This window comes from Taudactylus pleione, unplaced genomic scaffold (genome assembly GCF_031769625.1).
Source record: "Taudactylus pleione unplaced genomic scaffold, aTauple2 ptg000579l, whole genome shotgun sequence".
NCBI lineage: Eukaryota > Metazoa > Chordata > Amphibia > Anura > Myobatrachidae > Taudactylus > Taudactylus pleione.
In genome coordinates, this window is record NW_028284981.1 from 5,316,475 (window position 1) to 5,604,832 (window position 288,358).

The 288,358-nt window shown below is 46.7% G+C and overlaps 8 protein-coding genes, 1 non-coding gene and 1 pseudogene across 22 annotated transcripts; 7 read left to right on the top strand and 3 right to left on the bottom strand.

Annotated features, from left to right (window-relative positions):
- Positions 1-18,782: 18,782 nt before the first annotated feature.
- Positions 18,783-18,901, top strand: LOC148481475 (5S ribosomal RNA; annotated as a pseudogene).
- A 5,635-nt stretch (positions 18,902-24,536) lies between these two features.
- UBL4A (ubiquitin like 4A) lies at positions 24,537-30,753 on the top strand. Its single transcript, XM_088453408.1, has 4 exons — positions 24,537-24,740; positions 28,481-28,586; positions 29,084-29,259; positions 30,540-30,753. The coding sequence occupies exons 1-4, from the start codon at positions 24,693-24,695 to the stop codon at positions 30,648-30,650; spliced, it is 441 nt and encodes a 146-aa protein (XP_088309534.1). The 5' UTR covers positions 24,537-24,692; the 3' UTR covers positions 30,651-30,753.
- Positions 30,754-30,904: 151 nt separating this feature from the next.
- INVS (inversin) lies at positions 30,905-34,863 on the bottom strand. The gene has a single exon (XM_088453407.1). The coding sequence runs from the start codon at positions 34,725-34,727 to the stop codon at positions 31,749-31,751; it is 2,979 nt and encodes a 992-aa protein (XP_088309533.1). The 5' UTR covers positions 34,728-34,863; the 3' UTR covers positions 30,905-31,748.
- Positions 34,864-34,975: 112 nt separating this feature from the next.
- On the top strand, positions 34,976-49,898 carry LOC148481478 (selenide, water dikinase 2-like). 2 transcript variants are annotated; one of them, XM_088453418.1, is made up of 8 exons: positions 34,976-35,296; positions 38,860-38,963; positions 40,844-40,951; positions 41,667-41,821; positions 47,635-47,725; positions 47,802-47,901; positions 48,788-49,000; positions 49,320-49,898. In XM_088453418.1, exons 1-8 carry the CDS (start codon positions 35,044-35,046, stop codon positions 49,541-49,543), a joined length of 1,248 nt encoding a protein of 415 aa, XP_088309544.1. In that variant the 5' UTR covers positions 34,976-35,043; the 3' UTR covers positions 49,544-49,898. The 2 variants fall into 2 exon arrangements, with proteins under 2 accessions (XP_088309544.1, XP_088309545.1); XM_088453419.1 differs by lacking the exon at positions 40,844-40,951.
- A 160-nt stretch (positions 49,899-50,058) lies between these two features.
- Positions 50,059-90,586, bottom strand: IKBKG (inhibitor of nuclear factor kappa B kinase regulatory subunit gamma). 8 transcript variants are annotated; one of them, XM_088453410.1, is made up of 16 exons: positions 90,443-90,586; positions 89,583-89,693; positions 73,031-73,123; positions 69,351-69,547; positions 67,948-68,243; positions 65,846-65,959; positions 63,455-63,516; positions 63,313-63,366; positions 63,135-63,237; positions 59,676-59,791; positions 58,025-58,165; positions 51,296-51,392; positions 51,057-51,206; positions 50,833-50,966; positions 50,695-50,753; positions 50,059-50,617 (listed from the first exon to the last, which is right to left on the bottom strand). In XM_088453410.1, the coding sequence occupies exons 4-16, from the start codon at positions 69,514-69,516 to the stop codon at positions 50,484-50,486; spliced, it is 1,626 nt and encodes a 541-aa protein (XP_088309536.1). In that variant the 5' UTR covers positions 69,517-69,547; positions 73,031-73,123; positions 89,583-89,693; positions 90,443-90,586; the 3' UTR covers positions 50,059-50,483. The 8 variants fall into 8 exon arrangements, with proteins under 8 accessions (XP_088309536.1, XP_088309539.1, XP_088309540.1 ...); XM_088453413.1 differs by having other exon boundaries at positions 67,960-68,243; positions 90,381-90,586; XM_088453414.1 differs by having other exon boundaries at positions 50,860-50,966; positions 90,381-90,586.
- A 182-nt stretch (positions 90,587-90,768) lies between these two features.
- On the top strand, positions 90,769-123,232 carry G6PD (glucose-6-phosphate dehydrogenase). 2 transcript variants are annotated; one of them, XM_088453420.1, is made up of 13 exons: positions 90,769-90,846; positions 95,609-95,745; positions 104,986-105,023; positions 105,979-106,087; positions 106,431-106,648; positions 107,221-107,379; positions 107,479-107,604; positions 107,680-107,773; positions 109,173-109,359; positions 110,693-110,928; positions 117,559-117,635; positions 117,723-117,815; positions 119,261-123,232. In XM_088453420.1, exons 1-13 carry the CDS (start codon positions 90,825-90,827, stop codon positions 119,349-119,351), a joined length of 1,587 nt encoding a protein of 528 aa, XP_088309546.1. In that variant the 5' UTR covers positions 90,769-90,824; the 3' UTR covers positions 119,352-123,232. The 2 variants fall into 2 exon arrangements, with proteins under 2 accessions (XP_088309546.1, XP_088309547.1); XM_088453421.1 differs by lacking the exon at positions 90,769-90,846 and adding an exon at positions 91,736-91,865.
- Positions 123,233-127,133: 3,901 nt separating this feature from the next.
- Positions 127,134-166,440, bottom strand: LOC148481481 (ceramide kinase-like). 3 transcript variants are annotated; one of them, XM_088453514.1, is made up of 13 exons: positions 166,070-166,440; positions 158,900-159,001; positions 151,647-151,766; positions 149,125-149,253; positions 139,486-139,549; positions 137,932-138,077; positions 136,923-136,997; positions 135,173-135,325; positions 134,212-134,317; positions 132,148-132,206; positions 131,024-131,232; positions 130,296-130,480; positions 127,134-127,742 (listed from the first exon to the last, which is right to left on the bottom strand). In XM_088453514.1, exons 1-13 carry the CDS (start codon positions 166,191-166,193, stop codon positions 127,682-127,684), a joined length of 1,533 nt encoding a protein of 510 aa, XP_088309640.1. In that variant the 5' UTR covers positions 166,194-166,440; the 3' UTR covers positions 127,134-127,681. The 3 variants fall into 3 exon arrangements, with proteins under 3 accessions (XP_088309640.1, XP_088309639.1, XP_088309641.1); XM_088453513.1 differs by having other exon boundaries at positions 131,024-131,235; XM_088453515.1 differs by lacking the exons at positions 158,900-159,001; positions 166,070-166,440 and adding an exon at positions 153,223-153,312 and having other exon boundaries at positions 131,024-131,235.
- A 19,362-nt stretch (positions 166,441-185,802) lies between these two features.
- FAM3A (FAM3 metabolism regulating signaling molecule A) lies at positions 185,803-206,951 on the top strand. Of its 3 annotated transcripts, none has more exons than XM_088453422.1 (10): positions 185,803-186,138; positions 197,170-197,246; positions 197,525-197,635; positions 197,949-197,972; positions 199,304-199,427; positions 200,598-200,656; positions 201,085-201,135; positions 202,196-202,280; positions 202,926-203,052; positions 205,768-206,951. In XM_088453422.1, exons 2-10 carry the CDS (start codon positions 197,234-197,236, stop codon positions 205,864-205,866), a joined length of 693 nt encoding a protein of 230 aa, XP_088309548.1. In that variant the 5' UTR covers positions 185,803-186,138; positions 197,170-197,233; the 3' UTR covers positions 205,867-206,951. The 3 variants fall into 3 exon arrangements, with proteins under 3 accessions (XP_088309548.1, XP_088309550.1, XP_088309549.1); XM_088453423.1 differs by lacking the exon at positions 185,803-186,138 and adding an exon at positions 187,023-187,081; XM_088453424.1 differs by lacking the exon at positions 197,949-197,972.
- A 23,611-nt stretch (positions 206,952-230,562) lies between these two features.
- On the top strand, positions 230,563-233,138 carry SLC10A3 (solute carrier family 10 member 3). Its single transcript, XM_088453516.1, has one exon. It carries the CDS (start codon positions 231,231-231,233, stop codon positions 232,641-232,643), a length of 1,413 nt encoding a protein of 470 aa, XP_088309642.1. The 5' UTR covers positions 230,563-231,230; the 3' UTR covers positions 232,644-233,138.
- A 53,787-nt stretch (positions 233,139-286,925) lies between these two features.
- LOC148481484 (5.8S ribosomal RNA) lies at positions 286,926-287,079 on the top strand. Its single transcript, XR_015871909.1, has one exon. It is a non-coding gene; the product is annotated as a 5.8S ribosomal RNA (ribosomal RNA).
- The last annotated feature ends 1,279 nt before the right edge of the window (positions 287,080-288,358 follow it).

Consider the following 288,358-nt stretch of genomic DNA (forward strand, 5'->3'; position numbering starts at 1 on the left):
GCAAAACGCAGGCATGTCAGTGTATTTGACGCCGTTACAGGGGCGCGCATAAATTAGCCACTGCGATGGCATACGCAGCTTTAGCTTTCACTGCGTGCATCGAGGTTAACAAATTCTGAGTAAGGTCAGACCTGTTGTAATTGTGCGTGAGGCTCCGATGGTACTCGATGTTACCGATGGTTTCGCAGACTTGCAATGTATTACAGATGTGAGTAAGGGGAAGTGGTCGTCCTTATGTTAGGCTGCGACGGGATTGCGATTACAAACATTAGCATATTTCAGCAGTGGGTCTGCGTGCGTAATCGCAGCGGCGATCGCAATAATGATCCGTAATGAACCAGGCCCTGAGTCCTCTGTGTATGTTATTTTATTGTATTTGTGATTTTAATCATTTGTTATTTTATTATTTATTTTCATTGCCATATATGTGTCTAAACTGTGCAATAAATATCTAGCTAAATTCACATAAGGCAATAGAACTTTCTTTCACTGGAATTTTAAATGGTATTTTAGTGAGTGACTCATATCTAAGAGGTATGCGCCATTTGTGTTTAAATTAAATATTTATTTGGATCTGGAGTAGTAAGGTGTTTCTTCTATACTACTTGAACGCAGGCAGCTGCCTATTTTAGCACAGTTAAGGTCTCTCATGATAAGAAAATTGTCTGAAGTACATCATAACTGGTCAGGGGACGTGGTTGGCACAGTGCCCAGTGCCCTCTAGATACAGCAATGTTTTTTGTCCTTGAGGCTTAAAGTTGCCAACCAGACCCGAATATGAGCAGGAGAGGATGTGTGATGCTCAGGGCTAGCAGGCCCTGAGACAGATATAAAGGAATTACCAGACCTTATGGGGGAAATGCCTCACCCTGCTGACATCATTGATAGCAGAATTCATGTAATGGTGACATCAACCTCAGATCCTCCACTGTCATCTCATCAGGATAGTCCGTAATAGTGAGTGGTGGAGCTCCCATCTCTAATGGTAACTAAAGTCTGATGGCATGTAGGGATGTCTGAGGGGCATGTGAGGAGATCTGAGGGGCATGTATGCAAGAATGGATATAGAAATATCTTGTGGCTGGTTTATTCCATCAGTGCACAAAAAAAATGATTAATTTCCTCAAACGTTACGGACATTCAGCAGATAGGGTCACAGTGCATCTCCATGGTAACAGAAATACTTTCAGCTTGTTACTTCACGTATTGGTTAATCTGTGGCGCCCTACAACAGAAAGGTGACACACTGCAAAACATGGCCGGGAAGGGACATGAGTGTTATGTTCTGGGTTGTTTGTGGACCCGGGGTGGTAGCAGGAGCGATCACAGAAGCAGATTTGAAAATAAAACTAGGATTTTTAATAAGTGCTTGAGTAGACATATAATGTGGCAGTAAATAAAAGTCCAGGAATATATAAATGTGCACAAGAGTTCTGTGGTGGGAGCAAAAGGGTTAATGTCCAAGTAGAAACAATTAGAGCTGTCCAGATGTGCAGGTAGTGAAACTGAAAATAATCAAGCCAGGTTTGCAGATAGTGAACTGAAAATAAACAAGCCAGGTATGCAGGTAGTGAACTGAAGCGCAGGATGTCAGCAGGCTCAGGCACTCAGGTATGGGCAAGGGTGATGGAGGAAGCGGGGTAGTCCAGTGGGAGCTAGGAGCTGACAGTCAGACAGCGAATTCACAGGAACAGGAAAGCACAGAGAACTCCCTCTCAGCTAGGCTGAGATACACGATGCACATTCAAAGAAGGAAGGCACTGACCCTTCCTAAATACCCCATGCCGTGCTGTTACTGGCCGGAGGGAACATGTGACTCACCAGGATTGGCCAGCCGCATCACATGGCCAGAAGGCAAGATGGCGGCGCCCATGCCAAATGGAACGGGGACGCCGCCAGGCCTTACCAGCGCCGAGTGACAACAGGCCCGCACAACAACGCGCGCAGCCAAAGCCCCCCGCCAGACACCAGCTCCGCCACCAGACAGCCCGCGCCACAATGACCTCACAGGTAACACTCGCCTAGCTCCATGCTGAAATACCCTGGCCGTGACAATGAGTTAGCTCTGTGCAATTCTTTCTCTCCTTACATTCCTACTTGGTTATGCTTGTATCCCCAGACCAAGCTCATTTTATCGTATCGGAAACCAGCCCCAAACTGGTCAACCCAGGCCTAGAATTCCTCAGAAAGTCGGGGCCCCCAAAACATGGTCTCAGTTGAACTGCTTGGGCACGCAGTTCAACTGCGATAGTATGCTAATCCATTGCGATCGCAATGTAAACTCGGCACTCCATAAGGACGCCCACTTTACATTGCACACATCCATAATACTTAGTAGACTAGGGGAAACCATCGGTACAATCGGAATGGGATTGAAATGCCGGTGGCTGTTTAGACGCCAGTTCAAATCCCGATAGCGGATGCCCGACAGGAGCAGGTAAGTACCCTAACCTCCCCTGTCCTCCCCCTAACCCTCCCTTAGTGGTGCGCAACCCTAAACTGCCCCCTTAGTGCCTAACCCTAATCTACCCCTGGGAGTGCCTAACCCTAACCCCCCTTACCCCTCCCTAAACCTAACCCTCCCGGGTGTGCCTAACCCTAACCCTCCCCCCTAGTGGTACCTAACCCTAATCTTCCCCCCCCAAAACCTAACCCTAACCCCGCTAGACTCCCTAATCCTAACCCTCCCCCCTGCGGCTGACGCCAAGGGCGCCCCGGCCGTAAGGAGGGTGGTGCGGTCGGTGCCTCCGCACAGGGCGGAATCCTGCAAGGTCACCGGCCACTACCTGCTGGGCTCCGGAGGTCTGTAGGAAGAGACCTCCTGGAGTGGTGCGCTGCAGAGCAGAGTAACGTGAAAGAAATCCCCGCCCTCCACCTGACGGCCGGATGAAAAGGTAAGCGCAAACGGGAAGGAGGGCGCGGGGGCGAGCGAGAGGGGCGGCAGTGCAGCATAGAGCGCACTGCCGTCCTGCTACGGCGCCGATGTTAGGCGTCGGTATTTCGATGCCTATCATAAATCCCTAGCCGGCATTCCGCTGTTGAGATTGTCATATGACTACATCCCGTACAATCGAGTGCCATCGCAGCCTCACGCACACTTGCACAAGCTCTGACCTTACTCAGAAATTGCTAACAACCACACACGTTATGAGGCCTCAGACTGCATATGGCGGCGCAGTGGATAATTTATGGACGCCTCTGCAACGGCGTGCATACCTGCGGTTCCCCGACCACCCCCCCCCGTCACCACCCACAAACAGTGATTCCTGTCAATCGATCTGCAAGGGGTCTGTGTAGCCTCTGTGATCGCACTGCGATGCATACGCATTAGCAGCTGCGATCCTTGCCCATTGTTCTTTCCAGTGGGACTACAGGTCCCAGCAAGCCTCTCCTGGCATGCAGGCACCTGTGGAACAACAGGTGCCAGCATTCCCAGACATTAAGGGCCCACTAGCACCTGTAGTCATCCCGTAAATAAACTATTAAAATAATGACAGTACTTGCACACTGAAAGGGAAAGACCTTTATTTTATTTTATTTTTTAAATCCACGCTCACTAACTTATTGGATCGGCTCCTCTTCGGTCCATGTAGTAGTCAATACATCTTCAGAGAAAGAAGAAAAAAAGAAAACCCGAGCCCAAGTGGACAGCACTTTACACTCGGTACAGTACTAGTGCATGATAGAGGACATTCCTGGTCACTTTCATAATAATTAATGGGGGAAGCACTGATGGGACTACGCAACGGTTTTCTTTTACCGATTTTCCAGTACCAGACCAGCCTGCGAGGTCCAGGATTGATTATGGGTTGGGGAGGGGGGGACATGCAATTTTAAACATTAACCCAGAGGTTCCCAAACTCGGTTCTCAAGGCACCCTAACAGTCCAGGTTTTAAGGATATCCATGATTGATCACAGGTGACTTAATTAGTACCTCAGTCAATTTAATTTAACCACCTGTGCTCAACTATGGATACCTCTAAAACCTGGACTGTTAGGGCACCTTGAGGACCGCGTTTGGGAACCTCTGTATTAACCATTTATTTGCTCTAATAAGCCTTCTTCGGGCAAACAAACACATCTATTTTTTTTACTATTTTGCTGCGGTGTTTGTGCGTCTTCTCAGCGTTAGCAACCCGATTCTTAGTAAATCCAGGATTTCTATTGCTGTCTATGAAAAGGATACGATGTTTGGTCCGATGGTCTAATGCCGTCTAAAGTCGGATTTTTTGTGTGATTTGCTGTCGATTTTGCCTTTAGTAAATCTCTGATTTGCAAAATAGACAGGATATCACAGAAGATAACTAAATTGACCAGAATCAGCACCAACCATCATGAGGGGAGTACACCCAGAACCAACCGCTATGGGGAAAGGACAGGGGCCATAACTAGGGTGGTGCAACATGTGCCACAGTGCCCCCTGTCCTGTTCGAGCCTGTAACTTTTCTGTTTGTCAATCATTCTCACTTGTAGCTTTCTCTTTTGTTAACCCTGGCATCTCCTGGCTGCCTCTATCATTTTTATTTAACGCACAAATTTCAAAATACTGTCATACCCGGGACTCAAACCTATTAACTCTTATATAGCAATCAGATATCTTAAACATTGAGCTATCTGCCCCACAATTTCTTCTGGTAAGTTCAGCTGTTGGTGCAGGGAGGGCACATACATGGATCTCCCTGCCACTGACATTTGCCATACACACTACAAGTACTGTTCTTTCTATACCTTCAGTCGGTGATCTACAGTGCTGGCTCCAGGCTTGTGCATCGCGGTTCTGATTAACAAATCCTGCTGCAGTGCAGCTTCACCAGCGCTCTCCTACATATAGGCCTGGTGAGTTATAGTGCATAGTCATTGTGTATCATCACCGAAGCCCAAGCTTGCCGACTTTCTGGCTGCCCCTTCTGGGAGGGAGCAGCCAGATCGGCATTACAGGGGGGGCGTGGCCATCGTGAAGAGGCGGGGACGGCCAGGTGATGCGCGTTTGTGGACGGAGCAGGGGCGGGGCCACGCAATCACATCATTTTGGCCCCGCCCCTGCTACACAATGCCGATATTACAGGCATTGTGAAGCAGGGGGCGGAGACGAAATGACGCAATTTGTCATGAATCGCGTCACGCTCCCCCCAGCTGTGGGAGTTTCTAAGGTAAGTGCGGCGGGGTTTAAGAGGGGTGGGTGGCAGCCGGGAGGATTGCCTGCCATCCCAGGAGGTCGGGAGCGGCACCCGATTTTCGGGAGGGTAGGCAAGTATGCTGAAGCCATTGGATTCACATTGTAGGATAACAGTGGTACGAGATCCGTACCGCACCATCATCATCGTATGGGTCAAATCAGATATGTCATGCCGATTCCATATGAGGCCACGCCCCTTTTTTGGTGCATGTCTTATGTCCCTATTTGAAAAATGGGGTGGGGGGCACCAATGCTTTTCCTGGCCCATGGCACCAAAAAGTCTAGTTACGGCTCTGGGAAGGACACTCAGAACCAACCACCATGAGAGGAGGACACATAGGGGTATATTTACTATAGTGCATTTTTAGAAGTGGAGACGTTGCCTATAGCAACCAATCAGATCCTAGCTATTATCTTCCAGAAGGTGCTAGATAAATGTTAAGTAGAATTTGATTGGTTGCTACGGGCAACATCTCCACTTGTAAAAACCCGCACTTTAGTAAATATACCCTACAGCAGTGGTTCCCAAACTTTTTTGAATCACGGCGCCCTAGAGTATCAGCATTTTTTCCACAGCACCCCAGAGCCAAAAGTTTCTTATTGAGAAATTCAGAAAAAAATTAAATGAAGTCATTTGTGCTTCTATGTCACCCTTAGGTTCAGTTATGTGGTGGGGGACAGGGCTGCGCTTCTTTTTGTCCACATATTCTTTGAATAGCAGCCATTAGCACTGGTTTTGCCTATCACACTGACTAACAATTATTTTATTTGGTACTGGACCACCAACCCAAGGCACTCCTGCAAGTGCCCTGAGGCACCCCAGGGTGCCACGGCACACAGTCTGGAAACCACTGCCCTACAGAGTTAAGTTTTATAATTTTCCCACCTATTATGATCTGGCTACCGTCCTTAATCCACCACTAGCTCCAATTCCTTGGAAATAATGAAGGCGATTTGACCTGTGAATGTTACTGCATTAGTGTGTTCGTGGATTGGTGGCTAGGAACTGTCCTTCCATAACCTGTGTATGCTGTAGGCCTACCTGCAAAGAATCATATCTGTCTGGTGTTTGTATATCCACATGTCTGTATTGCCATCTACAGAATAAACTGTGTTTTGGTTGCAACAATCTGCCTGAGTGATTTAAAAGAACCCACTAGGTTGCGCGTTCCTCACACAGTCATTTATTAAAACACTGTTTATCATACTTGCCTACTGTCCCGGGACCGGCGGGTAACCCCTGCACCTCTGGAAGTGTAGGCACTTCTCCTGCATTCCGCCCACTTCCTAGCAGAATAGGGAGAATATTCCAGGGGATCAGCAGGTCCGTATGCAGGGGGTGGGGACTAATGCTGTGATTCTATAAGAATCGCATAATTTCCCCTTCCCCTAATTAAATATTTGTGTTGAATTCCTGTGAGGGGCAGGGCTTAATGACACAACCCGACCAGTCCCCAACACCTCCTACCTGCTTCTTCTCCCGGGAAGGGAAATTCAGAAGTCGGCAGGTATTCTGTTTATGCCTTATGTTCTATCTGAGAAAAGGAGCAGGCCCTAGGCCAAGATCATTTATATGGGGCTGCTAGGCTGCCGAAAGCATTCCGGGGCTTGACCCCGATAGCTGATGCTATCTGCTGATGACATTAGCCTATAGTAGCCTATGGCTACTATATCGTCAATTTTTACAGAGAGGGTATTAGCAGAGTATTGCGCAGGGTAGGACACTGGGGTCCATAATCTATTAGCTTGAGGCTGCTGGACAGCGTCCGCCGTCCATAACCTATTAGCAGAATGCAACAGAATGTGCCTGTGAAGTACACTGGGTGTTAAATACATTTATCCAGCAGGACAATACACTTGGCCAAAGTGTGTAGGACGTTAAGTATGTTGCGTTGTAAAATGGTGCTGGTGGTGGTAACTCCACATGTGGTACAGCTTAACCAGGTCGTAGGTTTATTTAACCAGGTAGAACAACAAGTAGCACAGAGACACAAGGATGAACAGGTATATTCACTATATGGTGCAGCCTGGAGCGCACGGGTATTGCTGGCCGCTGTAGTGCGACTGATGTTAAGAGGACATACATCCTGATGGTTAGTGGCATACAGGGCTCTGTATGGTTTTCTGCTGGTGTCTAAGAGGGCACGTCCATATAGCTGGAGCGCTGGGGAGAAATTATGCGGGAGGGTTGGCAAGTATGGGCAGTTTATTACCAACACACATAACAGAGCCATTACTAGTGATGGGCATACTAGTGGCACATTACAAAAGAGCATTCTAAGTGGCAGACTGGCAGCATTTTGATGTCACTGTAGACAAACGTACCGGTGGTACAATTCTGATGGGTATATTAATGTCTTGACTAGAGATGGGCTTATGAGCAGTATAACATATACTCATTTATTTAATTGCATTATCGTTACAATTTGTTTATTTATGATTTATTACACAGGTTCTCAAAACCGGTCCTCAGGACCCTAAACACATGCATGTGTTCCAGGTCTCCTCACAGAATCAAAAGTGAAATAATTAGCTCCTCCTGTGGATCTGTTATAATGTGTCAGTGAGTAATGAACACACCTGTGCACCTGCTGGGTGACCTGGAAAATGTGACCTGTGTGGTTTCCTGAGGACCAAGTTTGAGAACCAGTGATTTATTATATTTGGATAAAAGGTTTGCCAACTATGAGCCCTAAGCAATAGGAAAAAAAAAGTCCTGGCTCCCTCTAGTGGAGGAAAGTGGTTTATAACTTCAGTACTGAGGCATCTCTAGTGTTGGTCGGCCAGTGACTGGATACACAATATTATTTTCATATAAACAGTATAGCAGTGCATAAACATTTTGTCACGTATGTGCAATTCTGAACGCAGATTTCTGATTATCAGGAATCTGTGACTGCGCAGGACCCATTCTGCGAATGTGCAGAACAGGTCCTGCATGATCACACGCAGCCCCTGCTATGCCTCTGCCTGATTGACAGGCAGAGGCATTTAAAGGGCGGTGCGGGGTGCAGGGATGGAAACGGGGCGTGTCGGTCCTGTTTTCTGGGAGTGGCAGAGGTGTAGTGAGGCCGTCTGAACACAGGTGAAAGGGCGTGGCATAATTGCAAGAGGTGTGGTCATGCCCCCTTAGGATTATTTTTTTAGCGCTATGCGCCAGGGAGTGGGGCACTGTGAGCCCTTCAGCTCGGTGCAAAGCCAGGATGGGCACAATCAGCATGATCGCTCCCCCCACAGACGAGCAGTCTCCCACTGCAACCCAGCACACAGCTGCATGTGCTGGGCTGCTGTGATTTATGAGGGAGGGGGGGTGGCACCGGACCCGGGCCCCTCCAGTAGCCCGGGCAATTAGTATTTGCTCCTCCCCCCTCTCGGCACCCCAGGCCAGAGGCTGCATCCACAGATGCAGTTTCCTGGCCTCACAAGCAGTGGTGTACCTAGGGGGCAGGGCATGTGCCCTGGGCGCCGTGGCAGGCCCAGCAGAGGGGGGGACACCGCTGGCCATGGCATCGTAACTGCACCCCCCCCCGACTACCATTGCGCCCGGACCAAAGAAGATGTCACTCCCCTGTAGGCACTTGCAACTGTGCCTGCTGGTGCTGCCTGTAGGGGGAGCACAAGCAACTTTTGAGAACATTAGATGTGTGACAGTGTATTTGTGTCAGTGTGTATGTATCTGTGTCAGTGTGTGTGTGTGTATCTGTGTCAGTGTGTGTGTCAGTTTGTGTGTGCATCTGTGTCAGTATATATCTGTGAGGTACAATGCAGGGAGGGAGGCGATGGTGTGGCTAAGAGATTATGTGGGGGGGTGGTGATGGTGTGGCTGAAAGACAACACAGGGGGCAGGTGATGGTGTGGCTGAGAGACGACGCAGGGGGGAGGTGATGGTGTGGCTGAGAGACAATGCAGGTGGGAGGTGACGGTGTGGCTGAGCGATGATGCGGGGGGTGCGATGGTGTGTCCGAGAGACGAGGCAGGGGGGGAGGTGATGGTGTGGCTGAGAGCTGATGCAGAGGGGCAGACGATGGTGTGTCCGAGAGACGACATAGGAGAGGAGGCGATGGTATGGCTGAAAGACGATGCAGGGGGGAGGTGATGGTGTGCTGAGATGATGCAGGGGGAGAGGTGATGGTGTGCTGAGAGATGATGTGGAGGGGGAGGCGATGGTGTGGCTAAGAGACTACACAGGGGGAGATTGTGTTGCTGAGAGGCGCAGGGGGAAGGAAGTTACACGGGGTACAAGTCTGGTTGAACCACTGTTGTATGATAATGACCTTCTTAACATTCCAACACAAACAGGCACCACAAACCCCCCTCCCGCTACCATTGCGCCCGGGCCAAAGAAGATGTCACTCCCCAGTAGGCACTTGCAACTGTGCCTGCTGGTGCTACCTGTAGGGGGAGCTGCAGCAGAAGCAACTTTTAAAAACATTAGATGTGTGACAGTGTATCTGTGTCAGTGTGTGTATCTGTGTCAGTGTGTGTGTGTAAGTTTGTGTGTGCATCTGTGTCAGTGTATATCTGTGAGGTACAATGCAGGGGGGAGGTGATGGTGAGGCTGAGAGATTATGCGGGGGGGTGGTGATTGTGTGGCTGAAAGACAACACAGGGGGGAGATGATGGTGTGGCTGAGAGACGACGCAGGGAGGGAGATGATGGTGCGGCTGAGAGGCCACGTATGGGGGGAGATGATGGTGTGGCTGAGCGACGACACGGGGGGGGCGATGGTGTGTCTGAGAGACGATGCAGGGGGGGTGATGGTGTGTTGAGAGATGATGCTGGGGGATGGTGATGGTGTGCTGAGAGACGACGCAGTGGGGGAGGTGATGGTGTGCTCAGACGACGTAGGAGGGGAGGTGATGGTGTGCTGAGAGACGATGCAGGGATGAGGCGATGGTGTGGCTGAGAGACGACACAGGGGGGAGGTGATGGTGTGCTGAGAGATGATGTGGGGGGATGGTGATGGTGTGCTGAGAGACGACGCAGTGGGGGAGGTGATGGTGTGCTCAGACGAGGTAGGAGGGGAGGCAATGGTGTGCTGAGAGATGATGCAGGGATGAGGCGATGGTGTGGCTGAGAGACGACACAGGGGGGAGGTGATGGTGTGCTGATAGTTGACGCGGGGGTGGCGATGGTGTGCTGAGAGATGACGCAGGGGGAGGCGATGGTGTGGCTAAGAGACTACATAGGGGGAGATTGTGTGGCTGAGAGACGCAGGGGGAAGGAAGTTACAAGGGGTATGAGTCTGGTTGAACCGCTGTTGTATGATAGTGACCTTCTTAACATTCCTACATAAACAGGCATCTTCCAGATGATGTGACCTACATGAATAGTGAATACCAACTGAAGATGCCGTCTTCCCAGGGAGGATGTATTTCTTCAGAGATTCCACATCCTGAGACACTACCGTATAGGTAAGGTGCATATGGATTGGAAAGGAATGTTCCAGGAGTGACGAGAAATGGGTGGCCTGTCATGTTGGCAAGCCCCATTTTCAGTGGCCATGCCCCTTCGGTGTGTGACCAGGCCCATTTTTGCTGCACGCCTAAGGCGCGCAAATATAATTTTTCTACATGTGTGTTCGGGGAGAGGGGGGGGGGATGGTGGCATTCTTCAATTTGCCCTGGGCTCCAAAGACCCTAGTTACGCCACTGCTCACAAGCCAGCCAGCCTGCATGAGCTGAGGCTTACTTAGCTGGCCAGTGGGCCGGCGCCGTCCACCATCGTGACCATCGTGATCTCAGCCTGCGACCTCGATCACAGTGCTAGGATCACAAATGTAGCAGAGGGTGTCATACACCTCCCGCTGCATTTGCATATTAGCAAGGACAGAATTGCAAAGCTGCTTGGGCGCAGCTTTTCAATTCAGTCCTAAGCTAAATCACCCCCATAGATCCCATAATACATACCTGATTCACTGTGGAGAATCAGGTATGTATTGAAGCAAATCCACATCATGGGCCTGATTCAGAGCCGCACGCAAAAAGCGAGCGCTCGCACTGAATCAGGTCGGCCGTTTTGTTTTTTTTTGTTCGGCCTCGGCCTCCTGGCCTCCAGCTTTAGCGAGCGGCCAGGTGATGGTCACAATGGTCGCGACCATCGGGCTTGCGACGATACCCTTGTGGTCTAATAGAGCCGGAAGCTCACGTGTGATGTCAGTAGGGCCGCACCCAAATGGCAGGTGCTCCTTCGGGAACGCCTCCATTTGGTCAGCCACCCCCCCTCCCCGCCTACAAAACGGGGCGAGCTGTCTATCAACATCGACATCCGCCCCGTTTGTAGCGAGCCCCGGAGTGAGATAATTTCTCTCTCGCTACGGGGCTTGTGCACGCGCATTGCACACGCCGCTTGTGCGCAACGCAAAACCATCGACCCGCTAGCGAGAGGGTCTGAATCAGGCCCCATGTTCAATACATACCTGATTATCCACAGCACAAGTAAGAAGTGAACTGTATGTATAATAAAGATCAAATAGCCAGATGCTGCAAACGTGAGGGTGAGAGGGGGGGGGGGTGGGGTTGGTGTCCAGTTGCCTGGAAACCCCCTCCCCAGCCCTCCCCATGACCACAATAGAAATAGTAATATAATAGAATTTTCCAAGTTCTGCTTGTTCTTCTCAGTATCACTAATAGCACCATCTGCGGATCTTTTAACTAGTGTCAGTCTGTAATAAATACACCTGTGTACCAACTAGGAGATCTCGAAAACATGCACTGTTAGGGGTGCATTGCTGTAGACCATCAATAAAGTTAACTATTAATGCGGGAATTATGATATACAATACACTTTGTATGATGCATATTAAAGCTGGTTAAGTGCTAGTTATTATGCCCTCTTCAAGGGAAGTGGTATGAAATACCGCCAGCCGCATGGCCGGCAGTACGATTCCCGGCAACGTGAGGCAGACAGCTGGAGAGATCCCGGCAGCGGCAGCCCGACAGCGCTGGAAATCCCGATCGTCCTTAGGTAAGTACTTACTAACCTAACCCCCCTAACCCTAACCCTCCTTAGTGCCTAACCCTAACCCACCCTCCCGTTAGCCTAACCCTAACCCACCCTCCCGCTAGCCTAACCCTAACCCTCCCGGGTGGGTGCCTAACACTATGTCCCCCCGGGAGCCCTAAACCTAACCTGCCCCCCGTGGCTGTCTGCTTGCGGCGCCCGGCATCCCTTCGATCGGGATGACGGGCGCCGGTCTCCCGCCATCGGAAAAATGACAGGCATCTAGATTTAGACGCCTGTCATTTAACCTTCGCCGGAATAAAGCAGTAGGGAAGCCGACTGTCGGGCTTACGTCAGCCGGCTTCCCGATTGCAACCCCTCTTCAAGGACTGGCCACACTCACTGTAAAATCAGGCATTTGGAAACCCCCATCTAGAAATCCTGCGTTTGCCACTGTAACGTCTAACAACAGAAAAGGACAAAACAGGAGCATTGTACTGTGACACTTTAGGATCTTAGGATGATTGCTGTGCACTGCATACAGGATTTGTAGCACTGTGACTCTGGAGTACTATGGTGCATTACACAGTGTGCAAACAGCCATGTTGTGGCCTGAATTTATATACCAGGGAATGCATTCTATCCAGTGCCAGATTAAGGTCCACATGGGCCTGGAGCTGAAATTTGCGAAGGGCCTATTTTATACCACTGCAGCAGGGCTGTCTTAAGAGCAGTGTGGGCCCTGGGCAAAGCACTGCACTGGGGCCCTTACCCGCCCATTGTGTCCCCAGTAGTACGCCCCTTATATAGTGCCCCCAGTAGTAGTCCCCAAATGCAGTTTTCCCAGTAATTGTACCCCCTATGCAATGCCCCTTATATAGTGCCCCCAGCAGTAGACCCCCATGCAGTATCCCCAATAGTGGTACCCCTTATGCAGTGCCCTTTAAATAGTGGTCCCAGTTGTAGTCCCTCCCTATGCAGTACCCCCAGTATTGCCCTTTATATAGAGCAAGTAGTGGTCCCCCGATGCAAAGCCCCCAGTGGTAGTCCCCCCTATGCAGGGCCCCTAGTAGTAGTCCCCTCCCCTTGTAGTGCTCCTAGTAGTTGTCCCCCCCCTTGTAGTGCCCCCCGGGCCCCAGTAGTAGTCGTCCACCCCTTGTATTGCCCCCACTAGTGGAACTTCCCTTGTAGTGCCCACACTAGTAGTGCCCCTAGTAGTTGTCCCCCCCTTGTAGTGCCCCCAGTAGTAGTCTCCCCCTAGAATTGCCCCCCAGTAGTAGTCCCCCCCTTGTAGTGCCCCCAGTAGTAGTCCCCCCTTGTATTGCCCCCAGTAGTAGTCCCCCCCTTGTAGTAGTCCACCCCTTGTATTGCCCCCAGTAGTGGAACCCCCCTTGTAGTGCCCCCAGTAGTAGTACCCCCCTTGTAGTGCCCCCAGTAGTAGTCCCCCCCTTGTAGTGCCCCCAGTAGTAGTCCACTCCTTGTATTGCCCCCAGTAGTGGAACCCCCTTGTAGTGCCCCCAGTAGTAGTCCCCCCTTGTAGTGCCCCCAGTAGTAGTCCCATCCTTGTAGTGCCCCCAGTAGTAGTCCCCCCCTTGTAGTGCCCCCAGTAGTAGTCCCCCCCTTGTATTGCCCCCAGTAGTAGTCCACCCCTTGTAGTGCCCTCAGTAGTAGTCCCCCCATTGTAGTGCCCCCAGTAGTAGTCCACCCCTTGTATTGCCCCCAGTAGTGGAACCCCCTTGTAGTGACCCCAGTAGTAGTCCCCCCCTTGTAGTGCCCCCAGTAGTAGTCCCCCCCTTGTATTGCCCCCAGTAGTAGTCCCCCCCCTTGTAGTGCCCCCAGTAGTAGTTCACCCCTTGTAATTCCCCCAGTAGTGGAACCCCCCTTGTAGTGCCCCCCAGTAGCAGCCCCCCCTTGTAGTGCCCCCAGTAGTAGTCCCCCCCTTGTAGTGCCCCCAGTAGTAGTACACACCTTGTAATTCCCCCAGTAGTGGAACCCCCCTTGTAGTGCCCCCAGTAGTAGTCCCCCCTTGTAGTGCCCCCTGTAGTAGTCCCCCCCTTGTAGTACCCCCAGTAGTAGTCCCCCCCTTGTAGTGCCCCCAGTAGTAGTACACCCCTTGTAATTCCCCCAGTAGTGGAACCCCCCTTGTAGTGCCCCCAGTAGTAGTCCCCCCTTGTAGTGCCCCCATTAGTAGTCCCCCCCTTGTAGTGCCCCCAGTAGTAGTCTCCCCCTTGTATTGCCCCCAGTAGTAGTCCCCCCCTTGTAGTGCCCCCAGTAGTAGTCTCCCCCTAGAATTGCCCCCCAATAGTAGTCCCCCCCTTGTAGTGCCCCCAGTAGTAGTCCCCCCTTGTATTGCCCCCAGTAGTAGTCCCCCCCTTGTAGTAGTCCACCCCTTGTATTGCCCCCAGTAGTGGAACCCCCCTTGTAGTGCTCCCAGTAGTAGTACCCCCCTTGTAGTGCCCCCAGTAGTAGTCCCCCCCTTGTAGTGCCCCCAGTAGTAGTCCACTCCTTGTATTGCCCCCAGTAGTGGAACCCCCTTGTAGTGCCCCCAGTAGTAGTCCACCCTTGTAGTGCCCCCAGTAGTAGTCTCCTCCTTGTAGTGCCCCCAGTAGTAGTCCCCCCCTTGTAGTGCCCCCAGTAGTAGTCCCCCCCTTGTATTGCCCCCAGTAGTAGCCCACCCCTTGTAGTGCCCTCAGTAGTAGTTCCCCCCATTGTAGTGCCCCCAGTAGTAGTCCACCCCTTGTATTGCCCCCAGTAGTGGAACCCCCTTGTAGTGACCCCAGTAGTAGTCCCCCCCTTGTAGTGCCCCCAGTAGTAGTCCTCCCCTTGTATTGCCCCCAGTAGTAGTCCCCCCCTTGTAGTGCCCCCAGTAGTAGTTCACCCCTTGTAATTCCCCCAGTAGTGGAACCCCCCTTGTAGTGCCCCCAGTAGCAGCCCCCCCTTGTAGTGCCCCCAGTAGTAGTCCCCCCCTTGTAGTGCCCCCAGTAGTAGTACACCCCTTGTAATTCCCCCAGTAGTGGAACCCCCCTTGTAGTGCCCCCAGTAGTAGTCCCCCCTTGTAGTGCCCCCTGTAGTAGTCCCCCCCTTGTAGTGCCCCCAGTAGTAGTCCCCCCCTTGTAGTGCCCCCAGTAGTAGTACACCCCTTGTAATTCCCCCAGTAGTGGAACCCCCCTTGTAGTGCCCCCAGTAGTAGTCCCCCCTTGTAGTGCCCCCTGTAGTAGTCCCCCCCTTGTAGTGCCCCCAGTAGTAGTCCCCCCCTTGTAGTGCCCCCAGTAGTAGTACACCCCTTGTAATTCCCCCAGTAGTGGAACCCCCCTTGTAGTGCCCCCAGTAGTAGTCCCCCCTTGTAGTGCCCCCTGTAGTAGTCCCCCCCTTGTAGTGCCCCCAGTAGTAGTCTCCCCCTTGTATTGCCCCCAGTAGTAGTCCCCCCCTTGTAGTGCCCCCTGTAGTGGTCCCCCCTTGTATTGCCCCCAGTAGTAGTCCCCCCCTTGTAGTGCCCCCAGTAGTAGTACATCCCTTGTAATTCCCCTAGTAGTGGAACCCCCCTTGTAGTGCCCCTAGTAGTAGTCCCCCCTTGTAGTGCCCCCTGTAGTGGTCCACCCCCCAGTAGACAAATAAAAAATAAACACCTGAATCCCCACCGCCGCCATCCGCTCCTCCGTCCGTCCTCCCGGACTGGGACGCTCTGCATTATGGGAGATGGGTCATGACGTCTCTCCCATTACCCACAGCGGGAGTCGGCAGATGCCCGGTTCCGGTAGTGGTAGCAGCGGCCGGTGAGAGTGTGTCTGACTCTCATCAGCTGCTAAAACAAACACTCAGCTGCCGGCGCCAGTGGCTGTGTGCTTGTCACTGTGTAGTGCTGACCGAACTCCGGTCAGCGCTACACACGCTGTGCAGCTGTGTCACAGAGACAAAGACTGCCCGCGGCTGCGTACCAGGGGAAGGGTGGTGGGTTGCTCTTCACGGGGTGGCGGGACAACTGCTAGCACAGACTAGTGCTTTAAAAAAAAAATGTAATTTAGTAACAGGCAGCGGCTGCAGAGGGCTGGAGGGCCCCTTGAAGCTTTGGGCCCTTGGGCAACTGCCCTAAAAGCCCAATGGGAGAGACGGCCCTGCACTGCAGGGGATGTGACTAAAGCTGAGGTAGTGGAGCTATAAAGAAAACTTTTTTTGTGTGTGAAGGTGTGTGTACTGTATAGTCTGCCTTTCCTTGAGTGCAAAAAAAATCTAAAATGAGTAACTGATTATTGCCATATTTCTTTAAGTGTTCATCCCAGATGCCTAACCGGTATAGGTACGGGATGCCAGGCGCTCGTGATCCTGGCAGTCAGAATCCAAACGCTGGCATCCTGACAGGGTTAGGATACTGACACCTGACGGTCATTAACCTAACCCTCCCTCTCTCCCTATCCCTCCCTCCCCGCAGCCTAAACCTAACCCTCCACCCCGCAGCCTAAACCTAACCCTCCCCCATGCAGCTTATATCAAATCCTCCCCCCTGCAGCCTGAACCTAATCCTACCTCCCGCAGCCTAAACCTAACCCCCCCAGCAGTTTAACCCACCCCCTAGTGCCTAACCCTAACCTCCCCGAACCCTCCCCCAAACCCCAATAGCAGATTTGGGCAGAGTAGTGGATAGAGAGAAGGTGGGACAGAGCAGAGAGTGGGATGGGTGGACAATGGGAAGAGATGCCAGGATCCTTTATTCGTGCGGATGTATGTATGCACATACATACAATAACACATACATATGCATGCTTGCCTACTTTCTTCAACTCCTTCAATTTACAGCTGCTGCCCACTGAGTCACTCTGGATTACAGTTGCTGCGGGAGGGAGAGGTGGGTGGGCGGGGCTTCAGACGGCCATTGGTGGGTGGGGCTTAATTCGGCGGGTGGGCGGAGCTATGTCGGACAAAGGCAAATAGCTTTCAGGGGTGTGGGAAGTGAATGGGCTGGGCTTAGCCTTTAGATGGCTAGGAGGTGAATAGGCACTAGGGCTCACCAATGCCGATGGTGGTGACTGTTGATGGGATTTTTTATTTTTTTTCCTGTGCGCACTGGCCAGACTACAGGAGATGCTCTGGGCCTATTTTCATGGGGGGGCCTGGAGCTGGAGCTCCACCCGCCCCATTGTTAATCCGGCCCTGATTCTATCCATACTTTCCTACTCTCCCGGAAGTTGCTGGCGGCTCCCAAATATTCGGGTAGCCCCCAGCACCCCGGAAGACTGTCCGGTTCACTTCCTAGTGAAGTGGGCAGGATGCGGATATAATTGATGGAAATCGTGGCAGCATGTGGAGAGGGCGGGGCTAAATTACACAAAACTGCATTATTTAGACCCGCCCCTCCTTGCAGCCACGCTGTTTGCTGTAAAAGGGATGACATAGGAACCCAGCCCCGCCCCCAAAGTTACCAGCTACGTCTCTCCTCCGGGCTTCTCCTGGAGAGGAGATCTAAAAGGTCTGCAAATATGATCCTATCAATACAATAGGAATTTGCTATGTCATACAAGTATGAGACACAATATGAATTTTAAATTGTAAATGTTGATGTTGATCTCTAGGGACCAGTGGCAGATTTTACCTATGGGCTGCAACCCCCCGCAGTAAAATCAAACCCCACCCCTACATATTGTAGAATTAATATTATCCATTATTTATATGGCGCCACAAGGGTTCCGCGACGCCTTAGATAAGAATAAACAGTGAACATAAGAACAAGATGAAAAAAAGTAAGACTTACAGTACAAAACTTTGCAGAACAAAGGACATAAGCTATATAAACATTGCTCATATGCAGTCACAGTACCCAGCGCTGTCTGTGCCACTGAGGGCAGGGGCAGAGCACAAAAGGGCCCTGCTCGTGAGAGCTTACAGTCTAGAGAAGAGGGGCAGACAGAGAGAGGTAACACCAAATGTTGGTAAGTATGGGTGACACAGAGAGGAGAGACAGAGAGGGAGAAGCATGGAGAGGTGAGTTAGATGAGAGCTGGAAGGCTTTAATAAAGAAGTGGGTTTTGAGAACTCAATTGATGCTTTAAGGGACATATTTATTAACAGATGTGATCAGCCCCCAACAATAAGGAACTCTTATTTGCCTAAATGTATTATTATTGAGTCGCCAGGACAGGGACTCTGGCAGGAGCCCGTCCTGCCGATCTGTACAAGTAAAATCTTTGCATCTGCGATAGGCTACAACAGGACCGGCTCCAGGGGTCAGAGTGCCCTGTGCCAGCCCCCTCTAGCGTGCGGCCGTAAATGGGGGCGTGGCCTAATTGCCATAGGTCATACCCCCTACATGTATGGTGTCTGCTAAGTGCTCTAGGGGAATATAAATTAGCACCATTCCTACCGAAACATATGGGATTTGCATACCCATGTACAATCATATGAATACTATATAAATGCCGTTTACATGTGATCTGATTATCCCCAGGCACAGACTGACATTACTTATACCTGCATTTAGATTATCTGTTTATATGGCTATATGAATATGATATACATACTTTAGAAGGTAACATAACCAATTTAATCATTAATCAAAGTATGCTGGTGCAATACTTTGTTTGGAATTTATGTCCATTGTTTAATCAAAGCGGACTTCTCATACTGAGTTAGTCCTACATAATGCCCAGGACCCCCAATCTCCTGTTTATATAGTCCTACAAACATACAACTCTGAATATGCCCAATCTCGTCTGATCTTGGAAGCTATACAGTAATGGGCCTGATTAGTACTTGGATGGGAGACCACCAGGGAATATTGGGTGTTGTAGGTAATATTTAGGAGCAGAACAGGACTAAGGGCCTGATTCAGAGCCGGACGCTATTCGCTCGTTCAGAAAAAAGGGGTGGCTATTCAAATGAACTGTTCGCTCTTTGCGGTCTGTTCACGCCTCTATGTCTGAACGAGCGAACAAAACTTGCGGTCGTTTTTTATGAAACTACGCCCCCTGGCCGCTCGCATCCTACGTCATGTCCGCTATTTATTAGATTAATCGAGTACATCGACCAGCGTATGAACTGCTCGCTATTCTTGTGGTTGGTTTTCCTACCACTATCATGCGAGCAGTTCTGACTATAAAATAACCCAGTGACGTGGTCAATGACGCTGCTGTATTAATAATGCACACCCATAAAACGCCCGTTTTGACCTTTAAGCACGCCTGCGTTCTGATCTCCACTCCCCGTTTTCAAGCACCTTCCCCTGTTACCACCCACATACTCCTGTCACTCAAAATAGCAGGCATTCACTATTTAGCGAACAAATGATTTTCGGGCGCACTGACTGGTTCGCGCATGCGCAGTTGTGCAAACATCCGTACGCATGCGCAGTTGTGCAAACATCGCTCAGAACGAACGAGCGGCCACTTACGAGCGGCTCTGAATCAGGCGCTAAGTGTATAATAGCAGGGACATAAGTGATTACATTTGATTTGGTTTATGTTGATTTCAGGATCACCACGGGTACAAAACTCCTGTATGATGTGAATAAATAATCTAGAATTTATAGGAGCATGATTACCCAGAATTATTTGAATATTTATTTTGCCGTATCCATTTATTTTATTAAAATGAGGAGATCCGCAGCTTTTTAATAATTACTAACAAAGGTTAAATTTTATTAAATTTGATTTAAGAGTGCCCCAACAACTAGCCCTTCTTGGCTCTTTGCTTTTTGTACACACCTCCAAATAACGCCAGGCTGGGGGGAGCCTCACTAGCTGGGCTTCCCCCAGCCCTCTCCCGTCACTGAATGGATGCCGCGCGCATGCGGGCGGCATCCATTCAGACTCCGGGGTCCGGCACTGCCGCACAGCTGCGGCAGTGGGGGGTCCCCAACCTCCCGATTTAACCACCTGCGGGCCAGCTCGGCCTACGGGTGGAACAGCGGGACAGTAATGTCCCGCTGAAATCGGGATGTTGGAGAAGGCTGCACCCTCTATGGGTGGCGCCCCTGGGTGACCGCTCAGGTCGAACACCCCTAGAGCTGGCCCTAGGCTACAACGGGCTAATGTCATCTAAACACGGTGTTGCCTGCCTGTGCCAAGCTCTGGAACGCTTTGCATTCTGGCCCAGGCAGTCCACGCCATGTTTCGATGACGTTAGCCCGTAAATCTATGGAAGCTGCTGCTGCCAGAAATGTAGGGGCAGCAGCAGATATCTCCGATATCTTCTGCGGCCCCTCTGTAGTACAATGGTTGGGGATACTCAATATTTGCAGGTAACCCCTGAAAATGGGTGTTTTCGGGGGATATCTCACAAATATTATTTGACAAATAGGCGCCTTGGAGAGAAGTGAAGAGTCTAGTTCAGAGTTGCCGACTTGTAGCTCCCTCCTTCCGGGAGGGAGCTGTCGGGCATCCTCAGCAGGGGGGCGTGTACCATCAGAAGGGGGCGTGACCCAGACTTTGACTAGTCAATGGGGGCGGGGCATGGGCGTGACAACGCGATCGCGTCATCGCAGTCCCCGCCCCCTCTTCACAATGCCCAGATAAATGGCAGTGTGAAGCAGGGGACGGGGCCATGATGACGCGAATCGCGTCATCGGGCCCCCCGCTGACGGGGATAATACTGTATTTGCGGTGGGAGCGGCGGCGAGCCAGATGGATCGCCGGGGACCGGGAGACCTACCTACCTTTCCAGGGGGCCGGGAGCGGCACCCGATTTTCGGGAGGCTCCCGACCAAATCTGGAGGGTAGGTAAGTATGGTCTAGTTGTGGAAGGGAGAGAGTGCCAGAGGCAGAGAGCAGCACGGGAAACATCTTGGGAGGGGGTAATTGGTTAGGAGGAGAGACGGCGGTCATTGGCTGAGTGAAGTGGGCGGCTGGGAGTGTGAAGGGAGATGAGGATGGAAATGTAAGGGAGAGTGGATAGAGTGAGGAGTTTTAATTGGATTCTGAAGGGAAAGGGGAACCAGTGAAGGGCTTGGTGGACAGGGGAGGCAGAAGAAGTTTGTTAAGAGAGGAGGATGAGCCGAGCAGAAGCACTGAGGACGCAGTGGAGTGGAGAGAGATCGGTGCTAGAAGTACACAGTGCGCAATCTGTAGTCTGAGCAGTGGTAAGTCAGTGACCTACACAAGTGGCTGAATGCTGGAAAACTGCAAGTGGTTAACACCGCACATAGATGCTGCACTATATATCTTGCTACAGAATTTTTTTTAAAGAAGCTGATCCTGAGATGCTTACCAATACACTAGTCATGTAATGATCATTGCTCTAATATTCATGCGACAAACCCATAATATAAACAATCTGTACTTCCAGCTTTGATGAAAATGAAGGCCCATTGTGTGCTGACAACCAAATGTCCTGGAGTGGTACCTGTAGTCCCTACCATCAAAAATGACCCCTTCCACCCGGTACAAAATGCTCTGCTCCTGGACTTCCCACCTGATGTATGATTGCAGTCACCTGTGTTGAACTAGTTATTTGATGAGACAGGTGTTTCCCCACAGGTGTCTGCAATCATAAATTAGGGGGGAGCCATACATGCCCACTCTCCCGGAAGTCGCGGGAGGCTCCCGAATTGTCTAGTCACCTCCCCCCCCGGTAGAGTAGGCACTTCTTCCGCATTCTTGCCCACGTCCTAGTGAAGTGGGCAGAATGGGGAGAGTTTCCACGGGGATCGCGGGTTCCCATGCGATTCTGCAAGAATTGCTCCATTTGTCTCCGCCCCCTATTTAAATATGAGCGACCCACAGCAATTTACCATGATGGACGGAGTTTAGTGATGCGGACCGTCATGTCCTGCCCCCCATGGACACTGAGGGCCTGATTCAGAGCCGCTCGTCCGCGCCGAGCGATGTTCGCACAACTGCGCATGCGTATGGGTTGTAAGTAACACGCATGCGCGAACCAGTCATTGCGGTCGGAAATTGTGTGCTCGCAAAATAGCGAATGCCTGCTAATTTGAGTGACAGAATGAGGCGTTTGTGGGTGGTAACAGGGGAAGGTGCTTGAAAACGGGGAGTGGAGATCTGAACGCAGGCGTGCCAAACGGTCAAAACGGGCCTTTTAAGGGTGTGCATAATTAACAAAGCAGCGTCATCTTTCACGTCACTGTTCGCATGATTGCGGTAGGAAAATCCAACCACAAGCACTGCGAGCAGTTCAGACGCCTTTCGATGTACTCGTTTAATCAAATAAATAGCGGAGATGACGTAGGATGCAAGCGGCCAGGGGGCGTCTTTACAAAATAGCGAGCGCATGTTTCGTTCGCTCGCTCAGACATAGAGGCGTCAACAGACCGCAAAGAGCGAGCGCTCAATTTAAATATCCGGACCCTTTTTCTGAACGAGCGAGCGCAAATAGCGTCCGGCTCTGAATCAGGCCCTGAGTTGCTTCTCCTCCCCGGACTTCTACCAGTGAGGAGAAAAAAATAGTCGGCAAGTATGGTGGGAAGTCCAGGAACAGAGCATTTTGTACCTGGTGGAACGGGTCATGCTGGAGGGTCTGTAGGTCTACGCCAGGTTGCCACAGCAGTTTACTTATAATACAGGTTCTCAAACAGTGCATATTTTTCAGGTCTCTTAATCAAAGTGAAATAACTAGCTCCACTGGTGGAACTCTTAAAATGTGTCAGTGAGTAATGAATACACCTATACAGCTGTGAACTGTGTGGGGTTCTGAGGACCGAGTTTGAGAACCTCTTACCTATAACTTTCACATCATACTTGCCTACATTTGAAAAAGAATTTCAGGGAGATTGTGATAGCAACACCTACGAGCGCGGCGGTACAGAGGGCGTGTACTGCTACATCTGAGAGGCGTGTCATAAAATTGATTTACAGTATATACTCGAGTATAAGCCGACCCGAATATAAGCCGAGGTACCTACTTTTACCCCAAAAAACTGGGAAAACTTATTGACTCGAGTATAAGCCTAGTGTGGGAAATGGCAGCAGCTGGTAGTGCCCCCAGTAGTAATTCCCCCTGGTTGTGCCCCCAGTAGTAATCCCTCCTGGTAGTGCCCCCAGTGGTAATCCCCCCTTTCAGTGCCTCCAGTAGTGATCCCCCCCGGTAGTACCCCCAGTGGTAATCCCTTTTAGTGCCCCCTGTAGTAATCCCCCACTGGTAGTGCCCCCTGTAGTAATCCTCCCCTGGTAGTTCCCCCAGTGGTAATCCCCCCTTTTAGTGCCCCCTGTAGTAATCCCCCCCTGTAGTAATTCCCCCATGGTAGTGCCCCCTGTAGTCCCCCCCCCCTAGTAGAGAGAGACATGGTAAGAATAAAAAAAAAAAAAACACTTACCTGAAACTCCCGCTCCTGGTCCCGCCGCTGTCCGCTCCTCCGGCCGCTTTGCATGGGAGAGACGTCGTCATGACGACATGTCTCCCATCAACTACTGCGGGAGCCGGAAGATGATGTACGAAGCCCAGAAACGGTATCAGCACACGTTATGTGCGCTGATACCGCTTCTCCCCGATGTATGATCGGGGGTCTGGGCGGTAAATGACAGGGGCGCTGTGCGCCCGTCATTATCGGCGCTGCTATCTATAAGATAGCAGCGCCGACGGCAGAGCCATGTATGAACGGTCATAACGCATGACCGTTCGGCCGGCTTTAGCTGTCGTTATCGACAGCTACAGCCTGGCGTTAGCCTATCCCCACAGCAGGGTCAGCGCTGTCCCTGCTGCGGCGGCTGCCGGCTCCAGGGCTCCACGCGGGGATCTCGCGATACTTGCGAGATCCCGCGCATGCTCAGTGGAGCCGGCCGGGACAGAGACACAGCGCATCAGCACTAGGCTGATACGCTGCTGTCTCTAGCGGGTAGCGCCGGAGGGGGGAGTTAACACTCCCCCTCTCCGGCCGATGAGATGTTTATACATCTCATCGGTAGTGCTTCCTGCTTCACCTCGGTAAAGAGGCGAAGCGGGAAGTGTTACATCGGCACGTTAAGTGCCGCTATAATACATCTACCCCATTGTGCCTTATAACCAATGCAGGGAAATTATACTAATGATCCCATTTGAATGTATATATCTGTTTTTTTTTTATATAACAGCTTAATAATGGAAGTAAGGTGGAATCAGGGAGATTGCTAGACTCTTCAGGGAGACGGGGAGATTACCAGTATTTCAGGGAGTCTCCATGACAATGAGGGAGCGTTGGCAAGTGTGTTTCACATACCACTAACAATATAAACCTGCTTCCATATATCTTATTTATTACTTTTTATTGATTTTCAAAATCTAAAGGTGGTGCAGAACCTGCTTCTACCATTTAACAGTCAGTTAATGTAATGACATACAAGAAAGAAAGGGCAAGGAACACCAGGTTCGCCATCTTACATAAAGGCAACTTTACTAATACACAAGGCGGAGTAACGCAAACAGCGGCACCTGCCGGCCACCGGTGTTAATAATGATAATGGGACTTGGCCCCGTCAGTGTGTGCAGTTGTGTGACGCCATCGCTTGCGAGCTCCGCCCATCAGTTCCCCAGTAGCTGCTGTGGCTCCATGTGTCACAGCCTGAGCCGCCTTATCTTGGAGGACTTAACCACTGATCTTCACAGACGCTCTTGCCGGTATCGAGGACTCTATGGTGATCCCGGCTGGTGATCCCGGAGATGCAGCTTACGGTGAAAGCGTTAAAAGGGAAAGAGGCCAGTCTCCAGGTGGGTGATGTGCGGGGAGAGCGGGGGGTGTACCCGGGGTGACCCTAAGGGCCGCCCGTCCCTGCACAATGCCTTATTTACAGTGGGTGCTCTAGTCTGTAGCTTTGCCTTGCGTGATACAGAACATAGAGTAATTGCCCCTATTCCAGTTTTCCTGCTGTTGGGGCTTACCCCTAGGGTCTCCTGTCCTTGGTACTCATATTGCCCTATAGCCCAGTACAGGCCACTGCTGGATATGGCTGGTGGATGCAGGGTTGGGTATCTGCTACCACCCACAGTGTTATATACATTAGAAATGTACTGAATGGTTATGGATGGTATGTAGTCTGGAAGCCGGCGGTCAAAATGCCGACCGCCGGCTTCCCGACTGTGAAATACCGGCATGGGACTAATGATAGGCGTCGCAATACCGACTCCTATCATTATACAGATGCCGAAATCCTGACGCCCGGCATACTGAATGAAGGTAAGCCGGGCGTCGGGACCTCTTAGGCTTGGGGGGAGGGGGGGTTAGGGTTAGGCACCCCCGGCGGGAGGTTAGGGTTAGGCACCCCCCCCCTGGGAGGGTTAGGGTCAGGCTTGGGGAGGGGTTTGTTAGTTAGGCACCTCTAAGTTAGGGTTAGGGGGGGGAGAGAAGTTTAAGGTTAGAACTTAACCTAGTTGAGATTTTCAGCTTTCTGCCTTCCAGCGTCGGTATTACATCTGCCGGGATTAAGTCCGGGGGTATGTCATACCGATTCCGTTATGGGTATGCCTTGTGGTAGATTCCTGTTGGAAGAGTAATGTTATAGTAGGGTGTAATGCAGGGCTGGTTTTAGGGTGTTCGGTGCCCTCCTACAAATATGTCCTCTTGACGTGTCTCATTATTTGAAATGTAACGTGCAATATGTTGTAAAATAAGTGATATGTCTCCTGTTTCTGTACTCGCCTTGTTAATTGCCCCGAAAAAAAGATGTGAAAAAAAAAAAAAGTATTCATTTAGCAGAGTGCACACTGTTATATGCAATGCACTCCCTCCTCTCCCCTCCTCCCTCCTCTCCCCCTCCCCTGAGCGTCAAAAATGTACTAGTTAGCTTTAATCTAAGCTTATAGATTTCAATAAACTGACTGGCCTCTCCTCCGTCAGGGACAGGCAGCTTTCTCTCCCCTGTGCGCTGCAGATGCAGCTCCTCCACTGCTCCTCTTCTTGGGCACTAATCGCCACACACAGGGCCTGATTCAGACCCGCTCGCAAGCGGGTCGATGGTGGCCCAGTGCTACAAAAGGGGCGGCTGTCGATGTTGATCGACAGCTCGCCCCATTTTGTAGGCGTGGTGGGGGGGGTGGCTGAGCAAACGGAGGCGTTCCTGCAGGAACGCCTGCCGTTTGTGGGCTGCCCTACTGACATCACTAGTGATGTCAGTAGGTGGACTTCCTGCTTTAATAGTGCAGGAAGTCCACTGGGGCTTGCAGCAACGAGACCCTACCGCAAGGGTCTTGTCGCAAGCCTGATGGTCGCGATGGTCTTGACCATCGCGACCATCATCATGGCCGCTTGCATAAGCTGTGGGTGGTAACCCACAGCTATGCGAGTGGCCAAGAGGCCGCAACAAAAAAAACACACGCCCTGATTCAGAGCAAGCGCACGCTTTTTGCGAGCGGCTCTGAATCAGGCCCACAGAGCGGGTGTGAGCACACTGTGTGACGACATTGCGCTTGTTGCACGTGTAAACTGATGATCTACATGCTATTGCTGGCAGGGAGCTGCTTATAACAACTGAACAAGATCGCGACACAAACTAGCTCCTGCTGCTCAGGGGCAGGCAATGAAATCCATTCCTGACCGGACAGCCACAGACCATCCATTAGCCAGATTGCCGATCCGCTGGAATTTAAATGAACTTATGCCATTGGCCGCCTGGTCCACACCTTAGTTTCGTCCAGCCAGGCCCACTGCTGCCCTGGCTGCCTCTCCAGCGCGGTGGCCCCCTGCAATACTTACCCCGCGGACTGCATTGCGCCAGCTCTGGCGTAATGTAACATGCCTCCCAACCATCCCTATTTGAGGGCTGTCACGATTGAGGCTGAATTGTCCCCATCGCCGCCAATTAGATGGTATTTCCATTCAGTGATTGGGTGTACCATGCATACGCCATTGGTGCATGTGCAGGGGTTGGTTTAATAGCGGAGGGGGCCGTGTGCACTGTACGTGTGGTACTCGCTTGTGCATGTGCCGAGCAGACTGTGGCACTGCCAGTGTACTGCGCATTAGCCAATCTCTGGTAACATGGTGCATGCACCATATTCCCTTTGTACAGCTCTTCTTGAAAATTACGCCATGCTAGAGACCCCATGTCCCCCACCGCACATGTGTGACATGGTCACGCCCTTCTTTTATGTGGATATACCCTCTGTCCCTATCTACACACCTACTTTGGGAGGTGAGGTGTAATAGAATTGTTTTACATGATAGTGACTAGTGGTCAGGTCATGTTGGGTGGGTGTAGTGTAGCAAGATTGTAATATGGACCTGCCTTTGCTGGTTAGGACTTACATAGCAGTGGTTCCCAAACACTCTCCAATCTCAGCTGCCTGGAGTCTCTGCACTTTTCTCACGGCACTGCTAGGCCGAAAGTTTCCTATTGAGATACCCAACATATATTATTGAAATGAGAAAATTGAGATTACCTGTCATTCTTTGGTTTAATTATGTGGTGGTGGTCAGGATTGCGCTGGATGGGATGTGTGGGACAATGGGAGACATTCTCACAAAGCGGAGAGGGGGACAGAGCGAGAGGTACACATTCCGGTTGAAGCCAGAGACTACCACAAAGATGGTGAAATAGAATGGGGCAAACATAGGGTGCGGAGGAGAGGGGATACTACTTACGCCGAGTTCTCATTTAAGCTGGGACTCTGGGCCTGATTCAGAGTTGGGAATAGAGTGAGATATCTCTCTCAACTATGAACCTGAACAAACCATATTGCAATGCAAGGCGTGTAAATACATAATTTTTTTTTACATGTGGGGTAAATACTGGCTGCTTTTGTATCTAGCCCACAAATACTGCACAGCTTTATTATTACTCTACAATTTAGATGTCCGTTTGGAAACACTCCTCCCAAATCTAAATCTCTCTGCACATTTTAAATCTGCCCCCCCTGCAGTGCAGCATGGTTTCACCAAGATGATCAGTTGAGGGAGATATCTCACTCTATTTCCAAGTCTGAATCAGGCCCTCTGTGTGCAGGAAATCGGAGGAAGAGTGGAAGTGCAGGTGGGGCGGGAGTGCACAGGTGCACTCTAAGCAGGTCAGCTTGTGTAAATGGCCGCATAAACAGGCATGGAGCCGCCAGTGCTACATAAATGCTGCTCCATATCATAACTGCTTGTGGTACCCCTGCAAGTGTACTGCTACACTCTTCTTGGGAAACTCTGGTATATAGATTAACAGAACTACAGTAGTTTTATTATGATCATGTGACATGGTTGGCAGTGTCCACCTCATCTTGTTTTAACACGGGTTAACAGTTTCTCTGTCTCTCCAGTGAGCCAACATCTTGTGGGTCGAAAATACATGTGCCCCTGAATATCTTTTTGATTGGCGAGGCAATGTATGAATGTGAGCGGGGCAGTGAGATCTGTATTTTGTTACATCCTAAGATCGGCAGTATTTGTATATTGTGTGGCGCACACTTGTACGTCAGACCTGGTACGTTAGGCCTACAACATTTCACAAGTCTTGTTTTCAATGTAACAGGTCTCTGAAAGTGACACCGTTCTTGCAGTGAAGAGACTGGTGGAGGAAAAGCTGCAGGTGCCAGTGTCCCAGCAACGCTTGTTGTTCAGGGGCAAAGCCCTGTCAGGTACAGAACCATTCGCTATCACACGTACATTTTTATAATCACCTTTTTAACTGTCTTTACTTCTGACATCAAAAACAGTCGGAACACTCCACTGTGCCGTACACATTGCAGTGTTTGGTGTATTTGGTTTATGGCGTATCATCTTCAAATCTGTCTTGTGGAAATATTACTGCTACCTATTGATGAGTACTTTTTTAAGAATACACAAGTTATGTTGGCAGCCATAATGTCTACTATATAATGTTGACATGCACTGTATTTCAACAGAGTTCATGTCGACTAGTAACGTTAACACTGCGGCCATGTTGACAGCTAACACAAACACCCCCCCCCTAACTGGCTTCAGCAATTTAGGAAGGGGATGTTGGACAAGTACTTCCTCAGGCAGCACACGCATTGCAGGGGTTTTGGTGCCTTTTCCATGTACAAGCAGCTTGCACTTTACATTTTTATGTCTTACCTGTATTTTAATAAAGATTAATGATTGTCATCCTCAGACGAGCATAGTCTTTCTTTTTACGCCATTGGGCCTGGCTCAAGACTGAACCTAATGGTGAAGGAGCGAATGCCTGTGGAGGTCGGAGGGAACGCTGTCTGGAAATCCCTGGCTGTTATACTGGGGAAGCATTTCAACCCCTCTGATGCAGAAAGAGTTCTGGAATATGTACAGAAGGTAATGCAATGGGAAAAGCTATACTCGCTGGATCTGTGTAAATATCGGCATTACGTAAATTCCGGAATCAAACCCAAAGTCGCCTTAACCTTTATACGTTGGGGATATTCATCCCTTCTGTTACTTACAGATGTGATCTAATCGCTGCTGCAGTTCCTCCCGGTGAGCCATGTCCCGTGCTACTCAGCGCAATGCTCGTGCACGCGGGTCGCTTCCGACATCGCCCGTACATGCTGGTCACAGCATGTGTGGGGATGATGGATGTGCCTAGACTGACCGAGTGAGCGTTCAGTCTAGACACATGACTAGATATACAAACGAGAGCACGATTGCAATGTCGTAATCGTGCTCTCGTTTATATATCTCGTAGTGGATACCCGCCTTAAGTCTTTGAATCTGTATACAAAGTGCTACGATGCCACAGCTTTTTTTTTTTCCATGCCAAGTTCCATTTTACTTCGTGTAGAATATACAAATGTTGTGTATATTGAATTAATAAGTAAAGTCTCTTGGTGCGTCCTAGCCGTACGGTGTTGCGACATTTTCGGCAAAAGACTCCCAACGCTAGAGGAGTTGTGCGGGACTTGGCAGCTCACTCGCGCCAGGCATCTCTGTATACAGCTGCAGTCTATGTATAAGCCAAAGCTTCAAGCAGCTTCTGCAATTTCAGTACTATGGCCCTGATTCAGAGCCGGACGCTCTGACCAGAGCGCTCGCTCTGAATCAGGGCCCACCTCCATTAATAGGGAGCGTCCTCTTGGACGCTCGTATAGCTGTGGGTCACCACCCACAGCATATATACGAGCGTGCAAAATGATGGTCGCGATGGTCTTGACCATCGCAACTGCGAGTAAAAGCCTGCGGTTGGGTTTCTCAACCGCAAGGCCAGGAGTGATTTTGGCTCTATCCGAGCCAAAATCACTCCCACTGACATCACTAGTGATGTCAGTGGGGCCGGCTTCAGACGGTAGGCGTTCCCTTGAGAACACCTCCGTCTGGCAGGCACGCCCACCAATGGGGGCGTGCTGTCAATCACCATCGACAGCACGCCCCCTTTGATGAGACAGTCCGAGCGAAGGAAAGTCCTTCGCTCGTCAGGTCTCGCGCATGCGCACGACGGAGCTCCCTCCATCGTGCGCATGCGCAGTGGGGAACATCGACCCACTTGCGAGCGTACTGCCGCTCGCGAGTGGGTCTGAATGACACCCTATGTTTTTTTTTTTTTGCAGCCTATGTCTTTCACCTATGGTCATTCTTACTTTCTATTTGCACCTCCCTAGGACTACGAGCGCAGTCTGTCACTTCTCAGCCTGGATGACATTGAGCGGCTGGCTACACGAATTCTCCACCCACAACTGCCAGATACCATAGACATTGGATTCCTGGACTGAGAAACCCTCAAACCCCTCCTCCCTTCCACAATGCACTTGTTGTCCCCCCCTGTACAGTCATCAGATGGCATCACAGCTGTAATAAAATGCAAAATTACAAGGATCTAGGTCCATGACTTTGTTCAAGGTCTGTTATGCTGCAAAAGAGGGACATGGTCCAATTGTGACACCCCTTCAGGTTGCCGGGAAAGGCCTCCATGATGATGTTGGTTTGTAGATGAGCGAAATTAAGTTTCTTGACATTATATTATCTATTAGATTAAAACAACACTTATCAGAATAAGAACATTTATTTGAGATTTCTCTTAATATTTTCAAAGCTTTCTGGAGGTACACTTGAAATGTTTCAATGTTATTGCAATATATTTCTTTAAAATGTACACTATATACATGTAAACGCAATACACAATATATAATACTGTAAAACAGTGGGTATAATTTGATTTTTGGCTTCATATGTCATTAGAAAAGTGAAAGCTTTGCACCTGTGAAATGTTTAAAACCATAAATCCGATTAAAACAAACAGTGTCATTTGTAAATCCAAGTATAGATTTACTGATGATTGTATTATTACATGCACATTTTGTTAAGCCTCTTCCACACAGACATTTTGTTTCACCAGCCACGTCTTGCCCGCTTGCACCATAGGCTGACAACACCATTATCACATGGTGTTTCTAGTGCCACATGTGACTGCATAAACCACTGCAGCAGCTTGTCTTTTGTTAGGGGGTTGGAGGATCAACAGGAAGGCCACCAGGAAATGAAACCCCCAAAGCTGGATCAACCTATACCTGTCAAATGCTAACTCCGGCCATACATTTTGGTCCACAAAGAAAAACAAGTGTTGATAACATTGGAGGTCAATGGAAAATAGCTGACGGCTGCTGGCAATGTATTACAGGTGGCAAAACGCCTGTGTAGCATAGCCTATGAATGTAGTTTAGTAATCATTAGGGAATGATCAATACATATGTCCTGGGAGAGAAGAAAAAGCAGATATGTAGTTTTCAAGTATTGTGCACAAATTCTACCTTAAGTACTAGTAAGTACTCTACAGAATGGGCACTGCCCAGTGGTGCTGGGAATGCCAGTTTCTATACTCTGTGAATATGTGGTGAGAGTGAAGGTGTCTTATGGTTAGTCCTTTTCTTGCTTCTATGCTTTCTCCAGGCCTTCTGAATAACCGCTGCAGCTTGGTTTTTGCGTTGGAAGAGCTGCTTCCTAGCCTTCTCCCTTTCCACCAATTGCAGTCTTGCCTCCAAAGGAATCATTTCAATGTCCAGCTGCTGCCAGTCAGTAGCACTCTGCCCAGGCCTTAAACTCTCTCTAGGAATTGGTATGGTCAGTGCTCTCCTGAACTTAATGTCACTTATTGGTGAACAGATCACTCCTTTCCCATCTACGTCGGTCTGTTTAGCCTGCCTGGAGCGTGAACCAGAAGTGCTACGTTGTACCTTTCCTAAACATTTTCTCCCATCACATTTAGACTGTTTTCCAGATGCAGATCTCTGTCCACCTCTGGCAGAGCTACCTCTGTCCTGGTACTTATGCGTGTTTGAATCTTCACTAGGTGGGGTAGAATTATCCTTCTTTGTTATATGGATTACCATATCCAAAGAGGCTTTATTTCCCCTAGGAGTGATTGTATCCAAATCCTCTCTTCTGTTCCTTGAGGATCGAGTGCCTTTTATTTGTGCGGCCCCCTCTTTATCTATGATATTTTCTGAAGCTTCTCTTTCCGGGACGCAGAGTCTATTTCCACCATGTGTATAATTGTTTTCTATCTTTACAGGAGAATCAGAATCCTCTCTAAGCTCCCGATTAGATTTCCTACGCCCAGTCTTTTGACTATGATGCTCTTTTTCAGGTATTATAGTATTGTCTGATTCCTTTTTAGATCTCGAGCTTTTCCGGTTATCTTCTTGTTTCTTAGTTGGACCATCTTCACAGTATGGCTTCTCGGCTAGCACTGTTGGAGATGAAGAGGACTGGGAATGAGAGGAGTTTCTTGGACTACACTTGTTGGGTGTGCCAGGAACCTCTTTGTGTCTTGGAGATGTGCGTCCTACTTGCAGTTTCTGTACAGCCCTGTTTTGACTTTGATGCTCTTTAAATTTTGTCTTATTTGTAATCTCTTGTAGTCTTTCTTTTGTGCTTCTTTTACGTTGTACTTCTGTATGACTGTTGTCTTCTTGTTGGTCCCTTAAACACTCTTGGTTTTCAGCCTGCTTTCCTTCTACATGCCCGTCCTTGGCTGCCTGACCAGTTCTCAGTTTCCTCTTGCTTTCTCCCTCTCTCTTTTTAGCTGCTGCATCTTTCCTCAGCTGTTCGTGTTTCATTAGCAGGTTCTTCCGCTCTCTGAAAGCCCTCCGCACTTTGTGTGCTTTGTATACGGCCTGAATTTTTGATGCGGCGATATCCTGTATTGCAGCGATCGAGAGGGCACCATGTTCCAGCATAAACTGTATTACCTCCTGGTGACCACCAAGCAAAGCATAATCCAAAGGCGTGTATCTCTCTTCTATGCTTTCCATCTGGTTAGGAAAGGCGTTATAGTGTAGAAGAAGTTTTATGGCATCGAGGTAGCCATTGTTGCAGGACCAGTGCAGAGCTGTGCGTCCATTCTTATCCTGGATGTTCGGGTCTGCCTTATTCTCCATTAGTATTTCCATGCAGCCAATGTAGCCTCCATAGGCTGCACACTGCAATGGAGTCCTACCTTCATAGTCCTGGGCATTTGGGTTAATGTTATTTTCTATAAGTATTTGACATACATTGGCATTGCCTCCTAATGCTGCCCAATGGAGAGGGGAGCGTCCATCTTTGTCCACAAGATGAACCTTTGCGCCACCTTTAATTAAGGTATAGATGACCTCTCTGTGTCCCATTTCGCAGGCTCTGAACAGTGGCGTGTGCTTCATGACGTCTGCGGCATCCACTTGGGCACTGTTTTCTAACAGAATGCGTACAGTGCTAATCTGTCCAGATAAAGAGGCTGCGTGAAGTGCGGTGCCACCGTATTTATCTGTTCTGTTTATCTCTAACTCTGGGTCTAGCTCAAGCATAGCTTTCACTGCCTCGTCACTGCCTTTCCCTGCTGCCCACATAAATGCAGTCCTGCCCTCTAAATCTGCCTCATCTCTTACAGAAGGGTGAGCCAGCAGAATTTTTACGGTGTCCGGGCAATTCCCCTGGGCAGCATAATGCAGAGGGGTTGCTCCTTGGCTGTCAGACGGTATGTTGGGGGAGCGATTTCTCTCAAGAAGTAGATTTGCAATAGGAGTATGTCCTAACAGTGCTGCCCAGTGCAGAGGAGTACGGAAAAGATTGTCATAAGGTGCCACGTTACATCCCCGATAGGATGTCAGAAGACGCACCACCTCTTGGTTACCATCACCAACTGCAAGGTGCAGAGGCGTGCGCCCTTCATAGTCCTGCCAGTTGAGTAAAGACTCTGTTGGAGCAGCCTCCAGCAGGCAACGTACGGTTAGCGCCGCTTCTGGATCTTTGTGCCCAGCTGCCCAATGAAGTGGTATCTTTCCTTCCAGGTCAGGGATGCCAATGTTGGATCCATGCCGCACTAACAACCTGACATGCCGTGGACGGTTGTAGTAGGCACTCCAATGTAGCGCGGTTTGCTTCCTTTGATCCTGGGCATCCACCTGCCCAGGGGGGGTGTGTTTCAGAAGAAGCGACAAACAGCGAGTGTCCTGGTGACGGGTCGAGAGGTGCAGTGCCGTGATGTCACGCAAATCACGATGGGTACAGTCAGCCCTACGAGATAGGAGTAGTTTCAGCAGACGGTGATTGCCGGTTTGGGCTGCAAGGTGTACCGCAGTCCTCCCGCTCTTATCAGAGCGGTTTACCTGGGCCCCATAACGTAGCAGAGCCTCTGCGCAAGCTCTGCGGTCACCCAGCACACTGTACATCAGAGCGGTTCTCCCAAGCTGGTCCTCCTGATCAATAAGGTCTGAGTTGGAGCTTATGAGACGCAGGAGAGTGGCCTTGTCCCCTGTCACAGCAGCTGCATGCACAGGGGAGGCCAAGGAAGAACCCTGGGGCTGGCTGGTCATCTCTCTACAAGCTGAATTCCCCAGCACGGTAACTATGGCAGCCAGGGGCTACCGCCTTCCTATTGTCATATCCTCTGTTGTTCTGAGTTCTCCTGCGGACTGACGGATACCTGTGCATCTCTATGACAACTGGAGGTCCGTCTGTTACACGTGGCTGCCTGGTCTCTATGGTAAGGCGTCCGGCAGCCGAGTGGCGCATGCGCGCTGATGACGTTCCGGGGCGGCCCATCACATGACTTGGAGTCTGACCCCGGAAGTGGCGCTGCTAGTAGTGTTAGTGGTGTCTCAGGGTTACGCTAGATCAGTCTCTGCAATCATGGCTGCTGGATCGCTGCCTGCTTCCATGGCTCCGTACTTTCCCGGGTACCGACCATTCGATCCGGAGTCACTGGGTCTGGGGGCCGCGTTCCGCCTCACCTCGTTCTCCGATATGAAGGGCTGAGGGTGTAAGGTCCCGCGGGAGACTCTGCTCAGGCTCCTGACGGGACTGGAGGAGGGGGAGCCCCGGGAGGCGGGCGGGGAGTCGGAGGCGTCATGTGTGCTGCAGGACGGAGGCAACCCGCGTCTAGGTGAGCATCGCACCAGCTCTTACTATAATACATACAGCCAAAAACTTTGTAGCTGTGGTAGAACCACAAGATGCTGCCTTGGGCCACAACCACAAGTCCCAGCATGGTGCGCTACAGCCTCCCGAGCCTAGGACTTTCTACACAGCTTTTGTAGAACCACAAGTCTCAGCATGCTGTGCTTCAGCCTCCCGTGTCTGGGACTTTCTATACGGCTTTTGTAGAACCACAAGTCCCAGCATGGTGTGCTGCAGCCTCCCAAACCCCGGACTATCTATACAGCTTTTGTAGAACAAGAAGTCCCAGCATGCAGTGTTGGAGACACCCTAGCCTAGGGCATACAGCTTCTGTAGAACCACAAATCCTGGCGTACTGTACTGCAGACACAGACCAGCGACTGATCTCAGGATGTTGTAGAACCATATCTCCCAGCATGTTCTGCTGCAAGCATGGACCAGCTGTTGTCCCACTATTCGAAGTTCTGCAACACCTGAAGCCGCAGCTTATCTTATCTCTTTTTCCCAGCCTGCTCTGCCAGTCAGCACCTGCACAATGCACATTTAAAGAGGCGCAATTTGCTTGTTTGCCGCAGGTATTGTTAGTGTTTTAACAAAAACTTGTTTTTGGCAGGGCATGGGATGTTTGCTGGCTCCTCCAGGATCCCCAATAGGTATAACTCCCAGGCTGGCTAGGAGCTATTTGTGGCATGTCGCATGTGTTTTTTTTTTTTTTTTTTTTTTAGTGTACACATTTACATGGTTGATTCCAACATTAGTGTGTATTTTATGGAGCAAAAGGCTGGAAATGCCTTATTTACAACGCTGTCAGCTCCCAACAGCATTACACTTTTACTCTGAAGCCATTGTGCAATCTGATCAGTCTTGGAAACTCTGATTTGTTGGCAATTACTCGCAATGGTGTTCCCTGATGTTTGGTCAGAGACTAGTGCAAGTGTTTATGGTGGTGGCAGACTTCTGACCACAAAGGGGTACAGCTATAGGGAAGTAACTTTGCAAAACATTCTTGCATAACAATGCTGAAATAAGGTTCCGTGCGGATGACATTGTTTAGCGACCGTTGGTAGAACAAGAAGTTCTAGTCTCTGGTGGTTTGTATGTTTGTAATGCAAACAGAACGTGGTCCTTTATCAATGATCCCTTTGTAGTATTTGCCTGATTTATACATTTTAAATCAGTAACTTATTCAGCTTAGCGATACCTGGAGTGCTGGCTCTCATTTCATTTTGGATTGCTGTATGAAACAGCCCAGTCCTGTAGTTTGATGAAAATCCTTATTCTAATCAGATATAGCAAAGTTCCTCAGCGCAAACTTGGATGTAGGGCAGAGAGATCACAAAAATAGTCTGCGCCTGTTCTAAATCAATAAAGTGAATGATTTCGAGATCACATATTTTAGAATCCGCAAACCAGTGGGAGATGTATCAAGCCTACTAAGAGTGGACAAGTGGCGTTGTTGCCCATAGCAACCAATCAGCTTGTAGCTAGCGTTTTTAAAGTAAATTTTTTAAAATGATAGGTAGCTATGAGAGAAACTTATCTTTTATTAGGCTTGATACAATCATCTCACTACAGGGGACCTGTATCTTCCAGGTGGTGAAACCCCCTCCTCGAGGGTTCCACTCTGTTTTTTAGCATTAGAAAACTCTCTTGTGCTCAACTGGCTCATCCATGAAATAGACACTTCAGAAAGTGGCTTTTCTTTCCCCTCTCTTTTAGGATCAATCCATGTCTATTGCCAGATGGAAAAGATACAATATGTCTGCACCAGGTTACTGGTTTTGACATTTTTATAGGGGTATTATGGCACTTGTTTTAGTGCAGTCTGCATGCTACAAAGGGATCACCTAAGATCTTGTTCCTTCTGTTGTAAATGTAAGAATCCGTTTGGTATGAATGCTTACATTCAGATATAAAATATTAAACCTAATTGCATGTGTTTCCGGGCAGTCTGCATGCTGGACATACTTATTGGTGTCCAGAGAGCTGCACAGCCATGCTGGACATACTGGTTTACAGAGAGCTCCACAGCCATGCTAGACATATTGGTGTCCAGAGAGCTGCACAGCCATGCTGGACATACTGGTTTACAGAGAGCTGCACAGCCATGCTGGACATACATACTGGTGTCCAGAGAGCTGCACAGCCATGCTGGACAATAGGTATTGGTGTCCAGAGAGCTGCACAGCCATGCTAGACATACTGGTGTCCAGAGAGCTGCACAGCCATGCTAGACATACTGGTGTCCAGAGAGCTGCACAGCCATGCTGGACATACTAGTGTCCAGAGAGCTGCACAGCCATGCTGGACATACGTATAGGTGTCCAGAGAGCTGCACAGCCATGCTGGACATACGTATAGGTGTCCAGAGAGCTGCACAGCCATGCTGGACATACGTATAGGTGTCCAGAGAGCTGCACAGCCATGCTGGACATACGTATAGGTGTCCAGAGAGCTGCACAGCCATGCTGGACATACGTATAGGTGTCCAGAGAGCTGCACAGCCATGCTGGACATACGTATAGGTGTCCAGAGAGCTGCACAGCCATGCTGGACATACGTATAGGTGTCCAGAGAGCTGCACAGCCATGCTGGACATACGTATAGGTGTCCAGAGAGCTGCACAGCCATGCTGGACATACGTATAGGTTTCCAGAGAGCTGCACAGCCATGCTGGACATACGTATAGGTGTCCAGAGAGCTGCACAGCCATGCTGGACATACGTATTGGTGTCCAGAGAGCCGCACAGCAGGAGTGAGTACTACAGCAGCTTGCCTAGCGTACCATGCTCTGTGTACCCTCACAAAACAAACGCACTCATCTGCCACTTACAGCTCCTAGTCCTTACCATTGGAAAGGAGCATTTTAATTTAAGCCATATTCATGCAAATGCAGCTCCTGCAGACCAGCAGTAATTATAATCAGGATAATATATATTTCTATAGTGCATTTTGCAATAGGACTCATGGGGCTTATGCGCGCACATATTGCTTCTAGGTGGTGTAGCTTACTCCTGCTACAGGGTGGGTGCAAATACACACCTGATGGTGACTAGTGTTCATTCTAGCACTCTGCAACTATCACAACCCGTGCAGTTCCTCTTTCCTACCTGAGGTGTCACTCTCTGCTCTGGTTCTTCTAGGACACTCGGCTAATGCAACAGACTGCGGAGATACAGACCAGTGTGTGCTAGAAGCACCAGAGATGAGAGAGACACCCCAGGCAGGAAAGAGGAACTGCACGGGTTGTGGCAGGTGCAGGGTGCTAGAATGAAGACTAGTGATTTGCTGCAAATTCAGAGGCTGCTTTATCTGGATGTGTACTGCTCTCTGTGTGTGGCTATATGCTGTTGGTGTGCATTTTTATTTTATTTTTGTGTTTACAGCTATTTTGGTATCATATCTGTGTACAATGTTTTATTTGTTGAGGGGTGGGGGTCCTACTTTTAGTACATTCTCTGAACTTATCTTTAGTAATTTAATGTCGATTGCTCTGTTTGATGAGTAGATTTATGCATCCAGGGTTTCTATTGTGTGCTTGTATTGCAGGTATTGGGATGGACTCGTGTGTGATTCCTCTAAGACACAGGGGACTGTCCCTGGTTCAGACCACTGACTTCTTCTATCCATCTGTTGAGGACCCCTACATGCAGGTGAGTTACAAAAAAAAAACCCTTGTGTGTGACCTTTTGTAAGAAAAATACTGAACAGCGTAAATCTTCCTAATGACTCCCTTGTGATTTAGTTCCTGCATCCTCTTGTGTATAGGGATCCGCTGAGTCACCATGATATTGCTGTGTCTGCATCTATAGAATGGAGTTAGCAGCGGAGGGAGAGCAGGAATTTGCTTAGAATGCGTTTCATGGAAGTAGGTTCTCTGGAAGCGTAAACTGAATCCCCACAATTTACTTTGTTAGCACAATTAGTGGATTGATTAATGATTTGCCCTCTGCATCTGCTACAGTGAAAGTAATTCCATAGGTCAGAGTCAGCATATATTGTGTGTAGTGCTGGGCCATGGAAATGCCACTTTAATATCCTGAGAATAGTACATTGGCTACTTTGGTAACTGTATCGTCGGTAACTTATCGATGATGATCCCCGTTTTTCCCCCAATTTTTTGTTTTATCCCCGTATCCTGTTTGCTTTGCTGAACAAATAGGATTATTTGCCCGAAAATGCATAGGTCTGTGAACTTATCTAGGATCCTATGTGTTTTCACCATCGCATTGGCGAAAACACTGCACCCGTCAGGGATTATATTTCGGGACACATCAGGTCCCAGAAAAAAAATCCCAGATAAGAGTCGGCGCCGGGCCGGCTTTTGGGGGTAATTGGATAGCCCCGGGGGATCCATTAGCGCCCGAATAATGTTCAGTGCTAATTAGATGCCGCCCAAAGCGCAACCCAGTGGCCCAAATGTGTTGATTCGTAGCCGTCTCTGCCCTTCTGACAGTCATTTCCCCTTTTTTGGTTCGGATGTCTGTGTTACCACCGACCGTCTTGCATGTTAGGCCGTTATTAGATGACTATGGGGCAATTGTATCAAGCGGTGATGACTCATTTGTCCTGTGATTTTAACGGAAAAAGGGGTTATTACAGCTTCTCCAAAGCGTATTAATAGGCAGTCCGTGGTGAAATACGAGATTTCTCCAGCAGCGCCTTTGGTGTATCTTTAATAACCCCTCCGTCATATCCATCCGTGGCAGCCTGATTTATTCCCTTTAGTTAAAGAGTAACCATTTAACCCTTGCCGCCCTTTGATTTTATGCTGCCTGCCGCACCCGTCCTCATTACCATCTGCACTGACGCCATCCCCATGCCAAATGCAAGAGATCCCCGTCGGATACAGGCTCCCCTTCCCCGTACACACAGCTGAGAATTGCTGAGTTTTACATACACGCTCACGACACTCCCACAAGTCAGGGTGACCATGTTATCGCAATGTCACCGCCCAGTTCCCACCACAAACCGCCATATTGCCCGGAAAAACAGATCCTGCTAAGTTGAGCACAACTCAGAATAGGACAGACAGACAGCAGAGAAGCGTGAATTTGCGTCTGTGTGCGCTGTATGCACAAAATGGCCATCTGCGTTCGTTAAGAGGGATCCATGCGGGTCAGAATCAGCTTCATATTGTTTAGCGTCCTTAAGGAATATACCTTGGTAACCACCAGTGCTGTACGTCGCGGCTGACTCGCAAGCGTCTTGGAAATGCTTTGTTAGCAAGTGACTAATATACACTATCCCCCCCTCCCCCTTTTGTTTGCATATGACTGTATACTCTGTTAAAGATTAATGAATGTTATGGATTGTAGTTGTTCATTCTCCCTCCTCCCTATTTCCACGTATAGCTGTGCAGTACAGCTGCTCTCTCTCTTTCTGCTTAATTACATGGAATCTGTCTCAAGACCTGAGTAGCTGGCTCGCTCAGGGTCCGTTCAGTTATGTGACCTGCTAAAATGTAGAGCGGGGGTATAAAGATAAGTTGCAAAATGAGCTAAACACTTACAGGGGTTGTCACTGTTTTCAGGGCCGCATTGCCTGCGCTAACGTGCTGAGTGACCTGTATGCCATGGGAATTACTGAATGTGACAATATGCTGATGCTTCTTAGTGTCAGTCAGAAGATGACCGAGGAGGTGAGTTACAATACGGCAGGTGGTCGTCCGTCCCCCCCCCCCCACCCTATTCGGCTGATCAGCCCTTGACTGTGAACTCTCGTTTAGTTGAAATGTGGGCACCCAGTATTTTTGCCAGAAGGAGGGGTGTGGGGAGTGTAATCACTATCGCAGGGTGTTTTAACCAGAATCCTACTGCACAATAACCACTAAGCCTGTATTGTGCACGAGAGTCAATTTAGTGTGCGTTTAGTGGGCCTGATTCAGCTTCACACGGAATAGCTAAGTTGCTCGCAAGCAGCTTAGCTATTACGTCTGTGCTGATATGGTAATGCAGCAGGAGGCATCACGCCCCCTGCTGCATTACATATCCAAGCTGTGTTGTCCAACGCAGCATCGGATACTCTGCAGACCATCGGTAGGCTAAGGTGACCTATGGGGTCAGACAGCCGGCCACCGCAGCTGCGAGGAAGAGGGCAATCACTGGCAGTCTGCTACCAGTTTACGTGCGGGCTCATAGACCTGTTCTGCATATGTGCAGAACAGGTCTTGGCGCCTGCACAGATTCCCAATCATCAGGAATCTGCGTTCAGCAGTGCACTAGCCATCTAGCGTGCACTGCTGAATTAGGCCCTGTGATTGCAGGTGTTGGTTTGAAGGGTGGTAGGTTAATTGGTGATCAAATAAGCTTGTGACCTTTTTTATTTTTTTGTTAAATATATTTTGTCTGTGCTAGGAGCGGGAGAAAGTGACACCTCTCATGATTAAAGGTTTTAAGGATGCTGCGGAGGAGGGCGGCACATCTGTAACGGGGGGCCAGACTGTGATAAACCCCTGGATCATCATTGGTGGAGTGGCCACGGTTGTTTGCCAGGCAAATGAATTCATTATGTGAGTTGAAACTCTTCAAACGACTGTTCACTATTCCGCAGTGTTTGTCATGTGCCCTAACTGATGGGTTCATATTTGCTGGGTTTTTTTCCTGTAATCCTATTAATTTATTTTCTGTACACATTATGTACGAGTCCATCCCAGACCCTCAACTAGGGATGACATTTTTATCCAGCAGGTTTAATTTCAGGTTGCATTAGTTCCGGTTGTGCTAGCATTGAGTAGTAGTACTAGGTTCAGGTCTATTGTAATGAATACTTCAGTGGGAGATGTGAACGCACCAGTGTATCTTTCCTAATATATTCCTAATTATTGTGTGTCCTCAGCTCTGTGGCTATTTCTTAGTGGCTATATGTGCAGAAATATAGCCCCTATTCTACATGGTAACCAGTGGCTGGGTATGGATTTGAATGATCTACAATAGTTAGTCAATAGGGTTGACATACAAATTGTCAACACGTGCATTTTTTATTTTTTTGTTGTTTTAACCCTCCCCTTTTGCAGCCTTCTGCCAAGTGCCTAACCCTAAACCTCATCATGGAAAATGATAAACTGTGTGTGTGTTCCCCGTGTCGCGTTTTTATTTTTCTCCGTGTTGTCTTCCCACTCCCCCGTGTCGACCATTGACCCGGTCTGTCTAGACACTGTAGATCTTACGTCCCTGTACCCCAGTGGCTATATACATTGTCTAGTAGACCATATATGTAGCAGTTCCCTCTTGTGTAATCTTTGTGGCTCTGGGCAAATAGATCTACAGTGATCTGTTCAAACCTTTGGCGTCAACAAGATGGGACACTGTGGGGCCTGGCCATAGACAGGAAAGTCCTGTGGCACCCAGTTTGGCAGACACTCCAGGAGAGGTAAATACTATATACACTGTATATGTACATAGCTTCCTAAAGTGATGTATAGTGACAACCCATGTGTTTGATTATATAACAGATGGTTGCAGATCGGTTAGGTGTTATAGCTACATAACTGATAGAGTTAGGTGTTATAGCTACATAACTGATAGAGTTAGGTGTTATAGCTACATAACTGATAGAGTTAGGTGTTATAGCTACATAACTGATAGATTCCTTACAGGTTGCTATATGGGCCAATTTTAGTAATTTCTCTTAAACAATCCTTGCTAGCCTTTCCCTGGTTCCTAAGAAAAATAAAAAATCCAGCAGGATGTTAAATTACACCTTGTGTCCTCAGTTGGACAGGAGTACACCAATAAACCATTCTCTTAGGACAATAGCAATCAGAAGAGGTAATTCACAACCCATTCATACTTCACACATTTGTTTTCAACTAAAGCAGGCTTTTCCAGCATACATAATAAGTTAAGCAAATGTAACATTGGTTCTTCTGGCCACACAATGTGGTTCCAGGAGATGATTATCATGAGCCTTTCTTTATATGGTGCCACAAAGGGTCCGCAGTGCTATACAAAGTATAGAAACCGTATGAACAAAACAAAATTCTTGAAGGAAGTAATCAATTTTTCAGGAGAGGCTGCAATCATTTTGTAGCAATGGTGGGAGTGCGAAGGGAAATGAGATCAGAGATGTAGATAGGAGAGGATTGGGTGAGGACTTTAAGTGAGTGTGAGATGTTTGAATTGGGTTTTGAAGTGGAAGGGAGCCAGTCTGAGGAGAGGATTAAAGAGACGGGCAACATGGAGCAGAGGAGGTGGGAGGGCATAGGGAGAAGACTTCATCTTGGGAATATTTGGGACAATGAAGTCAGAGTTTGTTAAAATGGATGGGGGTCTAATGAGATGTCCGATTCTATCAATTGGATTAAATTTTAGATGTGGAGTGGGGGGCAGAGACAAAGGGGGTTGGAGAACTGGGAGGAGATGAGGGACTTGAAATAACTGTTTAGAGAGGGAAAGGGCAACACCGTAAGAGCATAAATTTGAAATTGAGGAAGTCTTTATTGGATCGTGATTTCTGCCACTGATCCCTGGCGGTTTGTGAATACTTTTGCAGGTATCTGGTGCATTTTGGAATGTCAAGGTTGAGGTGTTGATCTGGGAGGGTTAGTAGCGACCACTGGAGTAACAATGTCTACAGCCATGGCCAAAAGTTTTGAGAATGACAAAAGTATTGGTTATCACAAAGTCTGCTGCTTCACTCTCTATGATGGAAATGTGCATATACTTCAGAATGTCATGAAGAGTGATCAGATGAATTGCAAAGTCCCTCTTTGCCATGACAATGAACTTAATCCCAAAAACATTTCCACTGCAGTTCAACCCTGCCACAAAAGCACCAGGTGACATCATGTCAGTGATTCTCTCGTTAACACAGGTGAGTGTTGACGAGGACAAGGCTGGAGATCACTCTGTTATACTGATTGAGTTAGAATAACAGACTGGAAGCTTTAAAAGGAGGATGGAGCTTGAAATCATTGTTCTTCCTCTTTTAACCATGGTTACCTGCAAGGAAACACATGCAGTCATTATTGTTTGGCACAAATAGGGCTTCACAGGCAAGGATATTGCTGCTAGAAATATTGCACCTAAATCAAGCATTTATCGGATCATCAAGAACTTCAAGGAGAGAGGTTCAGTAGTTGTGAGAGAGGCTTTAGGGCGCCAAGAATGTCCAGCCAGCGCCAGTCTCCTAAAGTTGATTCAACTGCGGGATCGGGGCAGCACCAGTGCAGAGCTTGCTCAGGACTGGCAGCAGGCAGGTGTGAGTGCATCTTCAGGCGAAGACTTTTGGAGGATGGCCTGGTGTCAAGAATGGCACCAACGAAGCTGCTTCTATCCAGGAAAAACATCAGGGACAGACTGATATTCTGCAAAAGGTACAGGGATTGGACTGCTGAGGACTGGGGTAAAGTTATTTTCACTGATGAATCGCCTTTCAGATTGTTTGGGGCAAATGGAAAAAACGCTTGTCCGGAGAAGGAAAGGTGAGCGCTGCCATCAGTCCTGTCATGCCGACAGTAAAGCATCCGGAGACCATTCATGTGTGGGGTTGCTTCTCAGCCAAGGGAGTGGGATCACTCACAATTTTACCTAAGAACACAGCCATGAATAAAGAATGGTACCAAAACATCCTCCAAGAGCAACTTCTCCCAACCATCCAAGAACAGTTAGGTGACGAACAATGTCTTTTCCAGCATGATGGAGCAACTTGCCATAAGGCAAAAGTGATAACTAAGTGGCTCGGGGACCAAAACATCGAAATTTTGGGTCCATGGCCAGGAAACTCCCCAGACCTTAATCCCATTGAGAACTTGTGGTCAATCTTCAAGAGGCGGGTGAACAAACAAAAACCCACAAATTATGACAAACTCCAAGAATTGTTTAGACAAGAATGGGCGGCCATATAAATAAAATCTGGCACGTGGCAGCCATGGAGAAAATATCAGCTTATCTCCACAACACCTCCCATAAGTTTCTTATAGTTTGGGGTGACTGGTTTCTATATAATAACACCACACCACGTGGAACCCTACCCTCAGGCTTTTTGAACCTACTACTTTAATGATCATAATCTACTTATTAATTATTTGTTAAATTTTTATTTGTTTATTTTTTATTTTGTGATGGCGATTTTTTTTTTTTTTTTCTTTTAAAAAAAAACAGGTTTTCTCAATCTACAATGTAAATCTGGACTCTGTCTCCTCCTTACTTCCCCTGTCCCCCCCCCCCCCAACATATTCTTTCCCTTCTTTTTCCTCGTTCCCTTTCTCTCCATTTTCACTCTACCCCCTAAGTGGTTCTGTCTTCCACTTATACTTTCTCAATATTTTACATTTTGTTTTGTTGTATACAATTTTTTTCTAATTAGTATAGTTTGTTGATATATGTCTCAATAAGATACCATGCTATTCTGTTGGTCTGAATATTCCAAATACCTCTTTACTTGTTTATGCATGTATAGTTGTATTATTTTACTTCTGTAAAATTTAAAAATAAACTTGTTAAAAAAAAGAATGGGCGGCCATCAGTCAGTATGCGGCCCAGAAGTTGATTGACAGCATGCCAGGGCGCTTTGCGGAGGTCTAGAAAAAGAAGGGTCAACACTACAAATATTGAGTCTTTGCATAAACTTAATGTAATTGACGATAAAAGCCTTTGACACTTATGAAATGCTTGTAATGTTACTTTAGTATACCATAGTAACAGCTGACAAAAAGGTCTAAAAACACTGAAGTAGCAAAGTTTGTGAAAACCAATACTTGTGTCATTCTCAAAACTTTTGACTATGGCTGTAGAGCAGAAGTAAGGGAGACATTGTATAGGGAAACATCTTGGTCAGGGCTGGAGAGAGAGAGAGAGAGACAATGTGGTGGGGGGAGGGAGAAGTAAGTAGAGCAGGGAGGATGAGGAAGCAGTGTCAGTAGCCTCCAAATTATGCTTGGTGATGGCAGCCTTGGGGAGGCAGAGGTGGAAAAGCAGTGAGGGATAGATTAAAAGAAGGAAGATGGTCAGAGTGGAAATGGGGAATTGGTGAAATCAGGAATCCCATTGGTGCCTGGACCAGATCAAGTGAGTGTCTACTTACATAGGAGAGTGAGGAGGTCCATTGAGAGAGACCAAATGATGTGAGGGTAAGGAGTTTATAGGCAGAGGGGCCAGTGGGGACATCAATTAGGATATTGAAGTCACATAAGATAGAGGTAGACCTGAGGAGAAGTGGGGTAGCTAGGAAACAAAGTTGTCAAGGAATTTGGAGATGGGGGGGGAGGGGGGGGGGGGCTGATATGACTGCTACACGAAGGTATACAGGTGGATAGCATGAACCTCAGATGTAGATAATGAGAGAGATGTTTCTGGGGGTATGAGTTGGTGGAAACAGGCGGAGGATAGAAGGACCCCTAGAAAACCACCATGGTGAGAGAAAGCCAGGTGCCCAGAGGAGAGTGCAGCAGGAGAAGTGGCGTCTGAAGGGGAAATATATTATTCCTAATGGCTAGGACAGTGGTTCCCAAACTTTTTTGAATCTCTGCACCCTACTGCAGCAGAATTGTTTTCACGGCACCCCTAAGACAAAAGTTTTTTTTTTTTGTTTTTTTTTTGAGAAATTCAGAAAAAAATGTAGTGAAGTAAATTGTGCTTACCTGTCATCCTTAGGTTCATTTATGTAGTCTGTGACAGGTTTGCACTTCTGTTTGTCCACATATTTATATTACATTGGCCATAAAGAATTTGATTTGGTGCTGGACTACCAACCTGAGGCACCCCTGCAAGTGTCCCGAGCAGTGACGTAATTATGGTTTTTTTGGAACCCAGGGCAAGTTTAAGAATGGTGGTGGTGGGGGGGCGGAGTGGGTACGATGTCCTGGCTGGCGGTGCCCCCCTCTGCTAGGCCTGCCAGAGCACCCAGGGCATGTGCCCTGCCCTAGTTACGCCACTGGTCCTGAGGCGCACAGTTTGGGAACCACTGGGCTAGGAGATTCAGGGAGTTGGAGATGAAGAGATCATGGGTGGTGTCCAGTTTATTACAGACAGATCTGGCATTCCAGAGGGCACAGGAGAGAGGGACAGTTAAGGGGAGAGATGTAAATGAGATTATAAGGGTTGCTGTAGCTTGGAGGTGGAGATTGATTTGAAGCACTGAGTGCAGCTATGGTGCAGGCTCCTGAGTGAGTTGGTGGGCAAGGAGGGAGTTTGATGTGAATGGAGGTGACGGGGAGAGAAGTGAGCGGGGCTTAGTGGTGGAGGAGCTGGACTATGGTGAGAGAGAAGTAATTGAAATTGGAAAAAACTGAATAAGTGGGAGAGGGAAGTGTTCAAGCAGCACATGCATGTAATTGCACATCAATCAATACTTCTAAGTTACGCTAATGTAATATTTCTTTAGGCCTCACAATGCAGTTCCAGGAGATGTCCTTGTGCTGACAAAACCTCTGGGAACACAGGTGGCTGTGAACGCACATCAGTGGTTGGACAATGTAAGTGTCAGAAATATTAACTGGGTTCTTTATCTGAAATGCATCTGATAACCTCACTTTAATGATCTCTCATTAGCCCGACCGCTGGAGTAAGATCCGTCTTGTGGTGAGCAGAGAAGAAGTTGAGCTGGCCTATCAGGAAGCCATGTTTAATATGGCTACTCTTAATCGTACAGGTATACTGGTCCTATTTGGTTTCTGTGCATCTATTACCTTGCTACATCAGCATGTGACCTCTTTATCATGCATTCTCTGAGTGTTGTACCTGTATAGTGGGGGGGGGGACCCGCCTCCAGAAACCGCTTTTGCTAGGCCAGGTCTCCCACTATGGAACTAAGGTCCACCCAGTGTGCTGAGCTAGCACCAGTCTGATGGCTGCCTGCCCACCCCATTTCACAAGGATAACTAGATATGAAAGTCAGCAGTAATTCACTGGGCCAGTCTGCTTACCAGGGAAGTGTCTGTCATTTCTATACAGTATACATTTCCACGTTTCCTTAGGCCTTATATCTTTCAAATACTTCACTATTTATTTTCTTGCTATATCCCAAAATATCTAGATCAGTGGTTTTCAACTCCAATCCAAGTACCACCAACAGGTTATGTTTTTCTGGATTTCTTTAATCAAGCAGAGGTGAGTTCTATTTTTCTGTGAAATCTTGAAAATGTGACCTGCTGAGGTTACATGAGGATTGCCATTGAAAACCACCGATATAGAAAATGTACACTTCTAACCTTTGATACGTAGACAAGTTACTGGCACCTGCTGTTGTGGGACTCCCAAGTAGAATACCTTATTCTGCATCCTTACCATTAAAATGGGCCTGTTGTCTACACAGTATATTTCTTCTTCAGGGGCCTATACAAGGTTTAAGAAGCCATTTTGTGGAGTGCAGCAGTATTCAGATGTACGGTCGCTAGGAATGAATGATATCACCGTTCTAGGCACAAAGTGAATTGTTTGGGCTGAACATAGGCTCAGCCCACGATATGATTGCTGTTTAGGTGTCTAAACTTCCTTCTGAAGTACACCCTTACTTATTATGTTCTGTCTGCTTTCAGCTGCGGCTCTGATGCACACCTTTAACGCCCATGCTGCCACTGATATCACCGGCTTTGGGATCTTAGGACACGCTCAGAACCTCGCTCAACAGCAGCAAAGTGAAGTTAACTTTGTTATTCACAATTTGCCCATTATCGCCAAGATGGCAGCCATCACAAAGGCCTGTGGAAACCGCTTTGGTTTACTGCAAGGGACATCCGCAGAAACATCTGGTAAGTGTTACATTTACGGTCACTTTCACATTCATCACTAAAAGGTGCACATCCACTGAAACAACTGCACGATTACGACATAGTAATCGTGCAGTCGTTGTTCAGTCTGTGCTGAAGGGATGGAAAAAAAATGGAGTCTTCTATTCTTTCACTTGTCCCTTTATATTAATCATTACAAACCCCCCCCCCATATATAATAGTCTGACTCTTCTCCTAACACAATTCATTACTACCCAAGGAGCTGGAGTTGGGTAGTATGACATCAGTGGACAGATTTGCCAGTTAACAGGGGAATTGCTCCTTTTTTCCTCATAAATAGGTGGACTTCTCATTTGCCTACCCCGGGAGCAGGCTGCCCGCTTCTGTGCAGAGATCAAATCGCCAAAGTATGGCGAGGGGCATCAAGCCTGGATCATCGGCATTGTAGAAAAAGGAAATCGGTCGGCCCGCATCATTGAGAAGCCACGGATTATTGAAGTGACCCCGCGAGGAGCTGGGACCAGCGACAGCAGCACTACACCAAGCCTAGAAGGACCGTGTTAAAAAAATCTGTTCCATGGCTGAACTGGAACAACTTTGTATATCTGGCAAAGGGTTAAAATTTTTATATCTGCTGGAATTAAATATATAATAACCATAAGCAGCTGAAATTGCAACAATGGAACTATAAATTAATTGATTGATAATTCTGTTCTCTTGATAACAGAAGACTTTTGCAGAGCCGAAAGTTGGGAATTTTTTTTTTTGTTTTTGGGTTGTTTTCTCCCCTATACTCTTGGGTCCAGGCCTGAGCAGCTGGGTCTATGTGTATAGGAGCTGGGGAACTGATCTCCTGATGACCTCTCTTATCTATGAAGCCTTTCACTTAAACCCATTATTGGGCTGGATGAGGCTGACACTAATTTGGAAGAGGGGGAGGAAGGGTACATTCTTGGGTTAGGCTTTCGGATTGCTTTCAATAAACAATTTTTCAGTGAAACCAAATAGACTTGATTTGTGTATACATCATTACCAGATTATAGTGTGGTCATGATTTTGATCTCCACTGAATCGCCATATTAGAGCAGCTTGATTTTATTTACAGAGAGGCACAGAAGATATATCTGACAACAGGAAGACGTTCTTTATAACCGAGGCACTGCACAAGCTTGATGGCAGAAAGGGTCGGGTAGTACGCAGTATTGCACTTTGGGCACGAGTCACTTCCTGGTGTACAGCCAATCAAAACTAGCCTTTAGAAACTGATTTGTAGTCCTCTTAAACTCCAGTTGAATTAGTCTTTATGTTCGTGAAGACAAGTTGACCATCCCATGCCAAACATTTCACTACCCGAAACATCCTTCAGTTTCAAGCCACTTGAAAATCACAAAAGTTTGCAGTCAGATTGAGAACACCAATTTGCATTGCTTAAATGCTAAGCAGTCCATATACACCATATATAATCTGTATGGGCAGGCTGAGCAGTCCTTAGTGTTTAAATGAGCTACTCTATACAATCCATAACATGTATCTGCAGGGTGTCGATGTCTGGAGCCTTGTACTGACACTTGGGGCAACAGTACTCTTGAAGCTCTAGCACTGGGTGGAAGGAAGCAGCTTGTGGATTATGGTAGGACCCTATAAAGAAAAGAGAGATCAGTGGTGGTCACAACTGAATGAGGACTCTGAGAGGAGAGTATAGGAGTATAACGTACCAGGCAGACTTGGACGTACATTGTCATAATGTCTATTCCTCATCTCGTCAATCTTGGCTCTGAAACACAAACCTAGTTAGATGGAGATAAGAGATACAACGCACCAATAGAACAGTGCTAATATGTGGCCAGACAGACCTAGCCCCTTCAGACTCGTTTCTCAACCTTTCTCGCTGCAGTTTGTCCAGTTGTTCCTGTAACTGCTCCTTCTCTGCATGAAGCCTCTCGCGGGCCTTTCGTTCTGCCTGGAAATCTGCACGATATATTTCTGCCTAAGTTTGAGAGGGAGAGAGATTCAACGTATAAGAACACTATGATTGGTAATTCTAGGCACAGTTATTCCACAATGTGGATGGGCCTACCTGAGCTTTCAGAATAGCAACGGTTTCTTTCAGGCCTTTTTGCTCATCTGTTTCAACCTTTAGCTTGTCTATGAGTTCTTGTTTAGCTACCAGAGCTTCTTCTGCCTCCTGCAGCTGTTGCTTTAGATCCAGAAGTTCATGTTCTGTGCACTGCAAATAAAAAAAAAAAAAGCCACAGCCCACGTAAATTCACTATTCTCGGGCAGTAAAACAAACTGGTTTCATCGGGTTCTTCTCACCTGCAAGCGTTTTTCCTGCTGAAGGCTCTTCTTGATGTGGACATCATATTCTTGAAACACCTTGTGATACGCAGCTTGGAGCTGGGCAAGCTTCCTCCTATAGAAGACACAATGTTTTAGTCATCGCAATGTAAGACATTTGGTGTATTTCCAACATCAAATAAGGATTTCTTAAAAAGGGCTAGGATTCCTTTGACATATCTAACCCATGTCCTTAAGGATGAGATGGTGTTGGAAGATGATCCACGGCTTCAGATATATCATGACGAAACTGGAATAGTACCATTGGTAGAGAATGCCTCAGGCACAATGGATTTATACCAATCTGTGGCAAGATGATTTATATCAAACTGAGCTGGGACTCTGAGTGAGGTGGTCTGTGCCTTCCCCAACTGCGGGCTGCAGTGTCCCACGGGTTGGAAAAGTTGGGGTTACCAAAATCCGCCGTGTGAATAGATGCATGTGCACGGCGTCTATTCTCAGTGACAGGAGAGTTTGGGGGGCGGGGAAGCTCAGCAGTGAGCACGCCCCCCCGTGTGTGACTAATTGTGGGCATGTCATGAGAACATGCCCCTCCCCCAGAAGCCACACCCTGTTTTAGGCAGCATGTAGAGAAGCCCTGCCCGAGTCTGTTGGGAACACTAGAGGAGTGTTCTCTTTACTTTTACTGACCTTTTATATCGCAGTGAGTCAATGTGACAGTCATTATACAATCTCTTCCTTTCATAGAAGAATGTTTCACTTGTGATACTGTGAGGAAAACATGTACTGTTTGGGGTCCTGGAGGACAGAGTTTGAAAACCTGTGCTCTAGCTCCATGTCAGCTCCCACCTTCTGGACGGGCACAGTAGTGTCCCCATTACTGGAGGAATTGGTTATAAAATCTGTTTAAGTACATGCTTGCCTAGACCCAGACCGATCTGTAAATGAAGGTTTCTTCTTCAGGGTCCATAGGGATACCATGGGGTAATGTGGTTGGAGAGATCCAGGCACAAAACAGTTAAAGCTTTCAGCTCCCAGGATGCCTCGGGTCCTCCTCCATATATACTCAGCCACAGGCCTTCAGTTGTTCGTTTGGTGCGGCAGGGTTCAGACACACCTTTGTAACATGGGACTGCTCAGGCAATCCTAAGCTTTTATTTTTTTGGGTTGGCAGTACTGAACGTCTGAATTAAGACACATGTACTGCAACTCAGTCTACCTCCGCCGGGCCGCAACACCAGTAACAGTGCTGGTGATTTCGGCGGCTGAGCTTGCTAGCAGCAATGATGGGACCCGGACGCACGGAGATGTCAGGCAAGGTGATTCCTCGCTTACGGGGAATTGCGCACGGCAGTCCTTGCTTCCGGCGCACCGGAAGCCGCTGCAGTCAGGGCCCGGAGCGTCCGCGTCCTCACTAGAACACCAGGGCCTTATCGTCTGACGCTGGGGATCAGCGGCAGACTCTTCTGCTGCCACGAGGCCAGCTGGTTGATGCAGCTTAGCGGAGGTAGGCGCTCCCCCGACGCAGTCTCTTAAAATGATTTTGCGCGTCTGGGTCGCTCCTCCTACCCGCCTCATGTACATGAGACGCTCACAGTCCACTATCGGTGCGCTGCTGTAGCTGTTGGTCTCAGGACCTTTTGGGTCAGTCTGCCTGTATCCCTCTCCCATGGGCCAGGTATATAGTGCTCAATATCCTACCAAGCATCATGTTTTGATTAGTTCATTCAGAGCCCAGTGCAACTAAATTTGCATATGCATTGTATGTGACTGCTTGCTAGCTGCTGAGTTAATACTGCCTTTTATTTCTATCAGTTATAACTATCACTGTTTTTCTCTTCATCCCTCTGTTGCAGGTGTGGGGTTTTTCTTTATACTTCACATTTATTTGTGAAGGTTGTCACATTACATTGTTACCTTTTGTAATTATGTCAAAAAGTAAAGGGAATTAGAAGGGGGAGGCCTCTGTGCTGGTTTCATGTAAAGCTTGTTTGGTGGGCTTGTCCTCTCAGGACTTTATAAAGGATGGTTTGTGTGCTGTCTGTTATAAAGAACCACCTTACCAGTCCCTGTACAAGAACAATCTTAGGTGTCCTCCTTGTCTCAGGTTATGAAGCAGTTTGTGGATCGTATGGCTACTCCCATACTGCCTCCATGTATGGGGTACCCACACCATGCTATGTTTGCACCTCCTATACATCCTTCCTGGATGGATTCTTATGCCCAATCAAGTCAGAGAGTGGCTCAGTCAGCTGTTGCAAGCAGACCGGTAGTTACTAAGGCGCCTAAGCAAAAGTTATCTTTTTATCGGTCTGTTCAGCATATGGATCAGACGCGTCATCAGAGGCTGCGTAGAGTTCTTCTCCAGGGTCTAGCTCAGGAGAGAAGGGCCATCCGTCCACAGTGGATGTGCCTTCTTTGGTGAGGGTGGTTAAATCAATCCTAGATATTCAGGATGATGAACCAGCCCCTAGTAAGAAGGCTCCAGGAAGGTGGCCAAAACTGAGTTTCCTAAATGCGAGGAGCTCACTGAGCTTTTGGAAGAGGCATGGGGGAATCCGGATAAACTGTTTTATGTGAATAAAAGATTAACATCGTTGTATCCTTTCCCAGCTTCTGAATGTACGAAGTGGGAGTTACCTCCTACTGTGGGTGCTTACGTGACGCACTTAGAAATGCTACGTTGCCTATTCAGTCAGCATCTTCTCTTAAGGATTCTACAGATAGGAAAACTTAATCATGTCTTAAGGCAATATTTTCATCATCGGGAGCAGTTACTCATCCAGCTATGGCTGGAGCCTGGGTACCACAAGCTGTTGAAGAATGGACAGGGGCATTGGAAGACTCTACCAGAGAACAGATGGTGTATATCCCACATACGGGAAACGGCCTCCTATTTGGGAGGAGTTGCAGTAGATGCTGGAATTTTAGCTTCAAAAGGTTCATTAGTGGCACGCAGGGTCCTTTGGTTAAGATCCTGGAAAACTGATACAGGATCAAAGAAGGCTCTGGAAACCTTACCCTTTTTATGGAAATATACTTTCTGTAGCAGAGTTAGGTAAAATAATAGCTTCTCTGGTGGCTTCAAAGTCTGCAGATCTGCCATCTACGGGTACAATTAAATCTAGGCAGTTTTCTTTTCGGTCCTTTCGTCCTCAGGGACGAGCAAAAGAACAATCTTCCTCCAAGCAGTCTAGTTTTCACAGGACATCCAGGTATCAAACTTCTAAGCCTAATGGGGTGGGCCTCCTCCTGGGGGATCCCTGGGTGGAAGGCCGACTTCTTAAGTTTGCAGATTACTGGCATCGAACAACAACAGATGCCTAGGTCTGAGAAGTGGTCGCTCAGGGGTATGCCCTCACTTTCCGGAGGCATCCTCCCCAGAAGTTTTTTTGCACAGTTCCTCCCATCAGGTGTGGTCAAGGCCTTGGCCCTTCACTCCCTGCTTCAGGCAGGGGTAATAATCCCGGTTCCTGTGTTCCAACAAGGAAGGGGTTATTATTCCAATCTATTTTTTGTTCAGAATCCAAATGGGTCTTATCGCGCTATTCTAAATCTAGAAACCCTCAACAGGTTTATCCATGTACCAAAGTTCTGTAAGGAAACTCTCCAATCAATTATTTTGGCAATGGAGCCTGGGGATTTTATGGTTTCCCTGGACAATCCAGATGCGTATCTGCATGTACCTATTACGCCATCCCACTAACAATTTCTACAGTTTGCTGTGCAAAAAAATTACCAATTTTAAGCACTGCCCTTTGGCCTATCAACGGCTCCCTTGGTATTTACCAAGATAAATATCTCAGGCGTCAGGGAATCAGAATACGACCATATCTGGACGATCTTCTGATATTGACACAAACTACAGGTGTTTTACAACACAATCTTCAACTGACCATAGTCTGCCTACAAAAGCACGGCTGGATCATCAATTGGAAGAGATGGTTCATCTGGGAGCACTTCTGGATTCTCAGGTACAGAGGGTGTTTCTACCAGAGGACAAGATTGCGGCCCTATCATTGCGAGTACGCAAATAAGGAGAATCCATTCTATCACTGATACAGGTCCTGGGATCAATGGTATCCACCTTCGACATGGTGGGGTATGCTTTCATTCCAGCGCTCTGCAAAGATTCATTCTCTCCAGGTGCAACGGACAGTATCAGCTAATAATGTCCCAGAGGTACGTCACTCCCTCCTGTGGTGGCTGAGAAAGGATCATCTAAACAAAGGCGCCCGTTCTGGATTCCAAATTGGGTGCTTCTCACCACGGACACAAGTCTTCGCGGATGGGGGCCAGTGAAGGGTAATCAATCACTCCTTTCAGGGAAGATAGACAAATCAGGAAAGTCATCTGCCAATAAACATTCTGGAGCTGCGAGCAGTATACAGAGCACTTATGGCACAGGACCTGCTCCACGGCAGGCCGGTCCAGATCCGACAACGCGACTACAGTGGCCTGTCTAAATCATAAGGGAGGCAAGCAAAGTCATGCGGCCAGGAAGTTAGTAACAAAAGTTCTAATTTGGCCAAAATGTCTTCTTCCACCATCTCAGCAATATTCATAGCGAGAGGCCTCAATTGCGAAGCAGACTTCCCAAGTCGTCAGGACATACACGCCGGAGAGTGTTTCAGCTTTTGGTGAACAAATGGGGTCAACCAGACATAGACCTCATGCCATCACGTAACAACCACAAGGATCCAAGGTATGGGTCCAGGTCCAGAGACCCATCAGAGGCATGCGTGGATGCATTGCAGTAAGATGGGACTTCAAGCTGGTTTATCTCTTTCCTCCAATTTCCCTCCTCCCAACAGTCCTCAGGAACTTAAAGCAGGAAGGCGGAACAGTAATACTAGTGGCTCCGCCTTGGCCCAGACGTCATTGGTTCACCGACATACAGAATCTATTCATAGACAGTCCGTATCCTCTTCCTCTATGGCAGGATCTGATAACGCAGTGTTCCTGCCGGCATCCGGACTTACCTTGTCTGGCTTTGACGGCGTGAGGTTTCTCCAGCTCTGTGATTCAAACTATGCTTAGGGCACGGAAGCCTGCCTCTGCCCGCATCTATTACAGAGTTTGGCATTCTTTTGGTCAATGGTGTTCCCACAGGAAGTTTGATCCTAAGGAGTTTAGGGTTTCCCGGGTACTGGCATTTTTCCAGGCTGGTTTAGAACTTTATCTTTGCCTGGCCACTTTGGCAATGCAAAAACCTGCACTCTGTCTGGTTCCAGAGAAAGATTGCTTCAATACCAGATGTTAGAATTTTTTTTCAGGGAGTTCTGCGAGTTCAGCCTTCTTTTGTCCCACCGTGGGATATGTCTTTGGTTCTTAAGGGGCTACAAGCTCCCCCATTTGCACCTCTGGACTTGAAATGGTTGACAGCAAAGACACTTTTTCTCCTCGCTATCTCTTCTGCACGCAGAGTCACTGATTTGGCAGCGCTTTTGTCGTTTCCCATTTTTTATTTGTTCTCACCAGGATAGAGCTGTTTTTCATACAAGGGAGGGTTATCTTCCTAAGGTAGTGTCCCGTTTTCATGTAAATGAAGAAATTGTAGCTCCAGCTTTTCTCACTCCAGACCTCTCTGTAGGCGAAGCCTCCATGGATGTAGTTCGTGCTCTTCGTATTTATGTGGAGCGTACAAACTCTGTTAGAAAATCAGGTGCTCTTTTTGTGTTATATGGTTTTCACAAACAAGGATGGCCAGCTAATAAGCAGAGCCTCAATGTGGTTACATATGACTTTCTCTCAGGTGTGTACACAGGCTGATCTCCCTGTCCCAAACACGGTCACAGCACATTCTACTCTGTCTGTAGGGCCATTGTGGGCTTTTAGTCGTGGTGCCTCTGCTGAACAATTGTGCAAGGCAGCCACGTGGTCTTCTGTCCACACTTTTCTTAGGTTCTATGCCTTTGATACTTTTGCCTCTCAGGATGCTTCCTTTGGGTGACTAGTTCTCCTTTCTTCTCTGGAGCGCCCCCTAACCCTTAGGGGAATTGCTTTAGGACATCCCTATGGATCCTGAAGAAGAAAATTAGAGTTATGGTAGAATTACCATTGATAACTCTTTCTTTGAGGTCCACTGGGCACCCACCCAGACGCACCTGGCTGCATTGGGTATTTTTTCTTTCTGTCATGGATTCCCTCATCTTGTGTGAGAGTGCTTTTGGTGTTAGATTACTCTTCCTGCTCCTGCCTTGAGGCTTGTTTACAAAACGAAAGGTCTGTGGCTGGGGGGCGGGGTATATATGGAGGAGGACCTGAGGCATCCTGGGAGCTGAAAGCTTTAAATGTTTGGTACGTGGATCTCTCCAACCACATTACCCCATGGTATCACTGTGGAGCCCCAAGAAATAGCGTTATCAATGGTAGACTTACCGTTGATAACTCTTATTTTTGTTCCTGTGGACTTCGCTATCCACTACTGTAGCCAGTGAGGTCTTCTGCCGGTATGCAGTCGGGAAGCCGGCGGACCTATTCCCGACAGCCGGCTTCCCGACTGCTTAATCCCGGCGAGGGTTAAATGACAGGTGTCTAAATCTAGACGCCTGTCATTTTACTGACGCCTGGAGACCGGCGCCCAGCATCCCGATCGAAGGGACGGCGAGTGCGGATAGCCGGGTGGGGGGGAATTTAGGATTAGGCACTCCCCCGAGGGTATGAGCCTCTCGCTGTGGATTCTAGCGGCAAAGCTTTGTATGAGCCTCTCACTGTGGATCACAAGTTGTACTGCTGGTAACTTACATCTCCTCGCTGGCATTCTGTCTCTCCACCTTCAGTGCTGCCTCTAGGCTCTGCACCTGCATCCTGCGCTGGTCCAGCTGGATCACGTGCTGCTTCATTTGAGCCTCCCACTCCTGCTTCTGCTCTTGTGCATATCGCAGGCTGTAGAAAGAATAACCATGATCACATAAATCGCACACAGGACTTTTAATGTGCCAGAAGTCTGTTCTGCCTGAGCATGGTGAATGCAGCATTGCCATTATAGGAAACAGGAAACCTGCACAATGTGCACAGCTTTGCAGCAAGTACAAGATGGACGCAAGGAAATGCAGAATGCGCAGTGGTTATGGTAAATCCCAGCATTCATTATAAATGGCATCTGTAGCAGTCAGTGATCCCTATTCCAAATTAACTGCTGCATTCACTATGCAGATGAAAAGACCACAGGCACATAATAAAGCACACAGCATATGTACAGCTGTATTCTGTGCTACATAATTAATAAGTCCATAACACCAATCCGAGCCATTTTACCCAAGCTTTACGTAATACACCGTCTGCCAAGTTGCTGTATTACTCAGTTGGCAAAATAAGAATAAAGGCTTAGAGGAGACTAACCTCTTTCATCTTCAGTTCATTTACTGTCTTAGATAAGGGATGGTGTTGTAAACTGAATTCAATATACTGCACTCGTGCTTTTCAGTAAGATCTTTACATCATCCAGATTGGGAGGTTTATTGTTCTGCCTTTGGGTATGACACAGACTTGCTCTCTGATCATCATTGTGATCTAATGCAACATAAATAAATCTTTCCTGGATAATGTAAATGCCTCATAGAAAAGTACAAAAAGGAAGAGACAAAACCGCAACAAGTCAGTCTGAATCACGGGTGTTATATGGTGGATGAGCTCAGCGGCGTCACAAGGGGGAGTGCGGGCCGCACCGGGCATCACCCGCCGAGGAGCGACACCAAGGTGCAGGCTCCCCCTCAGTGACAGGAGCCGGGTGCTGCACGGTAGCATTAAGTCACAGTGAGGGAGCCGGCACTAGCCACCACTCCATTGATAACTACGGGCCGGGGAGGTTCGGGCCGTGAGACCACACCCCTTCCCAGAGTCCACGCCCCCTTTTCGTCGGCCCCTGGCCAGTCCGTACTTATAGACAGAGAATATAACCATCTCGTTTGTTCAGTACAACCCTCAGATTTTTGTAAACAGATTCCTGCTATCCTGCTTTACATTCTCCCTCAAATTTACTGCCTGCCAAGTATTCCAACTCCACACAGTCTACTGCAGGTCTGCGGATGGAAGATTACAGACACCAGGCAATGTATGCCAAGTAGTGCATCTGCAATTCTAGGGTCAAATCCGCAATCTCTCGTCTCATCTTTACGTTTCCTGCTTTGAAATTCTAACTACAACGGAATTGCTGTTCGAGAACACGGCTAGTTATATTGAAAATCATATATATAGCACAGAATGATCTCTTAAGTCGTTGCAGAGGACTGCAAAGTAGGTGTGCACTTAAGATGCAGGGGACAGAAGAGAAATAGTGCACATAAAGAAGCATTTGAGGCCCACATGTCAGATTACAGGGCACAAAACACTGCAACAGGTATAGGTCAGCACAGAGAGCGGAAAGATGTACAGGTGCCATTACTAGACCCCTCACCTCTCCTCCACCTTTCTCTTCTCCTTCAGCGTGGCCTCCAAGCTCATCTGACTCTCTTTCAGCTCCCCCAACAGCGAGGTCACCTGGGCTTTCACAGACATCTTCTCTGAGAGTTGCTTCAAAGAAACAGAGACTGATATTACACATGTGTCTGTGGGGAATCTGTATGATTTACCGAAGGACCCATGCCCGGCGGTACAAATCCCGACAGCGGCAGCCCGACAATTATTAAAATCCCGATCGTCCCGAGGAAAGTATTCACTAACCTATTCTACCCCCTAACCCTCCCTTAGGGGTGCCTAAACCTAACCCCCCCCCCCTTACCCGCCGCCTAAACCTAATTCCCCAGAGGGGGGGTTAGGTTTAGGCACTTGGGGAGAAGGTTGGGGTTAGGCACCCTCCCCCTAGCCTAACCTCCTGGGGGGGTCCCTCCCGGGAAACCCTAAACACCCCCCTCCCCCCCCGCGGCGGCTATCCGGGCTCGGCGTCCCTTCGATCAGGACGCCGGGCACCGGTCGGTGTCGGTAAAATGACAGGCGGCTAGATTTAGATGCCTGTCATTTAACCCTCGCCAAGATTAAGCAGTCGGGAAGCCGGCTGTCGGGATTAGGTCTGCCGGCTTCCCGACTGCATACAGTCTGTGGCTTCAGTCGCTCTAAACAGCCCTTCTCGGCGCTCCAGGCCCCGGGCAAATCTTATATCTTATTCGCACATATAAAACATCTGGAAGTGACAGAACTACTCCCTAGTAGATCACACTGATCAATGTGATGTGCAACATTTGTACATCGGTGTGCGAATTAGCCGGGGCCTGTTGCGAGGCTGCGGCTTTTTCTCACACCAAGTTACATTTGTGCCTCATCTGCCACTTTGTACGTATTTTAAAACTAATTCCTGCGCGGTTAAAGTCGCAGGCCAGAATCTCTAGTGCACCGTGAGCTGTGTTTTGCTGCATCCGTGAATAAGGGCCGTATTCAATTAGACGCGAAAAGCCAAGATCCGCAAAGTAGTATCGTGGGTTGCGATTTTTAGCCTGTCTGAAAATTATCGCCGTATTCAATGCCATCCGCTTTTCGCGTTCGCGGAAAGTCAATGCAATGTAATAGGCGAAATAGATTTGCCTCTGAATAGGTGGAGAAAAGAAATGCTACATTTTTCTTTTGGGGTTCTAAGGTGGTGAAACCACTCAGAACCCTTGGGTTGTCCTAAAGGACAACTGTGTCAAAAAATTCCTGGAAAAAAACTTAACACCCCAAAAAATGTACTTTGAATTTGGGGCAAAAAAAAAAAATCTAAGTGGGGGGGACAAGTTCGCAAATCAGCAAAATATGGTTCTGGGGGTGCTCTAAGAAGGGGTAAAGTGTTTTGGGGATTGCAGGTGCTTTTTTGGGGGACGAATTTCACTATTTTTAAAACTTCACTTTGGAGACATTAAAAGATGCTTGCACCCATTTTCAGGTACCCAAAATTTGCCAGGACTACTTATCTCCAAAAAATACTTCTTTATGCCATTCTTCACCACTTGTGCAAAGACGCTAATTAGAGGCAATTGTACCAACTTAAGTACCCCAAACAGTTTTATTAGGGCTAATCGGGCACTACTACATTGATCCCCTAAGTTTCTGCATCTTTTTGGGGGGGGTACAGGCTGATTTCCCTGATTCTAACACCACTTTCTGCCTGTTCTGACTTTGCGTGTCACCGTTTTTGAGTCTTTTGGAATTGAAATGGGGAATGGCGGAGGCGCGCACGATGTTTCCGCAGCTTAAATACACGATGTAGGCGAAAAGTACGGCATGCGAAACGTTATCGCAGGTACGAAACTAAGTGAATACGGCCCTAAGATGCAAAATGCAAAGAAATAGTCCCTATGTTTTGCCGCTCGAATGCACCAGTGGCCTCATGCCATATTGAGAATAGGTGTACGAGGACACATCTGTATATAGTACAGTGCTGGTTGTGAAAGATCCCAGCATATACATGCCGACTTAACTTTCAGAGTGGGCTGCCAAGTCAGTAAATATAAAACCAGACTGGATTGTAAGTGACATACAAATCTTATAGTAGTAGCAGCGGAAAACACACACATGACCTAACAGCAATCCTAACAGCAATGTAGCCTGTGTAATTCATAGGTCAGGAACAGGCGACCCTACTGGCGATACGTGAACCTCCATTATAAAGCAGGACTGGGACTCATTCTTACTGTACCAAAACTGTTTAAGTTGATTTTGTTTAGTTTCCTATTAATGCCACTCCTGATACAGAGTGTGTGTGGTTACTGTAATTAGGCACGGCTTTCCAAAAGCCAGGAAGATCTGCTCTCTTCTAATCAGTCTATCCATCCTTATGTACTTCGATAGGTCCCGCCTACACGTAGGATACCCTTGCATTGTATTGTTTGACAGCATCCCAGAGTAATATGAAGAACAGTTAGATATTTTATACTCCATATAAAATTAAAAACATTTACTGTGAGATCAAATCTAGAAGAGTAGTGTTGCCAAATCAGCCATTTAAAACTAAAATTACTATGTATAATAAAACCAAAATGACACTGTACCATGGCTACATTGGCCCAGGGCATGGGGACTAAGGGCCTGATTAAGATCCGCCCGCAAATGCCGATATTTATGCGGATTGAGCGCTTGTTAGTCATTACACATACGTGAAAGTCGCACTGCGCACAAGCAGCGATTGAATTGTGATTACGCTAGCAGAGGATTCACTCGCAAACTCAGTGACAGGTAATCTGCGTTTGGGAAAGGTAAAGGGGAGGGATTGGAGAAATGCAGGCGTGTCAGTATCGTTTAACACTTTTCTGGGCGTACATAAATTAGCCACTGTGCTCTTGCTGGCAGCAGGAGAGCCCTGTGTGTGTCTGGAGACCCGCTGTGTCTGTGGCAATCTCAGACGCTACGCAGACGACTGATGGCCGCCTGATTTCTGATCAATGTGTCCGGTTTTGTGCGTGAGCGGCGAATGCAAGATGCTTTCAGTGGGTGTTTCTAAGCGCTGGATGGCAGGCGAGTCATTAGCATATTTTCGCAATTGTGATCCGTAAGAGATCACAGCTGCAATGGCCTTTGCGTGCAGATCTGAATCAGGCTACTTTACACGTACTCTTCCATGCAACAATGCCACAAGCAGAACAGCGTTTTATTGTATACATGAATGGGGGCAGATTTAATTCAATGCATTGATCTGCCAGTTACAGTAGGAAAGTTCTGCTTGAATCTCCATAGGCTGCCAGCTGAATCTGTCTTCTGAAGTTACTACACTTTGTCCTATGTGCAGCGCAGTTTGATTCGTGGACTTTCCCAGACAGATGAAATTTGTTTGCAAGATAAATGTCACATGTTACAGGATTGGATGAAGGCAAAGTTGAACCCCACCCCCTGTGCATATCCTGCTCTTGCTGTGTTTGTGCTGCTATATATCGTGGTAGATGATTTTTACCTGCAGCTGTCGCCTTGTCTCTGCTCCCTGATCTGCCAACTGGCACTTGAGATCGGAAGCCTCCCTCTGCAGCTTCTGTATCTGTTCCTGGAGCTGAGCGTTCCTGTAACAGAGAAGATTATGTTTGCTGCCGTCTCCACACTCTCCTGGTTGTCGTCAGCTTCAAATCAATACTCACCAGCTCTCTGTCTTCTTCAGCTTCTCCAGAAGTCCCTGATCCGTACTCGCCTTCCTGAAACAAACAAAAAAAACAACCAGACAGTGAGCGGGTGACGAGGTCAGGTGGTTCTGAATCCCTATTTGTCACACCGGTAACTCACCGGTCACCTGGTCCCGGAGTGACTTGTAAGTCTGGAAGTGGCTTCCGCTCGGGAGACTCTTCCTGGAACAATTAGACAGAGGTCAATAGAATCATGGGAGACTAGAACTGGCGACCAGCGCACTGAACCGCAGATCTCAAGCCTGAATTATGACGCCATTTGTAGGCGCTGAGCCTGAGATCCGGTGTTCATTCTGCTGTAATTATATACAAAATTATTTTCAAATACACAATAATATGATGCAATCACTGCTTGTATGCTAGTAATTATATAAGATTACCTTTGCCCCCAGGCAACCACTGGCTTAGCTTTGCAAGTGTATGACTACTAGTTTGCTATATTGAGGAACTAGGCTCCACCATGTGTCTTCAGGTTTAAGAGGAGTTGCTTAAAAGACATTGCCGACCGTCACATGACTTTCATTTATTGGTTTGTTCATGTCCTCCTGCAACTTTTACTACTCTTTTAATGTCCCTTCCTGGCCGTCTTCTGTATGGTTTAGCCATACCTTTGTATCAGCAGGCAGAGTGCCTCATTACCGTCAGCCACAGCACAGCTCTAGTTTAATTGCTGCATAGAATACAATGTTACCCATATTTGTGTGTTATCCCTACTGTATGATATAAAGTCATGGTTAGAAACTACAGAAGAGCCAGATCTGGCAATATTTAAAATGTTGCAGAAGGGCATGTACATACCAGGAAATTAAAGTTGCTTGAATGTGGAATACCATTTTAACTAGAACAGCAATATTTCATCTTCCTCCACTAGGGGGCAGAGGGATCACTCTGGGTATAGCCTGGAGAGGAGAGTGTGGGCACCAAACATTGAATTGTAAATTCCTGAGAGCCCAGGCTTTCTCTCCTCTATACCCTGCCCCCAGGCACCAGTAATATATCTGCAATGGCAATCTTATGTGACATCACGTACAGTGTGGTTCTTAAGATATACTCTGAACCTTAGTGATCAGAACATTTCCTGATGCTGGTACTAAGGGCCTGATTCAGACCCGCTCGCTAGGATGCGTTCGCTTCTAGCTGGCTGATTTCCACATTCTGCGCATGTGTTACGCATCACAGTACGCGTGCGCGAACCACTGCGAGAGTTTGGGAAACGTTTGCTCGTTGCGCATAGACTGCCCAGCAGAGTGAGTGACAGGAGAAGCCGTTTGTGGGTGGTAACAGGGGCTGGCCATTAGTAACGGGAGAGTGGAGATGTGAATGGAGGCGCGCCTGAGCGCCTCAACGCCATTTCAGAGGCGTGCTAATTAAGAGGCAGCGTCACTGTACCCGTCAAAACATAAGAAATACAGGTGCTGAACTCCAAATTAACTGTATAGAAATAAATAAATTTTTGCAGTGAATAGAGGTTTTTGGCATAATCTTGGCCAAGGTCATGGGCCTACCCACCACATCCGGGTAACCTCTGTCGCGTAGGTCCCTAACATACTAGGGTTCAAATCCAGAGCGCAGGACACCTCCAAACTGGCCCAGCTAATCCGCCCCAGGGCACCGCCATAGTAAGAAAAGTGCAGTGTAAAAGAGATAGTTTAGAGCAGCCAGAGCTGCATATAAAGAATGAAAATAAAAAAGTGTACATGTATAATAAGCAAACAGTGAAGGGTTAAAATGTGTTATAATGCGGTGCCCTGAAACAGATCAACCAATGCAATCCAGGGGGACCCACCACCCCAAAAATGAACCAAAGCTACACTACACAGTCTAAATATTTGTAGGACTTACCTATATTGTGCCCCTGACTGGAGTGCATATTACTATGCCAGACTCCATGCTCTAAACCAATGTGGTGGGTAGGCCCATAACCTTGGCCAAGATTATGCCAAAAACCTCTATTCACTGCAAAAATGTATTTATTTATATACAATCAGTTAAGTTGGTGTTGAGCACCTGTATTTCTTCTTTTTGTGCATATATCAATTGTCTCCACAGGTAGCACCTCCAAATCTATCTATCTATATTTATTCAGGGTGTGCAGTCTGAGGTCCATTTCCTATATAAATCCAGTCATTGTACACGTCACCTGGCTGATTTTTACACTCAAGTGATCGCAGTGCTTGTGGGAGGGTATAGTCAAGCGCTGCGATCGCATCCGATGGTACCCGATGTACCAATGGTTGCATACACTTCCTGGAGCCGACGTGTGCAAGTTGGCGTCTTAAGACAGGCTTTTGGGCGTCTTCATACACAAAGCGATCACACGCTAAGACATAGTGGGCGTGCGCCGGATTTGCATACGCTGGGTGCGAGCGTACGCATCTAGCGAGCCTGAATCGAGCCCTAAAAGTCAAACCTGATTTCTCTAACTCCCATCGGTGGTGCGGATACTGGAGGCTGCGCTGTGTGAACGGATGTGTGCAAGACATGATCTCACCTGCTCGGCTCGAGGTGGCCCCTGGTGATTTCGTGCTGTCTCTTTGATTGTTTCACACACACTGGGTGTCAGAGTTTCGCAGGAGGACATAGAGGTCCCAGGGCTGCTGTTATCCTAATAACACACAGCACAGAAGTCAAGAAGGGGCCAAGCCGAGGAGTCAGGCAGAGGAAAAGACATGGGGGGCATATATAATTATATATCATTCGGGACAGGAAATCTGAGGCATTGCTCCAAGCATCCAATCAGATCTTAGCTGTCATTTTCTAATCTGCATTTCAAAGAATAACAGCCGTCATATGATTGATTACTACCGGCAAATCCAAAGTCTTCTTGTGCATTAATATTTATAAATGTTCCCTTATTGTACACGAGGCTAGCTAAACAGAGAGAAGCCTGAATGGGTAATTTACTAAAGGCATACATTATCCCCAGCTAGGCAGTTTAACTTACCTGACTGCATTTGGTTGTAATAAGGTAAAACTATTTCAAACGTGCCTGGCCATCGATTAATTCAGTGGTTCTCAAACTCGGTCCTCAGGACCCCAGACAGTTCACATTTTACAGGTCACCCAGCAGATGCACAGGTGTATTTATTACTCACTGACACATTTTAAAGGTTCGACAGGTGAAGCTAATTATTTCTCTTGCGATTCTGTGAGGAGACCTGGAAAACATGCACCGTTTGGGGTCCTGAGGAACGAGTCTGAGAACCTGTGGATTAACACATACACTATTCATGTAGCTGTGGGTATATATTTCAAGTTACGATAGCTGACATTCCTGTTCTAACCATTTCCTCACAGGACATTTACACCTGGGCATGGGGAACCTGTGTTTAACAGTGTTAAACCACACAAACATTGCTATGACTGCTAGAATTAATAAAGCTTTAATAAACAGATTGCCGATTCACTATTTAATACATCTAGGTCTATCCATTGCGAGAAGCACACACGAAAATGTAGCCTAGAGTGTAGCACAGAAGCCAGGAGGAGGAAGAATTACAACTTTGGATTTAGCCACAGGAAATGCCTGAATAACAGCAGCTAAAGGAAAGCGTCTAGAACAGAGGTTCCTAAGGCACCCTAACGGTCCAGGTCTTAAGGATAACCATGCTTGGGCACAGGTGACATCAGACTGTTTGATTTACCCATCATCTGTGCTCAGCCATGGATAGCCTTAAAACCTGCACTGTTAGGGTGCCTTGAGGATCGAGTTTGGGAATCATTGGTCTTGAACAGGGGAGGGGAACCCTTTTTCTGCTGAGGTCGATTTTGATATATAAAACATTATTGCGAGCCGGGTGCAGGCCATTTCCTCTCCATATGACATCATACAGGGGTGGGGTCACAATTACAGATGATTGCAGCAATGCCCGGAGCATCCTGAGGATGCTCCGGGAGCTGTAAGTGCAGCGGTGTGACCGTCTGAAGCATCCTCAGGACACTCCAGGCGGCACTGCTGCATAGATTGGCTGCAGGATGCCATTCTAGACACCCTGCTAGCCAGATGAGGCTAGCAGAAAAAAGCTCAGATGGCCAGACCAAATAATTCGGGGGCCTTATATGGCCCCCCGGGCCCAAGGTTCCCTATCCCTGGTCTAGAACAAAGAGCACAGCAGGCATCGCTGCTTTACACTGTGGGTAAAGTTTGCACACAGGGGTGGCAGCCATTTTGTTGAAGCCACTTTGTGTGTTTCTCACAGGTTTCATGGCTGCAAAATATCAAAAAGGAGCCAGCCAATCATTTTAAATTAAATCAATTATATGGGTTAAATATTATGTACCCCTTTTATCCATCTCTAGCAGTAGTTCACTACATAATCTAACATGTACTTTGTACATAGAATCACTGATCGATCTGCAATCGCTTAGTAAGTCCCACTCCCTGTTTGCTAAGGAAGACCTTGGCATATTGAGAGATAAAAGTGGACATAGCATTTAAAGGAACAGTACCCTGCAAAGTCTAAATGGGACTTATTTTTACTCGGTCTTTATGTTGGCGTGAGGACACTGGTTTTATCGTATTGACGAGATACTTTAAAAAAAATAGATGCACATTATCAGCAGGTCAATGATTCCAGTAAAACGAGTAAATACCTCTTCAGGCACCTTTTTCAGAAGTTTCTGGGTATATATAGCATCTTCTGCGAGACCCCGGTCTGTCTGCGCATCTGTCATGGGCTGGTCTTCCCTGGTTGTTGCCTCTTGCTGCTTTAGCGACGCTTCGAGCTGGGCTTGTAGGAGATGCCGTTCCTTATTCAAACTCTGCACCAAGTTCTTAGCTTCGTTGAACTTGTACGCAATGAAATCCCGCTCTTTCCTCTGCGTGTCCTGAAAGTCCAGCATCTCACTGTGTCTCTTCCGCAGCATGGCGTTACTCTGCTCAAGGGCCACTGGTGGAAGAGGATGCACAATATCAGGGGAATTAGACAGCGTGAAGTGTATTATGTGCCAATCAAATGGATTACCAGCTACAAAGTGTAGAACGATGTATTTCTCTGCAAACTTGTCTTACAACACCTTTCCCCAAAATGTAATATTAAATACAGGCATGCAAATCTCTAATTATAAAGCACAGTATGATTTCTAGCTTCTGATTGGTTAGGCCAGGTGCTGTTTTCATTGCACACGCTGCACAGAGAATAGAGAGTACAATATCCGGTGGCTCCAGCTCTCCTCGGCCTGTAGGAAGCAAAAGATGGTAGCTGCTGCCTCTTTTCCAGCCAGGATTATAAGGCAAGGAATGAGGACTAAGATCATTTCTGCAAATAAATCCACACAACTGTGCAAGCAGGAAATGATGGCTCTGCATGTTATGACATTTTATTATATGTACATCCTGATTGTTTGCAGAAGTGTAATTACGGTGTATCAGCAGTCATCCTCTTAATGCCCTGGATGACAACACGAGGAGAACCACTTATTTAAATAATTTTTTATCTTTTTTCCCCAGAAATTCATCACAGGTCTGAGCGATTTAGGTTTGTGAACGTTGCTAGTAGGTTGCTTTATAACATCAGCCTATTTCTGGTTTAGCAGGCATGACTGAAAGTTATCCAGTTCATTTTTATTAGACGATTTCCACCATGATAATCCCCAACCAGATATCCTCTACATATAGCAATAAACGTGTAGCCAAATCCATGTAAGGCCGGTCACGATGTCTGTGTACACAGCCAGAGGCGGTCACTGCCCCTCCAGATTTCCCATTCATCCCAGTCGGCATCTAGACTATCACAATGAGATGATAACTGGGATGTGTGCTGTGATTTGGGCGCTAACAAAAGCAAGTAATGCAAATGACGACAGGTGAAAGTTCATAGAGCTCCTGTTTCCTTATTAAGATAATACTTGAAGCATTATCTCCTGCTCAAACAAAAATTACAACCTAAAGGGCTCCACAACTACAGCAACGGTCCTTCAGACTGAAATCTTGTCCTGTGGAAGTCAAACTTTTTGTGACTTTAGCCCGAGACCCTGAAGGCTCACACATCACTCACCTCTCAGGTCCTGATTTTCAACACACAAGCGTTGAAAAGCCTCATGATTAGAAACATCAGGTGGGATGGTCTCCGGCTTCCCCAAAGATTCATCCCCAGGGCCGTAGCTTCCACCTTGGCTCTCATTGTGTTGCACCATTTCGGCGGTCTGCCCTTGGGCGCTCATTTACTGCACGCGGACTCTTCAGGTTACCAGTCTGCATGAAATGGACGGAAGCCACAATTACATCAGGTTACATTATAAACACATTTCATCAGTAAAGTGGAACTCCACACATTTTTCTTCTCATTAAAAAAAATATATATATCATATTCTCAGCTGATAATGATTGATTTGCAAATCACCTTATTCGTTCATTTGAATTATCCTGCTGGTCTTTAGTAACGGAGTTTGGAGTGCGAGCCTTCAAAAGTTCCCTCTCATTCAACTGGATATCACAGATAAGGTGCTCACACAAATATGACACTGCAGCCACTATCAGCAATTACGTAATATCTCAGACATGTAGCTGAAATAACCCCAAACACAGATAATGGCTGTTACATAATTCAGAGGATCATTATCGGTCATGGCTGAAAAGTGGTCAGAACACTGAGTCATCACCAACAGGCTACTATGGAGCTCTCCTCAAGGAGCCTAATAGACTGAGACTGATTTTACCATTTTGGGCTATAAACGTGTGGTTAAAGTTGTTATCCTGTTACTAGACCCTTGGTTAGTTTAGCAGGATTGGCTGTTTGTGGCCAGCCCCTACACTATAGTGACCATTACCCTTTGGTGCTGCAGCCCCTACACTATAGAGACCATTACCCTTTGGTGTTGCAGCCCCTACACTATAGAGACCATTACCCTTTGGTGTTGCAGCCCCTACACTATAGAGACCATTACCCTTTGGTGCTGCAGCCATACACTATAGAGACCATTACCCTTTGGTGCTGCAGCCCCTACACTATAGAGACCATTACCCTTTGGTGTTGCAGCCCCTACACTATAGAGACCATTACCCTTTGGTGCTGCAGCCCCTACACTATAGAGACCATTACCCTTTGGTGCTGCAGCCCCTACACTATAGAGACCATTACCCTTTGGTGCTGCAGCCCCTACACTATAGAGACCATTACCCTTTGGTGCTGCAGCCATACACTATAGAGACCATTACCCTTTGGTGCTGCAGCCCCTACACTATAGAGACCATTACCCTTTGGTGCTGCAGCCCCTACACTATAGAGACCATTACCCTTTGGTGCTGCAGCCCCTACACTATAGAGACCATTACCCTTTGGTGCTGCAGCCATACACTATAGAGACCATTACCCTTTGGTGTTGCAGCCCCTACACTATAGAGACCATTACCCTTTGGTGCTGCAGCCCCTACACTATAGAGACCATTACCCTTTGGTGCTGCAGCCATACACTATAGAGACCATTACCCTTTGGTGCTGCAGCCATACACTATAGAGACCATTACCCTTTGGTGTTGCAGCCCCTACACTATAGAGACCATTACCCTTTGGTGCTGCAGCCCCTACACTATAGAAACCATTACCCTTTGGTGCTGCAGCCCTTACACTATAGTGACCATTACCCTTTGGTGCTGCAGCCATACACTATAGAGACCATTACCCTTTGGTGTTGCAGCCCCTACACTATAGAGACCATTACCCTTTGGTGTTGCAGCCCCTACACTATAGAGACCATTACCCTTTGGTGTTGCAGCCCCTACACTATAGAGACCATTACCCTTTGGTGTTGCAGCCCCTACACTATAAAGACCATTACCCTTTGGTGCTGCAGCCCCTACACTATAGAGACCATTACCCTTTGGTGTTGCAGCCCCTACACTATAGAGACCATTACCCTTTGGTGTTGCAGCCCCTACACTATAGAGACCATTACCCTTTGGTGCTGCAGCCATACACTATAGAGACCATTACCCTTTGGTGTTGCAGCCCCTACACTATAGAGACCATTACCCTTTGGTGCTGCAGCCCCTACACTATAGAGACCATTACCCTTTGGTGCTGCAGCCATACACTATAGAGACCATTACCCTTTGGTGCTGCAGCCATACACTATAGAGACCATTACCCTTTGGTGTTGCAGCCCCTACACTATAGAGACCATTACCCTTTGGTGCTGCAGCCCCTACACTATAGAAACCATTACCCTTTGGTGCTGCAGCCCTTACACTATAGTGACCATTACCCTTTGGTGCTGCAGCCCCTACACTATAGAGACCATTACCCTTTGGTGCTGCAGCCCCTACACTATAGAGACCATTACCCTTTGGTGCTGCAGCCCCTACACTATAAAGACCATTACCCTTTGGTGCTGCAGCCATATACTATAGAGACCATTACCCTTTGGTGTTGCAGCCCCTACACTATAAAGACCATTACCCTTTGGTGCTGCAGCCCCTACACTATAGAGACCATTACCCTTTGGTGCTGCAGCCCCTACACTATAAAGACCATTACCCTTTGGTGCTGCAGCCCCTACACTATAAAGACCATTACCCTTTGGTGCTGCAGCCATATACTATAGAGACCATTACCCTTTGGTGCTGCAGCCCCTACACTATAAAGACCATTACCCTTTGGTGCTGCAGCCCCTACACTATAAAGACCATTACCCTTTGGTGCTGCAGCCATATACTATAGAGACCATTACCCTTTGGTGTTGCAGCCCCTACACTATAGAGACCATTACCCTTTGGTGCTGCAGCCCCTACACTCTAAAGACCATTACCCTTTGGTGCTGCAGAGAAGTGAATACATATTAGATTCCGTTTTTCTATCTTGACCGCAGGAACACTGAACAACAATGATTTGCAAAGCTTCTTAACAACTGGAGGATATGGAAGAAACAAACAAACAATCTTTTAGAGTCATTTCCACCTACTTGAAGTTTAGGATGTCAACATAATTAAAAGGTATAATGAGAAGGATGGGGGGTGGGGGGGGCAGGAGCGATATAGCAATCTGCCGTAGGAGTATTCCAATATTCCAAATGATGAGGGCCCGGAAGATACAGATGAGCAAGGACCCACAAGGAGGATCCATGTTAAGGCAGGAAAAAGAAAAACACAATATATTGCTCTTTTAATCTATTAAATATAAACCTATTACATATAAGTATTAAAATTAGGAGTATTACTTGAGGTTTTAATGCATAAGTGCATGTAAGCAAATTCCAAAACATTGTATTAAATGAGGTCTACGGCACCTATCTTTGTTTAATGTGCGCGGCGCTGAGTTACTTGTAAACGCTGATCATTCCATTTCTGTGCATGAATGCAATTGAAAACAAAATGATATATGGGGCAGCACAGACAGTGTAATGGTTAGCATTACTGCCTCACAGCACTGAGGTCGTGGGTTCAATTCCCACCACTGCCCTACCCATGTGGAGTTTGTATATTCTCCCTGTGCTTGCGTGGGTTTCCTCCGGGTTTCCTCCTACACTCCAAAAATATACTGGTAGGCTAATTGACTCCCAACGAAAAACTAACCTTAGTGTGTAATTATGAGTGTGTACATGTGATAGGGAATATAGAGTGTGAGCTCCCCTGGGGCAGGGACTGATGTGAATGGCCAAATATTCTCTGTAAAGCGCTGCAGAATGTGTGCGCGCGCTATGTAAATTACAGGTAATAAATAATAATAAATAATATATTCACCTTAATGGGAGCAAACTGAAGTCGAGAAGGGTTTACATACGCATTCGGGTTTTAGGAGATGACAACTTTTTATTTTGGCACCACAGACGCATTCTTAAAAAAAGAAAAACGGTGGATAAATTTGTTAACCCATGCATAACTTGTGTTTTTACTCGCATTTATTCGTGTGTTACTAAACACACTGCAAACAGCACATGGCCTAAATACTGCATCGGGCACCAGAATAGGACTGACCACAACACGCTGCTTCAGATCCCCTAGTCTAGCAGCAAATCTCTACCAGCCGGCTTTCACTATTATTCATCTGGTATAGTACCTTAGCAGACTTCCTTCTCAGTTTCCAAGGGGCCAATTTATCAAAATGTATTTGAGGTAAAATCCCCGAAAACACCCGATTTCGGGGGTTTAGCTCAAATACTAAGTATCCCCCGGATGTATTAAAAAGGGACCACAGCAGGTATCTCCGATACCTGCCGTGATTCCTCCATTGCAGCTGGCAGCCGCCTCCCCCATAGGTTTCTATGGGGGATGCGATGCTGCCAAATTTAGCAATATCCAGAATGCGATGGGTTCCAGATATTGGCGCCCCCAGCTAACGCCATCTGAAGATGACGTTAGCCCATGTAGCCTACGGGCTACACAGCACACTATTAGCCGGCGGAGTGATCCGCCAGAACCCTCCCCAGCTTTGGCGGATGTGCAGTCCAGGGGACTCCGAATGCGCACCACCCCCTGTAGTGGTCGCCAGCTCTCCGAAGACATCACAGGGACAGGCTCCGAAAGGAGCCTGTATCCCTGCATGTCCCGGATGATACATGGGCGTTACTGGCATGCCCTGATCGCGTTGCAAAAGCGATCCTTGATAAATGGGCCCCAAAGACACAGGACATGGCATATAAAAAGTGCCTTGATATGAAATACTGACAAATGAACACAGCAGAGTTGAGCACAGAAATGGATCAGCCTTTAGTTAACGGTATTTTGTGATGAACATTGTTCTCATTATATATTTCCACTTCTCACAACCGTTTAGTAGTGAAATACAGCTCGGGAGAACTCGCTCACAAAAACATTATGGGCAAATGCTCTTGCAGTCTATATGAACGGAATATGGAATACTTTACTCAATACAGTGAATTATATGACTATTAGTCATTCTTGACCATGTAACAGCAAGGGGAGTAAATAATACCACTTTCATACATACACCAATTAACCGCATTTTTTCCTGTGCACATACATCGACCTCGGGTCTTTGCTATGTCTGAACAGAAACTACCCGGGTTGGAGTCACAGATCCGCGACCCAGCAATTGGCCAGGGTTATTCCCAAGACCTGCAACCCGAGTCAGTGTCCCAACTTAGGTCTGAAAGGCATAACCTGGGTCTTGATGACCCCGGCCATGCCTAAAAAGACTTGATTGGCGGGCACAGTAGCGCTTGGAGAGGACATCATCTACAAGCGTCCACTGTTAGACGGAAGATCCGGGTCAATGGAAAACCCGAGTCCGGTGTGAAGGGCGACGACCTGGAAATAACCTGGGACCATCGCCCAGATGTGAAAGGGGGCAAGTACTGAAACCCCGGCTTCAACCCATGTTCTGTGTCCAGGGTTCCGATCCAGGTCAAAGCCGGGGTTTATGTCTGAAAGGAGTATAAGAGGCAACTTCAGTCTAGGGGGGGGGGGGGGGGGTCTGATGGTGATGGGGAGCGTATCACCATTGATGGGAGTCCATCGGTGCCATGTATCGTGGCTGATCCCCGATGGTGAGCTCCACCCACCGCTATGCGCAGTCTGTGCATGTTCATAATAAAACCATTGATTGCTCGCCATCCATAATTTACCGATGGTAGAAAGCCATTGGACATCTATGGCAGAGCTGTCGATGGTCAGCAATATATGAGGCATCTATAACACATTACAACAGGGTACTATTCCATGTAATACACAAAGTCTCCTAATGATAGATGGAATTAGTACACACACACACACACATATATATATATATATATATATATATATATATATATATATATATATATATATATATATATATATATATATATATATATATATATATATATATATATATATATATATATATATATATATATATATATATACACATATATACATATATACATACATACATACACACACACCGCTGCTCCTCCTCCTCACCTCTAGGTGGAAATTCAGTTGTGTTGCGCGCTGGTGGCCACTAGATGGCACCCAACTGAGCAATTCAATTGTTGCTCCTTTGGGACGCGCACAGCCACTGACATTTCTACTTGCAGCCCCGAGCTGGCGAGCAGAAATTACCGAAAAGTCGCCCGTTTGAGCACTAAAATTAGACTTTTCGTGGGCGCAACAATGTCCCGTCATTTTGAAGGGCTGCTAACTAGTTTAATTAATAATGACCCTGACTTACTTGCTGGAGACTTCAGTACAAGCCCCAGCCCCGCTCAACTGGGTGAATGCATCGCACACACACTGATTTACTAGAGCTAAGCAATGCACAGGGGATCTCTGACTACACCTTACTAAAGAGGAATCGCCTTCAGAGGATTTTATGGTTCAAAGTAGATTTCTGATTGTAACCAGGGAAAAGAGGAATAGCTGCACTAGCTAGCACAGTCTACATCACTAAAGGCAGTAACTCAAACCCCATGGTGTATATAACATATAGCACACAGCAACATTCCGTCTGTGGCTTCCACGCTCTAGAACACTGATATAGATTCCAGAACAATGAGAACTGTACAGAATCAAAGGGAATGACTTAATTTGCTGCTGTCCCTACTAAGAGAGATGAGGGCAAGTTCAGATTACCACCTTATGGGCCCGATTCAAGAAGCTGTCCCCTTTAAAAAAGGGAATGCATTAAGCACATAACAGAACATTGTCATGTAGAACAGTTCCCATAGAAAAGGAAAAAGGTGGTATTATCCATTATCAACCAATCAGAAGCTTGCTTTCATTTTCTTAACTGTGCTAGATATATGACAATTGTAATCTGATAGCTATGTGAAATGCCTCTTCTGCACAGTTTCCGAAAATAACCATTTATGAATGTCCTTCAGTGTCCAAAAAAAAGCAATGGAGGGTAACCGTAATGCAAATAAATACAGTATTAAAAATATGAAACAATTTTAGTGCATTGTACCAGTGGTGGCCAATATTAGACAGTATTTAAAAGCCAGTCAGCCTGACACCATCCATGCATTCAGCTTGCTTTAGAAGACACATAAGACGTTTTGTCGCTGAACCTACAGAGGATTTATAGAAAGAAAATTCAGCAAAGCCTTTACCACAATATCACGATTTACAAGACGACCAGTAAAGATAAAGGACAGGGAAGCAATGCGGAGTTTAACTGTGCAAAAAGTCAATGGTTACTTTTTCATCCCATTACAAAGTAAGTAGACAAAACCAACAATAGAATGGTGACACCTTCTAACACCACAAAATATGGTTCTACAGACTACAGCCATCACTTTTTCCAAAACGCTGACGGGATGTTGAGAGCGCAATACCTGGGATCTCTAAATGGATCTTAGCGCTCTCCTGTAGAACCTCAGTCCCTGACAACATATAGTATACATCTTCAGCTTAGTGTAGAAATACTGTCAAGAGATGCCCTGCTTTGCTTTGTAATGACGGGATGTACAGTGGTGGTTGAAAGTTTGTGAACCCTTCAGAATTTTCTATATTTCTGCTGAAATTTGGCCTAAAACTACCTCAGATTATCACAAAGTCCTAAAAGTAGATAAAGAGAACCAAATCAAACAAATGAGACAAAAAAAAAAAGATTAGAGGTGCTAATTTTTTTATTGTGAAAAATAATCCAATATCACATATCTGTGAGTGTCAAAAGTATGTGAACCTTTGCTTTCAGTATCTGGTATGACCCCCTTGTGCAGCAATAAACGCGTCTAACGTTTCTGGTAATTGTTGATTTAGTCCTGATCATCGGCTTGGAGGAATTTTACCCCATTCCTCCAGATGCAGCAAAAAAGGCCCAAAACCATGATACCACCACCACCATATTTCACAGATTGTATGAGGTTTATATCCTTGGGTTCGATTGAAACCGGGATGCCATCTACATTATGTTTTTATATTGGCTTTATGTGTGCAAAGTTGTCCCCTGTCTTCTCTGATTTTCTCCCACAGTCCATAAACATAATGTAATAGTTGGCTAATCGATTTCTGATTTATCTAATGCCAGGGGTAGCTTTACTAAAGCTTCTAATCAGATTACAGCTACTATTTCTCAGTTGCATTCTAGAAAATGAGAGAGAGTCTGATTGGTTGCTGTGGGTAACATATTTGTCTGTTTTAGAACCTTTAGTAAATCTACCCCCCAACGTGCCTGTTTGTGTGCCTGTGGTAAGAAATGTACGCAGTAAGCTCCTCTAGGACAGAGGACTGATGGGTGTGATTAATGTTCTTCGATTGTAATTAATACAAAATATGTACGGTGGCGATGCAATTGTTTTTATTGCGGCTATTTCTTTTGGGCGCCCGTCGGAGCAATTCAATTGTTGCTGTGTTCGGGCGAGAATAGCAGAAGCTGCACACAGTAGGGGCTTCAGAGCCACGTGTGCACGCCCAGAAGCACTGGGATTAGCTGCACATAGCAACAATTGAATTGCTCCGTCGGGTGCCCTAAATCATAATAAATATAGAGTCAGGTCCATAAATATTGACAGAATTTTCATATTTTGCCTCTATTTACCACCACAATGGCTTTGAAATTAAATAAACAAGATGTGATTTAACTGCAGACTTTCAGATTTAATTTGAGGGTAATTACATCCAAATCAGGTGAACGGTGTAGGAATTACAACGGTTTCTATATGTGCCTCCCACTTTTTAAGGGGCCAAAAGTAATGGGACAAACTAAACAATCCTAAATCTAACTTTCACTTTTTAATACTTTGTTGCAAATCCTTTGCAGGCAATTACAGCCTGAAGTCTGGAACGCATAGACATCACCAGAACGCTGGGTTTCATCCCTGGTGATGCTCTGCCAGGCCTCTACTGCAAATGTCTTCAGTTCCTGCTTGTTCTTGGGGCATTTTCCCTTCAGTTTTGCCTTCATCAAGTGAAATGCATGCTCAATCGGATTCAGGTCAGGGGATTGACTTGGCCATTGCATAACATTACACTTTTTAGCCTTAAAAAACTCTTTGGTTGCTTTTGCAGTATGCTTCGGGTCATTGTCCATCTGCACTGTGAAGCGCCGTCCAATGAGTTCTGAAGCATTTGACTGAATAGGAGCATATAATATTGCCCGAAACACTTCAGAATTCATTCTGCTGCTTTTGTCAGCAGTCACATCATCAATAAATACAAGGGAACCAGTTCCATTGGTAGCCATACATGCCCACGCCATGACACTACCACCACCATGCTTCACTGATGAGGTGGTATGTTTTGGATCATGAGCAGTTCCTTTCCTTCTCTTCTCATCACTCTCACACAGTTGATCTTTCATCTGTCAATAGGATGTTGTTCCAGAACTGTAATGGCTTTTTTAGATGTTGTTTGGCAAACTCTAATCTGGTCTTCCTGTTTGTGGCTCACCAATGGTTTACATCTTGTGGTGAACCCTCTATATTCACTCTTGTGAAGTCTTCTCTTGATTGTTGACTTTTACGCATATACATCTACCTCCTGGAGAGTGTTGTTGATTTGGCCAACTGTTGTGAAGGGGTTTTTCTTCACCAGGGAAATAATTATTTTGTCATCCACCACAGTTGTTTTCCGTGGTCTTCCGGGTCTTTTGGTGTTGCTGAGCTCTCCGGTGCGTTCTTTCTTTCTTTAATAAGAATGTTCCAAACAGTTGATTTGGCCACACCTAATGTTTTTGCTATCTCTCCGATGGGTTTGTTTTGATTTTTCAGCCTAATGATGGCTTGCTTCACTGATAGTGACAGCTCTTTGGATCTCATATTGAGAGTTGACAGCAACTGATTCCAAATGCAAATGTCACACCTAGAATCAACTCCAGACCTTTCCTTTTACCTGCTTAATTTATAATTAAATAATGCGGGAAAATTAAATCTGAAAGTCTGCAGTTAAAGCACATCTTGTTTGTTTCATTTCAAAACCATTGTGGTGGTGAATAGAGGCCAAAATCTGAAAATTCTGTCAATGTCCCAATATTTATGGACGTGAGTGAGTGAAATATATATATAAAAAAATCAAATGAAAGGAAATTTAATGCTGAATTCAACACAATAAACAGAGGTCAAATATTTGCATTACAAGGGAAGTTATGCAGTGAAATCAACACTTAGAGGGGTATTCAATATGGGAGCGAAAAGTCCGTGCTGGACTTTTCGCTCCACATCGGAGATTTTCCTGGGATAAAGTATCGGGCGTGCGCCCGCTGTATCCCCGTATTCAATATAAAACCTACGAAAACGGGAAGCTGGAATAAATTGTAGGAACCCCCTAAAGTTGTAAAAACATGGGAGATCACTATGGGTACCCCCGTTTTAGCCTGCAAATGAATGTCGGGGATTTAAATAGCCACAACAGGTGTTTTTTCCTGACATTGAAGAAGTGATGCAGAAGAGCACTTAGGTTTTTTTTTTTTAGTTTTTTTAAGTGGTTCCATCAAATTTGGGGTACATGAAAATGGGTACTAGCATATTTTTATGTCCCTAAAGTAAGTTTTGAAAAATTCTGCAACTATGCACCTGCCACTAATAACCTATTCTAGAAAACACCTGCCGCATACTTGCAGAATAGTCCTGAACCTATTTCCCTATTTTTAAACACTTTTTTTTCCCCAATTTTATTTTTTCACCCCAATTTTTAATAGGTGTCCCTATTTTTTTTTTTTTACTTTTTTTGACAGTTTTTTTAAAATGTCATTCCCAGGGGTGCAGGCTATTTTGTTTAAGCCTGCACCCCTAAACCCCAATTCTGCACTTTTTTTGCCACCTATTCAGTGGTGAAAAGTTATCCCCGTTTTTTTTCAAAGACTTTTCGAACCTGCGAAACGTCTTTGAAATTGAATACGGTGTAAAACCAAAACTTCCGAAAATGACGTCATTGGTGCGAAAACATTGCAAAAGCGAATTGAATACCCCTATTAGGGTAAAAATCCCTGTGTACTTATGATGTTACTGTCCTATCAGTATTTCATTGGGTATCCTTTATTTTTCAAGAGAGCAGCACGGCGACGTGTCATTGAGCCAACCAATGTTTGAAGCTCTTCCTTCTTTTTTATGTGGTGCCATGAGACAATTATAGCCTCAATTAATGGTCTTTTATTGGATGCACGCCTCAAATGTACCAGTTTTTTTAAACTGAACCACAAATGTTCTATGGGGTTCAGGTCTGGGCTGTTTCCTGGCCATCCCAGCACCTGTATGTCATTCTCCGTGAACCCCTGTTTGCATGTCCGTGCAGTGTGGCAGGGAGCTGAATCCTGCTGGAAAAAAAATGGCGCATTATCTGGAAAAAGATCCCAGATAGAAGGTAGAAGTTTTGGTTGTAGGATGGGGTCAATGTACTTTCTGCTGTTCAGTGTGCCATCTATGACATAAAGGCGGCCTACAGCATCTGCTGTCATACATGCCCAGATCATAACACTTGTAGGATTCTTTGTTGTCGCTTGAATAAAATCTGGATGGACCTCTTCCCCGATGCGACGTCTCACACATTTTCTCCCATCACTACCAAATATCGATATCTTAGTTTCGTCACTCCATATCACTTGTTTCCACTGACCTTCTGTCCATGCAATGTGTTCTTTTGCCCACTGTATTTGTTTCTGCTGCTGCTTTTTATTCAGCAATGGCTTTTTTCGGGGAATCCTACCTTTTAGGCCAACCTCCGTTAGTCTTCTCCGTTCCGTTCTTGCACTGACAAAAACACCAGTTACACTCAGTTTACTGCTAATGGCCGCAGATGACATCCATCTGTCCCTGACGCAAATTTGTTTTATTCTCCTATCATCAACAGCTGTTGTGCACTTTTTCCGGTCCTTTCCTTCTTTGTTTTGTATAGATTGTGTTTCCTGATAGCGTGAACAAAACTTTCGTACTCCTGATGTTGTCACATTCCGACCAATTTCTCTCGCAATTGCTGCATACGAAAGACCATTTTCACTTACCACCACAATCCTGGATCACGTCGCTGTGCTGCTGTCTTGAAAAATAAAGGATACCCAACGAAATACTGATAGGACAGTAACATCATAAGTACACAGGGATTTTTACCCTAAGTGTTGTTTTCACTACATAACTTCCCTTGTAATGCAAATATTTGACCTATGTTTATTGTGTTGAATTCAGCATTAAATTTCCTTTCATTTGATATATGAATCAATGCACTGCGTGAAATGAAAGTTTTTTATAAGCATTCGAAGTTGATAAACATTCAAATTTAAAAATGTGTCCTCAATTTTAGCCGTGTGTGTGTGTGTGTGTGTGTATTATAAAATTCTTTGTATAAAGATAAGAGTTGTACATTGTAAAGCAATTTCTTGAGTGCAGAACTGTAGTGTACTAATAAAATATCAGCATGACCTTTGGTTCACCACTGGAATTCCTGATTATAGTACTTGCCGTATATCATATGGACTATCTTATTGAATACAATAAAAAGTCAGCTGCATAGCGCATTATAATATACACACATACATTATAATTTTTTTATTTTTTTTTACGTACTACCTCATCATATCAAATCAATGCTAACATAGGATCAGTCATAACATTAAAACAACTGACAGGTGGAGTGAACAACATGGATTATCTTGTTACAATGGCACCAGTTAAGGGTAGGATATATGAGGCGGCATGGGAACACTCAGCTCTTAAAGATGATGTATTGGAAGCAGGAAAAATGGGCAAGCGTAAGGATCTGAGTGACTTTGACAAGGGCCACATTGTGATGGCTAGAGGACTGGATCAGAGCATCTCCAAGGAAGGACAACCGGTGAATAAAAGGGTCATGGGCGTCCAAGCCTCACTGATGCAAAGACTAGCCCGTCTGGCCACAGAAGAAATACTGTAGCACAAATTGCTGACAAAGTTAATGCTGGCTATATGAGATAGGTGCCAGGACACAATGTGCATCTTAGCTCGCTGCATAGCTGCAAACCAATCAGAGCGCTTATGCTGTCCCCCGCCAAAAAAGCCTACAATGGGCACGTGAGCGTCAGAACTGGAGCAATGGAAGAAGGTGGCCGGGTCTGATGAATCACATTTCTTTTACAGCATATGGACGGCCGGATGCGCATGTCATTTATCTGGGCAAGAGATGGCACCAGGATGCACTGTGTAGTGTTCACTCTAGTTCCGTCACCGGACAGGGGGCGTGGCCACGAGAAAAGGGGGAGTGTCTTTAGAAGGGCCACGAGAAAAGGACTTACGGACATGCCGGGCTGCCCCCAAGCTCTCCCTTCTCTGTGAATAGATGCTGGGCGCATGCGAACCCGCGTCTATTCACCAGCGGTGATCGCTGCCCGGCAGTTTTCCCCACCCGCGAGACACGGGTGGGGACGGCACCCGCAGGCTGTTTTAGCGGGGTGCCGCCAAAACGGCCACAGTGCATTCTGCCCTTTTGAAATCTGGCAGGGTGCGGCGCACCCGACCCCCATCTTCAGTTATTGTGCAGGAATGGTTTGAGGAACATGATAAAAAGAGTTCAAGGTGTTGACTTGGCTTCCAAATTACCCAGATCTCAATTCAGTACAGCATATGTGAGATGTGCTGGATAAATTAGTACAAGCCATTGAGGCCCCTTCACGCAACTTACAGGACTTATGGTGCGAATACCAAGGGAGAGGGGGATGGGGGAGTATAGAAGAGCACAGGATAATATGATAGTAACAATGTAAATTATTATTGAAATATCATTTGAAAGATCCACAATCGTCAAAATCAAGACCCTATGGTCAGTAGGAACCTGAAGAAATAACAAGGTGGAGGTGCTCCCCGGAGAGTACACATCATATGGAAACAAGAAAGAAGAAAAAAACTCTGACTGAAGAAGCAGCTCGTGAAACGCGCGTCTCAGATCGGTGTTTCCCCGCTGTGTACAGGCGGGACCACACAGCACAACACGGACAGACTCCCGGTTTGGCACCCCTAGTCCACCATTTGCCGCTCTCCATATGGGTATACAGGTACCGCTCTTCTCTTACTCTTAGACGCACGTGCCTACTCGGCTGCATGTGTAAGGGACTGACTCTGCACTACCCCGACGGGCACACAGAGCATTACTTACCCTGTGTGAGTCGCAGTGCAGTCTTTTTCTTAACTTCTTTCATACCAGAGTATACGACTCCATGCTTCTCACTACTCACCACTACCGTTGGGAAATGTGACTAGCAGCAGCACTGGGGACGACATTATACTGTGGCCTTTACTATTCTTTGTCTTGCTTACCATCTTTTAATCAGATTACCTACTATCTATGAGCACTCTCATTACAGCCTGATTTGAATAGGTTCCTGCACTACTCTATATACCAGGTTCCTTTTTCATATCAGCCCTAACAGCAGATGCTCAATTCACTCATTCATACCGTTGGGTGAGCCTGACAGTACGCTCACATGTCATTCTCTGAGTATCATAATGACTTGCAGCAGCTACTGCCTTGACACCATTGATAGGGAATAACTCCTTTAATTTCTTCGCTTGATATTCTCCACATATCTATTTTCAGCGGTACCTACAGAGATCACATCTCCATAACACTTGTTGCTCATATGTACACTTAATTTATCGGTCGATTTTTCAGTGTATATATTATGTGGGCGAGAGACCGATTATTCTAGGTGTGTCTACCTCATTAACTAGTACAGTGAGATCTATCTATACCAATTTTTCGGAATACAGATCTCCGTATACCATACACTCTTCCTTGATTCAGAGATATACCGTGCTACCTTTGGAATATGTACAGAGAGAGCTCTCTACAACAATCTATATGATGCGCATTGTTTTCTACCTTTGTTACGTATCATAATTTTGTGTTTACTCCATTTATAGAGTGGGAGCTTCTTGGTGATATTTGCATGTGGAGTTTTGTTTATTAACGATGTGTTGATGCTGTTTGAGGTTATTTAACCTACTAATTTTATCTTTAATACACATTATAATTATTTGATATAATTCAGTCATTGGACTAATACCGTAGTGGGCTAACTCAGAGAATTATTTATGATATTACACTTGTGATCTCTTTTTTTCTCTGACATCACCCCGCTGAGAATTACTTTCACCTTGCTTTCTATATATTTTAATCTTTCATGTTTCATGTCTTGTTCTTGTATATTACTACTGACATACTTACCGTATTGTGGCAGCTATTTTTAATGCATACCAATTAAATGTTATTTATTAATTAACTATTTACTTATATTCAAGAGTGACCCCAACTAGAGAGTTTTTTTCTTCTTTCTTGTTTCCATAGGACTTATGGTGCGTACACACGGTACGATATCTATGAACGATAACTATATCGTTCAACGATATATCGTTCATTTTTATGCAGTGAACGACCAACGATGCGTGTTCCAGCATGAACGATAACGATATCTCTGATCGTTCGTACATGCAGGCCAATCTGGACGATATCGTTAACTTTGCCTGTTCGGAGATGTGGCAGGATGACTTCACTGAAAGATATCTTTCAAGTCGTTGGTGGTACAGATCATTCCGTGTGTACCCAGCATAAGTGTCATCTCTTATGGTGCATACACACGGCCAGACTTGCTAGATCAACGATGAACGATTTCTGACAGTATTTAAATGAATATCGTCCAAATCTGACTGCAAGCACACTCGCTTTCAGATATCGTTATCTGACATGCGGGCACGCGCATCGTTCGTAGATGCATGCCAACGATATGAACAATTTAACAATTTTTACAATCATTATTGTTCATATCTTCCAGAAAATCGGACCGTGTGTACCCTCCATTAATGTGTTAATGTCTTGGTGCCAGATACCACAGTAACAAAATCAGAGGTCATTGACAGCTCGACAGGTCACAGCTGTTTTGGTGGCACGAGGGGGACCTACACAATATTAGGCAGGTGGTTTTAATGTTATGGTAGATTGGTGCATATACGCAATTGGAACATACTGAAGAGAAACATCACAACAAAACAATAAAAATAACCAAAGAACCTCTCTTTCTCAATTGATTGGACAGAACTGATGTCATCACTGATAATTGCAGAGGAGTACTGTCACTCATGTAAACTACAGCCTTCTATATGGTGAGCAGTGATGTTACAAGATTCATTGGGAATGTATTAAATGAAGGAACACATTATATAACAATCATATGTGTTGCACTTTACAATTGGGAATGGTATCCGTAGTGTTCATTCTACCTCCGGCGCGAGGCAGGGCGCCGGAGCTAGAGAGGGCACGATCTTGCGCGCGCCGAAGCGCGACCGAGAAGGGGGCGTGGTCATTGAAAAGGGGGCGTGTCTATAAGATGCGTCCCCTTTTCGTCACTCTTGGGGGCGTGCCCGGCACTTACGGACACGCCGGGCAGCCCCCAAGCCCTGCAGACAGTGAGAATAGATGCCGGGCGCATGCGCCCGGCGTCTATTCTCTGGTGGTGACCGGGTCACCGCACATTTCTTCATCCGCGGGACACTGCGACCCGCGGGTGAAGACAGCTCCCGCAGGCTGTTAGGGCAGGGCGCTTTTTGCCCTCCTTCTGGAGGTCAGGGCGCTTTTTGCCTTCCAGAAGGAGGGCAGGGCGCCGCGCCCCGCTAAAAAAGCCTAGCAGGAATGCTATATCCGGTCTAAAGATCTACAGTAAAACGGTAGACAATGGCCTTCATTCAGAGACGCTCGCAAGAAGCGAGCGCTCGTTCTGAATGAGGGCGGCCGTTTCTATTTTTAAGTGCGGCCTCCTGGTCGCTGGCTAAGCTGTGGGTTACCACCCACAGCTTTAGCGACCGCCCAGGTTGATGGTCGCAATGGTCAAGACCATCGTGACCATCAGGGTTTGCGACGAGACCCCAAGGTTGGGTCTCGGCAGCCGCAAGCCCCAGGGAGCTTCCTGCTCTGATCGAGCAGGAAGCTCCCCACTGACATCACTGCTGATGTCAGTGCGGCCGCCCACAAAACGGCAAGCGTTCCGTCAGGAACGCCTCCATTTGTGTAGCCACCCCCTCGCCCCGCCTACAAAACGGGGCGAGCTATCGATCAACATCGACAGCCGCCCCTTATGTAGTGAGCTCCGGAGAGAGAGAGTCTCTCTCTTGCTCCGGGGCTTGCGCACGCGCAGTGCGGCCGCTGCACGTGCGCAGGGTCTTAACATCGACCTGGTTGCGAGCGCTCAGCGCTTGCGGCCGGGTCTGAATGAGACCCAATATCTTGATAGACACCAGATGTTAGAAAGGCAGTAGGTCGACAGGGACAAAATGTCGCCACACTATAGGTCGCCAGGATCTAAAGGTTGACTATGTATTTTTTAGGGTTAGGTACTTACCGGAGGGTTAGGCAGTTGACCCAATGGTTAGGGTTAGGAACCAGAAGGGACGGTTAGGGTCAGGCACATACCCCGATGGTTAGGCACCAGGAGGGAAGGTTAGGGACCAAGGGGAGGGCAAGGGTGAAGATTAGGGTTAGAAAACAAACAAAACGTGTCGACCATTTTCATGTCGACCATTTGTACCGGTCGACCTTTAGTGTGTCGACATTTTGTCCCTGTCAACCTATCGCCTGTCTAACATCTGGTGTCTATCTAGACATTGTCGACCTTTTTACTGTAAATCTTTCAATCCATAACCTTGGGAACACAGTAACAAAATTAAACTGGGTTAGATAGGTAGAGAGGGCCCTGCTCTCAAATATAAAATCTATTAAAGGAAATAGGAGTTTGATACAGGAAATTAAAATACTACATATTTCATATTGGTCCAGCCAGATTTTGAGGCTTAGTAGTGCTTGGTGGTTGAGCTGGAGTCAGTTCGAATATGGAGAGAGAACACATGTAAGTTTTATGTGAACTGTGTAGAGGAGGGTGGTAATCAGGTAGAATAGCTTGCGGGAGATACAGGCAACCAATGTAAGGACTGAAAGTAGAGCAGAAATAGAACAGGTCACAGGGAGAATCAGTATACCTGCTTTCAATGTAGACTGAGGTGAAAGTCTAGTATGGGGAAGACTAGTAAGAAGGCTATTGCAAAAGTCAATGCGGGAAATAATGAGTGCACGAAATGAACATTTTGCAGTGTTTCGTGTGAGACGTGTGTGTAAGATAGCCCAAGATATCCGTGTTATTTTGTAGAAGAGTTTTTAGTTTGTAAACATGTCTTCTAATACAAATAATCGGATTTAAAGTAAAAAAAATAAAAAATAAAAATAAATGAAAATCTCGTCATAAGTAAAATACTTTATTCCAAGTGAAAAGTTGTGTAATGTAGGGAATAAATTATACGTATGAGATCTATAATGCGAAGTAGTTATAAATTCCCAGTAAGCTCTTCTCTCTATAATTTCAGGCCCAATGTGAACAATGGCCCTCATTCAGAGCCGTACGCTCTGAGCAGAGCGCACGCTCTGAATGAGGGCCGGGCTCCATTTTCATGGAGCGTCCTCCTGGACGCTCGTATAGCTGTGGGTCACCACCCACAGGCTATACGAGCGTGCATTTTGATGGCCGGGATGGTCGTGACCATCGCGACCATCGAAATTGCGAGCCGGAGCCTGCGGTTGAGGTTTTCAACCGCAAGCTCCGGAGTGATTTTGGCTCTATCAGAGCCAAAATCACTCCCACTGACATCACTAGTGATGTCAGTGGGCCGGCTTCTGACGGGAGGCGTTCCCGTGGGAACGCCCCCGTCAGGGAGGCACGCCCCCGGCACGCCCACCAAAGGGGGCGTGCTGTCAATCAACATTGACAGCACGCCCCCTTTGATCGGACACAACGAGCGAAGGAAAGTCCTTCGCTCGTCGTGTCTGGCGCATGCGCACGACGGAGCTCCCTCCGTCGTGCGCATGCTCAGTGCAGACCATCGACCCACTTGCGAGCGGACAGCCGCTCGCGAGTGGGTCTGAATCAGGCCCAATATTCCCCTGGTATTCCCCTCACTAGTACCTATATAAGGAGACAGATGTGATTATGTCTGACAAAAGCTTCCTTTTTTTCCTTCTTCTTCCTTGTTTTTGAAACCTTCTGAGTAAGAGATCCTGCAGAAATTAGATCAAAGGGCACCCAGGATAACCTGATCATAGGCAGCGGCCTGGTTGCTTTAAATCATCACTGAACTCCTTAGTGAATTCAAAGATCCTTGTTTTGTAGCAGCAGATACTATATAGCCATGACATTTATAGGCTGGGAAGCAGGAAGGGCAGGACGCAGACTGCGGCCAGGGTATCGTATGCACGCGCCTTAGGCGTGCACACTCCCGCAAAGGGGCGTGTGGCTGACTGGGGAGGGGAAATATCCTTATGGAAAGCCCCCAATTTGTCGCACTTGGGGACGTGCCCAGCACTTACGGAGGTGCTGGGCTTCCCCCCCCCCAAGCTCTTCCCTCACAGTGAAGAGAAGCCATTCGCATGGTGTCTATTCACCCGGAGGTGATCGATCACCGCTACTTTTCCCACTCGCGAGTGGGGACGGCTCAGGGCAGGATGTATTAATGGGGCGCCGCTAAACGTTCACGGCACATTTAGCTCCTTTACAATCGGACAGGGCGCAGCGCCCAGCTAAAAAAGCCTAGCGGGAACACGAATTTAGATAGATATATTTTGATTTATTTATGGCCAATGAGGTAATTTGCTAAAGTTCATTTTAAACAGCAAACTAAGCCCAGTGGTAGACAACCTGTGGCACTCCAGCTGATGTGACACTAAGCATCCCACCCTGCCCTGCCGCAGGTGAACTGTTAGGGCACGCTAAATCTGTGGCAGGCAATTTGGGTTGCCTACTACTGGTATAGCCTGTGCCATCTGAAATCACACAGTAATTAATGTGTGTTGTGACTGTGACAGAGAACCCGGAAATTTCACCGGTTGAGTGGAAACAAAACATAGAATTGCTGCAATCTTTAATAAAGAGGACTGTGGGTGGTCTTGAAAGAGTTAAATCACCATGTAAAATGGTTTATTTTATAGGACTTTGGATAAATCCATGTCTGTGTCGTGTCCAAGGGCAACACCAATATGACAACTCTGCCGGCTTAATAATAAAAAATTGGTAGAGCAAAGAAGGGAGCGTTAAAGAAAAAGCTAGTACAAACTATAAGAGGTTATGTGTAAGGCAATAAATGAAAGTAAATATGAAGCATACATAGAAGTACTCTATAAAAGCAGTTAGGCAATGAGATACATGTCATATGTGACGGCTGCATGTACAGCCCCACCTCACTGCAATACACCAGCAAGTGACAAATACAGAGGATAAACATATTCAATAACAGGAAAAGCAGCAAAACAACATATTTCAAATATCCCACATAGAAAAAGGCATCAATATAAAGGATTCTCCCGCATAACACTGTGCCAAGAGTACAGCAGACAAGTAATTTAGGCGCCCAGGTCTTACCTAATCGGCGAACGGCTGCAGAATTCACTGTGCGCCAACTCAAATGTCACAGATCGTTCATGTCTTATATGACTGGCATTGTCTTTAGCGTTTTGCGGCCTCCAGCGGTAACTAAGATATGAGAGAATCTACCTTTACCTTGTTCTGAAATAATATATTATTATTACCACCATTAGCTTATATAGCACCAGCATATTCCATTGAGATTTACAATTGGGAATAAAATATCTATAAAGCAAGAATAAGTAATAAGAGAGGGCAGAGGGCCCTGCTCACAAGCTTTACAATCTATAGGGAATCCCAATCCCAGTTCAGACGCAGAAATCCTGACAGCCGGCATCCCGAACGTAAGCATAGCGTGGGGGAGTTAGGTGTTAGCCGCAGGGGGGGGGGGGGGGGTTTAGGTTTAGGCACCACAGGGTTGGGTGGTGGGGTTAGGCTAGGTTACAGACCGAGGGGGTTAGATTTAGGCACCACAGGGGGGGGAGGGGGGGGTATAGGCTATGAGGGTGGGAGGTTAGTGTTAGGTTACAGACCGAGGGGGGTAAGGTTTAGGCACCACTGGTGGGGGGTTAAGGTTAGGCACTATGCTGGTATTTGTAGTCCTACAACCAATAAGTTGCCTATCACTGGTGTAAATGGCAGCCTGGAAGGCTGAGTACACTGGGACTTGTAGTTCCACAACAGCTGGAGAACCGTATCCCACTCCCTGGTCTCCCTTCCCATACACCTCGCCATGAGATCATCACTATGACAATAACACAGTGTACAGGGCAGTCGCTGCCTGGCTGTACCCACCTGCCAGCAGGAGACGACAATCGGAGGCTGAAGTGAAAGTGACACAGGATTCTGCTACTTACCCCAGAGTGTTTTCTCTCTCCCAGTTTCCGGGTTACTTCACCCCCCTCTACATGACGTAATCACGTCGGGATTTTTTTCGGGGCATCACGTGTAGTGGTGGAGGAGGACGACTATGAACAACAACGGAAGTGGGGCAGGCTGACGGAAGTGGGGCAAAGCAGGCCACCTGCCCATCACGCTATGGTCTCTCCTGATGCCTGGCACGCTCTGCTCTGATTGGTCGCCCGCTACTGACACTTGCTCCCATTGGTCCAGGGGGGGAGGCACGATGACAAGCCCACCGGTCGTCCGCCGCGAACGCCACGCCTATCGCTGACAGGCAAAACATGTGATTGGACAGACGCTGCGCTGTGGTGGGTGGAGCCTAGCTGGTGGGCAGAAATGGGGAGCAGACCCAGTGTGGGTGAGTGAGAGGGGGTGGGGCTGTACCCGGCTCACACACTCCTTCCTGAGTCCTGCTTCCTCCATTATAGCTATAGCGGCAGCCAGCCCGCGGTCTCTGTGCTGTGACCCAAGTATATGTATTATATTCTATATAGGGAACTCTCTGGCCCTTTAACTGATGTCCCATAATGCCGGACTAGTCAGAAGCCGTCACGGCATGCTGAGACTTCTAGTTCCACAACTGTATAGCCACAGAATCTCAATAAGGCTGTAGTGTGTGTATATACATTCATACACATATATATACACACACTTACGTAGGCTTTGTAGAATTATTATATAGATGTGTGTGTGTATATATATATATATATCTATATTTGGGGCTTTCATTTTGAAAACGTCATTTATTACACACAGGTTGATGGCAAGCCTATATATATATATATATATATATATATATATATATATATATATATATATATATATACATACATACATACATACCGCATGTGCACATACACACTAATACATATATACATACATACACAGTACATGCACTTATATATAGAGAGGGAGAGATACATAGAAATGTGCACACAGTATATATGGAACCTGTTGCATATACATTGATAGAATGTTATTGTGTAGGGAGGAGGCTGCCACACTGCTTGTCATAGTGAGGGCAGTACACAGAATGATCTGTCTCTTGCAGCACTAATCACTCATAGGTGTCAGGCACAGGAGTGCTGCTGCTTGAGTAGACACCTTATGTAGGGGAGAGTGATCACTCAGGTGGATGGCAGGAGGAGGGATGCTGGAGCAGGGGGAGAGGCAGCAGCAGATGTGGGATGGGTAACAGCAGGGGAATGTGATGCAGTATTGGGGAGAGGGTGTGGATAAAAAACTCATCTACAGCAATGAGGGAAATACCATCCGCCTCTCACAGATCCGCCTACATCACATATACACAGAGGTTCTAGCATCCTGAGGACAGACAGACTCCTGATTTACATACCTGAGACAGCGCAGGACACCCCAGTGAGTAAGCCACCCACATACGTCAGTGTATGGAGGGGGTGAATAATTGAAGCTTTCTTTCTTTAGCCTCTGCTGAGTTTTGGGAAGGACATGTAGTTCTGCACAGATGCCTCTCAGGCCCTTTTATGTATAGGGAAAGCACAGACACCCTCTGTATAGACAGGAAAAACCAGCTTGCTGGCAGGACCTCACCACAATCCGTGCAAGCTTTAGGACTGTGTGCATTATTCCACCCACCAAGGGAAACTACATGGAGGAATCCACTTATGTTTTCTCTCAGTACACAACACGTGTTATGCTACGCACTTCTGTACAGTATGTTACAGAATACTAAAGCGTTTTAACATGACCCCATTTTTTGTAGCCTATGACATTTAAGGGGTTAACGATGGTGCCTTTTTTTTTTTCTGTGGAACCCAAAAAAATATTGGCAAAAAACCTGAGTAATAGCGAAGAGATCCTCAATCCATCTCGCTGCATATCAGTGGTCCTAGATACAGTATGATGAATCCTGGAAGTGAAGGGTTAAATAATTAGAGGACATTTGGAAGCGTTGGGAAGGCAGGAGACATTGATGCTCTGTTAAAGGAAACGGTTATATATTACCGGTGTCTAAGAATTTCTACATCGTCATTGTGCTGTATATTTATTTTTATGCACAAACATATCTCACGGCATTTTCCTAGCAGGTACTGAAGGGTTAATCTGCTCTTTGCAGAACTTTTCAGAGAAGGCTGAATTGCACTGCACTGGCAAGAGATTGCATAGGGATTATATGTCAGAAATAGGGGGTTATCGGGGACATTCACTAGCAGACTTTGAAACGACTGCACGATTATGACATTGCAATCGTGCAGTCGTTTCACAGTCTGTGCTGTGCCTACACTGAGCGTTTAGTCGTTCAGTGTAGGCACATCAATCATCCCCGAACATGCTCAACCTGACCTTATCGTCAGGTTGACCAGCATGTTTGGGCGATGATTGATGTCAGCGGGAGCGCGCATCGCTGGTGGTTTCCGACATTACTGTGCACAATTCATGAGCAATTGAACGATGTCGTTGTCGTTCAATCGATCATAGAAATCGACAAGTGGATGTGCGCCTTTAAGGTGCGTACACACTACACGATATGCTCCCTGAGCGATATCGTGTAGTGTGTCCCCGGCAGGCTGTGCTCAATGTCGTTCATGACATTGAGCACAGCCGCTGAACGATATCATTAACAATATCGTTCAGCGCCAGGCTCTCTCCCCCATTCCCCGACATGCAGGTCGTCAGGTTGTTCTGCATGTTCAGGCGATGGACAATGTCGGAAACGACCAGCGGGAGTGCGCATCGCTGGTCGTTTCCGACATATAAGTGCACAATTTGTGCACGATTACTGAGCGTTTGCACGATTACGATGTTGTAATCATGCAGTCGCTCAGTAATATCGCCCAGTGTGTACCCACCATTAGGCAACAAGACTTGCTAAAATTAGTTTATCAATGCTATTCTGCAAACCACACAAGACTACAATACAAGTCACACAGCTGTACTCCAGCACTGAATGGGTTAGCACCAGTATATACCTGTAAGTGGGAGAGGTTCAAGCCAATTGCTGTATCATGCTGACACTGCCTTGCATGCTGTGTGTTTTGTTTGAGCTTTTGTCAGTCTGCATGCGTGTACTGTATGTACATTGGCAGTGCTGCTGCCCCTTCATACAATGCAGGGAGCACACCCTGCCTGTCTTGCCCCAGCAAGTTTAATCTGCCAGCAACAGGCAGGAAGGGCTGTACTTAACCCCTCAATTGGATTCAGTTCTAAGCAAAGTAGTGTAATTGCAACAAGTAAACAGCGATTTAATGTTTCTTCCTGTATAATTAGTATCGGACATTGCCAATGTTGGAGTGTATAGTGTATATTTATATGCTGGTCAGTCACAATTCTGTAATCCATAATTGGACAATGTCACATTATAGTTCGGGGATGTGAGCTGGGGAAATCTCCACCCTTCTATTGCATAAGATTTTCTGTTTCTAAACCTCATGTCTGTTTTATTAATTATATGTCATACACTCTCCCCTTTATTGAAAGACTGCCAGGCCCTATTATTTCATATCTCATCAGTCTTCAGAAGCCTGTACTGTGAATTTATACACTAAGGGGTCTATTTACTAAACAGCAGCTTTTCAAAGCCACTGATGAGCAGCATTTTTGAATGCCAGATTTTAAAATATTTATGCCATGAAGTGCAAAATACTTAATACTCATAGCATTTAATACTCCTAGTATTGCTGTTTTTAATTATGCGGGAAAAATTGCAGATTATCATCGGTTATGAAAAGCTGCAGTTTAGTAAATAAACCTCATTGGGTCTATTTATCATCGTTACCTAATGGGTGGCTGTAAAAACTATTGTGCCTACTGCAGCGATACATAGTATAGTAAGCGCTATTTACTATGCAGGGGCTCCACAGCCAGCCTAACTTTGCTGGCTGACAGGAAGCGCTATGCACATACAGCGCTCTTACCTGATCAATGGTGACGCCACCCTGAGAAAATTAAATTAGGTTGCAGTCCTTGTTTTCTCCTGCGCTAACCCTTTAATAAATTGTGTGACATGATGCTATGGCCATTCTCCAGAGCAGGGGTTCTTAAGGTTTCCCAACAGGTCATGCTTTGAGGATTTCTGTCTGTGGAAACAGGTGGGGAAAAATACTGACCCAGCAATATGGGCTAAAACTGGGTACACACTACACTATTTGTCGTGCAATCATTGTACCTACGACCACTTTGCACGACCAACGTGTCGTGTACAAACAGCTCATCGTTGGCTAGATAAACATGTACTAGATCAGGCCTGGCCAACCTGTGGCTCTCCAGCTGTTGTGAAACTACAAGTCCCAGCATGCCTTTGCTGGAGTTTTAGCATTCCCTAATAGCAAAACTGTGTCAAGGCATGCTGAGACTTGTAGTTTCACAACAGCTGGAGAGCCACAGGTTGGCCAGGCCTGTACTAGATAAACGATAGCTATAATCTGATTGGCTGCTATCAGCAACACCTACACTTTGCCTTTTTAGAAGTTTAAGTAAACCTACCCCAAGTAAGTTACTTATATAAAAAGTATTTCCCTTTCCACTATAATTGGCAGCCATCATGGGACATTTTTTATCCCCTCTGACCCGTTCCTTCAGATAGGTAGTTACATTATGGAGCTGTAGGTTATGCAAGACTATGGGATCTATTTACTAAGCCTTGGATGGATATAAAGTGGACGGAGATAAAGTCCCAAGCAATCAGCCCCTAACGGTCATTTTTCAAACAGTCTGTGCCGTGGCAGTTATGATTGGCTGGTACTTTATCTTCGTTCAATTTATCTCCATTCAAGGCTTAGTAAATAGACCCATAATAAGGCTGCAATGTTACACTGCACACACAGGCGTGTTACATAACTAAGAAAAGGTCACCACAGCACAGATAGCCGTGCTCCAGTACCTCAAGGTAAGTGTTGCCCAGTGTAAGCAATACGCACTGTATTTGAGTGGCTGCTTCTCATTTAAAAGTTGACGTGCAATTTTTGTATTTGTGGAGGTTCCAATGCAATCAGTGCAATTATCTATTTACACACATATAATAAAATTCTGCCTGCAGGTCTATCTATATATGTATGAGTAATATGAATACTATCTGCCTACCATCACCACCAGTGTGTCTGTATTAGCCATACCCGAATGGTGACCCCTCCTCTCCCCTCCAGAGAAGAAGATGAGTGCCTCCCAGGAACAGGTGCACCTGAGCAGGTCAGAGATGTGCGGTATAATGAGGGAGGAGCTGTACAGTGAAGTGGATTTTCAGCAATCTAAGACGCACATGTTCATTGTAGTTGGTGCTTCGGTGAGTCAGTTATTACTTTTGGTGTAGTTGTGTTTTGATAACTAGATATTAAAATATACTTCGCTTTACTCATATTGTGTGTGTGTGTTTTAATGCACCGTCTGTTTAATAAGCTTCTGTATGTGGATATATATCTTTTTGTGTTCTTAAATAGTCACAGACATACCCCTTTTGCACCAGAGCTTAAACCCGGGTTATTGCAGGGTTAACCCGGGTAGCTCCTTGGTGTAAAAGGGGACTGGGTTGGATTCTCGGGTGGAGTGACCCGGCAATCCATCCTAAGTAACGTGCAGGGATTTACACGGGAATAACCCGTGAAACTCTGCAGTGTAAACGGCGCGATCCGGGCCACATGCCTGCCGATTGGCCGGCTTCAGTGGCGCTTGGAGATGACATCATCTCCAAGCGTCCACTTCAACGCCGGAAAAGCTGGGTCACTGCAGACCCGGCTCCGGTGTGAGCGGCGCCGACTTGGGAATATCCTGGGTCGGCGCCAGCTAAATTCCGGGTCTGATCCGGTTTGGAACCCTGTTCCAACCTCTGGGTCAGACCCGGAATTTAGGTGTAAAAGCAGTATTAAATTGACAACACAAACAGATGAGCAGGTGCGCTGCTAGGACACTGTTTGCTGACAGCCAATTACCACACACAATGTCCAATACAATCAGATATAGACAGTATGTAATGCCCAGCTGAATCAACACTTCATGCAATCACATGTTGATTGTACTGAACAATTGACTTTTAATTAGTGATTTAAACTAAATTAGCCATGTGGGTCCCTGTCGCCTACGCCGAGGTTAGCTGCTTTTGGAATTTATTGCTAGTAAACTAGTAGGCAACACTTTTATTATATTGTTTCAGTCCATAAATAAAATGAGTTAGTTCTACTGATTCCAGATTAAAAAAAACAAATACAAAGGATCATAGCATATGCTTTGGCGCTCCAGGGAACAATGTGTAATGTATATGACAGTGGTGTATGCTCCACAAAAAATACAGTCAAAGTATAGATCCCTCAATGAGGAAATATTTATTTTGTTTGGATGCGGGGTAAATACTGGCTGCTTTTGCATGTAGCCCACAAATGCTGGACAGCTTTATTTTTACACTGCAATAGATTTAGGCTAGGACACACCCCTCCCAAATCTTAAGCTGGGTACACACTAGACAATATTCCGTCCGATCCAGCGGCACGTACTGAAATATCGGGCACATCGTCCAGTGTGTACTCACTATGTCGATGACTAGGTGCGCTCCTGCAGTTCGTCAGTGACCTCATCAGTCGGCCCTACATTCAGGGGATGTCGTTAGCGAGGACCATGCTGCTGAATGCATCGGCAAGTGTGTATGCGACCTGATGCGAGAAGGGCTGTTTGGCGCCATATTACTACTGCGTTCTGTCTGGGGACTTTGCTTCTTGCACTGCTTAACTCTCACTTGCTGCTTACCCCTGTTCTCCTCTATACGGAAACAGTATGATTTACCGCCGGTTCAAATCCCGACAGCGGCAGCCCGACAGAGGAGGAAATCCCGATCATCCTAAGGTAAGTATAAACTAACCTAATTCTACCCCCTAACCCTTCCTTAGGGGTGCCTAACCCTAACCCCCCCCCCCCAAGTTCCTAATCCTAACCTTCCCCTTCCCTGCAGCCTAAACCTAAGTCCCCCGGGGGGGTATCTAACCCAAACCCCCCCCCCTTCCCCTAGCCTAAACCTAATCTCCCGGGGGGGTGCCTAACCCTAACTCCCCCCCCCGGGAACCCTAAACCTAAACCCCTCCGCGGCTGTCCTCGCCCGGCTTACCTTCGATCATTAAGCTGGGTGTCAGGCTCCCGGCGTAGGTCTAATGACAGGCGTCGGGATTACGTCCGTAGGCTTCCCGACTGCTTCCCCTCTATACATCAAGTCATGACACTGTCCCTGCAGTATGCAGCCCTGCCCCACTAATGGTCACCAGATTAAGTGTCCGTGTCACTCCCACCCACAGAACCAGCATTGCTCCTCTCTCATCAATATCCTGAATTACCAAATGCAGTCTGATGGGCTACAGGTCATTTTGTCCATGCTGGCTTCAGAACTGTGGGCTCATAGACAGAGGATATAGGGCAGGATGTACTAAATGAAAAATGCGATAAAAACCCGGGGTGTCCACCAAGGCTCAGACTCGGAGGGTAACGCCAGCTTTTGCTGATGTTATCCTATAGAAGCCTATGGGCTTCTACCGCATCGTGTTGGTATGAGGGATCCTAGCATGCCCCGTGGCCTCCGCGTGGCTCTGCGCATGGGCAGACGGACTCCCGGGTCATAAACCCGGAAGTCCAGGGGGCGCAGCGCTGATCTCAAAGGACAGCTCTTATCGGTAGAGCTGTCCTTTGCACTACTGATTGCATATGTTAGTACATATGCAATCAGTAGGGTTGCGATGTCTGGCGGGATGTACTGTACATTGTTAGTACATCCCGCACAAAGATTGACAAGGAAAAGGTGCTGGGACTGTAATCTAACACACTTTTGAAAATGGCATTGGCTGCAGCAAGGAGGAGCACAAAAATACCAGCAAGAACCTGTGCTCCTAATCCCATGCTGACAACATACGCACACAGCACTGCTTAATGGTTGTGTCACCAATGTGTGTGTGCAGGGTCGTAGCTAGAGTAATGTGACCTGTGCCATGGCACAGGGCACCACAGGGCAGGGGGCGCTGTTTGGGCCTGTCAAATTTCTGTTTATTATTATTCTTGCTTGTAGCTTCCTCTTATTTCATCCCCAGCATCTCCTGGCCTCTCCTATCTCTTCCCTGGCCCTTCCCCATGAGGCCATGGCCCTTTTTTGGGTGCATTATGTCCCTTTGAAAAATGAGGGGGGCACCAATGCTTTTTCTGGCACAGGGCACCAAAAAGTCTAGTTACGGCTCTGAGTGTGTGTGTGCACATTGTGTTACTCAATATAGGAAGAAAATTCCTTGCTTCATTTCAGTTTAGCAACACACAACATCCTCCCATTGTCACATACAGTGTGAGCACATTGCCTATGATAGGCAGAGCCAGTGTATGTTCCTTTTCTATAATACATGTGTGGACTGTGCAATGTATTCTATGTTATTAGTATTATCCGCTGTACAGTAGCTGCTCTGTAACATTTCTCTTGCCGTTCTGGTTATTCCGTATGTCGGAGTTATGCACAGCACTGCTCATCTTGCTCTGGGTAACATTTCCCCTATATACGTTTTTGTTCGGTACGGTATATTTTGTCGACATGGTCATAATGAAAACATGCTTGGCATGTCGACATGATGAAATGATGACATAACTAGAATGTCGACTTAACTGGTTCGGCATCACTTCTTCGGGCGATGAGTATCCCTAACCCCTAACCCTTCCACTAGTGCCTAACCTTCCCCTGCCGCATCCTAACCCTGACCCACTGGATTGTGCAGAATGCCGACATTTCAACAATGTTGATATCATAACTGTTGACATTGTGGTGTTGACATAATGACTGAATCCCATACTTGTTCCATGTACCAGACATGTGTACACATTTTGTCCTGATCTAGAACACTGTATTACTAAGAACTAATAGGCTGGTGAGGGGTGGGGTGGCTAGGGGACCAGCATTTCTAAATAATCTCTGTCTGTATTTTGGGCTATTAGTACATGTCAGATTTTAGGCTAAAATAGCTACCTGTCTGTTGTATTTTGTTATAAAATAACATTCTATCTACCGTACAGGGTAGTAGGCCCTTTTGTACTTACACTTCCACCATGACGTGCCCTGCGTACAGACTTTATTACACAGTCTTTTCAGGAATTACAATATTATTCTCATTATTGGATCGACGTTCTATGCCTTGGTGAGAGAGAAAGTGTAAAGAGATAAAGTACCAACCAATCAGCTCCTTACTGTAATTTTTTAAACGCAGCCTGTTACATGACAGGAGTTGATGGGTGTGGATCATTAGGTCTACAGTAAATAGGTAGACAATGGAAGTTAGACAGGTAAAAGGTCGACACACTAAATGTCGACTGGTAAGAATGTCGACGGTCATTAGATCGACACACAAATGGTCGACACTTGTTTTGTTTTCTAGCCTTAATCTTCACCCTAACCCTCCTCTTGGTGCCTAACCCTAACCCTCCCTCCTGGAGCCTAACCCTAACCATCGGGGTAGGTGCCTGACCCTAACCGTCCCTTCTAATGCCTAACCCTCCGGTAAGTGCCTAACCCTAACCATCCCTCCTGGTGCCTAACCGTCGGGGTAAGTGCCTAACCCTAACCGTTGGAGTAAGTTCCTAACCCTAACCCTAACAAACTGAAAAAATACCCCCAAAAACATGTCAACCATTTCTATATCAAATGTATGTATGTCGACCTTCAGTACCTGTCGACCTTCAGACACTGTCGACCTATTGCCTGTCTAACTTCAATTGTCTACCTATTTAATGTAGACCTGAAGACCGGATACCGGAGCGGATTGGTTGGTACTTTATCTTTCTTCAAGGCTTGGTATATCTCCTCCTTTAAATTAATGTATAAAGGTAAAGCTTTTATTCTGGTAATTATGAGTAATTCCATGTCAGGGTTCTGTAACTCAGAATAACAATACAAACAGTACAGTCACATTATATTGTTTCTTTACTGTTATTTATACGGAACGGAGCCCGATGCTTGTACCATCCATTATTATACATCTATCCTAAAACCCCCTCCAACCTCCCATTATGTGTAGGCTATTGTACAATTAGACCAGGTCTTTCGGCACAGAACACCCCCTCGCTGCCCTGTGCAAACATACACAGCTAGAAATGATGTGTTCTGGCCGAGATCCCAGCATATACATTTGCTTTTCTTTGTCAGTGTTATTCAGCGGATTGCCCTGATAATAAGGTCTTACTCTTGGTGCCAGCCTTGTAAGTCACCTAGCCACACCTTCTGTATACAACTCCTTGATGCTGGCACTGCCGTCTCATGCCTCTGCCAACGTATATAGGGCCTGTTTCAGAGTTGGGAATAGAGGGCCTGATTCAGAGCCGCTTGTAAACGGCCGCTCGTTCGCTCTGAGCGATGTTCGCACAACTGCGCATGCGTATGGGTCGTAATGCGCATGCGCAAACCAGTCATTGCGGTCGGAAATCGAGCGCTCGCAAAACAGCGAGGGGCTGCTAATTTGACAGAATGTACCGTTTGTGGGTGGTAACGGGAAGGTGCTTGAAAACGGGGAGTGGAGATCCGAACGCAGGCGTGCCTAACGGTAAAAAGGGCGTTTAATGGGAGTGCATAATTAGTAAAGGAGCGTCATCGACCACGTCACTTGGTTGTCTTTTAGCCTGAACTGCTCGCAGTGATAGCGGGAAGTAAATCCTACTACAAGCACTGCGAGCAGTTCAGATGCCTATCGATGTACCCGATTAATCTAATAAATACTGGAGATGACGTGCGATGCGAACGGAAAAGGGGCGTCTTTACAAAATAGCGAGCGCATTTTTCGTTCGCTCGCTCGCTCGCTCGCTCAGACATAGAGGCGTCAACAAACCGCAATGAGCGAGCACACAATTTAAAAAGCCGGCCCATTTTTTTGAACGACCATCCGCAAATAGCGTCCGGGTCTGAATCGGGCCCAGAGTGAGATATCTCTCTCAACTGTGAACCTGAACAAACCATATTGCAATGCAAGGGGTATAAATACATAAATTTTTTTACATGTGGGGTAAATACTGGCTGATTTTGCATGTAGCCCACAAATACTGCACAGCTTTATTATTACTCTACAATTTAGATGTCAGTTTGGAAACAATCCTCCCAAATCTAAATCTCTCTGCACATTTTAATTCTGCCCCCCCCCCCCCCCCCCCCTGCAGTGCAGCACGGTTCACCAAGATGATCAGTTGAGAGAGATATCTCACTCTGGGTCTGATTCAGAGCCGGACGCTATTTGCGGGCGGTCGTTCTGATGAAGGGGCCGGATATTTAAATTAAGCGCTCGCTCTTTGCGGTCTGTTGACGCCTCTATGTCTGAACGAGCGAACAAAACATGCGGTCGCTATTTTGAAAAAAACGCCCCCTGGACGCTCGCACCATACGTCATCTCCGCTATTTATTAGATTAATCGAGTACATCGAACGGCATCTGAACTGCTCGCTATTCTTGTGGTAGCATTTTCCTACCGCAATCATGCGAGCAGTTCAGGCTAAAACACAATCAAGTGACGTGGTCAATGACGCTGCTTTGTTAATTATGCACACCCTTAAAACGCTCGTTTTGACCGTTTGGCACGCCTGCGTTCGGATCTCCACTCCCCGTTTTCAAGCACCTTCCCCTGTTACCACCCACAAACGCCTCACACTGTCACTCAAATTAGCAGGCATTCGCTATTTTGCGAGCACACGAATTACGGCCGCACTGACTGGTTCGCGCATGCGTATTACAACCCATACGCATGCGCAGGTGTGCGAACATCGCTCGGAGCGAGCGAGCGGCCGCTTACGAGCGCCTCTGAATCAGGCCCTCTATTCCCAAGTCTGAATCATACTTGCCTACTTTTTAAAAAGCATTTCAGGGAGATTGTGAAAGCAACACCTATGAGCGCGGCGGTAAGGTGGGTGTGTACTGCTACACTGAGAGGCGTATCATAATATTGATTTGCATCCAAATGTAAATGAGCCCCAAAGCAGTTAGTAAGATCTACTTGTAGATGAAAACACACTGATACTTTTTAGAAAATGCATGTAGCCATAGGGATCATTGTGCAAATTTATAACCAATGCAGGGAAATTACACTAATGATCCCATTTGAATTTATACATCTCTGTTTTTTCTTTTAGATAACAGTGTCATAAAGGGGGTAAGGTGCAATCAGGGAGATTACTAGACTCTTCAGGGAGACAGGGAGATTGCTACTATTTCAGGGAGTCTTACCTCAATACTCTTACAATCAGGGAGAGTTGGCAAGTATGGTCTGAATCAGGCCCATAGTCCATTCCTGATCGCTCCCTTCACTTGCTGTTATGTAATACACGTATAGCCATTGTGTAGCTCCAAATAATCATTTCCTCTTAATTGGGCTGAAGAAGAGTTGTGCATTAAAACAATTTGTGCTTTTTGTCCCACCCACTTACAAATTGCATATGGCGACTGGGACGCATTTTGCGCAACCCTTTCCGACCTGTGCGCATGTGCCTTATATGGCCAGTTCTGCAAGCTGAGCCAAAAGTGCCTTTTTGGGGGGCACATTTTACACTTGTGACCTAGAGCACAGGTTCTCAAACTCGATCCTCAGGACCCCAAACAGTGCATGTTTTCCAGGTCTCCTCACAGAATCACAAGTGAAATAATTATCTCCACCTGTGGATCTTTTAAAATGTGTCAGTGAGTAATGAGTACACATGTGCTTCTGCTGTGTGACCTGGAAAACATGACCTGTGTGGGGTCCTGAGGACCGAGTTTGAGAACCACTGATCTAGAGGCAAATTCCAACCAACTCTACATGGGGCATGGTATGAAAAGTTGACAGTCAAAATGTCGACGTGGACGTTTGATCAACAAATGTGGATATTTTTTTTACTTATTTTAGTCTAATTCTAAACCTTTTCCTAACCCTAAAAATAAGCTAAAAACCCTGTTTGTCGACATTCTAATGTCAACCTGTTGAATGTCGACATTAATAATATGTTGACATTTAAACCAATGTCAATATACTGGTTGCCGCTCAAAGTTCATGCCGTCATTCAGAACCTGTCGACATTCTGATCGGATCCACTGTACCTGAGCCCTGTTGAAACCTTTCTCAGCAGGGCTCATGTAGAATCTGTTGAGACCTTTTTCAAACTGAGGGCCTGATTCAGCAAGGATCGCTATTACGCTCGCAGCTCCGTAATCGCAACAACAAAAAACAACAACTTGGAAATAAGGTGCAATTTCCGTATAAATGCTCTGTTTGGTTATTCTGAAATCGGATCTTTAGTAGAGACTAATATACAGATCCCATTGTTCCCGGGATGGTCCCGAAGCTGGCAGCTTTTGCCTCTGGGGGCAAGCACAGCTCATTGGTCCAAAGTACAACAGCACCATCCCACATTCCCAATAATACGTGCTCACAGGCAGGAATGCTATGTTATGATGAGCTGGGAAATCTGCCAGGGTAATAATGAACATGCACTGGTACAGTATGAGCCAGCGATGTGTAATAAGGTGCTATACACAGTGTCTGTACAGCACGAAAGAATAGGCCTCCCCTCTATCCAGCAGGGCCTAGGAGAGATTGCCCGACGGTCTTCTGCAATCCTAATATTAATTATTATGTTTTAATGCTGTGATATTATTTAAGCTTACAAATCATGTAATATCAGTCTCAATGATATGGGGTCTCTATTCTAGTGGCCCCTAGTACATAGATTTCATATTGTATTGAAATTTAATATCCATAACTATAATAATATCTTTACGGAATCAATTCCTTACCAATATGTATCGTTGTAGTTGTAGTAACTTCTATATTGCTATATCGCAGTGTCTGTGAAACACTTTAAGGAAAGACTGACCTCTTAAGTATGTGGCTATTAAATTAGACTAACTTATAAACATGATGCTGGGGCTCGCGCATGTGCATGCCAGACGCGGTGCATGCGCAGGGCATTAACATTGAGCCGCTTGCGAGGGCATAGCGCTTGTGAGCGGCTCTGAATCGGGCCCTATATGCGAAAACGCAATGTTTCAGAATTTGTGCAGCCCAGTACAAACAAAATGGCAGATAACTAGAGATCAGGCGCAGACTGAGACTTGCAGCAAGGCTTTTACTGGTGTGGGCAGGGTGACTGTCACTGGTGTGTGTAAAAATGGTTTAAGACTGGAAGATGCACCCAGTATAGTACAAATATCCCCAGCACAACGTATATGGCTGTAGAATCTCAAAGTGTAATTCAGCTTCCGATGTCTGACTCTTTGCTGTGCATTCTATGAATATTAGGAAGTGACCCTATAGGGCTGTGCCGCATCCTCAGTACTAGGAAATAACTGTGCCCTCTACATTTATTTATAAGAAAGGAAGTGAAGTTTGCGTAATCTGGATACATTTTTGTGCACATTCACATTTCTGTTGTATAAACTTAGCATAAAGTGTATAATTGCGTTGGAGAAGTGTGTTATGCAGTGCAGGGCGACTAACTGTGTCTGGGGGAGAGTTGGTGATACTGATAATGACATTGTTCTCCTGTAATAACGTACATTCTCTTCATCCTACAGGGAGATTTGGCCAAAAAGAAGATCTATCCGACCTTGTGGTAAGCAGAAGAGACTCATTCTGCTTGTCGATAAGCTATGTCAAACCCGACATGATAGTAATACGATGCACAGCAAGGTCACCATTTTAGCTTTAGAACTTTAAACGTAATGTTTTACCATCGTGCTTCAAGTTCTAAAGCCAACATGGTTACAATGATGTACATCGCATTAATATAATACTATGTTGGCGTGTTGTGTTTGTAATAATTCTGCCCCCTTTCTGCTCCTAGACATTCTAAATGTCGATAAACCATAGCCATCACCTTTGGCGGTGATTGTCATAGGAGATACGTATTGTTCATGCATCCCTGTATCTCATTTGTCTCACTGTAAAACACATGGGGCCTTATGCCTGAATCACATAGGGTGTCTGATATACAAACAGGCTCCCTTATATATTGTACTATGAATGGCTTCATATTTTAGTAATACAAAAACTTTTAAAGCAGCTATACCGTTCTGAAGAATAGTAAGGGTACAGGTGCCAGCAGGCCCTTAATGTCCGGGCATGCTGGCTCTTGTGGTTCCAATTTCCCTCAAAGCTGCACCTCACATGTCAAAATTGTGTCCATACGATCCAGTGATTGGAGGAATATGTTAGCTGATTAGTCTTCATACGTTATAAAATAATTCCAATAAATTATTATTTTTTTTTTGTGTATATGTGTGTGTATATATATATATATATATATATATATATATAATCTCCTTGGTAAATAGCACATTGAAATATTGCAGAATGTTTTCATTATTTTAGAGTACAATTTTGCAGATTTGATTGCAGTGGTTTTGTTTATCTGGCCATGAGAATTGTGCAGGAGACACATATAGTAAAGTTTACACTGTGATGACTGTTCTCTCCTAATCTGAAGTGAGGTCCTGATACTGATCTGTGAATTATACAGGTGTATAGAGTACAGTGGTGTGGTTGAACTCTGTGTTGTTGACTTACAGGTGGCTGTATAATGACGGGCTCCTCCCTGAAGATACCTATATAGTGGGTTTTGCCCGTTCAAAGCTGAGTGTGCAGGACATCCGTAAACAAAGCGAGCCGTACTTCAAGGTAATATAGCGGAGAAGGGGAAGAGAGGTCCTCCTAGGTACTACACTGCTAGTTCTAGAGGTTGTGTTCCTTGCCCCGCTTCCACACCTCCATATGCATTGTGTCTTTGTAGTGTGATAACATTAGGAACATTATCACAAAGGCAGCGAAAGACTGGACTGGGTCTTGTGATCAGGACGGTGGACATTTGAGGAGTGTAACCTATTCTACTTTGTGTGTGTGCTGCATACAGTATATTAAATACCTAAGATGCAAAAAAAAGTGTCCACTGCTAGGAGCTGCAGTGCCACCTTGTGGTGCACATAAGAATATTAGCAACAACTAATTTTCTTGTGTTCTCCAGGTTACAGAAAATGATGCAGGGAAACTGGATTCATTCTTTAAGAGGAACTCCTATGTGTCTGGACAATACTCAGATGAAGCTTCTTTCAAGAATCTTGATCGACATCTGCAGTCACTGCCCAATGGGTCAAAAGCTAACCGCTTGTTCTATTTAGCCGTACCACCTAGTGTGTATCATGACGTGACCCGGAACATCAGAGTGGCTTGTATGAACACGACGTAAGTGATTCACTTCTATCATTACCCTTTATCTTATTGTCTGTATTCATTGCTACATGGTTAAGAGATAACATGTTTGTAAGAGAACAGTACGTAATGAACTACAGGTGTCACGTGAGGTCTGCTTTCTTTAGTCAAAACTATGTCGCTGCTTTTATAAGGACGCAATGGGTAATTTTAAACATATCTCCGATAAGACTTTGGGGTCCATGCACTAAGCCTTTGAGAGAGAGAAAGTGGATGGAGTTAAAGTACCAACCAATCAGCTCCTAACTGTCATTTTTCAAACACAGCCTGTAAAGTGACAGGAGCTGATTGGTTGGTACTTTTATCTCAGTCCACTTTATCTCTCCCCAAGCCTTAGTACATAGACCCCTTTTTGATATATACCATATGGAAACGACCGTGCATATTCTGGTGCAACATCACCCAATATTCAAGCTATATGACACATGCAGATCCTCACTCATTGGTAGAAAAGAAATATGAGCTCGTTTGTTGTTACAGTAATAATCATTATTACACATTTGTTCACTTTGCCTATATGTCTTATTTTCCCTCTGGTCCTGCAGCGGTTGGAATCGGGTGATTGTGGAAAAGCCGTTTGGGAAGGACCTGGACAGTTCAAACAAGTTATCTGAGCACATCTCCTCCCTCTACCAGGAGAACCAGATCTACCGTATTGACCATTATTTGGGCAAAGAGATGGTGCAAAACCTCATGGTGCTCAGGTTAGACCCATGTACTATTGTTCTACATCTGTCTGTGTAATCCCAGCCTCTGTTATTTTACTCACCTTAGTGTGATGCACTTTACTCTTCTTACTATAGATTTAGCAATCGGATATTTAGCCCCCTGTGGAACCGCGATCACATTGCCTCTGTGGTTTTGACATTTAAAGAGCCATTCGGCACTCAGGGGCGCGGAGGATACTTTGATGAATTTGGAATTATCAGGTACAAATAATAACGGTGAAACTATTCTATCAGCCCATCTGGCATTTGCGTCATCCTCTCTCTGTCTATTTCCAGAGATGTGATGCAGAATCACCTGCTGCAAATGATGTGCTTAGTGGCCATGGAGAAGCCGGTGTCCACTAACTCAGATGATGTGCGGGATGAGAAGGTACGTAATGTATTGTTGTGTGTAGGCCCATACGATACATCGCACCTTACATCACACACCAGGTACCGTTTGATGGAGAGGAAGAAAGGGCTAACAGTGATGCTTAACGGAAATACTAAGGGGTAAGTTTACTCATGGTTGATTTCGATCAATTTCTAAATCGATCAACATCGATGGGCTTTCTGAGTGCAAAATCTGCAAATTTATCATCTGCAGGGTTTCTACTTTAATTGAAGCTGAATCCCTACGGCATACTTGCCTACCCTCCCGATTTGGTCGGGAGCCTCCCGAAAATCGGGTGCCGCTCCCGACCTCCCGGGAAGGCAAGCAAGTCTCCCGGCAGCTGCCGACCCCTCCTGCCCCCCACCGCAATGACAGGAAAATCCTCGGCAGCGGGGAGCCTGTGACGCGATTCACGTCGAATTGCGTCATTTTGGCCCCGTCCCCTGCTTCACGCTGCCTGTAATATCAGCAGCGTGTAGCGGGGGCGGGGCCAAAATTACGCGATCGCGTGGCTCCGCCCCCGCTCCACCCACAAACTCTTCTAGTCTGGCCGGCCCTGCCCCCGTTTGCTGGCCACGCCCCCCCAGTAAAGCCGATCTGGCTGCTCCCTCCCGGAAGGGGCAGCCAGATAGTCGGCAAGCATGCCCTACGGATGATAAATAACCAGATTTTGCAGCTGTAAAGCCCCTTTATGTTGGTCGGTTTAGGTAAATTTTTAAATCGGATCTCCTGAAGTGTAGTAGAGGAGCAGCAGTAAGTGTGGTTTGGTGTGGTGCGGGTTCCCAGCTGGCAGAAATTAACTCTAGAAGACCAGACAGTTTACATCGCACAGTGATGTAAGAAGCCGCGAAAGAGGACTCAATTGTCCCGTGAGGTTACTTGTTACACCCGGCCACTGTGACGGTAGGTGTGGTGGGGGTGTAGCATCTGATGTGTCTGGTAACTGACGCATTTCTCCGTATAGATATAAAAACTTTTTTCTTTTTTAACTACCACCGTTCATTAGTTATTAACTATTAACGGGATACACATTGCTTATTGAGTATATATTTGTTTATCGCTGCTTCTCACATTTATTTATAGTTTTAAAGAAGATTAACTATCAAAATGTTAGTTTTATCCCACCTTCTCCTGAAGATCAGAGAATACTGGTATGATACTGTAAGAGGATTCATGTGAGGAACAGTAGTAGATGGAAACCTTCTCCTAGATTTCAGGATACACATGGGAAATAGTTTGTTAGTCTTGTATAAATGAGGCCAAGGAGAAAAAGACAACTGGAACTGTTATATATCTTTCCTGCACAGAATCTGATTCCTGCATTGGTCCAGTTCATGTTTTAGCTTTCAAAAAGTTGCCTTGGCTGCGTTTTAATTCTACTGTGGTCTCTCTGCAGGTGAAGGTACTGAAGAGCGTGCCCGCGCTGTCCCTTAGCAATATTGTTTTGGGCCAGTATGTTGGGAATCCAGAGGGGCAAGGAGAAGCTCAAAAGGGTTATCTGGATGACCCTACAGTACCGAAAGGATCCCTTACCCCAACATTTGCCACTGCTGTGCTGTACGTGCAGAATGAGCGATGGGACGGTGAGAAAGTCCATTAGTTAAACTAGTTAGAAAGTACAAAAAGATGTAATGTTCATGCATGGCCGTAACTAGGGGTGTGCGGGTGGTGCCGTCACACAGAGCGCAGGGCCCTGTGGGTGGTACCATTGCTGCCCCACAGCTTTTGCTTCTGGCTAGCGTGGCCTGGAACGGCACCCTACAGTCCTTTGGGTGCTTCAGGCGTGCACCCTGCAGAGCATCCTCAGGACTCTTACGGCAGTGCTGCTCTTCCCGGTGCTGGCATCTCTGCCCCTTCTGACATCATGCATTCGGGGCGGGGGCGGCACGGAGCATACTGCAGTTCTTGGGCTATATTACTAAACGTATCATGAGAGGCATGGAGAGCAGAAGGTGTAGGACAGAGCAGAGCAGGGACAGAGGTGATCTGTAACATTCAAATATATCAAAGGTAATAAGCAGTGGCGGCTCCAGAGTTAGGACTGTAGCATACTCAAAAATTCAAATAAGAGAGCCACACCAAATTTTGGACACCAAATCAAGCCTCACCTCTTGAGCCAACACTTGTACATAGAGTTCAGGAAGGCAGCGTTTCTGCAAATAAGAGGATTACTAGAACTAGGGGAGACTGCATGAAATTGAAGATTGAAGGGTTACATAAGGGCGCAGTTCTTTACAGAAGGGGTGATCGATCCATGGAATGGGTATGGTATATAAGGCAAACATTCATCATGTTGACATAAGAATGTCATCATGAAATATTGAGTTCCACCACTTCTCTAGGACCACTTTAAACACTGCATTCGGGGTCATGGGTGCCGAGTGGGGGGGGGAGCGGGTACAGTTTACCCGGGCACGGGCTTGCTAGAGGGGCCCAGGGTCGCCCCCCCTCCCTCACAGCAGCTCAGCACACCGCTTGTGCTGGGCTGCAGTGCGAGACTGCTCGCAGCTGCTGCAGCAGCTGGAGCAGTCTCCTATGGCTGTGGGGGGGAGCGATCACACTGATCGCGCCCCCTTGTTTAGCGCCGGGCTGGGGGGCTTACAGTGCCCCCCTCCCCAGCGCGTGGCCAGCCAAAACAGATGGACTTGGCCAACTATTAGAGAGGACATGCAAAAAACAGGGCCCCTTTAGAAAAGAGGGGACAGAGGTGTGTCGGCACCACCACTTTGATTAGCAGGAGGGATAATCTTGGTATAATTTTCATAGAAACAAATCAGGCACATAAGTTCATCCATGACCCTGCTCCACTCCTAGAGGAGGGGGTGGGGCCCTCAGGCAGTGGGGCTCACTGGGGATTTCCCCTGTACCCCTGTGGGCCAGTCCGTCCCTGTGTGTGACTAATTCTCATGTCCCCAGGTGTTCCGTTCATCATGCGCTGCGGGAAGGCTCTGAATGAGAGAAAGGCTGAGGTAAGGCTGCAATTCCGCGAGGTTCCGGGCGATATTTTTCAAGGACAGTGTAAGAGGAACGAACTGGTGATACGAGTTCAGCCAGATGAAGCTGTCTACACAAAGATGATGACCAAGAAACCGGGGATGTTCTTCAACCCTGAGGAGTCAGAGTTAGACCTGACATACGGGAGCAGATACAAGGTAACTGGGGATCCTACAACATGTGCAGGACAGATATAATGTGCATAGTACTCGCATAGTTTGTGTAGGACATGTTATTCTAAGTTCATAATATACAATGTACCTAGAAGTCCTGATGTCTGTATACAACAGGTACCACACTAGAACATAGGAACTTGTGACAGCAGTGGGTTCTGCAGACTGTGCTGGAGGCTGGAGACAGAGATGAATTTTGCAGGCTGCGCTGGGTGTTGGTGATAACACTAGAGGCTGGAGACAGATGGCTTTTGCAGGCCAAATACAGGGGGCATGGCAATGACCTCAGAGCAAACCATTACAATCACACACATGGCTTACAGTGCTCTATGCAATGGTACAATAGACAATATACTGAAAATACAAATGACCCTATGAAATTATGGATGGATCCAAAGTGCAGTATACCCAATGTATGATCCTATGGCTTTTGAGTGTGCATATAATATACCCAGAGACCCGCCCAGTACATTAGGATCATCATCCTGCAGCCTGGTGCAGCCCCTGAAATACCCCCAAAAGATTGTATATACAGACTAATAATTTAATCATTAACCAATGCCATTATAACCATGCTGCTGCCTCTCCTCATACACAGAGGGCAGAGAACGTTTTATAGAATGAGCTGAAATGCCTTACTCTGATTGCCTGTTTCTGTAAGAGTCTGAGATGTATGCAGGCAAAGGAAGTCATAAAAAGCCTGTTACCGAGTATAATATTGTTTACATTAATAGAAGAGAGTGAGTACAGAAGCTAACTGGGTACAGTTATTAACACAGATACTAGGCTATCCAATTACAGTCAGGTGCATAAATATTGGGACATTGAATTTTCATATTTTGGCCTCTATTCACCACCACAATGGCTTTGAAATGAAACAAACAAGATGTGCTTTAACTGCAGACTTTCAGATTTAATTTGAGGGTAATTACATCCAAATCAGGTGAACGGTGTAGGAATTACAACGGTTTCTATATGTGTCTCCCACTTTTTAAGAGGCCAAAAGTAATGGGACAAACTAAACAATCCTAAATCTATCTTTCACTTTGTAATACTTTGTTGCAAATCCTTTGCAGGCAATTACAGCCTGAAGTCTGGAACGCATAGACATCACCAGACGCTGGGTTTCATCCCTGGTGATGCTCTGCCAGGCCTCTACTGCAAATGTCTTCAGTTGCTGCTTGTTCTTGAGGCATTTTCCCTTCAGTTTTGTCTTCATCAAGTGAAATGCATGCTCAATCGGATTCAGGTCAGGGGATTGACTTGGTCATTGCATAACATTACACTTTTTAGCCTTAAAAAACTCTTTGGTTGCTTTTGCAGTATGCTTCGGGTCATTGTCCATCTGCACTGTGAAGCGCCGTCCAATGAGTTCTGAAGCATTTGACTGAATATGAGCATATAATATTGCCCGAAACACTTCAGAATTCATTCTGCTGCTGTTGTCAGCAGTCACATCATCAATAAATACAAGGGAACCAGTTCCATTGGCAGCCATACATGTCCATGCCATGACACTACCACCACCATGCTTCGCTGATGAGGTGGTATGTTTTGGATCATGAGCAGTTCCTTTCTTTCTCCATACTCTTCTCTTCCCATCACTCTGGTACAAGTTGATCTTTGTCTCATCTGTCAATAGGATGTTGTTCCAGAACTGTAATGGCTTTTTTAGATGTTGTTTGGCAAACTCTAATCTGGTCTTCCTGTTTTTGTGGCTCACCAATGGTTTACATCTTGCGGTGAACCCTCTATATTCACTCTTGTGAAGTCTTCTCTTGATTGTTGACACATATACACCTTCCTCCTGGAGAGTGTTCTTGATTTGGCCAACTTGTGAAGGGGTTTTTCTTCACCAAGGAAATAATTCTTCTGTCATCCACCACAGTTGTTTTCCGTGGTCTTCCGGGTCTTTTAGTGTTGCTAAGCTCTCCGGTGTGTTCTTTCTTTTTAAGAATGTTCCAAACAGTTGATTTGGCCACACCTAATGTTTTTGCTATCTCTCTGATGGGTTTGTTTTGATTTTTCAGCCTAATGATGGCTTGCTTCACTGATAGTGACAGCTCTTTGGATCTCATATTGAGAGTCGACAGCAACTGATTCCAAATGCAAATGTCACACCTAGAATCAACTCCAGACGTTTTACCTGCTTAATTGATAATGAAATAATGAGGGAATAGCCCACACCTGTCCATGAAATAGCTTTTGAGTTGATAATCCCATTACTTTTGGCCCCTTAAAAAGTGGGAGGCACATATAGAAACCATTGTAATTCCTACACCGTTCACCTGATTTGGATGTAATTACCCTCAAATTAAATCTGAAAGTCTGCAGTTAAACCACATCTTGTTTGTTTCATTTCAAAGCCATTGCGGTGGTGAATAGAGGCCAAAATATGAAAATTCTGTCAAGGTCCCAATATTTATGCACCTGACTGTATGTCCCACACACTTTGTCTGGTAAGTCCTGCTATAACCATCATGTCTGGTATGTCCTGCTATAAGCATCATGTCTGGTACGCCTTGCTCTAAGCATCATGTCTGGTACGCCTTGCTATAAGCATCATGTCTGGTACGTCCCCAAGGAGCTGGCATTCCGGCTGTTTCTCCGGCACCTCACAACCACCAAGATCATAGGTTTTTTCTAGCATTATAGAGTTGTGTAGTTACAGTATGGTAATTAGCGTCGATGTGCGCAGCCACACATCTCATTTCAGCACATCGCCTCTAATTAAATACCTCCCTAGGGCTCTATTTACTACAATCCACATTGGTAATGCAGATTGTATTGTGATATTACCGAGTGAATTTGCATTGCGAATTCAGGCAATATCACAGGGATTTACTACAAATCCCTTGCAGGGACAGAGCTTGCGAGAAAGCTCTGTCCCTGCGAATCCCCTCCGCACACTAGTCACGGTATTTTCGCAAAAAAATACCATGACAAGTGCCCCGCACATGCGCTGACCGGCCGCCGCTGCAGCCCCCCCCTCCGGGCTCTAAGCCCCACCCCCCGCGATCGCAGACCCCCCCTCTCCCTTAATTACACTTACCTGCATGATCCGGGCTCCGGTGATGTCCTCCATGTCGCTCCGGTCAGGTGACATCCCATACTGCACTGGGACCCTGTCAGATGACGACTGAGCCCCAGTGCAGGCTGGGAGACCAGCTGACCGGAGGGAGGACATCACCAGAGCTCCAATCACCGGTCCCTGGAGTCAGGTAATTTTTGGGGCATTTTGTACTTTTTTTTTTGCAGTGTATCAGCATGTTGTCTCCTTAGACCACACAGCCGATCACTGGGGCCGGGTCCCGGCTCTGCTCTCCTCGTCAGAGCGGAGCAGGAGTCCGGTAACCAAGAGAGACCCTGGATAACGCCACCTCCAGGTGGCGTTATTATCACAGGGCTTTCCCTGGTATTTTTTCACAATTTATTTTTAGTAACTTGCACACAGATCGCATTTCCTATTACAGTGATGGGAAATGCGATCTGCTTACTAAAAATAAGCGATAATTAGGGGTTGGAGTAGAAGTTTACGAATTCTACTCCAATTGCCCTGTAGTAACTTTAGGTGATAGTAAAATAATGTGAAAAGGATGTGAAAGCACCCTTTTTCACTTTATTTTAGTAAAAATATAGTTAATTGCCACTACATGGGATGCTTAAACTTTCTTTAATATCCATTAATATTTATTTATAAATAGTTATTTATTAACAGTTCTATAGCTCACACATACACAGCACTGTACATATTTTCATGGATGGCATTCAGGACAATTTTGTAGCCTGTTCATGTCACCTCCGCTGTCTTTGGATGAGCTGCTGGTTGCTGTAAATCTAAAATGAAAACTATGCACATTTTATAATTAAATTGTTTGCATTGTTCAACTGTATCTGTTTACATAGTCACTCTTCTTCTTGTCTGTATTAAGCACAATATTGCAATGGTTTTATTCTACCATTAAAGCTACCACTCAGATATCTATAGATAATAATAATATTATAAGTGGTGTCCCTCCCCGTGGTAACACCCGGTGCAGAACAGTTTGCTTTGCCGCGCATCGGCAAAAAAGAGGATGTGGACTCGTGGTATGGGGCGTGGCATCACTGGTAGGGGCGTGGCCTCATGGCCCGAACCCCCCCTCTTTTAGTCTCTCCAGGAGTACTGGAGATGCGGACTGTCCCCGGTGACCAGTCTGTGTGCGGTGCCGGCTCCCTCACTGTGTCAGAAGCCGAGTGCTGCACTAAATGCTTCAGTGCAGAACGCAATTCCTGTCACTGAGAAGGAGTCGTCACTTTGGTATCACCTTTTGGCTGGTGACACCCGAGTGCGGCCCGCATCCCCCTTGTGACACCACTAATTATTATTAACTTTTAATACATGGAAAACATTTCACAGTAACAGAGTGCTAGAGGTTACACAATGCACAGTACCATAAGTACCGAACTTTAATATCACATCACAGACTGGGTAGGACAGATAACAGGGGCAAGGGTAGGGCAACTCACTGAAGCTAGTAGTAGTTACAGGTGGGAGATGATTCAGTACTCGGTCCTCCTGTAGCGAACATAAGTGCAAGCAGACAGAGGGCCTGAACGCTCGCAAGCGGGTTGATGTTGGGCCAGTGCGCATGCGCACGACGGACCCGGCTCAGTCGTGCGCATGCGCGAGACTCGGATAGTGACGGGCAAGCCGTCGCTATGGGTTTCGCTACAAAGGGGGCATGCTGTCGATGGTGAGTGACAGCACGCCCCCTTTGGTGGGCGTTCCGGGGGCGTGGCTGGCCAGACGGAGGCATTCACATGGGAACGCCTACTGTCTGGGGCCGGCCCCACTGACATCACAAATGATGTCAGTGGGAGTGCTTTTGGCTCTGACAGAGCCAAAAGCACTCCAGGGCTTGCGGCAGACGAGACCCTACCACAAGGGTCTCGTCGCAAGCCCGATGGTCGCGATGGTCTTGACCATCGCGACCATCTTTTTGGCCGCTCGCTATAGTTGTGGGTGGTTACAGGGCCGCCATCAGGGGGGGACTGCCGGGCCTCCTGTCCCGGGCCCGGAGAGATGGGGGGCCCGGGTGGCAGCGACAAGGAAGAGCAATTGGTGCTGCTGCATTTGCAATACTATGGAGCCGGCCGCGGCAGCCAATCAGGAGAAGCCACTCCTGATTGGCTGCCGTTCCGCGAGCTGTGATTCACTCGCGGCCAGCTCAATAGTATTCAGCTGGCCGCGAGCCAATCACAGCTTGCGGAACAGCAGCCAATCAGAAGCGGCTGCCCCTGATTGGCTGCCGTTACGCGAGCCAATCACAGCCGGCTCCATACTTCTAATACCTCAACGCAGATACTTTATCTCCGGCTGCGGCCCGATGCATTCCGTGCCGCTGCCACCCTGGCCCCTTTCTCAGGTAAGTCTATATTTGTGTTGGACCTGTCTTGTGCCCCTACTTGAATATGGCCAGCCTTCCCTAAGCCCTCTCCTTCCCAGCCAGCCTTCCTTTCCTGCCCACCCCCCCAGTGCAGCCAGCCTTCCTTTCCTGCCCACCCCCCAGTGCAGCCAGCCTTCTCTGCCCACCCCCTGTGCAGCCAGCCTTCCCTGCCCACCCCCCCAGTGCAGCCAGCCTTCCCTGCCCACCCCCCCAGTGCAGTCATCCTTCCTTCCATGCCCCCCAGTTCAGCTTGCCTTTCTTTCCTGTCCACCCCCCCAGTGCAGCCAGCCTTCCTTTCCTGCCCACCCCCCCAGTGCAATCATCCTTCCTTCCATGCCCCCCAGAGCAACCAGCCTTCTTTTCCTGCCCACCCCCCCAGTCCAGTCAGCCATCTTTCCCTGCCTTCCCCCCCAGTCCAGCCAGCCATCCTTCCATGCCTACCCCCCCAGTCCAGCCAGCCTTCCTTCCCTTCCCACTCCCCCCAGCGCAGCCAGCCTTCCTTCCCACTCCCCCAGTGCACCCAGCCTTCCTTCCCTGCCCACCCCCCAGTCCAGCAAGCCTTCCCTGCACTACCTCCCCCTTCTAGTCCAGCCAACCAGCCTGTCTTCCCTGCGGCACCCCTATGTCTAGCCAGCCTGCCAGCATTCTCTGCCCTGCCTCTCCCCTAGTCCAGCCGGCCTTCCCTGCCCTTTCCCCCCCAGATCAAATCATCCTTCCATGCCCTGTGCCCCCCACTAATATCCAGTCTTCTCTACCCTGTTCCCCCCCCTCCACCATGTCTAGCCATCCCTGATTTACACACCAATTGAGGCACCATCCCCGAATTAGCTCCACCCACATTATCCATCCAAGTCTACCCTATACCCCGGGGGGCCCTGCCTATTTTGTCAGTACCGGGCCCCAAAATTTCTGATGGCAGCCCTGGGTGGTTATCCACAGCTATGCGAGCGGCCAGGAGGCCGCTCTAAAATCAGGAAGGACGGCCCTGATTCTGCTCGCTCTGTCAGAGCATCCGGCTCTGAATCAGGGCCAGAGTCAGTCGCTTGCGGAGACAAGGGAGCGTAGCACTGGTGACATAGTGTGTGCTAGGGAAGGAACATAAGGGAGGAGGCCCTGCCTGTCAGAGCTTATACACTTATAAATAGCAGCTTACATATAATAACTCCTATGTATGTCAACCCAACAGGATGTTAAGCTTCCAGATGCCTACGAGCGGCTGATTCTGGATGTGTTCTGTGGAAGCCAGATGCACTTTGTGCGCAGGTAAATCCGGTGTACGTGGTACATAATGAAGAGGTGGGTGAGTGTCTCTTATCTTGTCCATAACTGGTCCCTCTCTCCTTATGATAGTGATGAGCTGAGGGAAGCCTGGCGGATCTTTACTCCCATCCTGCACCAACTGGAGAAAGAGAAGATCAAACCCCTGCCCTACAAATACGGGAGGTGAGCACGGAGACCGCACTACAACATATTAGGGAAAGGCATTTAAGCCTCACAACTTACTGGTAGAGTTGACAGAACTTCTCCCCTGCCACAGTCTAAAATGGGAACACCGCTAAACCTGGTGCAAATGCGGTAATATAAATGCAGGACCACTTCAGATCTCCAGTATAACTATAAACAGCTAGCAAGCGACCTGAATAAATGGTCCGGAAGGTATTTTATTGTAAACTAGAATAAACTTTCCTATAACTGTCAGTTCTGGGATATTTAACAAAATCCTCCTATATCCTAACAACTTGGGTATGTTTTTAATACAACAATATTGGACAACTGCTGGGATTGAATAATAACTACAACACAACTTTTATTGCACATAATAATGTGGAGAGCATTAAGGAGAACTAGTGTTCTGGGAAGTACAAAAAAAGTTGCCGCAACCCATAACATTTGCTGTCATTTACTGAAGTGCACTAATATCATGGCTGTTAATTGCTAGCACCCATTTTCATGAATTACCTTTTTTTAGATTATTGTTTAGGAAGACAATTGTAAATCGCATAATAAAAAAAGGTGGGGAAGATAATAACTGCCAAAGTACGTGACGAGTATCATCAATCATCCACAAAAAACTGGATAGGCCTACTCAGACCTATGGTGCATTCTGATGGACCTACTCCTATGGCACATTCTGATGGGCCTACTCAGGCCTATGGTGCATTCTGATGGGCCTACACAGGCCTATGGTGCATTCTGATGGGCCTACTCAGACCTATGGTGCATTCTGAAGGACCTACGCAGGCCTATGGTGCATTCTGATGGGCCTACTCCTATGGCACATTCTGATGGGCCTACTCAGGCCTAAGGTGCTATCTGATGGACCTACGCAGGCCTATGGCGCATTCTGATGGGCCTGCTCAGACCTATGGCGCATTCTGGTGGGCCTACTCAGACCTATGGCACATTCTGATGGGCCTACTCAGACTTATGGCACATTCTGATGGGCCTACTCAGACCTATGGTGAATTCTGATGAACCTACTCAGACCTATGATGCATTCTATTGGGGCCTACTCAGACCTATTGTACATTCTTATGGACCTACTCAGACCTATGGTGCATGCTGATGGGCCTATGGTACATTTTGATGTGCCTACTAAGGCCTATGGTGCATTTTGATGGGCTTGTTCGTGCCTACGGTGCATTCTGATGGGCCTGATGGGGCCTAAGGTGCATTCTGATGGGCCTGCTCGTGTCTACGGTGCAGTCTGTTGGACCTGCTAGGGCCTACTGTGTATAAAGCATTATTTTACTGTACCCATCTTTATTTATTTACTCCATTAATATACAGTACATAACTAAAGGGGAGGAGTTTCCTCTTGAGTTACATCTTGAATGCTGGAATTTTTGTTATGTATTTATTCCTAATATCTCCCACTCTTATTCCAGCCGTGGTCCCCAGGAAGGTGATTTGTTGATGCAGAGCGTTGGCTTCCGATATGAAGGCACATACAAATGGGTAAATCCTAACAAACTGTGATCCTCCTTCTCTGAAGACCACTCCATCTGGTAGATTCTGCAATTCTCAACACACTCCCCAGCACAACCAAATGGAACATCGGAAATTTTGGGGACCAAAGCACACCAACAATAATATAATGTTACAGCATTTAGTGACATCGGCCTCCAGTTTACATTTCGTAACCTCTCTCCCTGTTGCTTCCTTCGGCTTCTCTATACCTACCAGGTTCATTCCTGGAGCTACCTTTATACCCTGTTGCTGTAGATCAGATGGACTGATGATTATAGATGGCCATGAAACGTTTGTGGGCTCACTGATCAAGTTAGACAGTATGACACGTGTTCCCTTGGTGGTTTGTTTTGTGTGTGTGTGTGTGTGTTTTTTTATTTTTTTGCTTTTATGTTAAAACAGGTTATATAGTAAATACTTTGATGCATATATGTTTTTGTGTATTTATATTTGTATATTTTGTGTATTTCTTTATTATTTCTTTATTTTATGCCAAGTCTCAGCTACCTGTAGTTCCCCAGTTCTTCTGTGGAAATTACATTACTATTGTTTAGATCTTTACCAGGGCTGTAAATTACCCTTTTTTTTTTTTTTAAATCCTCAAACAACCTTTTACACCTGAGGCTATTCAATCAGAAGCCCTTTTCCTCATGCGGTAAATCTGCGACTAACGTGTGTTAACCCGTAAAATCCGGGTTAAGTACCCAGAGCTATGGGTTAACCCTGTGGCGAAGGCCACGATAAGGGCAGAAGACATGCAGATTTCTGTCCGAGCCTCAGGAGGAGGTGAACAGAAATCTGCGTTAAGTGGCTACTGCGGGCTGTAATTGAATCGCAGCTAATTAGCCCAATCGATCCATAGTATTCAACTGGGCGGCTGCATATATCCAAAATGCATGCGCGCATATGTGGTGGAATTGGAAATAGATCCAGTCACCCTGTAATCAGGCCAAGCAGCGAGACCCATCTGTGTATGTAAGTTCCTGAGAAATCACTTTTACTAAGACTGCATTAAAGCACAGCAACCAATCCGACATGTCCTTGTCTAGCTGGCTATACGCAAATTATTTAAATATTCTAACAAGTGACATACAACAAGTGTGATTCTCACACTGCGTGACAGGATACGTCTCTGAACACAGGAAAAATGTGTTACCATTATTATAATGCTTGTGCTTTTCACTCTCCATTAAACATGGTTTAAAGGATCCAATTAGCATCGCTGTATATCCCTGTAACAGCTTTCAGCATCGTGACTTTCCCCTCCATAGGACTTGTCTTGTTGTATAAAACTATAACGGCTCATCAATCTAAACATATCACAGTTCCTACCCGTACATTTCACTCTTCCATCTCCATATTATTATCAGTATTACACTGCAGACAGCTGCTGGGAGCTTGGTACATAATCCCCTCTGGACTCGGTGCTTATGCAGGCTGCTCGGCAAAACGTCCTACAGGGCAGCCAGCTAAGTGCAACAAATGGCCCATTACTTCTGTGACATTATGTTCTTGTGTGATACTGATGCCTGGAAGTGATCCAAACAGCCATCAGTGGTATAATACACTGAGGATTGTGATCATGTGCCATATGGTAACGCTGGATCAAAGTACTCCTCTGTTTAATAAGCAATGCTAAATTTTTTTGTTGTTTTAAACATTGTGAGCGTGTGTGTGTACTGTATGTGTGTGTGTGTGTGTGTATATATATATATATAATATATATAATTCCCTTACCAGTGGCACTGGTGCGAGCACCCGGGTGCTGTGCTGATCAGCCGCTGGCACACACACACTTTGAAACTTTGCTAAGGGCATGTTTCAGAGATGGACAGTATTGCACAGCTGCATGGAAGCAGATCGGGTCCTGCGCCTGCGCAGACCCCCAGCAATCGGAGACGGAATCAGGCCCTAAGTAGGGAATCAGATTTTGGTTGATTTTAACAGCAGGTTCTAGGAGAAACTTCGGTGAGATTAATTCCGGTATCTGGAGTTTCTGTTTATGACCCATATACAGTATATCCCCTTTATAGGAATGTCCTTATGTCTGTGCATACTGACAATTACTCATAGTGGAGGCTACTGCCACTACCGCAAAGTAACACCAGTACCCAGCTCAGCACTGGGAGACTGAAGGATAGAGGAATCTCAGTTACTAAGGGCCTGAATCAGAGATTGGCGCTAATGCATGCGGATTCGCAGCTGCCATAATATGCAAATGGTGGTATCAGCCTCCCTCTTTCGTAATTGCGAGCACTGGAGACTGCAAGCCCTGAGGCGCCCACTTTCATTGTCCCTGGACAGTGGAAATCTGCCAGTGTACTCAAATACTACACCTTCGTGATGACCATTGGCACGGCGCCCTAACGCTGGCGCATTGTCTCCTGAACATTCTCTAATCATGGCCTCTGTGACTGCAGCTCTGTGTGTGAGAATGCAGCCGCGTTTACTGACACGCACATAAGACGGCCTATTTTTTAGGGGTTTTACTGACTTCTTGCACATGTGCTGTAGCAAATAATCGCTTAACTGTGCAAACATCACCGCTACGTCCACCTGGTTTTTATTTGGTATTTTTTTACTTTGCTATCCCTGTGCTGAGCTCAGGATCTGCGTCGGACGCAGACTTCTCGAACCCGGCTGTCCAGTTCCAACGGCCTGACTAAAGCAGCAACCATCAGGACTGACGGTCGTGATTGTGATCCGAGGCGCTGCACTCGGATCGCAGATGCAATGCAGGAGGAGTCTATTACCTACAGGCACCTGCTGCTGCATTAGCATTTAGTGTAACGGTATCACCGTATCGGCTGTGCAATACAGGCTTGCCTACCCTCCCGATTTGGTCGGGAGCCTCCCGAATATCGGGTGCCGCTCCCGACCCCCCGGAAAGGCAGGCAAGCCTCCCGGCTGCAGCCTGCCCCCCGCACAACTACTAGAAACCCCCGCAGCAGGGATGCCCGATGACGCGATTCGCGCTGAATCGTGTCATCGTGGCTCCGCCCCACGCTTTACAATGCCTTTATTTTTGGCATTGTGAAGATGGGGCAGGGCCACGATGATGCATTCGTGCGGTAACGCCCCCGCCCCGCCCCCAAAATGTCGTCATAGCCGGCCATGCCTCCCCCTCTATGCAGGCATTCAGCTCCCTCCCGGAAGGAGGGAGCTGAATGTCGGCAAGTATGGTGCAATATCGTCCATCTCTGATTCAGTCCCATGTGTAAGAGACGTATCAGTAATCGTCCATCAATGGTTCTCACCATGTGATTTCTACATGTGCACTTGCAATTCATTTAAAACCCAATGTCAGACAGTATTGTGTCTGACATTGACTATGGGGGGTATCCAATTAGGCACGATCGGCAAAAACTGATTATCCCGGTTTTTGCCGATGTTTTTTTTCACCCCATCCTATTATATTTTTTTATCCGAAGCAATAGGATATTTCTCCCGAAAACGCATAGGATCCGCGATAAGCTCGCGGACCTATGCGTTTTCGCCATTTCAGGGGAGAAAAAAATGGCACTTATCGTGGATTATTTTTCGGGAAACATCAGGTTCCAAAAAAAATGCCCCAATAAGTGCCGGCGTTGGGGCGGACTTCAGGGCTAATTGGATAGCCCCGGGGGATCCATTAGTACCAGAACAATGTTCGGGGTTAATTGGATATCCTCCTATGTGGGTCAAATAGTTTGACAAAACTGTATTAGGAGGTATACTCCATTAATGACTCAAATATTTTTATTTCCAATTTGACATTAAGTACAACAAATGGTTTTGTAGGAATAAAAATAAAATTAAATACCCACCATACAAAGGAATAAACTAATTGCAAAATATAAAAATATTTGTAAAGAAAAAGAATAGAAGAAACATGGGACGGGTAGGGGGAATCAGAGCACCATGAGGGGGGGGGGGTAGTGTGACTCCGCTACGCATTTCGCTGTCCTCTTCCTCAGGCTATTTAAAAAATAAAATACTTTTTAGTGTCTAAAACAGGCTTATTTATTTTTTTTCGTCCTTTAAACCTGTTTTTATTATATTCTCTGTAAACACACTACAGACACAAGATTACGTTTTTTTTGTGCGACCTCCTGGCCGCTCGCATAGCTGTGTGTGACCACCCTCAGCTATTGCGAGCGGCCAGGATGATGGTCGCGATGGTCAAGACCATTGGGGCTTGCGTCTGGCTCTAATAGAGCCGGAAGCTCTCCCACTGACATCACTGGTGATGTCAGTGGGGCCGCCCACAAACGGCAGGCATTTGCATGGGAACGCCTCCGTTTGTGAAGCCACCCCACCCCTGCCACGCCTACAAAATGGGGCGAACTGTCGATCAACATCGACAGCCGCCCCTTTTGTAGTGAGCCACGGAGCGAGAGAATTTCTCTCTCGCTCCGGGGATTGCGCACGCGCAGTGCGGCCGCTGCGCATGCGCAGAGCACACCATCGACCCACTCGCGAGCGGGTCTGAATCAGGCCCTCAGTCAGAACCAGAGACAAGAACAAAGAAAAAAAAAAAAGACACCAACAGTTTTTACATTTATTTTTTTAAAGAAAGACCAATAGTATCAATGATATCAGCTTGGAACTATTTCTAGACACAATGGGGCTCCTATTGAGATGGATACACTCCCCCCAGCAGTATGTCCCCTATATGGTATGTCATCTTTACTCCAGATGTATTGATTTACCAGTTATTGGACTCTTATCTGCTTTACTGTAAACTAGATCAGGGATGGTGATCCTCATTATGTCTTTACAAGACTAAAGGTGCGTACACACTTGTCGATATTTTAAGCGACTGAACGATAACGATATCGTTATCATTCAGTTCACTATATCGGCCAGTTTGTACACTAAAACGATGAACGATAACAACTAACGATGTGCGCTCCCACAGGTCTTTGGTCATTGTTGTTCATCGCCCGAACATGCAGGCCAACCTGACGATACTGTCAGGTAGATGCATGTTCGGGGATGAGAGGGAGCCCGGCACTGAAAAATATCGTTCATGATATCGTTCAGTGCGTGTGCTCAATGTCGTTTACGACATTCAGCACACCGCTGCTGGGGACACACTAGACGATATCGCTCATGAAGTGAACCCTTCCAACATGACCCTCTCCAGGAGGGACACAATGCTCTGGTCCTGGACTTCCCTGGTAATTTATGATTGGTGGAGGCTCCAGAGGCAGGGCTGCAGCACAGTCTAAAATTCAAGTAGGGGAGTCACACCAACTGCCAGTGAGTCCCAGCCAGTGATGTTTGGCAGCGTGTGAAATGACAGTTGGGGTGTCTCCCCTATTTGAATTTTGAACTGCGCTGCAGCCCCACCTCTTACCAGGGAAGTCCAGGACCAGAGCATTGTGTCCCTCCTGGAGAGGGTCATCTTATGAGGTATGTATATGAATGGTACTGTGCACTCACACTCTCACGCCTCTGCTGTCCCGGCTAGAGTAACGGTTGCCCCCATTATGGTTGTCCCAAGAAGAGGCCATTAATAAGTTAAAATAGGAGGGATCGTCTGGAATGACCTATATAGTTTTCAAAACCTGAGTAGTAACAGTCACTATATGTCAGTAGTTACAGTGCTGCACTTATACACACTGACGTCACCATGTGACGGCCCCGAGCCAGGGTTCTTATAGATGAAGAATGTTGTATGGCGGGAGTTTATATAGGACATTTCAGCATACCTGCGGACCTGGGTGTGTATGAGGCTGTCCTTCGAGACATTGCTCCTGGATAAGTTTGGGCTTTTGTCGGAATATATAACTAATAACTAATGGGTTATTAATTAACGCCGTGACTGTAAATTGACAGCCGCCCATTAATCCCAGAGACGTATCTATGCGATGGCAGGCCGGCAGGCCACGTGCTTTGGCACTCAGCATCTGCATTGCTAAAGATACTATCACTGCAAAGTAAAATTATTGAATTCACTACGGCATCATAAAGAAATTAAATGATTACCGGCTTTAATTACATTTATTTATTATTATCAAATGAGTTATGCTTCCTGCATTGCGTATGACTCAGGGGGAAGACTAATTCAGCTGCAATCCTACTAGGGGCAGACAGGTGGCGCTGTTGCTTTGAGGAAAACCTGTGCTACCAGAGAAGCCACTGAGTGGCACATGCCACAACGGGGTCACCAGGCTCACATGCCTTCTGTAAGTACAGAAAAGAGCGAGGGGCACATTTATCAGAGCTATTTTGAGGGATATCCCCCCGAAAACAGTCTCTTAAAGGGGGATACATGAAAAAAATCCTCATCATCATTCAAGAAGGGGAGCTTGCAGCAGATAGGCTTCTATGTGGACTGCTTAATTGGCAAATGTACCTACGTAGCTTAATAGGCTCTACAGTATAACATACATTAGTTTCAGGAGAGGCCTCCCTGGTGCTGTCCGCTTGCTCATGCACCGACGGTCCGTCTTCTGGGCATGCTGCTGATTGTGGCTGTGTACACAGACGCCATTGGAGGCCATATTTAGGCCCCCATTTATCAACAATGGTAAACACCAGCACAATTGTCCGTTTAGGATCACTGTAATACAAACTAAAAATTTACTGGTATTTACCAATACTTACCCCTCCGGCAAGGTCCCGCGTAGTCCTCCTCCTCTGTGAAGCCCTCCGCTGGGTTACTGGCAGCCTAACGCTGCCAACGCCGGGGACCCGGTAGTGTCTTGAAGGCTTCACTGAAGCCGGAAGGGCAAAGCCAGGTCTCCAATGCCGGCAATGGGGACCACATCGCTCTCGCCATCTATAAGATCTTAGATTACTGCTGCTTGTTAAATCCAGAAAGGGTGGCATAACCCCTTTAGCGAGTGGTTATGCTTTGTTGATAAATGAGGGCCTTAGACTGAAAATCTGCACCTACTATAGCGCTGATGGAAGTTTCAATGGTGACGTACCAAGCGGTATTACAGCGTCTAAAGATGCCCAAAGTGGGCTCCTCAGCCCTTGCACAGTCAGACCCATGGTCCCCACCAGGGAAAGGACTGATGCTAGAAATAGCATATAGTCGCTAAAGCGGTTGCAGCAGACAGAATTAGACCCTTAGGGGGTATACTTACTAAAGAGCAGGATTTTAGAAGTGGAGGTGTTGCCCACAGCAACCAATCAGATTCTAGCTATTATCTTTTAGAAGGTGCTAAATAAATGATAAGTAGAATCTGAATGGTTGCAAAGGGCAACATCTCCACTTCTAAAATCCAGCTCTTTAGTAAATATACCCCTTGGTGTATGTATGAAGGTGAGTTTCATGTCTGTGTATAAAGCTGAATAATAACAAGAGTTCCCCAGGTTACAGTGACCATGGTTCGCCTTCTTTAATCAAAGAAAGCAAGAATGGGTAACTCGTGACCCCGCAGGTTCAACTTCCAAAGCTTTTTTGGTAGACCCCAAATTCACAACAATATCCTCTGTAGGGTGTTAGGGATACATTTACTAAAGTGTGGGTTTTTAGAAGTGGAGATGTTGCCCATAGCAACCAACCAGATTCTACCTATAATTTCTCTAGCACCTATAGTGTATCATAGCTAGAATCTGTTTGGTTGCTATGGGTAACATCTCCACTTCTAAAAAACCCGCACTTTAATAAAATATACTCCTAGGAGTCAAGAGCAGAAATCGGAGCCAAAGTGCGTCATTTTATTTAAGCTGTTTTGCAAAAATTTGCCATTTTCTTTAATTAATATACTTTGAACTAGGAATCGTCATAGTGACCGCCTCTGTGTTGCAGGAAGAATGTCCTGCTGAAATTACACTTCAAATAACAAGAGATTAAAAAAAGTTATTTTATTGGAACTATACTAGAGAGAATTTCTATGCAACATCTACAAATGCCTGGATCACACAGCCTGCAGGTGCCTCTCATTGTACAATTGCGCTGCAACCGGAGTCACAACTGGTTTGCGCCTTTTTGATCCATTAGACAAAATCACTTTTTTTGCTAAAGCCAGTGTTGTTTATTTGCAAACATAAATATATCATGCAAGCTCCAGGCTCGACACTGATTATAACTGCTTATAAATTAAGATTCAAATTTCATTAAAACCCCAGTATGGGACAAACTAGTTAAATATATTGGATTGGTGCGATTACAATGTACATAGGCTCATATTAGCTGTCAGAAATCTGCTGTACATCCTGGCAGACAAAGTGCATGGCAGTTTAAGATTCCTGATGCCTGCTGGTGCCCGGCCGGCAGGTCACCAGGGCCGATCCAGCAGCGATATAACATGTATGTTTTATTCTGGTCATATGTATAAGTCCAGGAGTGTAATCAGTAATGTGCGTAACCCATTCCTTGGTGTGCTGGGGAGTTATCTTCAGCTGCATGAGGTGTCTTCTATTCCCCGTGCAAAGAGTTGGATGAGCTGGTGATGTACTCTGCAATCATAGAGGGGAGAGAGTGAGCCGCATCCTAGAGTCAAATGTAGAAAGATCGATCCTGACTTCACATTCACCTGTCTACCATCACTTAGGACAGGACAGCCGCATCCATCTAGCGCCCTCTGCTGTCTTTATCTGATGTAACATACAGGGCCTGATTCAGCAGTGCACTTTAGTTCACTGCTGAATGCAGATTCCCGATGATAGGGAATCTGCGCAGGAGCATGACCCGTTCTGCTAGGGAATCTGCGCAGGAGCATGACCCGTTCTGCTTCCTCCTCTAAACTGCGGCGGCCGACTGCGTGACCAGCCTTTTTATCCGTAAAAGTGGCCATATGCACAGCAGGATCGGGTGTCAGGCCAAATGTCCAGACATCGATGTCGCTAGCTGTGGATTTGCTGTTCAAACTCTGGAGCACACAAGGTTCCTTGCTGCACCTCAGAATTAAAGAATGCTAAGTTCAGCTCATTTACCTGCATATAAGTATTTATTGTTATATTGCAGGAGCAGGGGTGTAACTAGGGGTGTGCCAGCGGTGCCGTCACACAGGGTGCAGGGCTGCACAGTCGCTGCCCCATGGCCCCTGCGTCTGGCTATCGGTACCTGGAAAGGCACTCTGCAGCCAGCATTGCAGCCTGTACAGCAGCTCGGAGCGTCCTCCGTGCATAACTTCTCCACGCTGGCAGCCCCGTCCCCTTGGAGAGACCTCAAGATGTCATGCGCTCATGGGCCGGCACAGAGTGCATTGCCGCCTGTATAATGAAAATGAAATATATAGAAATGTATACTGTCAACTAGCTATAGTGTAGCCATTTCGCATGCTTACCCAATATTCATAACACCCAAGGGTGCCCATATAGAGCGGGCCCTCTCTTCCAAGCAGCGGACCCCTCCCCAGCCCCCATTTCTTAAATTATGCCTGCAAGCGGGTCCCTCGGCCCCAGTGTCGCCATCTTCTCAGTAAGATGGCGTATGTGCACTAGAGAGCACAGAATAGCACAGTGACAGTTTTTGCTATAACTGCGCAGCGCCATGTTCCCAGAGATATGACTGGGAAGATGGCGTCGCTGAGGAGGAACCGCTTGCAGGTACAAGATTAGTATACGTTGGGTGCAGGGTGTTGCGCTCCCCTGGACCCTCTGCTGTGTCTCTACTTACTAGGAACTAACTAAGGGGTCTATTTACTAAGCAGTGTTAGGAGACAGAGTGAAAAGTGATAAGGTGCCAGCCAATCAGCTCCCAACTGTCATTTTTCAAACACAGCCTGTGAGATGACAGTTGGGAGCTGATTGGCTGGCACTTTTCACTCTGTCTCCTAACACTGCTTAGTAAATAGACCCCTGAGTCACTTAATGAGAATGTAGCCCATCAATAGGGAAACGATGTCACCATTTTGTGCCTCAGTGATGTCACTAGTTCCTCGTGAATTGATAGGCCGCAATCTCATGAATATTGCACAGTTATCATATCTTGCCAGTCCCTTCTCCCTCACCTGACACTGAGCTGAGCACAGTTATTATATCTTGCCAGTCCCTTCTCCCTCACCTGACACTGAGCTGAGCACAGTTATTATATCTTGCCAGTCCCTTCTCCCTCACCTGACACTGAGCTGAGCACAGTTATCATATCTTGCCAGTCCCTTCTCCCTCACCTGACACTGAGCTGAGCACAGTTATCATATCTTGCCAGTCCCTTCTCCCTCACCTGACACTGAGCTGAGCACAGTTATTATATCTTGCCAGAGCCTTCTCCCTCACCTGACACTGAGCTGAGCACAGTTATTATATCTTGCCAGTCCCTTCTCCCTCACCTGACACTGAGCTGAGCACAGTTATTATATCTTGCCAGTCCCTTCTCCCTCACCTGACACTGAGCTGAGCACAGTTATCATATCTTGCCAGTCCCTTCTCCCTCACCTGACACTGAGCTGAGCACAGTTATCATATCTTGCCAGTCCCTTCTCCCTCACCTGACACTGAGCTGAGCACAGTTATTATATCTTGCCAGTCCCTTCTCCCTCACCTGACACTGAGCTGAGCACAGTTATTATATCTTGCCAGTCCCTTCTCCCTCACCTGACACTGAGCTGAGCACAGTTATTATATCTTGCCAGTCCCTTCTCCCTCACCTGACACTGAGCTGAGCACAGTTATCATATCTTGCCAGTCCCTTCTCCCTCACCTGACACTGAGCTGAGCACAGTTATTATATCTTGCCAGTCCCTTCTCCCTCACCTGACACTGAGCTGAGCACAGTTATCATATCTTGCCAGTCCCTTCTCCCTCACCTGACACTGAGCTGAGCACAGTTATATCTTGCCAGTCCCTTCTCCCTCACCTGACACTGAGCTGAGCACAGTTATCATATCTTGCCAGTCCCTTCTCCCTCACCTGACACTGAGCTGAGCACAGTTATTATATCTTGCCAGTCCCTTCTCCCTCACCTGACACTGAGCTGAGCACAGTTATTATATCTTGCCAGTCCCTTCTCCCTCACCTGACACTGAGCTGAGCACAGTTATCATATCTTGCCAGTCCCTTCTCCCTCACCTGACGCTGAGCTGAGCACAGTTCAAGATCTCTCCGTCACAGTTCCAAGTGCTGGTGTCCCGTACTTCCATACAAGGGCAGAGGAACAGTCGCTTCTCACGTGGGATTTCCTTCTCCTCGTCACGCTGCTCGGGGATAAAGCGCATGGCGCGGATCCGATGGACTTCCACATTAGGCAGATCAAACTGGCGGAACAGAGGATCCATTAGTGTACAGCATGATTCAGTAATACTGACATAATATCTTGCGCCAACCAAGAGCTGGTTTACGCCAGGAGATGGGGCTTCACAGCGATAGTGGCAGCATGCAATATAGTACATGTCTGGGCAATGTTAATAATAACTAATAAAGTAGAACAAGCCGTAAAGACACAAGTGAAAGTACTAATTAAGTTCAAAACAATACACACATCTGTCGCCTTCCCCTTTAAACGATCAAATGGGAATCTGCGCTGTTGCTGCAGACCGACTGCAGATACCAACGTACTGTAATAATACGAATAGATCGCAGCAGCCACATGACCATAGTATTAGTATAAGTGGGAGGGTTCAGTTGCATTTAGCCAATCAGAAGTGATCGCCGTTCATCATCATCAGTTTTTATTCTGCACCAGGTGTCCAGCAAGTCTCTCCAACCCCTGTTCCTCTTCCAAAAAGTCGTAAGGGCAAAACGCCCCTCTAATAACATTTTTGACAATTCTTCCAGCAACACCCCCCAGCATCCCTTACCTGGTCTTTGCGGTTGGTGTGCCTGCTGAGATATTTTAGGAACTGGTACGTGCTGCACTCTCGCACGATTATCAGGTCGGCGGTGCCATCTGCTAAGTGTGCCGTTGGCGACAGCCCGTCTTGGCTCTTGGGACAGGCGCTGGATATGCCGGTAATGTTAAGTGCTGCGAAGGAACCGGTGATTGTTTTCCAGGAGTCTGACACAGTATCTGCTAGAGACAGAACAGGATTACAGCTGAGTTACATGTCATGGACAAAATCAGATAATATATTATGCTGACATTCTCCACCCCCACTATTGTAACGTCACATAGAATAGATAGAGGCAATCATTTATATCTAGGTGTGCTGTGCCCCCATGTGTTATACATGCCTCCATGGAACACGTTTAAATGAAAGAATCACATGACTCAGCTGAGGGAGGTCTATGCAGTATATGTGAAACGCGTCAGTAAGTATAAAAAATAAATGTGATTATGGTTCTAAAGCAGTACTGCTTTCACAGCCATATCCCTAATGTGACAAAACTAGTAAGAGGCAGCACTGATCTGTATTATTATATACTGTCATCGGAACTACTATTATTTTTTTACAGTATTATTATTACAGTATTATTATACATCGCTTGGGTTTATTGTCTTGTATAAGCACAATGCTCAATAAAGGGTGGAAACGACCCCAAACCTATGTTCAAAAAGTATTTTATTAAACTTTTTATTTTTTTTAATGACTGAAAACCCAAACTTAAACTCTTTCCCCAACATGGCTAAACAAACATACTTCCCCTCACAAGCTTTGTATCATCACCGCCTGCATTACAGAATTGACTCTCTGCTTAAATTAACTACCCGGACAACAGCGTTTAGTGCACAAGACCCTGCAAAGCGCTTTAAAGAAAAAGCTTGACTCTATCAGAGGAGGCTGTGCTGGACCAGACATTCCAAACCCACCACCTACTTCCACTTTTTGAGCCCAGCCCATGAAGACGATGCTGCCAGGCGGGTCTCACCCTCTCACCTCACAACCTGTACAATGCGCACTCACTCCAATATAATAATGACCCTCTCAATGTACAGCATGTTTATTGGTCGTTTACAAATAAAAAGGATAACGCGAGGTCTCACCTTGAGGTTCCGCTGCCATCTCATTTAACCTTCCCGATGATTCGGAACAGACAAGACACCTGAAAGATAAAGAGATACACTCAGAGATGTTCCGCTGACTGTGAGGAGCAAGGACGGGGATATTCTATTAAAAGGAGTCATTGGCCTAAACGTAATAGGTTCAGATTTACCTGGTCCCGACACAATTCCAGAGATATAGCTGCTAGATTTAAAGCGGCAATTAGTTTCAAGGCAAAACAAGGTTGTTGTTTTTTTCAAACAAATTGCTGCTTTAAAACTAACGGCTATATCACCATAATCCAAGTCTGTTATACTTGGGCCATTGTTACGAAAGAGAGCAAGTTAAGTATGAAGAGACTGACTAATGAAAAGATAACTCATTAAGAACTTTACTTGTGTCTTCTGATCATCCACCACGTAACCTACAAAGTTCTCATCCTAACCTACAACACATTATGCCCAGCTGGGGCAGCTTCTCATGTCTCATCTGACCTCTCCATATGGCCCTGGATGCATTCTGTGTTCCTCCAATCCTGCCTATGCTGTAGCATTCCCTGACACAGCTGGGTTCACCTTACAAGCTTTCTCCTTTTCTGATCCTGGCCTCTGGAACTCTAGGCCTGATATAGAGATGAACGCTAATGCCGCCACGGGCTGCTAATTTGTACGCAGCGGATGTGCGAAAATATGCAAACGTCGCAGCCGCCGTGATTTGTATTGAGACGTCCACCGGCAGATTTGCAAATCCAAGCGACTAAGTACAAAGATGCAGCATACGTCGCAGATCAGTCGGTTATCGGACTTCTGAGTAACCGTATGGTCGCGCAGAATAGGTGTCAAGACTGAGACGCCATTTTCAGTGAATACGGGATTGGAGTCGCAGGCAGAGAGATACGCCGCGACAAACGTCTGCATTCGTGTCCCCACCTCCCCATTGCCGCCCACAAACAGCCCCTGCCTGTCTATCACTTTGTGAATAAATCCTTATTGCTAGCCAAATTGGTAATGGCACTTGCGCATGCGACAGACACATGGGCAGGCCACCGATAATCGGTCAACTGCATAAACATCTGCACTGCCACCATCCCTGAATCAGGCCCTCAACCTCTAGACAAAGGCACCAAAATCTGTGTCTTTTCAACGTCCAAATTTAAGCTTCAATCTTGCCTTCTGCTGAGACATCTTCCCTAAGACTGCACATGGATGTCCACTAATTCAAACCATTGAGGTCCATTAATCCAAACCATTGAGGTCCACTAATTCAAATCATGGGTCCACTAATTCAAACCAGTGAGGGCCACTAATTCAAACCATGGAGGGCCACTAATTCAAACCATGGAGGGCCACTATTTCAAACCATGTAGGGCCACTATTTCAAACCATGGAGGTCCACTATTTCAAACCATGGAGGTCCACTAATTCAAACCATGAAGGTCCATTAATTCAAACCATTGAGGGCCACTAATTCAAACCAGTGAGGGCCACTAATTCAAACCAGTGAGGGCCACTAATCCAAACCATTGAGGGCCACTAATTCAAACCATTGAGGGCCACTAATTCAAACCATGGAGGTCCGCTAATTCAAACCAGTGAGGTCCACGAATTCAAACCAGTGAGGGCCACTAATTCAAACCAGTGAGGGCCACTAATTCAAACCATGGAGGGCCACTAATTCAAACAATGGAGGGCCACTAATTCAAACAATGGAGGGCCACTAATTCAAACCATGGAGGTCCACTAATTCAAACCATGGAGGTCCGCTAATTCAAACCAGTGAGGTCCACTAATTCAAACCATTGAGGGCCACTAATTCAAACCATTGAGGGCCACTAATTCAAACCCTAGCACTTGCTAACTTACTTTTCAAAATTTGGTGCAGATTGCCTTGACTTATGTTGCTCTATATCTTGCTTCACCAATTAGAATGCAAGCTCTCTAGGATAGAGTATTCATGTTTTTCCTTTCACTACACTCCATGGAACAAGATAAACTCTATGGCACCATATAAATGAACCTGTATACACATACATACAAAACCAGAGAGTTGAGGATAAGGAGTGTTACCCCGTCCTGCAGCGAGTGTTGTCTCTTGGGCTAGAGTTGGGGTCAGCAGCCTCTTGGAATTCTACTGTGCCTCTGTATGACCGATTGCCGAGCACTGTCTTAAAACCTAGGAGGGGAAAATGTACGGATTAGTATATACGGAGAATGGCTAAATGAATATACACTAAGGGGGAGGTGTATTAACCCTTGCAGAGAGACAAAGTGTATTTGCCCAAAGCAACCAATCAGCTTCTAAATGTCATTTCAAAAATTGTGCTAGATAAATGACAGTTAGAAGCTGATTGGTTCCTATAGTAATCTTCGACACTTTATCTCTCTCCAAGGCTCGATACGTCTCCCCCTAATCACGCAGAAGTTTAAGAAACCACTGCATGGGCATCAGTAAAACTACACAAATTGTTCTGCATGTAAGACATTCAGACAGTGGTGTGACGGTCCCATTACATGACGTCTTTACAGGGGCCTGGGGATTATTTTATGCTGCTCGTACTCTTTTATTTAAGGAAAAGAAAAAGGATATAAGTTTGGAATGGGAGAGGGGAAGTATGTTTATTTATGTATTAATGAGATACAGTTATATATTATCTGTGCTTTCTTTGGTCAGTGTAAAATCTCAGAACACTTTCAACTGTATTATTGTAATGACAAGCTGCGTTTAATTTTTACCTCCAAATATATATATTTTTTTATTACTGACGGATGTAAGTTTGACTCTACCAATTGTCAGTAAATTTATGGTGGCAACCTTGACATAGGTCCACTTTTAAATTTAGAGACCAGCACAAATCGCATTATGCAAGCTTTTGAGCCACTGGTAATATCGGTACACAAGTTGTACTTTCAGTCCTAAAAGAATCCTTACTAGCCCCATAACCCATCTGCCCACTGAAAGTAGGATAAGGCATTGTAATAGGTTAGTGTGACATCCTTTTTATTATAAGGTCTAAGCCTAATATCTTACCTGCTAAATCGTATCGTATAGGTCCCATACAACGCATATTTTCACTTTCCCTTAGAACATCTCCAAAGAAGCCGTAGCCAATCAGAGACACAGAATATTTCAAGAGCTCTCCATCGTGGTACGAAGCACAAACATCCAGGGGTTGTGTGTCTCCTAAAACACAAAGTCAAGTAATCTAAATCCAGTCACAAAAGCTCTTTATCATTTCCACCAACATTAGATTCCCTGATAATGATGGCGAGTACCAGGTAAGGGTCTGTTTAGAGATGGTAGGTAATGCTGGCTCGATGGCATCTTTTTACGCAGCGCGACGGTGACTTTACGCCATGCTGCGGTTGATGGAATTTGTATTGAGACACCCAACGGCTGAGGCGTCCGAATTGCATGCCCATACTGAAAAAAACGTCCACTTGCGTCCAACATTGACACTGCGTCCGCTTCTGAACCCTAAGTGTGCATGCTGCAGGCAAGAGCACCCCAAAGTGCATACTCTGCATATGGATGAATATACACCTTTATTTCCCTGCACCTAATGTGGGAGCAAACATGGCCGCTTTGCGTTGAACTTCATCCAGGCCCTTAGGGGGTCATTCAGACCCACTCGCAAGCGGCAGTACGCTCGCAAGTGGGTCGATGTTCCCCACTGCGCATGCGCACGACGGAGGGAGCTCCGTCGTGCGCATGCGCGAGACCCGGACTGCGACAGCCAAGCTGTCGCTCCGAGTCTCGCACCAAAGGGGGCGTGCTGTCGATGGTGACTGACAGCCCACCCCCTTTGGTGGGCGTGCCTGCCAGACGGAGGCGTTCCCATGGGAACGCCTACCGTCTGAAGCCAGCCCCACTGACATCACTAGTGATGTCAGTGGGAGTGACTTTGGCTCTGATAGAGCCAAAATCACTCCAGGGCTTGTGGCAGGGAGACCCTACCGCAGGGTCTCCGTCGCAAGTCCGATGGTCGCGATGGTCAAGACCATCGCGACCATCTTTTTGGACGCTCGTATATGCTGTGGGTGGTGACCCACAGCTATACGAGCGTCCAGGAGGACGCTCCATTTTAATGGAGGAGGGCCCTGATTCAGAGCGAGCGCTCTGGTCAGAGCATCCGGCTCTGAATCAGGCCCTGAGTTCATTCACTTTCACACCATATACCAGGAATGGTGATAAAGGCACTCTTAGAGGTATATTTAGTAAAGTGCGGGTTTTTAGAAGTGGAGTTGCTGCCCATAGCAACCAATCAGATTCTACTTAACATTTATCTAACACCTTCTAGAAGATAATAGCTAGAATCCTATTGGTTGCTATGGGCAACAACGCCACTTCTAGAAAGCTGCATTTTAGTAAATATAGGGCCTGATTCAGAGTTTTGAATAGAGAGAGAGAGATAGCACTTAACTGTGTACCTGGACAAACCATGTTGCAATGCAAGGGGTGTAAATACATAATATTTTTTTTGCATGTAGGTAAATACTGGCTGCTTTTACATGTAGCCCACAAATACTGCACAGCTTTATTATTACTCTACAGTTTAGATGTCAGTTTGGACACCTCCCTCCCAAATATAAATCTCTCTGCACATTTTAAATCTGCCCCCCCCCCCTGCAGTGCAGCATGGTGTCACCAAGATGGTCAGTTGAGAGAGAGATCTCTCTCTATTCCTAACTCTGAATCGGGCCCATAGCCCTTAATTTTTCCGAAACCAGACAAAAGTAAAATATCATGTACAAATGTCGCATGACCACGCCTTGATTACCTATAATAATATGCAGTGCTGATGTCATAGGGTCATTGATTCCCATTGTGGCGAAACACACACAATCCGTAGAGCCTGGAAACAGAGGACAACAGATTGTTATTACATGTACAGTATTTAGAAACAGATGTGTTAGTGAAGGGAAGACAACCTCCCAAAGAAAATATACATTAAACAGGCATTTGTGCATGGTATCTATTTTTTTATGTAATGTAATGATTATGCAGATCCCTTATGTGAGCTAAATAAAATGAATAAAATTAGATAAAGATTTATCATTTGAACAAATGCTTTATTATATATGGAAATTGCATCACGGTCATGGGGTTCAGTATAGTTCTAATCCTGACAGCGGCATCCCGCCAGAGGAGGAAATCCCGATAGCCCTCAGGTACATATAAACTAACCTAATTCCCCCCCCCCCTAACCCTCCCTTAGGGGTGCCTAACCCTAACCTCCCCCCTAAAGCTGGCCACACACATAGCGAAGTGCACACGATGAGCCGATGTGTTCGATTTCCCTTGAAACTCTCCCCGGCAGCTCTGCACACAATTTGGTGTCCAATCTTCATACGATATCTCCTGCATCCAGACTGTCACAGTGCATCGCCTCCTAGATTGTCAGATCTGCCCTACAGCACGGCAGATCTGACGATGCGATGTGCGACCAGCGGGGACGCGCATCGCATCGGGATCGTGAGTGGGAACTCACGATTTACTCTCAATTTGGCCATATTTTACACGATCTGTCGTACCAATGTGTCGGAATCGGCCAGATCGGGTAAAATATCGCTATGTGCCTAAACGTAACCCCCCCTTCCCCGCAGCCTAAACCTAAGTCCCCCGAGGGGGTGCCTAACCCTAACCTCCCCCCGGGGGTGCCTAACCCTAACCCCCCTTCCCCTAGCCTAAACCTAACCTCCCGGGGGGGTGCCTAACCCTAAGTCCACCCCGGGAACCCTAAACCTAAGATCCCGTATGCGTTTGCATATTGGTCAGGTGATTCTTACCGGCAGGAATAATTCCTATGCGTAGGTTACACGGTGTCAGCTTTGCCCCCTCCTTGTCCTCACAGACCCCATGGTCACTCTGCGTGCGCTTCACCAGACCGTGGAGTAGCTCACTGAACATCCCGTCACCGCCAACACAGACCACCCTGCGGGCAGAGAGAGCGGGGAGAGATCACAGGAATGCACAGAGATACGGGAAGGGGTTGTACAGCTCTATAGGAGTTTGGGGCAGGACTTGTGCAGAAGATGCCCATGGCAATCAATCAACTTGTATGACAGTTAGAATCTGGGTACTATGGGCAAATTCTCAGACTGTCCTCTTTAGGAGGTTTAATACATCTCTGTAGTCAGTAGCCTTATTATTATATCACAATAATAAATGGGATCATTCTAAGTGGTCTCACCCAACAGCGTCACTCATGCAAACTCGCCAATCTGTCTGCAGTCATGTAACAGGCAGTTACAGGTGGGACATACACATGAGTTATATTTGACACCACGCAGTTGGGCATTACCAGGTGTAAAGACTCTGCCCACCGTGGGCTGGAAATGAGGACTTGGGAGTATAATTCATATAAACAGCTCTTGTATTGTTATTATTGTACAGCAATGCACAATATGGGGGTGGTTATAGTGACAGCTCTGTACAGCAGCACGGTGACGCTACTCGCAACCTCATTTAACAGTAATTTTACCAATGCAGTTTAGACAATGAATGGAAGCAGATGGGAAACTGTTTTATTTATTTATTTATTGTTTTACTTTGCTGCAGTTTCCTTTAATGTCCCCCCATATGAGGTGCTGCTTTCGGAGTGTGGTTACACATTTTATTCATAGGGGCCTGATTATAGGATGTGGTTATAGGGTTGCAGTTATACAGAGGGAAGTGATTATAGGGGTGCAGTTATACAGAGTTATCATAGGAGAGTGGTTATAGGGGTTTGGTTATGGTGTAGTTACACAGAGCTATCTTAGAGGAGTGGTTGTAGGGTTGTGGTTACACACAGTTGTCAAAGGGGCTTGATTATAGGATGTGGTTATACGGGTGCAGTTACACAATTATCATAGAGGAGTGGTTATAGGGGTGTGGTTACACAGTTATCATAGTGGAGTGGTTTTAGGGGTGCGGGTACACACGGTTGTCATAGCGGAGTGGTAATAGGGGTGTGGTTACACACGGTTGTCATAGCGGAGTGATAATAGGGGTGTGGTTACACACGGTTGTCATAGCGAGTTGTTATAGGGGTGTGGTTACACACGGTTGTCAAAGGGACCTGGTTGTAGGATGTGGTTATAGGGGTTCGGTTACACAGAGTTACCATAGGGGAGTGGTTATAGGGGTGTGGTTACACAGAATTGTTATAGGGGTGTGGCTATACAGAGATGATCTACAGAGTCTATGGGGATAATGCATCAAGAAGTGAAAGGAGCGGAGAAGTAGTTGGCCATAGCAACCAATCAGATTTGAGATAGCAACTTCTCCACTTGTTCACTTCACTCTTTTCACCTAATGATGCATCACCCCCTTTGAAACACGCCACTCTAAGGCATTACCCGTCGTATTGCTGGAGATCTGCCTCCATTATGTAGTCTCTGGCATGATTTGCTCGTGTCGTTTCTGAAAGAAAAACAAAAAGGCAAAACTTACAGATGGGCAGGAGCCATATTACTGAGGACTGTTATGGAACATAAAATATGAGATATGGTAAGAACTTACCCTTGTTATCTCTATTTCTACGAAGTCCATAGGGTTCCACAGGATACCTTGGGGTATAGGTGTGACGTCAGTCGCAGGGCACCAAAGAGTTAAGCTTTCAGCCTCCCAGGATGCACTAGGTCCCCCTCCTATACCCCGCCCCCAGGCCAAGGCACCTCAGTTAGTTACCAAGCCATAGGCCGGAGGAGGAGAAGGAAGAGAGAGAACAAAGATCTGGACACATACAAGAATCACATTCTCACCAGAGGGAGACGGAAAACCGGTGACCAGAGCAAAGCCCATCTGCAGCACAGGTGCGACAGGGCGGGAGTCCTGTGGAACCCTATGGACTTCGTAGAAATAGAGATAACAAGGGTAAGTTCTTACCATATCTCATATTTTCTACTTCAGGGTCCATAGGGTATCCACAGGATACCTTGGGGATGTCCCAAAGCAGTATCCTTTAAGGGTGGGGACGCTCCTGTGCAGAAAGGAGAATCCGCCGCCCGAAGGAAGCATCCTGAGAGGCGAAGGTGTCAAACCTGTAATACCTCACGAAGGTATGGACAGAAGACCACGTAGCAGCCTTGCAGATCTGAACTGCCGAGGCACCACGTCAAGCTGCCCACGAAGGACCCACAGACCTAGTGGAATGAGCCTTCAGAGAAGGAGGGACCGGTAGGCCTTCATGAAGATAAGCTTCAGAAATAGCCATACGGATCCAGGCTGCCAAAGTTTGCTTTGAAGCAGGCCAACCCTTTTTACAGAAGCCATAGAGGACAACAAAGCGTCCGACTTCCTAAACAAAGAAGTGCGGTCCACATAAGTCCTTAAGGCCCGCACAACATCCAAAGAGGCCTCACCCACGGAAAGACCCGGTGAGTTAAAGGCCGGAACAACTATTTCCTCGTTAACCTGAAACTGGGAAACAACTTTGGGGAGAAACTCGGGCCGAGTGCGGAGCACTGCCCTGTTCCCATGAAAAAAACCAAGAAAGGGGGTCTACAAGAAAGAGCCCCTAACTCAGAAACACGTCTGGCTGAAGCAACGGCCAGAAGGAAAACAGTCTTAGCTGTTAGCCATTTAATATCCACTGAGCCCAGTGGTTCAAACGGCGGTCCTTGGAGAGTCCTCAGGACCACAGCCAAATCCCAAGGCGCCACAGGTGGAACAAAGGGCGGCTGAATACGGAGAACACCTTGCATAAAGGTGCGCACATCCGGGATTGTAGCAATCCTACGGTGAAACCAGACAGATAGGGCCGAAACCTGTACCTTCAAAGAAGCAAGGCGAAGCCCATGATCTAGTCCCGCTTGCAGGAAGGCGAGAATCCGAGACAGACGAAACTCCCGCGGTGCATAACCTCTCGGTCGACACCACTGGAAGAACGTATGCCACACGCGATGGTATATCCTCGCGGAAGACGGTTTCCGAGCTCGTAACATGGTACACAGCATAGAGCTGGCAAACCCCCAGGACCTCAGCATGGCCGTCTCAACAGCCACGCCGCCAAAGACAGCCGAGTCAGGTCCGGGTGAAGACAAGGACCCTGAGACAGAAGGTCCGGTCGTAGCGGCAACCGCAGAGGACTGTCCACGGACAGACCCTGAAGGTCTGAGAACCAGTGCCGTCTGGGCCACGCGGGAGCTATCAACAGGAGCGTCCCTCCTTCCTGTTTGAATTTCCGGATTACCCGTGGAAGAAGGGAGACCGGAGGGAACAGGTATGCGAACCTGAACGTCCACCGGACGGACAGAGCATCCACCAGAGACGCCCCTTCGTCTCTTGTGCGAGACCCGTACACCGGCAACTTGTTGTTGTGCCGGGACGCCATGAGGTCGATTTCTGGAAGACCCCACCTGTCCACCAGTAGTTGAAAAACGTCCGGGTGCAGGGACCATTCCCCTGGATGAACGTCCTGGCGACTTAGAAAGTCCGCCTCCCAATTTAGCACTCCCGGGATGAAGACCGCTGATATGGCCGGAAGATTGCGCTCCGCCCAAACCAGGATCCGAGAGACCTCTACGAGAGCCGCCCGACTGCGAGTTCCTCCTTGCCTGTTTATGTAGGCCACGGTGGTAGCATTGTCCGACTGGACCTGCACCGGGTGACCCTGGAGAAACCGCTGTGCCTGCAGGAGAGCATTGAAGACCGCACGGAGTTCCAAGATATTTATTGGAAGCTCCGCTTCTGTCGGTGTCCACCTGCCCTGGAACAAGTGTGGACCCGAAACTGCTCCCCAGCCTCGAAGACTGGCGTCCGTTGTCAACAGGACCCAATTTGGAACCCAGAACGGACGTCCCTTGTTGAGGTGGGTCATCTTTAACCACCACGCAAGGGACAGGCGAACCTCCGGGGTGAGCACAATCGTCTGGAACTTCAGAGACTGAGGCAGCCCGTTCCACTTGGACAGGATCAGGTGCTGCAGAGGTCTAGAGTGAAACTGGGCGTATTCCACCATGTCGAACACCGACACCATGGAGCCCAGTAACCTCATCGCCGAGTGTAAGGACACCCGGCGGCTGTGCAGACAACTGCGCACCCTTGACTGTAAAGCAGAGATCTTGTCCTCCGTCACGAAGATCCTTTGCTGTCCCGAGTCCAATAAGGCTCCAAGATGCAGAATCCTCCGAGACGGGATTAGAGTGGACTTCTGCCAGTTAATTAGCCAGCCGTGCCGTTGCAGCAGTGCAATGGTCAGGTCCAAGTGGTGTAACAGGAGCTCTGGAGATCCTGCCACCAATAACAGGTCGTCCAAGTACGGCAACATGCGGACTCCTTGCAGCCGCAGAGAAGCCGCCATGACCGCCATAGCGTCCTGTATGTCCAATGACACCATGTAGTCCCCAGGTTCCAGCGCCAGAATGATGGACCGTAGGGTCTCCATCCGAAACTTCGGGACCCGCAAAGACTTGTTGAGTGCTTTGAGGTTGAGAATCGGACGATATGACCCATTGGGTTTCTGTACCAAAAATAGATTTGAATAGAAACCCTGGCCCCTCTGGGAGAATGGAACATGCACTATAACTCCAGCCTGGAGCATAGTGTGCAATACCTTCCGCAGCTCCGTAGCCTTGTTCCGGTCTGATGGTAGACCCGTGGTGAAGAATCGAGCCGGGGGTCTGTGCCGGAAGGAGAGGGCGTACCCGTGAGAGACCACCTCCAGAACCCAAGTGTCTGTCGTAGTGAACGACCAACACCGGGAGAACTGCAGCAGGCGGCCTCCCACCCTGGGATCCCCCAAGGGGAGACCCGGACCGTCAGGCCGCAGGCTTGTCATCTAGCTTGGGGGCCGGACGTCTGGTACTCCATGCCTGTTTCCGGGGCTTGCCCGATTTCTTAGGGCCAGCCTGTCGAGGAAACGACTGTGGTTTGGGCCTGCCCTGGGCCCTAGATGACCGAAAGGACGATGGTCCAGAACCAGAAGGAGCAGCGGCCGACGGGAGACAAGCAGATTTGGCTGCCGCCAGCGTGGCCACAATCTTATCCAGATCCGGACCGAAGAGAACTTCTCCGGTAAACGGCAACGCTTCCAGACCTTTCTTGGATCTGCGTCCGCCTTCCAGGATCGCAGCCACAAGGTGCGACGAGCAGCTACCGCTGCTGAAGAAATTCTAGACACCAGAGTACTAATGTCTAGAGCCGCCTCGTTGATGTAGGTGGCCGAATCACGGAGATTGCCAATCAACTCCGCTTGTTCGGCCGGACAGTCGGATTCAAAAGAAGCCTCTAATGAATCCGCCCAGCGCTCCATCGCTCTGGCAACCCAGCAAATGGCCATAGCCGGCCGTGCTGCCCCCCCTGCAAGGGAATAAGCGGACTTCAGGCAGATTTCTACCTTGCGGTCCGTAGCATCCTTAAGGGAGGACATGGATGGCATCGGCAATGTGGCACTACGGACAAGATGGGTCACGTGAGAATCCACCTGTGGAGGGGATTCACACTTAGCAAAATAATTATCCGCGAACGGATAAGCCACCGCCAGGCGTCTCTGCGGCTGGTATCTTTTGCCAGGTTGTTTCCACGCCTCCTCTAAATGGTCCACCAACTGACCTGAAAGAGGAAAGACTGTGGCATCGCCCTTCACATCTTTGAAAAAGGCATACTTAGATTTAGCCGCTGGGGGAACTTCGTCCTCAATCACCAAGGCTGTGCGGACCGCCCGAATAAGTCCAGGAATATATACTTTGGACTTAGCATCAGCGTCCTTAGTATGGAAAGGTTCCTGATCGTAAGGATCCAGAATCTCCCCATCATCAGACGTCCCTTCGTCATCCTCATAAGGAGCGGACAGAGACGCCACCGGCCTTTTATGAGGCCGCATCACAGACTCCCCTTGCAATACATCCGACAAGTGCTGTAAAGAACTCGTCAGGGAGTTAACCCACGCTGGCTCCTGAGAACCCGGGAGCGGGGAAATAGGGAGACTGTGGGGTACCACCAATTGTCGTGGGAACCCCTGCATGGGTGACGACACCACAGACTGCTGGGACAAACCCATCGGAGTAAACGCGGGCTGCGGAGCTAACTGGCCCACTAAAGCTGTTAACGCCTGAGCGAAACAAGCCCAGGGCGGCTCCTGTACCGGTGCTGTAACCGTAATAGGCCGCGCCATGGACAACACTGCCGGCAAAGGCCCTCCGCGCTACCCTCCCCCTCCGCTAACGGTACTTTGCACGTGGTACACTGTAGCCGGAGGGGAAAATCACTTTCAGACATGATGGCACCACGTATGTGACCTCTCTCACCAATTAAGTATTAAATAGGCGAGAGACCACCCTGCAGCACCGCACCGCAAGGGCTTTAGCAGAAAGAACAGGGACAGTAATAAAGCTGACAGTTTAGAGAAGAATAGTTACAGGCAGCGCTAGCACAGTCACATACAATGCAGAGAAATAACAATTCCTGCACTAACAGCGCTGATCACTCAACTACACAGACACAGGGCCTGGTAGGACACAGCGCTGCATACACAGACCTGAGCCACAGCGTAGGAGAGGTATGCGGGGGGACCCAGACCACGATGCTTCCTTCCAGACTTCCAGCAGCGTTCACCATGCGTTGCAGAGAAGATGGCCGCCGAGGAGCAGAGAGAAGCTGGCCTGGGGGAGGAGCGCTGACACAGGACCAGTCAGCACAGTGCAGAGAGGGCTGTGTGCAGCGGGGGAGGCGCCGGCTGTGAGACAGGGAAGGCGCGCTCCCCTGGCATGCATTTAACCCCTGGGACGCCGCAGCGCTACCGCTCTGCTGCGGTCCGCTGTCCCAGGGGGTAGTGGAAGCGCAGGTTGGTCGCCTGGCTCCACGCTGCAGCCAGTCCCCAGGGAGCCCCCTGCCTGGGGACTTAGGACCATGTGATCAGCGGGGACCCACCGCGGGACCCCGCTGCTTACCTCTGTCCCCCTTGAATCCGGCCATGGTCCGGAACATCTGGGGTCACCGCTAGCTGTGACCCCAGATGCCCACCAGCATCCCCGGATCAGTACCGGCGTTCTGGTACCGGCGGGGTGTAGGGAAGACAGCATGGACGTCAGGACTGACTGTCCATGCTGTTCATCCAGTTGTGCAGCCACAGCTGCATGAAGAATAAGCTTCAGGGGCTCTTCTAGCCCCCACTCCAACAGGTGCACCCGACTCCGGCCGGGCACCAAACTAAACTGAGGTGCCTTGGCCTGGGGGCGGGGTATAGGAGGGGGACCTAGTGCATCCTGGGAGGCTGAAAGCTTAACTCTTTGGTGCCCTGCGACTGACGTCACACCTATACCCCAAGGTATCCTGTGGATACCCTATGGACCCTGAAGTAGAAAAAGGTTTTTTGCCTCTCTGTTATGCCTGGAGCTGAGCAATGGGGTTTAGTGGCACCAGTAGAAGTTAGAAACTATTGTGAGCGTTTATTTTATTTTTATTTTGTCATTGTGGATCATTTTTTGTACATGGTATGTTATTATCATCAACAACTTTTTTCCTCCTTTTAAATACCTTTTTTTTTTCAAGTATTTTTTTTTTTTTTTGTGACCTTTTCCAAGACATAAAACCAATAACAAAACACTTATCCCAAAACTACAGTAATATTACTTAGGGGTCTATTACTAAGCAGTGCTGGGAGACAGCGTGAAAAGTAAGTGATAAGTGCCAGACAATCAGATCCCAACTGTCATCTCACAGGCTGTGTTTGAGAAATGATAGTTGGGAGCTGATTGGCTGGCACCTTATCACTTTTCACTCTGTCTCCTAACACTGCTTAGTAAATAGACCCCTAAATGCCCTTCATTGAAATACTTTTATACTGACTCCGTGTTTCTCTTTTATGATGAGGTACATTTGTCACTGTGAAGAATGCAATGAGCTGATTCACCACCAGTGAGAACAGAGTGTACATTATGCATTTTTAGATGGCTCTGAATTATAACTCTGAAGCGGTATGATGCCTTCTTGAGGGTACTAATTTAGTGACGAATGTGTCATTAAATTGGCTTGGTTCCCACTGAAAAAAAGTTATGCTTGTCCATAGACTCCAACATCGGTTCGCACAAGGTAACAATGGTTTTTGTAATAGTAGTGTCACAGAACAAATAATTGCGGTGTAGGAATATATCACTGCATCAGCTATACTGTGTCAGGGGCCCATTTATCAATGAGTTTTATTGTACACAATGAGTTTTAAAACTCGTTAAGTATTATAACGGTGCTCCAGCCAATCAGCTCCTAACTGTCGTCTGTTTGAAAAATGACATTTGGGAGCTGATTGGCAGGAGCACCATTTATCAAACGCAACGAGTTTTAAAACTCGTAGCGTCTGACAGAACGCGTTGACAAATGGGCCCTATATAGCTTATGTCAATAGATTCTTTCCTACAAAATTGATTCAATTAATTTTCACCAAAATGGACAAATTACTTTCCCCAGGCTTTTCTTGCATGCAGCGGTGGCGAACCTTGGCACTCCAGCTGCTGCAGGACTACATATCCCAGCATGCACTGCCAGAGTTTTGCTATTAGGGAATGCTAAAACTGTGGCAGGGTATGCTGGGATATGTAGTCCCACAGCAGCTGGAGCGCCAAGGTTCGCCATAACTGATGTGAAGCTCAATTGATGGCTGACATTTCCTACATTAAAGCAGACCGCTCATGCTTGAGTTGGAAAAATCTTTACAGGATGCTATTCTTATTTCAACATACAGGGGTGCTTTATCTCTCTCCAAGGCTTAATATTATTATTATTATTATCCTTTATTTATATGGCGCCACAAGTGTTCCGCAGCGCCTTACATAGTACATAGAACTAATAGGTGAACAAGAAACAAGTAACTTACAGTACATTACAGTGCAGGACAAGGACACAACTTATATACATTGCTGAAATAGTGATTAAAGCACTCACAATAAGCTGCCGGGAGTTGGCAGTCACGTGTTAGGTGCCCTATGGGGAGTAGAGAGTAGAAGAAAATGTAAAGAGACGCACATGAGGGAAGAGGTCCCTGCTCATGAGAGCTTACATTCTAAGGGGAGGGGCAGACAGGCAGGCGTGACACAGAAGGGGAAGATAGGAAGGAAAGAGCATGAGGTGGGTTAGGATGAGTGCTGGAAGGCCTCATGGGGATATTTATAAAACCTACTGCATAGGAGGGTTGGCCATATCAACCAATCAGATTCCAACTATCATCTGTCAAGTACATTCTATAAAATGATAGCTAAAAGCTGATTGGTTGCTATCAGTAACACCACCAGATGTCCTTTAAATAAAACAGATCCTTATTACAATCCTTGTTTAATTAGTTTTCATCCCTCACAGCCTGCTGTCAGTGCTGGTAACCATATATCACAATGTTTTATTATGGCATAACCTTGTACCGCACCTGTGACTCATGTTACAGCAGGTTCTAATTGCTCTAGAATGATAAAGGACTCAGCAAATTGCCATCTGAACGCAAAACTACTGTTGACATGTCAAGATACTATATTAAATAGGAAACACACACGTAAAGAAACTATAAACTAAAAAGAAATGCCTGCTTAGCTGATCACAGGGAACAAGAGCGGGATAAGTTCCAGCTGCCATAAGGTGCTGCGAAACGTGTTGTAGTTTTAAGTGAGAATTTATCTTTTATGTTTTATTATTATGCCTGATTATTAGCTAGTGATACTGTGTTTTTAAATTATTTGTATTTTTATTTATTTCTCTAACCATTATTGTCTACAATAGTATAAACTATTTGGTTAGTTTTATATGACAATAGTGACTTGTATTATAATGCCATTAATCTAGCTAATAAAATCATTTGATTATCAATTTTTGTTGGGTCATTCCTTACTTGCCAATTGTAGCCCAGATTTCATGTTTGGGTAAGAGGGCTTCATGACCACTTGTATCTTAACTGCTGACACTACCTTTAACAGTCCTATATTGCTCGTCTCCCGTTTATGGGGAGTAAGGGACTAGTTTTACATAGCGGAAGTGTCGCAAAAAAAGTTTTGATCTATAAAGTGCCAATCTCAGCGCCAGAAATACTCCCCTGTATTCAGTTATTGGGCCTCCACCAGGGGGCAATGACTTGTGCAGATAAAATTTTAAACGGGTAAGTCAATTATCTGCAATGAGCGGTTGCGATGTACGGTCACGATGTGGGGCTCTGTACATCACAGATAATTAAGGGAGAGGAAATGTTCATTTTATTGCACATCTTTATGGGGGTGTGAGATAAAATGAATGATGTTGCGGTCAATAGTCCAATTCCTGACACAATCACTATCTGTGTGGAGTTTATATGTTCTCATACTGTGTGTGGGTTACCTCAGAGAGCTTTGGACACTCCAAAACAACATACTGGTAGTTTAATTGGCTTCTGATAAAAAATTAACCGCAGTGAGTGTGTGTTTCCATGTTATAGGGAACATAGATTATAAACTCCACTGGGGTAGGGACTGATGTGGGGATGTGGTCATAATACCGGCACATGGGATGCCGGCGTTTAGAATACCCGCGCCGGAATTCCCACACCTGCCAGAATCCCGGCGCCGCATCCTGAAGGTAAGCAGTGAGGGGAGAGGGAGGGTTAGGTTTAGGGTTAGGCACTAGGAGGAGAGTTACGGTTAGGTGCTAAGGGACGAGGGTTAGGTTTAGAGTGAGGGGAGGGGGAGGATAGGTTTAGGCACTAGGGGTGAGGTTAGGTTTAGGCACTGGGGAGGGTTAGGAAGAGGGGGAGGGTTAGGTTTAGGGTGCTGGGAGGGGAAGGTTATGTTTAGGGTGCGGGGAAGGGGAGCTTAGGTTTAGGGTGTGGGCAGGGGGAGGTTTTAGGCACTAGGGGTGAGGTTAGGTTGGGATTTTAACCGCCGTGATCCAGAGTGCCGGTATCCCGTATCCAACCCCTGATGTGAATGACTGAAATATTTTCTGTAAACCGCTGCGTAATATGTGAGCGCTATATAAATGACTGCTAATAAATAAATATTATGCAAAACTTGAATTTTAATTTGTTCAAATGTCACTTCCAAAAAACATACCAATAACATCACTGTCAATTCCCGCCAGCTGGAAGAGGTGGCTTATTTTAGTGTAGTAGATCTGTGATCCTTTCCCTCTTCCTCCATATGGGTTGATAAATACCAGGAGTTTCCTTGGTCTCTCGTGGCCTATTAGAGAGAGAGGGGTTCAGTGTAAAGCACAGATTGGAGTATATGGCACAGGGCATAGAGGAATGGAACAGTACTAACTATTTACATACTACTATACAGAGCTCTCAGCTGACCCATTATTAGCCTACCAGTGTATTCAATTCCCAAAATGGAGATAGGAGGAAGATGGGATGCAGTCACCATGTCGACAATAACTATGTTGACAGTTGCAAAGTCAAAATGTCTACATTCTGTAGAACATTCAGGTTAGGCTGTGGGAGTAGAGGGTTATGCTGGGTGCACACTGGCCGACATATCGGCCGTTCAATTGAATTGCTGATATATTGTGTGGACGTGTACAGACGATATGTCTGCAGGAGGGATGATTAGGGTTACGCTGCGTGAAGTGAGGGCTAGGTTTAGGATTAAGGGTTTGCATTACGAACCGCTGGATGACAGCCATAACTCACCATTACCTGACCACCGGACCCAGAAGGCACCGCTGGAGCCGCCAGAGATCCGCTATCAGGTAAGTGAGCACTGCACCAGGACATTCTAATCATATCTACATTTCATCAGTGTCGACATAATGTTGACGTGGTGAATGTCGACAAATTATACCAAAACCATGGATCGATTTTTTATTTAAAAACACTGTAACAACGTATTACAAATATCTAAAGTGATTTTTTAAGGCCTCAAAGGTGAAAAAGATAAAAGCGATCTAAAGTGGCCGTACACACTGGACGATATATTTGAACGATATCTTTGAACGACATATCGTTCAAATCGTCCAGTGTGTATGCACTTACCGAGGACCGATGAGCGCTCCCGCGGGTCATTAACGATATCCCCAGTCGTCTGTACGTGCAGTCCAATCTAGGGATATCGTTAGCAATGCCATGCTGCCGAAAGCAGCATGGCCCCTCTCCCCTCCCCCTTGCCGTCATCGGCAAGGGTGTATGCACTTGCCGATGCCGGCACCCCCGCCAGGCCCGTCGCATCTGACATCGCTCCATACACACATCGTAATATAGCCAACCTCTTACATTAATGTATAAATAATATATAAACATAAGACATGACAGTGAGAGCTTGATAATAAACGTAACATCTCTTTGTAACCGGCACAGTTTCTTTAGAAATGAGACATAGCCGCTGAACCAGTTTTACTAGCAATAAGACACTACGACATAAAACAAGTCAGTAAAACGGAACCAGTTTTGCTATAAATAACATCTGAACCAATTTTACCATGAATGAGACTCTACATGGGATATCTATCAAACATTCAAATGGATGGGAAAAGCAGAGATTTTGCTCAGCAGAATAATATCACCCCAGGTCACCCTAAATATAAAATAAATGTACATTTTTAATGAGCAAATCCCCTTTACTAGATTCCCCAGGTTCTGTAACGGTGTGATTGTAAATAGAGATTTATTATAGTTTTGAGGTCTGCCTAAGGTTTCCAGTTGCAGATTTAAAAAAAATAAAAAATAAATAGAAAATATTAACAATATATTGTAAAAATAAATAAATAAAATATTTTAATATATTTATCTATGAAAATTCTAATACTACTGGGCCTGTTTCAGAGATGGACGCTATAGCACAAAAGCTGTGTCATTGTACGCAGTGACAGTGCTAAAGTATGCAAAAGCCGCAAGACGCGCACTGCCGGCTACTCTGATCCGCTGCTGCATCCTTGGATCCGGTATTTTCACGCAGCTGAGGCCTGTGAAGCTGCGTACAAGGATGCAGCCACTGGCTTCAGCACGCCCAGAAGATGGTGCTAACGTGCCCTCATTTTTTCGCATGCTGTCTGGCTCCGCCACCCAACAGCCGCATTGCGAATAACCTCACAGACACTGATCGGCAACACAGGCGCAGTACAGATGCTGCATGTGCGCCGATCGCCCGCCATCGGAGTTGTGGGCAAGCCACTTGGGTTTGCGTTCAACTGTGAATCAGACCCATGGGCACATTTTATAAATCTGGGATGGTATATAATGGTGGTGACAGGGCACTGCTTATTGGAAAATACAACAGAGAGATAGAGGGGACTATTTACTAAGCACTGTTAGGAGACAGAGTGAAAAGTCATAAGAAAGTGATAAGGTGCCAGCCAATCAGCTCCCAACTGTCATCTCACAGGCTGTGTTTGAAAAATTACAGTTGGGAGCTGATTGGCTGGCACCTTATCACTTTCTTATCACTTTTCACTCTGTCTCCTAACACTGCTTAGTAAATAGACCCCAGAAAGAGATATCAAGTTACCTGGGTTGTTATGAGTGACCGCTCTAGTGGTAGAGGCCTATTTGCATTCAGTCATTATGGAAAAGGCCATGCAATGGATTTCATATGACAGAGTGACATTCCTATTCTGCTTTGTGATTGGTTGTTCTCACCTGTCTGTCGTACTCTCTCCTGGATACTCTGCACCCAGCTATGAGCCACTTGTGCATCTGGAGCTGTGAACGTCACCATTTGCAGAGACCAGCGCTGAGACTTGCGGCCCACGTGAAAAACTGGGATGTAAAGAGAGAGAACAAATAAGACAGAGTGTGAGTTTCCAGAGAAAACAGATGTAGAAAGACATGACATGAACATATACCGGGTACATATAGCAATATACTAGTATACTGTAAGCCATTTGCACAAGCATTAATAAGTATTACATACCAGCGCAGTAACATATAAATAATCACTGTACACAACTGATACTCTTCACAATAGAGGGGGAGATTGATCAAATCTTGGAGACAATTAAATTGTAAATGTAAATGACAGAAGCTGATTGGTTGGTACTTTATCTCTCTCTAAGATTTGATAAATCTCCCCCAGAGACCAATAAGACATTTGGGGGGAGATGTACTAAACATTGCTTCCACGATGCGGTACATCCCCCCTGACTTCGCGTACATACCGCAGTTCATTACCGTGGTATGTACTAAGGATTTCGCAAAGGACAGCTCTCCCGATCGATAAGAGCTGTCCTTTGCGATGCTGCCGGGCAGAGGGACTTCCTGGTTGAACACCCAGAAGTCCTACTGCGCATGCGCAGAAGGACGCGGGCCACCGGGGCTCATGGGAGGGATCCAATCATCCCTCCCAGCCAGGAGCGTCGCATTAAGAAGCCGATAGGCTTCAATTGGGTAACGCCACCTGAAGGTGGCGTTACCTAGCGAAGCGAAGCAGCAGAATGCTTAGTACATACGGGGAATGCGGTAAAACCCCCGAAATCTGCATTTTCGGGGGTTTTACAGAATCTCCCCCTTGATCACTTATCATGGACTCATCAGCTTCACATAGCGAAGGCAGCAGACATTTTATGGACTGAACCAATACCTGTGAGTGGGGTACATCCCATCAGTTCATTAAAAGGTAGTGACATGGCTGAGGAATGAGGCACTAGTTCACATTGATAAGATACGTTTAATACTGGTTCAATCCATAAAACTACTTTGGGCCCATTTATCAACGCGTTTTATCATATGCAACGAGTTTTAAAACTTGTAGCGTATGGTAAATGGTGGTCCAGCCAATCAGCTCCCAATTGTAACTTTTCACACAGATGACAGTTAGGAGCTGATTGGCTGGAGCACCATTACCATACGCAACAAGTTTTAAAACTCGTTGTGTATGATAAAACTCGTTGATAAATGGGCCCCCTTGTAGGAAGCTGATAAGTCCAATTATAGCAGGCGGTACATTTATCTCAGTGAGGTCAGCTGTAATAAACTTTAATTGCAGTCTTGAGGAAGGATGGATCTGATGACAAAAGCTGTGTATAACTATAAACCCATATTAAGTGAGCAATAAAATGGCTACCATAAATACCATAAGTGCAGCTATGCATATAACCTGACCTAACCACACCTAACAAAGACTGTGAAGAAGTTTAAACGTAATTTCATTTTCAATGACGAGGGAAAACATTTTTTGCTGCTGACATTAAGTACGGCACCCCTCACAGCTAATTACCTCACGATCCATTTAGCTCTAAGTAGCCTGGAGGGAAAATAGCATTCTCAGCAGGCAGTGCTGTGCCGTATACAACAAATACAGCCCCTCCAGGGGGACCCATTTCACAAACGCACACTGAGGTATTTATCTGGTACAGAAAATAATGGCTTGAATTTGACTGGTTGCTATGATCAACACCCCCAGTTATGTAAATCCTCACTTCAGTAAATTTACCGTACAGTGTCCCTGCTGATATTCTACTACTAATAAGCAAAGAACTAATAATTAAAGACAACCATGCCCTAAGAGTCCTTCAATAGACCTAAAGAAAACTCCAGTATGTGTCTGTGGGGTCTATTTACTAAGCAGTGTTAGGAGACAGAGTGAAAAATGATAAGGTACCAGCCAATCAGCTCCTAATTGCCATCTCACAGGCTGTGTTTGAAAAATTACAGTTGGGAGCTGATTGGCTGGTACCTTATCACTTTGCACTCTGTCTCCTAACACTGCTTAGTAAATAGACCCCTATGTGTATATAATTTTTTATTTTGCTTAGAGAGAGACAGAGATGGAGGGGGGGGGGGGGTTGTGTTTAATAAGGATCTATGATTGCTCTCTTTATTATCCATAACTCATCGGCATTTTCAAAATGCAGTCACCTGAACTGGCTATCAACCCTATATTATAATTAATTAAGGCTATGGGAAATTTCTATCTTAATGGACATGTGCATTATGAATGATTTCCTCATGCAAGCATGTGTCTGATTAACATAATTACAATGCATGCACTAATCTTCATCTGTTGTATTGCTCAATGATTCCAATGTGTTGTGTTAGAGCAAATGACACATTAAGGGTTATATTTACTAAAGTGCGGGATTATTAAATGGAGTTGTTGCCCATAGCAACCAATCAGATTCTATTTATCATTTATCTAGTGCCAGGCCTGTTGGCTAGCCCCTGTTTTATCGGAATCAGTATGATGCGGCCGGTGGTTCAATTCCCGGCAGCGGCAGCCCGACAGCGCTGGAATTCCCGATCGTCCTCAGGTAAGTAATAACTAACCTAACCCCCCTAACCCTCCTTAGGGGTGCCTAACCCTAACCTCCCCCCCAAGTGCCTAACCCTAATCCCCCCTGTAAGTGCCTAACCCTAACCGCCCCCTTCCCCGCTGCCTAAACCTAAGTCCCCCCCGGGGGTGCCTAACCCTTACCCTCCCTCCCCCTAGCCTAACCCTAACCCTCCCGGGGGGGTGCCTATCCCTAAGTCCCCCCCGGGTGCGCTAAACCTAACCCTCCCCCCTTCCCCGCCTGTCTCCCGGCGTCGGGAAAATGACAGATATAGATGCCTGTCATTTAACCCACGCCGGGATAAAGCAGTCGGGAAGCCGGCTGTCGGGATCACGTCAGACGGTTTCCCGATTGCATCCCGTTTTATCTGCCACCACTAACATATCTCTCTCCAACAAAGGACAAAGCTAAGAAAACAGGTCTTTTCAGCCTTGCCACCCTCCAAAAGACGTTTTGCATGAGAATTCTGTCAGGACCGCACCCCTGTAGAGGCTGAAGAAGCTCAGCTGTGTGCAGAATCATTGGCTCTGATGTCACTAGAAATTCTGACAGATATGGCGACCAATGACGTTGAGTAATAAGCAAAGTTCACATTTACCCCCAGGCAGGGGAGAAAACTAAATGCATGACCTGCTTTGAAGAGCCATGGTGACAAATTAGTCTGTGACACTGTTACTACCTAACATGATGCGTCAATATGAGCTAGACTGGCTTGTGAATTCGGAAGATCACATTACAGACAGAGCTCCGACCAAAAAGGGTGAATGCACTGGCTGATCCTGGGTGTAACTCCTTCCTTGTCATTGTCCCAAAATACTGTAACACTAGGCAACCCTACATTTTTTTCTACATCCGTACAGGTGAAAAAAGCTGAACTGGGTCACGGCTCCATTGTGAAGTGGCTTGTAATGTCCTCAAGGAAGCTCAATGTTCTTATAGGTCCAATTAACTCGTCAATGTCATTCTACAGGATGAGCTTCTTCATTGTCATTCAGAACTAAAATCCTATCCACGATCAAAGATAAATTCCAATTCTGAAATACAGATCTATCAAGATAGATTCCAAAATATGGAGCCCCTAGAGGCCCAGTACAAGTGCCCTCCTGTGAAGCTAGAGGCCCAGTACAAGTGCTCTCCTGTGAAGCTAGAGGCCCAGTACAAGTGCTCTCCTCTGATGCTAGAGGCAAAGTACAAGTGCTCTCCTCTGATGCTAGAGGCCCAGTACAAGTGCTCTCCTTTGATGCTAGAGGCCCAGTACAAGTGCTCTCCTCTGATGCTAGAGGCAAAGTACAAGTGCTCTCCTCTGATGCTAGAGGCCCAGTACAAGTGCTCTCCTTTGATGCTAGAGGCCCAGTACAAGTGCTCTCCTCTGATGCTAGAGGCAAAGTACAAGTGCTCTCCTCTGATGCTAGAGGCCCAGTACAAGTGCTCTCCTTTGATGCTAGAGGCCCAGTACAAGTGCTCTCCTCTGATGCTAGAGGCAAAGTACAAGTGCTCTCCTCTGATGCTAGAGGCCCAGTATAAGTGCCCTCCTGTGAAGCTAGAGGCCCAGTACAAGTGCTCTCCTCTGATGCTAGAGGCCCAGTACAAGTGCCCTCCTCTGATGCTAGAGGCCCAGTACAAGTGCCCTCCTGTGAAGCTAGAGGCCCAGTACAAGTGCCCTCCTCTGATGCTAGAGGCCCAGTACAAGTGCCCTCCTCTGATGCTAGAGGCCCAGTACAAGTGCTCTCCTGTGAAGCTAGAGGCCCAGTACAAGTGCCCTCCTCTGATGCTAGAGGCCCAGTACAAGTGCTCTCCTCTGATGCTAGAGGCCCAGTACAAGTGCCCTCCTGTGAAGCTAGAGGCCCAGTACAAGTGCTCTCCTCTGATGCTAGAGGCAAAGTACAAGTGCTCTCCTCTGATGCTAGAGGCAAAGTACAAGTGCTCTCCTCTAAAGCTAGAGGCTCAGTACAAGTGCCCTCCTGTGAAGCTAGAGTCCCAGTACAAGTGCCCTCCACTGATGCTAGAGGCAAAGTACAAGTGCTCTCCTCTGATGCTAGAGGCCCAGTACAAGTGCTCTCCTCTGATGCTAGTGGCAAAGTACAAGTGCACTCCTCTGATGCTAGAGGCCCAGTACAAGTGCACTCCTCTGATGCTAGAGGCCCAGTACAAGTGCCCTCCTCTGATGCTAGATGCCCAGTACAAGTGCACTCCTCTGAAGCTAGAGGCCCAGTACAAGTTCATTCCACTGAAGCTAGAGGCCCAGTACAAGTTCATTCCACTGAAGCTAGAGGCCCAGTACAAGTGCCCTCCTCTGAAGCTAGAGGCCCAGTACAAGTTCATTCCACTGAAGCTAGAGGACCAGTACAAGTGCCCTCCTATGAAGCTCCTGGCTGTGAACTACTAAATGCACCTAGTTACAAAGTTAACAAAAAAAAACACAACAACTTTATTTTAATGCTTTTTGTTTATTTTGCAATATAAAATCTATTATATATAATACAGAAATAAAATATATATTAATATAATAGACCTATTTATATTTCAGTATAATACAGTCATAGAATATATACTTGACAAATGTTGATTATAAAATCTATTTGTCAAACTTTTACAGTGTTTGAGATTTTCCGTAAACAAACGGCGCTGTTGGGAACATAAAACTAAGCCCGAAGAGCATATTATTTTCATTAACATTATTGGACAATCAAATCTTACACTGCGTGCAAGCTTCCTCAAGCATATAACAAAAGCCAAGCTATTAAGAGACAGCATTTATATGGTTCACACCCATCTGTGCACATTTCCCTGCAGTAATATCCCTTTTGACGTCACTAGTGCCACCGGTGGTGGGTCTGGTTTTTCTGTGACCTGAGGCAACTGACATCAGCACCTTTGAAATCCCTTGTGGACTACAGACTCTACAGTAACTATTAGTAAATACAATATAAAAGACAAATATTGTCACTTTTTTCATCATAATTAGATCTAACAATAAGGTATAATATATTTTAAGGTTTTTCAAAAGGATACATAGAATTTTGATAAAAAAAAAAAAAAAAAGTAATTGCCTAATTATTTTTCTACTATAAGGAAACAGAAAGTACATAATAGCACATGTCATGACATCAGGTGGAGGGGTGGGGGTTTCAATTCTTTTCATTTATATGAGTCCCTGACACTTTTACAGAACAGAGATTTACTAAGCCTTGGAGAGAGATAAAGTGGAGAGCGATAGAAAGTACCAACCAATCAGCTCCTGTCACTTTACAGGTTGTGGTTGAAAAATGACAGTTAGGAGCAGATTGGTTGGTACTTTCTATTTATCCATTTCAATTAACAATACCAGTGTCCTAATATATCCTTAAACCCAGTAACCTCCTTCTAGTTTATAAAGGAACCAACCAAAGCAGTAGCTCCAGTGAGGGTAATGGATGTGCAACTGGAAAGAGAACAATCCTGCTTTAAACATTTAAGCAACTAGATTTAGAGGAATATGTATCAAGCCCTTTTGTACTTAAATAATGAGGAAATTGCATTTCTGCATGATTTTAAGTATGGGGGCTGTGCAACAAGGCTAATTAGCGCTTCAGGCCACAATCCCCATTATTCTCATTGGGGACTGAAGTCTGACCCCTATGTACGTAGCTTTTCAGAGATTGGTCCTGAACGCTGCTTTATCGCTATGGGAACATTTTTTGGAGGAGAGGGATCCTAGCGATCCCTCTCCTGCAGCCTCCGCCTCAATATTGCGGAAGCTGACTCTGCATTGTGTCAGTAATACCCCTTTTACACCAGAGCAAAAACCTTGGTTTTTGCTGGGTCTACCCGGGTCGCAGCTCAGTGTAAAAGGGTCCCTGAAAAATAACCTGGGTCAAGTGACCCTGCAATCCAACCCTGGTAGCTACCAGGGTTGGACCCAGGATGGACCCAGGTAATGGTGCAGTGTATACGGTGCAACCCGGGTTATCTGACCTGGATCATGCCTAAAATGAGCGGATTGGTGGTTGTGGAGCATTCACCTCCCACTTTTTATGACCTCACAGGTTTAGCAGGGCAGACCTCAGTTCAGTGTGAACAGGGCTGACCTGGGAATAACCCAGATCAAAGGTGCAGTGTAAATGGGTCTGACCAGGGTTGGAACCATGTCCAAAAACAGAGGTCGGACCTGGGTTTTTGGTGGAAAAGAGGTATAACTGTGGAGGAGTATTTAGATTAGTCTCTTTTTTTTTTGCTGGGATGATTTACAAAGGGTTCTTTTTTTAATATATAGTTGTGAAAACTATGTAAAAGAAACCTCTTATCCTGACCATGATACATGGAACTGCCGTGATTAACGCTACACAGGCCCCTAATCCCTTTTACAACGAAGGGCTACACTAAATGGGTGAACTAGCAGTTACATATACTACAAGGTCATCAGACTTAAAATGTCACGTGTAGTCAAGTGCCAGGTAGACAAACAGGTCTCTAAAACTAAGGTAAGCCAGGTGTATATAGTATGAAAAGCAATCCTCAGTAGTGACAGCAGCCAAATTATCTGTGACTCATCCCCTTCATCTCCCATAGCCATGCTAATTACAGGCCTGCACAAAGGCCACAGAGCAGCCGGATACCATATTTCCTGCACTCTCAGGAGTTTACCTGTGAACTGGTGGCTGGGGGTTCCCAACTCCTTTGCCCGTGGTTTTCCGTCTCCCTGCTGAACGGTGACAATTTCACTGACTGGAACAGAGACGGTGGCATCTGTGAAAGAGTAAAGACATTTAAAGCCACATTCCCACAGAGCAATCTAGCTGACAGATTGCACTAATTACACACTGTCCTATAGAGTAGAGAAACTAAAGCAGGGAACAGCTGAATGTGCACATTCCGTTGTTAATATAGGGCCTGATTCAGACCCACTCGCGAGCGCCTGTCCGCTCGCAAGTGGGTCGATGTTCAGGACTGAGCATGCGCACGACGGAGGGAGCTCCGTCGTGCGCATGCGCCAGACGCGACGAGCGAAGGAAAGTCCTTCGCTCGTTGTGTCTGATCAAAGGGGGCGTGCTGTCGATGTTGATTGACAGCACGCCCCCTTTGGTAGGCGTGCCGGGGGCGTGCCTCCCTGACGGGGGCGTTCCCACGGGAACGCCTCCCGTCAGAAGCCGGCCCACTGACATCACTAGTGATGTCAGTGGGAGTGATTTTGGCTCTGATAGAGCCAAAATCACTCCGGAGCTTGCGGTTGAAAACCTCAACCGCAGGCTCCGGCTCGCAGTTTCGATGGTCGCGATGGTCAAGACCATCGCGGCCATCAAACTGCACGCTCGTATAGCCTGTGGGTGGTCACCCACAGCTATACGAGCGTCCAGGAGGACGCTCCATTTTCATGGAGGCCGGCCCTCATTCAGAGCGTACGCTCTGCTCAGAGCGTACGGCTCTGAATGAGGGCCATAGACTATAGTACATCTGATTGAGTGCAATTCTGTCTTGTACTGAAACTAGTGGATTGTCGTTACAGGTTTGTCCAAAACGTGCAATTCATTTTCACACACAGTCCTGTCTGCAGCATTGTATCACCAGGAAACTGCAGATAGAAAACCCATCATATGCAAATTATGATTTAAACACAGTACTCAAACTGAGAATGATTTGACTGTATAATGTAACACACTGGACCTCATTCAGAGTCGGTCGTTGCGGCTGCTCGGTCGTAGGGGAAAGGGGCCGGATATGCAAATGAAGCGATCACAAGTTGCGGTCCTAAGATGAGATCGTTAGCTGAAAGACCGAGGGTAAGAAGTGGCCGTAAGACTAAATCACGCCCCCTTATCGATCACAACACACGTCATCTCCTGGGATATAAGGATTACTCGCGAGCATCGGGAACCAGCGGAGCTGGTCGTAGAGCTTAAGGTTGACCATACCCTCTCTTAAGCACTACGATCAAGTCAGTCTAAAAACCTCTCATGTCACATGTGCCATGACACTACTTTGTTAATTATGCACTCCCATTAAACGCCGTTCGCATAATTAGGCACACCTGCGTTCGGATCTCCACTCCTCCGTTTTCAAGCACCTTCCCCTGTTACCACCCACAAACGGTTCATTCTGTCACTCAAACTAACGACCTGGCTGTGTTCAAGGAGAGAGAAATTTCTGATCGTAACAGCTAGTTTGCACACGCGCATTGCGAACTTTACGCATGCGCAGTTTAGCGAACATCGGTGGCGTACGACCGTGCGGCCGCAACGACCGACTCTGAAGAGGTCCACAGTCAGGTGCTACAGCAGTGTTCATCACTGTGAAAGTTAGAAGCAAATAATCTGATTTCTTGAACGACTTAACTATAACGACGCCGTTATCGTTCAATTGCATATTCCCTTACTTAAAATCGTTGAGTTGGTCAGTCTGACTGAACTACAAACGTGAATGAACGATAATCGTTCATCGTTTTAACTCAGAAAGTGAACGATTTTTTAAACGATTGAATGATAAATGATATCGTTATCGTTCAAAAAATTGTTGTGTGTGTATGCACCTTAAGGGTTAGACAAAACTCTGCATATGACTAGATTAGAACAGAGAATGCTGGGTACACACCTGAGTGATGGATCGGCCGGTTGCCCGATGGGCCGACCCATCCACCGATTTGGTAAGTGTTCTGCACAAACGATTTGTACATATCCACTTACCAATCCGCCGCAAGACAAGCCTGGCCACAGGAACCAGAAATGACATAATTGTCGGCGGTTCCTGCGGCCACGAACAATATATCTACAAGTGTGTAGAAAGTTTAGGGGGCTATTTTAAATTGTCTTTACAAATATTTACTTATTACATTTTATTATTTTCCTGCTTAACAGAGGAGAGAGTGTTGAACATAGGGGGTCATTCGAAGGTCGCTCGCAAGCGGGTCGATGTTGGGCGGAGCTCCGTCGTGCGCATGCGCGAGACCCGGCGAGCGACGAGAAATACGTCGCTCGGGGTCTCGCACCAAAGAGGGCGTGCTGTCGATGGTGACTGACAGCACGCCCCCTTTGGTGGGCGTGCCGGGGGCGTGGCTGCCAGACGGAGGCGTTCCCATGGGAACGCCTACCGTCTGAGTCCGGCCCCACTGACATCAGTAGTGATGTCAGTGGGAGTGATTTGGGCTCCGATAGGGTCTCGTCGCAAGCCCGATGGTCGCGATGGTCTTGACCATCGTGACCATCATCATGGACGCTCGCATAAGCTGTGGGTGGTAACCCACAGCTATGCGAGCGTCCATGAGGCCGCTCCAAAAACAGGTAGGAGGGCCCTGATTCAGAGCGAGCGCTCTGGTCAGAGCGTTCAGCTCTGAATCAGGCCCATAGAATCATGAAAGAAACACAAAGAATAATTTAGGGAGTATCCGCTCACAATGGCTAACTATTTCACTCACGACCCGACCAACTTTACGATTTTCAGGGTGATTAAACCATCTTGAGATCATCCGATATCGAATGTACAGACTTGTAGATATATTGGTTGTGGACGCAGGAACTGCCGACAATGACGTCACTTACGCTTTCTGTGTCCAGACTTGTCAGGTGGCGGTTTATTGTTCCGATTCGAATGATTATTATCTGTCCTAAGATCGTCACAAAGGTGACAGTTTTAAATGAACTATCAGCAGATGAACGGAAATTCATACACACCACAAAGTGTGCACAATATCGGTTCATCGTTTTGAAGAAATGTCGTGCAGCAGGTCAGGTCCAATCATTTGCGCTGACTAGTATTTTTGGCACAATAATCAGCACCAGGGGCTGTGTACAGACTCTGCGATTATCGGATCGTGCAGTTGAAAATCGGCTGATCGGCCTAATTATTGCATAGTGTGTACCTAGCTTAATATTTATATGTATCCTGTTGCATAAATTCAATTCGACTGACAAACGACAAATCTTGCGTTAAGTGAACAACATTTCTCATTGAATGATGTATAACAGAAGACTCTACCAAATATTGGCCCTCATTCAGACCCGGTCGCAAGCACCGAAGTGCTCGCAACCGGGTCGATAGTTAGCCCTGCGCATGCGCAAGCCCCGAAGCGAGAGAGAAACTCTCTCGCTCCGGAGCTCTCTGCAAAAGGGGCGGCTGTCGATGTCGATCGACAGCTCGCCCCGTTTTGTAGGCGGGCCGGGGGGGTGGTTTCCAAAACGGAGGCGATCCTTAAGGAGCGCCTACCGTTTTGTGGGAGGCCGCACTGACATCATCAGTGATGTCAGTGGGGAGTTTCCTGCTCTTTCAGAGCAGGAAGCTCCCTGGGGCTTGCGGCTGCCGAGACCCAACCTTAGGGTCTCGTCGCAAGCCCCGATGGTCGTGATGGTGTTCACCATCGCGACCATCAACCTGGTCGGTCGCTAAGCTAACGACCAGGAGGCCGCACTTCAAAACTGAAGCGGCCGCCCTCGTTCAGAACGAGCGCTCGCTTCTTGCGAGCGCCTCTGAATGAGGGCCATAGATTTCATGCACATGGGTGCTTAGCCTACATTGCTTCTCTCAAAGGGGAAGATTTAGCACCTTCAAGAGGGATAAAGTGGAGATGTTGCCCATAGCAACCAATCAGCAACAACCTGTTATTTTCTAAACTGTGCAACAATAGATGGAAGCTGATTAGTTGCTGTGGACAATTTCTCCACATTATGGAGTATATTTACTAAAGTGCGGGTTTTTAGAAGTGGAGTTGTTGCCCATAGCAACCAAAAGTGACAAGTAAAGTGGCATTCAGAAGGGACTATCAGACACTGGCCTAAGGCTTCGCATACAGGGGAGTTAAAATCAAGTCATTCTTAAAGCCCAGTAACCACTCTTTAATCGTGGTAGTCCAAATAATAATGTAAGCCACGTGACCTGTAAGAAAACACTTTCTAATTGGCATTTTCATGGCATCAATTTTCGATATCGGCTGCGATGAATCGAGCGTTAATGCTCATGAGCAAAGTAATGTATTTATAGGCATGCCCATTATGTACACATGATATTTTGCTGCAGGAAATCTTCTGAGAATATACTTTGAACATCCTGACCTTAGAAGGTTTATATAAGGGTGACAGTCAGTCAAAGAACAAGGAAACAACAGACCCATTTTTCTGTCTACTGGAATACAGAGAAAGAAAGTACTTGGCATCTATCCAATCCAACTTACTAAACTGTCTCTGGACTTTTCCCTGAATTCTAATTCAATGGTCATCAGCTGATGTCCCCTATGACAAAAGTGATGTTTTTTCTTTAACAACTAACACAACTTTTCTCAACACATGACAGGTAGGATGAGTGGTGGAAGATAAAATATAGATGCACGGAGCAATTAACACTATTGATGTGAGGTATATTAAAAGCAAGGTCAGCTTTAAGAACCGGGACTTAGGGTTAGGCACTCCCCAGGGAGGGTTAGGCAACCCCCCAGGGAGAGTTAGGATTAGGCTAGGGGAAGGGGGGGTAAGGGCTAGGCACCCCCCGGCAGGGTTAGGTTTAGGGTGCGGGAAGGGGGAGTTAGTTTAGGCACCAATGGGGGCAGGTTAGTGTTAGGCACCAATGGGGGGAGGTTAGTGTTAGGCACCACTAAGGGAGGGTTAGGGTAGGGAGAGGGGCGGGTTAGGTTACTTACCACCCCGTCGGGATTTCGAACCGTCGGTCTTCCGCTCGCGGTATTTGATCGGGCGGATATTCAGCCGCCGGCATTTCATACCGATTCCCATTAGCTCATGTAGAACCTGATTCAGAAGTGGGTGCAGTTTAGATTAGTCGCAAATGACCAATATTTTTAGGTCTGCGCATGCGACGGAGGTGCACTGAGCTTGGGTCGCGTCACAGTGTAAATGAGGACGCAGAGTGATCGACAGACAGCGACCGTTTGACGGGAGGTAATGGGGAGTGGCAACACAAAAAGAAGATGTGTTGCGTAGACTGCAATGGAACAGTGAGTACAGCTCAAATAGTAGTCGGCTAAGCAAAGCAATATCAAATGTACAAAACATTCAAATGTTACTATTATATTATACGTATTTTACATGTGTTAAAAATTATGTATCAGTTAGATAATCCTGCTACATACATATGGCAGAATTGCGCAGCTTACATAGAACTTTTCTGGCCCCATAGCAACATTATGAAGGGCCCCTGTCCCAATGCTTCTAGATAGACAGCTCTCTCCGCAGCAGTTGTTCATTTTATACCCCATAGTAGTGCCCTAGTTCATTCTATGCCCCATAGTAGTGCCCTAGTTCATTCTATGCCCCATAGTAGTGCCCTAGTTCATTTTATGCCCCATAGAAGTGCCCTAGATCATTTTATGCCCCATAGTAGTGCCCTAGTTTATTTTATGCCCCATAGTAGTGCCCTAGTGCACACTATGCCACTCAGTGCCCATCCAGTTCCTATTATGCCACACAGTACCCCCAGTTCATTATTATGCCATATTGTAGTACCTACAGTTCACATTATGCCTGTGACAGAGAAGGGTGACTCTTCAGTTGGCGGCTCTTCTGTTTGTCTCCTTCCTAACTTGCTAGCACAGACGTGACCTCAGGGAATACTGGGAGGAGCGGCTGATCGCCCGTACACACTTGGCGATGGACAGATGTCTGCAGACATATCTGTCCATCGGCTGTGCTGCACAGCCAATGCGATATGTCTGTGAACGACGTCATTCACAGACCTATCATCTGTACAAACTGGCCGACGTGCAGCAGATATATTAGCCGATCAATTGATCGCCCAATATATCGACCAGTCAGTGTGTACCCAGCTTAAGTGTGGGCTATTTGTCTCTGTTATCTCTTATTTGCAGCAAGTAATAAGAGTCTGGCTGCAATGTATGTGAATGGCATTACTGACAGGGAGTCCCGCTTTCACCGCTTTACCCCAAATGTCTACACTTCTACCTGGTTTTAGTTCAGAACTGGCTATCTCTCCGGAATCAGATGTGCATGTCCTGTTAGCATCACTGGAGCTGACATCTGTGTCTCTTACCATAGAATATCAGATTGCTTTGTGTGAGATGTTTGCAGATGTGTGTGGCTGCCTGCAATTCTGAAATTGCCCTTTGTACTAACCAACAATACAAATTCCACTGTTCAGCTCACTCATTACACTCACTAGCTCTGATTAATGATCTACTGGAGTCTGCAGAAGGCAAGGGGCAGGTGATACACAATTAAATGAAAATGCTGCCGCTGACAGAAGTAATAATTGTGGCATATAGATCTAAGGACATCTCAGGTCTCACAATGGGGGTTCCGGCGCAGTGACTGAGAAAAGGTGCAGATAGGGGCAACACAGAGGGCAACAGAGCCGTAACTAGACTTTTTGGTGCCCTGTGCCAGAAAGAGCATTGAAGCCCCCCTCATTTTTCAAAGGGATATAATGCACCCAAAAAAGGGAAATGGCCTCATGGGGAAGCGCCAGGGAAGATATAGGGGAGGCCAGGAGATGCTGGGGATGAAATAAGAGCTACAAGTGAGAATGATAATAAACAGACATTTGACAGGCCCAAACAGCGCCCCCTGCCCTGTGCGATGGCACCGGCCGCACTACCCTAGCTACGGCCCTGGAGGGCAATTACCCCTCTCTCCATTCATTTTTCCGCCAGACCTGCAGATCATGGAACACACTTATGCGGCAGTGTTTCTGCTCATAATCCCATTTAAATCAGTTATAATCACTGTGAATGATACAATTGCACAATCACTTTAGTCTACTTTTCGCAATAATACTTTTTACACAATATTAAATCTATAGGGTACAATTTTGGGCCGGTACTATAGGTATACTGTATGCAGGCGCTCTCCCCACCATCTCACTTACGTTTGTGCCCACAGGTCCATGTCCTGTTAAAGGTCCAACTCAGAGAACTGTGCTCTAGTGTCACCAAAACTTCTGTGCTATGCAGCTTCAGCAAGCACATGAGATTGTCCTTCTCCATCTCCATTGTCCTTCTACGTGTTGTGTGACAGAGTGCAGTAGAATCTTCTCTTCCAGGTGATGAGGACTTGGCATGCTACCCACTCACTCCCTGTGTATATCAGAGTGTTCCTCCTGACCTGTGCCCCTGTATAGCCTAAATACAGGGACCTGTGCTAGAGCTCAGCCTCTGCTGTCCTCTCCCCACCCTGGCTGCTGGGAAATACTAGTGTCACTGCTGCTGATAGCAGCAAGGTGGAAGGCTGTCCAACAAGTTCTGCCTCCAGCTCCTATCTCCTCCTCCTCCTCCTCCCATCAGTCTCATGGCAGCACTTGCAGGGTGCACACTGACTTCTATTGTTTACCCCAAACACAGCTCTGTGTAAGGAGATGATTATATTAAGAGCTGAATTTGAATAGAGGTGTTTGTGTGTGTATTAAGAAAAACAGACACAGCCTGACACTTCTTTGAAGATGGCAGGATATTGTTGATTATAATGATTTGTCATCCTTATAATAAATATTAGATTATGTGTATTTGTTTCATTTTGTCAAAGAGGTGTAAACGGATCTGAGCACGGACCTACTATACGTATATGGCTTAGGTAGATACCACAAACATGAGTCACCTCTCGCCAGGGCAGTAACTAGGGTGGTGCGAGGGCACTGCAGGGCAGGGGGCGTTGTTTGGGCCTCTCACTTTTCCTATTTATTATCCTTATCACTTTTAGCTTCATCTTATTTTATCCCCAGAATCTCCTGGCTGCCCTATCTCTTCCCCCATGAGGCCATGGCCCTTTTTCAGGTGCACTATCTTATGTCCCTATTTAAAAAATGGGGGGCGCCAGTTTTCTCTCTGGCACAGGGCACCAAAAAGTCTAGTTAAGCTCTGCCTCTCGCTATATGAAGCAACTAGCTGATATATGAGTTACTAGATCAAGTTTAATGGAATTATGTTGTACAAGTCCCTGTTACATATAGGCAGTGTAATAGACAACACTCGAGGGCGATTACATTGTTTTGTGGGCGTCGATAATGGGCGCCCAGTGTTGCAATTCAATTGTTCTGGGCACCCATTAATTATCGTGGTCATGGCGCCCTATTAGTCTGGGTTTTGCCATGTAAAACGGCTAAACCGGTTTAAAGTCATGGTTAGGGCACCCAAGCTGCTGTTTGGGCGCCCTAACTACGGGTTGATCGCACATATTTGCTCGCAGCAGAAATGCTGATGCCACCGGATATCGCGCCTGAACGGTGCACCAATTGAATTGTTCCGACATGTACCCAAATCAAATAGCCGCCCCCCATAAACATTGAATCGTCACCTCTATGTGTCATTTATGAAGAGCAAAACTGCTGTTCCGCAGTGCAGATGCAGCTAAGGGATTGCCACTTGCCTTGATTTGCGCAGCAGATCTTTGCACAGGCGGAGTAGAGTTGGGCAGATTGAAGTACGGTTGTTCATTGACAGGGTAGCCATTGATGGTAGATAAACATCATCGGATATCCATGTGCATGCACAGAGTAAAGGAGACGGCGGACGCTCTTGCGCAATTCTGAGAAGTGATGGTAAAACCATCAATTGAAGGTGGCCAACCGTAGACGGAAGGCATCCCTACTGAAGTACTAAGTAGAGGCATCGGTGTGCCACATTTTGGGAACAATGCAAAAACAAGATTTAATTTTTGTGGCACAAGACATCTGAAATGAAATAAAGCTTGAAGTGGGGGCATTTTCTGGGGCGTTTCGTGTGCCGCACACCTTTTGTCCCTCCACAAAACGAGCTGTACTTAACACTGGCTCCGAGCTGATAGGACTTGCTACTCATCGTATTCTCTTAATGGGACCAATTTCACCCCGACTTGTTGCACTTATGCGATGAAGCCACTTTCCGGATGTTCATGAAAATAAATACATGTGCAGCATGTACCTCTCCCTCATCCAGCCCCACCTGAATTCCAGATGCACTCACACACATTGGGACGTGTACTAGGTGCAGCTGTTTTGAAATGACCTCCTGTATAATGTCCATCTACAAAACTCTGCGGGAGCAAGGAGATCCTCGCTAGGGTCTGGCCAGTACGCCAGACCAGCAATATTCTGAATGAATATCGTTCAGAACTTAGCCCAAAACTGATTTTTAAATTTTGTATGACATTAACCTTTAGGGACAATTTGTGGTGTTGGGAGTAATTACTCAATACCGACAGCCGTATGCCGACAAGGGATTTAAGATAGACATCGAAATACCGACGCCTATCTTAATCCCAACACCGAAGGACAGGTGCCCTTAGCTTTAGCCGCTTGGGGCGGGGGAGGATTATCTTTAGATAGCGTAGCGGGGTTAAGTTTTGGGGGGGTTAGGATTAGGCACCTCTAGAGGTTAGGGTTAGGCATCCCACGGGAGGGTTAGGTTTAGGATACGGTAAGGGTGGGGTTAGGTACCACTAAGGGAGGGTTAGGTTTAGGATACGGTAAGGGTGGGGTTAGTGTTAGGCACCACTAAGGGAGGGTTAAGGTTACAGGTGAGATGGGTAGGGATAGGGTACTTACCTGCCCTGTTACGATCTTCTCCCTTCGGGCTGCCGGCGTCGGGATATGAACTATTCAGCCGCCGGGACTTCATACCCATTCTTTACTTTTTAATAACATCACTGGCATATCATATTGACAATTTTATTGTTAGGAGCCCCCATAAGTTAGATGCCCTGTGGGCCCCTACAAACCTTAATATGGCCCTGACTCCGGAAATCAGGGACACAGAAAAGGGCACTTCTAAGGCCTGCGATGTACAAAGCAGCTGCAAGTAGGACAGAAGATAAAGAATGTGACAAAGTTTTGGGTTAAAGTAAACAGAAGGTCAGCAGTTCTCCTGTTGGAAAGTAATTTGTAAGCATGTGCTAAGTGTTGACACTACACATATCCTGTTACAGGAGGGTGAGCTCCTCGCTTACATCAGCTAAAGGGGTGGTCACCGATTTTCCTCTTTTGTCTACCTGCAGCTGGAAGGTGTTAACAGGACATTCATTGTTCAACACAACGGTTCCATGACGTCAAACTAACGCATGGAAATAGACCCAGATGTCAAAGGTGCTATTGCTACAAGGTGTTTAACTGGGAACAGATTTATTAAACTTGTGAATTCTACTGATGGTTACAAAGATGTTAGAATTCTGTATGTATAATTAGATTTGCACATTAAGGTTTCTATTGACATAGCTGCAGATCTTATCGGTGTAGTAATTAAAGATAAAACACAGACGTTCATTATTCAAATATCTTATTTATTTTGATTAAAGATAGCCAGTTTGGTCATTGTAGAGACGAGAGGCCTGAGAGCCTGATTCAGAGATGGCCGCAGTGCGTATGTTTTTGCAGTTGAGCAATCGGGGGGAGGGGGGGGGGAATTGAAACGCAGGTGTGTTGCGCCCATTTTCAAGCCATGCGTTTCAGTTCCTGCGCCCATTCTGCGTAAACATGGTTACTTCGAAGCCCGATAATCGACTAATCTGTTACCGATGCTGCGCCTTTGTACGCTGTCGTTTGGATTTGCAAAGCCACCGGTGGGCGTCTCCATACACTTCCAGGCAACTGCGACATTTGCATATTTTCCCACAGCCAATGCGTACAAATCAGCGTACGTCTCTGAGGCCGCCTGTGTGTGCACAAAGGGCCTGATTGAGAGTCGCACACAATGCAGATGTTCACGGAATTGAGCGATTTTCTGCTTCTGCGCGTTCTCGAAAATCCCGAAAAACTCATACGGCGCCTGTGGCCCACAGAGGATACACACAGAGGCATAGTTGCTAGTGAGACGCATCGGAAAATGTATTGGAAATTTGCTGGGTGTTCCTGGTCTGTGACTGGGATTTGGCGATTCAGAAGCATGAAAATGGTCCGTCCTATGGGTGTGTTTTGGGATTGTTGAGGGCGTGTCACTTAAGTCATTGCGTACACAGGGTCCGATTCATTACGGATCGCTATTGCGATTACGCACTCAGACAGCCGATTGTTGCGTACATATGTATACATCGCAGTGCGCAAAGGCAACACTGCGATCACGCAGACCCATTGCATAGTGATTGACAGGAAGTAAGCTTTTAGGGGTGGTGACAGGGGGGTGGTCGGAGAAAAGCAGGCGTGCCAGTCCGTTTGAACGCCGTTACAGGGGTGTGCATAAATTAGCCACTGCGATGGCATACGCAGCTTGTGTGCTCACTGCGTGCGACGAGGTTAGCAATCTCTGAGTAAGGTCAGACCTGTTGTAATTGTGCGTGAGGCTCCGATGTTACTCGATGTTCCCAATGTATATATGCAAGATTGCAAAGTATTACGGCTGTGCGAAAGCGGTAGTGGGCGTCTCTATGCTGGCTTTGGGCGTCTCTGTAATAGCTATGCGATTGCAGTCATTGCCCTATTTTCGCATCAGGCCTGCGTGCATAATCGCAGCTGCGATCGCAGTAGTGATCCGTAATGAATCAGGACCACCAATGTTTAATCGCTCACATTGGAGGTCACACTCAGATGGAAAGTCTGCACCTACCATAGGTCTTGTGCGAGCTGGTGCAACCGATGGTGGCGTACCAAGCGGTATTACAGCGTATAAAGTCACTCAAAGTCGCCAGTCGTTGCACATTCAGGCGCACGCCTGTACACCAGGGGCAGGACTAACGCTAGCGGCATTAGCATATAGTTGCAGACGCAACTGCGGTAAAAAACACTGAAGCGGTCGCGGCAGCGTGCAACGCAGAATCAGGCCCGACATTTTCTATTCCTCACTATTCTGAGGTCGGAGGTCAATGGGGACAAAAGTGGGCGTACAATCTGATCTTATAGTTACTGATGGTCGCTGACTCCACTGGGGAGGGAACTACGTAGCGTTTCACCACACTGGTTACTGCTGGGTTATTTCCAGTGTGATGCTGCTCAGTCTTTGTCCTGTAAGCGCATTTCGGGGAATATAACACTTCCTCATGCTCATAGCTGAGCTCAAAGCATTGCTTACAGTATACGACCTTCAGACACTAAACACTGTCTCGTGGTATTGCAAAGAAATAGGTCATGTCAAAGAAGGACGGCTCCATGATATAACTGTATTTCACAGTAACCACCCTACAACCAACTAGCAAAACAGCGAGGAGGGAGGGGGGTCCCATAGCCAGGACCCCTGACATGTCTAAGATTCTTACCCTATGGAGTGCAGCAAAAGGTCCATTCTCCAGGCACGGTAGGAAAATGCTTAATTCCTCCTCTGATGATTCATGGAGACCTCATACAAAGTTGCACGCAATGGTGATATTCGCGCAAATGGTCGATGTTTTTTCAACTGCGCATGGGTCTTAGTTTCAAACAGGGGCGCAGAAACGATTGAATTGCCTGGTATCAGAAATGTATTGAAAATGTGCTGGGCAGTGACTGGGATGTGACTATTGAGAAGCACGGCGATGGTTCATCATGTTATGGGAGGTGTCACGGCCGTGTCGCATAACTGCTTAGGCCCGTATTCAATTTGAGGCGAAAAGTCCGGATACGCGATACTTTTTCGCCGATGACGTCATTTTCACCTGTTTTGCTTTTGCCCCGTATTAAATTTGAAAGACTTTCCGCCTAGGCGGAAAGTCAATGCAATGTAATAGGCGGAAAAGTTTCGCCTAAGAATAGGAGGCGGAAAAAAGTGCAGAATTGGGGTTTTGGGGTGCAACGTTGCGGGAACCCCCGTGCAGCCTTCAGACAGTCCCCCAAAGGTAAACTGTGTCAAAATGTTTTACAAAATACTTAAGGACACCCCAAAAAATTACTTTGAAAAAGGGGGTGGAAAAAAAAAATGTTGGGGTACAAAGTTAAAACCAGCGAACTTGACCCTGGGGGGGGTCCCCAAGTATGCCCCAAGTGTTTTTTTTGATTGCAGGTGTTTGCAGCAGGTGGATTTTTCAAGTTTTTTTCAAATTCACTTTAGCAACTTTTAAATATGCTGACCCCATTTTCAAGTACCCCAAATTTGATGGCATAAGTTATTTTCTAGAAAAAATACTCCAGAATACTATTCTGCATCACGTATAGAAAAACGCTATTTAGCAGCTATTGAGCCCGTTTAAAAACACCAAATACCTGCAGCAAGCCAAATCGGGGGGTACCATAGGGAACCCCCATGTCAGAGCATCTTTTGGGGGTGTCAGGCTGATTTCCCCAAAACTGACAGTACTTTCCGCCTGTTCAAGTTTCGCCAGGTACCGTTTTCGCGTACTTTCAAATTGAATACGGGGTAAAGTGGGCACGCGCGCGATACTTTTCCGCCTACAAAACAGGTCCGGGCCGCTAAAAAGTATCGCAGCTCGGCTCAAATTGAATACGGCTCTATGGGCCTCATTCAGACCCACTCGCGAGCGGCTGTCCGCTCGCAAGTGGGTCGATGGTGTGCACTGCGCATGCGCAAGACGGAGGGAGCTCCGTCGTGCGCATGCGCGAGACGCGACGAGCGAAGGACTTTCCTTCACTCGTTGTGTCTGATCAAAGGGGGCGTGCTGTCGATGTTGATTGACAGCACACCCCCTTTGGTGGGCGTGCCGGGGGCGTGCCTGCCAGACAGAGGCGTTCCCAAGGGAACGCCTACCGTCAGAAGCCGGCCCCACTGACATCACTAGTGATGTCAGTGGGAGTGATTTTGGCTCTGATAGAGCCAAAATCACTCCTGGCCTTGCGGTTGAGAAACTCAACCGCAGGCTTCTGGTCGCACTGGCGATGGTCGCGATGGTCAAGACCATCGCGACCATCATCCTGCACGCTTGTATAGGCTGTGGGTGGTGACCCACAGCTATACGAGCGTCCAGGAGGACGCTCCATATTTATGGAGGTGGGCCCTGATTCAGAGCGAGCGCTCTGGTCAGAGCGTCCGGCTCTGAATCAGGGCCTATATCGCTTACATTGGGGGCTCTGATGGAGACTCTGCACCTAGAATGGGGCAGGTGTAAGTTTTAATGGTGGGGCCGATGTTGGAGTCTGAAGACGCAGCAAGCGGAATTACAGCATCTAAAGATGCATAAAGTGGGCGTCTCAGCCCTCGTACATTCTGATGCACAGCTGTACACCAGGGGAAGGGCTGATACTAGCATTATTTTAAAGGGCGGGATGCACTTTTCTCAAAAATGCAGTCAAACTTCAGAAAATGCCACTTTCGGAGGTTTAACACAATCCCCATACGTATCAAGCTCCGTAAATGGAAAATTTCTGGAGCTTGTTCCCGATATGCAATGCCAACATTGGGCTTCTTACCGGACACTTCCCCGAGAGGTATCCAATAAGAGCCTTCCCAGTGTCCCGCGTGGCTCACACAGGCGCTGACCAATGCCCGGGCAAGCGCAGAAGGACTCCTGGGTCATATATGGCAAAGGACAGCTCTTATTGGAAGAGCTGTCCTTTGCCGTTATTAATTGCAAATCTTCATGCACATGGCGTTAATAAACATCGATACGCATGTAGTGGCGAGATGCATCGCGTGTGATGCACCCCACCAAAAGTCGCAGATGCTACTACTGCAAAAGTTGCTAAAGTGGTCGCAGCGGTGTGCGACTTATAATCAGCCGCTGTGCCTCATACGCATTAATAGGTGACTTCAGGAAACCATACTGGAAATGGAATTGAGCCATCTAAGCAGCTGCAATCACTGCAGGCAGTGGCGTCACTATGGAAGTGCGGAGGATGTGGGCTGCACCGGTTGTCACCCTCCGAAGGGGTGACACCAAAATGCCAGCTCCTCCTCAGTGACTGGGAGCCAAGTGTGGCACTGTGATGTTGTTGTGCCATGTCCAGCTCTCGGTCACTGAGGAGCCAGCAGTGCAGGGAGAGTCTCTTGGGGCAGCCCGGCAATCTCGGGAGTGCTGGGCTTGCCCCCATAGTAAGGAAACTCGGGGACATGCCACGAGGCCATGCCGCCTTCTAGCAAGGCCATGCTCCCTCTTTGGGTGGGCGTGCCTGCGGTGCACGCAGATGCTCTATTGGGTGCACCGGGTGTCACTAACCTCAGTGGTGCCACTAAAGCCAGGAAGAATGAAAAGAAGCCTGTGTGCTGTGAAAGGAGAGTGTCTAGTTACACGCACAGAAAAAGGGCAGGGACACTTCAAAGTAACCCTTCCTCTAGACAGCTCTCTGAAAGCAGAATGCCCCGGTTTCCCCAGTACCTTTATATTCCCACCCTCACTAACGCATATTCATACACTAATGCAGAACGGAGTGCACGGTAGGAATGGGCCTCAGAAGCCCACCATCAAATGATGACTAGGCTTCCGCCGTCAAAACTTTTTATGTGATGGTGACTAATCATCACATCAAAAGAATTTGATGGAAAAAACCTTTCCGATGTTTCACGCATGTGCAAAAAAAAGCATGTATGTGCAGTAACAACCCGATGTTAGACAGCCGAATTCAGCTGTATTTTAACATCAAATGACCATCGCTTCTGCTTCTGCATTCGATGACTGCTACAATCGGAAAGCCGCCATACATTGGTGAAAACACTACCATCGAAAGAAAAACATTCATGGTTGTGAACCATCAGAAGCCGATATCCATCCTTAGTGCACGGTGATCATAACAGTCACTGAGCAATTCCTCGGGGCTTCATCCTGCATCAGTATAAGGCATTCCGGTAATAGTGGAAGACGTAAAAACAGGGCCAAATTGAGAGCCACATGGGCCTGGAGTTGATAATGATCAAGGGCCTAGTATGAGAAGCAGAGGAGGTGTGACCAGGGCTGTGTGGTGTGGCCAGAGCCACATCGGCATATACAACCTCTATAATCTTAGCCCCAATGTCTCCGTAAATATGTAAAAGAAAAAAATGCTGCATTTTGTGAGGTAAATAGAAATACAATTTTACTACTTATGATTTATGGCTGACCGTGTGGAGAGTAGATGGTCAGTCAACATCCTGCTGTCATGACAATGGGCCTATTTTTATTTGGAGGCCTGGTGCTGTAGCTCCATCCGCCCCATTGTTAATCTGGCCCTGCGTAAAAGTGGAGGGCGAAGAACTGCGCAGGAGGACTGGATAATTTTAGAATAGACAGGATCTCACCAATAGTAACTTTTTATTTTTTATTTAAACAGCATTGAAGAAATATCCTGACTGCTCTCAGCAGTCAGAAGACACACTGGGCCTCATTCAGAGCCGGTCGTTGCGGCTGCACGGTCATACGCCACCGATGTTCGCTAAACTGCGCATGCGTAAAATTCAAAATGCGCGTGCACAAACTAGCTGTTACGATCGGAAATATCTCTCTCCTTGAACTTGGCCAGGTCGTTAGTTTGAGTGACAGGATGAGGCGTTTGTGGGTGGTAACAGGGGAAGGTGCTTGTGAACGGGGGAGTGGAGATCAGAACGCAGGCGTGCCTGACTATGCAAACGGCGTTTTATGGGAGTGCATAATTAACTAAGTAGCGTCATAGCACATGTGACATGGGAGGTTTTTACACTGACATGATCGTAGTGCTTAAGAGAGGGTATGGTCAACCTTAAGCTCTACGACCAGCTCCGATGGTTTCCAATGGTCTCGATTAATCCTTATATGCCCGAAGATGACGTGTAATGCGAACGAGAAGTGGGTGTTTTTTTAGTCTTACGGCCGCATCCTCCCCTTGCTCGTCCAGCTAACGATCCCATCTTAACGAGGCAACTTGCGAGTGCATCATTTGCATATCCGACCCCTTTTACCTTACGACCGTGCGGCCGCAGCGACCGACTCTGAATGACGTCCTCTATGTGGTATATATAGTAGGGTGTCAGTTCCGTCAGCTGGGGCAACCTCTGTGATTAAGGCTGTAGAATTAAAGTAGTAATAATTTAAAAGGCAAAACCAACCTGGTTTAGCTTTTTAAATTTTTGCGGCTTTAATTCTACAGCCTTAATTGCAGAGATTGCACCAGTTCACAGCAGGCTTGCCTACCCTCCCGATTTGGTCGGCAGCCTCCCGAATATCGGGTGCCGCTCCCGACCTCCCGGAAAGGCAGGCAAGCCTCCAGGCTGCCGCCTGCCCCCCCACTACCTAGTAGAAACCCCTGCAGCGGGGGGCCCAATGACGCGATTCGCGCTGAATCGCGTCATCTTGGCTCCGCACCCTGCCTCACAATGCCTTTATTTTAAGGCATTGTGGGGAGGGGGCGGGGTCACGATGACGTGATCGTTCGGCTCCGCCCCTGGCCCGCCCCCAACACGAACCCATTGCCCGGCCACGCCCCCACTGTTTGCAGGCATTCAAGCTGTATGTCGGCAAGTATGGTTCACGGACCTCGCACCTTATTATTAAAACCCCTATGACTCTTCTATATGGATAATGCCCTACAACAAGCAATTAATGTGCTTATTTACAAAATACCTGATTTTATAAACGTCTATAAATGTTACTATACCGTAATTTTCTGCAATGTGAGAATTTGTTCACATCCCCGAGAATGACCCTCAAATGCTGGGTACACACCTAACAGATATATCTGCAGATGATGGTCGTTCATACACACTGAACAACCATCATCTTCTATCTAGCTGCGGGTCTCGCTGGCTGGGGGTTGCGCCGGGACCCCCTTCCCCACGGCTGCCAGAAATGTATGGGCGGTAGGCTGATCGCCTGTACACACAGCACGATGGACAGATATATCTGCCATTGGTTGTGCAACACTGCTGACATGATATGTCTGTGAACGACGTCATTCACAGACATATCGCTGGTACACACTGGCCGATGGGTATACGATATATATCATACTTGCCTACTCTCCCGAGAGTCGCGGCCAGGATGGGGAGATTTTCCAAGCAATTTGCGGGTAATTAGGGAGGGGGCGGGGCTACATGACACGAATTGCTGCATTAGCCCCTCCCCCTCCTCACGGACCCGCGAATCACTGGGCTTTCCTGTAAAGGGGGCAGGCCTAATTACGGCTATAGTCAGGCTCCGCCCCCCGAAGATGACAGCAGCCAGGTCCCCTCCGGGAAGGTGCAGCGAAAAGACGGTAAGTAATGCGATATATTAGCCGATCAATTGATCGTCCAATATATCTACCAGTGTGTACCCAGCATAAGAGTGCCGTAGAAACATATCAGGAATTTCCACTGTGCCCATTATCTCAGTTTAAGATTGCAGATGGTAATGATTTTTATAGGTAAATAAGAAATGTTAGGGGATAAATCTAATAAAGTACATGATTATAGAAATGGAGGTGTTGCCTAAAGCAACCAATCAGATTCTAGTAATTATCTTCAAGAGGTTGCTAGATAAAGGATAAGTAGAATCTGATTGGTTGCTATGGGCAACATCTCCACTTCTATAAACCTGCACTTTAGGATATACACCACTAGGAGTCTGGACAAACTTGTCACAGAATTATAGTCTCATCTGTCTTTTACCTGTCTCCTACCTCTCTTGACAATAATAGCAGCTGTGTTTTCTATACAACAGAAAAAATGGAGACAAAAACAGCAGGAATTCTAAAAAGTTGGCCCCTTTCATGCTACTCTTTGAAGGAATAAATAAAATAAATAAAAAATAATCTATTTTATTTTGAATATATGGTCAACTAGTCTAATCCTTACTGGATGAAAAACTCCTGTTGACCATTAGATTACTTTATAGGTGTTTTTTTTTTCTACGAAGGGTAAATAAAAAAACTAAAAAAATAAAGAAGAATTCCACTTGAAAATAGCATCTTTGTGAATCCCCCCTCCCCCAATTTACTGAGCTCCAGGGGTCTGGTTTCTGTAATCCCCCCTGTAATCCCCTACAATTTGTAAAATACCCATCAGCCAGTGTGTGGATAATTAAGCTATAGAGAACCAACCATGGAGACGGTACCACAAATAAATGGTGGGGGTGGTAGTTAGAGCAGACGGAGGTTATTTAGCAGTAAATAAAATGTGAAGCCATATAGGTGATTGATAACTTCAGGGAGGGAAAATGGCTGCTAGGCTATGTGAGCTGTATGCGTTACATCCTTCCTGCTCCTGTTATATACTCCTGTTTGGAAGTGTTACAAACTAGGGTTATGTGTGCATTGTACACAGCTGAGTTCCTGTATTTCCCTCTGTCCTCATTTGCAAAGAAACTAAACTAAAGGCGCATACACACGTAACGATTTTGTAACCAACGATTTTCTGTCAGATTATCTGTCAGATTTCCCTTGAAAAAGTGAACGATTTTTTGAAGTGTAATAAACGATTTTTATAAAGATGAACGAAACATGTTCCTTCCCTCAATGAAAATCGTTATGTTGGACAGTCTGAAATGAACTACAAACTACAAACGGGAGCGCGCTTGAACGATTTTTGTTCATCGTTATAACTCAGAAACTGAACGATTTTTTGAACGATTGAACGATAACGACGTCGTTATAGTTAAATCATTAAAAAAATCGTTACGTGTGCACGCACCTTTACAAATTAGTATTTAAACAGGGAACTGTTGATGTAACTTTACACTTTTGGGGACCTAGTTATCATTAAATATTTGCAGCTTATTCTGAGAAAACACCAATTTTCGGGGGATACCCACAAGTATTAAGTATCACCCGAATGCACCCCCACCAAAATTGGACACCCGGAAAAGTAGGCAAGTCTCCCACACCGTCCTCTGCCACTCGCAAGAGCGGACCCCCCCTCCAACCGCTTGCACCGCCCTGCGGCCGTCCACTTACAGAGCACAAATGGGCGGTTCGGGGGGTTTTCTCGGCACTGTATAGCATGGACCCGGGCCACGATGATACAATGGTGACACCATGCCCCCCTTGAACTGCCCGCTTTCGCCAGCCACCACGCCCTCTCACTACCATCCTGGCTGCCCCAGCAAAGTCGGTAAGTATGCCGTAATGTATGAAGGAGGGACTGCAGATTACCGATTTAACAAGCTAACGAAGATGGCTACACTGCGCTAAATTTACCGCAGACAGCACATGCGCAGGAGTCCCGATAGGGGAGTGAAGACCCCACTGATGTGGTCACTTCAATCTGAGCACCTGTCCCTCCATGTGCTATGTGATACATTCAGGCGCTATCATCACATACTGCAATGCGATTTGGGGCGCTGATATTGCGCCCAGATCGCATTGAGAATGTGATTATTAATAAATAAGCCCCTTAGTGTGAATATTTTTATTGTATTTTTACACATAAAGAACAACAACTGGCTGCCCTGTCTGGAAAAATATTTAATACTGACACTACTGGAAGTTGAACTAGCCAGTTACCTTTTCCAGTTGCCAAGAGTCAATGGCTAACAGAGCTTGATTGAATTATATGTCGTTAAGCAACTAGATGGGATGGCTGATTACTCCAGTTTTGTAAAGTAATTTGGTTAGGATTAAAGTAAACCTGTATTACTAAGTTCAGGTTGTCTCGTCGCTGTTTGTATAAAGGTTTGCTGTCTGCAATAAAGCCCTAAATTCTGTGGTTACCATATAACTATAAAAGCTTGAAAATGTCTTAGCCAAACCAGTGGCTATTATTAGATCCCATTGCATTGTCACAGCATGTGACTTACTGTCCCACTGATTTGAATATTGAAAGAAAAAAAAATTCCTGCACAGATATTTTCTGTGTCTTCCGTCTAAAGGGGAAATTTACAGCATCGACAAATACACACTGGCTACTATTCTACATCTCCCAAACTATTATCTGTAGTCTTAAGGTGGGTACACACCTGACAGATATATCTGCTGATGATGGTCGTTCACACACACTGAATGGCCATCATCTGCTTGTGCTCTCGGTCCCGGCAGCCAGGTCGGGGGCGTGTCCCACCCCCCTCCTCACGGCTGCCGCTGTGTGTGTTTGGGCGGTCTACCGCCCGCCCGCACGCACACACCTGCCGATGGACAGATATGTCTGCAGACATATCTGTCCATCGGCTGTGCAGCACAGCCAATGTGATATGTCGGCGAACGACGGCGTTCACTGACATCGCGGGTACACATTGGGCGACATGCAGCAGATATATTGACCGATCAACTGATCGGCCAATGTATCTGTCAGTGTGTACCCAGCTTAAGGGCCTGATTCAACTTGGATCGCAGTTGCAAAGATGTACGCAACTGGTCGATTGTTGCGTTCTGCGCATGCGTATGCATCGCAGTGAGCGTGCGCAAACTAGTAATTGCAATCAGAATTGTGTTTGCAGAGGCTACGCAGTCCCAGAGCAAAGTGCATAAATTAGCCACTGTGTGGCCATAAGCAGCCATAGCACTGATAGCGTGCGTGGCTGTTAGCAATTTCAGAGTAAGGTCAATCTTGGGCAAGTGTGCATATGGGTCCGATGTTACTTGATGTTACCGATTGTTTTGCTATGTTCCCCTAGTATATGGGTGTGAGTAAGGGGAAGTGGGCGTCCTTATGTCAGGCTGCGATCGCAATGTGAATGCAAACATTTACAAATGTTTGATATTAGCTGATATTAGCAACTGCGCTGCGTGCGTATAAGCAGAATTGCAATCCGTAGTGAATCAGGCCTTTCATTTATACCCCTTTCAGACATACTGAGATTCCCGGGATTTTGGCCTGCCTCGGCCAAAATTCCCGGGTCTCACGTCCGTGTGAAAGGTACCTACCCGGGAACACGTTCCCGGGTAGCCGCCCCTGCAATCGACCAGGGTTTTTCCCAGGACTTAGTCCCGGGAAATTACCCTGCTTCTGTCTGAATGGTGCTACCCGGGAATTTACTACTCCCGGGCAGCACCAAGCAGTTTTTGCATGTAGCTGACAGCGCAGAGCGTCCTATAGGACGCTCAGCGCTGCTGCTTTGAGCTGACAGCGCAGAGCGTCCTATAGGACGCTCAGCGCTGCTGCTCACCACCCCCAGCACCTGCCGGCTGTGCCACAGCGGGCCGCCCGCACTCCCGCTGGACCACCAGGGAATTAAAATAAATGTTCAAAAAATTATAATAAAAAAAAAAAAGAAAACTGCATTACGATTGGCCGGCTTTTCGCTGCTGAATGATGACATCATCATCATCATCAGCCAGAGAGGGGATAGGCTAGGAGGAGCAGACGGCAGAGAAGCGGTAGGTAAGCCGAAAAACCCTGCTCTTGTCTGAAAGGGGTCTACCTGGGAATTTCCCGGGTAGACACTGTAGTGTGAAAGGGGGGTCTTGACCAAATACCCGGGAATTTGCACAGGAGAAATTCCCGGGTCTGAGCAGGAAATTTCCCGGGTTGTATGTCTGAAAGGGGTATTATTCTACACAGTGATTCCCCAAACTTGGTTGATATCACAAATTCTATCAGTTTGAGAAGAAGCATTTTTCACTACACATTACCACACATCTATCCTGCTGACATAATATATATATCATAAACAACAAACTCATACTAAGAGGGCGCTGATTGCATTTTAGGAAAATCTTGTAACTAAATATCCAATATGTATTAAGTGCCTTCAGCAAAGATCGCAACCGCTAAAGCGTACGCAGACGGTCGACTGTTGCGTAATGCCTCACTGCGATCGGGACTGCGATCGCAGTGAGTCACAGACCCGTTGCAGAGTAATTGACAGGAAGCACCGTTTGGGGGTAGTGATGAGGGGGGGGGGAGGGGGGGTCGGAGAAACGCAGACGTGCCAGTGCGTTTGAACGACGTTGCAGGGGCGTTACATAAATTAGGGGAAGTGGGCGTCTGCATGTTGTCCGTGCGAGTGCTTTGCGATTGCAATTATTAGCCTACTTTCGCAGTAGAACTGCGTGCGCGATTACAGCCGCAATCTCATCAGCGATCCTTGATGAATCAGGCCATAAGCGTTAGTTATATATCCAAGTTTCTTATCTGGGCAGTGGCGGTTCTAGGGGCGGGCAAGCAGGGCTATCGCCCAGGGCGCTGCGGCTTGAGGTCATGTCCACATTCACCCTGCTGGCACCGTCTAATCTGGTGACACCGGCCCACTTTTACCCGCCACCATTATAGTAATAAACTGCGGCGGCGCCATGATATGCTATTGTTCTGTCCCACTGTCTCCCATACCGGCGCCATGGCGTTCTGGGAGCGGCAGCGGGGGACAAGACTGAGGAGCAGCAGGAAGGAGGGGGGACAGGTCTGCCTTCACTAGGTAAGAATTAGGCAAACAGCGCACCCCCCAGCAAATGACCTCCCCTCCAGTCAAATGGCCCCTCCCCCACACCCCGTTGCCACACAACTATGTCTTTTTTTTTTTGCGCCCATGGCCACATGCCGATCCGGATCTCCGCTAAGCTAAACTGTCTCCCTGAGCTCCGCGAAGGCTATAAAAGCCCTGTTTCTGGGATATCTTCAGATCTTGGTATCTCCTCCTGGGGTAATTTGCTCCTACTGAAACTGATCTTATTAAGTTATTATTCATGTAATTATACCCATACACCGAAAAAAAATAAAAAATACAATAATGAATTCATAAAAATATATATTTCAATCCACACCATCCAAATAGCCGGAAACAAACTTCTATGTAAATGTTGATAATATGACATTTAACACATTCCGTTAGGTTACGATGGTTCTGGCAGTGTTTATTCATGCAAACTAGACATGCCATTATTATTATTATAATTTATTTATATGGCACCAAAAGTGTTCCGCAGCGCCTTACAAAGTACATAAACAAATACTTTGACCAGTGACTTACAGTACTATACAATACAGGACAAGGACATGGATAATATACATTGCTACATTAGCGACCATAACACCCAGATAAGCAACAAAGCAAAGTAACCAAGTGTTAGGTGCCCTAGTGGGGAGTAAGAAGTAGATGAAAGTAGAGTAAGGAGAAGCACAAGAGGGTAGAGGGCCCTGCTCGTAAGAGCTTACATTCTAAAGGCCATAAAACATAGTTACATCTGACCGATACTTATTTTCTGCGAAAAACACTGATTATCGCTAAATTGACTTTGATACATCTTTGAATTGGTTTACAAGTCCCCCGTGCACAGGCATATTTACAGTGGGTGCAGAGCATACTCGACGACTCTCCCGCGATGGCCAGGAGGCTCCCGAAAATCGTGTAGCAATCCCGGCCACTTGCAAGAGAGGACAAGTCTACCCTCCACTTCCCTCCATTAATCTGTTGAAAGTGGGCGGTCCGGAGGGCGCCGATGACGTGACTCACACTGAATTGCATAATAGTAGCCCCACCCCCTGCTTTGCAGTGCCAAAAATCTTGGCATTGTATATCGTGGCGGCTGGGCCACGATGACACAATCGCGTCGCCACAGCCACACACCGCTCACCATTGCCGCCACCACGGCCCCTGTAGTGCCGACCCAGCTGTCCCCAGTCCGGAGGGGGCAGCCAGAAAGTCGTCATGTATGGTGCAGGGTGTGCGCTGGGGGCCCCGATGCTCAGAGGAGGGGGCCCGTGTGCAGTGGGTCAGGGAGGTAGTGCAGAGAGATATTGTTTGTGAAGGAGGGATTGTGGGGGTAGTGCAGATAGGTAGTGGTGAGTATGGAGGTGTCAGGGAGATAATGCATACAGATAATGGGCCTGTTACATCATGGATCGTAACTGTAACGGCGTACGCAGATCGGCCGATGATGCGTACTGCGCATGCATATGCACCACAGTGCGCGTACGCCAGCCAGTATTGCGATTGCACTGCAATCACATAGGCGATACAAAGCCATCGCAGAGTGAGTGACGGGACGTCAGCATTTGGGGGGGGGTGACGGGAGAGTGGTTGGAGATACACAGGCATGCCTGTCCGTTTGAACGTTGTTTCCTTGGCGTACATTCGCAGCTTGAGTACTCACTGCATGCGCCGGAAGTTGCAATTTCTGAGATAGGTCAGGCCTGCTGTAATTCTGCGTGAGGGTCCGATGTTAGCAATGTATACGCAGGACTGCGAGGTCTTACGGATGTGCTAAAGCGATAGTGGGCGTCTATATGCCGGATGAGCAGTTGCAAACATTAGCATATTTTTGCAGCAGAACTGCGCTGCGAACGCAATAGCGATGCGTAATGAATCAGGCCCAGTGTTTGTTAAGGAGGGGTCAGGGGGGTAATGCAGATAGGTAGCTGTTAGTATGGAGGAGTCAGAGAAGTAGTGGTGAGCAGGGCCGAAACTAGGATATCTGTCACCCGGGGCAAGGCAGTAATTTTGCGCCCCCCTCACTTCCCGTACCTGGATTTTGGGCCTGATTCAGAGCCGGACGCAATTAGCGCTCGCTCGTCCAAAAAATAGGGGTGGCTATTCAAATGAACCGTTCGCTCTTTGAGGTCTGTTCACGCCTCTAGGTCTGAACGAGCGAACAAAACTTTGCGGCTCTGAATCAGGCCCTTTGTCCTTTGCTCCTTCATAAGACAGTGCACTAGCCAGACGTCCCTGGTATAGTGACTTACATTATTCCACACACCATAATGCCCATTACACATCAGTGTGATCGCTCAACCCCTCAGGCATAGGAGATTGCCGTGGCTGCTGCTTAGCAGCCACGAGCAATCTCCCACTGCATCCCAGCACACGCTGTGTGCTGGTCTGCTGCGAGGGAGGGAGGAAGGGGGGCTAGGGGTGGCGCCGGACCCAGGCCCCTCTGGAAGCCCGGTAAATTGTACCTGCTCCTCCCCCTTCTCGGCGCCCCGGGGGAGATATATTATAGTGGCACTTAACGTGCCGCTTTAACGCTTCCTGCTTCGCCTCTATACTGAGGCGAAGCAGGAAGCACTGACGATGAGATTTATTAACATCTCATCGGCCTGAGCAGGGGTGTGATAAGTCCCCCCTCCGGAGATCCCTGAGTACACAGCGCATCAGTCTAGTGCTCATGCGCTATGTGTCACTCCCGTCCGGCTCCACTGAGCATGCACAGGGTCTCGCAAGTATCACGAGATCCCGCGTGCAGCCCTGGAGCCGGCAGCCACCGCAGCAGGGACAGTGCTGTCCCTGCTGTGGGGATAGAGCATCGCCAGGCTGTAGCTGTCGATAGCAACAGCTGCAGCGGGCGGAACAGTCAGTCGAACTGACCGTTCATACATAGCCCTGCCTATCGAAGCAGCTATCATGTAGATAGCAGCACCGATAATGACAGGGGAGCATAGCGCCTGTCATTCGCCGCCCTGCCCCCCTGGAGAAGCGGTATCAGCGCACATAACGTGCGCTGAGGATGCTTCAGCGGTTAATACATCTCCCCCAGTGAACCTGGACAAACCATGTTGCAATGCAAGGGGTGCAAATACATAATTTTTTTTGTCATGTAGGGTCAATACTGGCTGCTTTTGCATGTAAGCTACAAATGCTGGACAACTTTATTTTTACACTGCAAAGTAAATTTCAGTTTGGACAAACCCCTCCCAAAACTAAATCTCCCTGCACATTTTAAATCTGCCCCACCTGCAGTGCAACATGGTTTTATGCACTGTCACTTGCGGTATCTCAGTCTATTCTCGAATCTGAATCAGGCCATGTGTCGTGTGTCCTTGCAATCTCGGGCCAGTGGACTTACTAGAAATTCCACGCTTGGCTGCGTTAGTAAATCACACCTGACAATTTCATGCCCATTTCACGAGGGTGTAGCAAGATGGCCGCCCTTCACATCACCCCTGCTATGGAGAAGCAAGATGGCCGAACTTTCACACCGTCACTGTTAGGGTGTAGCAAGATGGCCGAACTTTCACACGGTCACTGTTATAGGGGTGTAGCAAGATGGCCGAACTTTCACATCGCCACTGTTAGAGTGTAGCAAGATGGGCGCATCTTTGGAGTCAACATAGATACTACCCCCACCTGCTCCAGTTTGACCCTCCGCGGCTTCCGTTACACCTGGAGAGCCATCGCCTCTGCCAGGTCTGCTTACGGTACTACCCTCTGCCTACTATCAGACAACCAATATCCACCTAGGTAACGAGTTTTTATTCCCATTCCCTACCACCAATCCGAGGGTAGAAGAGAAGAACAAGACAAGACCCGCTGTAGTTACTACCGATACATCCGGGTATGACACAGGAGGAAGCAGTCGGGGGGCTATAGCGTGATCCTGTGGAGGTAAGTACATAGCACCAACATCAGACTGCTTGTACTTCCCCAGCTGTCATGGAACCACAAGTCTCAGCATTCCAAGGTATGCTGGTACTTGTATTTTCCGCTGCAGAGCAACAGGCTGGCCTCTTGATGAATGTATAGGAGTGATCAATGTATAGGAGTAACTGGAGTTGCTATGTTTAATGTTACCATAATAACAGCCTTGTTACATGCCTGTAACATGTGCAGGTGTGTGCTGGCTCCCGGTTCAGGTGTGGGCTGTGTGCAGGTCTCATTCATTGGGCGGAATTCAAATGTTTTCGCGGCCCGCATCTCCCGTCTAAAGTGACAGGAGATCGCGGGCCGCTATGCAATTGTTCCAGATTTTCGTGCTGATCGCGCCCAAAGTGGTCGTGTTTAGCTGCGTAAAGCAGCTAAACCCGACCAAAGTGCTGGGCGCAATCGCGAAAAGTGATGTTTGGGCGCCCAAACATGTCACTTTTCGCACATTTCAGCTCTCATCCCACAGGGGTGCGAGCTGAAATGTAGCGCTGTCAGCTGATCTTGCCCGACAGGAGCAAGAATTGAATAGCTCCGTCGGGCGCGATGGGGGCAGGAATCAATTGAATTCCGACCATTGACACTCACTCCCAGGGTTTCCCAAACTCTGTCCTCAAGTCACCCTAACAGTACAGGTTTTAAGGATATCAGTGCTTGTGCACAGATGGTATAATCAAATGGACTGAGATGCTGTTGAAGTCACCTGTGCTTAAGCATTGGATAACCTTATAACTTAGGGCCATATTCAATTAGAGGCGAAAAACCTTTTTCGTCTGTTTTTTTTTTTTTTTTTTTTTAGAAAACTTCACCTAAATTTGTTTTGCCAAATTCAATTCCAGGACAATTTTGCCTAAGCGGAAACTCGATGCATTGAATTCTCCAAAAAATATTCTCCAATCAATAGCAGGTGAAAAGAAATGCAAAATCTTTATTTTGGGGTGCAAACGTGGGGTAACGACTCAGAATCCTTGGGACAGCCCCCCCAAAAGACACATCTGCAAAAAAAACCTCTAAGAACACCCCAAAAAAGACATGTCATTTTTGAGGTAAAATGCAAAAATGTGGGGGGACAAGCATAAAAACTAGTGAAATAGGCTTTTTGGGGGGCTGTAAGGATGGGTCAGGTGTTTTTGGGATTGCAGGTGCATGCAGCAGGTAGATTTTTCACGTTTTTTTTTTAAAGTTCACTTTAGAGACATAAAAATATGCTAGCTCCCATTTTCAAGTACTCCATATTTTACTTTACTACTTATTTTCACCAAAAAATACTGCTTAATTCTATTCTTCACCACTTTTACAAAGACGCTAATAGCAAGCAATTTACACAACTTAAGTGCGGAAAATAGTTTATTAGGGCTATTAGCACACATCTATATTGATTTCCTATGTTAGTGCATCTTTTCCTGGGGTACAGACTGATTTCCCCAATTCTTTCAGTACTTTTCGCCTGTTCCGTATTCGCCTAATTCCGTTTTCACCTGTTTTGCTATTGAATTAGGTGAAAAGTGGGGACGCGCATGGAATGATTTTGCCTCTGAAACAGGAGAATGAGGCGAAAAGTCGGACAGGCGACTTTTCGTATCTAATTGAATACCTTTAAGGGGTCTATTTACTAAGCAGTGTTAGGAGACAGAGTGAAATGTGATAAGGTGCCAGCCAATCAGCTCCCATCTGTCCTCTCAAAGGCTGTGTTTGAAAAATGACAGTTGGGAGCTGATTGGCGGACACCTTATCACTTTCTTATCACTTTTCACTCTGTCTCCTATACACTGCTTAGTAAATAGACCCCTTAGACCAGGGGTGGGGAAAATTTTTCTGCCGGGGGCCATTTTGATATATATATAACATTATTCGCGGGCCCAGTGCAGGCCACGGCCCTCCATGTGACATCACATGGGGGCAGTGCCACAATCGCCGGTGATTACAGCAATGCCTGGAGCATCCTGAGGATGCTCCGGGGAGCTGTAAGGGCAGCGGTGTGAAGCGTCCTAAGGATGCTCCAGGCGGCACTGCTGCATAGATTCTGGCTGCAGGATGCCATTCTAGGCACCCTGCTAGCCAGATAAAGCTAGCAGCAAAAAGCTCAGAGGGCCATACCAAATGATTCCGGGGGCCTTATACGGCCCCCGGGCCTGAGGTTCCCCATCCCTGCCTTAGACTGTTGGGTCACCTTGAGGATGGAGTTTGGGAACCACTGGTCTATTCATTGTTTTTCTTTAGTGTTCTTTTAACACGTGGTTCTTACAACAGGCTTAGGTAACCTCAGGAGCTAAAATCACCTTTGTTTTAATAATTCTTTATTTGAATTGGTCGACATAGTCAGTGGTAATGCTGTGTACATTGAAAACATAATTAAATACAAATAAATGTTTAATAGCGCCAGGAATGAGTGCCAGAAGCTGTTCAATTGGCCGCGCTGTAAACACGTCGCTAGAGGATTTCTGCTCGCACCCTAACAGCAGTGCTCTTGGCACTTAAGTCGGAGAATGCCGTTTACGGTGACTAAACCCTTGTCGCATTTAATTGTATTCTCCCCAATGAGACCATGTTTATAAGAGCAATTAAATGTACATCTTTGGGCAGATTCAATTCATAGAATGTGCCTCCGGGCATCCCTGCGCACCTATTCGTCATTTGTGTCAGAGTCATCCCCAGAAATTTTCCCACACGCCTCGATGCCAGCAGATGTGGATATGCTGTTCTGGAAGAGCATGTCATGTCCTTTTTGCAAAATTTAATTTCCCCCCTTTGACTCCATCTGTATAATCGGTGATATTTCAGCAGACAAGAGAAAAGAGGGACACTTGGGTTTGGAGTCCCGGCACCTCAATGGACAAGTAGTTTTAATTACATATTGGTGCTGCTTTTCGGCAGTTCTGGCTATGTATTTAAAAGAGCAATACTATAAAATGTAAAACCATTAGTGTTTTGCGTTTAATATTATTACCCCTTTAAATCCTACGGCCAGAGCCACCATAAAACTTTGTAAATATTCCCACTGGTGTAGAAATGGCCCCAGTTTAGAAACTCAGTGTAGCAATTCTAAGGGGCATCATCACCTGTCACCCCATTGTTATTTTAAGGCAGCCTCCAAACCATAGAGGAATGCCAAGTGGCGTACAGCGGAAATCCACCGAATAGTAAAAACCTCAAAATGTAGGTGTGATTGGATAGGGAAGACTCTTTCTGTAGAACCACAAAACATGAAGAGGAACCGGTTTTTCAAACTGTCAATTTAAATTGGGGAAGCTAGGCGAGGTTTTTTTTTTTTTGTTAGCAAGTTCAGCCCAAGGAAATTGGTTAGTCTATAGCAGTGTTTCTCAAATCCCTTCCTTGAGACACACTAACAGTGCATGTTTTCCATATCTCCTTGCTGGAGCACAAACTTCTTCATTACTGACTGTCACATTTTAAAAGATCCACAGGTGGTTTTAATTATTTCACTTGTGATTCTGTGAGGAGACCTGGAAAACATGTACTGTTAGTGTCTCTCCAGGACTGCATTTGAGAAGATCCAGCTATCTGTAGCGGCATGGCTATTGTTGGGTTCAGTCTAGGCTTGCCATAATATCCCTTTTTAATCAGGCACACCTATGATTTACCCAGGTTCTGTGGCTGATTAAAACCAGATGAAATCCAGGCTTGAATTTAGCCAGCCACAGAACCTGTGTAATTCATATGTGTCTTGGATTAAAGGGATATTATGGCAAGCCTAGTTATTTCTAATTAGTCCATCTTTTGGTAGAAGACTCACTGTGGGAGGAAGTTCATGTACTTCATCCAATAGACAAGCCAGATTCTATGTAACACTATCATGGTTGGGGGGGGATTCTTCCAGTAGGCAATATGCAGACACTCTGAGAAAAGTTGTTTTATAGTCTCTTAAGAGAGAGAACCTCAAAAAGAATAAACACCAATATGAAACTAATGATAGTCCACGTGATATCAGTCAGGGCATTGGCCACCAAGCCATACAGGGCTGGATTAGGGGGGGGGGGGGGCAACAGGGATGGTCTCCCTGGGGCCCCCAAACACAGACCTGATGACAGAGGGACTAGGAGCACAGGTGTACCACTGCTACATGATCAGCAGGGTGCAGGCAGGTACGTGGATAGTTAAGGGAGCCGCTGTAACTTTATTGCACCAGTCGGTGCAATAAAGTTTCTATTGTTTATTTAGTGCAGTGCGACTGACGTCACGTCGTCACGCAGCGCTGCACCATATTTAGCTTCACCTGTGGCTCACGGTGAGAAACTAATCGGTGTAGTAAGTTACGACTCCAAAAGTATCACATAACTGAAGGTGAACTGTAGAGTATAATGTAGCTGCCCCTTTGCTATTCAGGAGAAGGCACTTTGTTCTGGCATTGGGGGAAGCAGGTAAGAATTCAATGTCGCAGCATTAGTTGGAATCCCCAATTCCACCAAATTGTCAGCACCATGATCCATGGTTGTAGTGAATAATGGCCTTATCTCTGTGAAGACTGTGAAAGCTCCAACAGATGTATTGTAGTGTTCATTCTAGCACCTCGCAAGCCGTGCAGTTATCTTTCCTGCCTGAGGTGTTGCTCTCTACTCTGGTGCTTCTAGCACACTCAGCTGATTAAACAAACTGCTGAGATACAGACCAGTGTGTGCTAGAAGCACTAGAGCAGGGAGAGACACCCCAGGCAGGAAAGAGGAACTGCTCGGGTCGTGACCGGTACAGGGTGCTAGAATGAACACTTATTAATTGCATGGTGCAGTGCATGTGAGTGTAGCCTGTTCCTGGCATTGTTGGTATTACCCCCCCCCCCATTCCCTTGCACGTGATCAGTGGTAGTTCTTTGGCCTTCTCGGGCTGATGAACCGATGCAGTGTGCTCGAGTTTTGTGGGGAGATTTGGCAGTTTTAATGTGTTTTATTTTTCTGCACTCTTTAAGTGAGCGTGTTTCCACTTATCTAATATAATCGGGTATCAGTACAAAGTAAACATCCAAAAACATAATTACAGTCAGCTAGACTGTAACTAAAGCCATGGTAATTACATTAGGGAGGGGCAGGGTTATTACTTAAAACAAAACCTGTTGAAACCTTACATATCAGTAAAAACCCGGTGTGTACACTGTAAATACAATGGTAATGGTCTGTAACCCTGTATAGGAACGTCACTGTATACTGCTGTTGATGTAATAGTCATTTAAAATATTGATTTTTCCAGATGACCTAATGAGATTTGCGCAAAGTGTACAATATGCTGTGTATCTGTGTAATCCACAAATCCCGTCAGACAGCGAATGAGCTCTTACAAATAACCGGGTTTTTTTCTGTGTGCAATTGCATTGTATCCTCATACCCATAAGATGATTAACTGTCATCAAATCGCTGAGAACACTCCGCTGCGTCCAATGATGGTGGCTGAGGCTGTCGCCAGTCCTGGGTAGCGAAGAGATGATGTGTTGCCTGACATCGACTGGGCCGCAGAGTAGCTTAGCACCACCCAACATCATGTTATCCCCATACATTACCGTTTAATACCGAGTCCATACCATTATTATTTACTCAATTATTCCATTTATAAGATACTGTATACTTAAATGGGGAAAACAAAATAAAAATAATGAATCAGTGAGCTCCTATAGGGCAGCTCTAGGAAAGCTAGCGGCTTGTGCAATATTTCTACAGCTGGTATAACTCCTGTAAGTAATAACATTAATCAGCAACATTATCCCTGCTGGTACTGGGCACGACTCAGCCACCTGCAGTAATAAGGTGCAATAATAGAAATATGACTGCGCATTATTGTTAATGATGTCTTATTAATGGGTATTGCTGCTCATTACTTACTGTTCTCTAATTGTAGATGAGCTGTAATATTGTGCATTAGTCACTACCGCTGTTGGCTTCATAATGTCCAGTAATACAGTTTATCTTCAGTAATGGTGCCCAGTAACATATTAGCTTTGATAAGTACTAATAGGTGGGGGGATGGGGAGAGAAGGCTCCTTTCAGTCTGGCAGCTGTTTTCCTCTATGAATTGGTTGGAAAGAAGTTACATTATTATGAGAATTAGATCAACTGTTGTATAGAGGGGAGAAGCTACCCATAGCAACCAATCGGCTTCCAGGTAGTATTTATCAAGTACATCCTATAAAATGATAGGTAGTAGCTGATTGGTCATGCACGCGGAATCGGGTGTAAACACTATACGATATATCGTTTCCGATCCGCTTCGGGACGATATATCATACAATACATCGTATAGTGTGTACCCAGCTTTAAAGGTCTATGATCCGGGGCCAATGATCCCCACTATTTTCTAACTGACAGGCAAGGGATACTGAGGGGGAAATATGCAAAAGAGAAGAACTCCTTTAAATGCAGAGTAGATGGATGTTAGGTTATGCCACAAAATAAAGCATTCTCAGGCTCATAATTCTATCAGTGCTACGTACATGATCATAAATATATTTTAAGAGATTACAAATAATTGAAAAAACTGTGTAAGCAAATTATGGCCAAGTTGTTTCTTTTTTTGTTACGGAACTATTAAATGTAGTAATGTATGAACAGGTGGAAAGTATTGTCTGACAGCCCCTGAAGGGGGACCCTCACTTTAAAAAATTGGGTAGTATCTGATCATTTCTGGGTGCCGTCATTATTTATGCTTTAGAGCTCCCCCTATGTCTCTGTCTTCCCCACATGTCCCTAGAATGCCCATCTGATACCCCCACTTTGCATCATACCTCCCCGCACGTCCCTAGAAAGCCCATCTGATACCCCCACTTTGCATCATACCTCCCCGCACGTCCCTAGAAAGCCCGTCTGATATCCCCACTTTGCATCACACCTCCCTGCATGTCCCTAGAAAGCCCATCTGATACCCCCACATTACATCAGATCGCCCCACATGTCCTTAGAATGCCCATCTGATACCCCCACTTTGCATCACACCTCCCTGCATGTCCCTAGAATGCCCATCTGATACCCCCACTTTGCATCATACCTCCCCGCACGTCCCTAGAAAGCCCGTCTGATATCCCCACTTTGCATCACACCTCCCTGCATGTCCCTAGAATGCCCATCTGATCGCCCCATATTACATCAGATTGCCCCACATGTCCCTAGAATGTCCATCTGATACCCCCACTTTGCATCAGACCTCCCTGCATGTCCCTAGAATGCCCATCTGATACCCCCACATTACATCAGATCGCCCCACATGTCCTTAGAATGCCCATCTGATACCCCCACTTTGCATCATACCTCCCCGCACGTCCCTAGAAAGCCCATCTGATCGCCCCATATTACATCAGATCGCCCCACATGTCCCTAGAATGCCCATCTGATACCCCCACTTTGCATCAGACCTCCCTGCATGTCCCTAGAATGCCCATCTGATACCCCCACATTACATCAGATCGCCCCACATGTCCCTAGAATGCCCATCTGATACCCCCACATTACATCAGATCGCCCCACATGTCCTTAGAATGCCCATCTGATACCCCCACTTTGCATCAGACCTCCCTGCATGTCCCTAGAATGCCCATCTGATACCCCCACTTTGCATCAGACCTCCCCAATTGCCCCTTAAATGCATGTTTAACGCTTCCATAATGTTACATGTAATATACAGTGAACACTACTGAAGAAACAATCAGCAGTGGGTGAACAGTCATACAGATCATTCCTTATTCTGTGTGTAATGCTGAATCGCCAGAGTACGCAAGGCACAGCATTCATGTATAAATGGAAATATTTTATTATGCATATTAAAAAACTACAACAAAGATCAGATTTATTATGCACAAACTATAACCCACAATTAAAGCTCACAATGGTTCATGGCATAGAAGACCTCACTTCTACATCATCTACATATGTTGCTTTATTAGAGGAAGCTTAAAGAAAAATGTTGTTTAAAAAATAAATGAATAAAATAAAGGAAGCTGTCGTGTGTATGGGGTGTTGGGGGGGGGGGCAGCACCCTCAGGTGTATGGGGGATTGGGGGGGTAACAGCACCCTCAGGTGTATGGGTGATTGGGGGGGTAACAGCACCCTCAGGTGTATGGGGGATTGGGGGGGTAACAGCACCCTCAGGTGTATGGGGGATTGGGGGGGTGGCAGCACCCTCAGGTATATGGAGGTATTGGGTGGCAGCACCTTCAGGTGTAAATTGGCACATTTGAGAGGTACAGGTCCTTTAAGGCTGTTCTGTACCGTGCTTACAGAACTCTTATCTCCATTAAAAGAGCTGATCAATGTCTTATATGATAGAAACACTTGTCCCAGGAAATGATATTAAAATGTTGGTGATGCGTTTGATCACATTGTGACAGTGTGGGTGTTTGGATAAAATGGGTAATTGTTGGCATATTGCAGTGTTTGTACGCTGGGAATCTGATCTCTACACACAGGGCCTGATTCAGAGCCGCTCGTAAGCGGCCGCTCGTTCGCTCTGAGCGATGTTCGCACAACTGCGCATGCGTATGAGTCGTAATGCGCATGCGCAAACCAGTCATTGCTGTCGGAAATCGTGTGCTCACAAAACAGCGAGGGGCTGCTAATTTGAGTGACAGAATGTACCATTTGTGGGTGGTAACGGGAAGGTGCTTGAAAACGGGGGAGTGGAGATCCGAACGCAGGCGTGCCTAACGGTCAAAAGGGCGTTTAATGGGAGTGCATAATTAGTAAAGGAGCGTCATCGACCACGTCACTTGGTTGTCTTTTAGCCTGAACTGCTCGCATTGATTGCGGTAGGAAAAACCTACCACAAGCACCGCGAGCAGTTCAGATGCTTTCCGATATACCCAATTAATCTAATAAATACCAGAGATGACGTGTGTTGCGAACGGCAAAGGGGCATCTTTAAAAAATAGCGAGTGCATTTTTCGTTCGCTCGCTCGCTCGCTCAGACATAGAGGCGTCAACAAAACGCAAAGAGCGAGCGCTCAATTTAAATAGCCGGCCCCTTGTTTGGAACGACCGTCCGCAAATAGCGTCCGGCTCTGAATCAGGCCCACAATGTGTTACTCTCTCTAAGCACTGATGGGCATCTGTTACAGATGAGAGGCAACTGGTTTGTCCAGTTGTGTTCATGAGCAATTGTCGGTGTGTTAATACACAGTCTTGTTTTATAGTTTTCTGTTCCAAATTGTAAACGACTGCGGTGTATCCTGGCACCATATAAGTGTTAGTATAATATTGAACCTGCAATGAACGGATGAAGGACAGGTGACTAGCCCAGCAAGCATGCTATAGGGCAGAGGTTCCCAAAACGTGGTCCTCAAGGCACTTCAACAATTCAGGTTTTAGTGATATCCACGTTTAAGCACAGGTGGTTTATCTACATTGAAATTTAGGGATGACAATTAATGTACCTGGAAAGTTATAGTAAGTGCATTTTGGGACAGTATTTGGGAAGCCAGGTCTAGAAAGGGTCCCAGGTGTATTTAATTTGAAAGTGTGTTTTTACGTTGTAGTAATGGGATATTGAGAAAGCTGTTTATGCCAATTAAATTGGGGACATGTTGCCTTTACCGATGGACTATATTCCGTCGCCGGAATCCTGACAGCAGTCGGGACCCCGGCTCCAGAATACTGACTGCCAGCATGCCGAAGGTAAGTATAGGGGGGTGGGGGGGGGGGGGTTAGGTTTAGGGTTAGCCACTATTATTATTATTATTATTATTTATAGGGCGCCACACGTGATCCGCAGCGCCGTACATACAGTACAGGGTACACAGAACATTACATTACAATACAGTCACCAAAATATAAACAGAACACAAGTAACAATTAGCAACAGAATTCTCCATACACAATACAGCTCTGAAGGTGAAGGCTGTCATAGACGTGCTAGAGAAGAAGGCTGTGAGACATTGGGGAGGAGGACCCTGCTCCTAGGAGCTTACAATCTAGGGGGAGGGTTAGGGTAGGAAGAGTGTTACCATACCAACCAACAAGTGTGAGTATGTTAGTCTTGCCAGGATCCTGGCACCTGGATTCTGACCGCTGGGATCCCGACTGTCGCTATTACTTACCCAACCCTGCCTTTTAAGCTAAACAGCATTTTGTAGTGAGATCCTTTAACCGGGATGGGTACGGGATACCGACTGTCAGAATCCTGACGGACCAATGGAATCCCCTCTGTCGGTATTTTAACCGCATCCCCCCCCTTTACCCAACTAGCCATCCAGACAGTGTTTGGAGGTGTCAGAATATCTGACTTTCAAAAGTCTCCTGCTGCCAATGATGGATCGTATCTCTCTTATTAAGTGGGTCCTTCAAATCGTCTCTCTATAATTACTGCATGATACCTGGTAGATTGAGTTATGGAGCGTACACACGGTCAGATTTGTCAGACTTGTCAGATTTGTCAGATGAACGATTAAACGATTTGAACGATTTGGACGATTTGACCAAAGTTTTGAACGATTTGAACGATTGAACGATTTTTGACTGCATTAAAATGAATGGAATCGTCCAAGTCTGACTGCAAACCCATCAGATGTCAGATATCGTTATCTGACAAACGGGAACGCGCATCGTTGATCGTCCATCGTTCAGGCATGTCAGATATGAACGATTTTCCATCAGATATGAACGACTGAACGATTTTTAAATCGTTATCGTCCATATCTGAAGAAAAAATCTGATCGTGTGTATGCACCATTACTCTGTACAGCGAGTTTCTTATCTTGTGCACTGTAATGATTAAACGTTTATTCAGAAGTGGTCTGGGGTGCACAGTAAGGAAGTATGAGGTATCTGGTGGGATATTAAAGGCATGTCACACTGAGGTCCATTTAATTGACCGCCATCTTGGGCCCATAATAGCTGTCATCCATCACTGGTTTATGCTGACCTTAATTTGGTGATCCCTCCTTCTGTGCAACCTAAACCTTTCACAGATTAATCTGACGGCTGTCACATATGGGAACACCTTGGCCTCAGCCCAGGTTATATATTCTCATGTAGATATCTATTATGAACTATTCTTTTATTGTTCAGGGACGGCTAGACGTGGCTGATAGCCCAGTATACCAGGGCAGGAGTTGTGCCTTTTAGCTGCAGTATGCGCTTAGCAGGTAAGTTTGCCAACCTTGACTGTGGGTTACTTTGTATCTTGTTTTGTGTTTCATCGTCAGATTGCAGTGATTTCACCATAATTATTAAAGGAACATGAATGTCCAGAGATATAACACGGTCTTCACCTATTGTGCTTCTGGCACTGTCCAATACGTTAATCATTCCACCTAAGTGTTCCTCATTTGCACCCAGGATGTAACGTTCACCTCTGGGTTGTCCATAAAAAAACATGGCTGCCAGGGCGAGAACTTACTTTGGCTTACCCCTTTCTCTGCAGGTCCCGTGCGTATTGTTGTGGTTCTGCTCACAGTGGGTCTGACATGGATTTTGGCTGGAATTATGCTGGGAACGCAGAACGGCTTCCCTCGGGTACAGCAAATTCTGGGTGGTAAGTTACTCATCATGACCGTCGCGCTGGACGCCATTTGTATTCTGCGGCATAATATTTTGAACCTGATCATGTAGCGTTTCCCGACAATTACACACCCTCACCCCTATTCCCTCCCCTCGCAGTACCTGTAATACATCAATCTTTGCTCTATAGGTAATGCAGGATTTCTACAATAACATAATTGGCACATCCGTATTCCTCTGACTATATCTGCCCCATGTGTCTCCTCATTGGATATAGATGGGTGATTTAGCTGGATATTTTTATTCAACTTTTGCCATGTTGTCTTAATTCTGCTCATTGTCCGCAGGTTCCGATGTGAGCACTACTGCCGGTGAGTATTCGCACCAGGGTCTCTTTACAGAACGTCCACACTCCACTGCTGGCACTAACACCTCTGGGTACCAACCGAGGACTAAATACACTTCTCAGCGCTGTAGTGTTGTGCCTGAACACATGCACAACATACTGGAAATAGAGCAGAGATTGAGGTTATTGATCCCCCCCGTGCAGGCACACAACCTCTGTTCACACTTTATCACTTGATAATGTCCAACCATGACAGGGATATGTCCCCAGTATAATGGATATTGGCATTCTGTATCATATGAGTGGAGAAGGTGCTCTGGCATAAGGATCCAAATAAATGGGTCTGTTGGTGGCACACATCTTAGCCCGGGATGACAGTCTGCATGGTAATGCGTAGATAGCACACGTCTTTACAACCAATATGTAAGAAAGTATTCTCTACTAACGAACAGTGACTCCTTCACGACGAGCAAAAAATGATGTCCCAAGCGATGCTTTATTCCTACCATGAAGGTGGGTACACACTCTATGATACACTGGCCGAGCCTGTGATCCATGACGGATTGCAATTACCATCATATAGCGTGTACCCCTAGCAGGCAGTCGCATTGGCCCATCTGGTTTTCGTGTGGCATCTCGTGTAGTGTCTACAGCGATGCGGTATATTGTGACAACTAGGGATGTGCAGGCTCTGATTAGTTTGGATTTCCCGCCAAATATGTTTGTTTGTTTTTTTCCCGCCAAAATCGGGTCTCAGAAAGAGGCAAAACATCATCTTTCATGGACTTTTGTCCAGGAATGATGATGTTTGTCCATGAAAAATTACGTTTTGCCTCTTTCGGAGACCCGTTTTTTTTTTTTGCGGGAAAAATAAAACGAATTTGGCGGGAAAACTCCAAACTAATACGAGCCTGCACATCCCTAGTTACAGCGCATCACCACGTCCGCACATTGCTAAGGTGTGTACCCAGCTTTACAAGGTTCAAGTCCACTTCCCAGTGGACTTGAACCTGAACAGTCCTTTGCACCTCCCTGCGATGCTTGTTACGCCCCTGTAACTGCATCTACTCCACCTGTGAATCTCTTATAAATAATCGCACCCCACAAAACGAAATCTCACCTAGGTGAGACCAAATCGTAGTCTGCTAGTGACGTCCCAATCTGTCCGCGCCTTTCTCCACCACTGCGGATGTTACCATTTGCACAAAAGTAATAAAGCAAGCAGCGTTTGCACGTACATAAACCAGCCATCCTTACTAATTCTCTCCTTCACTTCCCTCGTTCATTGTTCTGGGGTATCTATTCAGCTGCAACATTATGTGACTCCATTCATGATCTTTCTCTCTCACCCTTCAGACCCACGTCCCAGGAGGTATAAGTGTGGCTTACCACAGCCGTGTCCTGACAAGCACTTTGCTTTCCGAGTGGTGAGCGGAGCAGCAAATGTCATTGGTCCCAAAATCTGCCTTGAAGACAAAATGTGAGTCCTAACTAACCGGCCTGCAGGAGTGTCAGTACTGCTCCGCCAGCTGGGCCGGGAAGATGGGGTTATATACTGGCGTGTGCAAAGTTACAGTAAATCACAGCAGCCAATAGCCAATCTGCTGTGCAAGGTCCGCTAAAGAAAGCAGTTTCCTGTGATATACTGTATGTCCGTAGCTAAACCACATTGTACGCAATGGTGGATCTTGATAAACGTAAATTTCTATGCAGAATTGCTTCTGACTTTACTTAGCAGAAATCTTGTTATGATTGTATGTAAATCCTATCCAGCCGTATGGGGTATAGCTATTATGACTTTGTTAACCATTTACAATTGCTTGAAGACCTAGTTGGTGGTTAGTCGGCATCTGTAATATATTTGTATGACTGAGCTCATATTTCCGTTCCTCCTATAAAACTGGTAAACTCAGGCCCGCAAGGAAATAATTGGTTGACATTCTAACAGCCTGTAGTCATATAGTGTTCATTCTAGCACCCTGCACCTGTCATAACCTCTGCAGTTCCTCTTTCCTGCCTGGGGTGCCGCTCTCTGCTGTGGTGCTGAGACAGCTGAGCTATAGACTAGAGTGTGCTAGAAGCACCAGAGCAGAGAGCAACACCACAGGAAGGAAAGAGGAACTGCACTGATTGTGACAGGTGCAGGGTGCTAGAATGAACACCAGTCATGTGTTGATAAACATTACATGCAAATAGCTAGGTGAACATGGGTTACCACTTTACTTAAAAAGGTTACTAAGTAAATTCTCTTCCCAATAATGGTACTTCTGTTGGGGGTTCATATACTGGGGAACCCAAGGCTTGCATATAGCCAGTTCCTTTTTCCCCCGATCACTTCCAACGCTGTTTGGGGTTTCTCTGGGACAAGGGAGATCTGCCATAGTGGTTCTAATGCAGGGAAATTCAACATGCGGCCCTCCAGCCGCTTCGGGACTTCACATCCAAGCATGCTCTGTCACCATTTTGCTACTCGGGCATGCTAAAACAGAGGCAGTGCACCCTGGGACGTGTAGTTCAACGGCAGCCAGAGGGCTGCATGTTGAATACCCATGGTCTAAGGCTTTCTAGTAGAGTACCGCACCCAATCTGATCAATTGCGTTGCTGTTCAGGTGTATTGCAGATATAGCTACATCCTTGTTATCTTTTTAGGCTGATGAGCAGCGTTCAGAACAACGTGGGCAGAGGACTGAATATTGCGCTGGTTAATGGTGAGCCTTATGAAACTTTTAACACCGCAGATGTGTTTAACAGTAGTACAGCTGTCTTGCATGGGTGTGATTTGCTCAACGTAGAGTAGACCCTTACAAGGGAGCATTTATACCCACAGCAGCCCTTGCGACCGCACACTGGGCCCGGGACCTAGGTGACAACATGCGTCTACTATCCTCAGCCTGGCTGCACTAGATTTAAGTATCCTGTCCTTCCCTTTGGCAGCTACTGAGTATAACAGCATTGTGTGTGTGTGTGTGTGTGTATATAGCTCATGCATCTGTGTGAGATTGGTGAAGTTGCCATTAGTTCTACGAGTTCAGTGATGGACTTGAATCTTGAAGTCCTGCTCAGTAAGTTCTAGTTCTGCCTCTGGGCAAATGCTGATATGTACGGTAACAGATTTGTTATTGCTTTGTAATTTCAGGAGTGAACGGAGAGCTTATTGAGGCCAAATCTTTCGACATGTGGGAAGGAGGTGAGTCGATACGTACAGATGGCACATGTAATGTGTGTGCAGCTTTTGGAGGGAGTTGAACATAAGCCCCTCTTACAGTGAACCGGTGTAAGACACACGTTTGCCTCAGCTGATGTCACGGACCAGATCCCTCCCGCCATTGCTCATCAAAGCTGAGTCTCGATTTCAGACAAATTGGAAATGTGATCATAAATAGGACCTATGTTAGGATTTTGGCTGCTTACCCAGTCAGGTGGCTTTCACATGTCTCCTATATCTGAAGCCTGGACAGATCATGGCCAGGGAGGGGAATATTGCTACGGTGTCCCATTTGACGTGGTACTCATGTGGATTATTATTATCGTTTATTTATATGGCGCCACAAGTGTTCCGCAGCACCTTACAAAGTACATAAACAAATAGGTTGATTTACAGTGACTTATAGTACAATACAATACAATACGGGACATGGATAATATACATTGCTACAATCGCGACCATAACATCCAGATAAGCAACAAAGCAAAGCAACCAAGTGTTAGGCGCCCTGGTAGAGAGTAAGAAGTAGATGAAGGTAGAGTAAGGAGAAGCACAAGAGGGTAGAGTACTCTGCTCATAGGAGCTTACATTCTAAAGGTGAGGGACAGACATACAGGCGTGACACAGATGGGGTAGACAGGGAGGAAGGAGCATGTAGCAGCAAGTTAAGATGAGAGCTGGAAGGCTTTGATGAAATAGTGGGACTTGAGAGCCCGTTTGAAGGATTGTAGAAAGGTGCAGAGTCTGAGGGAGAGCGTTCCAAAGGTGAGGAGCAGCGCGGGCAAAATCTTGGAGGCGGGAGTGGGAGGAAGTAATCAATTGGCATGAGAGGCGGCCCTAATCTACCCCACCTGTATTCGTCGCTTGGCCCAGCCGGCCTTGGAACGTAATTTTTTTATTTTTCCACCTGTCAACTTTTCTTTTTAATGTATTTTTAATTGTTTGTATGCTTGTGTAATTTGAGCGATATAGAATGATATTGTACACACAGACACACTATATATCTTTATTTGTAATAAACCTGTCCTTTTTTTCTATCTAGATGTGTCTCAGCTAATGAATTTCCTGCGCCCCATACATGAAGGGACCTTGGTGCTATTGGCTTCTTATGACGACCCAGCCACAAAGTGGGTATATAGTAATGCGCAGATGTTAATTATGCTGCATATATATACATTCAGGTGTTGTCACATATCTGTGTGTATTTATTTATATATACTACTCTGATGCACCGTATTACCTATACTACAGTAATGTAGAAATGTCGCCATGTGTGTTTATCTCCCCCCCTCTATGTTGTCTGTCATATGCTACCGTCGCACAACACAATCCTGTCGCTCGGCCGGCCATGTGATTACATTGGATGGGATCAGATTACTGTTAGACACCAGGGGAAGAGGGGGAAGGGGTGCAGAGACTGCGATATTGCCTGAGGTTCCCCCGATTTCACTGCAGATCTCACCATGTGTGACCAATTCTTGTACTTAAGGCATCCATTGGACTGGCCCCCACTTCCTATGAATGGAATTGCGTGCTGTAATCTGTGTCCCATGTCCCGGGGGCTTATGATTTTAATTTTAACATTGGTTTTTATGTAATTGATACCATCTGTTGCTGGTTTTATACCATCTGTGCCACAGCACCAAACAAAACGCACAGCACCAGGACGTACACGGTAGACTCTAAATGATACAGGCAGGAGAACATGTCTTATGTCATATCTTCCACCTTACTGTAAGGATCACCTCTTTCTATTTGCTTCTCTCTATAAGGATGACGGAGGATGCCAGGAAGATGTTCAGTGAGCTGGGCAGCACGTCGTCGAAGGATGTGGCGTTCAGAGATAGCTGGGTCTTTGTGGGCGCAAAGGGGATCCAGGATAAGTCTATGTTTGAACAGGTATAATTACTGGTGCCTGGCACAGGACTTTTATATCACTGCACATCATGGATGCTAATCACTTATTGTCTGTGAGATTACCTTCCAGTACCCATATTTATTTATAGGCATGTTCCACCTTCAGACGACTTTAAATTCCTTCTATCTCCATAGGGGACACAGGCTTTACGCTGGGTATAGATTGGTGGAAAGGAGTCTGGGCACCACAGAGATAACTTTGTCAGGCACAGCCCAGGCTCCAGTCTCGGTGGAGCTCCAAGCCGCAGCCGGTGCAGCTGGGAGAAGGTAAGTGCGGCTCCCTGTTTACAAGAAGCAGCGGAAACTCGGCTTATCACCGCCAGGCTTATGTACCGCTGGTGGCTCATTGGAATTTTTCTCTGGTTCTTAGGGCCCTACAGGCTTTGCCTTTTGAGCCTTGGATACTGTGTACGTTTTTTTGGCTTACCTGGAAGACTGTCTTCCTCCTGGCCATAGCTTCTGCTTGACGGGTGTTGGGCGTGAGCGCTTTATCTTGTCTCTCTCCGTTTCTAATCTTTCACGAGGACAGAGCTGTCCTTTGAATGCGACTAGGTTACTTTCCTAAGGTTGTTTCCAGGTTTCACATCAATCAAGAGATTGTGGTTCCTGCTTTCCAGGTTCTTCTCCGGAGGAGGCCTTTCTGGATGTCATGTGGGCCCTCCGGATTTATGTAGATAGGACAAAGGGAATGGGTATGATATACCAGCGACTGAATAGCTGCCGGTTCTAATCCTGACGCTGGAAGCCCGAAGGATGAAGATCCCGACAGGTGTGGTAAGTACGCTATTCCTAACCCTCCCTCTTTGGTGCCTAACCCTAACCTCCCATACCCCCCCAGTGCCTCACCCTAACCTCGCCCCTGGTGGTTCCTAACCCTAAACCCCCTTTACCGCACCCTAAACCTAACCCTCCCCAGGGGGTGCCTAACCCTAACCCCCCTGGCAGTGCCTAACCTAACCACCCCATCCCTGGGGAAAGTGCTGTCCTCACCGGTCTCCGGACGTACGGCATTCCGACGTTCGGTATGCCGACGCCGGTATCCTGATGTCCTTCGGGATATCAGCGTTGGCATTTTTACCACCCGGCATCTCGTCTGCCGGCCATTTAACTACATCTTGAACAAAGGACTTGCGTAGGACAGATGCTCTTTGTTCTGTATGACGCAAACGGGGCTGGCCAGCGACTAAGCAGACGCTGGCCAGATGGATCCATTGTACAATTCCCCACGCTTATGCTGTGGCGGATCGTCGTGCACCGTTCGTGGTGAGGGCTTGTTCAACCCAGTCGGTGGGAGGTTCGTGGGCAGTGCAACGTGGTGCCTTCTGCAGAACAGCTGTGTAGGGCGGCCACGTGGTTTTCTGCCAATACGTTCCTGAACTTCTATTCCTTTCTATTCCTTTGATACCTTCGCCATACCTGATGCGGCTTTTGTGCAAAGGGTTCTCAGCGCAGCCCAGGAGCGTCCCCTCCCTTAGGGGATTAGCTTTGGGATGTCCCAACGTAAAGCCTGTGTCTCCTATGGAGGAAGAAGAGAAGATTTCTGTGCTTACCTGTTAAATCCTTTTCTTCGATTCCATAGGGGACACAGGGCTCCCACATGGACACACCTGGCTTGTGGAGCTTGCTCTGCTTTCGGTTCTCCTGGTCACCTATCTTGTGTACTTGGACCTGCGGGTCCGATTCAGACCCGCTCGCTAGATGCGTTCGCACGCAGCCAAAGTATCCAAATCCTGCGATCGCACGGCATTAGCACGCCCACTATGTCTTGGCGTGCGATCGCAGTGTGTATTTAGATGCCCACCAGTCTGTCTTTAGACGCCCACTTATACAACTCATCTCCAGATTGGTAACATCGAGTACCATCAGTAGCGTACGCAGCACTTGAGGCTGACCATACCCTGCGAGTGCTTCAACCATGTGACGTGTACTATGACGCTGCGTCTTAATTTTGCACGCCTCTGAAACGGCGTTAAGAGGCTGACACGCCTGCGTTCGCACCACCACTCCCTCGTTTCCATCTACCAACCCCTGTCACCACCCACAAACTGCTCGTCCTGTTACTAGCGAGGCGTCTATGCACAAGGTGCGATCGCATGGACTAGTTTGCGCACGTGCACTGCGATGCATACGCACATTGCAAACAGCGACAGGCTACGTGCGAACGCAGCCTAGCGAACGGGTCTGGATCAGGCCCTGAGTGCGTGCCGATCTTCCTCCTTCTCCTTCTTGCTCCTTGTCTTAGGCTTGTTAACTTTACTGAGGTGGCCTGTGGCTGGGGGTGGGATAGGGGAGGAAGTGGGGAGCCTGGGCTGTGCCTGACAATGTTAACTGTGTGGTGCCCAGACTCCTTACCACCAACCTATACCCAGCGTAAAGCCTGTGTCCCTTATGGAATCGAAGAAAAGGATTTTACAGGTAAGCACATCTTCTTTTATTAGCTGTCCTTCTGCAGCTAATTACTTTTACCTTTCTGGCTTCTGTGTTTTTCAGGCATGTATTTATAGCATCAGTACTTGTGTTGCCCTGGAAATGACCCAGGTCTGAGCTCTCTTTGCACTGTACGATTTGTGTCTAGAGAGGAACCTATTGTTGCATCTGAAATGTAACAGCTGTGACTGATTATACGAATATGTGGCTACAAAGCCAGGTGAAAAAATTTAATATATCAGGTTTTCATCCTGCCCATCTTTCCCACAGCTAATGAAGAACAGTAAAAGCTCTAACAAGTATGAGGGCTGGCCTGAGGCTGTGGAGTTGGAGGGCTGTGTGCCCCAGCGCACTCTGGATCTTGAGTGAAAGGCAATAGCAGAGTGTTACGTAACCCAAGCAGGATCTTGTGTGTATTGGCCTGACTGCTGCCTGATTGGCCCTCTCTACTGATGCTGTTTGTACATTTCCTATGCCGATCCTGCGGTCTTCTTCTCTCGGACTTCTCTAGATGGGTATTTCTGCTACCGGTGCAATGTTTTATCAGGTTGGGACAATGACATAAATGGACTAAAAGATGTCTTCAAAATCCACATGCACTTTTAACAGATGCCTGCCAGCCACCCGGTGGTCAGCCGAGGAAATTGCAATTATCAACCCACCATTCCTGTGCAGGTCTCCTCCTTTCCAGTGGTCATTGCATCTTCATCTAAAGAAAAATAACAGACCTACTTGAAATGGTGCAAAGTTGTTATAGGGCTTAAACCTCCTACATAAGCACAACCATATATTCCAGATGATATTTTTCTAATTGTGCTAAGATCATGCATTTAAAACAGATTTCAGGCAGATACCTTGGGCCTCCGAAGTGGCAACGGGAAAACATGGAGGGCTGCTGTCATTTTCCCGACATGACCACGTTTGGCAGAGATTAAATCGACATCGTTTCTCAACAGTATCCAAACCACACACTTTGCCCTAATAAATGGAGGTAATAGATTTGTTTCCTGCTAGGGAGGTTATTCTTAAATATTTGCCTAATTACCGGTAATATTGCAAGATTAGGAGTGATGTCATGCCGTGTCCTTAGTAGTTACTCCACAGCATGAGAGGTCAGAGCAATGTGCTCCACAATACTATAATCAGATACAGATTTATTTATTTTAATATTAGATTGTATGAAAGCGAAGACAAAGAGAAATTACTGTTGAACTACACATATAAACCTAGACCAACACTGTGACCCAGAATATAGGATGGGGCTAAGTCTGCCTAAAAACTATATAGATATATTATGTTACTGTAGGTGTGATTCAGAGGGAGCGGTGTGCGATTGTGTAACTGCTATCTCAAGTTAGACAGGTGTGAGTGTAGTAATTGCAAACAAGAATGGAAAGGATTAGTGACCGGGCTGGTTGAAATGCTTCCTTGATGGTTTCTTTTTTTTTTTTTGGGTGGGGAGGGGGGAGGGGGGGGGGGAGGATGATTTAACACAGGTTTGTCACGTGTACTAAACAATAAATGAAACCTTTTCTTACAAAGACTTGTGTCTTGACTTAAAACAAAAATACTTTTCTACTTCAGGGTCCATAGGGTATCCACAGGATACCTTGGGGTATAGGTGTGACGTCAGTCATCGGGCACCATAGAGTTAAGCTTTCAGCCTCCCAGGATGCACTAGGGTCCCCCTCCTATACCCCACCCCCGAGCCAAGGCACCTCAGTTTAGTTTGGTGCCCGGCCGGAGTCGGGTGCACCTGTTGGAGTGGGGGCTAAGAAGAGCCCCTGAAGTTTTCCTGCATGCAGCTGTGGCTGCACATCTGGATGTACAGCATGGACAGTCAGTCCTGACGTCCATGCTGTCTTCCCTACACCCCCGCCGGTACCAGAACGCCGGTACCGATCCGGGGATGCTGGTGAGCATCTGGGGTCACAGCTAGCGGTGACCCCAGATGTTCCGGACCATGGCCGGAATCAAGGGGGACAGCAAGGTAAGCAGCGGGGTCCCGCTGTGGGTCCCCGCTGTTACATGGTCCAGAGCCCCAGGCAGGGGGCTCCCTGGGGACTGGCTGCAGCGTGGAGCCAGGTATGTAACCAGCGCTTCCACTACCCCCCTGGAACAGCGGATCGCAGCAGAGCGGTAGCGCTGCGGCGTCCCGGGGGTTAAATGCATGCCAGGGGAGCGCGCCTTCCCTGTCTCACAGCCGGCGCCTTCCCCGCTGCACACAGCCCTCTCTGCACACTGCCGACTGGCCCTGTGGCAGCGCTCCTCCCCCAGGCCAGCCTCCTCTCTGCTCCTCGGCGGCCATCTTCCTGAAACGCATGGTGAACGCTGCTGGAAGCCTGGACGGAGGCATCGTGGTCTGGGTCCCCCCGCATACCTCTCCTCCGCTGTGGTCAGGTCTGTGTATGCAGCGCTGTGTCCTACCAGACTCTGTCTGCGTAGTTGATTGATCAGCGCTGGTTAGTGCAGGAATTTATTTTCTTTGCATTGTATGTGACTGTGCTAGCGCTGCTGCCTGTATCTTCTATTCTGACTGTCAGCTTTATTACTGTCCCTGTTCTTTCTGCTAAGCCCTTGCTGCAGGGTGGTCTCTCGCCTTTTTAAAAAACAATTGGTGAGAGGGGTCACATACTTTGTACCATCATGTCTGAAAGTGATTTTCCTCTCCGGCTACAGTGTACTACGTGTAAAGTACCTTTAGCTGAGGGAGAGGGTAGCGCGGAGGGCCTCTGCCGGCAGTGTTTGTCAATGGCGCGGCCTATTACGGTTACAGTACCGGTACAGGAGCCGCCCTGGGCTTGTTTCGCTCAGGCGCTTACAACCTTAGTGGGCCAGTTAGCTCCGCAGCCCGCGTTTACGCAGATGGGTTTGTCCCAGCAGTCAGTGGTGTCGTCACCCATGCAGGGTTTCCCAAGACAATTGGTGGTACCCCGCAGTCTCCCTATTTCCCCTCTCCCGGTTTCTCAGGAGCCGACGTGGGTTAACTCCCTGACGAGTTCTGTACAGCACTTGTCGGATGTGTTGCAGGGGGAGGCTGTGATGCGGCCACATAAACGGCCGGTGGCGTCTCTGTCGGCTCCTTATGAGGATGACAAAGGGACGTCTGATGATGGGGAGATTCTGGATCCTTACGCTCAGGAACCTCTCCATACTAAGGACGCTGACGCTAGGTCGAAGGTGTATATTCCTGGACTTATTCGGGCAGTCCGCACAGCCTTGGTGATTGAGGACGAAGTTCCCCCAGCGGCTAAATCCAAGTATGCCTTTTTTTAAGGATGTGAAGGGTGACGCCACAGTCTTTCCTCTTTCGGGTCAGTTAGTGGAGCATTTAGAGGAGGCGTGGAAACAGCCTGGCAAGCGATACCAGCCGCAGAGGCGCCTGGCGGTGGGTTATCCGTTCGCGGATAATTATTTTGCTAAGTGGGAATCCCCTCCACAGGTGCATTCTCACGTGACCCGTCTTGTCCGTAGTGCCACATTGCCGATGCCATCCATGTCCTCCCTTAAGGATGCTACGGACCGCAAGGTGGAGATCTGCCTGAAGTCCGCTTATTCCCTTGCGGGGGGGGGGCAGCGCGGCCGGCTATGGCCATTTGCTGGGTTGCCAGAGCGATGGAGCGCTGGGCGGATTCATTGGAGGCGTCCTTTGATTCCGACTGTCCGGCCGATCAGGCGGAGTTGATTGGTAATCTCCGTGATTCGGCCACTTATATCAACGAGGCGGCCTTAGACATTAGTACCCTGGTGTCTCGAATTTCTTCAGCAGTGGTGGCTGCTCGTCGCACCTTGTGGTTGCGATCCTGGAAGGCGGACGCTGATTCCAAAAAGGGTTTGGAGGCGTTGCCCTTTAACGGAGAAGTTCTATTCGGTCCAGATCTGGACAAGATTGTGGCCACACTGGCGGCAGCCAAATCGGCATGTCTCCCGTCGGCCGCTGTTCCTTCTGGTTCAGGACCATCGTCCTTTCGGTCTTATAGGGCCCAGGGCAGGCCCAAACCACAGTCTTTTCCGCCGACAGGCTGGTCCCAAAAAACCGGCCAAGCCCCGGAACCAGGCATGGAGTACCAGACGTCCGGCCCCTAAGCCAGATGACAAGCCAGCGGCCTGACGGTCCGGGCCTCCCTTTGGGGGATCCCAAAGTGGGAGGCCGCCTGCTGCAGTTCGCCCGGTGTTGGTCGGTCACCACGACAGACACTTGGGTTCTCGAGGTGGTCTCCCACGGGTACACCCTCTCTTTCCGGCACAGACCCCCGGCTCGATTTTTCACCACGGGTCTACCATCAGACCAGAACAAGGCCACGGAGCTGCGGAAGGTCTTGCACACTATGCTCCAGGCTGGAGTTATAGTGCCTGTTCCATTCTCCCAGGGTTTCTATTCCAATCTCTTTTTGGTGCAGAAACCCATTTGGTCGTATCGTCCGATTCTCAACCTCAAAGCTCTCAACAAGTCTTTGCGGGTGCCGAAGTTTCAGATGGAGACCCTACGGTCCATCATTCTGGCGCTGGAACCTGGGGACTACATGGTGTCATTGGACATACAGGACGCTTACCTGCATGTCCCTATTCTTTTGTGCCATCAACAGTTCCTCAGGTTTGCAATCCGCAGCGACCACTTTCAGTTTCGGGCGTTACCTTTTGGCCTGGCGACAGCACCGCGTGTGTTCACCAAGGTGATGGCGGTCATGGCGGCCTCTCTGCGGCTGCAGGGAGTCCGCATGTTGCCGTACTTGGACGACCTTTTTTTAGTGGCAGGATCTCCGGGGCTCCTTCTGCGCCGCTTGGACCTGACCATTGCGCTACTGCAATGGCACGGCTGGTTAATAAACTGGCAGAAGTCCACTCTACTCCCGTCTCGGCGGATTCTGCACCTCGGAGCCTTATTGGACTCGGGACAGCAAAGGATCTTTGTGACGGGGGAAAAGATCTCTGCTTTACAGTCGAGGGTGCGCAGTTGTCTGCACAGCCGCCGGGTGTCTCTACACTCGGCGATGAGGTTACTGGGCTCCATGGTGTCGGTGTTCGACATGGTGGAATATGCCCAGTTTCACTCCAGACCTCTGTAGCACCTGATCCTGTCCAAGTGGAACGGGCTGCCTCAGTCTCTAAAGTCCCAGACGATGGTGCTCACCCCGGAGGTTCGCCTGTCCCTTGCCTGGTGGTTACAGACGACCCATCTCAGCAAGGGACGTCCGTTCTGGGTACCAAATTGGGTACTGTTGACAACGGACGCCAGTCTTCGGGGCTGGGGAGCAGTGTCGGGTCCACACTTGTTCCAGGGCAGGTGGACTCCGACAGAAGTGGAGCTTCCAATAAATGTCTTGGAACTCCGTGCGGTCTTCAATGCTCTCCAGGGACCGCCGTTTGAACCACTGGGCTCAGTGGATCTTAAATGGCTAACAGCTAAGACTGTTTTCCTTCTGGCCATAGCTTCGGCCAGACGTGTTTCTGATTTAGGGGCTCTTTCTTGTAGACCCCCTTTCTTGATTTTTCATGTGAACAGGGCAGTGCTCCGCACTCGGCCTGAATTTCTTCCCAAAGTTGTTTCCCAGTTTCATGTTAACGAGGAAATAGTTGTTCCGGCCTTTAACTCACCTGGTCTTTCAGTGGGTGAGGCCACTTTGGATGTTGTGCGGGCCTTAAGGATTTATGTTGACCGCACTTCTTCGTTTAGGAAGTCGGACGCCTTGTTTGTCCTCTATAGCTTCCGTAAAAAGGGTTGGCCTGCTTCAAAGCAAACTTTGGCAGCATGGATCCGTATGGCTATTTCTGAAGCTTATCTTCATGAAGGTCTGCCGGTTCCTCCTTCTTTGAAGGCTCATTCCACTAGGTCTGTGGGTCCTTCGTGGGCAGCTCGACGTGGTGCCTCTGCAGTCCAGATCTGCAAGGCTGCTACGTGGTCCTCTGTCCATACCTTCGTGAGGTATTACAGGTTTGACACTTTCTCCTCTCAGGATGCTTCCTTCGGGCGGCGGATTCTCCTTTCAGCACAGGAGCGTCCCCACCCTTAAAGGATACTGCTTTGGGACATCCCCAAGGTATCCTGTGGATAACCTATGGACCCTGAAGTAGAAAATATGAGATATGGTAAGAACTTACCTTTGTTATCTCTATTTCTACGAAGTCCATAGGGTTCCACAGGACTCCCGCCCTGTCGCACCTGTGCTGCAGATGGGCTTTGTTCTGGTCACCGGTTTTTCCGTCTCCCTCTGGTGAGAGTGTGATTCTTGTGTGTATCCAGATCTTCTTTCTCTCTCTTCCTTCTCCTCCTCCGGCCTATGGCTTGGTAACTAACTGAGGTGCCTTGGCTCGGGGGTGGGGTATAGGAGGGGGACCCTAGTGCATCCTGGGAGGCTGAAAGCTTAACTCTATGGTGCCCGATGACTGACGTCACACCTATACCCCAAGGTATCCTGTGGAACCCTATGGACTTCGTAGAAATAGAGATAACAAAGGTAAGTTCTTACCATATCTCATATTTTGTGCCTTTAAGCATGCCATTTTGTACAACGTATCTATTTTATCGGCCTCTATTTATTAAGGGTTTCCAACTTTTTTTTTTTTTTTGTGTACAAGACCGAAATAATTTCGTTTTTTAATGAAGTATTAGTAAGTTGGTTTTATTGGGGTTGATGATTCTCTGCCACAAATGTTACTTAAATAAAGAAAAAAAAAAATCAACAAAGTTGTAAATTATAACAAGGACACACTGACCAAGAGTAAAGTTATGCACTCACCGTAACCTGATGTGATTAAGGCAAATAAATGTGCTTTGTGGGTAGTGCTGAAGATCACATCTGTTTTTTATGTGCACGTCTAGACTAGTTAGTATTAGTGATATGGCAATAATACATGCACATCTGTCTCCTGCATTAATTAACATTGGTTTACATCGTAGTTCCTTAGCCATGAAAACTCGAGAACGAGCATTAAAAAGTCTGTATGCTTCAATAAACAAACCAAAAACCTAAAAAGTAGAAACCTCTCCTCTACTCACTGCTATACATTTCACATAGATCTGTCTGATGCCTTGTTCTGGTCTGTCTTTGTTATACCATTCTTGGTTATTATTCACTCGTCTGTCTTTAATAGCTTCTCACAAGTCATCTCTGGATAGCCACATTTTTTTTTTCCTTTATTACTACCTTTTGAAATACAGTGTTGAATTACTCACTCTGCAGATTTCACTGGAAGATTGCTTATATTATGTTGTTGTGCTGTTTGTCAGGGCTCATAACCTGTTGCAGAGTATGCTTCTTTGTTCAAGTATCAACACTCATGGGTGATTGTTGGGATAAACTTTACTGTGACAAGTAAAGGTAAAATCCAAAACATAACATGAATAAGGTATGAGATTATGCACTTGGAGAGCACAGTCATAGGGGGTCATTCAGACCCACTCGCAAGCGGCAGTACGCTCGCAAGTGGGTCGATGTTCCCCACTGTGCATGCGCACAACGACGGAGGGAGCTCCGTCGTGCGCATGCGCGAGACCCGGACTGCGACAGCCAAGCTGTCGCTCCGGGTCTCGCACCAAAGGGGGCGTGCTGTCGATGGTGACTGACAGCACGCCCCCTTTGGTGGGCGTGCCTGCCAGACGGAGGCGTTCCCATGGGAAGCCGGCCCCACTGACATCACTAGTACCTGGTCTGGTACTAGTGATGTCAGTGGGAGTGATTTTGGCTCTGATAGAGCCAAAATCACTCCAGGACTTGTGGCTGGGAAACCCTACCGCAGGGTTTCCGTCGCAAGTCCGATGGTCGCGAAGGTCAAGACCATCGCGACCATCTTTTTGGACGCTCGTATATGCTGTGGGTGGTCAACCACAGCTATACGAGCGTCCAGGAGGACGCTCCATTTTAATGGAGGAGGGCCCTGATTCAGAGCGAGCGCTCTGGTCAGAGCATCCGGCTCTGAATCAGGCCCATAGTCACTCCCTGCATAGTCACTCAAGTAGTGCTCAACTCCTTCAGAGGCAGTGTCATGCCCCCAAAACACCTCTCCAACAGCTGCGGCTTGTTGCCCCCATTTTTCTTAATTATTTGATGTGTTTCTTTAGAGGCTTTTGGGTAAAATTTATGAACATTAATTTTTTTAGTCAATTTGGTGTTTTTCTGCAATTTTGGTGTGATTTTTGCATATCTGTGATTTACTAAAGACCAATTCGACCACAAATCGCAGGTGAAACACGATTTAACAAGCCAATTCAATACAATACACCACTGGACCAAACATTGTATCATTAAAGCTGGGTACACACTAAGCCTGGCAATCTTGCCGAAGGACGGGGCAATTTACTTTTGCCCCGGACCTTGCAAGCTTGCCGGTACACATTCGAAGATTTAATGAACAACGGAACGATGTGTTCTTTCGTCCTTCATTAATATGCACTGCACTGCATTCAATATCTTCAGCTCTACCTGCACTGCATTCAATATCTTCAGCTCTACCTGCACTGCATTCAATATCTTCAGCTCTACCTGCACTGCGGGTAGATCAGAAGATGTGATGAACGAAACGGAGCGCACAACAGTGTGTACACACTAGACTCTGGACGATTTGTCGGTCCAATTCATCTAAAATCGTCAAATTTATCGTCAATACGTCTAAATATAAATAGACCTGCCTATGAGCAGTGTGTTTGAAGCACTGCACAGATCATTATGATCTGTGCAGGCTTTAGTGTTAAAATGTTAAATAAGAGGGTTCATTTAAATGAAAAAAATAAATAAAAATATATTACATCTAGAGATATAGATTATATATCCATCCAACCCCAGATCTCTGAGCCTGGTCTGGTACTAGAAAATCGAGTGTAAAATCCGATGTGGGGTTTTCCTCAAAACTTTCCTGTTACCAGCACCGGGCTGAACCAGCCATTGGGCTTATACTACAGATACTGATCTGTGCAGTGCTTAGAATCCACTGCTAAATGTCAGCGGATTCATGCTTTTGATTTGACAGAGTCTATGGTAAATTGGGTAAATTGACCTCGCACACAACAGAAATCACTGGGTATCGCCATTGAATGTAATCAGTCAAATACGCTAATTATTAAAAAAAAAAAAAAAAAAAATGTTTGGATTGTAAAATGTTCCAGCGATTAATTACATGGTGTGGCCCAGTAACCAGGGCAGCACTCCAAAGGAACGGTGCTTAAGTGTTCTGTTCTTTGAACCCCCAAGTTTTTGCTAACTGTATTTGATAGTCCTGTGTGACCGTATATAGAGATCTATTTTTGGTATACAATAAAGGCACATTAGTATTTTTACGGTTGTTTTGCTTTCAGGGTTTAAGGCCCATGGTGGTACCAGGAACAAGGCTACGGACTTTACTGCACTAAGTGGCCAAGAAGAGCTACACCGAACGAGTAACCTCAGAGACGCCGAAGGCACTATTCACCCTGGGCTCCACTTGGCCTAGAACTACTTTGCAGTTTGTGGAAACACCTGTAAGATCGATCCCCAATTTATATTCTAGAACAGTGGTTCTCAAACGGTGTCCTCAAGACCCCACACAGTTCACTTTTTCCAGGTCACCCAGCAGGTGCACAGGTGTATTCATTACTCACTGACACATTGTAAAAGATTCACAAGTGGAGCTAATTATTTCTACTTCAGGGTCCATAGGGGGTCCACAGGGTTGACCTTGGGGTATAGGTTGTGAACCAAATCCGGGCACCACGCAGTTAAAGCTTTTAGCTCCCAGGATGCACTTGGGTCCACTCTCCCTATAACCCCACCCCCAGCCAGAGGCACGTCAGTTTAAGTTGGTGCCCGGCCGGAGTCGGGTCACCGTTTAGTGCAGTGGGGAGCTGATTAACAGCCCCTAAGCTTTATATTTTTTTGACAGAACAGAGTTTTTTATTTTTACTTTGGACTTTTAGAGCGGCAGCGTCGGACTGTCCATAGGACGTCTAAGCTGCCGCTCCGTCACCCCGCCGGCGCTGAGACGCCAGTACAGATCTGGGGATCTCAGCGGGACCCCAGAGTCTGTACTAGCCGGACTCTGCGGGCGCCCAGGACTGCTGCCGGATCCACGGGGAGCAGGTAAGGTCGCGGATCACCGCTTGCGGTGATCCGCGCATTTAATATGCAGTCCTGTGTCTCTGGGGACAGACCGGAGGCGCCGGCAGTGGCGGCGGGCCCCCCCCATACCCCGTGTGTCCACTAGACCACCAGGGACTTACTGATCGGCGCTGGGAGCCGGCGTCCCGGGAGGTTAGTAGCCGGCCAGGGGAGGAAGCCTTCCCTGTTACAGCGGCTCCTCCCCTCAGCTCAGCGCGCCTTTCAGTATGTATAGTCTGGCGTCGCGGAGCTGCTTCCTCCGCGGGCCACGCTTCTTCTGAGGTCTCCAGCGGCCATTTTCTTGTGGTGCAGCAGAAATCTCTGGAGATGGCAGTGAGTCCAGTCCCCCTGCGTACCTCACCATCAGGTCAGTGTACACAGCGCTGTAGCCTTCCCAGACACTGAATCTGGGTAAGTTGAATGCAGTGTAATAGTGTAGTATATTATGTGACATGTTTATGTATATATGTATATATCTGCATGGTATGTGACTTATGCTAGTGCTGACTGTCTGTATTTAATTCTCTCACCTGTCAGTGTATATCTATCCCTTTTCTTTATCTGCCCTAATACAGCTGTACTTAGGGTGGTTCTGAGACCTCACATTTATATACTCGTTAATATTTGTGAGGTTTGTCACATACTGTTGCGTGCTGCACGTTGCCACATTTTCGTTGGAACTGTGTGTTGCATACGCTGAAAATGGGTCCCTGCGGCTAATTTTGGCATCAGTCAGGACCAGTATAGCGCTGCTTGATATTTCCGCCAAGATTGGTCAGATATGTTTGACCAGGAGATAGAGCGTTATACTACACCCATTTTTGCTATCCTGCAAGTCATGTGCTGCAGGTGTTAGTGCGGAGGATTTGTTTCATAAAGGGTTCTGTGTGTGGCGTCATCTGGTGCCGGCCCCTTTCACGACCCCCTTGGGCGGTTTGTTTTCTCGGGATCCTCTCAATTGCGGATCGCCGGGTGGGCCCCATTGTTGTACCTCACTTGGGGTTACTTCACCATACTGCCCTTTTCATCTCAGGGTATCTCGCAGTTTCTTGCACTCTTCCCCTGTGACACAGACTACCGCTCCCTGCAGGGTTTTTTCGCAGAATATGAATTCCCCCTGGTGCCACAACAGTCTGTCATTCCCCTTGCAGGGATTCCCACAGCCACCCTGGGTGGATGTCGTTTTCTACGAAACGCAAAGTGGCGTGGTTGACGCCCTGTGGTTACTTCCCAGTTGGCTCTGCCGTGAACTGGATACTGTTTTGGGCTCTTTCCCTCTTACACGTGGGGAAGCCTATTTCAGGTATTATTATCCCTGCTTTGGGGCTGGTAGCAGGTCCATTCTGGTTAGAGTGAACGTTGACCTGCACTTGTATCATACACCCTCAGTCTTACGTGCCTTCGGGTTCCCTGTTGCTGACTAGCGGGTGGATCGCATGGCGGGACTCTGGCTGTTGCCAGATACGAGGTATTGCAACAGTGTTTGGCCTCCTGTCCCAAATTCCCTGAGGGTCCTCACGAGTCCCTCCTGGGGTGGATGGGCGTGTTACTCGTCTGATTTCAGACGTTGACGCCTCCCATTCCTGCGTGGTCGGATTCTTCGGATCCATAGGGGGTAACTCTGCCTGAAGTCAGTATACTCGCTTTCAGGGCTTGTTACCCATCCTACCATGGTTATAGCATGGTTGGTTAATACTATTGCATACTGAGCGGATGCATTTGTAATGTTTTTTCCCCTCCAACACGTCTGGGGTTCAAAGGTGTTTGGTCGCTCACGTAATATATGCAGTTGTCATAGGTGGAAATGCCTATATTGGATATCAGTCTCCTAACTTTCAGAGTTCCGGCTGCGACTGTATCCTCCGTAATACCCTATGGCTGCGCTCTGGGAATGCAGAGGTGCAGATACCGTCTATAGGGTAGATCTTGTTTGGTTCTGACCTTGACAGGATTGTAGTAACTTTGGCAGTATTACTAACGACAAGTTTACCGCCTTCAGCTATGCCCACTACAAGGCCTCAGACTAAGTCTGTTAAGTCTTTTTGTCCTCTGGGTCAGCCTAAAGGTCTGTTTCTTCATAGACTGTCGGCCTCTACGAGGGCCGACATATCCAATACCGAGCTGGCCTGGACTGCCAGCCGATCCTGCTTCTGAACCTACGGATATCTCTTCAGCCTGACGAGACAGGCCTACCACTGGGAGATGGCGATTTTCTCAGTTCGCCCGGTACTAGTGTCAAGTTGCCGCGGCTACGTGGGTAGGAGGGTACGCCCTCTTTTTGCTCAGGCGGACTCTTTCCAGGTGATGGTACGCAGGCCCTTATTCAGACCCGAACAGGGCCTTACATATCCAGAAAGCTATACAGTTGTTGCGGTAAGCGGAGCTCATTAGGCCATCCCCACTTTCTCAGCGAGGGACTGGTTGTTCTGCTTTCTTTCTGGTGCGGTGGCTGAATGGTCCTCTTTGGCCTATTCTCTGTCTCACTTCCCTGAACCAGTTCCTAAGGCTACCTGGGCTCAGGAGGCAATCCCTAGGCTCCATCATACTATGTTTGGAACCTGGGGACTTTATGGTATCACTAGATACACAGGACGTGTGCCTACGGGTACTTACAGAGACCTTACATAAGCATGGACTGAGGTTTGCTGTATCACAGCACTTACAATTTTTCAGGCTCTGCCTGTGGGGACTGTCCTCAGCCCCACAGGGGTTTACCAGCGTTTTGGATTTTCTGACAGTTCTCCTGTTCAGTATATCCCAATGCTCCTGTACCTGGATGGCCTCCTGCTCTTAGCAGGATCGCCGGGGAATGATTAGAGCACATGGATCAGCTTTTGCTAGGACCTACCACTAACTGTGGCAGCCATAATTTTTATGGTACTGTACCTGTCGATACAATCCTCCGGTGTCCAGGATTTCCTGATATTCTGGCATTCCTTCCGGCTGGCTTGGGTTGCACCCTCGGCCTGGCCTTCCTGTCAGTGCGGATCTCTACACTGTCAGTATGATTAAGATATGGAATTGCTCCGCTCTGGTATCCAGTTCATCCTTTGGAGTGTTTTCTGTATTATTCCTCCATTTGTCCTCCCTAGGGACTCCTTGGGAGTTAGTAGTGGTTCTTCGTTCCCTCCGGGGACGGTCTATGGAACCGCTGGTTGTGATAGCCATTACATGGTCTATTGCTTAGGCTCTCTCTTTCTCTCAGGGTGTTTATATCACCCAGGTGAGTGTCAGAATTGGGAGCGTTCTCATGTGGCTCCCTCTTCTGGAGGGCATCATGTCAGGGTGTGAGTTGCTCTCACCCTGTGTTTCTTCTTAGTGATTTTTAGGTTCCATATTATTCTGGAACTTATGGTACGGCCATTCAGTCCCCAGTCCTCTCGGCTGGTGTGGCCTCATTGACTGTGGTCCGGCCTCTATGGATTTATGTGATCCGTTCAGGTTCCTTACGGAAATCGGACTCCTTATTGGTGGTCTGAGATTTCTGGTTTTAACAGGAAAGGATGGCCGGCCTATAGCCAGATGTTGGCTGGATGGCCTCGTATGTCTTCTTCAGGGGCCTCCCTTGGGTAGGCCTTTCTGTTGTTGATGCTTGTTTTTTCTCGGGCCATGTAACCCTCGTGGGCGGCTCGCTGTGGCGCCTTGGCTGTGTTGCCTTACTAGGTGGCCACGTGGTCTTCTGTCCACACCTTTTTTTTTTTAAGGTTCTAGGCATTGGTTTCCTTTGCCTCTCAGGATGCTTCCTTTTTGGCGACGGATTCTCCTCTCAGCACAGGAGCGTCCCCACCCTTGGTTGAACCGCTTTGGGACATCCCCAAGGTCAACCCTGTGGACCCGCTATGGACCCTGAAGTAGAAAACAAGAGATATGGTAAGAACTTACCTTTGTTATCTCTGTTTCTACGAAGTCCATAGGGTCCACAGGGCGCCCGCCCTGACGCACCTGGCTTCATATGGGCTGTGTGGCTGGTCACCGGTTTTCCGTCTCCCATTTCTGTGAGTATGGTTATTGAGTGTTCCAGTTTTCTCTCTCTTTTTCTCTCCTCCTCCGGCCTTTGGCTACTTACAAACTGAGGTGCCTCTGGCTGGGGGTGGGGTTATAGGGAGAGTGGACCCAAGTGCATCCTGGGAGCTAAAAGCTTTAACTGCGTGGTGCCCGGATTTGGTTCCCAACCTATACCCCAAGGTCAACCCTGTGGACCCTATGGACTTTGTAGAAACAGAGTTAACAAAGGTAAGTTCTTACCATATATCTTGTTTTAACTTGTGATTCTGGGAGGAGACCTGCAAAACATGCACTGTTTGGGGTCCTGAGGACCGAGTTTGAGAACCTGTGTTCTAGAAAAATGGGTGCGGTGAAAGCAGAAATATGAAGTCCAACCTAATTCCGCTATTCTGCATTAATTTCAACTTCACCATTGTCCTATACTGCGTGGCTTAGCTTCATTTATGTATTATGAACAGAGAAAGGAGTATTATAGCTACTTGTTACATGTGCCACTTTTGTATTAATCTTTTTATTGATTTGGTTGAAATGCGCCTAGAAATGTAGTTTCCTGCAGTTGCAAAATGCGTCCCATTATACAGTATGGGGATGAGACCCGATCTCAATATTTGTCTTGCACAATTCAGTGGAGAACTAGGGCCACTTTTCTGTCTAATCCTCACTTGGCGAATGCCCCTGACCCACACATCTTGTTCCATTGGTAGGTGCATATCCCGGATAATTACGATAAAAGTGTATCGCACTTTACTGTGCACCCCTATGGGTGTGCGAGGTTAAATGAGTGATGTTGTGTCTGTGATGTGCCATCGTCAGAAGTGTACTCATGCACATTGTTAGCAAAGCAATTAACTGAATTGCCCCATAATGTACATGCAGTATGTATACAGAAACCTATACATACTGTATGCAGATGGGCATATACCAGGGCCCAAACTAGGATTTTTGTCACCCGGGGCTGCATGGCCCCAGCTGTTGCTTCCGGCATCGAGAAGTGTGTATGCACTTGATGAGGCCGGGTCCCCACCACCCACGATATCACACTGGTTACACATTGTTTAGTGTGTACCCAGCTTTACCCTTCCCCCACCCATCACTACTTGCCTGGATCTTCCTCTTGCTCCTCAAGGCAGCAGCAGATTCCTCACACACTGTTCTTCAATGTGCGTGATGTCACACGCAGAGTAGATAAGGCAGTGATTCCTAACCTCTGTCCTCAAGCCACACTAACAGTCCTGGTATTAAGCTGCATACACACAACGATTTTGTTACCAACAATTTTATGAACGATTTTCTGTCAGATTTTTTTTTTTCTTAAAGGTTTTTATTGAAGCAATTAACACCGTACATCAAAATAATAAATGAAATTTTCCAGATCAAATTCAAGAAAATAGTATACATAACATTTTAACAGCTACAAATATTCCAAGACATTTTTATATGTTTGCATATATAACTGTGTCCATTTTATCCAGTATTTATCCTAATAAAAATTATATCTGAGACACCAATAAATAACAATAAACAGATAATAATTAGCTAAATAAAAAGAGAGAGTGTCCGGCACTCACCCACCAGGCAACACAATAGGAAGATCACCCAAGAGGACCCTAGTTTCATACCATTGAGTCAGACGCATACTATGATAAATTTGGGTTTGTGTTAAAGTTGGCAGAGTCGTAATAAAACTCTCCTAGGTATCGAAAAAAAAAGCGACCCTTCTCTCCTTTTCAAGCACCGATCCAATCCATACGGAAAATAAAATTTAGTTTTTCTTTATAGAATTGAAAATTGATGGGAGTTGGGCGTATCCAATCCTGCAAGATGGTCTTTTTTGCTGCTGCACTTATTGCAAGTAATAATTTTCTACTTCCTGCGGTGAGATTTTGACCCCTTGGAAAGATACCCAGGATAGCCCATTCTGGAGTAAATGGTACAAAATTAACTAGGTGGTTTTGCGCCTCTTGTCTTACTTGTCTCAAGAAGCATTGGACTACCGGACATTCCCATAAACAATGATAGAGATCGGCCTCTGTCCCAGCACATCTAGGGCATTTATGAGAGTTGGAAAGACCCATTCTGTATAATCTGTAAGGGGACAAATAAGTCCTATGATATACATTTAAAAAGAGCTCATTATATGAACTAGCGGTCAATAATGTGCGAGACTTCAATAGTCCCCTTACCAAATCCTCAATAGTCAATGTTGGAAATTGCGTCAACCACTGGCGTATCCCCTGGCTGACCAAATCATGATTTAGATTCTCACTCAAGAATCTATAGTATATAGAAATAGCTTTGCGTGATGGTATTGGTCCTGAAAGCCGTTGATCTAGTGGATTACACCAGTCATCACTCGAAAGTGGCCGTATTACCGAGGCTATATAATGTTGTGCCTGAAAATATGCCAGGGGATAAGCCCCCAGAGTCTCAAATCTCGCGGTTGCCTCATGGAACGTCAGGGGCCTATGAATGTCTACATCAAGCAAGTAGCTTATAGTATGAATTCCCCTCTCTTTCCATATCGTAAAGGGATATGATGCCTCTCCATTTTGAAAATCTAAGTTACCCAACAATGGAAGGTAAATGGATTTGTGAGCGTTGAGACAAGATTTATGACGCAGGATATGCCAAAGGCGTCTAGTTGTCATTAATAAAGGATTGTCAAGAACTTCTGGCGGAATCTCTTGATCGTGGATATGAAGGAAATATTTTAAGGCCATGGTAGGTAAAAATTGTGATTCGAGGGATGTATTAGCATATATCTCTTTATCTTGTAGCCAATCTATCAAAATTCTCATTAAAGAAGCGTGCTGTCAGATTTTTTTAAAGTGTAATGAACTATTTTTTTGAACTACAAATGATTTTTGCATATTCCCTTAATGAAAATCGTTCAGTTGACAAGTCTGACTGAACTACAAACGATATCGTTTAACGATAATCTTTCATAAAATCGTTGTGTGTATGCAGCTTTAGTGATATCCATGATTGTGCACAGATGGTTAAATCAAAATAACTGAGGTACTAATTAATTAAGTCACTTGTGCTCAAGTATGGCTATCCCCAAAACCTGGACTGTTAGTGTGCCTTGAGGACCGTGGTTGGGAACCCCTGAGATAAGGAAATTAAAAAAAAACTTTATTGTACCGGGTGATCCTAGTCCCTCTATGCTTGTGCCCTGCTGATTAATCAGCGGCGTAGGCACGAAGCCCGGTCACAATCACCGGACCGGACATCAGCTAAAGATAGGTAATCTGAGGGGGTCCACCTGAGAGAGGGGGGCCTGTGGGGTACTTGCACCCTCTCCTCCAAACCCCCCCGCCCCTTAATCCGGCTCTGGCCTATTCTCTGAAGCCTTCCCCCACCACAGGCATGCCGGTTTCCCTCTTTTTGTCTACGACCGTCTCAGTGACCCCTCAAATCCGGCACCCGGGGTACATGCCCCCCTATCTAGATATCATTTATTTAATGCACTTTATTTAATGATTGCTTGAATTTGGGTACCAAGGGAAACCTCCACTTGTCCTGTTTTTCCTGTTACTGTAATCACAATTGTGCTGTCATGAACAATGGGGGCTTTTTTGGGTGATGACAGCTCCATGATGTTGATGGTGGGTTGGACTTAATGATGTGACCTGCACCATAAGGTGACTCTTGTGTTACTGCAACACAATGATGGCATCATCTGCCACTGACTGTAGGCAGGTGTGAGGGTGCAAGTTGTGTCATTGCAGTAAGTTTCACCACCTACTTCTTTCTCTGTCCTAAGTCTAGGGACATGGTCATACTCTCTCGGGATTACTGGATATACCATACTAGAGTTGTCAAGTATGTCAGAAATAATATCAGTATATTTTACATTCATATACACTAGGATCACTACGCTGGCAATATAGCTCCGCAATCATAGGTATTAACTTGTCATAAAATTATTTCTGTATATTCTGCAGGGTGGGGGAAAGGGGACAGTGTCACAGTGGGGTTGCGGAAAGTGAGCATTCAAAACTTGCTGTGAGGCTTTGTCATTTTTAGTGACACCTCTTGGAAATGACCACCAACAAAAAAAAATGCAGAACAGTTCCTTTGTCTCTGCTAGCAATCAGCAAGTGTGGTAACGTGTGAATTGCAGCTTTCAGAGTTCCTTCTACAAATTGAGATGAGCTAATGTAGAGCTTGCTACATTCTCAGATGTCATGCATCGGAAAGTCATTTCTGCAGCGAGCTCTATACATAATGCATTAAAAACTCAGAGCTAACAGGAAGTAATAAATCCTTATGATCTGCTGCAAATAAAAAAAGCTAGTGATAAACTAGACAAAGTATGAATGCTGATATAGGAATCACTGACCATTGCATTCTTGCACTGGGCACACACTACACGATGTGTGTAACCAGCGATGGCACGATACATCGCACCGCCCGTACACACTATACAATGTGTGTAACCAGCGATGGCACGATACATCGCACCGCCCGTACACACTATACAATGTGTGTAACCAGCGATGGCACGATACATCGCACCGCCCGTACACACTATACAATGTGTGTAACCAGCGATGGCACGAGACATCGCACCGCCCGTACACACTACATGATGTGTGTAACCAGTGATGGCATGATACATCGCACCGTCCGTACACACTACACGATGTGTGTACTCAGCGATGGTACGATACATCGCACCGTCTGTACACACACTACACGATGAGTGTAACCAGCGATGGCATGATACATTGCACCGTCCGTACACACTACACGATGTGTGTAACCAGCGATGGCACGATACATCGCACCGCCTGTACACACTACACGATGTGTGTAACCAGCGATGGCACAATACATCGCACCGCCTGTACACACTACACGATGTATGTAACCAGTGATGGCATGATACACCGCACGGTCCGTGCACAATGCAGTGGATGACGTGTCATGCTGCTTTTACCAGCATGGTTTCGTTCATCGCATCGTGCCATCTGCTGTGCTGCAATGAAACACCTGTGGGCACATGCGACTGGGCATACAATCTGCACGATATATTGTTTCGATCTGCATTGGAACAATAAGATATATTGTGCAAAGGGTCGCATAGTGTGTACCCAGCATTAGAGCTTGCCAGCACATTATATGAGAGATTTTTAAAAAGTCAGTTTACAATTAGTGTATACAAATACATTTATAACATATTGGCGATACAAAAGGTTCAGACGGAAATCACATGATGGGGTCCTCTGCCGCTAGGGGTCCCCACCTCATCCTTTAATAAGGGACATCCATGAATTACACAGATTCTGTAACTGGCTGAGGTCCAGTTTCCGTTTCACCTAGAGTTATTTAATTAGTCACAGAACCTGTATAATTCCCATGTGATCTGGCAACCCTATCCACCGCTGTGCCCAGAACATGGTTTAAAAATCTGCAAGAGAGATAAAGGGGACAGGAGCTGTCACTGGGGCTTGCGACGGACAAGACCCTACCACAAGGGTCTCGTCGCAAGCACGATGATCGCGACCATCATCTGGCCGCTCGCTATAGCTGTGGGTGGTCACCCACAGCTTAGCGAGCAGCCAGGAGACCGAACTAAAAAAAAACATGCGGCCGCCCTGATTCAGAGCGAGCGCTCGCTATTTGCGAGCGCCTTCTGAATCAGGCCCTTAGTGCATACTCTCCCTTTTTCTTTCAATCAGGAAGTCCACCTGACTTTAGAATAAATTACTGGTGATGACTCAGATACACACACACCAGGTATAAAGGAAAAAGCCACTCAGCATATATACCCATTGGCCTGACAACTGGAAGTAAATCTATGGATGACAAATAGAAAAAAAAAAATTTCTCCCAGATGATGTAAAGTGGCTTAAGTGACTGTAACAGTAGAATACAAGTTGCATGCAAAAATGACAATAGTATGAATTGTGTACAAAAAAAACAATCATGAAAATCAGCACAATTGTGTGGCATTAATTAATGACATAACGCATTGATAAGTGTTACCTTGGCAACAATTCAGTGGTGTATGTTCATTCGATGTTAGCGCACATCTCTGATGTTTTAAGATCTGGACGTATATAGGCAGGAGCCGCACTGTGCACTTACAGATCCGAACCTGCGAAATCGCACGCAGTGCCCCTAAAGCCTCAGCATGATAGACATGCTGCTGGCGTTTGGGGCGGTGACATGCGGCGTTGGCAAGAAAATGGGGGCGTGTCAAAGCCAGTGGCTACGTCCCTGGATGCAACTTTACTGATATTGGCAGTGTGATTCCACCGGACATCCTCAGTGACCTGAGGGTAAATCAGATGTTCACGCTGTTGTTCCGATGCAGGGTCTTCGGATGCAGCAGCGGATCACAGAAGCCGATTTCGCACAGCCTCTGCGTACAAAGAGGCAGCATCTGTGCGACTGCGTCCACCTCTGAATTATGCCCAGTAAACAGTATATCTGCTCACAAGTACAATGATAACAAAGGTATATCATGTGACCATGTAATTTCTATCAATACTGTATTAAAGCCCCGGTATGACCACGCAACCACTCACACCTGGGGCTGGACCTAACGTGGGGCCTACAGGCAGGGCCGGCTCCAGGGGTCTGAGCAGCCTGTGGTGGCCCGGTACGCTGTGGGTGTAGCCTCATTACCATAAACCACGCCCCTAAGTGATGTTATTTGGAGGTGTGCCCGCATGGCACGCCTCCAAATAATATCAGGCTTTGGGTAAACCCCAGCCAGTGAATGCCCCCAGCCCTCTCCCGTCAGTGAATGGAAGCCGCGCTGCATCCATTCACACTCCAGGGGTCCGACACCAACCTCCCAATTTGACCACCCGCAGGCCACTTCATCCCACAGTTGGAACAGCGGGACAGTACTGTCCCGTGGAAATCGGGATGTTGGGGAGGGGTGCGCCCTCTATGGGTGGCGCCCCTGTTCGACCGTACTGTTTAAACACCCCTAGAGCTGGCCCTGCCTACAGGCACACACCCTAAACTGTTTACCAGTATGTAAATGCACACAAGGAAGATAACGTGAAATGATAGAACACTGACTCATAGGATTATAATTGGTATAAATCCACACTCTGAGTCAGAGTGGACATAACAGCACGTAGTGTTACATAGCACTGTGGTGATTTTTCAAGGTAAGTTCGAAATGGTGAGTGTATGTTTACAATTTCCTATCCCTTAAAAAAACATACACTCACCATTTCAAACTTACCTTGAAAAAGACTCCAGAACGGGGGTCGAAACGCGTCGGTAGAACGGAGACCTCGGCGGCTGATGGGGATCACGATTGACACGGACCCAGGCTGGGGAGCTGTATCACTGAAGTGACCGGGACTTCTACTGATGTTTTACACCACATGCTCCTTTTAGCACGGATCCGGTAAACGTCATCTTTGTTGCCTCCTTGGGGATCCCTGTGTGATTGTTCATTCACTTGTTTTTATGTATATGCTTTATTAAACTGTACTTCACCATATGCATATTATATTTCAATCACTGGGTACACTGTGATTGGTCTTGAGAGCTTACAACCCCAGAGTTCATCTCGATCTGCAGTCCCAGATTACCTATTACTATCTGGTCTTATAGGAGCGCAGGTTATATGATCACTAGATAATTCTATATTGCATTATACCTTGTTGGTGGTGGAGGTGTGGGAACCACCTTTTATAGAGATCACTGACTCGCTGCTCATTTTGTGCGCATCACACTTGCTCTTCTATTTTGCTTTATTTAAATTGAGCACTCGCTCTTTGCGGTCTGTTGACGCCTCTATGTCTGAGCGAGCGAACGAAATATGCGCTCGCTATTTTGTAAAGACGCTCCCTGGCCGCTCGCATCCTACGTCATCTCCGCTATTTATTAGATTAATCGAGTACATCGAAAGGCATCTGAACTGCTCGCAGTGCTTGTGGTTGGTTTATCCTACCGCACTCATGCGAACAGTTCAGGCTAAGAGACAACCAAGTGACGTGGTCGATGACGCTGCTTTGTTAATTATGCACTCCCTTAAAACGTCCATTTTGACCGTTTGGCATGCCTGCGTTCGGATCTCCACTCCCCGTTTTCAAGCACCTTCCCCTGTTACCACCCACAAACGCCTCATTCTGTCACTCAAATTAGCAGGCACTCGCTATTTGGTGAGCGCTCGATTTCCGATCGCACTGACTGGTTGGCGCATGCGCATTATGACCCATACGCATGCGCAGTTGTGCGAACATCACTCGGAGCGAACAAGCGCCCGCTTACGAGCGGCTCTGAATCAGGCCCAGTGTCCACAAGTGTGAGCAATCAGACCTTTATTTATATTGATGACCCCTTGGACAAGCTGGCTGCCATTCAAGTATAGCAGGCTCACTGGATAATTTTATTACTGTAAAGTGCAAGAACACTTTTGAAAATGTTTAACAGAGTCTGGAAACTTTTACAGTCATTAGTACATGGATCCAAACATTTTTTTCTCCAGTAACAGACAATCCTAGGCAGATCAGCCGTGAACAGAACAAAACCTTCCAATGCAATTGGGAGAAAGCTGTCCTGAATGGGTAGGAGGGGCAAAGTCCTCAAAATTTGACTGTCTTGATTAAACCAGGTCAGATAGAGCCTCATATTAATTTTTTTTTGTATACAAATGTTCTTGAAATCTTAATAAGTTATTGTTAATGCAGTATCGGTTTGAATGCCTGACTTTCGAATTATAAGTGGGAGCTGCCATATCACACACCTATTGAGGTAAAAAAGAAAATCTACATGATAGACCATAGCTCCCAACTGTCTGGCCTTCGGTGGGACATTCACAATTTCCTGCATTTTTAGGATGCAGTCTGAAAACTGTTAAGCTGCGTATCCATTAGGCGATTTTAATGAGCGATTGAACGATTACGACGTCTTAATCGTTCAATCACTCATTAATTGTGTACCATAATGTCGGAAACGACCAGCGGCGATGCGCGCTCCCGCTTGTCGTTTCCGACATCAATTTTCGCCTGAGCATGCCGACAGATTGGCCATGTTCAGGGATGAGGGAGGGTGCCTACACTGAACAACATATCGTTCAGTGTAGGCACTACAGGGGATCAGGAACAACTGTACGATTACGATGTTGTAATCGTACTGTCTTTCCATAGTCTGCAAGTGGATACGCAGCTTTACTGTTCTAGAACACTGATTTACAGGAAGTATAATTACATACGCCCCATTGTGGTACTAAACAAACAGAGAACAAACCGGCTAATACCAAAACTTATGTCAGTTGGCACAAAAGAATAAGGATGATGTTGCCCATAGCAACCAGTGAGAATCTTGTCATGTCTACGGCAGTTTAGAAAATGAAACTAAACACTTGATTGGTTTTTGTTCAGAACAACACACATCAGTTCTCCCAGTCCCACCACTGCACTCCATATAACAGATGAGGGAAATGTGTGACTCTCCAGCTTTTGTGGAACTTGTTATCTGAGTAGTCTGTGACAACACTCTGGACCTAGGCCCTATTAGCAAAATGTCGGTAGCAGAAGGTGGTCTAGCAATGTGAAGTGCAGAGGGACATCACTCAGTGCCGTAACAGGGCGGCAGTAGACCCTATGCTGCCAGCACCTGGAAATGCAGCACTGCCCGAAGCAACTGCACAGACGGCATGCGCAGTAGTGCATGTCAGCGGTCGGGTCAGTTGACTGAGCTCTGGCTGGTCCTAGTGACTCCTGAGTCAGCTTACCTCGTGGACACTTTGGATTGGAGGCAGCGCAGGAACGCGCTCCATCCAACAGAGCTGCATGTACAAGCATGCTATCCTAGTGCCAGCCATTCTGGGACTTGTAGTTCCACAGCTGCTTCCTAAGCCTGGCAGATATTGAATATTATATAGCAAGCAGGGCTTGCTCCAGGGGTCGGAGCACCCTGTGCCGGCCCTTGAGAAGGCGCCCTTACATCACGCGCGGCTTAGCCTGTGTGTGACCGAATTTGGGGGCGTGGCCTAATTACCATAGGCCATGCCCCCTACGTGACGTTATTTGAAGACATGCCCGCATGGCACGCCTCCAAATAACAACTGGCTGGGGATAAAGCCCAGCACTCCACTGGCTGGGCTTTCCCCAGCCCTCTCACGTCAGTGCACGTGGTACAGCTGTGGTGGTGGGGGTCCCCAGCCTCCTGATTTGACCACCCGAGGGCCACTTCGGCCCGCGGGTGGAACAGCGGGACAGTACTGTCCCGCTGAAATCGGAAAGCTGGAGAGGGGTGCGGCCTCTACGGGTGGCGCCCCTGTGCAACCGCTCTGGTCAAACACCCCTAGAGCCGGCCCTGATAGCAAGCACTTTCTAGCCCTAGAGTCAGGGGTGTCTTAAGAGAGGAGGGGGCCCGTGTTCACTCACCGTGCGGGGCCCCCTCCTCTCTCCATGGTGGCTGGCAGCCGACTGACGCGGCTGGCCAGCCACCGGAGCCTTAGTAGACCCCGGGCACTAGAGCGTTTTCCGGTGTTCTGCGCATGCGCAGTAGACTCAGGGGACACTCTAGTGCCCGGAGTCTACTGCGCATGCACAGAACACCGGGAAAATGGCCACGGCGGCCATTTTCCGGTGTTCTGAGCAGCGCTGAGATCCGACGCGGGACCACGGACAGGTAAGTTTGAAAAAAAAAAAATGGGTGCAGTGTGTGCGGTTCGGGGACCCCCTGGACCCGGGGGCCTGTGTGCCCCGCAAACACTGCACCCATTATAGATACGCCACTGCCTAGAGTGATTTAGATGACGTGAGCGAGTGAGTGAGTGAGTGAGTGAGTGAGTGAGTGAGGGGGCCGACCAGCCACTCAGCTCCTGTCATGTTACAGGCTGTGTTTGAAAATGACAGTTAGGAGCTGATATGTTGTTATTTTATCACTTTCCAATGTATCACTTTTCAGAACTTCGTACATCTGCCCCTGACTATACTATAGGTCCGAAAACTACAACTCCCGCCGAGCACTGCGCACAGACGCGCTTGTGGAATGCGGAAGTTACCGCTCTCAGCTGCAGGCTCGGCCAGTGCCAGTCACGTGATAACCAGGAAGGGATAGACCCTGACAGGCAGTGCCGCCGCTGGTGCTGTTGGCTGAGAGATCATGAGCTGCGTGGTGCAGGTGCAGGGACTGTGACTGTGCAAGCCAAGGAGGGATCACAGCCACAGACAGCTCACCGGAGAGTTGCAGGTGGGAAGATAATCCCATTTGCACTGGGATTGCCGAGTTGCCTGAAGAATCCTGTAAGTGTGGAGACACGGGTGAGCGTACTTTGCCAACGGCTACACGGGTGACGGGTGACAGCATACAGCCGTGACCCAGCAATGGACACTTAATGCACATGCCATGTGAGCAGTGAGAAAGACGTCAGCAGAGACCCCCTGCAATGAGTCAGAAGGACATCAGCAGAGACCCCCTGCAATAAACCAGAGAGCCATCACAGAGACCCCTGCAATAAACCAGGGAGACGTCAGCAAAGATCCTCTGCAATAAGCCAGAGAGACATCAGCAGAAACCCTCTGCAATAAGCCAGAGAGACGATGCAAGCAGTGAGGGTGAGGTGGTCCCATAAACTAGGCATCATGTCAACATGAAGTGAAAGCCTCAAACAGTCCTTGTGTTTTTGAACTGTATCAGAGAAGACTGAGACCATTCCTTCTGCCATGCACGATGCAGTATTCTCTATTTGCATTCCTTGGCTCTGTGCTGTCCCTCACATCTCCACAGCCAGCATCTGACTCCCTATCCGATTCTCATCTCCTGGTTCCCAGCATAGGCCAGCCTTTGAACACCTCTCCCATCTCAGTCACACCTGTCTCCCCTACCTCCAGGACCATATCACCCTCACCCACCGCCACATCACCGCCAGGATTTCTGCAGATTGGGGACGGCGGCAGCTTACAGTTTGACTTTCCAGAACACAGGGCAGGTGTTATTGTAGTCGGCATTGGAGCTGCCCCTCGCACTTCTGAACTTAGTGTCTCATCCCTGGACACATCGGTGTTGAAGGTCCTCAACGTGAGCCGTCGGGCTGGGGGTTTGCCAGATAAGGTGTTTGCACATATCTTGTCTGGGATGCCTGGCACTGCCCCCCTTCATTTGAGACTGAAGCTTCTAGGATCTGTTATCGAAGAACGGGATGATTTTTCTATCCATGTCGTCCCCAACGCTGACGCTCCAGAATTATCAGGATTTTCTGCGAGTCATTTCTCCGAAAGTCCACTCCTCTATGGACTACTGCCCATCCTCTTCATTAACAAATGTGCCTTTGGATGTAAGGTGGACCTTGAGGTGCTGAAAAGCCTGTTGAAGCGTCCCTACCCTCTCCTACTAGGCATTGTGGGACAGTTTGTTTTGATGCCTATATATGCGTACTGTCTCTCCCTGCTTTTTGGACTGTCCCAGCCATTAGCGTTGGGGCTAGTGGTCACCTGTTCCTCTCCAGGCGGTGGTGGTGGATATTTGTACAGTCTCCTGTTGGGTGGAGACGTCACTTTGGCCATATCCATGACTTTGGTTTCCACAGTGGCCGCTGTGGGCCTGATGCCTCTCTCGTCCTCCCTCTATGGGCGCTTTCTCGGTGTCCACCATACACTCCACATTCCGTTTTTTAAAATCTTTGCCACTTTGCTGTTTATAGCTGTGCCAATCTCTACAGGGATGTTGATAAAATGGCGCTTCCCCCAAGTGTCTCGGATGCTCCTCCTCGTCATAAAGCCTTTCAGTGTTGTACTGATGGTGGGGGGGCTGTTCATGGCCTATCAGATGGGCTCCTCCCTCCTGAGCCAAGTGCCCTCTATACTAGTGGTAGCTGGCGTTAGTGTACCGCTAGTGGGTCTCCTGACTGGATACTTGCTCGCATTCTGCTTGCGACTACCCATTCCCCAACGTCGGACGGTCAGCATTGAGGTTGGGGTACAGAATAGCCTTTTGGCCCTGGCAGTTCTTCAACTCTCGTTCCAACGAGCTGAAGCGGACCTTTCTTCGCAGGCACCATTCCTAGTGGCACTGAGCGGAACTTCCGAGATGTTACTACTGGTCCTGTTGCACCTTGTCTACCGAAAACTGAAAGACCGTAATTGATATATTGGCTGTGTTGTACCAGCCGGCTTTACAACAAATGGTTTACATGCTTCAAGCTTGTAGTTTTATTCCTATATCCCTGTGTAGTTATCTTTCAACTTTCCTGGTGTCTTCTCAAATTTCAGGCAAAGAGGTGGATTGTTGTACATTCTACTTTTTCTAGACATTCCTTTAAAACACAAAAAAAGTCTTAATGGTAGTCGGTGACCTCAGGCAGATGTTTACAGCGCGTTGACTGAGTAAGACAATCTGATAGATCTCTCTCCTTTTAAATGTGCCTATGGCTCTACATTATTGCATCATCTACCCTCCACTTGTTTTTTTTTAATGCTACTCCTCTATACTTGTCCTTGAAAGCCAAAGGTCTGTGTTCAAAATATTCCATGCACTGAGGGGGAGAAATGGCTATTTTTGATACAATTACTTTGTAATGTATGCAGGGTATTGTTCTAAACTTTTCCTTGTCCTGGTACGAATTAAACAGAAGTAAAACCACAGCGGTTCCTGTGTGCATTTGAGAATGTATATGTATGTATGTGTGTGTGCCGGTGTGTGTGTATGTGTGTGTGTATGTATATATAATTTTTTTTTTTTTTATTAATAGTTACTTAGCACAGGGCTTTACAGAGGATATTTGGTCATTCACATCGGTCCCTATTCCTTATCACATGTACATATATACACATTAGGGATAATTTTTTGGTCAAAATCCAATTAACCTGCCACCATGTTTTTGGATTGTGGGAGGAAATACAAGGAGAACATACAAACTCCACACAGTTAAGGCCTTGGTGGGAATCAAATTCAAACGTATTACTGTTGGCAGTAATGCTAACTGCTACACCAGCCATGATTCTAAATAGCTTTTCTCTCCCCTTCTCCCTCCCCCCCCCCCCCCAACCTGAGCAGTACAAGATTCAGGAGGAATCCACAGATTTAAGGGGTCTATTCATTATTGGGTGTTGGATGGGCTCCGAAAACCAGCTGTCCCCGCGATTAGTAAAACTGCTACAGATGAACAGTACTTACCTCCCCCGTCGCTGGATTCTGCGCATGTGTGACCTTTTGGGAGGCAGGGCGGAGGGATCCCGCTTTGCATCCCCGGAACTCCTTCCCATAGGAAGGAGCGGGACTCCGACAACAAACCCCATCTGAAGATGGCGTGTGTCCTCGCAGGCAAACTCTGAAAACATTAAGCTTTCGAAGTTTGCTGAATATGAGGTGGTCCCATTGGCGCTCCTGATGAATGGCCCTTTACCTAAAATATGCAGAAACTAGTGCTTCCGTATGTGTGGCGGGCCATTAAGTGATGATAAAAGGACCCCTAAGTCTGAAAAAAAATATTTAAAAATCAGGATTATCACTCACATTTATATATTCTGACTTTTTTTTCATTTAAAGTTGTTTTATACTTAACCTATAGAAACCTCTCTGTTCCTTAGAACAGTGACTCATGTACAGATTGCATATGTACAGTATCACGTGCGGCATGTAAGGTTATTGAAGATGTCTCTGTGATAAGATATTCACGTCCAAAGGTGGTATAGTGGTAACATAAAACCTACTGATAAGTGGAATGCAATAGAATATTGGTCCAACAGGAACTCATTGGGTAGCATAGGCGTTGGGAGGGAGGGGGGGGGGTAGTGAGTGTGGCCACGGATGGACAGGAACTGTGCATTATAGCAGTAGGCTGCACAGCCCCTACACTGCAGGACTGCACTGAGGAGAAAGTCTAACGTGCGGTCTTCAAGTTGAAAGACCGCACATTACGCCTCTACCTCCGTGCAATGCAGGGGCTGTGCAGCTTATTGCTATAAAGCACAGCCCCTGACCATCCGCGGCCGGTGCTCCAGTCCCTGCCTCCTGGTGCTCCGGTGCCTGTAGCCTAGCAACAGGTAAGTTGGAGGAAGGGAGAAAGGGTAGAGGAGGGGGGGATTGACAGAATGAATTTATATTGCCCCCCCCCCTACAACATAAAATCGATCCAAAGCCCCTGATGGGTAGCGATCAGTGTCTTTATTGTATCTGTTCTTACTGCACAGAGATGGAGGCAGCATTTTTCTAAACTCTGGTACCCACACTACATCATGCTTCCAGTTCTCTATGTATGGGAACAAATGCCTGTCCCCACTGTATATTTGACAGGTGCTCTTTAAATATCAGTATGTTAAGTGAACAGTGAAATCAGGTTTGAAAGTTGCCAGGGTTTGGTAACCCAACACAACATGTGATAGTGTCTGTTTGCACAGGACAAACTGAGCAGTATTTGCAAAGCAGGGACTGCCATCCCAGTATTAGACTTGGCTGTAGGTTATCTTCAAAAGGTGCACCTGGTACGCCTATGCTTCTAATCATTATTATGGCTGTGAATAATATATAGGATGACACATTCCCTTTTGTGAATTATATAGATAATAGATGTTCCCAAGGAATTGTGACCTATAAAGGCACAAGGCACAGGACTGCAGTCTGTGTGCATCTATAGCAGTCATAGAAATTGGTGATGACTTTGCTAATATCTGTAATAATTTACACTAGGACACAGCCCTCCAGCTGCTGTGGAACTACAGATACCAGCATGCCCTAATAGCAAAACTGTAGCAGCCATGCTGGGATGTGTAGTTCCACAGCAGCTGGAGGTTTGATTGTTGAATACCCCTGCGCTCTTGTATTCCATGCATGTAGTACACAAGTTTTGCTAATGTACACTGATGTTATGACATCATAGTATTATAACTTCCTGTATATGTTGATATTATGTACAGGAGTTTATACATTAACAAAACCTTTGCATTATGCTGACATACTCAAATAGTATTGGACTGAAGATCTAAACAAAGGGACTGGTTCAGTTCAGGGCAAGGTTCCGCTGTGCGCACTTCCGAATATGACAGTAAGGAGACTGTTTCTTAGTTTTTTTCTGTATAGGGTGTGAGCAGCTATACATGATTTTTCTTACCTGTGACATCCCGCAATTTCTTACATACCCTTGCGCTTTAGATAAATAGAAACAGAAAAAATAAGGCTCTTTTGTGGGGCACTCTTATGTTTAAACAAAATAATAAAATATAACTTTTATTTCTTCACTTATAAAATATGGTTCCTCAAAGGTAACCGAAAGGGTAAGTTATAGTATAGGTAGGACTACTAACAATTAACAGACATGTGACAATAACCTACAACACAGATATACATAAATATGAAGAGACATATACTGTATGACAGAAATCTTTACCAGTATTAATTAAGAACAGGAGGTTCTCATGAAAGATAAGTCTCCTTATTGTAAAAAGGAGTTATATTGCTCTTGCCTGTGACTTTGTTCATGCATTTCACTTAGCATAACCATGGTCTGGGTACTATGTCCGCAATGTTAAGGTGCCCACACACATACCGATGTATCGTGAGGACGATTTTATGGCCAATTTCCTCATGAACTTTCACGGGAGCTCCCTTGCCGTCGTGATCACGATTTGGAGTTAAAAATGTCCAATCTGACTAAAGAACTATCTTGCAGCCAATGCATTGTATCCCAGATTGGCTAATCTGCCCTGCAGCACGGCAGATCAGAAGATGCGATGTACGACGAGCGGGGACGCGCATCGGCATCGTGCTCGTGAGTATAAACTCACGATTTGTACTTTTTTTACCCGATTCGTCGTCACGATTCGTCGAAATCGGCCAAATTGTGTAAAATGTCGCTATGTGTGTGGGCACCTTTTAGAATTCAAGATGTATGTGGTAAATCACACAAAAATGTAAATAAACATCATAAGTGGAATATTGCATTCATCACATGCTATATATCTAAACATATGTCGGTCATAGGATGTGGTACTAGTCTCAAATCAAACATAGATGCAAATATCAAACATATACACCTGGTTGGTATATATTATTATAATCATGACATACATAAATATATTCAGAAAAAGAATTGGCGAAAATCTTTTACAAGATAATTTGAGAACAGAGGTTCTCATGCAGGGTATACCTCCTAGCATGAGTGAGCTTGATACATATGGTCTGATATATACAAGTATATTGGCATCCCCAATATATAATCCTAAAATACAGCAGTGATGGATATATTGTATCTACTATATGGAAATATCAAAAATATATGCATAGGCATCAATGATAAAGTATTACATAGATCATAAGTCACACATGTGTACATATATGGCCATAGAAATACAGGTAAATATCATGCACTATAATCTCTGTATATCCCAAAGGTAAATTTCTGTCATATACTACAATAATCTTTATGACAAAGTGTACCCATAGCCAGCCCAATGTCTGGTAGTGCAGTGATATTCATGGTGAAAAATATACATTGTCAGTGACCTCACATTAATGTGGCTGATACCTAACAAAGCATAGCAACTAATACATATATTAAGTACTGTTCACTTAGAACAGATCAATAGGATGCTCCTAGTCTCAGAGCCATTGCTCACTCGGGTAATGTAGTAAGCTTATAAATACATATGAAATCCCACACAGGGAAGATACATATAAGTAAGGAGGAAGTGGAGATCAGCGTGTGCACCCGCCGTTAGCTCTCCGTCAATCACCACTGCAGGAAGTCGGGACGCGCGTTTCGCCTGTTGGGCTTGGTCACCCCCGCACACAGATAGAGAGTCTCAGCTCTCTATTTAACTGCTGGCTAACGGGGATTACTCCCGGTCATATGGAAAGTGAAAGGGGATTATCCATTGGTTACCCGAGACACGTGATGTGTATCGGATATTAAATAATAATATCCTTATTTATCCTTATATGTTTGATATTTGCATCTATGTTTGATTTGAGACTAGTATAACATCCTATGACCGACATATGTTTAGATATATAGCATGTGATGAATGCAATATTCCACTTCTGATGTTTATTTACATTTTTGTGTGATTTACCACATCTTGAATTCTAACATTGTGGACATAGCACCCAGACCATGGTTATGCTAAGTGAAATGCATGAACAAAGTCACAGGCAAGAGCAATATAACTCCTTTTTACAATAAGGAGATTTATCTTTCATGAGAACCTCCTGTTCTTAATTAATACTGATAAAGATTTCTGTCATACAGTATATGTCACTTCATATTTATGTATATCTGTGTTGTAGGTTATTGTCACATGTCTGTTAATTGTTAGTAGTCCTACCTATACTATAACTTACCCTTTCGGTTACTTTTTGAGGAACCATATTTTCTAAGTGAAGAAATAAAAGTTATATTTTATTATTTTGTTTAAACATAAGAGTGCCCCACAAAAGAGCCTTTTTTTTTCTGTTTCTTTTTATCTAAAGTATAATCTGGCTCTGGGGAGCACCGCCAATATGAGTTATTACGGGTGAGATATTATATCCTATACTATTCTTTACAATTTTGGTCAATTATAACTTGTATGAACATTTATGTGCATATTCTGTGCGGAGTAAAACAACCCCCCCCCCCCCTTCTTTCTCATACCCTTGCGCTTAGCAGATAAGGTGCATACACACGTAACGATTTTGTGACCAACGATTTTCTGTCAGCTTTTCTGTCAGATGTTCCCTTTAAAAAAGTGAACGATTTTTGAAGTGTAGTGAACGATTTTTACAGCGATGAACGAAAAATGTTCCTTTAATGAAAATCGTTATGTTGGACAGTCAGAAATGGACGATAAAGTACAAATGGGAGCGCGCTTGAACGAATATCGTTCATCGTTATAACTCAGAAACTGAACGATTTTTTGAACGATAACTATGTCGTTAAGGACAAATCGTTCAAAAAATCGTTACGTGTGTATGCACCTATATTCATAGGTGCCAAATCAACTAAGTTTCAAAAGTATTTAGCTTCTAATGTTATGTTGTTGTCATAATAGAGGGCCTCCTTTAAAGTTAGGAGCAAATCCAACTAAAGGGTGCATGTTTGCACTTGCGTAAACCATATTGTGCAAAGGATCTAAATGCAGTTTTGTTGCATGCAAAGAAAATACCAGTGGCTCTGAACATTTTCCCAAGATCTGCCATTTACAGTCCAGATTTTAAGGATATCCTTGCTTGAGTCCAGATGGTTAAATCAAATTGACTGAGGTACTAAGTGACTTGATCTCAACCATAGATATCCTTAAGACCTGGACTGTAATGGAGGAGTTTGCGAAGCTCTGGTGTAACACTACAATTTAGTGTTGAGTTAGGATGCACCCCCTCCCATACCTGAACCTCCCATTTTAACCCCCCCCCCCCTTTTATCTTTTGCAGTGGGACATAGGCCCGATGTTTAGGCACTGAGCCGCGTCCGGCGTTCGCGAGCCCCGCCGAGTGACTGAAGTTCAGTCGCTACGGGACTCGCAACAAGACGGGGCAGCTGTCGATGGTGAGTGACAGCTTGCCCCGTTTTGTGGGCAGGTAGGGGGGGGTGGCTGGACAAATGCAGGCGTTCCCTTAGGAACGCCTGGCGTTTGTAGGGAGGTCTCACTGACATCACTACTGATGTCAGTAGTGGACTTCCTGCTCTATTAGAGTAGGGAGTCCACTCGGCCTTGCGGCAGCCTAGACCCTACTGTAGGGTTTTGTCGCAAGGTCGATCGTCGCAATTATCGCGATGGTCTCCTAGTCGCTCGCACAAACTGTGGGTGGTGTCCTACAGCTTTGCGAGCGGCCGGAGAACAAAAAAAATAAACTCCCACAATCCCAGCGTGCGGGCAGCGGCAGCGAGCGGCTCTGAATCGGCCATAGTTTTGCCAAGATGCAAACTTGCACCCAATAGCTAAGTGGTTATCAACTACAATCCTCAAATTCCCCCAACAGGTCATGTTTGCAGGATTTCTATATGTGGAAACAGGAGGGATAATTACTGACCTAGAAGATAGATCAACGCACCTGAATATTGTTTAAAGAAATACAGAAAACATGACCTGTTGGGAGTACCTGAGGACTGGAGTTAGGAACTACTGTTCTAGCTGGATTCACTCCTAACTCACTCTGAATTAGACCTGATATACAGTATGTGCCTATAGCAAATAGAAAATCTTGAAGGGATAATATTGGTCCGGTCACCTCAATATCCGTATCCTCAACCGTCCAGTTTTTCTTGCACTTTCCTGCTGTCCCAGCCATAGGCTGCAGTGCCAAAAAAAACATGCAAAATAAGATAGCAGCGCTATATATAGTACTTAATTCCTTATAATGAGTGCACCAATTCAATAATCATAATACATATGATATGACAATAATTCACAATATTTCATATTAATAAGAATAAATAAAACCAATGTGCATATACAATCATACAAAACATTTCATGTTATAAGCAGCTGCAAAGTGCAAGAATTCCCCCCAAAAAAGGGGAAATATATAGATCAGCAGTATTGCTTGCTCCTATTTAAATCACTGGACCAAATTTAAGTTAAGCAAATAGATATTAAGGACTCCTCTTTCGTGGGGGTATAGTCCACATATTTGGTAATTTTCACAGATACACTGCTGGAGGATAGTGTCCCGTAAGTGTTGGTATTAATAATAGTAATCCAATGTAAAGGGTAAATCCTCACCAGTATTGCGATGTCTCTTTAGTGGAGCCTCATCCACTGGCATGTAAGAAGTTTCTAAAAGGTATGAGGAAGTCCCAATTAAAATGATGCAAAGGTTCAGTGCTGGTTCAAGCGATTCCACAATAGGTAGATTCTTGAGCTAGGTAAGGGTGAACACTGACGCGTTTCACTGCTGTCCTGTGCAGCTTTATCAATAGGCTGCAGTACGTTGTGTGGGGGGAGGCTCGGGGCAGTCTTCAAACTCTACTCCTGCTGTGGAGAGCAGCAAGTGAATAGATGGCACTAAACTCTGCCGGGTGTGACCCTGGGGCAGCTCTGGGAACTCAAGGCATGCCCTCATAGTGACGGAAACAAGACATGCAAGTGTCACGAGTAGAAAGCGGACTGAACAAGAAGAGTATGGATTGTGCAGAGGTTATGGTTGGGGTACCCCTTGTGGAAAGGTGCAGCCACTGGGTGGTGTAGCAGCCTTGAGGGCTGGTAGAAGATGCAGCTACTGGGCTGAGTAGCAGCCTTGAGGGCTGGTAGAAAATGCAGACCCTGGATTGTGTATCAACCTTGAGGGCTGGTAGAAGATTCAGCTTCTGGGCTGGGTAGCAGCCTTGTGGGCTGAAAGTGGTTTACAGTCTGTGGTATAGCAGCCTTGAAGGCTGGAGATGAACACAGTCTCTGGGTTGAATAGCAGTTGATGCTGTGGTACGACTTGTGTAGCCGAGATGACACAAATGACAGGAAGCTGGAGTGTAGCTAATGCCGCCGAGATGACACAAGTGGCAGGACACTGGAGTGCGGCTAATGTCGCCGGGATGACACTAGCGGTAGATGTTGCTGGAGTGCGACCTGTGCCACCGAGATGACAAATGACAGGACGCTGGAGTATAGCTAATGCCGCCGAGATGACGCAAGCAGCTGGATGTTGGAGACAGACAGGCTAAGGTACAGGACACTCGACCAACACGATGCCGAAAGCGGAACCGGAAACACGTGAAACGCTATCACCGGCACCTGGGCAACACTCCAACAGAACAGAAAAAGGAGGAAACCCCAATCCCACTCCAGCAGGGATGATGCACCGCCTAAAGGGAGGACTTCATGAGTAATCAGCGCGGCGTCTCTGTCTCCCAGCAACCACCCTTTGAGATCCACCATCCAACGGAACGTGGCTGCGGCTTGTGACAGCAAAGGCCACGCCACCTTTCAGCAAGGCCATGCCCCTTTTTTAGACTCCCGTATGTTGGGAGGTATGCAATAACTCTTCTACAGTGTTAACAGAGAATTACTAAAATTATTTAAATCTCACATAAACCAGTATTCATTATCTTTCTTTGTAAACGTTGCTAACCTTAAAGTACCGTTTTCACCTCCAGGTAGCAGAGGCGGCCATTTTGTGGGATGAACTAACATGAAAATGCAGCTTATCACGTACCAATGACCACACTGTAGTATTGTGTAATGGATGGATTATAAACATTTTGAAGGGAATTCTTAAGCTTAACTGCATGAACCATGGTATCCCATGTTAATTTGGAATTGTGGGCTGGATCACATGACTGACAATCTGTATGTTTGACATGTCCCACTTCACTTTTTTCATGTTCTTCTTATCTTTGATACCTTTTCAGCCGCTTTAACAAGGCTCAGACATTTAAAGCTGTACTAGCGCCCAAAAAATGATGGCAGTGCATCCCCGTTCCCAGCTGAAATCTGTAGGGAAAAGGGGACGAAGGGTGTGAGTGGGAGGACCAATCACAGGCCACTGTCAAGTTACTGATCATCGCCTCCTGCTGGTGCCATTTTGAAGTTGGTTGACAAGAGTTTTACACTGTAAACTGGAACTGTAGCTTTAAAGCGATATTTGGCAATCGCTGACAGATTTCTACTCAACCTGGATTTTCCAGCTCTGTACAATAGCTGCCAAACAGGAAGCATTGACCTGAAGCTCATTCATTTTATGCACAAATGGTTTATTGATAAAGTGTCAAAATTCTTTGCTTCAATTATTCAATTTGTGTGTGGCACCAGAGCTTTATCTATATCAATTATTGTCAAGCTAGAATACACAGGACTGCATGTGTGGATCCGAAATCACAGCTGAATGTACAGAACTGAAAGTATATAAACACACAAAACTATTCTTCCTACACCAGTTTGATTGACAGGCCAATTTCCTAAATATCTTGCCTTTTTTAATGCATACATAAAATGATTATGGATATATCTGAAGGTCATAGCTGTGTGACGTAATAGATATTTTATTTTATGTGCTTGATACAGTACATATTGGCTTTAGAATTATATATACAAGTTTTTATATAATAATGTCTGTCTGTAGTACTTGCAAAATAATGTAGAATTTAGGAGCCAAAGCCTCAAATCTTGGAGCCTGCAGGATATATTAAGGAGCCACAGGAAATGTACATCCATTAACATCAATTGAAATAGCTTCCAAAAGGCACGAGCCTTGAATTTTGTCCAGCCCACATTTACAGTATGTTTTATGTAACGTTACATAGATGTCAATGTTACATAGTTTCCAGACACACTCCAAGGTTTATAAAAATACAAATAAAATTTCCTTGGAAATGTAATTTTTTTTCCCATTGGCCAATTTGACAAAATTTTTATGTGGTTTCTTGCTGAGACTTCTAGTTCATCACGATTGCTGCTTATTGAACACTATGCCAAGTATAATAACTCTTATGATTAATTTGTGAATTTTTGCAAATATTGTCTGGTGTGTATTTTTATAAAATATTGATGTTGTTTATACTCCCGGGAGAATACATGCTGTGAATTTTACTCCAATTACATTTATGTATATATTATTTTATGTTTTTTCTATACACATTTACCAACGTCACCTGCATAATTTTTTACTCTGCTTGATTGTATTGAGGACTGGCATCCGTCTTTTCAGGGAGGCAGCCGCTTTTATTCTTGTGTAATTTAATACCACCACTGAGCGCCAGGACTATTTTTTGCTTCACTTGTTTAGAGTTAAGCTGGGCGCACACGTCAGCAATGCGCTGACCCAGCGGCGCGGCGATGCGATCTATTGATATATCGGATCACTATACACAGTGCACGGTCTGCCCCACGTGGCTGTGATATATCGTTGCACGTTTAATGTAACTACACAACGTCGTCCATCCCATCTGATGTGCAGCACATTGGAAGGGAAGATATTTCCACACAATTCATCAAACTGATGAATTGGGGTACGCACTATTTTATGGTCGTTTGATTGACCGACATATTGTATAGTGTGTACCCGGCTTTAGAGAGAAGTCCAAGTATGAGTGTAAATTTCAGTATGTTGTGCCTACTCAACCCCTGGAGCAAAGACACATACTGATGATGATCGTCATTAGGAACATGGATCCTCCCCTTTATATTTTTATCACTACCATACTACCTATCCACTTTTTCTTATAGTTCTCTTAAGCAACTGCATAAAACCTAATTGTCTGCATATTATTATTATTATTTATTTATATGGCGCCACAAGTGTTCCGCAGCGCCTTACAAAGTACATAAACAAATAGGTTGACCAGTGACTTACAGTACTATACAATACAGGACAAGGAACATGAATAATATACATTGCTGCATTAGCGACCATAACACCCAGATAAGCAACAAAGCAAAGTAACCAAGTGTTAGGTGCCCTAATGGGGAGTAAGAAGTAGATGAAAGTAGAGTAAGGAGAAGCATAAGAGGGTAGAGGGCCCTGCTCGTAAGAGTTTACATTCTATAAAGGTCCTCTGTGGGAGACTGGAGGGCGGTCACATATAGAAGGTGCGGGTGTTGTGCGCAGTGAATTATGTCATTGCAGACCCTGCTGTTCATTGCTGTGATTTGCAGCATTGGGTTGTGCGGCCACGATGACGCAAGTCACCGCTCACTGGGAATACAAGAAGACGATGGAGGCTAGCCCGCTCTCTATTACGAGGTTCCTGAAACTTGTGTCTCTCCCGGACATTATGAGAGAGCTGGCAAGGATGATATAAAGGGTGGGATGCATCAAGGCTTAAAATGCGATCAAACCTCCGAAAACACCGTTTTCAGGGGTTTGACCACATTTTCCAAATGCACCAAGCTTCGCTTCCGGAGCTTGGACTCGATAGGCAACACCATCTGTAGTTTACGTTGCCTAATACAAGCCTATGGGCTTCTTACCGGGAAACTTCCCCGAGAGGGATCCAATAGGTTCCCTCACAGGCTAACCCACGGCTTGCGCAGGCCAATGGCCACGCATGTGTAGAGGGACTCCCAGGTCATAACCCCATAGTCCCCACATCACAAAGAACAGCTCTTATTGGTAGAGCTGTCCTTTGGTAACGACATATGTATGATCATTACAGCAAACGCCAGTATCATGCTATCCATAATGCGATACTTGATGCATCCCGGCCAAAATGTGAAACTTGCTGTATATATAAAATATGCTTTTAAATTGCTGATTACATTTATGCATATAGGTATTAAATGAAGGTTTAATAAACAAACAAAACTTACTGTATGTTTGGTGAACATGGAGCTCATGTTCCTGAATTGCACCCTGTGACACGCGCTCGCTTTCCCAACAAAACAAAGGGCCTGATTCAGAGCCGAACGCTCTGAATCAGTGCCCTCCTCCATGAAAATGGAGCGGCCTCCTGGCCGCTCGCATAGCTGTGGGTCACCACCCACAGCATATGCGAGCGTCCATGATGATGGTATTGACCATCGCGACCATCGGGCTTGCGACGGAGACCCTGCGGTAGGGTCTCGCTGCCGCAAGGCCTGGAGTGATTTTGGCTCTATCAGAGCCAAAATCACTCCCACTGACATCACTAGTGATGTCAGTGGGGCCGCTTCAGACGGTAGGCGTTCCCATGGGAACGCCTCCGTCTGGCAGGCACGTCCCTGGCACGCCCACCAAAGGGGGCGTGCTATCAATCAACATCGACAGCACGCCCCCTTTGGTGCGTGACCCGGAGCGATGGAGAGCCCGTCGCTCGCCGGGTCTCGCGCATGCGCACGACGGAGCTCCCTCCATCGTGCGCATGCGCAGTGGGGGAACATCGACCCGCTTGAGAGCGTCCTCCGCTCGCGAGCAGGTCTGAATGACCCCCAAAGTGTCTACCAAAATGACTTTGTTGGCAGCTGGGAGACTGTGAGGTGAAACTCTGTGCCTCAAAGTGTAATATTTATGATAAGATGAGACACAAGCTGAATAGGCTTAAGGAAAAATAAAAGTCCTTAGTTTTTTGTAATTGGTTAGAGTTTGGTCAACTGTTGCTAGGTAGAGTAGTTTGGGGGGTTTATTTGGTTGGTTGGTTGCTGACCATGTGTGAGCTCATGAGAGTGGCGATATGTGGGCTTTATAAGGCTGGTGTACGCCCAGCAACTTCCTTTCTGAACGGTGTTTGTCCCTCCCTCCCTCCCCTATTCTCTTTCATATGCTCTTTATAGTGTTGTGTTCTTACTAACACTGTTATATTATCATGTTGGGCGAGAAGGTGCTACAAACCAGCGTCCACGTAAGGTGTAAGAAAACGTTGTGGAGCACCTATCCTTTGAAGGGTCATAGTATGGCTTACCTTTGCGGGAGGACTTTGGGCGGGAAGCAATCGGGAAGCCGACTGCCTAAATACCGGCAGCCGGTTTCCCGACTGTCTTATGCCAGCATGGGTGAAATGCCGGGCGTCTAGATGTAGACGCCCGCATTTCCCCGACGCGAGCGGACAGCCGCAGGGGGGGTTAGGTTTAGGGCTCCCGGGGAGGACTTAGGGTTAGGCACGGGGGAGGGAGGGTTAGGCACCCCCCCGGGGGGGATGTAGGGTTAGGCACCCCCCCGGGGGACTTAGGTTTAGGCAGCGGGGAAGGGGGTGGTTAGGGTTAGGCACTTAGAGGGGGGATTAGGGTTAGGCACTTGGGGGGGAGTTAGGGTTAGGCACCCCTAAGGAGGGTTGGGGTTAGGTTAGTCTATACTTACCTATCCACGATCGGGATTTCCAGCGCTGTCGGGCTTCCACTGCTTTGAACTCTGCTCCTGTCGGGCTGCCGCTGATGGGAATCGGCCGGCGGTATATCATACCCATTCCCTTTGGGCGTCTGTCTCTGTGGACAGGCTCATGCTATGCAGTAATGTAGGGAGTTGTGAGTCTTCACAGCTCAGCTTACAATGGCCACAGGGGAGGACGTTTCAGTCGCTCCCTAATATTGGTTAAGTAACATATGGCTGGAGCTGAGTGCTTGTAGCATCCTTCTTTGCCTCCCAAAAGTAAATTAAAAGCTCAGGTTCATACCTTCAATAAAAGCATGTTATGACCATTTAACCAAAGCAGTCTGTGTCCATGTCTTTATTTTAGTATAAATTAGTTGTAAGTTGTTATATTGTATTTAATTGCAATAAAGTTATGGACGCCTTATGCAAATGGTAATGGTAATGCAATTCTATGTCTACCACCTTTTAAAACGGAAATGAGCTAATTTTTCTTAGTGCTATGAATGGTATGAACTGTTGGTTTGGTCCCTGTGTCATTAACCTTTGAGGCTGACACTTGTGCTAGAGATGGAACCTATGCATGGTTGCTATGGAAGCAGAATAGTCCGCTTGCCCTGCAGGCAGTCAGGACAATAATAGACTCTGCTTTGACTACAGTAATTTGGGCTGTAAGCCTGTCATTAGCAGCTTTCGTTACAGTAGTCGTATAAAGACAATAACAAGTTTACAAGAGCAACCAGCCTATCTATCTGCATGAAAAACATCACATCATATTTTTAAATCCTTTAATAACATTACAAGTTACCTGGTGACTTGGCGGTGTAAAATTGTTAATGACAGACTTAAACATAATAGTCACACTTTTCTACAATCTCTTTTGAGTTTGTGCCCCAGGGGCCGATTATGATATTTTGCGGCCAAGCCCCAAAAAGTTAAATTTCATGAGACACTGAAGGTGCCATGGGACAAAAAAGTTTGGGAACCACTGACGTATATCCAAAAACATAAAAGACTGTGATAAAAAAATCAATAAAAAATAAAGTAAAATAATTAAACATGCAGTTACGCAAACACTGTTGTTATTCATCTTTATTATCCTTAGATATGGCACAAATTTCCTGTGCACAGAAAAAAAAGTTGTTTACAGAGCTTAGCATTGTGTTGTGTTAAAAGAGCAAACAAAGAACAACTCTACCTGATGATGTAAACACATGTCTAAAAAGCATAGGAGGTTAGAAAGAAACAAGCAACTTATCTGTAATAATTACAGGAAGACCTATTATGTTCGCAGACTATGGGGGTGTGAACAGAATAAGTCTACCATAATGGGCACAAAAATGTGCAAATTAATCTGCCCCTTAGACCCCTTTCACAATGCCGAAATAACCCAGGATACTGCCTGGTCGACCAGGGTCATGGCTTGATGTGAAATAAAACCCGGGGCGAGTGGACTGGGATTTGAACTTGGGTAGCGAGCAGGGTTGGACACGGAGACGACTTGGGTCACGGGAGAGTGTGAACATTCCAACCCAGGTCATGCCTAAAATTAACTGATTGGAGACTGTGGAGCAGTCATCAACCACTTTTTATGACCTCACAAGTTTAGCAGGGCTGACCCGAGAATATCCTGGGCCAAAGGTGCAGTGTAATTGGGGTCTGACATGTTCAAAATCCCAGTACGGACCTGGGATTTTGCTGTGAAACGGGTATAAGAGTAAAGCTGGGTACACACTTACTGATATAGGCAGTTATTAAATAGATAACTACATGGTAATTCTGGTTGTGCCATAGACAATAGGAAAAAAGGGCAGAGTAATATAGGTGGGAGTGATTTGGTTCCTGTAAGGGCAAGAGGGTCTGGGAGAGGTATATAAGAGCTGTCATTAGGGATGGCCATCGGTGTGGTTACCATCGATGGCAAAATAGCAAGTGTCCATCGATGGTAACCAACTATGCAATGGATGACCATCGATGGTTTCACCAACCGATGGTCATCTCTATTCTTTGATTGACTGGCCCGTGGACCATTCATAACCAGGGAGCGGACTTCATTGGTGTTGGGGGGCGGAGCTATGCTGTGTCCTGGCACCTTGTTAAAAAAAAACCCACCATCTGGTTGTGCTGTTCCATCGATGGAGGGAAACCATCTGTTTCTCCCCCATCGATTGTAAAAACATGTGACCACGGCCATAAACTAAAGATGATTCTGAATCATCAATGGTTGATGGCCATCCCTAACTGACAGTTAGTCTGTCGATCCCTCCCTCCAGCAGCAGAGCTATGGAAAGGCTGCCAGCAGGGCTCGATTAACAATGGGGCAGCTGGAGCTTCAGCTCCAGGCCCCCCAATGAAAATAGGATCTGCTGGGAGAGTACTGGCAGGAAAAAAAATATTCCTGTCACCACCAGTGGCCATGTGAGATTCCTCCCGTTCCACCCCTTTGGGCTCCCTCCCATGAGAACCTCTCTGTCCTTAGGTAATTTCAGATGCCGGTGCATAGAAGACTTTAGAAGACCTCTCCTTACGCTGGATAGTGTCGCAGCCTCAGTGCGTCCTCCGCGCTGGCACATTGAGTTGAGGGGCAGACTAACAGAAGAGTGCCTCCTCCGGTGCCCCAGATACTGAAACTGAATATGTGCCACAATTATCACTGTAATCCAGGCGACCGGCTCAAGAGGCACACTCCCCGACAACACCTGGCCTTATCTCTGCTATAATGAGGTCTTGATGCTGCTGCCGCTGCCTATGGGACGAGCCCTTTCAATGAGGAGAGAAAACAATACAGCCTAAGGTAAGTTACCTACTAGGGAGCTGTCGGATTACAGTACAGAGAAAGGAGCAGGAGGGGAAGTTTAAACAGCACAGTAAGGAAAATACAGACACTGGGGCACCATACATTACATATGGGTGGCTCAGAGTCAGTAATACATTTATAGATGGGGCTGGGGCACAATAAGGAACATACTGGGGGGGTGAAGTGCACATTAAAGAATATACATATGAGGTGCGGAGCACATTAAGGGAATGAAGAGCTCAAAAAGGAACATACAGGGGGCGATAAGGAGTACATTTAAGAAAATACAGATGGGGAACAACAAAGAACACCTAGAAAATGGGAGAACAATACAGAACATGGAAAAGAATATAGCACAGTAAAGACCGTAGGTGGGGGGGTGGACACGATACAGAACATACCATGGGGCACATACGGACATAGAGAGGCACTTACAGACATAGAGAGGAGCACATACGGACATAGAGAGGCACATGTGGATATAGAGGGGCACATACGGACATAGAGAGGCACATACGGACATAGAGAGGCACTTACAGACATGCAGAGGAGCACATACGGACATAGAGAGGCACATGTGGATATAGAGGGGCACATACGTACATAGAGGGGCACATTCAGATATATACTGTAGAGCAGAGATGGGGAACCTCAGGCCCGGTGCCCATATAAGGCCCCCAGAATCATTTTGTCTTGCCCTCAGAGCTATTTTCTGTTAGCCTCATCTAGCTTACAGGGTGCCTAGAATAGCACCCTGCAGCCAAAATCTATGCAGCAGTGCCGCCTGGAGCCTCCTTAGGATGCTTTAGACGGTCACACCGCTGCCCTTACAGCTCCCCGGAGCATCCTCAGGATTCTCCAGGCATTGCTGTAATCACTGGCGATTGTGGCCCCGCCCCGTGTGACATCATATGGAGGGTGAGTGGCCTGCACCAGGCCCGCGAATGTTGATATATATATCAAAATGCCCCTCGGCAGAAAAAAGGTTCCCCACCCCTGCTGTAGAGTCACAGACATAGAGGGCCACATGCAGACATACAGGAGAACATACGACCATAGAGCAACACATACAGACATAGAGGGACACATGCGGACATACAGGAGAACATACGACCATAGAGCAACACATACAAACATAGAGGGACACATGCGGACATAGAGGGGCACATACAGATGTATAGAAGCACATACAGATATGCAGGGACATATACAGACATAGAGGGGCACATACAGATGTATAGAAGCACATACAGACATGCAGGGACATAGAGGGGCACATACAGATGCAGGGCCGGATTAAGGTCTGTGGGGGCCCCTATTACCTGCCCTTTATGCAGTGCACCCAGTAGTAGTGCCCTCAGGAGTGTTGCCCCTTATGCAATGCCCCCTGTAGTTATACCCCCAGTAGTAGTGTTCCCAATAGTAATGCCCCCTGTATAAATACCCCCAGTAGTAATACCCCTGTAGTTGTGCCCCCAGTAGTCATGCCCCCTGTGTGTCCCCAATAGTAATGCCCTCAGTAGTAATACCCCTGTAGTTGTGCCCCCTGTGGTAGTGGCACCAGTAGTAATGCCCCCTGTGGTAGTGGCACCAGTAGTAATGCCCCCACCCCCGAGTAATGTCCCCTGTAGTAATGTCCCCCCCGAGTAATGTCCCCTGTAGTAATGCCCCCCCGAGTAATGCCCCCAGTAGTAATGTCCCCCCCGAGTAATGCCCCCAGTAGTAATGTCCCCCCTCGAGTAATGTACCCCCCAGCAGTGGAAAAGCCGCTTGCGCTAAAGAGAAAAAAAAAAAATCATACTTACCTTAAGCCCCGCTCCCGCTGCCTTTTTGATCCGCTCGGCTGACGCTGCTCTTCTGCACTATGGGAGAGACGCATGACGTCTCTCCCATAGTTCACTGCCTGAGCCGGAAGCCGGAGCTCACGAGTGAGCTCTAGTCTCCGGCTCCAGCTGCCGCTGCGGGGAGAGAGCCAGGCGCCCGCTGGTTACAATCTCAGCGGGCGCCTGGTGTCTCCGTGCGGCACCGGGGTTAGGTGTCCGGAGGAGGCGGAACTGGTTCCGTCTCCTCTGGTTCACTTTAACCCCGATGGCTGGATGTGGGGGCCCTTCAGGTGTGGGGGCCCAGGGACGATCGCCCCTCCTTTAATCCGGCCCTGTACAGATGTATAAAAGCACATACAGACATAGAGAGGCACATACATAGGTGAAACTAAGAGGTGGACTGGGTGTGCACCGGACCACCAATTAGCTTGCCTTGCAATTTTTTTTCCATTCCCCTCTCCCCCCGGCGACGCCACCAGGTCTGTTGCCTGCCCAGTGCCTAGTGCCTGGCCCTGGTAAGGACTTGGAGTGAACACCTCAGAGGGTGTGCCCTGCCTCCCCCGGCTCAAAACCGTTAGCCCTACACTGAGTACTCACGGAATGTGATGTGATGAGTAGCAGCGCCACGCGTTATTACAGGAGCAGGAGGATACCCAATGATTCAGCTGCATGACCTTCCTGCACCCTGGAGAGGAGAGGGGGGACTGCCAAACAGGTAATTGTGTACTTTATTTTCCACCCCTTTAGAAACTGTTATTTACCCTACTTTGCAGAGAGTGCATAATATATATATATATATATATATATATATATATATAGTCGCTCTATATTCCTCTCAGTGTCCCTGCTCTCCCTATAACCCCCCTTGGTGTCCCAGCCTTCTCCCTCCCTGTAACTCCCCTCAGCATCCCCGACCTCACCTTCCCTGTAACTCAGCCTCAGCGTCCCCGCCCCCACCCTCCCCGTAACTCCCCCCTCAGCGTCCCCGCCCCCACTCTCACCCTCCCCGTAACTCCCCCCTCAGCATCCCCGCCCCCGCCCTCCCCGTAACTCCCCCCTCAGCGTCCCCGCCCCCACCCTCCCCCACCCCGTAACTCCCCCCTCAGCGTCCCCTCCCCCACCCTCAGCGTCCCCACCCCCACCCTCCCCATAACTCCCCCCTCAGCGTCCCCTTCCCCACCCTCAGCATCCCCACCCCCACCCTCCCCCTCCCCGTAACTCCCCCCTCCCCCTAACTCCCCCCTCAGCGTCCCCGCCCCCGCCCTCCCCGTAACTCCCCCCTCAGCGTCCCCGTCCCCACCCCGTAACTCCCCCCTCAGCGTCCCCGCCCCCACCCTCCCCGTAACTCCCCCCTCAGCGTCCCCGCCCCCACCCTCCCCCTCCCCGTAACTCCCCCTCAGCGTCCCTGCCCCCGCCCTCCCCATAACTCCCCCCTCAGCGTCCCCGCTCCCACCCTCCCACCCTCCCCCTCCCTGTAACTCCCCCTCCCCATAACTCCCCCCTCAGCATCCCCGCCCCCACCCTCCCTGTAACTCCCCCCTCAGCGTCCCCGCCCCCGCCCTCCCTGTAACTCCCCCCCTCAGCATCCCCGCCCTCCCTGTAACTCCCCCCCTCAGCATCCCCGCCCCCGCCCTCCCTGTAACTCCCCCCCTCAGCATCCCCGCCCCCGCCCTCCCTGTAACTCGTCCCCGCCCCCGCCCTCCCTGTAACTCCCCCTATCAGCGTCCCCGCCCTCGCCCCCCCTGTAACTCCCCCCCTCAGCGCCCCCGCCCTCCCTGTAACTCCCCCCCTCAGCGTCCCCGCCCCCGCCCTCCCTGTAACTCCCCCCCTCAGCGTCCCCGCCCCCGCCCTCCCTGTAACTCCCCCCCTCAGCATCCCCGCCCTCCCTGTAACTCCCCCCTCAGCATCCCCGCCCCCACCCTCAGCGTCCCCGCCCCCACCCTCCCCGTAACTCCCCCCTCAGCATCCCCTCCCTCACCCTCCCTGTATCTCCCCCCCTCAGCGTCCCCTCCCCCACCCTCAGCGTCCCCGTAACTCCCCCCTCAGTGTCCCCTCCCCCACCCTCAGCGTCCCCGCCCCCACCCTCCCCGTAACTCCCCCCTCAGCGTCCCCACCCTCCCTGTAACTCCCCCCTCAGCGTCCCCGACCTCACCCTTCCTGTAACTTCCCCCTCAGCGTCCCCGACCTCACCCTTCCTGTAACTTCCCCCTCAGTATCCCTCCCCTCAACCTCCCTCTTCCTGTAACTTCCCCCTCAGTATCCCTCCCCTCAACCTCCCTGTAACTCCCCCACAGTGTCCCTGCCCGCATCCTCCCTGTAATTCCCACTACGCCCCCCCTTAATATCTCTATATTCATCATTTGCAGTATTCCTGCCAATCATACTATCACTCACACTAAGGCCCTCCTTCAGAGGCGGTCGCAAGAAGCGATCGCTCTCTCTGAATGAGGGTGGGCGCTTCTTTTTTTTTTTGTGCGGCCTCCTGGTCGCAAGCTAAGCTGTGGGTTACCACCCACAACTTAGCTAGCGACCAGGGTGATGGTCGCGATGGTCAAGACCATCCTGACCATCGGGGCTTGCGACCAGACCCTAAGGTTGGGTCTGGGCACTCGCAAGCCCCAGGGAGCTTCCTAATCTGTTTGAGCAGGAAGCTCCCCACTGACATCACTGATGATGTCAGTGCGGCCGCCCACAAAACAGTAGGCGTACCTTAAGGAACGCCTCAGTTTTGGAAATCACCCCCCCCCTCCCCCCGGCCCGATTACAACACAGGGCGAGCTGTCGATCAACATCGACAGCCGCCCCTTTTGTAGCGAGCTCCGGAGTGAGAGTTTCTCTCTCGCTCCGGGGCTTGCGCACGCACTGTGCGGTCGCTGCTCATCAGTGCTTGCGACCGGGACTGAATGAGACCCTAAGTACCACACAATAACCAACAGAGGGGCCCATTTATCAACGTGCATTTGAGGTAAATTCCCCGAAAACACCTGTTTTCGGGGGTTTACCTCAAATACTAAGTATCCCCCGAATGTATGAAGGAGGGACCGCATCAGGTATCTCCGATACCTGCTGCGATCCCTCCATTGCCGCCGGCAGCCGCCTCCCCCATAGGTTTCTATGGGGGATGCGATGCTGCCAAATGTATGAAGATAGCGTTAGCCGCTGTGTCCTATGGGCACTTACCGCATTTCAGCCGGCGGAGGGATCTTCCAGATCCCGCCGCCGGCAATGGGCGCCGCTCATGTGCAGTCCTCGGGACTGCGCATGCGCAGTAGCCTGGAATGCGCTCCGCCACATCACAGGGACGGGCTCTTTTCGGAGCCCGTCTCCCTGCATGTGCCGGGTCATACATTCGGCCGGTATGATCGCATTTTGCAATGCGATCATGGGCGATACTGCATGCCCTGATCGCATTGCAAAATGCGATCCTTAATAAATGGGCCCCAGTGTTACTATCACACACTTACCCTGGCATTCACACTAAAGCTTGGCATACACGGTCAGATAAAATGCCTGTCAGACCAACAGACATTTTATCTGGCAGCCTGTGATCCAGCAGATATCAAGGGAATACATTGTGATATATCTCACAGTATATGGCCCAAGATATCTGCGCTCCTCTCCTGGGGAGGAAACATTTCCCTGCTCTTCCCATTGAAGGAACAGGGAAATGTCCATCACTAGCAGCGGCAGAGCATACACTGCCCTATGCAGCCGACTTGTAAACTTCAAAATATCACTTTAGACAGACATGTTAAATGATCCAGCATGTCCGACCAATCGATATTTTCGGAGCAGTCGCGCGCAAACACTGTAAAATTATCTGGCTGATCCGCCGATAACGGATTGGCCAGGTAATTGTATATAGTGTCTGCCCAGCATAACTAACAATCACCGTCTGTGCTCTCCATAACACAAAACAAGCAAGAAAGAGGGGCAGAACAGAAACAAAGACATAGGGGCCTATTCATCATCAAAGGACGTATGGCCTCCGATGATAAATATCCCTCGCAGCGAGTTCAAAACTTTAAGTATCCAACTCGCAGTTGCTGAAACGTGACACCAGAGCAATTCATCATTGCCGGGAACGGTCACGAGATCATAATGTCAGATCCCCGGCGCCCAAGCACAACAGAGAAAGGAAACCTGGGTTGGAATATGGAAAGGGGAGGAGCTGAGGAGAGCGTGGCCCCTCCTCTGCCTCCAGCCAATCCTGTAAACTGAGTCACTCTGTGGGGAGGAGCTGAGGGGGAAGAGAGAGGAGAGCATGGCTCCTCCCCCTCCAACCGGCCACAGATCCTGTAAGCTGAGTCACTGGGGGGAGGAGCTGAGGAGAGGGGAGCAGAGAAGAGAGCTCGGCCCCACCTCCCCCTCCACCCGGGCACAGACTTTTGTAAGCTGTGAGTCACTGTGGAGAGGGGAGGAGAAGAGAGAGCGGCTATTCCTCCTCTCCTAGCCGTGCCCTGACTGTCATTTAACAATGTGTGAGGTGGTCAGGCAGCGGCTGCGGCACCAGCGTCTGGCAATGAGTTAGTTATGACTCATTGAAATGCCGGCACCTGGTGGGGACAGCGGCGGGACTCAGGAGATTGCGCCCTTACAGCTTGGCGCTGTACTCAGCTGCGTACCTGTCGTAATGGGCAGGCCGGCCCTGAGTCCAGATGATTAAAACAAAATGACTGAGCTACTGATTAAGTGACCTATACTCAAGCATGGATATACTTACAACCTGGATTGTAATGGCAGAGTTTAGGAAACTGTGTTTTAGATGGTACAATCGTGCAGCGCTGTAGCTTTGTTGAATGTCCCTGTGTTTAGCAATGTGTATGCGTGTTGGTAACAATGTGCTAATTCTAATAAAACAGGTAACCACATATCCAGCACCTCTCGCAGTCCTGTCGTTTCCATCTCAAAAATATTTCCAAGATCAGACCCTTTCTCCCCCAGGATGCTACTAAATCCCTCATACACTCACTGGTCATCTCCAGATTGGACTACTGTAACATCCTCCTATCTGGCCTCCCTGACTCCCACCTCTCTCCTCTCCATTCTATCCTCAATGCTGCTGCCTGGCTCACCTTCCTCACAAAACATCGGCCTCCCCTCTCCTACAAGCCCTCCACTGGCTCCCCTTCCCCTTCAGAGCCCAATTCAAAGTTCTTACACTCACTTACAAAGGCCTCACCAATTTCTCTCCCATTTACATCTCTGACCTCATCTCCTTTCACTCTCTTTGTTCATCAAATGCACGCCGCAGTGATCGGGAAGTCGGCATCACCCCCCCCACCCCCACTGTGGCTACAGGGCAACCGCTAACCTCCATGAAAGCAGGAGCCGCTGGAAGCCAACCGCGGCTACTGCGGTGTCCAGCTGGCGGCACCCCACCTCCTCCTTCCGGCTGTTGCTGTGTCCCGATCACTGTGGCCAGTACCTGACAGTGTGGGGGCAGTGCCATGGCAGGATGACGTTATTAACTAAACAAAATCAACAGTAACTTTTACTTTATTTTTTAACATCCTGCATGGTGCGTGTCTTGTGTTTCCACTTACCAAATCAATGCTGCAACTTTCTCCCACATCTTCCTCCTCATCTTTGTGTGGTTTCCCCCAGGTGCCTTGTTTCCTCCCACAATTTGCGTACGCGATCCCAGCACATGTAATGCCGACATTCAGAATCCTGGTGCTGTAATCCTGACGCATGCAGGTAAGTATCCTACCCCTAACCCACCTTTCCTGTAGCTTAACCCTAACTCCTCCCTCTTGAAGTCGAACGCCAACCCTCCCCCCCACCGCAGCCTGACCCCAACTCTACCCCCCACAGCCTATGCCTTACCCTCCCCTTAGTACATTATCCTAACTCTGATTCTGACTCCTGTCGGGATTCTGAGCAGCGGCAATGTGCGCTCCAGGATGTTCACTACATTCCCCTCCCACAGTCCAATACCTACTATACTGTATATTAGTGTTTGTGGGGTGGGAAATGTAGACCGTACGATCCCCAGGGCTTAAGCACGTCTTGCTGTAAGGGAAAGGCAGCTTGCTAAAAGGTGAAGACCTCATGTTCTAATGGTCTTATCATCTCTCTACTGCTACTGCGCTAACAAATATTATAAGATCTAATAATAATGTTACAAATGAAATACAATAAAATAAGGATACAATAACATTCAATTATGAAATGTAATGAATGGAAACCACTAATATCACCAATGATGTTTATTTAATTGGTAAGATGTTATTTGATAAGTGGCCGATGGTGTTATTGGACAATGCAGCAAGGTGACGGCCTCGGCCCAAGCGGATGTTTTCCTCACCTTCTATGGGCACATTCCAGATGGACGACAGAACGTGCGCTACAACCAGCTGTAGTCTTCATCTAAAGGGAATTCAATGAAAGTTTCAGATCATCAACTCATAGGAAGAACTAAACATTTATGTTTTAAAAAGAGTGAAAAACTGAGAATACTCTAATAATAACAGCAATGACAGGGAAATTGTAACCAGACTACAATCCCCCAAAGAATTCTAACGGAAAGTATGTAATGACAAAGTGTAAGCAATCAGAGTTTTACAGTAGTAATGAAAAAAAAAGTCATTTTTTATCCCAACTTTTAATTTGTAATCCAATGGGATTGTGTTATACAGTATACGGAATCCACAAGAAAATATTTTTAATTTGTCACTTAATGATATCTTAACTTTTAAGGTAAATACAGTTTAATATTTTTATCTACAGGAAAATCTTTTTAATTGGTAGTCACATTGATTTTTTTCTTCCTAATATGTAATCCGCAAGAACTAATTAAAAAAAAATGCTATGAGGCGCAATTCCTGTCAATTAATTTCCTATTTATTTCAATAGAGTTTCTATGTGTAGCACATAACTGGGCCATTGGAATGTCCATTGACAGGAATGGAAAAAATACAGCACAATGTTGGTATGACCAATAGCATATACAGATGCAGGATCAAAGGGTCTCTACCCAGCCTCTTGTTTTATTGTCCCGTCCCACCCCCACTGATGTTCCTGAATAAAGTGTAGATGATAAATTAATAACCCATCTTTGAAGCCTGTTTAATGCACAGACTATTACATTGGATATCTACTATACAAGAGATATCAGATTATGGGACTGTTTTATACAACACATACCTAATTGAGTATCTGATTTATATGCTAGCCACCAGATTGGGGTCTTCTTAGTATACTGGCCACCAGATTGGGGTCTGCTTAGCATACTGGCCACCAGATTGGGGTCTGCTTAGTATACTGGCCACCAGATTGGGGTCTGCTTAGTATACTGGGCACCAGATTGGGGTCTGCTTAGTATACTGGCCACCAGATTGGGGTCTGCTTAGTATACTGGCCACCAGATTGGGGTCTTCTTAGTATACTGGCCACCAGATTGGGGTCTGCTTAGTATACTGGCCACCAGATTGGGGTCTTCTTAGTATACTGGCCACCAGATTGGGGTCTGCTTAGCATACTGGCCACCAGATTGGGGTCTTCTTAGCATACTGGCCACCAGATTGGGGTCTGCTTAGTATACTGGCCACCAGATTGGGGTCTGCTTAGTATACTGGGCACCAGATTGGGGTCTGCTTAGTATACTGGGCACCAGATTGGGGTCTGCTTAGTATACTGGGCACCAGATTGGGGTCTGCTTAGTATACTGGGCACCAGATTGGGGTCTGCTTAGTATACTGGGCACCAGATTGGGATCTTCTTAGTATACTAACCACCAGATTGGGGTCTGCTTAGTATACTGGCCACCAGATTGGGGTCTGCTTAGTATACTGGCCACCAGATTGGGGTCTGCTTAAGGTGCGTACACACTGGGCGATAAAGTGGACAACTGAACAATAACGATATCGTTATCGTTCAGTCGTCCACTTTATCGTCCATTTTTAAGCCCAAAAAGATGAACGATGACGACGACGCTCGTTCCCGCGGGTCGTTCGTCATCATCGTTCATCGGGCTGACATGCAGACCAACCTGACGATCTCGTCAGGTTGCTGCATGTCAGGGAATGGGGGAGAGAGCCCGGCGCTGAACGATATCGTTAATGATATCGTTCAGCGGCTGTGCTCAATGTCATAAACGACATTGAGCACAGCCTGCCGGGGACAACACTACACGATATCGCTCAGGGAGCATATCGTCTAGTGTGTATGCACCTTTAGTATACTAACCACCAGATTGGAGTCTGCTTAGTATACTGGCCACCAGATTGGGGTCTGCTTAGTATACTGGCCACCAGATTGGGGTCTGCTTAGTATACTGGCCACCAGATTGGGGTCTGCTTAGTATACTGGCCACCAGATTGGGTTCCTTATACATGCAGATCATCTCCACCTTGGGATATTTTATTTGGACACAGGATTTTTTTTTTCCTAAATTGAGAATAAGTGAGCTCATTACTACATCTGGAGATTCTCCTGAGTATTTGGGACACTATCCCTAATAGATCTTGCTCTATAAAACTGTCTTTTAAACCCCTTGGACCGCCTTAGTGTGGATATGGTGTATTCATCTACATATTATATTACTATACCTGTTTGTACTGAAGAATTGTTATTGATATACTAAAATCTCTCTCTCTCTCTCTCTCTCTCTCTATTTGCAATTCACATGCTAATATAGTTACAGTTATGGAGAAATTAAGATCCGCAATATATTTGTGACTTATAATTTTTAAATGAAGGGGTCCTACATAGTACTGACCAGAATGGACTCTTTTTAGTATAGTAGCCAAAAGGAAGGAGGGCCCTGCTAGTGAGAGCTTATGGTGCATACACACGATCAGATTTTTCCTTCAGATATGAACGATAACGATTTAAAAATCGTTCAGTCGTTCATATCTGAAGGAAAATCGTTCATATCTGACATGCCTGAACGATGGACGATCAACGATGCGCGTTCCCGTTTGTCAGATAACGATATCTGACATCTGATGGGTTTGCAGTCAGACTTGGACGATTCCATTCATTTTAATGCAGTCAAAAATCGTTCAAATCGTTCAAAACTTTGGTAAAATCGTTCAAATTGTTCAAATCGTTCAATCGTTCAGTCGTTCATCTGACAAATCTGACAAGTCTGACAAATCTGACCGTGTGTACGCACCATAACATTCAAAAGGGAACAGATTAAAATAGTGGCACAAGGGGGTGACATGAAGAGGGTAAGGATTTGGGGAGGAGGTGGGAAGGGTAACTATGCTCAAGGGCAGTATTAATTAAATAGAAATAGAGCATATTTTACTACAAGCATAGCTTAATTCTAAAACATTATAATGAATGACTAGATATATTATATATTATTGGAATAGATCAGTTTTTGTAGTTTTATCTGGAGGTTTTCCATGCTTATTCACATTTCTTAGTTTTATATATTTAGCTTATATAATGGACCTGCCCACAATAAATGTAAAATTGACAATTATTTTTATTTAATTTACAACTATAATGGACTATGTTTCTGCCAGGTCATTTCTATTATAAGAAACTTATTTTTCCTTTCTCCAAATTGTGTACAAATTATGATACACGAGGAGTAATATGAGATGCAAATGTCAGTGTAATAAGAATTACATTGGTAAGTAGTGGGGTTTGGGGAGGGATAGGGGTTAGGGTTAGGCACAAGGGGGAGGGTTAGGTACTAAGGGGGAGGGCTAGGCACAAGGGGGAGGGTTAGGCACTAGGGGGAGGCCTAGCTTTACAGTGCTGAGTTGTATACGGGTTGTACAAATGCTAAGTCATAAAGAAAGTGAAAGTAGCCACAATAACACTGAGAGCACTTACGGTATTGCCAGATGTTTCCTTGGCATTGCCAGATGTTTCCTTGGCATTGCCAGATGTTTCCTTGGCATAGAGATCACAGGGGGCAATTTATGCCGCAAACCCCTAAAAGAGAAAACAAACACCATAGTACCTAAATGACTCCATGAGAACATTATACAAATTAATGAGGCTGAATCACTTCATTGGGACATTGTCCTACTCATTTTATACTCATCAGTTATTCTATATTATTATACAGAAAAATAAATATATTACAGTGACATGTAAGTAAAATGTAATGTGCTCTATGATAGTTACTGAGATGCAATGATTAGTATATGAATGGGATCCATAACTAGATATTATGGCAGAGCTGTAACTAGACATTGTGGTGCCCTGTGTGATAAGAAGCATCGGTGCCCCCCCCATGTCATAATATGATATTACTGTTAGTTTGCAACACTAGAGGGGCCATGGCAAATGATACTGTACCAGTCTGGTCCTGGGGCTCTTGGCTGTTAATATTATTTGCCCCTATTTTGTGTGTTTAAAATGTAAATGCTTTAAGGCATGTACATAGGGCCTGATTCAGCTTTCAGCTTGGATCGCAGTTGCTAATATGCATGCAATCGGACGATTGTTGCGTCCAGCGCATGCGTACGTATTGCAATGCATGAGCTGGCCACTGCGATCGGGACTGCGATCGCAGAGGCTACGCAGACCCATCGCAGAGTGATTGACAGGAAGTGCCGATTGTGGGTGGTGACGGGGAGGGTGGTTGGGGAAATGCAGGCGTACCAGTGCGTTTGCACGCTGTTTCAGGTGCGTGCATAAATTAGTCACTGCGAAGCTATACGCAGCCTGAGGCCTCATAGCGTGCGTGGCTGTCAGCAATTTCTGAGTAAGGTCAGGGCTTGTGCAAGTGTGTGTATGGGTCCGATGGTACTCGTTTGTACCGATGGTTTCGCTAGTTTGCTGAGTATTATGGATGTGCGTATGGTAAAGTGGGCGTCCTTATGTAGTGCTGAGTATTATGGATGTGCCTATGGTAAAGTGGGCGTCCTTATGTAGTGCTGAGTATTATGGATGTGTGTATGGTAAAGTGGGGGTCCTTATGTAGTGCTGAGTATTATGGATGTGTGTATGGTAAAGTGGGCGTCCTTATGTAGTGCTGAGTATTATGGATGTGTGTATGGTAAAGTGGGCGTCCTTATGTAGTGCTGAGTATTATGGATGTGTGTATGGTAAAGTGGGCGTCCTTATGTAGTGCTGAGTATTATGGATGTGTGTATGGTAAAGTGGGCGTCCTTATGTAGTGCTGAGTATTATGGATGTGCGTATGGTAAAGTGGGCGTCCTTATGTAGTGCTGAGTATTATGGATGTGCGTATGGTAAAGTGGGCGTCCTTATGTAGTGCTGAGTATTACGGATGTGTGTAGTATGGTAAAGTGGGCGTCCTTATGTAGTGCTGAGTATTATGGATGTGCGTATGGTAAAGTGGGTGTCCTTATGTAGTGCTGAGTATTATGGATGTGTGTATGGTAAAGTGGGCGTCCTTATGTAGTGCTGAGTATTATGGATGTGTGTATGGTAAAGTGGGCGTCTTTATGTAGTGCTGAGTATTATGGATGTGCGTATGGTAAAGTGGGCGTCCTTATGTAGTGCTGAGTATTATGGATATGTGTATGGTAAAGTGGGCGTCCTTATGTAGTGCTGAGTACTATGGATGTGTGTATGGTAAAGTGGGCGTCCTTATGTAGTGCTGAGTATTATGGATGTGTGTATGGTAAAGTGGGCACCTTATGTAGTGCTGAGTATTATGGATGTGTGTAGTATGGTAAAGTGGGCGTCCTTATTTAGTGCTGAGTATTATGGATGTGCGTATGGTAAAGTGGGCGTCTTTATGTAGTGCTGAGTATTATGGATGTGTGTATGGTAAAGTGGGCGTCCTTATGTAGTGCTGAGTATTATGGATATGTGTATGGTAAAGTGGGCGTCCTTATGTAGTGCTGAGTACTATGGATGTGTGTATGGTAAAGTGGGCGTCCTTATGTAGTGCTGAGTATTATGGATGTGTGTATGGTAAAGTGGGCACCTTATGTAGTGCTGAGGATTATGGATGTGTGTATGGTAAAGTGGGTGTCCTTATGTAGTGCTGAGTATTATGGATGTGTGTATGGTAAAGTGGGTGTCCTTATGTAGTGCTGAGTATTATGGATGTGTGTATGGTAAAGTGGGCATCTGTATGTAGTGCTAAGTATTATGGATATGTGGATGGTAAAGTGGGCGTCTTTATGTAGTGCTGAGTATTATGGATGTGTGTATGGTAAAGTGGGCACCTTATGTAGTGCTGAGGATTATGGATGTGTGTATGGTAAAGTGGGTGTCCTTATGTAGTGCTGAGTATTATGGATGTGTGTATGGTAAAGTGGGCATCTGTATGTAGTGCTGAGTATTATGGATATGTGGATGGTAAAGTGGGCGTCTTTATGTAGTGCTGAGTATTATGGATGTGTGTATGGTAAAGTGGGCACCTTATGTAGTGCTGAGGATTATGGATGCGTGTATGGTAAAGTGGGTGTCCTTATGTAGTGCTGAGTATTATGGATGTGTGTATGGTAAAGTGGGCGTCCTTATGTAGTGCTGAGTATTATGGATGTGTGTATGGTAAAGTGGGCATCTGTATGTAGTGCTGAGTATTATAGATGTGTGTATGGTAAAGTGGGCGTCCTTATGTAGTGCTGAGTATTATGGATGTGTGTATGGTAAAGTGGGCATCTGTATGTAGTGCTGAGTATTATGGATATGTGTATGGTAAAGTGGGCGTCTTTATGTAGTGCTGAGTATTATGGATGTGTGTATGGTAAAGTGGGCGTCTTTATGTAGTGCTGAGTATTATGGATGTGTGTATGGTAAAGTGGGCATCTGTATGTAGTGCTGAGTATTATGGATATGTGGATGGTAAAGTGGGCATCTGTATGTAGTGCTGAGTATTATGGATGTGTGTATGGTAAAGTGGGCGTCCTTATGTAGTGCTGAGTATTATGGATGTGTGTATGGTAAAGTGGGCGTCCTTATGTATTGCTGAGTATTATGGATGTGTGTATGGTAAAGTGGGCACCTTATGTAGTGCTGAGTTTGCATTGTGATCGCAGTGGATTAGCTTGTTATCGCAGTTGAACTACGTGTGTACACAGTATTGTGATCAGTAGTGAATCAGGCCCATAGATGGAAGAACACAGTATATTACTCTCTGTAGGACACCATTCCCTAATAGTACAGGCTGGCAGTAGTGTCCTTACATTATATTACTGACATGAAATCTGTTGTGTAGATGAAAAATATCCCCATGGTGTAAAGTAATATAGTATAATATATGTGCTTCCAGTGAGTCCCTGACTGCTGCATACATACTATACATTTATATATTAGCTGTACTATAGGTATAATGGTATAACTGTCAGTATGAGGACACTGTGATATGTGTAACCTATTTACCTGCTGTCACTGTGCACTGGAGTCCTGTGTGTCAGAGTGACACTCACACTGGGCCCTTCTATGTAGGATACTGGTGCCGGACCTGTCACGCTGCCTGCCGCTGCCGCCGGCTCCTGCACCCCCAAGTCCCAACGAACAGCTTCTCTTGGATCTGTGGGAGCTGAGGAGTGACGTCATGACATCTCTCCCGTCCCTGCAGATGGGTCAGGAGGCGGAGCAACCAGAGAGTGACAGGCAGGGCTGCAGCTACAGTAATGTAGCCGGGTGCAGTGCTACTAGTATATAGCAGTGGGCGCCCAGTGGCATACAGTATAGAGATTGCGTCGGGCAGCCGGTTCCGCCCTCAGGGCATGTTACACCCTAGTTACGGCCCTGCTATGATATATGATGAACATTTAAATAGAACTAGCTACAAATATTTCATACTAATCTATTCTTATCTATAACTAACACTATTTTTCATTATGTTAAATTTTTACCCATAATTCCCATTGTAACATATGGTTCATGTGATATCAGCACAATGTACGTACGTGCATCTCATAAGAACAATGTCCCTGGAACTGAGCCTGTTGTCCTTCCAGTCCGGCCCTATGGAAAATAATACAGAAATAATACAGTTACTATTGTGTCTGGTATATGTTGTGCATCAGTTATTCAATGGATTATAGTTTGTAAGTATAAACCACTAATTGTTCCTGCTGTTCCCAGGTCAGTCACTTCCTTTTCATAATCTGCATTCCAGCCCTTTGTAATATACACCCCTCCGTTACAGCATACCCCAAGGCAGCCTTTTTTATTTTTTATATATATATATATATATATATATATATATATATATATATATATATATATATATATATATTGCACAGCTGTAATGACCAGAATATGTACACACGTCCCAACTGTCCCAGCATGGTAACTTGCAGGGTAACTACAATTTGTATTACTGCGATAAACTGTGATGTATATTGTTAGTCCACAACTATGATAAACAGACCCCTTAAACTTTTAATTACATGGTACAAGAATACCTGGAGGACGAGTCTCAGCTGAACATTGATTGCTCTGGCACCTTCAGGGATCTTGTGGGCCAGACTCAGATGGTGCGCCTTCACCTGCAGGAGGAAGGGTGACAACAGAGAGTTAGTTACTGGGCACCGGCACACTCAGAGACAGGAGATTATGGATGGGTAACCTACGTGTCCTCACACAGACATGTAATACCACAGGTCTAGCTTTTATCACTGATTGAGCCTATAGTAGATATTTTTTATATATTTTAATTGGTAGCTGAATTTCTAATAGAATTCCAGTATTTAATGATATAATACTACAATGGATGACTAGATATATTATATATAATTGGAATACAGTTGTTGTACTAGTTTTATCTGGAGATTTTTCATGCCTTTGTTCACATTTCTTAGTTCTATATATTTAGCTTATCTTATTGGCCATGATTCAAATCAGTGCACTGTTAAGTCGGAGAATGGCGGATCTCACAACTTAACATGGGCGTTTTGTCGCGAGAACCATCATTCTCCGACTAAAGTGCAGGCCGCAAGGCTGTTAACGCACTTTTGTCGGGTTTCTCCTCACACCCCCAGGAGGGTGCGAGAAGAAATCCTTTAGTTGGGCCAAACATCAGGCTGCATTGATTAGCTCTGGTAGCTCCCTCCCGGGGTTATTCATCATTGCTTTGATTTAAATCACGGCAATGAACTTGTTCACTACAAATTATTTTTATTTAATTTACAATTATAATGGACTAAATTTTTGCAAGATCATTTGTATTACAAGAAACCTATTTTTCCTTTCTCATATTGTGTATATATTGTGACACTTGTGGAGTAATATAAGATGTAAATGTCAGTGTAATAAGAATTACATTGCATGACAAATATATATATATATATATATATATATATAAATACTAGGACATAAGGAAAAGGTAAGTAACCACAATGACACTGAAAGAACTTACCTCAGGTACTGCCAGGTGTTTTCTTGGCATAGGGACCACGGCCTCAGGTACTGCCAGGTGTTTTCTTGACATAGGGACCACGGCCTCAGGTACTGCCAGGTATTTTCTTGGCATAGGGACCACGGCCTCAGGTACTGCCAGTTGTTTTCTTGGCATAGGGACTACAGCCTCAGGTACTGCCAGGTGTTTTCTTGACATAGGGACCACGGCCTCAGGTACTGCCAGGTGTTTTCTTGGCATAGGGACCACGGCCTCAGGTACTGCCAGGTATTTTCTTGGCATAGGGACCACGGCCTCAGGTACTGCCAGGTGTTTTCTTGGCATAGGGACTACGGCCTCAGGTACTGCCAGGTGTTTTCTTGGCATAGGGACCACGGCCTCAGGTACTGCCAGGTGTTTTCTTGGCATAAGGACCACGGCCTCAGGTACTGCCAGGTATTTTCTTGGCATAGGGACCACGGCCTCAGGTACTGCCAGGTGTTTTCTTGGCATAGGGACCACAGGGGGCAATATATGCAGCAAAGCCCTAAAAAGAGAAAACAGACACATTTGCACCTAAAGGACTCCATGAGAATGTAACAATAGCTAAGATTAGTATAATATAATAATGTACCCATAGCTACATATTATGGTGTATTATGATTAACATTTATATAGTAATAGCTAAGAAAAGACTTCATCACAATCTATTCTTATCTATAAATTATAGTAATTTTCATCATTTTACATTTCTATCCAAAAATCACATTGTTACTTATTGCTCATGTGATATCTGCACAAAGTACTTACTCAGAGCGTCTCATAGGACCAGTGTTACTGGAACTGGATGCTTTGTCCTTATGGTCCTTATTGGCTGGCTCTATGGAAAAGAATATAGTAATAGTACAGTTACTACTATGTCTGGTATGAGTTGCGTCAGTTAGTCAATGGATTATAGTTTGGAAGTGTAAACCCCTATGTGTTCCTATTGTTCCTGGGTCAGTTGCTTCCTTTGCCTAATCTGTAACTGTAATAACCAGCATATGTACATACCTCCCAACCACCCAGTATGGTAACTTGTGGTGTAACTACAATCTATATTGCTGGGATAAGTGGTGATGCAGATAGTTAATGCACAACTATGATAAACCAACTCCTCAATCTTTTTATTACAAGAAACAAGAATACCTGGAGGATGAGGGTCTTTCAGTTGCACTTTGTCTTCTCTTGTAGCCTCAGGGATTTTGTGGGGGGCACAAACACGGTTCCTCTCCACCTGCAGGATGAAGGGTAAACAGCAGAGAGTAAGTTACTGGGCACCAGCACTCAGAGAAACAGGGAGACAAGAGATTATGGATGGGTAACCTACGTGTCCTCACACTGGGGCCTATTCATCAACAGATACATGGTCCGGTAACTATGTGGAAATGCTAGTTTCCATATATTTAGGCTATTCATCATCAGGGATCGCAAATGGAGCACCTGATATTCAGCAAACTCCGAAAACTGAAAGTTTTTAGAGTTTGCTTCCGAGAACAAGACCATCTTTCGGTTTTCGGAGTTTGCTGAATACCAAGGGGGTCCTATCAAACCCCTGATGATGAATGGCCCAGTAACTTAAATATGCAGAAACTAGCATTTCCGCATGGATACCGGGCCATGTATCGTTTGATGAATAGGTTCCTTAAACTTTTAATTACATGGTACAAGAATACCTGGGGGACGAGTCTCAGCTGAACATTGATTTTTCTGGCACCCTCAGGGATCTGGTGGGCCAAACTTAGATGGTGCGCCTTCACCTGCAGGAGGAAGGATGGACAGCAGAGAGTTAGTTACTGGGCACCGGCACACTCAGAGAAAACAGGGAGATAGGAGATTATGGATGGGTAACCTATGTGTCCTCACACAGACATGTAATACAACAGATGTAGCTTTATGACTGATTGAGCCTGTAGTAGATATTTCTAACATATTTTAATTGGCAGCTGAATTTCTAATAGAATTTCAGTACTTAATTATATAATACTACAATGGATGACTAGATATATTATATATAATTAGAATAAATTTGTTTTACTAGTTTTAGCTGGAGGTTTTTCATGCCTTTGTTCACATTTCTTAGTTTTATATATTTAGCTTATCTTATTGGCCGTAATTCAATTCAGCGCACTGTTAAGTCGGAGAACGGCGGTTCTCGCGACTTAACTTGGGTGTTAAGTCGTGAGAACCGGCATTCTCCGTCAAATGTGCCGGCCGCAAGATTGTTAGCGCACTTTTGTTGGATTTCTCCTCGCACCCCCAGGAGAGGGTGAGAAGGAATCCTTTAGTCGGGCTAAACATTAGGCTGAATTGAAAAGCTCTGGGAGCTCCCTCCCGGGGCTATTTATCATCGCTTTGAATTGAATCGCAGCCATGAACTTGTCCACTACCAATTATTTTTATTTCATTTACAATGATAATGGACTAGATTTTTGCAAGATTATTTATATTAGAAGAAACCTATTTTTCCTTTCTCATTTTGTGTATAAATTGTGACACTTGTGGAGTATTATAAGATGTAAATGTCAGTGTAATAAGCATTACATTGCATGACAAATATTATATATATATATATATATATATATACACACACACACACTAGGACATAAGGAAAAGGTAAGTAACCACAATGACACTGAAAGCACTTACCTCAGGTATTGCCAGGTGTTTTCTTGGCATAGGGACCATGGCTTCAGGTACTGCCAGGTGTTTTCTTGGCATAGGGACCACGGCCTCAGGTACTGCCAGGTGTTTTCTTGGCATAGGGACCACAGCCTCAGGTACTGCCAGTTGGTTTCTTGGCATAGGGACCATGGCCTCAGGTACTGCCAGGTGTTTTCTTGGCATAGGGACCACAGGTTCAAGTACTGCCAGGTGTTTTCTTGGCACAGGGACCACGGCCTCAGGTACTGCCAGGTGTTTTCTTGGCACAGGGACCACGGCCTTAGGTGCTTCCTGATGTTTTGGTGGCATAGGGACCACGGCTTCAGGTACTGCCAGATGTTTTGTTGGCATGGGGATCATGGCCTCAGGTACTGCCAGTTGTTTTTTTGACATAGGGACAACGGCCTCAGGTACTGCCAGGTCTTTTCTTGGCATAGGGACCACGGCCTCAGGTACTGCCAGTTGGTTTCTTGGCATAGGGACCACGGCCTCAGGTACTGCCAGGTCATTTCTTGGCATAGGGACTACGGATGACAATTTAGGCAGCGAAGCCCTAAAAAGAGAAAACAGACACATTTGCACCTAAAGGACTCCAAGAGAATGTAACAATAGCTAAGGATAGTATAATAATGTAACCATAGTTACATATTATGGTGTATTATGATTAACATTTATATAGTAATAGCTAAAAAAATACTTCATAACTATCTATTCTTATCTATAAACTACACAAATATTCAGCATTTTACATTTCTATCCATAAATCATATTGTTACTTATTGTTCATGTGATATCTGCACAAAATACTTACTCAGAGCGTCTCATAGGACCAGTGTTACTGGAACTGGATGCTTTGTCCTTATGGTCCTTATTGGCTGGCTCTATGGAAAAGAACATAGTAATAGTACAGTTACTACTATGTCTGGTATATGTTTTGCGTCAGTTAGTCAGTGGATTATAGTTTGGAAGTGTAAGCCCCTATTTGTTCCTATTGTTCCTGGGTCAGTTGCTTCCTTTGCCTAATCTGTAACTGTAAAGACCAGCGTATGTACATACCTCCCAACCACCCAGCATGGTAACTTGTGGTGTAACTACAATCTGTATTGCTGGGATAAGTGGTGATGCAGATTGTTAGTGCACAAATATGATAAACCAACCTCTTAACCTTTTCATTATAAAATACAAGAATACCTTGAGGACGAGGGTCTTTCAGCTGCACTTTATCAACTCTTGTAGCCTCAGGGATTTTGTGGGGGGCACAAACACGGTTCCTCTCCACCTGCAGGAGGAAGGGTAATCAGCAGAGAGTAAGTTACTGGGCACCAGCACTCAGAGAAACAGGGAGACAAGAGATTATGGATGGGTAACCTACGTGTCCTCACACTGGGGCCTATTCATCAACAGATACATGGTCCGGTAACTATGTGGAAATGCTAGTTTCCATATATTTAGGCTATTCATCATCAGGGATCGCAAATGGAGCACCTGATATTCAGCAAACTCCGAAAACTGAAAGTTTTTAGAGTTTGCTTCCGAGAACAAGACCATCTTTCGGTTTTCGGAGTTTGCTGAATACCAAGGGGGTCCTATCAAACCCCTGATGATGAATGGCCCACAAACACGGTTCCTCTCCACCTGCAGGAGGAAGGGTAATCAGCAGAGAGTTAGTTACTGGGAACCGACAGTCACAGAAAACAGGGAGACAGGAGATTATGGATGGGCAACCTACGTGTCCTCACACAGGGGTCTTCACACAGGGCCCTATTTATTAACATTATTTTGACTAAAATAAAGTGAAAAAGGGTGTTTTCACACCATTTTCACATTATTTTAGCATCACCTATAGTTATTACAGGGCAAATTGGAGTAGAATTCGTAAAATTCTACTCCAACCCCTAAGTATCACTTATTTTTAGTAAAGCAGATCGCATTTCCCATAACTGTAATGGGAAATGTGATCCGACCAGAGTTACTAAAAATAAAATGTGAAAAATTTCGGGGAAAGCCCTGTGATAATAACGCCACCTCCTGGCGTTATCCAGGGTCTTCCCCGGTTACCGGACTCCTACCCTGCTCTAAAGGGGAGAGCAGAGCCGGGAGTCAGTCCCAGTAATCAGCTGTGTGGTCTAAACAGACTGCAAGCTGATCACTGTAAAAAAAAAGAAAAAAAATTAGTAAAAAAAAAAAAAAAAAGTACTTACCTGACTCCAGGGACCGGTGATTGGGCCTCCGGCGATGACTCCCCTCCAGTCAGCTGGTCTCCCATAGTGCACTGCTGCCCGGTCATCAGGTCCCAGTGCAGTATGGGAGATCACCTGACCGGAAGAATGGAGATCATCACCGAAGGCCCGGAGCATGCAGGTAAGTGTAATTAAGGGAGAGGGGTATTGCGGGGGGGGGGTTTGCGGGGGGTCCGTGATCATGGGGGGGCGGGGCTTAGTGCCGGGGGGTAGCAGAGGCGACCAGTCGGCGCATGCACGGGCACTTAATCACGGTATTTTTTGCGAAAATACCGTGATAAGGCTCCGAAGGGGATTAGCAGGGACAGAGCTTTATCACAATCTGTCCCCGCAAGGGATTTGTAGTAAATCCCTGTGATACTGCCTGAATTCGCAATGCGAATTCAGTCGTTAATATCACACTACAATCTGCATTCAATATGTGGATTGCAGTAAATAGAGCCCACAGACATGTAATACCACAGGTGTAGCTTGTATGACTGATTGAGCCTGTAGTAGATATTTTTAACATATTTTAATCAGCAGCTGAATTTTCAATAGAAAGTAAAAGATCACATTCCAACCAATCTTCTAATAATACGGATTTAGAATGTTCATAATGTTTGTTTTATTTAATAATAAATCCCTTGTTCCACCACAGTTATACCCAGTAACATAGATAAATATGCCGTTACCCCTTGGGGGCTGCTCACCAGTGTTTTGATGTACTTGGCCTTGCTCCCATAGGTGAGTGTGCTGCGAGAGTCTTCATAGGCAGCATCCGCAGGGCTGATGTGTGTGATCATCACCATTCTGCTCCTGCCACTCAGTGCACCCTGTGATAGATAAAGCTCTGGTTATAGGGGAGATCACTGAGGAATCCTTACACATTGTAATGAGCAGCTTATAGATCTATTACTATTGCTTTATACTATGTTTGTGAGAAACAAATGATTGCACTAATTACTAATATCATGATTTCAGAGTTATAATATCGAGTTGATACTGATTATGTATAGTCAGTTCTGAAAAGCATACACTTTTACTTACTCCTATATTGAGATACAGCTTCTCCCTCCCAGTACCCTCCATCTGTGTGGGCCCCCCCTAAATGGGGCAGCACAGGCGGTGTAATGGTTAGCATTACTGCCTCACAGCACTGAGGTCATGGGTTCGATTCCACGGCCCTAACTGTGCAGAGTTTATATATTCTCCTTGTACTTGCGTGGGTTTCCTCCGGTTTCCTCCCACACTCCACAAATATACTGGTAGGTTAATTGGCTCCCCACAAAATTGACCATAGTGCGTGAGCATGTGGTAGGGAATATAGATTGTAAGCTCCACTGGGGCAGGGACAGATGTGAATGGTAAGATATTCTCTGTAAAGCGCTGCGGAATATGTGTGCGCTATATAAAGAACTGGTAATTAAAAAATAAATAAATTATAAATAAGCCCCTAGGTGTATCTATAATGGGTGCAGGGTATACGGTGTACATGTCCAGTGGTCTCACACCGCACACCCTGCACCCATAACTTATAATTTACACTCTGCCAACACTGCTGTAATCACCAATGTAGTCACCGGGAAAATGACATGGGTGCCATATTTCCAAAGTCCTGCACATGCCCAGTAGAGAAAGCGCAGAGCCAGAGTATAATTAGTGCATGTACCTGTAAGAGAAGGGGGAGACCTGCATGGAGACTGCACACGGGACCTTCTCTCTTATCACTGTCGCTGACATCAGGTACAGCTGTATGGTCATATGTGTGTAGGAAATCTCATAGTAATAACATACCTTTAGCAGCCAGGTCAATTTGCTGTCCCGATAATTGATATGGCCGCCTGGTCTCTTGCGTAGCGCCGTAATGCAGTTCCTTAGGGCCAGAAGGGAGCGGTTTATATAGCCACTTTCTCTCAGGGTTTGGCCAGTGTTCTTAGTCTGATATAGACACAGAGAAGATAATGAGAACACATCTGACTTCAGTCACAGTGTGGATGTGGTACAAACACAAACTATTGTATTATAAAACTAATTACACAATTGTGTCCTAAGACAGTGACTCCCATTCACCTTTGTTTTAGTTCGTGATATTGGCCGAAATGCTTTTCTGCATGTCATTTATCCCAAGCTACTAAAGAAAATATTAAATTCCATTATAAGTATAATTAATTTGATAATGGTTTATGTTATTAATTAAAAATGACTTTAATCAAATATTATATAATTTGTTATGAGTAAGGTCTCAGTGGGTGGGGGTCACTGAAATAAATGTATATAACCAAGGGGGAGGTGGCCGGTAACAGATTGGGAATTACTGCTCTAGGGGGGGAAAGGCAACGCTTGGGGAGTACTCAGGCCCACCAAGAGCTGCGGCAGGCCCAGGTAACAGGGAGCGTGGCCTAATCGCGGGAGGCATGCCGCTCTGGCAAGGGGGGCGCTCTGAGCCCTTTCAGCCCGGCGCAAAGCCAGGGGTGGTGTGATCAGTGTGATCGCTCCCCCCCACAGGCATAGGAGACTGCTGTGGCCACTGCTCAGCAGCCACGAGCAGTCTCCCACTGCAGCTCAGTGCACGCTGTGTGCTGGGCTGCTGTGAGGGAGGGGGGCGGCGGCAGACCCGGGCCCCCGCCGGGACCCTCAGGAAGCCCGGGCAATTTGTACCCACTCCCCCCCCTCTCAGCACCCCTGGCGATTACTACAAACACAAGAAAAGAGCTATAAACATGAAAGGCTCTGTTATATCTCCTTCTCTACAAAACTATGCAAAAAAAGAAATGACAACGTTCATAAGAGCTGTAATCAAAGGAAAGAGCTTACATTATATGCCACCTCAGACTACAGGACAAGGACTACCCTAGGACTACTTAGCTCTCTGATAATTATACACATAATGAATGTCATTTACATTGCACAGTGCAAGAGCAGCTTTGGTCTCGTCATGTGCGAGCAGGGTGATAACTAGCTATGGGCCACCAGTGCCACCCCATGGCCATTGCTCCTGGTTAGCAGGGTGCCTGGAACCCTTCTGCCAGGATTGCTGCTGCAGCATCCACGGAGCATCCTGCGGACACTCCAGATGGGTACCCTGCACAGTATATGCAGCTCATAGGGAATCCTGAGGACACCCAGCCAGCGCTGCGCTTATTGGCGCTGCCAACCACAGCCCCTCTGCACGACACAATGATGTCATACTGTACATGCAACATCATGACATGGTGCATTCAGGGGGCAGGGGTGGCCCAGGATGCAATTATGCCCTGTTACGGCTCTGTGTGTGAGTGCACCTAGATTTCCATCAGGGTTTAACTTTACCAAGCAAGGTGGCGGCATTTGCAGAGGAGTGGAAGAATATAAAGGTGAATGGGAGGAGTCCTTAGCATAATATGTATGGTGTTGGTGCACCACTGCTCTTCATCGTACAGAGCAGACCAGGACCAAAATCTTGCACAGTGCACATCTGGAGATTGTTCTCTAGGTTCCCTTAGAGCGGATAGTAGGCACACACCCAAGCGAGCTCTGGGTGCACTATCTGCGCTCACTGGTGCAAAACCAAAGCATTTAGCATAGTGCAGCTTTAGTAACCTTCTATATTCCTGAAAATACATCGTATGTATGTTCCCCTTTGTGGTTGCCTGGGCTCTTTTTAGGTTATCTGGTTTTTTCAAAATCACACAGATGACTTGGCTGCTGGCCAAAAAAAAGAGTATGTGTGTGTGTGTGAGTGACACATTTTCTCTCTGTAGAGTAGACAGTGATGACTAGTGGTGAAGCATGGACACTGCAGAAGGATAGCAAACTTACGATATTTACCTCTTTGGCATTGCAGGGGAAATACAAAGAAATGATAATGATATGTAAATAGAAGTGATACCTGGCATGCTCGCTCTGATCCCGCCAGGTCTACCATGTACAGCCGGCCTGTGCACACTCCATCATTGCTCGTCTGCTTTACGGTGACTTGTACAACAGCATGGGAGCGGGATGAGTTCTTATTGGCAGCTGTGGCTGCCTTAGAGCGGCGCTTATTCCCTTTAGTCAGTAATGCGATGGCCTGAAAAAGAAAGTAATATAGATGCACCAACACTCTTATGGTTACACAAAACAACTCATAAAGTTACACTTGCCCATGTGTTATAGCTACAGCAGGGTCACTACACCAGCGATCACATAGTCATGGGCTCTGCTTATTCATTCACACATTAATAGGTTCTTTATAGACAGCAACACTGTTTATATTAGTCTGTACTTATATAACCTATTGTCATTTGTATCCCCCTTGTTCAGTGCTGCAGAACCCTTGTGGTGCCATATAAATAAAAGATGATAATAATAATAATATAGACAGGGATGACTAGTGGTGAAGCATGGACACTGCATAAGGGTAGCACAGACTAATGATAGTCACCTCCTCAGGACTGCTGGGGAAGAACTCTGCAATCCCTTCTATCCTGGTGTTGCCGTAGGGATCCTCTCTAAGGTTCAAACGTCCAGAGGACGGTCTTAGCAGATCCCAAACGGTTTCATTGTAGACCTGAAAATGTAATGAAGGAATAATCACTCTCTGCAATACAAGGAATAATCACTGTCTGCAATACAAGCACGACAAATGTGTAATCCACATTTACTCTCTGGAAAGGGCTTGTGTTACTTGTGGTTCTCCAGATGCTGTGTAGTTGCTTCCGGCTCTCCAGCATCGGCAATAGACACATAACCCAAAATCTGCCTTTGCGTCATGTCTAATTATGCTGCAATTTACTTGGCCTTTGTATGCTCGCCGCTGACGGTACATGTGCAGTATGTAAATGCATATCTTATACAACCCCCAGAGTTCCATCTACCTCTAAATAAGACACATAGAGTATAAACCAAACACATATTCTTCACATATTTACCTCAGCATAGGACACTGACACTGAGAATATATTCTGCCCTCTCTGCACCTCGATGGTCTTATATAGATCTTTCAGAGTGCGAAATATCACTCCGGGCTCATGGCCATTGCCCATCATAGTAAAGGTCTTCCCGGTGCCTGTGATAAATATAAAGGTATTAGGCATACATTCACTGACGTTACAAGAAAGAATGGCAGATATGTAATTATACAATGTGTCATGTCAGTAATGAACAGTGAAAGGCATCATGTGACTAAGCCAATATTCATCAGGATGCTGCTCATCAGGTCACTCTCACAGGGATGTCACCGCTTGTTAGTGAATGGGTAGACTGTGCACTATTCTATATTTGTTCTGCCTCCATATTTGGTGATGGGTGCACCTATTCCCTGGTCAGTGAGAATTAGCAGCAGCGTTAACCACAGCCTATCACAAGCTGACAATGCAACTGGAAACATAATTTAAGATGCTATATAAAAATCTAATATATGCACATTTGTTTTTTTTTTAATTAAACACAAAACAACATTGTAACATAGTTATGTGATCCAATACAATTAATTTTACCAGTACAGCTATAGTGTAATATATTGTTAGACTATAGAACAAATCTATAACGATATTTTGGTAAATGAGATTTACCTTCTAACTACACTTGTCACCATTCTCCTGCTATTACCATGCCCCAAATAGAAGAGTTATTCTTAAAAACTATGACTTGTGCCCTTATTGGATGTTTTCAGTTCAAATGTTCATCTATTATCCTGTATCTGTCATCACTATACTGAGGATTCAGTGCTCAGACCCGGATTGTGCCATGTACCTAATGCCTCACTTTCTGGAACCACCTGGATAATTACACAGCCCGTAAGGAATCTACTAGCTCACAGTTACTAACAGTACAGATGGTCACATGTTTTACCACCACTCATTTCACCAGCTCACTACTTTTACACATACAATATAAACAATTAGACTTATGTATTAATAACATTAATATTACCTGTAGGGCCATATGCAAATATAGCAGCACTGTACCCCGAGATGATATCATCCACTAGGTTCTTCATGGTGGACTGATAGACATGCTCCTGAAATGAGACCCATTTATTGATGCTACATAAGCAATCATGAAAATAAAGTAAAAATATGCCCTATAGTGAATAAGGAGAAATGACAGCTGTACAGGCATTACTGGCTGATGCTACAGTCACATATGATGATAAATTGTTCTCATGCGCTATTTTACTCCCTTACAGGATGCAGTATGAGCAGCGCTGCCATATGTATAATGGGTGTAGGGTGTGTGGTGCACATGGGCACCTGAATCCAGGGAGCCCACACCGCACTCCATACACCCATTGTATGTACTTTCCATGCAGCTGCCTCAAAAGAAATCTACCTTGTGCCACCATTTTCCCAGAGATATACAGTATGCCTGCACAATAGGCTCTGACACAGTACCAGGGACTACACCTCGCATACAATGGTTTGGGGGGGGGACCCATTCAGAGACAGCACACAGGAACACTCCTCTCATAACATGTCCCTGAGTAATGTATTATATATACTATTAACTTTTACCTGGGTAGCTGCCTGATCAAACACCTCATTAAAGGTGAACGTCCTCTCCCTGGTCCTGCAGCAACGCAGGACATCATCAGGATCCTCGCCAGGGTCCTGCAGTAGTACTGTCTGTAAGGAAAGAGAAGACACATGTTCACTATATGTCACCAGGCTCTACACGCACCTCTGCGGCTGGGGCAGAACTTGAAGATCTTATGTCCAGTTTATATTAATGGATAAAAGCAAAGTCACACATGGGAGTGTGATCTGGGAGTATGTAGTCATATTTGTCAGCATTTCAGCACAGTTTCCAGGAACAATTTGCTGATATCTATATAAACTCTTCTAGTCACTGGTTCCTAGACCATTCTGTGTCTTAAGGTCCAAACTCATAAGCTTGGCGGTCCTTCCAACTGTATTAGTAACTTATTGTGTTACGTCTCAAGTGGTTTGCTAACTATTGTGGAACCACAATTCTCAGCATAACCTCCTTATTGGAGGGAATTGCCATATGTTACTATCCATTAAATATGTGCATGACATCTTTTTTTCCTACTGAGGCAAGATCCCTGGATTGGGCAGATAGGGTGAGATGGAAGATGTTGTCTGGCCTCTCTGCAGTATACACATAGATACATCTTCTCCTCACACTATCTTCAGAGGATATAGCAATAGCTGGTGCAGCCTAGGGGGGTGTGACCACACAGACCAATAGGAAGCTACAAGCAGAGAGCTCACCACTTCCTACTGGTCTGTGGGGTCACACCCCTGTCTGACAAACATATTCAGCTGGTTACTAAGGGAGGAGCAGCTTAGGAGCCCTGCAATGGTGATTTGCAGCAGGCCCAGCATTTGCATAGTCCAGCAATGGTCCATGATTTCCCCATTTCTTGTGCATAGAGAGGTAACACCTGGCACTATCTGTGCAGCTGCTCACTACTCTGATTTGCTTATGGGGGACCGGACAGCGTTCCACCTCTGATACTCAAAGCAAAACATTTTATTTTTATCATATTTATAAACACACACAGACAGATATATATATATATATATATATATGTATATATATATATATATATATATATATATATAATGTGAAAAATCAAATAAATAAATGTGCTATAAAGTAAAATTTAAACAAATAAACTAAGAATAATGTATTGGTAAGAAACAATTTTATAATTTATTGTGTTTAATGTTAAAATAATTCAGTTGTTTAAACTAACATAATGTTATTAGCATTTTCTTACCTGCGGCCCGAGCTGGTGTACAATGCATCGGGCGCTGCTCTTGGCCTCTGTCCTATTAAATGGACGGATTCGCAGAGCGACCTGTGAAATAATGATACAGACATAAGAACAATGCAGGATTATTAATGCCAAGGTAATCTCCCTATAGTGGCAAAAACACCAATATAAAGAAACCAAACAGTGATATAGATGCACTTCCCCTGGTATAACAGCGTTTCACTATATTTTTGCTTTTATTTAAAATAATTAGAAATCAGAACATTAACATAAATATTAGAAAGTCTGGAAAGCTACTCAGCAAAACACATTAATACAGAGAAAATGGAAGTTTTTAAAACTAATGTATCTAACTCTGAAATTATATGAAATCATATAGCAGTGACCTATTATTATTACCCATCAGTAATACAGTGAGCCCATGGCTCTATAAGAGATACTTACAGCCATGTGATGGTCCTTAGGATGGTTATTTCCCGCCTTCTTCATCGCAAAATCATTTTATCCACTCAGAAATGAGAAGAGAAATATCTGTACTGTCACTAGTCCAGCAATATCAGATATGACACAGGGAGCATCCAGCTGCCTTATTATACCCATCATACCTCCAATAGTGACATCATCAGCTGCCACTGTGACATCACTAGGTGCCCTGGCAGGGGGGCACTGCCATGTATCTCAGGCAGGGCATTGGGGGTTAATAGTAAATATAATGTGATAACTACATCATACCTCCCAACATGACCCTCTCCAGGAGGGACCTAATGCTCTGGTCCTGGACTTCCCTGGTAAGAGGTGGGACTGCAGCACAGTTCAAAATTCAAATAGGGGAGACACACCAACTGTCATTTCACACGCTGCCAAACATCACTGGCAGTTGGTGTGACTCCCCTATTTGAATTTTGGACTGTACTGCAACCACACCCCTGGAGCCGCCACCAATCAGAAATTACCAGGGAAGTCCAGGACCAGAGCATTGTGTCCATCCTGGAGAGGGTCATGTTGGGAGGTATGCTACACAGGGGCTGGCTGGCAACTTTCAGTCTTGGGGGCAAACACAAGCAACTGGCCCTGGTGCATTGCAATTCAAAAAATGGGTGTGACAAAAACCCTGTAGGTGTGGTTTATCTAATGTGGGTGTGGCTTAAATAGACTGACATTGTTCTGTAAAAAAGCTATATACAAATATAATTCCTACGATTCTCATCTGACAAAGCAGATACTATTGTAGTGACCACTATTAAAAATAGAGCATTGAACTGTATACAATACAGAAAGGATTCTAGTTACTGATACACAGCACAGCGAGCATCGAAAAACACCCAAATAAGATACAGGCACCATTCCAGTGATCAACATACATAGGAGAGGATTGGGAATTTAGAGTGTCCCCATAAAATATTCTGAAAGCACCTGTGTAAACCTCAACATTATGGCACATATGTATCAAAAAATATTTGCAGGATATCCTTTTCGGGGGGTTACCTACAAATATTAAGTACCATCTGGATGGACGTACAGGGGGCAGCAGCTAGGTGCTGAGATCCCCTGTTTTCTAATGCAAAACTAACTCCCATAGGTTTCTATGGGGCTGATAAAATGCTGACGTTACCAAGCTCCAGAATGCAAAGTGTTACAGAGATGAACGGTGGTAGCTAATGCCACCCTCAGATGACTTAAGCCATTCTAGCCTATGGGCTACACTTTGAAAAACTTACCTCCATAGGATCCCTCACCGGCAATGGCCACACACGGCAATGGCACAGGTTGGTGTAGCACCACTGGGTCCCAAACCTAGAAGTGAAGTCATCGCAATCAATTAACTTTTACATTTCACAGGGATGAGCTCCTTTCGGAACCCCTGTCCTTGCGCGTGTATATTAGTACATCCCGGCGGAACTTAATTTCTTATTGCCGCAAATAGCAATAAGAAATTATAGTTATCGGGTCTTATCTGGCACATTGCATCTGCTGGCATTGCAAGTTTCTCCTTGCCCCCACATAGAGATGTGAGAGAAAACTTGCCATGTTGGTACTACCACAACTAGCTAATGTGCCCAGCTGGGCACGGCATACTGTGCAGATTTAATTCCCCCTCTGACTTTTGCTGGAGAGTAACCAAACTCTAACAACTACAAAGGGAGGCCTTTACAAGCAAATACAACATCATTAATATCTGCCAGGTAATACACACACACAATTCTTCTTAGGGCCACATATGTTTTCCTGATCAGATAACCAATATAACAAAACCAGATAATCCCCAATCTCCCTAAAAAAAATTGTGCCCATGGCAATGGCCACAGCCGTCCTCCCCTCACACGGTCAGCCTGCAGTCCCAATACTATTTGCAACTCTGCCAGCAGCCAGGGTCTCCGTCCCACCCTCCCTGCACCCATTATAGGTGTAAGTAGTCGCACAACACAAGCTGAATGAATGGAGGACTCACCTCAGTGCCCCAGCCTCCCTCCCGCTGCTGTCCCCCTATTGTGTGCTGCCGCAGGAGGTTGAACCATGAATGATGCTGCGTCTGAGTACAAAAACATTTAGCGACACACCAGCGACACGCCATAGCATGCCAATTTTTGCCCGCATTAATAAACATCTCTTTCTCTGCCCAGGAATGCTCATCACTTACCCATGACATTTCTAATAGCGTGTCTTAATCACACAGCGTCTTTGTGCATACACACAATGTAACACATGCATGGTACAAATTTATAAGGATTTTTGGTCGAGATGCCAATGCTTACATTACTGGCGCTGTTCAGAATCCTCGCGCTGGCATCCTGACCGGTAACTAGCGGGCTTGGGGGAGGGTTAGGCACTAAGGAGAGGATTAGGTTAGGCACTAAGGGGGAAGGGTTAAGTTTGGGGTGAGTTCAGGCACTAGGGAGGGAGGTTAGGGTTAGGCACCAAAGAGGGATGGATAGGTTAGGGTAGGGAGAGGGGGAGAGTTGGCATACCGACCAACAACTGTCGGTATGTTAACCCTGTCGGGAACCTATATATATTCACAACATCTGTATTTTTATACGTAAGAAAAAATCAAATCATGTACACATACATATTATATATATATATATATATATATATATATATATATATACATACATACACACACACATCTATCTGCATATATATATATATATATATATATAATTATATATATATATAATCAGCCTCAGCCTGCAGTGCATTGTACTTAAACATTTTATATTTTAGCAGCAGTCAGCAGGGCTTACATCTCACCTCAGGAGGCTCAGTCACCCTCGGACCTCCTTCAAGAAGCTGCCTGTGTAACTGCTCTGCTGCTGCTTCCTTCAGGGCGCGGTGATGGAGGGCACCTTTGTGACGTCACATGACCTGACGTCATGCGGCGCAGAGGAGGCACTGGGTCACTGACGTGCAGCGCAGGCGGGTGAAGCCTTCAACTGCGCCCCCATGTTTATACAATATATGATGGTGCCGCGGCTGGGTGCTGGGGGAGGATCTTGGCTCGTGACTGGGGGGGCGGGGCCTCAGACATGATACCAATGACAAGCTGCTGTCATGATGTGGTGGTGGCTGGGAGGCAGGCTGACGATTCTCCCTGCATGCTGGGTGTGCCGGCGGCCCCACAGTAGTAAAATTGTACCGGCCCGGGGGGCAATAGGCACCCTGCCCCCCAGCCCAGTCCGCCACTGATGCTACATGTCAGTAAATCAAAACACATAATAAGGGTGAGCAGAAATGTAATCATTACACACAGCAGTGATGTGTATTATCTGTGCGCTGTGTGTGTCTGTGATACATTCAGGCCATACCCTTCTAGATTTTGTGGGAGGCTCCCGATTTTTCAGGTAACCCCCCGCACCCCCGGAAGGGTAGGCACTTCTCCCACATTCTGGGCCTGATTCAGACCCTATTTGCGGCCGCATATTTAAATTGAGCGCTCGCTCCTTGCGGTGTGAGGACGCCTCTATGTCTGTGCGAGCGTCCACTAAATGCGCTCGCTATTTTTTCAAGACGCCCCTTTGCAAGTTACGTCATCTCCTGTTTTTATTAGATTAATCAGGAACATCGAACGGCATCTGAACTGCTCGCAGCGCTTGAGGTGGGAATTATTTCCCGCAATCATGCGAGCAGTTCAGGCTAAAAGACAACCAAGTGACGTGGTCGATGACGCTCCTTTGCTAATTATGCACTCCCATTAAACGCCGTTTTGACCATTGGGCACGCCTGCGTTCGCACAACCACTCCCCCGTTTTCAAGCACCTTCCCCCGTAACCACCCACAAACGACACATTCTGTCACTCAAAATAGCGGCCCCTCTGTGTTTAACGAGCGCACGATTTCCGACCGCATTGACTGGTTTGCGCATGCGCATTGCGAACCATACGCATGCGCAGTTGTGCGACCATCGGTCAGAGCGAGCGTGCGGACGCTTACGAGCGGGTCTGAATCAGGCCCTCTGTCCACTTCCTAGTGAAGTGGGCAGAATGGGGAGAATTTCTGCGGCGATCGCGGGTCCCTGTGTAGGGGGCGGGGCTTAATGAAGCAATTCTCAGTGAATTGCGTTATTTAGCCCCACTCCTATTTAATTTTAAGCCAATTGCGGCAATTTGCAGTGAAGGGGCTGGGCTTAATGATGCGACCCATCAGGCCCCGCCCCTGTTACAGCCCACCTGCTTCTCCTACCAAGGTTTCTCCCGGGGAGGAGAAGCCAAAGGTAGGCAACTAGGATTCAGGCCCATACTGTGCATCTGTGGAAACATATACAGAGTGAGGCTCATGTAGTGTTGGACGTACATCTATTGTTTTGAGTCAGATACACATTCTCATACTGCATCTGCCTACCATAAAATGTGCACATGTCCGTATTAATATTTTGGCACCTCTTAAGCTGGGTACATACTTAACAATATGTACCTGGACGATATGTCGGCCCGGTGGGCAGACATATTGTACCATGGGCAGGGGCATTTCTAGAGAGGAGGGGGCCCGTGCGCAGTCTCCGACATAGGCCCCCTCCTCTGTCCGGCAGCTGGCAGCGCACTGAGCTGTGTGCGGCCAGCGCCGGAGTTATAGACTCTGGGCACTAGAGTACGCCCACAGTCTATAGAGTATACGCAGGTCACTGGGAAAAAGGCCACGGTGGCCATTTTCCCTGTACAGCGCATGCACAAACAACGGGAAAATGGCTGTGGCGGACAATTTCCAGTCATCTTTACAACGCCAGACTCCCGCGCCAATATGGGACTCCGAAGAGGTAATACTATGAGGTGCAGGGCCCCCCTGGACCCAGGGGCCCATGTGCCCCGCACACCCTGCACCCATTATAGATACGCCCCTGATCGTGGGTACACATTGAGCGATGTAATAAACTACGGAATGATTCTTTGTTCTGTCCTTCATTATCTGCAACAGCACCGCATGCATTATCGCCCTGTTGGCCGTGCAGCACGGCCGGCCGGATGACATCGCATGCGACCATTGGAGCGCGCAGATAGTCCATACACACTGAACGATCCAGACAATGTGTAATTCAGATTCGACTGGAATCAACATATCGGGTCAATATCGTCCTAGTGTGTACTCTGATTTACACTGGTGATTCCTTAGGCCCTGGAGCAGTGGCAGGAGGAAGGGAAGGAAAGGGGGCATGTTCTCATAGTTATGACTGATGCAGACCTGAAGGCAGATACACCTGCCTGGATATATATATCACACACACACACACACACACACACACACACACACACACACACACACACACACACACACACACACACACACACACACACACACACACACACACACACACACAGACAGATAGACAGATAGATAAATAGATCTCCCAGGATACAATTAAAAGAAGGAGGGGTGGTAACAAAAACAGATGGGGAAATAGAGGGGCATTTTAGGGCACTGCACAAGAACACCAACAGAGACACAGATACCTATAAACACAGGGGTGGACAGAGACAGGGGGTGATAAGAGCATACACACTAGGAGAGGGGGTATACAAACGGTTGGCTGTATTTCCCCTTCGTGCTAGGGACCTGGAAGTGAAGTGAGTGAGGGCAGAAGTACAGTTCCTGCCCATGACAGCCAGCTACAGAAGTACTTAAACAAGTTTGTGCTATGCTCGCCACATGGTTATATTCCTCCTCTATGCCCACTTGGATGGCAGTGAAAGACGCTGGACACTGGCTGATGACGTCAGGGTCCTCTCCGTGAAGGGGTTTTAGACATTACCATATACAAACACTTACAATGTTACTGTAACAGCACGGGGAGGAGGTGGAGCAGAAGTGTAAAGGAAGTGCTGACTGCAATCAGTCCATAACAAGGCAGCAGCCAGGATCCTCACAGCTTGTCACAGGAACCCCAGGGGCGTGGTCAGCAGACAGCTTATGCCTGGGAGGCACTTTCATTGCTACTGTACCTTCATCCTCTAGTCCAGGAAGTGAGCAGTGCACCCGGCCAGCAGGAGAGGTCAGAGGGCAGCTGTTCCACTTCTCCCTGGCACAGAAAGTGCGGTGGCCACATATTGCCTTCCTTCTATGGCAATAACTTGTATATCCTTCCCCACCCCGCCTTACCCTTCCCCCGCCCAGTCAGTGCAGGTCCTGCGGCCGGTAGAAATTAGAATAGTTTTTTTTTTTCATTTGCACTTACTGGCTGTGTTTGACAGGCGGGCCCCCTGGGACCACCGGGCCCTAGGCGGCCGCCTGTACTGCCTTGTGGGACATTCGGCCCTAGTCAGATATCTGTCCAATCTGGCTGGTTGAAATGAAAACCTGGTAATGTATGGGAGCAAATGACAATTGACCATTTGCTCACAAACAGTGGAAAACAAATTAAAATGATCATTAAAGGTTAAATGAAATGAAGTTAAACGATTTGAACAAATAATTTTGTCCATTTTTTAGTGTTTAAGTTCATATGGTTGATAGGCATCCGCATAGCAATACCACCACTGGCTAAATTATTGGCTGTGATACATTTATGCATTTCACATGAATAAGAAGCTGGCCAAATAAGAAGCTAACTTCAGCCTCGTCATTTCATATCTGGTATTATAATAATAGCAGCGCTATTTCCCTTCATATATCCATTAAAAATCACTGCTGTGTGTGTGACCGGACGCCTTTCGCCTAGGCCATCCCTGGTCACAGTTAGCGCTTTTGGACTCCCACTAACCGTCAGTGACCGCCTGTCACTGACTCCGCCCACTGCGCCGTGGGTGTGTAACGATGCTGCCACAACCGAACTCTACCATCGGCATTTGGAATCGCTTTTTATGTTACCCTCAGGCTCCTACCTCGGCACCTGGAACCGCTTCTGCTGCGTATGCGTTTGACTAGCTGCGGCCACACCCCCTGATTGGTGTTGGCTGATTCCTCCTGATCCCTCGCAATGGACCAGGTCTGCATGGTAGCTTGGCAGAGGGCTTGAACTTGGAGACACGGAGCTCATACCCAGAACAGCCGGAGAACAGAATAGCATTTGGCGCAATTCTGATGGTCGCAGGATTGAGATACAATTGAAGTCAGGCAAGATGTTTATTGCTCATAGTCTTGAAGAAGACTCGTCCTTCCAGATGAAGGGGTACATCGCATACAAGAAATCTTATCAAGCAATTCTTCTCTTCAAAGAAGTTGCAAGGTTGTACCATAAAACAGAGGCTCACAGGCCCTGTATATATAGTCAGAACACATAATACAGCATGGTGAAATCCACCCACAGTTGGTCTTGTAAACCAATCAGACCATCTATCCCAAATGTAACTGGCCATTTACTCTCAGGAGAGCATGGGAGATTCTGCGAGCGAGGCATCCTGGGCCAGGGCTCCAGGAGAGCATGGGAGATTCTGCGAGCAAGGCATCCCGGCCAGGGCTCCAGGAGAGTATGGGAGATTCTGTGAGCGAGGCGTCCGGCCCCGCCAGCAGGCGAGCCGATTTCCCAGAAGCACAGGTCCCCTCCAGGCCGATCTGGGTACCGCTCGCCTCCTCGCCTTCCCCAGAGAGGGGGGAGGAGGCGGTAGGTCGAGAAGACCAAAGACGTCACGCCTCCCGCCTGCAGGAGCCGGACGTGGGCGGGGGACGGGTTCCGCGGCCCGTCCCCTCGTCCCACGCGCCTGCCCCCGGACGGACGCGGCGGCCAGGCCCCCGGACACCAGGCCCACAGGGCATCATTTCCCCCCCCCCGGAACGCAGAGTACCCCTGTCGACCGCGACGCAAGTTACGGAAAAAAAAGATTAAAGCCACGACTCAGCGGTGGATCACTCGGCTTGCGCGTTGATGAAGAACGCAGCTAGCTGCGAGAATTAGTGTGAATTGCAGGACACATTGATCATCAACACTTTGAACGCACCTTGTGGCCCTGGGATCCTCCCGGGGCTACACCTGTCTGAGGGTCGCTCCCCCATCGATTGGCCAGGGCTCCAGGAGAGCATGGGAGATTCTGCGAGCAAGGAGTCCCGGCCAGGGCTACAGGAGAGTATAGGAGATTCTGTGAGCGAGGGGGCCCGGCCAGGGCTCCAGGAGAGCATGGGAGATTCTGCGAGTGAGGCGTCCCGGCCAGGGCTCCTGGAGAACATAGGAGATTCTGCGAGCGAGGCGTCCCGGCCAGGGCTCCAGGAGAGCATGGGAGATTCTGCGAGCAAGGTGTCCCGGCCAGGGCTCCAGGAGAGCATGGGAGATTCTGCGATTGAAGCGGCCCGGCCAGGGCTCCAGGAGAGCATGGGAGATTCTGCGATTGAAGTGGCCCGGCCAGGGCTCCAGGAGAGCATGGGAGATTCTGCGAGCGGGTAATCTCAGCCAGGGCTCCAGGAGAGCATGGGAATTTCTGCGAGTGAGGGGGCCCGGCCAGGGCTCCAGGAGAGCATGGGAGATTCTGCGAGCGAGGCATCCCGGCCAGGGCTCCAGGAGAGCATGGGAAATATGTACATCTGTAAAGACCAGCATATGTACACACGTCCCAATTGTCCCAGCATGGTAACTTGTGGGGTAACTACAATTTGTATTGCTGCGATAAGCTGTGATGCAGATTGTTAGTCCACAACTATGATAAACAGATCCCTTAAACTTTTAATTACATGGTACAAGAATACCTGGAGGACGAGTCTCAGCTGAACATTGATCTTTCTGGTACCCTCAGGGATCTTGTGGGCCAGACTCAGATGGTGCGCCTTCACCTGCAGGAGGACAGCAGAGAGTTAGTTACTGGGCACCAGCACACTCAGAGACAGGAGATTATGGATGGGTAACCTACGTGTCCTCACACAGACATGTAATACCACAGGTGTATCTTTTATGACTGATTGAGCCTATAGTAGATATTTCTAACATTTTAATTGGCAGCTGAATTTCAAATAGAATTTAAGTATTTAATTCTATAGTACTAAAATGAATGACTAGATCTATAATATATAATTGGAATGTATTTGTTTTACTAGTTTTATCTGGAGATTTTCATGCATTTGTTCACCTTTGAATTGATCGGCCAATATATCTGCTGCACGTCGGAGGGTGTGAGAAGAAAACCTATAGTCGAGCCAAACATCAGGCTGAATTGAATGGCTCTGGGAGCTCCCTCCCAGGGCTATTCATCATTGCTTTGAATTGATCGCAGCCGTGGACTTGTCCACTACCAATTATTTTTATTTCATTTACAAATATAATGAACTATTCAGACCC

Excerpts from the sequence above, each read along its gene's own strand:
- UBL4A (XM_088453408.1), top strand. The coding sequence starts at position 24,693 with ATGCAGCTTACGGTGAAAGCGTTAAAAGGGAAAGAGGCCAGTCTCCAG. Across the intron at positions 24,741-28,480 it reads GGAAAGAGGCCAGTCTCCAG|GTCTCTGAAAGTGACACCGT; the intron begins GTGGGTGATGTG and ends TCAATGTAACAG. Across the intron at positions 29,260-30,539 it reads TTCTGGAATATGTACAGAAG|GACTACGAGCGCAGTCTGTC; the intron begins GTAATGCAATGG and ends GCACCTCCCTAG.
- INVS (XM_088453407.1), bottom strand. The coding sequence starts at position 34,727 with ATGACCAGCCAGCCCCAGGGTTCTTCCTTGGCCTCCCCTGTGCATGCA.
- IKBKG (XM_088453412.1), bottom strand. The coding sequence starts at position 69,516 with ATGAGCGCCCAAGGGCAGACCGCCGAAATGGTGCAACACAATGAGAGC. Across the intron at positions 65,960-67,947 it reads TGAAAAAGGTGCCTGAAGAG|GATAACAGCAGCCCTGGGAC; the intron begins GTATTTACTCGT and ends GTGTGTTATTAG. Across the intron at positions 50,754-50,832 it reads AACGAGTCTGAAGGGGCTAG|AGCCAAGATTGACGAGATGA; the intron begins GTCTGTCTGGCC and ends TTTGTGTTTCAG.
- G6PD (XM_088453420.1), top strand. The coding sequence starts at position 90,825 with ATGGGGAGCAGACCCAGTGTGG. Across the intron at positions 109,360-110,692 it reads GCAGAATGAGCGATGGGACG|GTGTTCCGTTCATCATGCGC; the intron begins GTGAGAAAGTCC and ends TCATGTCCCCAG. Across the intron at positions 117,816-119,260 it reads CTGCCCTACAAATACGGGAG|CCGTGGTCCCCAGGAAGGTG; the intron begins GTGAGCACGGAG and ends CTCTTATTCCAG.
- LOC148481481 (XM_088453513.1), bottom strand. The coding sequence starts at position 166,193 with ATGGAGATGGAGAAGGACAATCTCATGTGCTTGCTGAAGCTGCATAGC. Across the intron at positions 132,207-134,211 it reads AACACTCGCTGCAGGACGGG|GTGTCTTGTCTGTTCCGAAT; the intron begins GTAACACTCCTT and ends TTTATCTTTCAG. Across the intron at positions 130,481-131,023 it reads ACACCAACCGCAAAGACCAG|TTTGATCTGCCTAATGTGGA; the intron begins GTAAGGGATGCT and ends CTGTTCCGCCAG.
- FAM3A (XM_088453422.1), top strand. Across the intron at positions 197,636-197,948 it reads GGTACAGCAAATTCTGGGTG|GTTCCGATGTGAGCACTACT; the intron begins GTAAGTTACTCA and ends CATTGTCCGCAG. Across the intron at positions 203,053-205,767 it reads ATAAGTCTATGTTTGAACAG|CTAATGAAGAACAGTAAAAG; the intron begins GTATAATTACTG and ends TCTTTCCCACAG.
- SLC10A3 (XM_088453516.1), top strand. The coding sequence starts at position 231,231 with ATGCAGTATTCTCTATTTGCATTCCTTGGCTCTGTGCTGTCCCTCACA.